The sequence below is a fragment of the Manis javanica genome, chromosome 1, assembly GCF_040802235.1.
Source record: "Manis javanica isolate MJ-LG chromosome 1, MJ_LKY, whole genome shotgun sequence".
Classification (NCBI taxonomy): domain Eukaryota; kingdom Metazoa; phylum Chordata; class Mammalia; order Pholidota; family Manidae; genus Manis; species Manis javanica.
Window position 1 is genome coordinate 36,342,620 of NC_133156.1, and position 288,358 is coordinate 36,630,977.

At 41.9% G+C, this 288,358-nt stretch overlaps 5 protein-coding genes across 17 annotated transcripts; 3 read left to right on the forward strand and 2 right to left on the reverse strand.

Annotated features, from left to right (window-relative positions):
- The first annotated feature begins 23,412 nt into the window (after positions 1-23,412).
- On the forward strand, positions 23,413-81,880 carry LARP1 (La ribonucleoprotein 1, translational regulator). The gene is made up of 19 exons (XM_037025134.2): positions 23,413-24,268; positions 59,231-59,292; positions 59,554-59,619; positions 60,536-60,707; positions 61,501-61,629; positions 61,707-61,913; positions 62,013-62,175; positions 63,063-63,207; positions 66,414-66,588; positions 66,706-66,875; positions 68,782-69,174; positions 70,003-70,126; positions 70,246-70,451; positions 70,889-70,995; positions 71,624-71,775; positions 73,998-74,142; positions 76,231-76,340; positions 76,523-76,650; positions 78,214-81,880. Exons 1-19 carry the CDS (start codon positions 23,830-23,832, stop codon positions 78,421-78,423), a joined length of 3,303 nt encoding a protein of 1,100 aa, XP_036881029.1. The 5' UTR covers positions 23,413-23,829; the 3' UTR covers positions 78,424-81,880.
- Positions 81,881-83,104: 1,224 nt separating this feature from the next.
- FAXDC2 (fatty acid hydroxylase domain containing 2) lies at positions 83,105-120,770 on the reverse strand. The gene is given in 15 exon segments (XM_037025142.2): positions 83,105-84,738; positions 84,741-84,847; positions 85,602-85,768; positions 86,137-86,242; positions 86,733-86,802; positions 86,805-86,915; positions 87,293-87,305; positions 90,250-90,366; positions 98,913-98,999; positions 99,002-99,047; positions 99,177-99,268; positions 106,632-106,646; positions 111,409-112,007; positions 112,474-112,543; positions 120,343-120,770. Coding segments are annotated over 12 exon segments (963 nt in total). The 5' UTR covers positions 106,635-106,646; positions 111,409-112,007; positions 112,474-112,543; positions 120,343-120,770; the 3' UTR covers positions 83,105-84,694.
- On the forward strand, positions 105,944-174,352 carry CNOT8 (CCR4-NOT transcription complex subunit 8). 10 transcript variants are annotated; one of them, XR_012129103.1, is made up of 9 exons: positions 120,839-121,041; positions 126,024-126,207; positions 127,224-127,417; positions 127,509-127,583; positions 130,170-130,331; positions 130,865-131,009; positions 131,858-131,968; positions 140,347-140,429; positions 140,518-140,644. XR_012129103.1 is itself a non-coding variant. In XM_073231269.1 (8 exons), exons 2-8 carry the CDS (start codon positions 126,091-126,093, stop codon positions 133,426-133,428), a joined length of 990 nt encoding a protein of 329 aa, XP_073087370.1. In that variant the 5' UTR covers positions 105,944-105,966; positions 126,024-126,090; the 3' UTR covers positions 133,429-133,622. The 10 variants fall into 10 exon arrangements, 9 of the variants coding, with proteins under 9 accessions (XP_073087370.1, XP_073087364.1, XP_036881035.1 ...); XM_073231269.1 differs by lacking the exons at positions 120,839-121,041; positions 140,347-140,429; positions 140,518-140,644 and adding exons at positions 105,944-105,966; positions 133,243-133,622; XM_073231263.1 differs by lacking the exons at positions 120,839-121,041; positions 140,347-140,429; positions 140,518-140,644 and adding exons at positions 120,770-120,832; positions 133,243-133,622.
- GEMIN5 (gem nuclear organelle associated protein 5) lies at positions 135,672-175,384 on the reverse strand. Of its 2 annotated transcripts, none has more exons than XM_017670774.3 (28): positions 175,130-175,384; positions 174,168-174,328; positions 173,295-173,476; positions 170,518-170,669; positions 170,197-170,316; positions 168,713-168,845; positions 167,605-167,770; positions 166,517-166,729; positions 165,475-165,560; positions 162,688-162,770; positions 161,354-161,490; positions 160,047-160,120; positions 159,216-159,397; positions 158,415-158,554; positions 157,251-157,422; positions 155,039-155,266; positions 153,502-153,615; positions 152,986-153,108; positions 151,676-151,771; positions 151,130-151,267; positions 149,956-150,103; positions 146,810-146,929; positions 146,090-146,300; positions 142,166-142,414; positions 140,549-140,711; positions 139,446-139,947; positions 138,064-138,160; positions 135,672-137,524 (listed from the first exon to the last, which is right to left on the reverse strand). In XM_017670774.3, the coding sequence occupies exons 1-28, from the start codon at positions 175,293-175,295 to the stop codon at positions 137,357-137,359; spliced, it is 4,524 nt and encodes a 1,507-aa protein (XP_017526263.3). In that variant the 5' UTR covers positions 175,296-175,384; the 3' UTR covers positions 135,672-137,356. The 2 variants fall into 2 exon arrangements, with proteins under 2 accessions (XP_017526263.3, XP_017526261.3); XM_017670772.3 differs by having other exon boundaries at positions 151,676-151,774.
- Positions 175,385-175,413: 29 nt separating this feature from the next.
- Positions 175,414-214,148, forward strand: MRPL22 (mitochondrial ribosomal protein L22). 3 transcript variants are annotated; one of them, XM_073231290.1, is made up of 7 exons: positions 175,414-175,533; positions 176,731-176,773; positions 185,182-185,317; positions 189,284-189,349; positions 190,102-190,179; positions 191,559-191,628; positions 213,851-214,148. In XM_073231290.1, exons 2-7 carry the CDS (start codon positions 176,742-176,744, stop codon positions 214,060-214,062), a joined length of 594 nt encoding a protein of 197 aa, XP_073087391.1. In that variant the 5' UTR covers positions 175,414-175,533; positions 176,731-176,741; the 3' UTR covers positions 214,063-214,148. The 3 variants fall into 3 exon arrangements, with proteins under 3 accessions (XP_073087391.1, XP_017526269.1, XP_036881045.1); XM_017670780.3 differs by lacking the exon at positions 175,414-175,533 and adding an exon at positions 176,561-176,651; XM_037025150.2 differs by lacking the exons at positions 175,414-175,533; positions 176,731-176,773 and adding an exon at positions 179,619-179,788.
- Positions 214,149-288,358: the final 74,210 nt, after the last annotated feature.

Sequence of the window (288,358 nt, forward strand, 5' to 3'; positions counted from 1 at the left end):
TTCTTAATTACTCTGCCATATGAATTTGTTTGGGGACTAGCGGGAGAGAAAGATCTGGGGTCTTTCAGCCCTGCACCCCGTTGCTGACTCTGCATCCTCCCCAGACTACCATACTTCCGATAGGCCTTCAGCAGGAGGGGAGCAGGCAGTAGGATCCTGAGGACGCCTCCTACCCTTGCCTTCAGGGGTGTGAGATCTATCAGCAGGACTTGGGGGAGGTATTTTGCATGAAGAGGACCAAGATCCCCCAGGAGAAGAGTCCCAAGCCTCAGGGAGCAAAGGTGGTAATGTATCATTGATTGTTGCGCTACTACCAAAATTCATAGAAATACGGCACCTTGTCACCACACTAACCCTCTTTTATACACACTGGCTCACTTTGATCTTCACAACAGCTATCTCGAATAGCACCTTTTATCACCTTCATTTTACAAAATGGGGAATCTAAAGCATCTAGAGTTCATGTAACTTGCCCAAGGCCACACGGTTGATACGTGGCAAACTAGGATTTAAACTCAGGTCTACTTCGCTCCCGTAGGGCTCTTGACAATGGTATTATAGAGTGATTTGGCAGAGTAGGGAAAAGCGCCGTCCTTGTTCTGGGGTTAAGACCCAGGTAGGCCCCTGATGTGTTAGTGGACCTTATTCAGAGAACCTTTTGGCAAGTCTACTCTGGGTCCAATATCTAGGACTATAGAAAGGTCATTCCCTTTCTGCCTACAGTTTAAAATTGTGAAAGTGATAGCAATTTACAAAGTTTTATTCATTTATTCAAATGATGCCTATTAAGAACTTAAAGCAAGGGAAGCCCTGGCACTGCTGAGAGGAATGAAGCATGGCTCCCACCCACTGAAATATAACATAAATGTTAGATGAACCAGGGTTTTTTATTTCCAGTGATTATGGACTAGCTTGTTGAAGACCAACCCTCCCACTGAGAACTGTTAGAAGAGCTAAACAAAATTAAATCATATGTGTGTGTATTTTTTTTAAAGTTTTTATTAAGGTATTATTGATATACACTCTTATGAAGGTTTCACATGAAAAAACAATGTGGTCACTACATTTACCCACATCATCAAGTCCCCCCCAACACACCATTTGCAGTCTCTGTCCATCACTGTAGTAAGATGCTGCAGTCACTACTTGTCTTCCCTGTGCTCCCCCTCCCACCATGTGCACTAATCATAATACCCCTCAATCCCCTTCTCCCTCCCACACCCCTCCCCTTTGGTAACCACTAATCCCTTCTTGGAGTCTCTGAGTCTGCTGCTATTTTGTTCCTTCAGTTTTGCTTCATTGTTATACTGTACAAATGAGGGAAATCAATTGGCACTTGTCTTTCCCTGCCTGACTTATTTCATTGAGCATAATATCCTCTAGCTCCATCCATGCTGTTGCAAATGATAGGATTTGTTTCTTTCTTATGGCTGAATAATATTCCATTGTGTATATGTACCACACCTTCTTTAGCCACTCATCTACTGATGGACACTTAGTTTGCTTCCATATCTTGGCTATTGTAAAATGTGCTGCGATAAACATAGGGGTCATATGTCTTTTTGAATCTGAGAAGTTGTATTCTTTGGGTAAATTCCAAGGAGTGGAATTCCCAGGTCAAATGGTATTTCTATTTTTAGCTTTTTGAGGAACCTCCATATTGCTTTCCACAATGGTTGAACTAGCTTACATTCCCACCAGCAGGGTAGGAGGGTTCCCCTTTCTCCGCATCCTCACCAGCATTTGTTGTTCTTAGTCTTTTCAATGCTGGCCATCCTTACTGGTGTGAGGTGATATCTCATTGTGGTTTTAATTTGCATTTCCCTGATGATAAGTGATGTGGAGCATCTTTTCATGTGTCTGTTGGCCATCTGAATTTCTTCTTTAGAGAACTGTCTCTTCATATCCTCTGCCCATTTGTTAATTGGGTTATTTGCTTTCTTGGGTGTTGAGGTGTGTGAGTTCTTTATATATTTTGGATGTTAACCCCTTGTCAGACATGTCATTTACAAATATATTCTCCCATACTGTAGGATGCCTTTTTGTTCTGTTGATGGTGTCCTTTGCCGTACAGAAGCTTTTTAGCTTGATGTAGTCTCATGAGTTCACTTTTGCTTTTGTTTCCCTTGCTTGAGGAGGTGCATTCAGGAAGAAGTTGCTCGTGCTTATATTCAGGAGATGTTTGCCTATGTTTCTTCTAAGAGTCTTATGGTTACAAGACTTACATTCAGGTCTTTGATCCATTTCAAGTTTACTTTTGTGTATGTTGTTAAACAATAATCCAGTTTTATTCTCTTGCATGTAGCTGTCCAGTTTTGCCAACACCAGCTGTTGAAGAGGCTGTCATTTCCCCATTGTATTTCCATGACTCCTTTATCATATATTAAATGACTGTATATGGTTGGGTTTATATCAGGGCTCTCTAGTCTGTTCCATTGGTCTATGGTTCTGTTCTTTTGCCAGTACCAAATTGTCTTGATTACTGTGGCTTTGTAGTAGAGCTTGAAGTTGGAGAGCATAATCCCTCCAACTTTGTTCTTCCCTCTCAGGATTGCTTTGGCTATTCGGGGTCTTTTGTGGGTCCATATGAATTTTAGAACGATTTTCTCTGGTTTGTTGAAGAATGCTATTGGTATTTTGATAGGGATTGCATTGAATCTGTAGATTGCTTTAGGCAGGATGGCCATTAGACAATACTAATTCTTCCTATCCATGAGCACAGGATGTGTTTCCATTTATTGGTATCTTCTTTAATTTCTCTCATGAGTGTCTTGTAGTTTTCAGGGTATACATATTTCACTTCCTTTGTTAGGTTTATTCCTAGTTATTTTATTCTTTTTGATGCAACTGTGAATGGAATTGTTTTCTTTATTTCTCTCTCTGCTAGTTCATTGTTACTGTATAGGAATGGCACAGATTTCTGTGTATTAATTTTGTATCCTACAACTTTGCTGAATTCAGATATTATAGCCAGTAGTTTGGGAGTGAGTTCTTTAGGGTTTTTATGTACAATATCATGTCATCTGCAAACAGGGACAGTTTAACTTCTTCCTTGCCAATCTGGATGCCTTTTATTTCTTTGTGTTGTCTGATTGCCGTGGCTAGGACCTCCAGTACTATGTTGAATAGAAGTGGGGAGAGTGGGCATCCTTATCCTTGTCTTGCTCCCAATCTTAATGGCAAAGCTTTCAACTTCTCGCTGTTACGTATAATGTTGGCTGTGGGTCTGTCATATATGTTTTTTATTATGTTGAGGTACTTGCCCTCTAGACCCATTTTTTTGAGAGTGTTTATCATGAATGGGTGTTAAATTTTATCGAGTGCTTTTGCAGCATCTATGGAGATGATCATGTGGTTTTTGTCCTTTTTGTTGATGTGGTGGATGATGTTGATGGATTTTCGAATGTTGTACCATCCTTGCATCCCTGGAATAAATCCTACTTGATCATGATGGATGATCTTTTTGATGTATTTTTTAATTGGGTTTGCTGATATTTTGTTGAGTATTTTTGCAGTTATGTTCATCAGGGATATTGGTCTGTAATTTTCTTTTTTTGTGGTGTCTTTGCCTGGTTTTGGTATTAAAATGATGCTGGCCTCATAGAATGAGTTTGGAAGTATTCCCTCTTCTTTAACTCTTTGGAAACTTCAAGGAGGATGGGTATTAGGTCTTCACTAAATGTTTGATAAAATGCAATGGTGAAGCCATCTGGTCCAGGAGTTTTGTTCTTAGGTAGGTTTATGATTACCAGTTCAATTTCATTGCTGGTAATTGGTCTATGCAGATTTTCTGTTTCTTCCTAGGTCAGCCTCAGAAGGTTGTGTTTTTCTAGAAAGTTGTCCATTTCTTCTTGGTTATCCAGCTTGTTACCATATAATTTTTCATAGTATTCTCTAATAATTCTTTGTATTTCTGTGGTGTCTGTAGTGATTTTTCCATTCTCATTTCTGATTCTGTTTATGTGTGTAGACTCAATTTTTTTCTTGATAAGTCTAGCTAGGGGTTTATCTATTATGTTTATTTTCTAGACTAACCAGCTCTTGCTTTCATTGATTATTTCTATTGTTTTATTCTTCTTGATTTTATTTATTTCTGCTCTAATCTTTATTATGTCCCTCCTTCCACTGACTTTGGGCCTCATTTGTTCTTCTTTTTCTAGTTTCATTAATTGTGAGTTTAGACTACTTATATGGGATTGTTCTTCTTTCCTTAGGTAGGCCTGTATTGCAATATACTTTCCTCTTAGCACGGCTTTTGCTGCATCCCACAGATATTGTGGTGTTGAATTATTGTTGTCATTTGTCTCCATATATTGCTTGATCTCTGTTTTTATTTGTTCATTGATCCATTGGTTATTTAGGAGGATGTTGTGAAGCCTCCATGTGTTTGTGGGATTTTTCATTTTCTTTTCATAATTTATTTCTTGTTTCATACCTTTGTGGTCTGAGAAACTGGTTGGTACAATTTCAGTCTTTTTGAATTTACTGAGGCTCTTTTTGTGGCCTACTATATGACCTATTATTGAAAATGTTCCATGTGCACTTGAGAAGAATATGTATTCTGCTGCTTTTGGGTGTAGAGTTCTGTAGATGTCTATTAAGTCCATCTGTTGTAATGTGTTGTTCGGTGCCTCTGTCTCCTTACTTATTTTCTGTCTGGTTGATCTGTCCTTCAGAGTGAGTGGGGTGTTGAAGTCTCCTAGAACATGTGTGTGTGTATTTGAAGGCATTAGAGAACTACCAAAGCAACAAGAATATCAGAGCCCAAGATTCCAAGGTAAGGAAATGCAGAGATTAAACCCCATATTCAGCTACCACTTTGCTTTTCAAGACATATGCTGTTTCTCAAGAGATGGCCCAGAAGCTGAGCAGAGCATCCAGAGGTGTTATGAAGCTAGGATACGGAGATCCGAATCCATCAAAAAATACCTAATAAACACCCCAGGAACCCTCAAAGGGCTATACCCTAGGAATAGAGATGAATTAAAAATAGACCAGCCCCAACAAAACTGAAGTCTACTATCTAATCAGTTCAGTCCCTTATAGGACTTAGGCTTAAATGCCTGCCAGAAGCAAAAAGTGAAAAATCTCTTTGAAAGAAAAACAAGATAATATTCATGGTCTTAAATTTTCCTATAATTTTTTCATGCACAATATATAACATTCAATCAAAATTCATCTGACATCTCAGTAGACAAGACCAAATCACTGAAATATACAACAGAAAATATAGGCTATAGAAATAGGCCCACAGAAGATCCAGATATTGGCATTATAAGTCATGGACTTTAAAACATGTCATTCATATATTCAAAAAATTATATGACAAAATGGAGAATTTCAGCTGAGAAGTAGAATCTAGCAAGGAGAATCAAATGGAAATTTTAAGCCTGATACAATTAAGAATTCAATAGATGGATATAATAGTACCATATGTTAACACATCTCAAGATAAAATTAAAGATAAAACTGGAAGACAGGTCAGTAGAAAGTATCCAGACTATAGCACGTATGATAGAGAAGAGAGTCATATGGAACATGGTAAAAATGTCTGAATATGTATAATTGAAGTCCCATAGGGATATAGAAAGAGAAGAAAACAGAGGAGAAGAGGAAGGAGGAACAAGGGCAGAGAGGAATAAATCAAAGAGAAATTGATACCAGAAACAATATTTGATGATGGCCAATAGTTTTCCAAAGCTGATAAAAGACATTAAGCCAAGCCATGTACTTAAGAATCACTTTAAACCCCCATCAGAATAATTACAAAGAAAACTGAACTAGGGCCTACTATGGTATAAATGCTGAGGATAAACCAAATACTAACCAAAGATAAAAGGAAAATCTTGAAGACAGGAGTAATAAATTGACAGGTACTCAACAGAAATAATGAAAGCCAGAAGGCAAGGGAATGATATTTTCTATCTAGCTGAGCCCAGCCCAAACCCTTAGAATTATGAACAAATAAATGTTGTTGTTTTTAAGCTCTAAGTTTTGGGTAGTTTCATGTACATACAATATTGTGACATCACTGTTGCAGGCAAGCTGGATTGTTTTCCATTTCTCACTCTTGAGTAAAGAATGAAAATTAACATTGTGTGAGCATCCATGGTTGTCAAATTTTAAAATGAGTATAAATCACCTGGGCTGGGTTAGGCAGAGGACTGTTAGAATTTTTAATTCCCAGATCCCACCCTGGAGATATGGATTAGCAGCTTTGGAGTAGAGTCAAGGATCTACTTTGAAGAGGATTCTGCTGCTTCTGAGGCAGTGAGTCTGTGGTGGATTGTTTGCAATGGTGGCTGCAAGAATTCCTCTCATTCCTGTACCCCACACCTAACTGCACTGTGACTCTGTCACTCCTCAAATCAAGATACTGAGTTTATTTTTCCTTGTTTTGAATCTGGGCTTGCTCTATGGCTTATTTTGATAATAATAGATATCAAATAATCTATCTAGGAGCAACATAATAAGATAATAGCTTATTATCTAATAATAAGCTAATAGATATCAGTTAAAGTGACATTTTGGGACATCTGAGTCTTGGTTCAAAAGACACTGCATATTCAGCATTCACCATTTTGAAACTCAGCTGTCATGTAAACAAATTGAGCCTATCATACTGGAGACAAGTGGAAAGGCACAGCCCATGACCAGCACCACCCACCACATAGATGAGCGAGGCATGGATCTGTCTGGGTCCAACCAGGGGAGAGAAACCACACAATGCTTTGCACAGGGAAAGTTTAATATGAAGAATTATTAATTATAATGGGGGGGTTGGAGTAACAAGGGACTGACTAGTAAGAAGTAAAGAGAACTCTCAAGAATACAAGAATAGCAGATATAAGAGCAGCTGCTGTCTCCAGGGCTGACATAGAGTGCCTGAATAAGAGTCTCCAGCTCTGAGATCCATATCTCACTGACGAGGACATGGCTGTGGTCCACTGAATGGTACCATGCCAGGCTAGTGGACTTGGTAGAAACCATCCTTTTAAAGTTGCTGGCATTGTGCCCTTTCAGGTGCCAGGAAAACCATTCATAAGGAAGTGTCTCATGAGAGACACTTTGCTACTGGAGAGGGATTCCTGGGAGAGGCTGCTGGCTGCCAGTTGCTGCTGGCCACTGTGCATGCAGGAGCCTGATGCTGCAGGAGTGAGGAGCAGCATCCTTACAGCAGCAAGGCATGGGGGACCCACACACACTGCAGGCAACTGGTGAGCTGGCACACTGAAACCTGGAAGTAAAAACTCTCCCTTACTTTAATGTCTTTCCAGTTCCCTCTATTGACAAATCCTGCAAGCTGGCAAGGGAAAAGAGTATTTAAAGGGCCCAGATATATCTTCCCAGAGCAGGCAAAAAGGATAACCAACACAGGCCACCTCAAACTATCCAGCCCTGGGCAATCTCCATAACTGTAACTGCACGAGTGATCCTAGACGAGACTAGCAGCACTATCTAGCTGAGCCCAGCCCAAACCCTTAGAATTATGAACAAATAAATGTTGTTGTTTTTAAGCTCTAAGTTTTGGGTAGTTTCATGTACATACAATATTGTGACATCACTGTTGCAGGCAAGCTGGATTGTTTTCCATTTCTCACTCTTGAAACTTTCTTCATTTGTGCTGTTCTCTCAGCTCAAAATGACATTTTTGGCACTGTCCACATGATGGATATGTTTTCCTGTAACTACTTAATTATTTGATGTTTTTATTGACCTATAGCACATATGTAGAAAAGTACACAAGTCATAAAGGTACACCTTGAAACCTCTTCACCAAGTGCTTATACTGTGTAACCTATAGACAGATGCCTCCCCTAGGCTACCTTCAGGTTACTAGTCATGCCCCAAGAGTAAGCACCCTTCTGACTTCTTTTTTTTCAAATTAAGGTATCATTGATATACAATGTTATGAGGCTTTCACATGAGCAACACTGTGGTTTCAACATTCACCCATATTATCAAGTCCCCCCAACCCCATTGTAATCGCTGGGACCTACCTATATTATATAGGTAGGTCCTACCTATATTATGTGTGCTAATTATAATGCCCCTTAACCCCCTTCTCCCTCCCTCCCCACCCACCCTCTTCAACTCCCTCTCTTTGGTAACTTCTGGTCCCTTCTTGGAGTTTATGAGTCTGCTGCTGTTTTGCTCCTTCAGTTCTGCTTTGTTGTTATACTCCACAAATGAGGGAAATCATTTGGTACTTGTCTTTCTCCGCCTGGCTTATTTTACTGAATATAACACCCTCCAGCTCCATCCATGTTGTTGCAAATGGTAAGTTTTGTTTTCTTCTCATGGCTGAATAGTATTCCATTGTGTATATGTACCACATCTTCTTTATTCATTCATCTACTGATGGACACTTAGGTTGCTTCCATATCTCCTTTGGACTTCTTGTACCATCATTAGTTTTGCCTGGTTTTGCACTTTACATTAGTGGGTCATACAGTATGTTCTCTTTTGTGTCTGGCTTCTTTTGTCCAACACTATATTTGTAAGATTCATCCATGTTGCATGTGTAGCTGTCATTTATTTTCATCACTGTATAGTTTTCAGTTTGTGAATATACAACAATTTATTTATCCAATCTGTTGATGGATATGCAGGTTATGTTCAGTTTGGAGCTATTATGAAAAGTGCCACTGCACATGCCTCTTGGTGAGCATCTGTATGTATTACTGTTGGCTATTCTTAGGGCTAGAATTACAGGGGTATAGAGCACTCTTATAATATATTAAAACTTTTTAAAAACCAAAATGCAAAATGAAATTCATAAATTAACAAGCATGTGAAAGGGGGAAAAAAACCAAACACCTATGCATGGAGTAAAAAGATATTAGAAGAGAAACATAAAACAAAATGTTGGCATGGTTTATGGGCAATGGAAGTAGGAGTGATTTTTCATTTTGATATTCTGCCCTTCCCAATAATTGTGTAATGACCATGTATTACTTTTATAATCAAAAGAAATACTTAATTCTATTGATCTCCAAAGACTTTACACCAATGCTGCCTCTTTCCAAATAACCTTGCCATAGCCAGATTATCGTAGCCAGATAACTGTTGACAGCCAGCCTTACTTTATTTTTACACTCTCTAGAGCAAAAACTTCATGCAGCAGGAGCACAGTCCCTTACCTAGAGAAGATACTCTTCTAATATCTGATCCTTTCCCTATAGTCAGAAATTTCAGCAGTGGCTCACCTTACCCAAAAGAGCACCCCAACTTGCCAGTAAGTGTGGCAGGAATATGAACCCAGTTGTTAGCTCCATTTTCAACTTGAAAACACCTGATGCTGAAAGAGGTTAAGCAACAAGCCCATTGCCACTCAGCAAATCATTGGTAGAGGCATTCTAAAGAGCTCAGTCAAGAAAGAAGGATCTGGAGCAAAACATATGCTTTACCAAGTATATTTTAAACAGAGAAAACAGGGGCAGGAGTGGGGATTAAGTAAAAAAAGCAAAAATGGAAACATCAGCTTTGCATCACTGGCTGTGTAACTCTGAGCAAGTTAATTTACTTCTCTGTTGGAGAATGATTGAGAGGGGGGAGAGTGGACTAATTTCCAGGATAGCAAATAAGGTTTGACTTTTATTAGATGGCAGTGGCTGCCTAGAATTCTATGCTGAGAATTTTGAGGACAAGCCCAGGTTTAGTGGGGAAGAGTGCTGTGATTGGTTAATAATTTCTGCCATAAGCAGGGGAATTGAAATTGGCATTATGATTACTAGGTACATCTTTATCTTTTCTGGACACATTGCTCTTGGAGATCCTTTCTAACCCTGTGCTCAGAGTTCCCAGGTTTAGATCTGTTCATGTGTCTGGTGGGCATAATCTTCATCCCACATGCCATTGTCTTAATTACAAAGGGGAAGGAATTTTAATTATCTTCCTAAAGTATAGACTTTGTCTCCAGCAATGTGATATGTATTTAAATAATCTGTAAAACTCTCAAAGTTCCTTAGAGATGAAAGTGTCTGAATACAAAGTGTTAATTACATCATTGTAGTCTTTCTTTTGAGATAAATCATATTATAACAATTACCATATTTGACAGTTTTTCCTGTATACCCATTGCCCGACCGTCAGGTTGAAGTTGGTCCTGAGAGGTGGGTATGTGTCTGGATCGGTTGTAATGGGCAGTGGAATTAGTATATAGGTGAATAAGGTGAATGAATGTCTTGGGTCCAGTCTCACAAGCCCAGACCGCTAAAAGTCCCCTGGATTAGCTCACTCATTAGCTCTGTCTAGACCCCTTTGGAGTATATGTGGGTTGGGATTTCTGGAGGGAGGTTGATTTTTCTCTTATCTTTGAAACAAATATCCTACAGCCATTGGAAGAGTGGTAGTAGTGCTGTTTGAACAATTTAAGTGACACAGAAATTATGTTATTGGCTGCTGAGGGGACCCATGTGAGTATCTCATGTGGATCTAGCAGAATAGTTAGGCTGTCAATAACACAGCCTTTGGAATCAGACTGCTGTGGGGTTCAACACAGCCCTGACACTTATGAGTTTGCACCAGCTAGTGAAGCTCTGTTTTCTCATCTGTAGAATGGCTTTAATAATAGTATCTATTTCAAAGTTATTGTGTGAGATAATTCATGAAAAGCACAAGTGTCTGGCACAGACTTAGCTTGCTCTACATCAGAAATATTACTATTATGATCTTAAAATTAATTTTTAGTAGTGACTTCTAATTACATAAAACTAAACCACCAAAATATGAATTCCATTTATGTAAATTTTGTGGACATCAAGACAGGGGCTAGAATGGGGTGACATTTTTGTTGTTGTTTTAATAAGTAACAAAATGCTCCCTTAAAAAAAGTTAGAAAACACAGGTTGGCACAGAGAACAAAATCAGTACTTTAGGGAAAAAACCGCTGTTAATCTTTTGATGTATATCCTAATACAAATAATGTACATGTATTGGAACATTAAATGTTTGGCAAAGGACATTGACAGAAATAGGATCATATTGAACAGTCTGTTTTGTAAGCAGCTGTTTTTCAACAAGAAAAGGAAGGTCTACAGACAAATGTATTTGGTTCTAGTTTGTTCTTTTTTTATTGTAATAAAAGACACCAACATAAAACTCATTTTAAAGTGTATAGTTCAGCCATGTTAAGTATACTCACATTGTGGTAAAACAGATCTCCAGAGCTTTCTCATCTTGCAAATCTGAAACTCTATACCCATTCAACAAGCCCCACCATCTCTTCTTTCCCCAGTCCTGGACAACTACCATTCTACTTTCTGTTTCTATGAATTAGATTACTTTAGAGGCCTCACAGAAGTGGAATCATGCAACATTTGTCCTTTTGTGACAGATTTATTTCACTTGAGGACATATAATGTCTTCAAGGTTCATCCATTTGGTGCATGTGTTAGAATTTCCTTCCTTTTCATGACTGAATATTATTCCATTGAACGTACAGACCACATTTGTTTATCCACTCAGCCATTGATGAACATTTGAATTGTTTCTACCTCTTGGTTATTATAAATAATAAATACCTCTTTGAGACCCTGCTTTCAATTCCCTTGGCCATATACCTAGAAGTGGGATTGCTAGATCATACAGTAGTTACACTTTTAAGTTCTGAGGAAGCTACCTACTGTTTATCACAGTGGTTGCACCATTTTACATCCCACCAACAGTGTATAATGGTTCCAGTTTCTCCATATCCTCATCCTCACCAACACTTGCTATTTTCTTTTTCTTTTCTTTCTTTCCTTTTTACAGTACCCATCCTAAATGGTGTGATGTGAACAAACCATATTGTTTGAACACAGTTCTAGGGTCTTCAAAAGAATAAACCCTTTTGATACTGAGAAGCATGGAATCTTCCTTTTTGCATATAAATGCCTAACAAACTGTTTTGAATCTTACCCAGTTTAATCTCATTAAACATATACTGCTTTGTGGCTTAGTCTCTCGCACTTCCATCTCTTCACATTTCAGAGTGTCTGCTTACCAACGGACAATGGTCAGTTTTGTGATGTTGCAGCAAGTCAAACCTTGGTTCTGGCTTTTTCCTCCTCAAAAAGCAAGCTACCTCTAAATGTCTCTTTCTTTGGTGGCCTCCAGTTTTTTTACACTTCCTCCTTCCCTCCACCACTGTCTTCTCCTCTTGAATGAGGGGTTCTCCATTGCTACAACCTTCTAACCCTGCTCCAACCCTTTCCCCTTAGCCCTCCCCAGTTAGAGGCCCAGAAATTCCCTGATTTCACTCACACTCTGGATCCCAGGAACCCTAAGATCCATCCTTATCTCCAGCAGGCTGTGTGTATGTTTGTGTGTGTGCATGCACACGTGAGGGCTGGAATATAGGTTCCCATATGTGCAATCTCACCACATTGAATACAGGTTCCCACATGTGCAACTCAGCACACTGAATATTCACCCTATTGCAGAGGTACATTCTTTTGCTCAAACCTAACCCCTACGTGCCAGCCAGCATCTAATCTAGATCCTCTGAAGAAACAGCAGGCTGTAACAATGCCCACAGAAACACTGTCTGACAGACTATGCTATCTTCCCAAGGGCTTTTCTTAAGCCTTTTAGATTTTACATTATTTTTGCACTAAATGCTGTCCTTAGACACAGACTCCCAAATGAAATAGAATTCTGCCTTATCATTTTGTCATTTTTTTAAATTGAGTTAAATTTAAAACAATATACTGTATGGGTTTTAACTATACACTTCAATTACATTTACACTTTAACCAGTGTAAACCGCTATGAATTATAAGGTTTGGATATACAATCAGCTATTTAGAGAAATTGCAAGATTCCATAGAACTGTTGGCAAGAGTATGGAGTTTAGAGTCAAGAGACCTGGTTACCTAGCCAAACTGCTGCCTTTAACTAGCTGTTTGACTTTGGGTGAGAGCCTTCTCCTCTCTGGGCCTCAGTTTCTGATCTGTACAATGAAAAGGCTGAGTCTAGGGGCCTCTCCCAGCTGTCGGTCTACTCGACATGACAGGTACTGAACAAAGGTCACATAAGACTTTCTGAACTTGTGCAGTGCTACTATGTCCTGTGGACATTTGCAAAGCAAATGCACCTCACCTGGATCCTTCCAATCAAATTCCTGGAGAAACTGGTGAAATAATCAATATTACAACAAGGAACAAAGATGGCTGAAATCAACCACAACAAGCCCTGCATCCTGGAAAAATGTACCAGTGCTTGTAAATAAACCTTTCTCAAACTTGTTTGCTTCAGTACATTAATGAAAGAAGATTTTGAAGGGATTAGCTTCAGATTCATTTCAAGTACCCTAAACACACTGTTTGCCAAATAAGCTCAGTTTTGCTATTTTGCTGTTTAGATGCTTATGTGCCTTTTTAAAAGAGGATATGCCTTCCTCAATAAAATAAGATGACTCCCTCACATTTACCCTACATTTTGCATTTTTCAAAGCCTTCTTGTCCATTTCTCCCTTGATCTATACCTGGCTTCTGTGGCAGGAAGCAAAAGAGGGATTACTGTTGTTCTTTTTTTCAAGTGAGGCCCAGAAAAATGAAGTGAATATTCTCACAGTCGCTAGCAAGCCAGCGCCTCTGAATTCCAGCCTTGTATCTTCGGGCAGGGCCCCATTGTCTCTTGTGCAAATAAACCAACCAATCCAGAGGGTCCAAGTCTGAGAAGATTTAAAAACAATAAAATGACATGAAGAACATTCATAGGTAGCAGTTAACAGTAATAGGCATTTATTGCCCCACTAGGTATTAACACTTGCAATTCTCCCAACAACCCAACAAGGGTTCCCTCTGTGCTACTGAAGAGGAAATGGAGGCACAGAGATGGTTCATGGCTTGCTCCAGCTCACGGAGCAAGTAGGTTGCCGAGCTGGGATTCTGCCCAGACCACGCAGCTCAGAGCCCAGGCCCTTCACCCGCATGCTGCACTGCCTCATGTTTCACCATGCTGCTGCTGATTACAGAACTTCCTAAACAAAGCCATTCATTGGAGAGATGAGCAGCCCTGAGAGGTGACGAGGCCCTTATTCTGATCACGTCCAGCGGAATCAAGGTGATTGTGATCACTAATGAGCAATGTTTAGAGGGCAGGTAGGCCTAAGGCAGAGGGCTGGCAAAGCATACTGGAAGGTTCCTTCTAACCTGAGATTACAGGATTTGATGAAATTTCTCAAAGATTCCAGTCTCAGCTCAGGACACTGTTAAGTTATCCTGGCCCTTGAGCTTGAACATCCTCTCTTAGCCCATCCTGCTTGCCCACCATCCTGAGCTCGGGGGTCAATGAGCTGGGAGAACAGGTGGCTGTGCATGGTTCATCCTGGAAATTTGACAGCATGGGCCCCAGCCTAGGGTCTGAGGAGAAGGGACAGGAGAACAGCCAATTATAGGGTGCCTGCTGCCTGATTAAATCATTGCACTGTGTGCTGTGCTGGGGAGGTACAACATGCCAGGCTCACTCCTGGGCCCAAGGACCAGATGGCAGTCACAGAACCACAGTCAGAGCTCTAAGGGCTCTCAGCAGCACCTCATCTGAGCACTGCATTTCACATATAGGGATATGGAAGCACAGAGAATGAAAGCAACTTGCCTGAAGCCACACAGCATTCATTCAACAAAATATTAAGTGTTCACTGTGCCAAGCACTGTATTTGGGACTGGAAATAGTAAGGGTGAACAAAACAGCCACAAGCTTCAGTCTCATGGAGTTGATACGTAAGTGGAGAAAATGGGCAAAAAGCAGGTAAACACATAAAATCAGATTGTGATCTTTGCTATGAAGAACATGGATTGCTTCAGCCAAGTTGATCAAGGGAGGTCTGAGAAGGGGCCACTTAAGCTGAGGCTTGAAGGATGAGAAATGTATGGTGTGCATGTGAGTGTGTTGTCATCGCTGATGCTGGGAGGGATGCATTCCAGTAGTGGGAACTCTGTGCCCTAGAGCTCCCAGGCTGGGCTGGGCTCCATGTGTTTGAGGAGCTGGCACGTGACAAGGACAGGAGAGAGGGCATAGAAACGGGAAGTTGGAGGTGGATGGAGCCTGGAGCCCATGGGGTCATGCTGGTGGAGATTAAAGGTCTATAGTTTATTGTGTTATTCTTGTTATACACAAAGTTATTGGAGAATTTTTTGTGGTAGAGTGGCAGACATGCTGTAACATTTCCCGCTTTTCCCAGCTGAGGGGCTCCCTGGAAGCCCTGTCATCCTGGAGGCTTGAAAAAAACACACCATGCAGTGCTACACATACAAAATGAGCTCGGCCTTCCCTGGTCTTTACCTAGTCATGTCTATGCTCTTTACCACATCAGGTAATTAGGCCCCTCACATTACTATGTTCCCTCTTCCTACCACGTCACAAATGCAGAGACCCAAGTGCTGTGGGTCCCCATGAGAACTGGCAAACCTCTCTGATCTAGTGACTGTTGCTCGCAACAGCCTTTCCCCACCTCATTCCTTTGAGCATCACTCATCCTCCTTGCCTTGGAGGTATGAAATGTTAGAAACTGTTATCAAGACTGCTAGGATGGGAAGACATTTCCACAACATACAGACTTCTTTAAAAATGGGAAAACTGAAGTCCAGGGACTTTCATAGGATCCATAGCAGCAGAGCTAGAACTGGAAGGTAGAACCTCTTGCTACATCCTACTATCTGGTAATTCCCCAGAAAGGGAGGCCTCTTGGCAAACCTGAGTCACTGTTTCTCAAAAAGGAGAATACTATGAATACTAGACTCAGGTTTGCTCTGTATCACTACCTCCTTCTTGGAGATTCACAGTGAATAGTAAAGGCCCTGAGACATCCTACAGTAAAATATTCACTTAACATCGCTCAACTCAATGTTTTCCCAACTTATGATGATTTCCCCACATTATGACTTAATGATGGAATATCTTGGTGGACTACCTATTTACACCGCAGAGGAGTAAAAAAGTTCCCTCTCCATAGTCCCTGCTGTTGTTATTATTTTTCTTACTACCTTCAGTGGGTTTTTTTTGTTTCCCCACCCCAACACTGTATTATGAGTGCAGAACTTCTGAGATCAGGCACCACAGTTCATACTTTGGCTCATATGATCACACCCCTTCCTCTAGCTGCCTTACACAGTGCTGAGTTCTCAGAGATGATGACACAGATCAGTCACTCAATCAACAAACATTGAGTGTGCTGACTCTTGGACCTCTTGAATTACCTGGCTTCATCTAAGATGAAAGGCAGCTCATTTCTTTCCTTTCTTCCACCAAGGAAAAGGCCTGGGGAAGTCTTGGTAGGGAAGCACATAAACATCCCTGAAGGTCACCAAATGCTAAAGCAATCTGCCCTACCCCCACTCTCTCTTTTAATCGGGCAAATCCCACTCCCCAACTGTAAATCCTAACTCATGTACAGCCATCTCCAGGAAGGCTGCCCTGACTACTTCTTCTCTGCCCCTCTGGCTTGTGATCCTTTCTGCCTCCCCTTTAGGCTCTTTAACTTGTCTGTACCATGTATTTAGTGACTGGCATGGCATCACCCTGTACAGGGATCTAAATGAGGGTAGTTGACTGGGAGAAACAAATACCACAGGAGAAGTTGGGCCTGAGGCTCACTAGTGTGTGCCGGGTCCACCTAATCATAGCTAAATTCAATTAAAAAATATATTGTCTGTGCCAAACAAAACATGCCTGTGGGCTGAAATTGGCCAGGGGTAACAGCTAGCATATTATCTGGAGGAGGAAGGCATTGCACTTGGAATCTTTAGAAGTCTTGGAGCTGCTATCAAAGAGCAGCATGACTCCAAATAGACATTTCATCTTTCTGAGCCTCAGTTTCCTCATCTGTAGAGTAGGGTCATACTTGCTCTGCTTTCTTCGTGGGATTTGAAAAATGTTTCTCTTGACTTTATGCCAACGACCATTACCCCTTTTATAATAACAGTGGGCATCTATTCAGCACTTACTTTTTGTCAGGCACTGTTCTAAGCACTTTGCATATATTAACTCACTTAATCCTCAGAATAACCCTCACAGGTAGGTACTATTACCATCTCCATTTTACAGATGAGAAAACAGAGGCAGAGAGAGGCAAGGGAACTTCCCCAAGGTTACAGAGCTGATAGAAGGCAGAGCTGGAACTATAAAACTCTTTCACAAATATTGGTTCATTTAATGTTCTCAAAGGCATAATGAATTTTATCAGGCAAGTATTTCCATTTTCACCATTTTATAGATGGAGACACAGACACTCAGAGAATGAAGTAACCTGCCTGACATCACACAGCTAGGAAGTAGGCAAATATGAGCCTGAACCCAACTCAATGACCCCCAAACCTTTTGCCCTCTTTCTGTGCCATAGGGACAGGACAGGCAAGCTGTCTGTGAAGAGAAGACTGAGCTGATGTAGACAGTTTTGTTTCCTGGAACAGAGAATATGTTTTGCCCTTTACTGTTTCCACTCCGGTCCCCAGGTGAGGGCCCTTCTGTTCTGGGAGCTCAGTACCTGTGCCTAGTTAGGGTCATGTGGCCAGGAAAATTGCCTTCTGCCTTCATTTTGACTGCTGATTTCCACCTGTCTCCATAAACTTGAATGTTTCCAAAACCTACAAGGTTTAAATGTGGTTACCTGAGTTTGTCTGACTGTGGGGGTTTTGCATTTTCAATGTGTGCTGTTTCTCCTGTGTTGTGGCATAGGGGTCTGGAATGGGAGAGATGTGACCTGGGTTCTGATCTTGATTCTGCTGCCCAGTATCCTGGAGCAAGTCACAGAACTTCTGTGTGGGCTCAGTTCTTTAGCTGCCAACTAGGGACAATCACATCTGTCTTGTCTCCATGGAAGTCCTTTGGGAAATGCAGTGTGATACAAAAAGAAGGTGGGCTGCCATGAGGTGTGACATACCACAGGAGCTCAATAGATGCTGCTTCACAGATACATGGAGGGGATTTGCAATATGTGGAGACTGCACTCATAATACAGTGTTGGGCTGGGGAAACAAAAAAACCCCACTGAATGTGCACTGTGATCTCAACTATGGAAAATAGAGAAGACTAGAAGAAGACCAGAAGAAAATATACCAACATATTGCCAATGATTGCCTCTGGGTTGTGGGCTTATATGTGGGTTTTGCTTTGCTAGATTTAAAAGTATTTTAGTTGCTAAAATTAGTACATTTTATTTTTATATTATATTGTTTCATTTAAAAGTATATAATCATATATTTATTGTATTCATTATATACTAAGTATATGTAATATACATTATATATTATTTGTATACATAAAATTTAGCACTTGACCCTTGAGAATATTGCTCTAGTACCAAAACATTGATGTGATCAGGAGTGATCCTGCATTCATTCATTCATTCATTCCTTTGTCTAGAAAATACACTGAGGGCCTGCTGTGTAAAAGGTACCATTGGTGATTATTATAAGAGATACTAAGAAGAACAGGGTACAATCCCTGCCTTCAAGAAACAGTCTAGATGGAGGATAAGGCATACTCATAAATAACCATAACGGAGGGTAGAAAGTAAAGAATACTATATGCTTTAGAGAAATTGTGATAGGAATTAAGAGTGAGAAAAATCTATTCTAGCTGGGAGATTAAAAACAAATTATAAAGAAGTTGGCATTTTGTGCTGAGCGTTGAAGGACAGGTTGAATTCTGGACAAGAGGAAATGGAAAGGCATTATTGGCAATAATAAAAGTAATAAAAGTAATGAAAGGTAATGTTTACTTAGCACACACTATGTGCCAGGCATTGGGCTACTAATTACACACATTATTTCACTTAAGCCTCACTGAAGTTCTGTGAGATAAGTAGTAGTATCATCTTCAATTCACATATGGGGAAATTAAGGCTTAGGGAGAGGTTAAATATTTGCCCAAAGTCACAAGTTAGTAGATCTGGGATTCATACTCAAGGCCTCACTATGAACAGCTACACTGCAATAAGAGAAATAGCATGAATTGGGGCAGGAAAACATGGGGTCCACAGGGGATTAGACAGGGAGCTTCCTTAAGGCCAGGAACATGTGTGTCTTGCTCACCTCTCCACGTCCAGGGCCTGGGTAGTAGCTGGTACATGGTAGATAGTTAATAAGTATTTGTTGAATGAACGAAACAGTGAGTGGTCTCCGGCTGCTGGAGTGTGGGATGAATGACTGGAAGGCTTCAGGCCATGCAGGGATGTGAATGCAGAGATTTTAAGCAGATGTAGGGCCTGTCAAAGTCTATCAACGAGTCAGAGAACTGGCTCAGGCAGTATGATAGGCTGCATCACAAGGAGAACAACTAGTGGGGAAACCCATCATGAGACCACTTGAGAAATTTAGGCATGCTGGGAAGGGTAACAGGGCTGGGGTAAGAGGCTGCATAGGGAGAATGCAGGAGAAGAAACTGGGAAGATACCTGTCTCTAACTGAGTGGTGAATGTGTTAAACGTGAAATCTCTTATTAGATCTTCTTCATTGCAAACCTATTCTCCTCCTTTACCAACTTTCTGGTGCAGTTTGGGCTGCCTTGAGCTTACTTTCTCATCTGTGAAATGGGAATAATCATACCTATAGAAAAGGGTTACCCCTGGGGGTTTAATCAGGTATTGTGGAAAACTCAGGACCCTTCCCAAGCCTTTCCCGGCCCCTTGCCCCAACTCTGCCCAAATCCCCTCAAGGTAACTATTTCTGTTTGCATCTACTTCACAAGAGATCTAGGCTAGCCTTCTCCCATGAACTGAAGTCAATTTCTTGGCATGTGCCAGAAGATCCAAGAATTTTCAAGGTTTGGAAAAACACTCCCCAGCTGGCACTGTTTGTTTTGGTCAAGGCCCCTCCCTTGATAACCACGCCCACTCCTCCACACTCTGCCCAGGAACTCCACACCCACATATCAGAAGACACGTGTTACAGCCCAAGTTCTTTCAGAAACACAAGGTCCTTTGGAAAATCAAACTCAAAAGAGGAATAAAACTGCAGTTCCAAGTGTGTTGCATTTTCCTTCCTAATAAGCACAGATAACTCAAGGAAACATCCTCCTCTTGTATCTATGCCCCCTCCTCTTCACATGTATAAACCAGATGGGCAAGTGTTATACTTCCCATTTTGAGGCTGGAAAAATGGAAGCCCAGGGAAGCTCAGCTGCCCAGTCATTCAACAAAGCCACAGATGGCACCCAGGTTATAAACCAGGTCTCCTGACTCACTAGTCCTTCTGGCCTCCTCTCTCTTTCTTTAGAAAGTTGTCAGCACCAGAAACAAACAAGCACATAATTAATTACAGAAAGTCATTCGGACCCACTTTATAATTTCTGTTTTTTAAATTTGATTTTCTCAATCTGTGTTTCTATGTGTTTTAACCATGTGATGTGTTGAAGTTGGTACAAGTTTGTCTAATCCTTCTTACTTTCTACTAAAAGTGTACCCTTTTTTTGGCTTGAGGTCACATATTCCTTAATTATTTGGTTCCCCCAATTAGAGTTCATCTTTTAGAGAGACATGATTCAACTTCTTTAGTAACTTCCCCAGGCCTATGTATTTGATGGGTTCTCCATAAATACTTGCAGATTTGGCAATGGAGGGAAGAGAGGCAGGCATTACAGTGTGGTGTGCTTAAGAACAAGGCCTGGGGGGTTAGGCTGCCCTGAAAAGGCCCACTGTGATATTTAGCGGCTGCCTGCACCCTAGGCACCCACCTTACTTTCTTGTCTGAACTTTAATTGCTTTTAATTGTCAATTGAAGATAACAGCTACAGGGTCTAGCTTAATGCCTGGACATAGTAGGGATTCAATAGAAATTTGTGCTAAGTATTAATACCTATTTCATTGGGTTATTGTGAGGATTAAATAAGGTAATGAATGCAAAGTATTTCTCATAGAACCTAGCATATAGCAGCTTCTCAATAAAAGTTGCTCCTCTTAACTACCTCTGGTCATTGTTAGCATTCAGAACTGAACTCGTACATATAGAATGCCACAGTGGATCAGGAATTTTTAAAAAACAGGAATTCAAATCCCAATTCCATCATTTTACATAGAAAAAGCTACCAAATTTAGGGTCAGGAGATGCAGGTGTGAGACCTGGCTCCACCATGAGCTAGTTGTGTGGCCTTGGTTAAGTAACTGCACTTCTCTGAACCTCACTGTACTCATCTGCAAAACAAGATGATTGAGTTAAAATTCATCTTTCCTTCTCTGACAGCCTCAGTCCAGGATGTGATTTCACACAGGTGTCTTACCTTTTCTGGTTCCAGTTTGCTTCTCTGTAAAATGGTATACTGGTGTTTCTGAGCTGCTCTCTTGAACAGGGCAAGCCCCAGGTGTGCAGATTCCACTGCCATTCAGCAGGGCCTGGGGGTGCTTGCTCAGCTCAGAATGACTGTTGGCTAGTGTGAACCGGTTTCTTATCCAGTGTCAGAGTCCTGGTGCCCTCACAAGTTGTATGGGGGCACCTTTCCCCTCTACCTCCAATAGCAAGAATATAGGGAAGAATGACCAACAATGACCATTATGTCCCCTATTAACAAACTTCAGACAGGATCTAATGTGAATAACTTCTTCAGGAAATATTTATCAATAAATACAATAAAAAATAGTGCATTCCATCAGCAAGGTGCAATAGTTTACTTTCTGATTAAAGGCACATGTAATGCAATTACAAAGAATCCTACTTAAATTTATTGGGATCCCTTTAATTATTACCTTCCTTGGTACCTCTTTTGAAGCACTGGCCTCAGTCTCTGTAATTTACACAGCATTTTTACTAACATTGTCTCACTTGACTCCTCACAAAAGCTGAAAGGGTAGAAGCAAGTCCTGCATAATTTACCCTCATTTTTCCACCAGGAGAGGGGGGTCCAGGAGAAGTGTAGAGAGCTGGCCAAGGTGCAAGTTATGGAAGAGTTGGGACTAGACATCAGGTAGCCTGGCTGTTCCCAACAGCACTGCTCCCCAGTAGTCGGTCGTGGTTACGACTGTCCAACCAGTCTTGCCCACTGGGGCACTTCCTGGAGGCTTCTCAAAAGCCTTCTCCTCTACTCAGCAGGTCGTGTGTTCTAATCCTTGGAGATTTTCAACATTCCAGTCTGTTCTGTCGTGAGCAGGTGGGATCACAGCCAGTCAGTGGCCAGGAATTCTCTAAGCGAAGTGTGGGACCACCTGGTGGATGAGCGCCCAAGGGGGCTTGTTAGACATGCAGTTTTCTGGGTCCAATCCTGGACATGCTTGATTTCAAATGCTTTGCAATCGACATCCAAGGTTTTGTCTCATCATCCGAACTGAAGTAGCTGGTCTAACCTAACCTAGTCGTGTGGTAATTACTGTCTTCATAGGTACTAGACAAGCACTTGTTTTATCACGTGGTTTGTCTCTTTCTCCACCATACGATGTGAATTCCATGAGGATAGGGACCTTCTCGGCCTGATATATTGCTAAACCCTGTTTCCTGGAACCTTGCAGGCCCCCACAGTACTGGGTCAGTAAATATTTATTGAATTGAATGTGCACTGTTGAAACCAGTCATACACCACTCCTTCGTTTTACAATAGGGAAACTGAAGCCCACTGAGGGACTGCTGCAGAGTTGGTAAGGGGCTGGGCCCAGCGAGGATAGAATATCAGATATCCGGACTCCTAACAGGGCATTAGTTCAACTCCGCCCAAAGCAGTCCTTTAGAAAAAACGGTATCTACTTTAAAGAAAAGACATTTCCTGCTCATAAATACTCTGTATTGGGGCCTTGGCCTTGTTGGGGGGTGTCTACTGGTAATTCAGTTTCCACTTCCTAGGCGCCAGCCGCCCCTAAGAATTAAGGGCCCACCTTCCGGGACGGGCATCGAACCCTTCTCGGGGCAGTGTCCTGGCCAGGGAGGAGCTGAGCACCACCCGGGGAGGTGAGGGCGGCTCGTCCAAGGTCACCCGGGCGGAGCCTGGAGAGGCCAGGCCCGCGGGGAGCCGGCGGCGTCCATGCGTCCTCGGGGCACCCCTCTCCGCCATCCTGTAAATCGGGAGTGATATTAATGGTTCCTTCCCCCGATTCGGGCGCACCCAATCTAATAAGAACGAGCAGGGCCGGCAGGCCGCATGGCCTGTTCCCATGTGCTCCACCTGCGGGCGCTCTCACGTGCTGGCCCTTTAAGACACCTCCCCCTCCTCACCCCCCTCATCTCTCCTGCCCTCCCTCCCGAATTGCATCAGGCACGTGCTCGCCCCCGTCCAGTCTGAGAACCCCTCACCCCGCAGCCCGGGAGGTACTCCGAGGAATCGGAGGTGAGGGGCGGGGCGAGGGGCGGGCCCTCGAGGCGGTGCGCGCGCGCTCCCGTGGGTTTCGCCTGCCCGTCGCCAAAGGCCGGCCCCGGCGGGCGCGCCCCCGCTGCTCCGTCCCCTCCCCTCGCCCGCCGCGTCGGGAGGCGCGCGCCCGCCCGCCCGCCGCCTGCCGCGGATCGCGTGGTCGGCTCGGCTCGCCGCGCCTCTCCCCCCGTCCGTCCATATTGCTGCAGCCCCCGAGCCGGGAAGCCCGGGCCGCCCCGGGGGCGGGGGGGAGGGAGGGACGGGACGAGAAGCCTGCCAGGCTCGGGGTGGGGGCGCCCTGCGAGGATAGGGCGGGGGGGGACGCGCGCCGAGGAGGCCTGGACCGCAGAGTGGGGGGCCTTCCTCCCCCCCCCCCGCCCCGCCAGCGGGCCTCGGACCTACGCCGGCTGCATCCGACCCGGAGTGGGGGCCGCGCTTAGCGTGAACCCCGACCCTTCTCCGCAGGGACTGGGGCCCAGCGCCCGGGAGGAAAGCGTCGCGGGTGCTCTGAGAGCCAAGTTCGAGGCGGGGGAGGCAGCCTCGGGCGCGCCCGGCTTCTCCGGGGGGGCGGGCGCGCAGATGGCCACTCAGGTGGAGCCGCTGCTGCCGGGGGGCGCCCCGCTCTTGCAGGCCGAAGAGCACGGGGGGCTGGTAAGGAAGAAGTCGCCGCCGCCACCCGAAGGCAAGGGCGAGCCTGGGGCGAAAGACGTCGGAGGGGGGGAGCCGGACGGCGGCGCCCGGAGACCTCGGCCGACCTGCGCCAAACCACACAAGGAAGGCTCCGGGCAGCAGGAACGCGAGAGCCCGCGGCCGCCGCAGCCACCCGGCGCGGAGGGCCTGGCGGTCAGCGACGGGGAGGAGGGCGGCGGCGGCGAGCCGGGCGCTGGCGGAGGAGTGATCGGAGCCGCGGGCGTCGGGCGCCGAGACTTCGTGGAGGCCCCTCCGCCCAAGGTGAACCCGTGGACTAAGAACGCGCTGCCGCCGGTCCTGGCCACCGTGAACGGGCAGTCTCCTCCAGGTGTGTATCCCTGTTTGCTATCCTGGGTCCGGGGCCCCTTCCGGGGACATGGGCGTCCCCTCCCCCAGCGGCCTTCAGGGCCCGGGGGTCCGCCACTGGTCGTGGTGACTGGCGATTTTTTAAAAATTGCCTTCTGGCTGTTTTAGGGTTGCTGTGCCCTCACCACCGGCACACTCGGGAACCTGCCCTTGCCGTAGGGCCGGGCCTCGGGGAGGCCACTGCCACCTCCTGGGCCTCAGCGGTTAGGGGGCAACGGCGTGGTCCGGGCCTAGCTCTCCCGGAGAGGGTGGGCGCTCGTTTCGGTGGAGAAGGCCCTTTACCCGTACCGCGTGTTGCTGTTTAGAGACGGTTTCTAGGCTAAACCTTTCTCGGGTAGCTCCCTCGCCCCACCCGGCCCCAGGCTCCCGGTTCTCGTAGCGTTGCGATCGTCCCCATGTTGTGAATGTTTAATGAGCATATGTCATGGGTAGCAAAGCGCCGGGAGAGGAGTTCGTAACGACCACACGGAATCGAGATTTAAAAGTTAACAAGTTTTGTTCCCTAGTAGGTGATACTAGGCGGTGGAATCACCATTGGCGACGGGTTGAAGGGTCGGTTTACGGGGAGGATAGGGAGTAGAGGAAACCCAACGTGTCATTGAATTCGGTAATTTCCCTCCCCGATCCCGGGGACCTTCCGCCTTGAGAGGGAGCCCGACGGCGAGTGTGCGGGGGAGCCAGTTTTGGGGTTGGCGGAAAATGTGAGGCGAGCGAGGGGGCATGCGGCGACGCGAGGGGCGTGTGGCGGCGGCGGGGGAGGGAGTGGCCAGCTGGGCGGGCGGGTGACAGTTCTGGGCGCCATGCGGCGTGGACCCGCGTGCTGCTCGGCCTCTGCGTTTGGCGCCCGCGGCCGCGCTCGGGGTGGAAGGTGGGTGCGGGCCGGCGCCGCGGCGCGGCTGGGAGTGTGCGTGTGCGCGTCCCCCCCTTCCCGGCATTCCTTCGCAGCCGGGAAAACGTGGTGCCTCCCCGCGCGGGGAGCTGCATGTGACCGCCGACCCGCGCTCCCCGCGTCCGTCCTCCCTCACGTCGGATTTTTGGACTTTTTGGACCTTTTGGCCTTGGTTCCTTGAGGAAGGTGGGCGAGCAGGGAATCCCAGCAGAGCCGTGTTAGCGTGGGGAAAAAGGCGGTGCAGAATATGGAGGTGCGTCTCGGCCTTCCTTGCCTAGAATAGGTCGTCGGTTTGGGTGGGGGGCACGCCACCCTCCCTCCTCCCTTTGCCGGCGTATAGGGGGTACGGTAGGGTGGATTCTTTGGGGTCCTTTATGAAGTGGACTGGAATCAAAACTCGCTTGTAGATAGAATGATGGCCTGTAGTCGTAGCTATAGTGCTTTTTCAAAACTCCCCTCTCCTTCTGCAGTAGCTGATTGAGACTGACTGGTTTAAACCATCAAAATGGAGAAAGTTGAAAGAGGAGCTTAGTGCCTTCACATTCGAGGGAGTAGAATCACTTCTAGGGAAACCAGAACAGCCAATTTCGGAAAATGGCATGTTGCAATTTTTATTTCTTTTAAGGTTGCTTCATTTGGAGGAGGTGACATTTGGGGTTTACTAATAGTACCTCAAACCATATTCTCTTCCTTCTGCCCTCGCCCCTTTACCCTTCCCCCCTTTCCCTTCCAGAACCCTCTTATGCAAAGGGCAGTGCTGAAACCTCCATTTTCTTGTATATCCCTCCTGACCCACCCACAGAGGGAGGGAAAGCAATTTTTAAGACTCTTTGGTCCTTCCCCACTCTTTAAACTCAAAGAGGTGTAATCATCCCCAAGAGAGAGCACTCCTCAGAAGTTTAAATGGGGCTACTCACCCTTGCTGCTGCTGCTTAGCTTCTGTTGAACCTGACTTGTGAGTTTTAAATCAGCCATGACATCAGGTGGTATTGGGTGCCTGAGCTGGCACTTTGTGCCAAGTTCAGGGGCCCCTGATAGGGTGCGTCACTGGGGTTATTGATCGTGGGAAGAACAGCTTGGCTGGCATCTTGCCTTTCCCTTGAGTGGAGAAGACAACTTGCTTTAAGTGCCCAAAGCAAAATTCTGAGTCTGGTAGATTTGCTCTGTTCTTGTTTTTCTAGAATCTTAAGACAAGAAAGTGTCATGTCTACTTGTTGATTTTGAACTCTTGGACTAACTCTTTGACCGACTAACTCTGAATTAATTCAGTAGCTTCTCTGTTTGAGCCAGTTATTAGGTCTTGGATCGTATCTGAGGGAGAATTTTGTGATTGAATCATCTGTCTGGTAAGGTTAGAGATGGTGGCCCGTTCTTGGAGTCCATCCACATGGGTTGCTAAGGCCCTTTTCCAGCCCTGATTTTATTTGCAGCTTGGACAAGTTTAAATATGACACCAACGGAGTGGCAGTGTGGTCTTGGGAATTTTTGTGTTCTGTGATGCGTATGTTTTTGGGAGTCTACAGAAATGAGTGCCTCATAAGCAAGGAGCTTTCCAACACTCTTTGCAGATGCCTATTTTTAGCCCTCCTTTTGGCCCAGATGCTAATGTTTTAGTTCTTTAAGGGACACATGCAGTTACTAGTAATAAAAGATTTTGTTGGATATCCCCCCTTTCTTGTGGGGTTTTGTATTCTGGTTTAAGCTTCCACATCTTTTGTAGTTTTAAGTCAAGATTTGCATTTTGGCTTTCTGTATTTCCTTCTAGAATATTTTGAAAATCAAATTTTTTACTTATCCTAGCTATGATTCCTTAACTATGAGAGAGGCTGGACATGTTAGTTAAAAGGAGAAATGCTATATAGCAATAGTTCTAGGATCCAAATGCCAGCTCTGCTCCACTTTCTAGCTGTGCCTCCTTGGGCAAGTTACTTTAACCATTCTGTACTTCAGCTCCTGCGTTTGTATAATAGGGATTAAATTATGATTATCTGCCTCATAGGGCTGTTGTGATGAAATTTATACAGCATCTAGCCCTGTGCTTGACATGTGAAAGAGACTGTAGGACTTAGTATGATTTGGGGGGGGGGGTCTCTACTTTCTCTATCTGTAAAATGAGGGGGTTGGAGAATGCAGTACTTTCCTTCTCTGGGATTATATCAACATTCCATGAAATGTATGGTATCCATCTTCTTTAAAATGGACTTTTGCCTATCTACAGATAATGAAGGCAATTGTATGGATAATCTTAAAGGCTGGCAACCCCCAAAATTGGCTGTTTTTGCTTTGGGATGTCCTTTGAAGAGTGTTTTAACAATAGGTTTTAATTTGTTTCTTTGCCTTTGGTAAAGATTACCTTTTGGGAGAGGACATGTGCTCTGAGGGCTGTAGGGAAAGGCCAGGCTGACTGAACTGTTCACTGCTGCTCGTGGGCATGCAGTGGGTGAGACTCCAGAGTGTATCATCACCACAGCCACCCACCTAACCCGGGGATTCAGGGGGTTGGTTACTTTATGTTGTAAGAAAACTAACCAGTCGTATAGTCTTTTTCTTGATATCTTCTTAAAGGAAAGTCAGGGGCAGGGTCTGAGACTTGAGTGTTTATGTTCTGTGCGCTTTTTCTATGTTCCTTTAAAGTGCAGCTAACTGATGGCACAAAATGAAAAAGGGCTATAATCCCAATTAACCCACGGTAACCCACCCCACTGAGCTGGATCCCAGTAAATCTCTACTCTCCTCTTCTTCCCTTCCTGGCTTTGGGCCCTTCCCTGATGACTCGCCCCAGTTGCACCAGGTGGGTTATTTATGGGTCTGGAGCATCAGTCTCCACTGTGAAGAGCTCCTGCAGACCCAGGCCCTGTCCTTCCCTACCCTGGGAAGCTGACTGAGTGGCAGTAAGAGCTCTGCCCCTGGAATCATATAATCTGTACTTTGCTGCTGCTTTTTTATTTTTATTTTTTGGAGGTATAAATTGACATATATTTGTTGTAGACATACAAAATACTGATGTGATATTTGTGTACATCCAGCTTTGTGTCTGACTTGTGCAGTCTTGGGTGCATTACTCAGCCTCTCTGAACCACCACTGCCTCATTCTCAAAATAAGTATGGTAGTTACTATTCAGAGGGTTGTAAGAATTATAGAAGGTAATGTTTATAGACCTGTAGCATAGGGCCAGGCACAGGTTATCTAATAAATGCTACCTATTTAAAATAGCTGTTTTAAAAATATTGTAATAAATGATTACCATTATTAGGTGTGTTCATGATACTTCTGATTCTGCTTGTGACTAGCATTGCAGACACCAGCAACTCTCATGCTTTCTCTGTGCCTCTGTTTTTTCTCCTGTAAAATGAGGGGAGATTGGATTAGGTCTAAATGACTTTTAAAGTTTTTTAACATCAAAAACACTTTTTCTTTTTTCAGTAACCTCCCTATAAAAGAAAGAAACCAAAGCAGAGCTTTTTATATGTGTTAGGTTTATATCTGCCATAGTGGTTAAGAACTTCAGTTTTGAATACAAGCTGTGTAAGGGTTAGATTCTTCTGGATTCAGGAACATAGGCTGACTTTTGGTAGTTATAGACTGAGACATTGTGTAGCAACTAGACATTACATGCTTCGCAATGCACTAATAGAAAGTATACCATACTGCCTGTGAAAATTTCCCCCCACCCAGTAAAAATTGAACCCAAACCTGATAGAACCATAGACCTGTGGGGATAGAGGAACAAATTGATTGGCCATAAGATAGCAGTTATCTAGTTTCTGAATGTGAGAAACTCTATAGTACAAATTGTCAATAAATAAATGGCATTTTTAAAAAGGGAATTGTAGATGAAAAATTTGACATCAAATGCAGTGTGTGCATGTTGTTTGGATCCTGATTTGAACAGTTATAAGAAAACATTTTGGTGACACTTAAGGGAATCTGATCACTTTCGATTATATTAAGGAATTACTTGTCAGGAGTAATAATAGCATTATGATGGTTTTTGTTTGTTTTAAACTCCATAATTTTATAATTTTGCACCTCTGGCCAAGAACTGCTGGGTTAGCCTTGATAGATGAGGACTTAAGTTCTTTAACTATAGTTTAGATCACTTCCTCCTTTTCTAAAGAAAGCACACTGTTAGGACCCTATGAAGGGGCAGGGGATATGCCTTCCCTGGGGCCCTTTAGCTTGCCCCCTCCTGGACTGGGAGTTTGAGTTTTACACCACGGGGAAGTAAGCACCTGCTAGAAAGGGAGAGGTGCCTGCCTAAGGGTTCCAGGCCTGTGGTGGTGGGATAGCCTCAGTGGTTTGGGAACCCTGAACCTCCTGAGGGGTGGAGTCTCTTGACTGACCCACCCCCTCCCTGTCTGCAGTGGGACCTAGGCTGGAGTAAGCATTTTAGAGCTGTTACTCAGCACTCATTCCCTCCCTTTGGAAGGGGGAAGGGAGAGGAGGAGGAGCTGTTCTGAAACCACAAAAACCTCTTTAAAATGGAGAGCTTGGCAGATGGGAGTGCCCCTGTTTGTAAAATCCAAGTCCGGCTGGAAGGGAGTAATTAGGGTGTTGGGGCCACCAGAGGGCTCACAAACCTTTTGGCAGTTCAGAGTGATATAAGGGAGTGGCCAGGAGCGAAGATGGCCTTACCTTGCTTGGGATTCATGAAAGGAATTAAGTTTTGATACCCAGCTAATGGAAGCCTGGGAAACAGTGGGGTGAAGTAGCCAAGGGGGTATGTGACAGGATTTAAATCAGAACGTGGGGCAGGCTACTGCTCTCACTTTGTGACTTTAGCTTACCCAACTTCTCTTTTTCTTATTCACAGAATGGGACTAATCCCTGTTTTGAGGTTGTTTTGAGGATCAAATTGACACGAGAATGGGGTAGCCGGTTCATGAATTAAAATGTCCACACTGATGTAAGTGATTTAATTCCGGAAGATTAATTCCAAAGCTAGATATATGCAGTTTGAGATAATTACGTCTTCTGAGGGGGTTATCTTCACCTTTTCTAAATGAGAAGGGATCATCAGGAATTAGCTTAATTTTCAAGTAGCACTATTTGAGTAGGTACCAGGGCCAGCTGGCCAACTGCTTGTGGCAGATAGCCTATGGTGTATCCCTGAGGAATTTTCCCAGAGTCAGAGGGATGTTACTGACGTGGCATCTTTCTTTGGGCTGAGCCTTTGGACTGGCAGTCCTAAGTGTTGGGGGTGAGGAGTGTGGGCCTTTATTGATGAATTTTATAAAGCTGGTCGTATAAGCTTGTCATGTGTGGGACTTCCCCATCTCAGTTTAAGGTGCTGTTAGTAAACCCAGATGCCTCTTTTATCAGAGGCCTTGTTTGTTTACAGGGTACTTCGTAATAGCCCTCCAGATCTGTAACCATCATACCCTCCAGACATACATTCTAGCAACTCAAGGTACCCTTTCTCTTCCCTGCTTTAAAATGAAGTTGCAAGCTTCTCAGAAGAGCTAAAACCCCACAGTGACCTGGAAGGCCATCTGAATGAATGGTGCTCCCGGGCTCCATTTTGCTTTTCTTTTCACATACACTAGCTTATTGAAGCTCCTATAACCCTGAGATAAGTACAGGTGATACCACAGTTACCACATACTGGGTGCTTTACCTGTTCCATCCTGCTTAATCAGCTCAGTAAGGGCATCTGTGAAGAGAAAAGTGAGACTCAGGAGGGGTTAATAAGCAGCTCTATCCTTTTGACTGCTCTAACTTAAAACCTTGGGGTCATCCTTGCCATCTCTGGTTGTTTCTCTGTCACCTTACATCTAATCTATCAGTACATCCTCTTGGCCCCTAAAAACTGTGTCCAAAGCTAAATGCTCCTTATACCACCTCCTGTGTTGCCAGCCTGGTCCACACCCTGTTGCTTCTTACCTAGATTGTTGCAGCAGCCTTCTAACTGGTCTCCTATCACTCTTGCTCAAAATCTTGTCATGGCTTCTCATAGAGCAAAATTGAGAGCCCCTAGAGTATCCTTTAAAACTATGTTTAATAGGGCTCCCCACACTACCCATTCCCCCCGAAGCTCTGACCTCATCTTTCACCACTTTAACCTTGCAACAACATTGGTTCTTGCTTTTCCTGGAGCACATTATACACTCTTGTGAGTCAGGGCTTTTGTTCCGAAATGTCCCTCCAGATAGCCACATGCCTCATACCCCCAGTTTTTTCAGGTTCCTTTGGAGAGGCCTTTGCAGACTACCCTGTGTAAAAGCAGGGTGCCACCGTATTCTGTTATCTCCATCCCTTCTGCCCTGCTCCATTTTTCTTCTTAGCTCATAATACCTTAGGTATTTGACCATTGCTGTACCTCAGGCACCTTCAACATGCCTGATACATAGTGAGCAGCTTGGTGAGTGTTTAATTAGTGAGTGAATGGATGAATGACACTCATACTTTAACAGCGTCATGCAGCCTATTTTGAGTCCGGCATAAAGAATACCGCTGTAAATAATTAAAATCGTGTTGGCAAGGAACACAGGTACTCTCAGTCAGTATGGAAGGTGCTGTATAAGAAAGATATGGGATACTTCAGAGGTTTAGCAGGGACTCCCAATTCAGTTTGGGCCAGAGAAGTCTTTCTGGGACAAGTGATGGCTAAGCTGAAATGGGAAAGATGGTCAGGAGTTCTCTGAGGAGAGGCCTGGCAAGAGAGCTCATTTTGGTTGAGGTAAGACCCTGGGGTTCAGGGAACTGAGTAACTCCCTGTGGCTGTAGTAGATGACTAGAAAGGTAAATTGTGATTTTAACTGGAAGACAGTTGAAGATTTTAAGTGAGGAAGTAGCATGGTCAGATTTCTCCTTTTGCAAGATTACTCTGGCCACATGGAAGAACCTTCCAGTAGTTTCCTGTCTGATCCTTGGAGGCATGGTTCCCAGATTACAAAAGGGGAGCAGACATCCAAGTGTAGGTCTTGGGCAATTATCAGCTGTTATCCTTTAGGGGTAGGGAGTGGCTCCAGTTTATAGGATTCCTCTGACCTTTCAGAAGGCCAAGTTAGCTGGATGCATCTCCGTTGCTGGAAGCTGCACAATTGCTGATGGACTGGCCTAGGCTGAACTCTGCTTGAGCGTAGAGCCACCAACCTGCTTGCACCTGCTGCAGCAGGCTAGTTGGGAAGAGGAGGTAGCCCTGGATGTAGTGATGGGGGACGGGTTTCCAGCTGCAATTCCCAGCCTTTCCCAGGGGAGGCACCCACTGGGCCGGACTTCCTCAGCCCATGTTGGCCCACGTCTGTATCTAGGCTGCCTAACATTACTAGCCATTCTGTATCCTGGCTTGTGGGCTTTCCACAGCCACATGCACAAGGTTTCCTGCCCATCAGAGCCACCTTCCCTCGTCTGAATTCAGCTGTTCGGGCACCTGTGGTGAGAACAGTGAGTTTGCATTTGCCCATAGATAGGTTGCTGTAATGAGTTACTGAGAATTCTAGGCTATAGAAAGTGAGGCTTGCCTACCCCAATACCTAGTTGTCAACTCTGTCCCCATTGCTGTTCCCTTGGAGATTGGATTTCCTCTCCCTTCTTTCAAAGAGGAAAGAATATTTAGAGCTGGAAGGGACCCCAGAGGTCATTGAATCTAAATACCTCATAGGTTAGGTACTTCAGTTCTGGCCCAGAAAGGAAATAGAAGTTGCTTAAAGTCACAGTCATTTCAAAGCAAAGATGAGACTTCAACCCATGTCTCTTGGTTCCTGTTCCAGTTCTGTTTTCACTCCACAGCTGGAAGTAGGAAGAAGTAGAATGGGGTGGTTGTGGACTTTAGAATCAGTCACCCATAGTTGAGTTATCCCAATCAGTTAACCAGGTACCCTTGGACAGACAGGATCGTAACTTCTGGGCTTCAGTAAATGGAGTTCTATCTAGAGGACCCATGTATTAGGATCACTGTTGAAAGTGAGGTAGGTGATTCTGAGTGCTCAGCCAGAGCCTGGCAAGTAATAATAAGTGATAACTGTAAGAGTGTTGATGGTTATTCTTTTGAGGCCTTGAATTTGACCCAGGTCTTCAGTTTGCTAACAGAAGTAAGGTGCAAAATCCAGCCTTCCTCTCTTGTCCAGGGTCTTCTGCTCCTTGATCTCTGATGTTTGGTCCTCAGTGTACACAGAAGGGTAGCCTGTGCCACTTCTTAAGAGCCAGCTCTTCTGACCCTTCCCCAGGTTGTCATGCAACTCCATAGAGGGGAATTTAAAGAGTCACTGGGGACTATGATCTTGCAGAGAGGAGCCCACATTGTGGCATTTGGGAGTGCCCTAGTGGTAGAATGGCAGAGATGCTGTACTCAGGTACTTTGCAGTGAAATCATCCCACTCCGTCTTTGGTGTTTTTCTGCAGCTTTTGGGGTCTTGTTTGGTAAAGCACAGGGCTCTTGCTTTTCCTCTTCTATATATATAATAGCAGCAATAAGAGGAAGAGAAACCTCTTATGTGGATGGAATAGCCTGACTTGGTTTTCCCCTGAGTGGATTTGAGTATAGCGGTAGAGTTTGGACATGGTGAGAGCCAGGTTGGGTGTAGAAGGCTGGATTCCACTTCTAGGGAATGTATGTGGGAGGGAAGCAGGAAATCAGGAGCACACAGGCTCACTGGGGTGCATGCACCTTTTTGTGAAGAGAGTATGGTTGAAGGAACCAGGATTATTTGGCCCAGAGGATCAAAGCTTTGGATGGTTGGAAATGCTGATTTTTCTGAAATACAGGATTTGAATAGACCTGCTTTGTGTGGCCCTATGGGTAAAGCTCTGTTGGCAGGTGTGAGGTGGAGGGTCACGTAGTTAGCTTTCACCAGTGCTCCCAATGAATTCAGCTACCATAGGAGGTACTGAGTTCCTTGACGTGGTGATATTTAAGCTGTTTGGATGGCGATTTGCTATAGGGTTCTGCAGTACAAATTTGTAAAGTACTTGCCCAGATTTGTTCATTCAGATATTTTTGAGTGTTTGTAGATATGAGGCCCCAGAATTCAGGGCGCAAACAATTCACTGCTGCCACGATGGGGTTTATATCTGGAAAGGCAAAGCCACAAATGGTAATCCCTCACCTTACCTCTTCAGGCTCAGTCCATCCTACTGACAGATTTTGAATGGCCTTAATATTTGAAAACAATTCAAGGCAATCACCCATATTTTAAAATCACGAAAATTTTTCTGGAAACCTAGCGATTTGCAACTTCTCTTTAAAAAGTCTTACTCGAATATAACCCCCCAAATTCACATTGAATTGTATAGTTTGAAAGGGTGAATAGTATAGTGTGTAAATTATATCAGTAAAGCTGTTAATGGGAAAAAAATGAAAAGGCTAGGCCACACTGAGCCTGTTTCTTCCTGACTGCTGTCCAGTGGCAGATCTAACCCATTTGGCCAAGGACACAGCATGAGGACAGCCATCTGTCTGTCTGTCTAGCCCATAAGCTGAGTAGCACTCTGTGGGAGAAGAGCTTGAAAGGAAATGATGGGGAATACTTTGAGGCTGAGGGCAGGAATTGCAGTCTCTAGAGGGGACTCATTCCCCACCACTTGGTAGGAGAGTGGGTGTGATGGGGAGAGAAGATGCCACCAGGCACTGCGGCCTCACGTCCCAGAGTGTAGTGGTAGAAAGCTGTCTGAGAGCTAAGAGATGGCCTTGCCAGAGAAACTGGGGTATGCTGGGCCCCAGTGAGCCTTTGCCCCTTCCCCCCATCTGTGAAGTGGGTACATCTTTGATCTCAGTCTCTAAGGCCCCTTCCAGCTCAGATGCCCTGTAGGCATGAGAGCAGCTAAGACAGATGTCATTATGTCTCAGGGTGGAAAGGGGAAAGATCCTGACTAAGTGGCCTCATGTATCGTGGTCCTGCTATTTGGGGAGCCCTGTAGGTGCAAAACTCTGGCCAGAAAAGTTGGGGACCAGCTTTTAGTTCCAGGTGTTTGGCCTACTTGCTAAGACACCTTGGGCAACTTACTGTGCTCCTTGAATTTCATTTCCCTCTTCTGTAAATAAAAATGGTTGACCCAGAAGAATTTTGAGGTTCTTTCCCACTAGGATGAAATTCAGTATATCTAATTGGAGATCAGCAAGACTGTAGTGTGTTGAGAAATAATTCATCCAGTGGGTATTGCTTTTCCCTACCTGACTTCACTGGCCTTAGAGTGTCATCCTTGACAGCTTGGCCAAGGCTGTGGGATTCTTCTACCTAGATGTGGGATATTATGGGGCTTCTGGAAAGTGCTGGGATAGATGAGGTGCCCCAGAAGGTTGTGAGTATCTTCAGCAGAGTGGTGGCCCATCTCTTGGCAGGATGTGATTGAGAAGATTCTGATGCCCTGTATCTTGTTAGATTGGGTGGTTATTGACAAACACACACCATGTGCACCCCTTCTGCCCTGAGATTTAAAACCTAAGAGCCCAGGGCCACAGACCAACTCAGTAGAAGGCAAGCTGACCCATCTCAAGAGACTGAGTATGCAGCGTCTCAGGCTTCTGTAGAGAAGCACTAGGATGTGAACCTAACCATTGTTTCTGTGAAAGGAACTAACTTGCTTGCCACCAAAGTGGAAACCAGTCATTTTACTCATTTTTTGAGTAAGTTACCAAGTGCTTGATCATGGGAATACTGATGGGCACAAGACAAAAGGGACCTGCCCTCATTCTGGTTGGAGGCACAGGAAACCAACAGGGTAGTTCTGGGTATCTATTGCAGCCTGACAAATAACCTCAGAACTTAGTAGCATAAAAAAACAACCATTTTATTCACCAATTTTTGAGGGTCAGGATGTGGACAGGGCTCAGCTATTTTCTATTTTCAGGCATTTCTGCTTGGCAGTGACAGAGGTGGCAGGTGTCCTGGTCTGGAGGGCCCACCGCTTCACTCCCACATTTGGACCCTTGGTAGGAATGGCTGGAAAGCCGAGTTCAGCTGGGACGGGAGTGCCTTCGGTGTTCTTCCAGCATGATGGTTTCAGGGTAGTAGGACTTAACTACATGTGGCTTAGGGCTTCCAGAGAGAGCTTTCCAAACAGGTGATGTCAGTATTCCAAGGTTCTGGACCCAAGCAGTGGCACAACACCACTTTTACCACGTTATGTTGACAGAAGTCACAGATCTGCCAAGAATTCAGGGAAGGGGCTGTGGGCCCTGCCTTTCAGTGGCAAGGAGGAGTGTCAATTTGCTGCCATCTTTAAATGGCAGCATCTGATAGTAGTAAGTGCTGTGAATGAAGCAGAATAAGGCAATAGAAAAGTGTTGGGGGGGTGTGGCTGGGGACAGCTTGAACCAAGGTGTTAGGGGATGCTTTTAAGGGTAAACCAAGATGGGACTGATAGGGAGCTTGTGGTGAGCATACTAGCCTGGAGGGAACAGCATGTATTGGGTGGGAATGAGTTTATTTAGTTCTCCAAGGAGCAGATGAGAGAGGCCTGTGTAACTGAGAGGCAAAGGACTCAAAATATCCAAAGCAAGATGGTTTTGGAGGCCATCTTAGGGAATTCGGATCCTGTTCTGAAAGCAGTGAAAGAGGTAGCATAATCTGATTTTTGCTTTTCTGTTTCTGTGTTCTGTGGAGATAATGGCTGTGTGTGTGTGTTCTGCAGTAGTCCAAGAAAAAGATGGAAAGACATGGATGATGGCAAAGTGACTGGGGCCTGATTTTTTTTTTTAACTAGCTGTTTTTCTCCAAGACTAGGCCACTCAAAGAGGAAGTTTTCTGATTGTAGTTGATTCCTTCTCTCCTCTCAGACTGTCCAGAATCCATGTTAGTTGTACTGTGCCCAATAATTAGAAGCGTGGCTTGACGCAGGCTGGTATTTTTCCCTTAGTTCTGGGTCTTGGCCCCAAAGCCAGGATTAGTGTTGGTGTTTCCCTGCCTAGGCCAGCTTCCCTTGGCCTGTCCCAGGCTTCATGCCTCAGGTAGAGGTAGAATGAGGGTGTTGGGTGAATAGCATGGGGAGGTGCCAGACGAAGCTGGGGCAGGGATGGTGGTGGAGATTGGAGATAGGAAATGAGCCCAGTATGGGGTTTCTGTGTCAGTTTTCTGTTTCTGATTTATAGTTAGAAACTTGTTTCAGGTAAGATCTTGAGGGTAGGGTCAGTGCAAGCTGCCTGAGCTGAAAGTCTGGGATCTAAGTTCTGGTTTCAACCCCTTTCTCTCCTTTCTCCTGGTTGGACCTTCATTTCTCACAACTTGTAGAAGGGATTGGATCCTGTGCTTGTGAATGCGTTGCTCTTCTATCACTCATTTGCCTTTACCCTGTTCCTGGGTTTATCTAGGTGTCCTAGAATCTGCCTCCGAGGTAGCTTGATTTGTTAAAGGGAGCCAGGACAGCTATCTCAGACCCTCCACTTCTCACGTGATTATCAAACTTCTGAGCCACCACACACATCTCATTCATTTTCTTGGTTCATTTTCATAAGAACTCTGTGGAGTCTAGCTACAGTTATGATCCTCATTTTACAGATGAAAAAACAGGTGTTCAAAGACATTCTGTAATTTGCTCAAGGCTACACAGTAGTCAGTAAGTAGCTGGAATTTGAGCCCATGGCAGACTGATTTCAGAGTTCCTGCCTTTTCATCCAGTTTTGTATTCTCCCAGACCGTAGAGGTATACCACCCAAAACCTGTTTTGGGGCTGGAAGAGGACCTACACAAATCTTCAGACAGCAGGAATTTGTACAGGGCCCTGGTGGCCCTGCCTGAAGTTCCAGTTCTGGCCCCCTGGCCACTCTGAGTGGGTGTGAGCCAGGCCCTGGAACTTCTCATCCTGCTGGGGAGCCTTGGCCCTCTTCCCCTGGAGGTGTTCCTCTTCAGCTCTGTGAGGCCATGTGCAGCCTGCTGGAAAGAGCCATGCTGACCTTGTTCTCAGTGGGAAGGGGTCTCTGGCAGTGGGAAGGGGTGGGGGGCAGCTCTCTACAGGCATTGGGAGGCTCTCTCTGTCTCTTCCCAAAGGGGATGGGAAGAACACTATCAAGTGTAGCGCCTTTTAATTTATTTGGAAAGGGACATCTTTGAAACTTAACACCAATTCATGAAAATAAGTAAAAATGTTCAAATATGTTTTAGCAAAGAAAAAACAAATCCTTTGTAATTTGTCCCAACAGCCACTGAATACTGCTAAGCAACCATATACACTTTTAGACCAGTGCTGCCTAATAGAAATACAGTGAGCCATGTGTATAAGTTTAAGTTTTTTAGTAGTCATTTTTTAAAAATTCAGATGAAGTCAACTTAATATAACCCCACATAATCAAGATATTATTTCAACACATAATCAGTATAAAAATTATTAGTGAAATACTCTATATTTGTACTGAGTCTTTGAAATCTGGTGTATCTTTTACACTTAAAGTACTTCTTAGTTTGGACTAGCCACATTACAAGTGCTCAGTATCTACATGTGGCTAGTGACTACTGTATTGTACAGCACAGTTCTGGAATTTACTTTGTATGTGAGTATGTATTCGCACACACTCTCTCTCACTCACCTCTTTAAACGAATCCTAATACTTTGTGATTTTTTTCCCTCCCACGTAGAAACACAGGCTTTCAAGGGCACTTAACTTCTTGTAACCCTCAAAGCCAGCTTGGTAAGGAAGGTAACAGTTTCCAGTTGAAGAATGTTAAGGAGCTGGCCAGTGCTTATTGCTGACTGCAGGCACACACACCCAGCTCTGCTGCCCACGAGGCTTCTGCTCCTTCACTGCCTCCTGCAGGCACCTGGAGTTGATCCAAGACCACTGGGCCAGGTCCAGAATTCACATACCACATGCTTGTGTGCACCCACACCACAATTTAGTGAGGGAAACAGGTCCATACAGGGGAAGCTACAGACCAAGGCTGCCATACAGGGATGCAGTGTATAAAACACAAGTACTTCCGACACCCAGCTCATTGCTTTTTCCACCACCCTTGTCTGTCTTCCCAGGGCTTACTGCTTGGTTATGCAGTTAGCCACAGTACAAAAAGGAAGCTGTCAAGGGTGAACAGAGGCCTCTACTTGGGCTTGTCCTGCGTGCCCCCAAGTCCACAGCTTATCTCCAATGGGAGGCTGATAAGCAGGGGATACAGTAAGGAACATGTGTTGGCTTGGGTGAGGTCAGGAGTTAGAAATCTCTGGTTTGTCAAATAATTCTGCCTCCCTTGTGCTAGGGCATGGGTGCATGTGCTACACACCAGGCCACTTTTGTGGCAAGAGCCTCCTCATTCCTTAACAGGTCAGGTTCGTGCAAGCCTGGTTTCATTTTTTTCCTCCTTCCTCCACATCCAAACTTGTGCCTCAGTTTTCAGCCTGTAAAATGGGACTGCCTTCTAGGTATTTACCTGCTGCTAGCTACCTCTTACCTCTCTGAAGGATTACTGGGGGTGAACAGCAGACCTTGGATTAACCCTCAGGTAAGAGGGGCCAAATTACTGCTGACTGGGGTTCTGGAGACTGGGTGAATCCAGGGGAGGGACCTACTCCAGAGAATGAGGTGGTGACTTGGTGCATACTCCTCCAGTGTGCTACTGCCCCAGGGTGGGGTACCGTCCGAGATGGTGCCTGCCAGAGCTGAGGATTCTGAGCCACTATCCTTTGATTCCTTCTGGGGTCTGGTCTTATTCATCAAGTTCTTGGATTGAAAGGGTTGGTACTGCCTTTGAGATGGCCTGTAAGATTTTACAAAACACTTCTTTATTTATATCTCAGAAGTGCCCTTGAGGTGAGTGATAGTTGTCCCCCAATTTCGCCATAGGCTTATGGAGATAGAGACCTGACAAGGGTCAGAGTTAAAAACCAGCAAAGTCAGTTTGTTGTTGTTTTGTTTTTGTTCATTTTGTCCTTTTCCTTTAAAGCACAACAAGGAAAAAAAGAGTAAAAAGATAAGCATCAGTCTTCTTAAGTAAGATACTGCAAGGGATGCACTTAGTAGAGTGATAGGTCATACTAAGGGCTCAACTGTAGCTCCGTAAACATTTTAAAAAAGATATGTGACTCTATCGACCTTTCTGTCCAGGAACTTGGGGCACAGGAGTTTGTCCACTGAGTTGGAGGTCCTCTTGCCAAGGATGGGGAAAGGGTGTGAGGGCAGTCGCAGCCTGGGAATGGCGGGGAGTGGAGAAGCTGCGGAGGTTCCCCACAGGCTGCAGCTGGGTTTGTCATGGCTCCGGGGTATTCCCCACCATCCAGGTCTCTCCTGTCTCACCCCTGACTGCATTATCGCCATGCCGTTTTCTCTCTGAGGCGGTAGTTCTTCGGAGAGGCTAAACTTGAGGAAGCCCCGAAACCAAAGGGGCCTCGGAAGCTTTGATAGCTTGTCATTTTACAGAAAACTAAGGCCATCTCTTGGGCAGTCTTGCGGGTTACACCCAGGGAACCGTGGTGTCCATGCTAGGTCTCTCTTCATTCTGCCTTGTTCCTTCAAGAAGCAGCACAAGCCCCTTTGAATGGTTGTTGCTGCAGGGGTAGAGATTAGTGAGGACGAGTCCTGGCAGCACAAACCCCACGGCTGATCCGGTACAAATGCTGTCACTCCTGGTCCTTCGGACTTAAGTCTTCAGCTTTCCTGCCCCTCCCACACTGCGCCAGCCACTGACACACCCGGAGCCCTGAGAAGACCGGGGAAAGTCTGCCCAAATGGAGGAGGTGTTGCCCAGAAACACTGTATTTCCTGAAAGTAGGCCCGCCCTTCCACTCTGCCTTACTGAGGAGCTCTTCAGGATAGAGCACAAAACATGGGTGTGGGAGAGAGAAGGGGCATTAAGCCAACATACAGGTCTGGGACCCTAATAGCAGGCTTACCATGGAGCTTGTGGTGGAAAAATTTGTCAGTGGCCCTAATGAGATATTGAGAGACATCTATAAACTTCAAGATAAATAGCTAAAAAGAGTGCTTACTATACACTAGGCACTTTTCCAAGTACTTTACAAACATCAACTCATTTAATCCTCACAGCTGCATTTGGTTAGAAACTATTCCCTTTTACAGAATCCCAGACTCATTGAGGTAAAAGTAGCAGAGCCCCAGGCCAGTGGAGCCCAGGCTCTTAACCATTGCACTGCCTGCTGGGGAAGTAGTGTGATCCCACTGACCTTGGGGAAGTAGGCAGTTTTCCTGACCCCCAGCCCAGTGTCCACAGAGGCACCCATTCCATAATTCTCACTTGTGTTTCTGCATTTTGTTCTGCCTGGACCTTGCCTTAATCTTTCAAAACAGCTGGGGCCTGAGGGTTGCAGGTCTTGCCTGAGGTGAAACTAGAGTGGCCCCTGGAGGGAAAGAGCACTGAACCCATGTCACCTACGTCAGCTCTCACATCAGCTTCTTGTTTCATGGACTGAACCTTTGGCGATCTTACCTCTTGTATCCACAGTACATGATATGGGCTAAATTAAATGGTTGTTGAGATGAAGAGCATTTTTCAGTCATTGCCAGATGATAAAGAAACACATTTGTGGCTCCCATCCTTTCTCCTGCCCACAGCAGACATTGCTAATTCATCCCAGGCCTTTCCCAAGCCTGTTTCGTGCCTGAGGATCCTCAGTACAGCATCCCAGGCAATCCAGATCAACCAGTCACGGGTGGATTTTTAAGATTTACATAAACAGCCCTCAGAGGATAGGGACTCTATAGTTCACCAGTGCTGCCCCAGTACCTGGCACACAGACCCCTCCCTCAATAGCCATGGTACCAGTGGTCAAGTTTCATGATAGGGTGTCAGGAGCCCAAGTCTTGAATCTCAAAAAACAAGTTGGTAACCTTGGGACATGTCAGGAAGCCTGCTGTGGCTCAGTTCTGTAGTATGTGATGTGGGGAGAAGTACATTTCACCCATCCTGCCTCAGACTGTTTTTATGAGACTTAGATGCAGTGATGGATGAGGAAGTACCTTAGGAGCTGATTAGCCCTGGTCACCAAGAGTAAAGAAGGGTAATTTACCTGGATGTGTGGTTATGCTCTCCCCTGTGCCCAGAGCAGGGTCTGTATAAAATCCCTGCTTTTCCACCTCTCCCACTCCTGCCTGTCTTTTGTGCTGTAGGGTCTCTGCACTTCCTGCATCCTCTCCTTTCTGATCTGCTGGAGGAGGCATCAGCAGCTCCCTGGCTTGGTGCTGGCCAGAGCCCGGGACTCTGGGCTCCGGGTGGGCCTGGAGCATTGCCTTTGCCATAGACAGTTCTTTGATTCCTGTCTGTGCTTTGCTCTTCTTTCCCTGTGCTGAGTGGTGACATCCCCACCTGGCAGGTAGCAACTAAGTAGTCTCAGAGAAGTGGATTCTGTTACCAGTGTGGCCTCAGTCCACTGTAGTGCCTGCAGTCTTAAACTCCCAAAGGAGCCAGTGTTTGTTTCCTGCAGCTGATAGAGGCTTAGGGTGTCCTGGGATTTCAGATCCTTGGGATCAGATACCTTTCTCAATGTGTGATCTTTGGCTGGCCACTTAGCCTCCTAGTCCCTAAAACTAGGATAGTAGTTCCACCATTGTAAGGAGTAAAAAACAATATACAAAATGCCTCGCAGCAGGAGACCTGAGGTCAGTGCTTTGGGAGAGGTTGCCTTCTATTAACAGCCCCAGATCTCAGGACATTGGGTGAGCAAACAGCCAAGCTTGGAAAAGAGAGTGGAGGCTGTTTGACTGTGAAGGAGACAGGCGAGAGTTCCTTCAGAAGCCGCATTCTCCTGACACACCTGGCACAGCCATCATTTGGAACTTGTGAAACTGAACCCCAGGCCCAGCCCAGACTGATCCTCTGTGCCCTCATGTCTGTCAAAATACTCAGCTTGTGGCTTCCTGGCCTGACCAGTCTTGGTTCCTGATGCTGGACTGGTAGGTAAATGGAGGGGGTGAGCTCCTCATGCACCCCTCCTCTGTCTGCTGTTTGTGTGTGTAATTAAGACATGCAACCTCATGCTCTTGTGAGCCCGTTCATTCATGTCTTCATATGTGACACCCTGGACTGGGGATCAGAGTCCAGGGTCCCTTCCTGGCAATCTCAGTTACTGGTTGGCAGTTCAGTTCTCAAACATGAATTGGCATTAGCATTGCACAGGAAACTTGTTTAAAACTGCAGGTGCCCAGCCGCTGCTCCCTCTCCTCACACATTTCTGGAACTTGGAGGAAGGCAGGAATCTGCATTTTAAACGAACCCCCCATCTCCACCGCCATGGTATTGCAAGCCTGGTATCTCTCTGGTCCCACTTACCACAGCGGTGAAGTGAGGGGTTTTCATACTGGCTTCTGCTCAGGAGCTCCAGCTGAATGGGAGATAAAGGTGTGGGGGGTGGGGAGGAGGGGTTTGAGTTCCATTTCCAACAGAACAGCTCTGATATTTTTATTTTTTTAAGAAACCCTATATATTTTCTTAAAAGACTGTCAATATAAAACAAAAAAAATTAAAATGAGAACTCATGTACATACTACTAGTTTAAGTGCAGCACTGCTTTTAAAATATTAATGCAGTGTTGTGGTTCAGGGTAGTGACCCTGTGAAGATTAACAGCTGAAAGTCATTGGGTTAAATGAAAATAAGTCCAAGTGTGTCCAGAGAAAACCTACTTTAGAATTAATTACCTAGCAGATTGCTGGCCTCACCATTCCTGAGCAAAAATCTCTGGAGGGCGCAGGACCCAGGAATCTACATTACGATAAGCTCCTCAGACTGAAGATTATTCTTTTACACACTAAAATCTTAGGTCTAATGTCCTTGGTAGCAGTGATTTCAAAGGTAGCCTGTTCCCCCGGAAATCTGGCTTCATGTAAAGTTGTGGTTGGGGTGATGAGTGGATATAAGGATAAAATCAAAGGATGTTAAGGGTGAAAGGAGTGCAGATGACAGGGACCCCTGCTCCCCTTTTCACAGGCCTCTGAATAGAGAAACTGAAGACACCCAGAGGGGGAATTCTTGCCAGGTTCCCACAGCAAGGGCTGTAGTACATATGCCAGGACTTGTGTTTAGTCTCTGAACTCCTAGCTCAGGGCTTTGCTCACTCACTAGCCCACCGTCATGGAACATGAGCAGTGCTCCTTCCTTTCTATGGTGGCCAGAGAGAGCAAATAAAAATACAGGACACCTAATTAAGTTTGAATTTCAGATAAATGGCACATAATTTTTTAGTACAAGGTGTCCCAGATATTGCATGTAACATAAAAATTTACTTGCTATTTATCTGAAATTCAAATTTAATAAGGTGTCTTGAGTTGCTAAATCTGGAGACTGTATTTTTTTTCTTTTTTTTCTTAGCATTAGAGGGGTTCAAGAATTCCCTCAATTAAAAGCTGTCATGCATTTTATCATAGTTCTGTGTTTAACTATGTCCTCATTTAAGCTCTTAAAGAATCCTGTGAGCTAGCAACTGTCATGAACCTGTTTCATAGTTTCAGAAAAATGAGAGGTTGAGTCTGACTCTAGGACTTTTTCACATAAGGTGCCCTTCTACCTGCTCATGAACCTGCTTGCTTGGCCCTCATTCCCGTGTGACCCTCATTCCGTGTGATCTGTTACAAGCTGCATGCGAGATTGGTCTGATTTGACCATCTTCCCTGGCCTTGTGAGTTACTTATTTGATCATGGCTGGTGGTCAGAGCATCCTCAAGTGGACTCCAAAGTTCATGCTGCTTTGTGCTCTAAGAGGCAGTGGCCTAGTAAATAGGTGGTGGGATGGGTTTGCACGAGGGGTCAGGCCCCTTATATTGGCTGAAGGGAAAGGATTGTGGAATAGTGTGCCTGCCAGTTCCTTGAGGGCATCTGGGCAAGGATGGGGGCATCTGTTGATGGGCAGCCCGTCTCCACATCCACTGTTTCCCAGAGCTCTGCTCTTTCCCAGTGAGGTGTAACTAGTAGCAATGAAGGAGCCCCCAAGGCTGCCCCAAACTCATCAAGAAAGGCAGATGAGCTGCTTCTGGGAGGCAGGGCCATCCTAGTTGCCCTGAATCTCAGAACTCCAACTCCTCATTTGCTTCTGGGATATCTGGCAAGTCTCTCCCATTTCTGTGGAGTTTTCCAGTTGCTAAATGTTCTGGCCTGCAGGGCTTGAGTCATTAGCGCCTGGTCATTTCAGAGAGTAGGAAACAGGGTGAGTGAGGGGGCCCAGTCTGCCATACCAGGTAGATAACTGCCTGGGGCCTGTGTACCTATGTCTTCCCGAGGAGCTGAAAGGTCAGCCTACTCTGGAGAAATGCAAAGAAAAAAAGTTGGTGGAATCCTCCCCCCCACACCCCCCACACAGATCCAGTGCAGCCAGAACACCCTGTCTTTCTGTTGTGTATTTCAGTTCCATGTGAGAAGTCGTTTTTCTTAAAATTGGAGGGGTGATACTTGATGCCCTGCCCCCCACCCTGTGAGTAGGTGTAGTGGTGCACAGAGCATATTTTGTTGTGGAGGGGGAAATTGGCTTTCCCACATGCCAGAAAAGCTCTGGATCTGGAGGCAGGGACTCGATGTCCAGTGCCAGCTCCACAACAATTCACTGGTCACCTTGGGTACCCCTGGTAACCCCTGGGCCTCAGTTTTCCCATCTATACAAGGTGATGCTCAAGTCCCTTCCAGTCCTGGCTGGATCTGGGAGCTTCTCTACTCCCCAAAACAGGGTAATTCAAAGTAATTTCTTAGGGATTCAGGAGCCTCTTGAAGTAGAAGATGCCCTAGATTAAGGACAGTTAAAATGGGTTTGCATTATTGGAGGTAATGGGTGACCACCAGGACAGAAAAACCAGCGTAGAGGTCAGCAGCCTCCCACATCAGGACAGTAGGGCAGGCTGCAGAGTGTTGCATGTGCCTAGCAACCTTCCTGAGAGGTGTGGCTCCTAAAATGAAGGGCCCAGCTGCCCAGTAGTTGGACTGTCTCTTAGGGTCAAGGAAAGCATGTGTGAGCCCACAAGCAAGCCCGTAAGTGGAATAGTGTTCATAGAAGAGTCTTTAAAAATATAAATTGATTAATTACAAAGCAGGAATTTCTCTTCAGTATCTACTTTATGCTTGTATCTTTACATGAAAGCTCAGCGACACCAAGCCTCTGTTCAGAGGTGTGGCCTCAGTTGCTCTTGAGTGAGTCCTGCCCCGTTAGCTAGTTGGTGCACGTGTTTTCCAGCTCCCCAGGGTTGCCAGCCACCACATGATTATGGTATGGCTTGGGGTCTGGAGACTTACGTCTGGGACCTCTGGGGAGTTGTGTGCTGTTTTGTCTGCAGCATACCCTTGCTGTCTGTTTCCCACAGCTGACTCTTGGTTGGTGTGTGGATTGAAGCACACTGTTAGAGGAGAGTAAAGCATAGATCTAGACTCTAAAGGACCTGCAGCTGCTGGACTGCATAGCTGTGTTTTCCATTCATAATGCAAAGGGGGCAATTAATCTCTGCTGTAGGAGTTCTTTGAGAAGCATCTATACCTATGTAAATTCCTTTTTCCGTAAATGTTTACTGTGGGTCTGCCGTGTACAGGCTGCAGTCCTGGGTTCCAAAACCCAGAGGCTAGTGAAGCCCATGAGTGGATCAGGCTGTGCCTGGGTTTCTATCCCAGCTGTGCTACTTAGTAGCCTGGTGACCTTTAACAAGTCATTTAGCCTCTCTGAGCCTCTTTTCTTCATCTAGAATCTGGGAATTAACACTATCATACCTACCTCCTGAGTGGTTGTGAAAAATACATAGGTTGCATGTAAAGAACTTGGCACCTTGCAGGGCATGGTACAGGCTCAGTAATTGATTAGTCTAGTGGGGCTGAGATAGACACAAATGCAACCATTTCAGGGGTTGGGGAGTTTTCTGAAACCCCAAATTATGGATTGAATTAGAACTTTATCCGGATTTTCTAGTTGGGTAGCAGTTTACACTGGGCAGTCAGGGAAAACCTTGGAAGAATATATGCTGTGACCTGTGAATACTGTCACACAATATACACTATATGACCTTGGGTAATTCCCTCCCCTGCTTCATTTTCTGGACAACTGGAATAATAGTGTCTTTTTGAGGCAATTAAGTGAAATCACACATGGAAAGCAACTTAGACCAGATTTTGGCATCTAGTCAGCACCCTCTAAAAGGTGGTTAGTTTTATTATTATTACTGTTTCTAACTAGAACCAAAGCTGGGTTGGGGAGCTGGTGCTTGGAGACCAGGGCCTTCACTAGCTACTGATACATTTCAGCTTTGATGACTATTAATTAGCATGTGGGCAGGACTTTAGGGACTGGTACCAGCAGTGTGGGTGGCCACAGCCACCCGAGAGCGGCAGGGTCCGTGTCTAGAGAGTAGAGACACTGGGCTACCTGGGCCACCACAGGCTAAAGATAGTCGAGGAGGGCTGGCCTGGGCTGGGCTGGTGGTGTCATGTGACTGGATCCCTGCTGCCCCTCCCCTTCTCCTAGGCCAGGGAGTGTAGACTCTGCACTCCTGGGCTGGCTGCTGACCAGCAGCTTCCTTTGAGCTGAGCCTCAAGATGGTCTGACCTTATGAAGCTTTTCCTTCCTCTCTCTCTGCCCACTTCTCCCACAAAGGGGGCCCTTCATCCCCCTCCTTTGTTTCATCTGCAGGTCTGGGGGAAATCGGGGTGAGAGGGCTGGGTGGGAGAGGCCTCTGAGAGGTGGCGGCAATGGCAGCAGCTAGAACTGGTGAACAAGGTGAGGAGGGTTCGTTAACAGGGCAGGAAAATACTCTTCTTTCCTCTGTAGAAGTGGTGCTGGGGGTGTTAGGATCAGTGGGGTTGGGTGCAAGGCCTGTGGTACCCAAGCTCCTTTTCCATGACTCCACCCCTCCCCAGGCTGAGTGACTGCTGAGAATATACCAGGCTTTTCAGATCTGCCCCGAGGCTGGCCTGGGAGGGAGAGGCACAGGTGGGATGTGCAACCAAGACTCCCTTTCCTGCCTGCCTCACCCTCTACTTAAGATGGTTTCACTGCCTTCCACAGTTGGGGTTTCCAGCTGCAGCTCAGGCACATGGTGGTGGCCTTACCCATTTCAGGAGGCTGAGGATGGAGGCAGAATCCATGCCAGCTCCCACACCCCACTGACCTGCTGTTGCCCCCAGGAACTTCGTCGGGGGCAGAGGTGGGAGTGGACGAACTGGGAGGTGGGCCCAGAAGCAGTGTCTGTTTCCCTGCACTGGGTTTTGATTTTCCTCAGTGTGTAAAATGATACCCCCGCATAGATTCATCTGGGAGCCAGCAGAGCCTAGAACCCTTCCTTTCTGCTGTGGGAGGGCTCTGGCTGAAGGTTGAGGGGTGAGGCCCTAGCCTCAGGAATTAGCAGTTGGAAAGCAAAGCCTCTTTTCTTCTCTGGTGTTAAATCATAGAGATGGGTGTGCCATTAATTAAACAAATGTCAGCTCTTTAGCCAGGCCCTGAGCTAGACACTGGGATTACTGCTGTGAAAGCAGCCTGCTTTCCACCCTCAAGGAGCACATAGTTGGATTGGAGGCGGGGGTGGGGAGGGAGTCACAGTGCTCTTGGGAGCACGTAGCAGGGGAACTTTGTCTGGTAGCTGGGAGGACACCCCAAGGAGGTCAACGTAATGGTCAGTTAGGACAGCAGATGGGTGAGTGTAAACTCAAGTAGTGCAACCCCTAAGCCTAACAACTACCTTGCTCCCCAGGGTAGATGTTCTATGTAACCAGGGTAAACTCAGCCTTTTCAGATGCCATTTGCCAGGAGATGATGCCAGTCCCCAAATAAACATTTGGCCTTCCCCGTTGTCGTGGCGCTAAGCCCTGGAATCTAGTATTCCTCCCTGGCCACCCACTGTCAGTTCTACAAGCTTTTTCTCATTCAGCTCAGCCCTGTCTCACCTCTCCCCGGAACTGGTCCCTCAGTTTCAATCCTAGCTTCTCCCTTCCTTGTACCAATTCTTTTTACCACAACTGAGGAGTCTGGCCCACCCACGTGCCTTCTCTCTCTAACGCCTTCACTACCCAGCAGACCACCTAAGAGCAAACTTCGGTCACAGGCAGTTTCCCATTGGCTGACCAAGTCGTGGGTAGCCTTTAATTCAAAAGGTCATCGGCTTTAGGATCTTCCTGGAACGACTCAATATAGAAAATATGTTTTGATCTGGCTTTGTACTGCGTGTTCATGGTTCAGCCACTTTGTAGTGTGAAGAGACTCCTTGGGGCCAGGCTCTCTTCCTCTTCCATGCTGAGTGACTAAATTTCTTCAGCTGAAAGGGAACCCCAGGACCTCCTCTAGCATGACCTCCTCTCCAGGTTGTCGCCAAAGCCTCCCTGGAGACTGGGGTAAATTCCTCCTTTCTTTCCTCTTCTCTGGGGAAGCCTGCCCTGGAGCCCAGCCTGTCTCGGAGGGCATTGTCCAGTAGAGCCAGGATAGGGTTGGGAGAGGCAGGCTCATTTGTAATCTGAATCTGTTAATTGAGCCCCAAGAGTTTTTTCCACATACTATGCTTCTTTTTATATTGAAAGATGATTGGATGGTTTCTTTCTTCCTTTAACAATGAGGATGCGGATTGCTTGGAAATACTTAGCTTTCCTTGTGAGTTTGAATTGTAGTAAATAGTAAATAGTAAATAATTGTTGAGCATTTACTGTGTGCTGGGCACTCTCACTCTGCTCTATGCAATTAACTGGCACAACAGCCTTATGAAATAATGACTTCAGTTTTACAAATGAGAAAACAAGTTCAGAGAGGCTTTGGAAGGGGCAGACTGTGTAGGGACTCCAACCCAAATACATCACATAGCAAAGTTCATGTGTGTAACAAATGGGCTGTCTTGCCTTCCTAGACAGTATTTGAATGAATGGGTGTTACACACTTGACAGTTGAGGAACAAAGAATCTCAAAGGGTTGGACAGTTGAGGTTGTGTTGTCAGCCACTCCACTTTATGGAGGAGCTGCCTTCTCTGCTCCTACCACCCCACTCATTATTTTGGCCTGTTACTTAGCCATAGTGGTTTAGCTCCCCAGCTCCTTGCCACTCTCCATACATAATCTTAAGTAAAAACAGCTTGCCTTGCAGATAGAGCTTCACAAAAAGTGTCCTTGTGTCCCACAACCACACACACAGATTCTGTGTGCTTTGTTTAATGCATATGTGCATTTGTGTGTTTAGGAAGCCCATTGGATCCTAGAACTGGGTTCAGTACTGGCTCCTGGCTGACTGGTCCTATGCGACAGAATGTGGCTTTTCTTTTCCAGATATACATTAACCTCTGACTTGGCCTCAGTCAGGGAGAAAGGCACATTCTCAGGGCCTCTGGCCGCCAACCTCCTCCCTGTCTACCTAAGAACCTGTCCCTTCATCAGCTATTCTGTACCAGGAAGCACCAAGGAAGAGCTCTAAGATTGCATTGGGAAGGATTTTTGACCAATTCATTTGACCCACCAGTGGATGCATGGGATTTCTGGTGAGCTGGAGGCATGCTGGACAAAGAGCTGACACTTCAACTCTTGTCCTGGCTCTTCTTGGGGAAACCCCTTACCCTTTAGGGGCCTCAGGTCCCTATCTGCAAATAAAGGAGATTCAAACCATGGTCTTACATTCTACAGCTGCTTTTTTGGGCAGATGCAGGGTGGTGAGTTAAGCGTTTCTGAGCTGGGCTTGGGACAGTGGCTGCTGGCCCAAGTTTCCGAATGCAGAGGTGAGAGGAGGGGGCTTGTTCCCTGATTTGACTGGGATGGTGCTGGACATAGGGACTGGCACCTGCACAAAGGGTTGGTTTTCACTGGGAGCCATTTCATATGGCAGGCCCTGTATATTGCGGAGCTGTACTGTATGAATGTGAGTGTTGGTTGCCTGGTAGCTGAGAGGGAACCCAGAAGGGGATGTGTAACTGAAGTCGTCTTTTTTCCGGCATCCCGCAGGGCCTGACAGCAGTTCATCTGAGCTTTCCTGGCTTTCCCTAGGCCCCACAGGGTTTTTAATACATCTAGGAATTTTGCTTAAAGGCAGAAGTAGTTCTCTCTCTAGTGGCTTTCTCTGTCTCTCTGGGGGACTTTGTTCTTCCTTGGAGTCGGGGAGACCTTAGCTGGGAGCGGAGCAAGAACAGAGCACTGTGTGTCCTTGGGGCAGAGGCGGGGTAGCTAATGTTAGAGGCTTTTCCAACAAATTTCACACCGGACTAGTTGAAGAAAGTTCCTGTGTATGCCCAGATTAGACACATTCCCTTGGACAGCTTGGGATTGGTTGGGTAAGGAGGGAATCAGTGGGGTCTTTTAGTGGCAGGAAGTTCTCCCATTAATTGGAGACTGAACTTTCAGTATTTTACCCTGTCCCTATGTGATATTGTTGAACAAAACATCAGGCAGGGTAATCGTGAAGATCTGACTCTTCCCAATTTTGTAAAACGTTGTTATTTTTATTAGAAGAAATAGACAATGACCTGAAAAACTGTGCCTCACCTTTTAGAGGAAAGTCTTCAGGAGCACCTTGCCCCAGGAACCTTGTTCCCTTTTCCAGCTTGTTGTTAATGGACTTGGTGTCGCAGGCCTCTTGGCCTGCAGCTTTGCTGGTAGTATGCTGGAGTGCTGCTGCGAGCTGGAGGATGGGTCCCTGAGAAGCGTTTATAGCCATAGCTCAGGTGTAATCCAGGGAGATGATCCAGGCAGCCTGATCACGGAACTGGGTGGTATTAGGCTTCTCTGGGCCAACCCAGGATTAGCAAGAAAAGTGGTGTGAAGTATCTCTCAGGGCCTACAGTCTCCATCCTCTTGGGACTGAGAGATTTTCTGGTTCTCCACTGTCAGTCACTGGGGGTCGGGGGTGTTGTGGTCTGGATTCCAGAGCTCCACCTCTCAGGTCTTGAGAAGAGCAGTGGCTCTGGTTGGGAGCGCAAGCCAAGAATGTTGTGGCCTCACAGTTAGGAGGACAAGGCAGGGACTCTCTCTACTCATTAAGGGAACACGGGTCTGGTCAGGGAGAATATTCCTTTTGAGACCAGCTGGACAAATTTCTCTGCTCAGGGACTGGGAGCAACTCACCCTGGCATGGTTGGCCAACAGTGGAGGTACAGTGATGGGAGAAGTGGGTGAGCAAAACCCCAGGATGTATTTTTTCCTGCAGGTTTCCAGGGGAGGAAGGGTTCAGAAGCCCTTGTTCTTCAGAACTGTTTTGGGAAAACAAGTCATAGGTATAGAAAGGACCAGACCTACTTACTAGAGCCACTTACTTTTAAAAAAGTTTTCTTTCTAAGAAGCCCATGTCTGTCTTTGTTTAAACTACTGGAGAATTCCAAACAGAAATCACTGTAAACATACTACTTAACCTGTGATAATAATTACATATGTCCTCCCAGAGTTCTTACTGTATGTATATGCATATATGCATTTTTTTCTTTTACAAAAATAGGGTAACTTTTCTCATTTATTGTGTTTCTCTTTTCACATCAGTAGAGATCATTATCTTTTAATGACTACTCTAAAAATTGTTAAACTTTAATTTACTTAGCCAGTTCCCTAATATTGGACTTGTAGGTTGTTTTCAATGTTTTTGAAGTTAAAAGCAGCACTTCCACTGTTACTGAACATCTTTCTACAACTTTTAAATCCATGTCTAATTTGTATTATTGGGACAAATTCCTAAAGGTAGAATCATTGCATCAAATGGGGTCTCATCCTTTGGAAACTTGGAAGGCAGACAGATCTTTCATGAGTGGCTAACCCTCCTGGTGACCACAGTTCACTGAGGACAGAGGTAGCCGTGGTGTGGGGGGCGGTTAGAAGAAGTTCCTGGACTCATTGATTGCCCACTAAGGATTTTTATCTCACCTCCCCTGTGATCGCTAGCCCAGGTCAGCTCACACACAGACTTCTAGTGTGTTAGAGCCAGGGAGGGTCTTTCAACCCCTCCTTTATGGAACCTGCTATATACTGTGGCATGGCTCAGTCTACCAGGGACTTTACCTTTCCAGGCCTCAGTCACTTTTTTAAGAGGGTGTAGAGCCGTGCAAGCCTTCCCACCTCAGAGGTGAGTTCCTGGGGTTTTGGTTGCTGGTTGTTACCACTTTCTTTTTTTTTTTTTAATTTTTTATTAAGGCATGATTGATATACACTCTTATGAAGGTTTCACATGAAAAAACTGTGTGGTTACTACATTTACCCATATTATCAAGTCCCCACCCATACCCCAATGCATTCACTGTCCATCAGTGCAGCAAGTTGCCAGAGATCCACTATGTCCCTTCTCTGTGATATACTGTTCTCCCCGTGATCTCCCACACCATGTGTACTAAACATAATACCCCTCAAACCCTTCTCCCTCCCTCCCAACCCCTCCACTTTGGTAACCACTAGTCCCTTCTTGGAGTCTCCAAGTCTGCTGCCATTTTGTTCCTTCAGTTTTACTTCATTGTTATACTCCACAAATGAGGGAAATCATTTGGCATTTGTCTTTCTCCACCTGGCTTATTTAACTGAGCATAATGTCCTCCAGCTCCATCCATGTTGTTGCAAATAGGATTTGTTTCTTTCTTATGGCTGAATAGTATTCCATTGTGTATATGTACCACCTCTTTATCCATTCATCTACTGATGGACACTTAGGTTGCTTCCATATCTTGGCTATTGTAAAAAGTGCTGCAATGAACATAGGGGTGCATATGTCTTTTTTAATCTGAGAAGTTTTATTCTTTGGGTATATTCCAAGAAGTGGGATTCCGGGGTCACAAATGGTATTTCTATTATTAGTTTTTTGAGGAACCTCCATATTGCTTTCCACAATGGTTGAACTAGCTTACATTCCCACCAGGAGTGTAGGAGGGTTCGCCTTTCTCCGCATCCTCACCAACATTTGTTGTTCTTAGTCTCTTCAATGCTGGCCATCCTTGCTGGTGTGAGGTGATATCTCATTGTGGTTTTAATTTGCATTTGCCTGATGATTAGTGCTGTGGAGCACTTTTCATGTGTCTGTTGGCCATCTGAATTTCTTCTTTGGAGAACTGTCTCTTCATATCCTCCACCATTTGTTAATTGGGTTATTTGCTTTTTGGGTATTGAGAGTGTAAGTTCTTTATATATTTTGGATGTTAACCCCTTGTCGGATATGTCATTTACAAATGTATTCTCCCATACTGTAGGATGCCTTTTTGTTTTGTTGATGATATCCTTTGCCATACAAAAACTTTTTAGTTTGATGTAGTCCCATGAGTTCATTTTTGCTTTTGTTTCCCTTTCTCGAGGAAATGGGTTCAGGAAGAAGTTGCTCATGCTTATATTCAGGAGATGTTTGCCTATGTTGTCTTCTAAGAGTTTTATGGTTTCATCAATTCAAGTCTTTTATCCATTTCGAGTTCACTTTTGTTTATGGGGTTAAACAGTAATCCAGTTTCATTCTCTTGCATGTAGCTGTCCAGTTTTGCCAACACCAGCTGTTGAAGAGGCTGTTATTTCCCCATTGTATGTCCATGGCTCCTTTATCATATATTAATTGACCATATATGGTTGGGTTTATATCAGGGCTCTCTAGTCTGTTCCATTGGTCTATGGTTCTGTTCTTGTGCCAGTACCAAACTGTCTTTGTAGTGTGGCTTTGTAGTAGAGTTTGAAGTTGGGGAGCATAATTCCCCCTGCTTTATTCTTCCTTCTCAGGATTGTTTTAGCTATTCGGAGTCTTTTGTGGGTCCATATGAATTTTAGAACGATTTTCTCTAGTTCATTGAAGAATGCTGTTGGTATTTTGATGGGAATTGTGTTGAATCTGTAGATTGCTTTAGTCAGGATGACCATTTTGACAATATTAATTCTTCCTATCCATGAGCATGGGATGTATTTCCATTTATTGGTATCTTCTTTAATTTCTCTCATGAGTGTCTTGTAGTTTTCAGAGTACAGGTCTTTCACTTCCTTGGTTAGGTTTATTCCTAGGTATTTTATTCTTTTTGATGCAATTGTGAATGGAATTGTTTTCCTGATTTCTCTCTCTGCTAGTTCATTGTTAGTGTACAGGAATGCCACAGATTTCTTTGTATTAATTTTGTACCCTGCAGCCTTGCTGAATTCAGATATTAGATCTAATAGTTTTGGAGTGGATTCTTTAGGGTTTTTTATGTACAATATCATGTCATCTGCAAACAGGGACAGTTTAACTTCTTCCTTACCAATCTGGATGCCTTTTATTTCTTTGTGTTGTCTGATTGCCGTGGCTAGGACCTCCAGTACTATGTTGAATAGAGGTGGGGAGAGTGGGCATCCTTATCCTTGTCTTGCTCCCGATCTTAAAGGAAAAGCTTTCAGCTTCTCGCTGTTAAGTATAATGTTGGCTGTGGGTTTGTCATATATGGCCTTTATTATGTTGAGGTACTTGCCCTCTATACCCATTTTGTTGAGAGTTTTTATCATGAATGGATGTTGAATTTTGTCAGATGCTTTTTCAGCATCTGTGGAGATGATTATGTGGTTTTTGTCCTTTTTGTTGATGTGGTGGACGATGTTGATGGATTTTCAAATTTTATACCATCCTTGCATCCCTGGCATAAATCCAACTTGATAATAATGGATGATCTTTTTGGTGTATTTTTGAATTTGGTTTGCTGATATTCTGTTGAGTATTTTTGCAGCTATGTTCATCAGGGATATTGGTCTGTAATTTTCTTTTTTTGTGGTGTCTTTGCCCGGTTTTGGTATTATAGTGATGCTGGCCTCATAGAATGAGTTTGGAAGTATTTCCTCCTCTTCTACTTTTTGGAAAACTTTAAGGAGAATGGGTATTAGGTCTTCACTAAATGTTTGATAAAATTCAGCGGTGAAGCCATCTGGCCCAGGGGTTTTGTTCTTACGTAGGTTTTTGATTTACCAGTTCAGTTTCGTTGCTGGTAATTGGTCTGTTCAGATTTTCTGTTTCTTCCTGGGTCAGCCTTGGAAGGTTGTATCTCTCTAGAAAGTTGTCCATTTCTTCTAGGTTATCCAGTTTGTTAGCGTATAATTTTTCATAGTATTCTCTAATAATTCTTTGCATTTCTGTGGTGTCCATAGTGATTTTTCATTTCTCATTTCTGATTTTGTTTGTGTAGACTCAATTTTTTTCCTGATAAGTCTGGCTAGGGGTCTATCTATTTTTATTTTCTCGAACCAGCTCTTGCTTTCATTGATTCTTTCTATTGTTTTATTCTTCTCAATTTTATTTATTTCTGCTCTAATCTTTATTATGTCCCTCCTTCTACTGACTTTGGGCCTCATTTGTTCTTTTTCTAGTTTCATTAATTGTGAATTTAGACTGCTTATATGGGGTTGTTCTTCTTTCTTGAGGTAGGCCTGTATTGAAAATACTTTACTCTTAGCACAGCCTTGGCTGTGTTCCACAAATTTTGCGGTGTTGAATTATTGTTGTCATTTGTCTCCATATATTGCTTGATCTCTGTTTTTATTTGGTCATTGATCCATTGGTTATTTAGGAGCATGTTGTGAAGCCTCCATGTGTTTGTGGGATTTTTCATTTTCTTGGCGTGATTTATTTCTAGTTTCATAGCTTTGTGATCTGAGAAACTGGTTGGTACAATTTCAATATTTTTGAATTTACTGAAGCTCTTTTTGTGGCTTAGTATATGATCTATTCTTGAAAATGTTCCATTTGAGAAGATGTTCCACATGAGAAGAATGTATATTCTGTTGCTTTTGGGTGTAGAGTTCTGTAGATGTCTGTTAGGTCCATCTGTTCTGTTGTGTTGTTCAATGCCTCTGTCTCCTTGTTTATCTTCTGTCTGGTTGATCTGTCCTTCAGAGTGAGTGGAGTGTTGAAGTCTCCTAGAATGGATGCATTGCATTCTATTTCCCCTTTTAATTCTGTTAGTATTTGTTTCACATATGTGGGTGCTCCTGTGTTGGGAGCATAGATATTTATAATGGTTATATCTTCTTGCTGGATTAACCCCTTTATCATTATGTAATGTCCTTCTTTGTGTCTTATTACTTTCTGTGTTTTGAAGTCTATTTGTCTGATACAAGTATTGCAACTCCTTTTTTTTTCTGTTAGTTGCATGAAATATCTTTTTCCATCCCATCCCTTCACTTTTAGTCTGTATATATCTTTGGGTTTAAAGTGAGTCCAGCATGCCTATGGGTCTTGTTTTTATATCTATTCGGTGACTCTATATGTCTTTTGATTGGTGCATTCAGTCCATTTACATTTAGGGTGATTATCAGTAGGTATGTATTTATCGCCATTGCAGGCTTTAGATTCGTGGTTACCAAAGGTTCAAGGTTAATTTCTTTACTATGTAAGAGTCTAACAATTCACATAATATGCTGTTACAAACACAATCTAAAGGTTCTTTTCTTTTTCTCCTCCTTTTTCTTCCTCCTTCATTCTTTATATATTAGGTATCATATTCTGTATTCTTTGTCTATCCCTTGATTAACTTTGGGGGTAGTTAATTTAATTTTTCATTTGCTTAGTAATTAGCTGTTCTACTTTCTTTACTGTGGTTTTATTTCCTCTGGTGACAGCTATTAAACCTTAGGAACACTTCCATCTATAGCATTCCCTCCAAAATAGACTGTAGAGATGGTTTGTGGGAGGTAAATTCTCTCAGGTTTTGCTTATCTTGAAATTGTTTAATCCCTCCTTCAAATTTAAATGATAATCTTGCTGGATAAAGTATTCTTGGTTCCAGGCCCTTCTGTTTCATGGCATTAAATACATCATGCCACTCCCTTCTGGCCTGTAAGGTTTCTGCTGAAAAGTCTGATGTTAACCTGATGGGCTTTCCTTTTGTATGTGATTTTATTTCTTTCTCTAGCTGCTTTTAATAGTCTGTCCTTATCCTTGATCTTTGCCAATTTTATTACTATATGTCTTGGTGTTGGCCTCCTTGGGTCTCTTGTGTAGGGAGATCTGTGCAGGTCCATGGCCTGAGAGACTACCTCCTTCCCCAGACTTGGGAAGTTTTCAGCAACTACCTCCTCAAAGACACTTCTATCCCTTTCTCTTGCTCTTCTTCTGGTATCCCTATGATGCGAATATTGTTTTGTTTGGATTGGTCACACAGGTCTCTCAATATTCTTTCATTCTTAGAGATCCTTTTTTCTCTCTGTGCCTTAGCTTCTTTGTATTCCTCTTCTCTAGTTTCTATTTCATTTATCGTCCCCTCCACTGTATCCAACCTGCTTTTAAAACCCTCCATCGTGCTCTTCAGTGATTGGATCTCCAACCTGAATTCATTCCTGAGTTGGATATCTTTCCGTACCTCCATTAGCATGTTGATGACTTTTATTTTGAACTCCCTTCCAGGAAGATTCGTAAGGTCCATGTCATTTAAATCTTTCTCCGGAGTTATATTAATTTTACTCTGGACAAGGTCCCTTTGGTGTTTCATGTTTGTATATGGCGCCCTCTAGTGTCCAGAAGCTCTACTCTGGAGCTGCTCAGCCCCTGAAGCAATGTCGGGGGTCACAGGGGAGCGGTATTGGTGCCTCAGGGTAGGAAAGAGCTGTTTCCCGTTTTCTGGCTGCTATGCCTGTCTCCACTGCTGAACCAATGGGCTGAGCACACAGACATAAGCTTTTGTCCCAGAGCAGCTGGATATGGATCCCTGCTTTACACAAGTGGCCGGAATCCCAGTCTCCCCAGGAACTCTGCCTGTATTAACTTTCCAACCCAGTAGTCATGCGAGTCTCATGAAAGCACCATCAAATGTAGGTTTGTGCTCCCAGCGCAGATCTCCAGAGCTAGGTTTTCAGCAGTCCCAGGCCTTCCACTCCCTTCCTGCTCCGTTTCTCTTTCTCCCTTTGGTGAGCTGGGGTGGGGGAAGGGCTTGGGTCCTGCCTGGCCACAGCTTTGGTACGTTACCCTGTTCCGTGAGGTCTGCTCTATTCTCCAGGTGTACGCAGTCTGGCGCCGTCTTCTTTCCTGTTGCGCTCTCAGGATTAGTGTGCCAACTATATTTTCTAATTGTATCCAGTTTTAGGAGGAAGCCTCTGTCTCTCCTCTCATGCTGCCATCTTTAATCCATCTCTGGTTGTTACCACTTTCTATAATTTCTTTAGAAAGACAGGTAAAATTGTTACTGGTGTTTGAGCATGTCCTTCCCCTGCTCACCATTGCATTCCTCCTTTAGTAGCCTACAGAATGTTTTGTGGAATGGAGCTGGTGATGAGGGTGAGGAGCTGGCAGTGACCCCCTCCTAAGGGCTCTGCATGACTATCTTTCTCTTCTTATCCCCTCAGAACATTCTGTTCCAGCCAAGGTGGTGAGGGCAGCAGTTCCTAAACAGCGCAAAGGCAGCAAGGTAAGAAGTTGGAGTGCGCAACCAGAGGGGACTTTCTGGAGGTGATAGCTTCTCTCCTGTTCTAGTGAGTACTTCTGAGTTGCCAGGTAGTTCTGGATTCTCTCTGAATAGCGAGGGAGCCCCTTCTGGGCCTCCAGTGTAGATGGTCCTAGTGGACAGAAGGGTTTTTACCTCTGATAGCTCAGTGGAGCTGAATTTGGATGAGGGACTGAATGGCAGAGGCAAGGTCACTGCAGGGCCCTCATGGAATGTGCGTTGCAGGTTGGTGACTTTGGAGATGCAATCAACTGGCCCACACCTGGAGAGATAGCCCACAAGAGTGCACAGGTGAGTCTGTGGGGAGTGACGGGTAGGTTTCAGTGCTATCTGCATATACACATACGGCTTCTCAGCCTTTCACAGCCTCAATCTTACCTTTCTCAATTTTTTAAGGGGAGTAGTTGGTATAATATAGGCAACATTGAAATTGCTAAGAATAATTATCATTTGCACCCATGCTCTGTCAGGGGCTGCCAAGTGCTATCTGTTTAACATTTCATGTAACCTTCATGGTTACTCCAGGATAGGTCCTTTGATAATTCCTGTTTTACAGGTAAGGCCACTGGAGCTGGGAGAGGTTAATAGCTAGCCCTTGATGACCAAGTGGGGATTGGGTCAAGTGTGTTATATCATACCAGAGCCTGTGTTCTCCATCACTACCCTTGGGTTGCGAGTGAAGCAGGAGAAAGTGGTCAGTAGGCCAGGTACCCACCTCCAGACCACGTCTTAGGGAAGCTTCTGTAGTTCTCCTTCGTTCCCGTGGAGAAGGAACTCCTAATCCTCACCTTCCCATGCTTTTGTTCTGTGGCCATTGGCTTTCAGTTCACAGACGAGGTCTGTGTGGACAGCTAGGGGCCAGCACCTCTCCATCCCCGCGACTGCCTGGATGATGGAGTCCTGGTGCAGGGAATAACCATTTGGCCCCTGTAGGCCTAGCCACTCTATTCTGGTGGTTGTCTCTGTCACTTAGAGATTCTAGGAAGCTGGAAAGACAGGTTATCTCCCTCCTTCTCACTGACTGACCACACTTTCCAGTGAAAGCTTCTCACACATGAACACAGGACCTTAGGATTCATCCAGTCCAGCCTGCTGCTGCATGCTTCAGCTCCTTTTGCCCTTTCTGCTGACAGGGAGCTTCCTTCCAGCCCATCCCAAGAGGATCTTAGACTCACCTCATCTCCTGTTACTTTACTTCCCACTGCAGCCACTGTCCCACAAACCTCAGCCTGCCCGCAAGCTGCCACCCAAAAAGGACATGAAGGAACAGGAGAAAGAGGGGAGTGACAGTAAGGAGAGCCTGAAAACCAAGTCGGATGAATCAGGGGAGGAGAAGAATGGGGACGAGGATTGTCAGCGAGCGGGGCAGAAGAAGAAAGGTGAGTGACCCGGAGCACCACTGGGGAGAAGGTGGCAGGGCGGAAGTGTGAGCTGTCAGAATGCGGCGGCTGCTGGAGGGGTGTCAGGCTGACTGGCAGTGCCCAGAACAGGTGAGGTCCCTTAGAGTATTCTGTCTTGCTGTTCTGCGGGCCCAGATAAGATTTCATTAAGAGTTCCTATCACTCTGACTGAAGTGGTGAGAGCACAAGTTTGGCAGCTGTAGTAGAGCCAAAGTACCAGCGGTCTAAACCAGACAGAGTTTGTTGCTCTCAGCTGACAGCTTGGTGCAGGTAGGCCAGGTCTAGAATGGCAGCCTTCACTCCTTTTGTCTCGCTGTGGTGTGTTGGCTCTTCTTATCCAAGGTGACTCACTCTTTCCAGCCAGTGGGATGGGAAAAAGGGGAGAGTGGCTCCCTTCCTTTTAGGGGACTCAGCCTGGAATTGACTCCTTTCACTTAGCCCTTGCAGGCAGAATATTGGCATGTGTCTAAGGGGAACCTGGAAGTGCGGTCTTGATTCTGGACAGCCATGTGTCTGGCTCCAGAAGGGGGTTCTCTGACCATGGAGCAATCAGTATTGGAGTCGGCAGGAGTGTCCATCACACTGAGGCCCGTGGCCTCCTTGTTTTAGAGAGAAAAATGAAGTCCCAGCATGGGAAAGGAATTTGCCCAAGGCCACTGGATGGTGAATGAGGCCTGAAGCTCCAGGCGCAGGGGAAGGAGGGCTGGGGGCAGGAATGGCTGGGAGGGACCTTTCCTTTAAGGCTTTCTCATGTGCCCATGCTGCCCTCCAGGGAACAAACACAAATGGGTTCCGCTACAAATTGACATGAAGCCTGAAGTGCCCAGAGAGAAGCTGGTCTCGCGCCCTGCTCGCCCACCAGAGCCACGACACACACCTGCCAGCCGTGGAGAGATCAAAGGTATGAACTGCCCACTGCGGAGGACCTGGGTATGGGGGTCTCCATCGGGCCTGACCCAGTGTCCCCTCTCCTCACAGGATCTGAGCTTGCCACCTACATGCCCGTGCCCATGGCTCCCACCACCCAGGCCTGGCAACCAGAGACCAAATCAGAGCCCACCTGGCATGACCAGGATGAGACATCAAGTGTGAAGAGTGATGGGGCTGGTGGGGCACGGGCTTCCTTCCGTGGACGTGGACGGGGGCGTGGTCGCGGCCGGGGTCGCGGCCGGGGTGGCACTCGAAGTACGTGAGGACCCTTTGGGCTCCGGGATGTACAAGGGAGTGTGGTGGGAGCGATGGGCAGGGATCTCCTCTCCCTTATGGCACCTGTTTCCCCCATAGCCCATTTTGACTACCAATTTGGCTACCGGAAGTTTGATGGTACAGAGGGGCCTCGTACCCCCAAGTATATGAACAACATCACCTACTACTTTGACAATGTCAGCAGCACTGAGCTCTACAGTGTGGACCAGGAGCTTCTGAAAGACTACATCAAGCGCCAGATGTGAGTGGAGAGGGGAAATGGGGTGGAGCTGCCAGGGGACGGCAGCTGGGCAGAGTAGGACTGGACAGGCCCTTCTGGTACTAGCAACAGCTGCTACCCCTCAGTGAAGCTGAGAAAGATAACTTCCTTATCTTTTAAGCTAATTTTTTATAAAATTATTTGTTACAGAGGTCATAACCTGTTACAGAGGTATTTACCTGAAGAAAATTAGAAATTACTAGAAAAAGGAGAGAAAATGTCTAGATGCCAGCTCCTTCTCTGCTTCTGTTTGTAATGACAGCACTGTCAGAATGCTACAAACACAGAGTCCTCACCATTGGCGAGGCTCAGTGCTACATGCTTTACAGGCGTTCTCTTTTTTTATTTTCTTTATTTAATTAAGCACTTGTCTACTTAATTCCTATGAGCTGGGTCTTTTCCCCATTTTATAGAGGAGCAAACCAGCCCAGTAACTTGCCTAGAGTCTCATAGCTAATAAGCAACAAGGTACAGATTTGAATCCATTTCTGTCTGATTGCAAAACCTTAGCTCCAAACTACTCCAGTACGGTGTCTTCTCAGCCCAGTGGGGGAGCCGTACAAGGAAATGGATCATTCCAGCTATGTGGTGTTTTGAGGAGCAGAAGGGAAAATGACCAACAACATTGGAACTGGGTTTTAAAGAAGGATGTTGAGTTTGCCAGGCATACAGAGAGGCCAAAGGGCAGAGGGAATGGTTTGGCCCAAGGTTAAGTAGCCATGAAAGGATAATATCTCTTTGCAGCCCTAAATACAGTATGTTTAATAGGTTCAGGGTAGGTCAGAGGTGTGTGAGGCCCCTGGGGTGTACAGAACAAGGAAGACATACTCATGATTGATGCAGTAGTCATGGCTGTCCTCTCCACCTAGTGAATACTACTTCAGCGTGGACAACTTAGAGCGAGACTTCTTCCTGCGACGGAAAATGGATGCTGACGGTTTCCTTCCCATCACTCTTATTGCTTCCTTCCACCGAGTGCAGGCCCTCACCACTGACATTTCACTCATTTTTGTGGTACGTCTCCCTCCCCGGGGCTGGGCTGCAGGGGAAAGAAAAGTCCTTACTTCTGGAGCTCTGCAGAAAACTCCCAGAGTCCCATCTGATTACTTCTGCTGAAGTTCCAAGGCTTGTCCAGCCTCATTTCCTCCCTCCCTTCCTCTTCTCTCTCCCTTTTAATATGGAAAATTTCAGGCATTTGTAGTAGTAGACAAAATGGAATAATGAACCCATTGCCCAGCCTCAGCAATTTTCAATCCATGCCAGTCTTACTCCATCTATCCCCTTACCTGTTTCCCTTCCCTAATTACTTTGAAGAAAACCTCAGTTAACCTGACATTTCCTCCGTGTTTTAGTTTGTGTCTCTAAGATAAAGACCTATTAAGAAACATAATCATGGTATCATTATCACATGTAAAAATATTAATAATTCCTTAATATTAGCAAAAGTTCATTCCATTGAAAATTCACCCTGCTTGTGAAAAAAATTTTTAGTAGTTTGTGAGACTCAGGATCCAAATAAGATGGGTGAATTACTTTTATTAAGTCTCCCCTCCCCCGCTCTTTGCAGTTTATTATTTGAACTCCGGGATGTCCAAGGGAGTGTGGTGGGGGCGATGGGCAGGGATCTCCTCTCCCTTATGGCACCTGTTTCCCCCATAGCCCATTTTGACTACCAATTTGGCTACAGCCCAGTGGGGGAGCCGTACAAGGAAATGGATCATTCCAGCTATGTGGTGTTTTCAGGAGCAGAAGGGAAAATGACCAACATTGGAACTGGGGTTTAAAGGAGGATGTCTTGTAGACATACAAGGCATACAAGACTATGTCTTATAGAATTTCCCACAGAGTACAGTGGCTTCATTTAACATGTTCTTCTCTCTCTAATAGGTTCTGTCTCTAAGATAAAGATCTATAAGAAACATAATCACAATGTCATTATCACATGTAAAAATATTAATAATTCCTTAATATTATCAAATGTTCATTCCATTGAAAATTTTTTTAAATTGGTGATCTAGAGGCCTGATCACATTCAGGTTTTGCTGTTTTTTTTCTCTCCTCCTGGTAAAGAATATAATGATATATTTGCCCAAGTGGCACATAGCATTTCATTTCATCTTTCTTGTGGTATAAGCTGCTACTGGTGATCACTGCCTGTTATTTCATTAGGGATTGCAAAGTGGTAATAGTCTAATTATCCAATCTGTCTTCACTTGTTAGCTGGAATACCTCATGTTAGCTGGAAATTTGCCTCATCACCTATTCAGTTACCAAGAAGTATGGTTTGTACGGAAAGGGCAGATAAATGCTTGATCTTTCCCTTTTTTGACTTGTTTTCAGAATTGAACTGACTCTTAATAACCTTCAAAGGTAACCAGTGAGGTTTTTGTTTCACTGTCTTCTAGTATCATTATAAACTTACAGATTCAAACATAATTATTTCAATCAATTGCAGTTAATATGCTGAAAAAAAATTGTCCCATCTTTGGCCAGTAGGACCCTGGTTCATCTTGTACATCTACTGCCCCAGATTTGGAATTGGCCATTTTTTTTGTAGGATCTAGGTCTTCTATTTTAGGGAAATGGTATTTATGGTATTTAGATACTGAAGTCTTGAGCTATAGGGGTGTTTATTGATACTTCATTGGATATTGTTTCTAGAATTTTTTGGTTTTTTTTTAATACATCATGAGATTAGACTGCTATTTTCTATTAAAATTGAGAACTACATAGTCTTTAGTTAACCCCAATGATCTTTTATTTGTAACTACTTCTTTCTCCCATGCCAAAAATCTTCATTCCTAATGACATCAACATGAGACATCAACATAATTACTCATTTGTTCTATCATTTATACATTATTATACACAGTTCATTACATTGTTCTTGTAATAATACCTCTACTGCTACTAAAAACAGGTCTTTTCTATTTATGTACTCAAATGACTATATTTTCAAGTTATTTGAAGTAATCTTTTGTGGTTATCTCTTTAACTTGAAGGATATTTTAATTTTTTTTTAATCATTTGAAAATTTTGCTCTCAAGTTAGAGATTGCTTCTCCCCCTCCTCCTGTGATTTCTATTTTGTTTTACATTTATATAAAATGTTTACATAGTTGTATGGTATATTCTAAAGTCAACATGATATATTCATAGAAGTCCAGTTTAAAACTCTCACCTTTTTTCTTTCTTCCCCTATAGCCAACCTTTTTTTATCCTGCCATTAAAAAAAAAATGAGCAAATGCCTCTCTATGTATTGGTATCCTTCCCTTTCATAGATAAATGGTAACATATAACACATTTCTTCACCTCTTTTATAGTTTTCACTTAAGATAGCTGGGAGCTAACTGCATAGTATGTAATGGAAAGATACTCCTCATTCCTATTTCTAGTTGCATGTCTGTCTATTCCCATTTTTGCCTCTGTGTCTTTGCTGTAGGTACTCTAAGCACGTTGGCTGGCCCGAAGGGCAGGTGCGTGCGTTGTTCAGCTGGTTGTTGCCCTACTCCCTTTCTTCAGGGGTTGTGTCTCTTGCATTCTCACCAGCCTCTTTCCCCATCCTCACCCACAGAGTATGTTGTCACATGTTAAATGTTTTCCTCTTCGATTTAAAAGATTTTTTAGAAGAAAATTCCCCTCCCCTCTCTACCCTTTACCTTTTCTCCTAGAGATAAAAACACTCAGAGCAGTTTACCTGTGAATCCTACAAATATGTATGTATTTGTATGTTTTTAACTTAAAAACTCAAAACTACCTTGTGTCAGCTCTTTCTACCTCAGTATATGTGAAGCCTTTTTTAAAATGTCTGAGTAGTGTTGCATTGAGTTGGATGTGCCGTAATTTATTTAAATTGTCTATGATGTGGCAAGTTAGGTGGTTTCCAGTTTTTTTCTATTACAGGCAATGGTGCTGTGAATCACCTTTTATCACATCTTATACATATTGTCACCTCTTTGTGCAAGTATTTCTCTGAGGCAGATTGCTGAAACTGGAATGGCAGGACCAAAGGGCATTTGCGTTTTTCATGTTAGTACCCTCCTAAGTTTGAACATCTCATTTGTCCACTAGTCCTGGAAAGTGGTGTCAGTTTTTTTAATACTTCTGCCAGCACAGCACTCATACCTGAGCTCATGGGGGCCTAGTCAGTCTTCCAGTTTCTAAGATCTCAGTCCATCCAAGTCATTCCAGTGCATCCTCTCCCTCCTCCCCCACTGCAGGCCCTAAAGGACAGCAAGGTGGTGGAGATTGTTGATGAGAAAATCCGAAGGAGAGAGGAGCCAGAGAAATGGCCTCTTCCTGGTCCTCCGATAGTTGATTATTCCCAGACTGATTTCTCCCAGCTTCTCAATTGCCCTGAGTTTGTGCCCCGCCAGCACTATCAGAAGGAGACAGGTAGGTGCCCTGCTGGCATGTGGGTGCGTCCCTGTTGCCCTGGTCCTCTGGCCAGCAGTGTTTCTTGGGTCAGGAGGAGGACTAGCAGGATGAAGGTTTCACCTTTCCACCCTCCAGAGTCGGCGCCTGGCTCTCCCCGTGCAGTCACCCCAGTGCCAACCAAAACAGAGGAGGTCAGCAACCTAAAGACCCTGCCCAAGGGGCTGTCTGCCAGCCTGCCTGACCTGGATTCTGAGAACTGGATTGAAGTGAAGAAGAGGCCTCGGCCTTCCCCGGCACGACCCAAGGTGGGTGAGGCCTGTCACTCACCCTGGGTCCTAGGGGCCGGGCTGGAGCTCTTAAAGCGGGTGTCACATAGACACAGGGCTCTGGGCTCTGAGGGACTGGTGTGGGGCTCGTGGTTACAATGTGAGCTGAGGTCCCCAGTGACTGCAGGGAAGCTGATGGGCTTGTTTCTTTGTCTGTTGTAAACAGGCAGGGGATACTGCTTAGGGCAGTATTCACAGGAAGAGACCATGCAGCCTCTGGCAGCAGTGTCCCAGGTTTTTTGATGCTTGGCTTTTCTTTTTTCCCCATCCACATCCCTGGAGCTGCATTTTAAGTGCCTTTCCTCAGAATGTGTCGTCATTGTCCCCTATGCCCCTCAGGCCCTCTGAAGAAGAAAGGGAGAGGGAGCAGATGACAGCCTGGATGTAAAGTTAGTGTGAACTAGAGCACAGATCTCCTGTCCCTGCTGGCTGGTGACCTTGGGAAGCTTGTTTCAGTTTCCTCATCTTCAAGTAAAAGGAAGGAGGGGTTAGACTCCTCTAGAAATAGTAAAGGAATAGACAGACAGTACAAATGGAGCCCACTGTTAGAGAAATGTTGTGTTTTCAAGCTAAAATTGCTGCTCCTTCTCTAGGAGCAAACTTGCTCCATCCCTCACTGCCCCGCAACCCCTCTTCAGAGTGTCCTTGGTCTGGGGCTTGTGAGGAGGCCTCAGAGATGACCTTGGACTTTGTGGAATTCTGTGTTCCCTGTTCCGTTGTACCACTGTGACCACCTCCCTCATCTCCTCCCTCCCTGCCTGTTTGTACCCCCATTTTCCCCATCTGTTCTGGCTGTGTTTCTTCAGAAAGTGTCAGGGATCAGGCCAGAGTCAGGAGAAGAAAGGTAGTAAGCGCACAAGGACCTTACAGGATCCATGCCTGCAGACTGAAGGCTTTGGGAAGGAAGGAGCCGGGGTTAGCTCCCATTCTGGAAGAGCTCCCACTCCCACCTGGCCCATCTTGGACCTTAAAAGAGAATAGGTTTGGAGTTTATATGGGACTTTGCACAGTAGGGAATTGACTTTTGGATACATGCTGTGAGGTAGACCAATGCCTCTTCCCCAAAGTCTCAGATCAATTCAGCCTATCAGCACTCTCAAGTGTCTTTGCTGAAAGGCCGTTTTCCCTTGCCTTTGGGATGTGCTGCTCCATCTGTCTAGCACACTCTGTCCCTTCATCTGGCTTGCTTACAGCTATCGTTTAGTAGTTGCTTCTTTCAGGAAGCCTTCCCTGGCGGTCCTCATGCCCACCCCCAGTTGGGTAAGTGTCTGTGTACTTCCACAAAGGCTACTTATAGTCTTTACCATATACCACATTACAGTTGGCTGGCTGGGTGATTGACTTCTCGTCCCACTAAACTGTGAGCTCCTTAAGTTCAAGGGCCTTGTCTTGTTCATTATTCTGCTTCAAGGTTGTTCCTACAGGGCCTGGTACCAGTGGACAGTTGCTCATTTATCACATAGCTGAACATCTGCTGTTGCCAGGTTCCAATCTCTAGGTACTGAGGATGTAATGGGAAGCAAGGCAGCTGTGGTCCTTGCCTCACGAAGCTTTTGGTCTATTTGGAAACGCTGGGTAGATGGATAAATGGATGAACTCCCGTTATGTGCCCACTCCCAAGCTAGGTGCTGTGTAGGATGTAAAGGTAAGTCCCAGTGCAGTACCTGAAAGGAACTTGTCACCTCGTTCATGAAGGACTGTATTATGAGCTGTAGTAGAGAGACCAGGAGTCCATGAGACATCCTTTCCTCATGAAGCTGACTCCAAGGCCGACAGCTGTGACTTGGTGGTGTGGCCACGGCCTCTCAGGGCACAGCTACAGAGCCTGGTTCAGGGACCACCCCCACTGGTGACTCCTTTTCCCCTTGGTCTGTCCCCATTCTAGAAGTCTGAGGAGCCCAGGTTCCTCCACCCAACCTCTCTGCCTCAGCAGCTGCCCTCTCAGCAGCTGATGCCCAAGGATCAGGATGAGCAAGAGGAACTGGACTTCCTGTTTGATGAGGAGATGGAGCAGATGGATGGGCGGAAGAACACCTTCACCGCCTGGTCTGACGAGGACTCCGACTATGAGATTGATGACCGGGATGTCAACAAGATCCTCATTGTCACCCAGACACCACCTTACATGCGCCGGCACCCCGGGGGGGACCGCACAGGCAACCACACCTCACGGGCCAAGATGAGTGCTGAGCTGGCCAAGGTCATTAATGATGGGCTCTTCTATTATGAGCAGGACCTGTGGACTGAGAAGTTCGAACCTGAGTATTCCCAGATCAAGGTGAGGCTTGGACATGGCAGTGGCGGGTAGGGCCTGGGTGCCTGGAACGTCTGGTGCAGGAGAAGGCTGATGAGCTGGGTGACCTGGGTGCAGAGCCTCAGTGTCCTCGTATATGGAGAGGGGATGAGCTTTGATGCTTCGCTCGGGCATTAAGAGTGAGAAGAGATGTGTAAACACCTTGAAAACTGTGCCAATGTGTAAGGGGTGGTTATCACACCACTAGCATCTATGTTGAGTGTAACAGTCTGCTAGAAGCTTTTGTGGAAAAGAGAATAGGATTAGATCATCATTTCTATTCTTTAATATTTAGGCATACATAGAGTTGAAATGATTTTTTAAAGAGCTTGTTTTGAGTGTGGAAGATGGAAAAAAGACACGTCTCATAAGCAATCACTGCTCCCTGGAAACAGTTGCAACCTCTGTTGTAGGCTTCTGCTGTGGATATACGGGGTGGGCGGGCACTGGGTGAGCCTGTATGAGTAGCCGTGTGTTTGGTGGAAGCCAGGGGACAGTGGCACAGCTGCTGAGTGAGGAGACGGTGGCAGGCAGAGAGTCAGGGGTCTGCAGCAAGCTCCTGGGGAGCTGGAATCCCGATCTCAGCCTTACTGCAGGGGAGCCAGGAAGGACTGGCTCTGCTGGGTTGGCACACTTGTGCCCCAGGTAACTGGGGTGAGGAATGAGGGGGCAGCGGAGAGCCTGGGGACCAGAATTCCACATATGTAGATGTGGAGCTACCCTCTCCTGCTTACTGCATGCCTTGATCCCTAAACAGGCTCAGACAGCCATCTTAGTAATATTCTTTTCCCACCCATCTCATATCCTCTGCAGCAAGAAGTTGAGAACTTCAAGAAAGTCAACATGATCAGCCGGGAGCAGTTTGACACACTAACCCCTGAGCCCCCTGTAGATCCCAACCAGGAGGTCCCTCCTGGACCACCCCGCTTCCAGCAAGGTGAGAGGTGATGCCTGGGACCCTGGTGTGGGTGGCAGGGTCTGGAGCCCTATGGGGCGCAGCCTTCGAGGGACAGTTAGAGGCACACCCGTGCTACTGACCCTGCTTTGTCTTGTCAGTTCCCACTGACGCGCTGGCCAACAAGTTGTTTGGTGCTCCTGAGCCTTCCACCATTGCCCGCTCTCTACCAACCACTGTCCCAGAGTCGCCAAACTACCGCAATGCCAGGACCCCCCGCACTCCCCGGACACCTCAGCTCAAAGACTCAAGCCAGACATCACGGTTTTACCCAGTGGTGAAGGAAGGGCGGACCCTAGATGCCAAGGTGAGGTGCTCCCGCTTGGCTGCTATGAGTCTTGGGCCCATTTATCTGCATTCCAGTGCTTTGCTTCTGTCCCTTGCCCTGTCTGAGCCAAGAAAGTGCTATGGGGCCCACCTGGGATTCAGTGACCATATCTGCAGAACAGACTGGGTGTGAGAGTGTTGGCCCCGTGTGGCCACTATAAGGCCTGTGAAGAACTGACCAGGTCTGGGTCCTTGGGCAAATCACTTCACCCCCGTGCTTTGGTTTCCTCACTGGTGAAATAGGCATGTGAGTGCCTGTCTCACAGCTGTAGGTATCATGAGAGAATACACACAAAAATGCTTTGTGTCTTGTGAGGTAACTCACACATGCAAAGGGGTCTTAGTCCTACAAATGCTTGATGCTCCTCAGAGTTGTATGAGTACGATTAATAACAAATCCTGGACTGACCTTTGCAGATGCCTCGGAAGAGAAAGACAAGACACAGCTCAAACCCACCCTTGGAGAGTCACGTGGGCTGGGTGATGGACTCCCGAGAGCACAGACCTCGGACTGCTTCCATCAGGTGCTGGGGCAGTGGAGAGGAGAGGTCCTGCCAACTGCAGGCTGGGTGGGAGAGCCAGAAAGTGAAGAAAGAACCTCTTTGGTCTCAAAATTAAAGGAAGGGGCCCTCATCTAAGTCCAAAAAAGAAGTCTAGAGAGCTTTATCCATGGCCTGGGCAAAGGAAAGCCTCAGTTGGCCCAGCCCCGTGGGACCAGATTCTCTCAGAGGCTGTCTATGAATTGATTTCAGACATGAGTATCTGCTGCCTACCTCACATAAGCCAGGTATTTAAATAAAAATACAGACCCCTGGACCCCACCTTAAGTGTACTGACTTAGTTCTGCGGGTAGGGCCCAGGTTGCTTTTATTTTTAGAATAAGTGCTCCTTGTTCCCTCTTCAAAACAAGGCTCAGGAGTCCATTCTGTGTACTCTACTCCCTGCAAGGATGGTGTAGATTGAAAATAGGCATGGTTTTAAGAAAAATATAGATGATGAACTGATGATAGCTCACTGAAGAAAGTTAAATGATTTAAAGGCTCAGTTTTGGGCAATGTGTAGATCTTAGACATTGAGTAGCTCCATTACCCTGGACCTAGTCTCCCTGGAATACTAGGAACCTGATGACACTGTCTTTCTCATGACCTCTAGCTCCAGCCCCTCTGAAGGGACACCTGCGGTTGGCAGCTATGGCTGTACCCCTCAGTCACTGCCCAAATTCCAGCATCCTTCCCATGAGCTGCTCAAGGAAAACGGCTTCACACAACACGTCTACCACAAGTACCGTAGGCGCTGCCTTAACGGTAAGAGGCATAGTGGTGGAGGGGCGGGCGGAGCCTTTGGGTCCCTGGTTGGATCCAGATTGTATGGGCTGGTGGAATAGCCCTTAATAAAAACAGCCCATGATCCTGTTTTCTCTGACCTCAAAGGTTAAAGAAGTGACATGACATTTTAGCAAGAAGGATTGAAGTTAGACTCAGGCCAGGTGGTTTTGGAATATGGGAGGCTAAAAGAATCTGGTACTTAGAACATTATTCGTTGACCTTCCTCTGTAGGTAAAAAAAAAAATTCAAAACTTTTCTAATTTCTGGCAAGACTGCCAACTTAGTCATTGTCCAGTATGGCCCACTGTCCATCACAAAAGGCTATGCATGAGGAAGTATATATTCTCTAGAACAGGGGTTGCCTAACTATGGCCTATGGACCAAATCTGGCTAGCAGCCTATTTTTGTACAGTGCCTGATTTAATAATAACAGTTTTTACATTTTTAAGGGGTTGTGGGGTAAAACAAGAATTTGCAACAAACCATATGTGGCCTGAAAAGGCTAAAGTATCATTATCTGTCCCTGTACAGAAAAAAGTTGCTGACCTCTGTTTTAGAAGATAGTGTAAGGACAGAACCTCTCTAGATGCCCTCACATGTTTCTTTTTATCACAAAAAGAGATGCGCTTTATCTGTAGGTTTATGTCATGTTGACTGTTGATACGTTCAAAAGCATCTTAACGTTCATTTGTAGTTACTAACCAACCCCACCCCTTCCCATTCAGCAAAACATGACTTGGTTCATCTACGTTGTGTGTGTGTGTATGTTTTTCAGTGGCTTTTAGTATATTCAAGATTGTACGTCCATCACCAGCATCAATTTTAGAACATTTTCATTACCACAAAAAGAAACCCTGTTTCTTAACCATTCATTTCCCATTTTCCCCCCACTGGTTCCTCCGAGGCCTATGTAACCACAAATCTACTCTTTGTCTCTATGGATTGTTTGTTTTGGACATTTCATAAAAGTGGAATCATACAATATCTGGTCCTTTGTGGCTGGCTTCCTTTTAGCACAGTTTTTGCAAAGTTCATCTGTATTGTAGCATGTATTAGTACTTCATTCCTTTTTGTTGCCAAATAGCATTCCATTATTGGCTAGATCACATTTTGTTTATCCTTTCACCAATTGGTAGACATTTGGGTTTTCCACTTTTTGTCTATCATGAATAATATATAATACTGCTATGAACATTCCTGTACACGTTTTTATATGGATGTAAGTTTCCATTTACCTTGGGTGCAAAAATGAAATTGTCGGGTGTATGGTAACTCGGTGTTTAACCCTTTGAGAAATTGCTAGACTGTTTTCCAAAGTGGTGTCATGATTTTACATTCCAATGGCAATGTACGAGGATTCTGATTCTTCACATCCTCCCAATGTTTGTTATTTTATCTTTGTTATTACAGCCATCCTAGTGCTTGTGAAGTGATAGCTCCTTATGGTTTTGATTTGTATTTTCCTGATGACTAATAATGTTGAGCACTGTTTCGTGTGCTTATTGATCATTTGTATTATCTTCTTTGGAGAAATGTCTGTCCAGATCCTTTGCCTATTTTTTAACTGGATTATTTGTTCTTGTTTTTAAGTTCTAAGAGTTCTTTATATATTCTAGATACAAATTCTTATCAGTTACGTGATTTGCAAATTCTTTTCTCATTCTGAGTTGGTTGTCTTTTTACTTTGTTGATCATGTCCTTTGAAGCACGAAGTTTTTTGGTCTTTTAATGACACCAGGTTTATGTATTTTTTCTTTTGTTGTGTGTGCTTTGGTGTTTGTACATTATTTTTTAATGTCATTTTCTTATTAATATTGTAAGACTTCTAATATAATTAGTATTGAATAATGAATATAATTTGTTGGAACATACAAATTATTTGTTCATCCTTTTCATTGATCTAACTATATGTGAGGCTTGAGAGCAATACATTTGAGGTGAAGAGCTAGATCAAGGTGACCTGGTCCAGAAGCTGATGCCACCTGCCTCTGGTGAGGCCCAGTGCTCAGTAGCAGGGCCTGACACAGAGTAGTTAGTGCTCAAGAACTATCTCTCAAAAGACTGCAGGGGCTGGTGATGAGCAAGGGAATTGAGGGTGTGCAGGAGAAAGGACCAAGGTCCTTGAGCCCTGGAATCACTTGTTCCCCAGAGCCTGGGCAGCCTGGCCCTGACACGTCTTTTCCTCCTTTCTGCCCCATCAGAGCGGAAACGCTTGGGCATCGGCCAATCTCAGGAGATGAACACTCTCTTCCGCTTCTGGTCCTTCTTCCTCCGAGATCACTTCAACAAAAAAATGTATGAAGAGTTCAAGCAGCTGGCTTTGGAGGATGCCAAAGAAGGCTACAGGTGAGCAGGATTGGGATGGGGCCTCTGACTGGTACCTGGGGGCAGTGAGGGGTCCCTGGTCGGACTCCTTCCGGAACTAACTAGAGATCTCTTGTATATATACTCTATAAACAGTTTTGTTATTTTTGAGTGAGTAATATGTACCCATGGGTCAAATTCAAAGTCAGGAGGTTATTTAGTGAGAAGTCCCCTCATCTCTGTCCCCCTGCCATCTAGTCCCTTTCCCCCTCAGGTACCCAGTGTGTTAGAACCTTATGAGTCCTTTCTAAAAATACATTGCCTGTGCAAGCAAGGACATGCCACCTAAAGTCTCCCACACTCCTTTTGTTTATACAAAAGATGGCCTCTACTAAATATTATTTGCACCTTGCTTTTCTACTTAATGCTATGTTTTAGAGATCATTCCACGTCCACAGGTAAGTAACTTTCTTGTTCTTCTGTAGCCTGTATGGTCATACACTATATGGATATACCATAATTAACCAGTCTCCTGTTAATAGATAACTTGGGTTGTTTTAAATTTTTTGCTATTTTAAAAAACTTTAAAAGACATCCCCCCTTCCCAAATAAAATGTTCTCTCTAAGCAATTCAAAAAGCACAGAAATGTTAAAAGAAGCTGGGAGGTATTTTCAGACAACCAGTATTAATGTTCTGTCTTATTAGTTTATTTAGACCATCCTGTGAATGCCTTTTTGTGTATTCATTTATAAGCATGAGCATTTTTCCAAGTTGTTAAAATATTTAAATTTTTTGCCTTCTCATAAGAAGTTATCACATGCTTTCTGTTGAAATTTTAGAAATTACAGATGAAATCACTTGAGTATCCTAACTCCCAAAGATAACTAGTGTTAATATAATCAAATGTGTGCTCTTCCACTTTGTATGCTTGTGTAGATGTAAAATATGCATACTTGTTTATAAAAATGGGCTCATTCTATAAGAAAAAAAACCCTACCATTTGCAACAACATGGATGTAGCTAGAGGGTATTATGCTCAGTGAAATAGGCCAGCAGAGGAACAAGTACCAAATGTTTTCACTCATTTGTGGAGTATAACAACAAAGCAAAACTGAAATAACAAAAGAGTAGCAGACTCACAGATTCCAAGAAGGGACCAGCAGTTACCAAAGGGAAGGGGTTGGGGAGGGAGAAGGGGATTAAAGGGCACTATAATTAGCACACACAATATAGGAAGGCAGTACAGCATGGAGAAGACAAGTAATAACTTTATAGCATCTTACTACGCTGATGGACAGTGACTGCAACAGGGTTGGGGGAGAGCTTGATAATACGGGTGAATGTTGAAACCACAGTGTTGCTTGTGTGAAACTTTCATAAGATTATATTTCAATGATACCTTAATTTTTTTTTAAATGGGTTCATTCTACATGTATCACTTTGAAACGTGTGTTTTCCACTTGATAACATATCCCAAGTATCTCTCAGTACCCATCAGTATGTATTCACATTTAATTTTTGATAGCTTATAGTAATATTCTGTGATATAGATATACCATGATTTTTCTTAACCATGTTTCTAAGACATTAAAATTTTGTTTAATAATTCTGCTATGAATAGTTTTGCACATCGGTAAAATCTAAGTCTGCTGTTTTGGTCATTTCCTTGATGTGTACCTAGCAGTGAAATTTCAGAGTCAGCTAAATGAACCCAACCTACTAATTGGTGCGGTCAGATGACTTTGCAGAGACTTGATCCCAGGGATTGGCAAACTTTTTCTGTAAAGAACAGACAATAAATATTTTAGGCTTTGTGGGACACAGGTCTCTGTTGCAACTACTTAGCTCTGCTCTTGTAGCCAATGACATTTTGTAAACAAATAGGTGTGGGCAGAGGACTGCTTTTCCTTTGGCCAGAGTTTGCCTGACCCCTGACAAACTAAACATTTAATGCTGCACCCACTTACACTAGCATTAAATGTTAGCTTTCTCAAAGAATATTTGCCAATTCATCAATAATCCATGTGTTTAAACTGTTCCATAGCTCATTTATTTTATGCAGGTGAATTTCCCTATTTTACAGATAAAGAGACTGTGTCCTGATTTGACTGACTTCTGTTCTCCTACAGATATGGTTTGGAGTGCCTTTTTCGATACTACAGTTATGGCCTGGAAAAGAAGTTCCGGCTGGACATATTCAAGGATTTTCAGGAGGAAACCGTGAAGGACTATGAAGCCGGTGAGAGCCCGAGTTGGAGTTCTGCAAGCCCTGGCCGTCTAGGCAGGCCTCCTCCCCTCCCACTCCCCAGCTGGGCCTGCATCTGTCTGTGTCACAGCACACCTCCCTCACCTCTGAGCCTCTCTAGTTTCAACTTCTCACAGCCCAGCCTCTCTCTACTTCTCTCTCCTCTTTCCCTGCAGGCCAACTCTATGGGCTGGAGAAGTTCTGGGCCTTCTTGAAATATTCCAAAGCCAAAAACTTGGACATTGACCCCAAACTTCAAGAATACCTCGGCAAATTCCGACGTCTCGAAGACTTCCGAGTGGATGTGAGTAAGAGCCTTTCATCTTTTTCACTCTGATTGTCTTGTAAAGAAAATGGGACCGGAGATTAGGATACCTGGGTTCTGGGCCCAGCTGTGCTACTTGCTGAGGGCTCCCCACCCCTGAAATTTGCACCTTGGTTTCATCTGTAAAACAGAGCATAAGCAGTGGACAGTGAAGGCTAATTGGAGGGGGTTGTATATCTGGTTGCACCTAGTGTGGCTAAGCTGTCATGATGCTCTTTCCCCCTCACCTCACAACACTCCTTGCTGCTGTGCCCTAGTTAGCCACTACTAGTTGAACAGGGTGAATATTCCAGACAAACTTATTTGTTCTTTCTGGATGAGGCCAGTTCCAACTCCAAAAGTTTATAAATAGAGCCTATTCTCTTCCCCCACCCCCACACCCCATCTTGGAGCAACAACGCAATAGTGACATCCAGTGGTGGGTCAGAGTTACTGTTACTGTGTGTATCAAGGGCCAGGGTAGTTGACGTGACTGGGTGGGTATCTGTGCTAGTTGCTTCAGGGACTCCAGAGCTGAATGAAGACTCTTGGCTTCAAAGAGTCTGTAATGCCAGTCATCTTATTCCCTTGGAACCTTTTAGCATAATGACAAATATAAGTAAATAGCAATAATAGTCCTCACATTTATTATGAAATTGCCACTGACTGTGTAGTGTGTACCAGACACTGGGCTAGGCACTTTGCATTGGCCTCATCTAACCTTGATAATGTGAAGTAGGCAGGTTTAGTGTTACTGTCACTGTGTGGGCGCATGAATCGAAGGCCAGGAGGTGGTGAGGTAGTGGCAGTGCTGCTCAGGCCTTCTGTGTGAGGATGAGTCTATTGTCTTTTATCCTTAAGCACTTCCACCTTTGGGGGCTGGAGGGGGGACAAATGTGCAGAGAAGCCTTATAATAGGAAGACCTGTCAGGGTGGGACAAAAAGGGCTTAGCTTTCCTGCCCAGAAAGGGAAGGAAATGTCTTGAAGTCGTCCTGCAAAGTGATGAGGCTAGACAGGATCATGGCTGCTTAGTGGATCACTGACTTAGATCTCCGACCTCTTCAGGGCCTTGATGGGGATGAGGCAACCTCAGGATATCTGGGCCTTCTGAAACTGAGATGTCTTAACACAGTGCATGCCACATTCCACATATCCCTGCCCTGAGCAGTGATCCCTTCTCAGAAGCACACAGAAACTTGTATGAATAAAGGCCTGGGCTTTAGACATAGATAGGCCTGGTCCAGTTTGGCTTCACCAGTTATAAGCTGTGGGACCCTGGGCAGATTATTGTTCTGTACTTCACATGCCTCATCTGTAAAATTGGATTTATCATGTATATCAAAGGGTGATAAGAGACCCCATAAGTGAGTATATATAAAACTGCATGGGGCTTGTTGGCATCTTAGCATGGAGATGTGCTTATTAAAAAAACCTTGTGATGTGTTTTTAAGGTTGAACCCATTCATCACTCTATTTGGAAGTAGGAGGTCTCCAGATAGCCTTGGCAAGGAAGGGGGTGTGGGTAGTGTCCCCTAATGACCTGTGACTCCCTCCTGTTACAGCCCCCCATGGGTGAGGAGGGCAATCACAAGCGACATCCTGTGGCAGCAGGAGGTGGCAGCAGCGAGGGGAGGAAGCGATGCCCCTCCCAGTCTTCCAGCAGGCCAGCCACCATGATCGGCCAACCCCCGACACCACCCACTGGCCAGCACCTCCGGGACGATGCCAAATGGACAAGCCAGCACTCGGACGCACAGACTTTGGGAAAGTGAAAAGCCCCTTTAGCCCTGGGGTTTTGGGGTGGGGAGGGGATGGGAGGATGGGTGAGAGTCTGTAGGGGTGCCCAGTCCCAGGAGAGGGGACAGAGAAGGAACAGGCCTAGAGTCATTAGGATGGGCCTTTGTGCTGAGTAGTAATGTGTGCATCATTTGGGCTATCAGAGGTGCCCCTGGGCAGGAGCCTCCACACACCCCCTTCCCCCTCCTCTCTCCATGACTCTTCACATCCTAGCTTCTTCTAAGGGGGGGGAGGGGTGGGGGGAGATTTTTTATATATATATATATATATATCAAGTTTTAAATTATTGATAGTTCGTCTGGATTACCAAAATCACTCTGCAGCCCTGCCCGCAGCTGGTAGGCCGCACCCCTGGTCCTCACCCACAGCCTCCTGCTCCCCCTCCAGCCGACTATGCAGCCCACAGAAGGCCCTGTGGGCCCCACTGCCCAGCACTGTCCCGTGGAAGGCTCTGGCAGCGCCCCTGGGCACACAAGCACCAACCCCTTGACCATCTGGGGCTTGCTGTCACGTTCTCTCCCTGCTGTCCCACCATGCCCTTCTGCCATCTTCTGGGAGAAGGAAACCAAAGGATCTAAAAGTGGGGTGGGGGAAGGTTTCAGCCTATCCCCATCCTCCTCTCCCCATACCCCTTACTTCTCAGCCCAGAGACGCTGCTCATACCAGAAAAGACTATTGAAAGATGATTTATTTTATTTTTCTCTGACATTTCCATCCTTGGGAAAATGGTTTGGGGGGGGGGGGGTGAAAATCGACCGTAAAAAACAAAAAAAAAAAAAAATCAGAAAACCCCACCTAATCCACAGAAAGTGATGTCTTTCCCCTACCCTTGGAATTTTTTTTGTTTTGCTCTTCGAAATAATATTTTTTTAAAAGTTGCCTTATTGTGGAGCGTGAATCTGAAATACCCAAATGCCTGTTTTCCTTGGAGTCAACTCAAAGAGTTCCCGCCTTCTCTGGATGTGCCTGGGCTGGACTGGCTAGAATCTTCCTCTGGACTGAGTTGCATGTACAGTGCCTCCTGCCGTTCGGCAAGAGAGTCGGGGGCAGCTCGCCTCAGAGCTGTGCCCAAAACACCCCTGCTGTTGCGGCGACTGGAGCCGATGTCCTGTGTCCGAGCACTGCTGCCGCTGTCATGTCCTTGCTCTGCTTGCTGTTTCTTCACGCCAGGCCCCATCCTGCCGTGACTCTCTTCTTCCTGCTCTTGGAATCCCCAGGCCAAATTTGCTTCAGACTGTTGGAGAAGAGTGTTGGCCTGGATCTGGAACATACTTGTCCTCAGCTTGACCGTCTCCCCAGCCTCAAGGGAAAGGTGAACACCTGGCAGCTGAGACTTGAAAATATTTCTTGCGTTGCCCTGAAAGATCTCTGAGACCTCAAGGAGGCTTTGTCTCACAAAAGGTGGAGAAAGATGCCATTCTCCTCCTTCGAGCCTGGTGGGGTCTTCCCCTCTTGCATCCCCCTTCTGCAGGCCATCTCTGCCCACCCTGTAATGACCCCACCTGGGAACGAGGGGTGAGGAAGATTTGGGGGCTGGGGGATACTACCAGTTGGAGGAGCCCCACATCAGGAAGGTGTATGTATGCCTGACCTCTCTTCTCCAGCCGCAGACTGACTGGGTTGGGCTGTGACTGATTGGAATGGCTGGAGTCTGCTACATTGGAGCTCGGGAGGGTGATGAAGGACTGACCCACACAGATTGGGCTGTGTGTCGGGGCTGGGTGTGGTGACATGTCTACCCACAGTGGAGACCTGTCAGCATGGAGAAGTTCATGATAGTGTTGCTCAACCGCTGACATTTCCTTGGCCCTCTTTCAGTTGCTTCCTCTGTCGAGTCCAAAGGTTGGGAGTAGGAGACAGTAGCCCAGGCTGGCAAGGGCTCGCCCTCTGCTTCGGGCACCTCACTGCTTGTGGCCTGTGCCCTCCCCCATCTGTGCCCTCCTGGTGGTCGGTGTGGAAAGCCCATCTCAGGTCCTGTGACCTGGTGTCTGAATGCTGAGGATGAGTGTCTCGTCTCTGCTCTGACAAAGAGATCTGAGGCCTTTTCTGTGCCCTGTCTGGTGCTAGCCCCACATTGTACCAGACACTGGACGCTGTGCCCCGTCCCCTTTACCTTTATTCCCTTGCCTTTGGGTTGCTCAGCCCTATACTGTATCCAGCACCACAGAAACCTCAGTGTTTGTCCTCTGCTGGGTTTGGGGGCATGAGGAAGCCTTGGTGGGTATTGGGAAATTCTGTTCTTGTCTAGGGTGTACTCCCAGGCCAGGGGGCAGCCATCCTCTTCCTGATCCTCCCCACAGACACCCCAGAAAGAGGAAGCTCCTTTGGGATGGGGAGGTGAGGACTTCATCTCAACACAGGCTGAGGATGAGGGTTTGGAGGGGGGGAGCTTTTTTTCTTGATTATTTTTTTTGTGTGTGTAACATGTTAGGAGTTAATGTTGCGAAGAGTAGTTTACATCTTCACTTTCTGAAGACACTTGAATTTAGGACCGATGTATCTGTGACAGGCAAGCCAGGAGTGGCAGGAGCCATTAGGGCTTGCCACTTCACACCCACCATCCTTCCATGGGGATCCAAGATCTGAGACGCGGCCACAGCCTGCCCAAACCCTTCTGTTCACCCTGTGCCCTTCCAGGAGTGGTCCATGCCCGTGTGACCTTTGGGCATCGAACATCAGGTCTGTGTGCCTCAATCCTGCTAAGGGGCAGGTTTGTCTTTTGCCCCACTGAACCTGGGAGCAAATGCACTACCAGTAGGGAGGGACTGCATGGCTGCCCCACCCTGGACCCCTGGGGCTCAGATCCCGGTGCAGAGCTCCCATGTCAAAGTTGTCTTTGTTTTGTTTCATTGTAGCTCTTTTTTCCCCCCTTTCCTGATTTACAAAAGAAAGCTGTTCAGCAGAAGGCCCTGGAAGTGGGGAGGAGGGAGGGGGCAAGGAAGACAACTAGCTAGAGAGGGTGGGTGTGGTTTTCTGCCAGAAGCCTGAGCAGAATGGTCTGGATCATCTGGTGCCCTCCTGAGGGGGACCCTGAAGTATCTCCTGTGTGGAAGGGTCCCTGGATTTGCCCCAGCCCTCACCCTCTCCTTCAGCCACGCTGATGGCAGAGGCAGAGAAGATGAGAACTTACAGCCCATTTCTCACTGGAGAGGAAAACTTGTCATCTAGCTTTGCGGAGAAGGTTCCACCTTATGCTCATAGTACATTATCTTTACCATGTGCTAGGATATCACACTTAAAAGGACAAAAAAAATGTAAAATACTTGAATGAGCTTGTATTATAACATTAATATTATTGAGAGTATCTGCTTTCCAGGCTGAAGTGATTCATTCATTATTCTAGTCCTGCTTTAGTCCTTTGTAATTTGTGGTAATTATGCTTTTCTTTTTAATACAAAAAAAATGTATAAAAATAAAAACTTGAAAAGGCAAGATACTGGCCAGTCTTTCATGTTGGGTTACAGCTGTTGGGTGTGAGGGATAGTAGCCTGGTTAAGCACTCCCTCAGACCCAGAGAACCCCATACTTGGGATATGTACCTCAAACCTTTGCAGGACCCTGCCACTGGGTTTCTGAGGGTCTGCCTAAGGAAGGGGTTCCTGACAGCTCCTAAGACTGCTGGTGCTTCCAAGGGAACTCCACAGTGTTCTTGAAAGCTGCCAGCCTTGAATTCATGTCCACCTTGGGTCTTATGTGAGACATGGGAGCGACAATTGCTGGCACAGACAGGCACCAGTCCAACAGATCTAATTCCAGGGTTTCAGCTCACTTTTCCCTTTCCTGGCACTGTGTGAGGAGACAGCCGGGAAGGGTGCTGTGATTCCTCATGGAGGTTGGCACAGCCCTTCGCTGAGCGGACTTCCCTGCTGGAGTAAGGGTGTGACAGTTGAGCATTTTGTCATTCTACGGGGTCCGGGTCAGCTCCCTGACCCATGAGGCCAGGTGCTGGCAGTAGTGACATTTCTGAATGCCAGGCTGGTCTAGATGTATATAACAAAACCAAAAGTTAGGCCTGGCGTTTGAGCATCCCCTCCAAGATGTTTTTACAGAGAATTACACAGTCCTTCGGGTGCGGGTGGGTAGGTGCTTTAATACCACCAATGACCCCTATAGGCCAAAGCAGAGTTTAGGGGCTAGTGACCAGGACTCCTGCTGACTGATGTGGAAACACAAAGACAGTCGATTCCACCATACCTCCATAACCTGTGAGGAATGCTCGGGAAAGAAGTCACTGGTGGCTTCATTGTACTGCTGGAGTTCTCAGAATCCATATTATCACTGAATATTGGAACCAGTCATGTGGAGAGGAAAAACTGAAGTGTCTACTGGAATTAAAAGAAGGCCAGTTCATTTTCCATGCTTTTGTCTTTTCACATGCACATTTTCTACTGGGAATGTTGAGACCTCTGACATTCTTGAGCCTTGCTTGTTTTTAACAACCTCAGGGCCACTCTGATGCAGAAGAGGACATGGCTGGGCCCCTTTGCCAGAGCTCCAGCACTGCCTGCTGACAGAGTGAGAGAATGACAGCCTCTCGTCCTTCCAGGCCCTGCAGTACCTCGGAATGTAAAGCCCTTAAAGGGAGAAAACAATCCATTATTCCTTTCTCAAAGCTCCTCATTCCCTACCCTTGTTATGAACCCTGCAAACAGACTATTTTCCAACTGTTTATTCATGGGAACAGGTTGTGAGGGCAGGCCAGCAGCTGCACTTCAAGCTAAGGGCTGGGCCCCCCCAGAGCCTGAGGAGGGTGGGTGGGGCTTTGGAAGGCTAGGGAGGGTAGGATACTGCCCGGTAAGTGCCTGGTTAGCCTGCTGGGTAGGCCCTCGGGGGGTCCTAGGATCCTTAGGAAGGGTGCTGTTTGATAGTTCTGCCTGAAGACTTGGTCATTACCAGATGTTAAGGTATTTTATAAACATGTTTATATAAAGTAATAAATATACAGTGGGTGGTGTTCTTGACAGAACTGAAAGTTGAGGAATTGAACCAAATATATATAAGAATTTAGTAACAACAATGGCCTTTCAAGCCAAAGTGATCTTCAGATTGTTCTTGGAAGCCGCAGGCCTGACAATGTCAGTGGCTGCTGAGGGAATGCCAGGATTTGGGTCGTGGGAGACTGCTTCAACCCCAGCTTCTCTACTGTGGTGTGGGGTGGTTTGGCTTGGCTTGGTTTGGTGGGGTGTGGGGTGTGGGGTGGAGTGGTTTGGTTTGTGTTTTGGTGAGGTGTGTTTGTGGGGTGTGGTGTGTGTATGGTTTGGTTTGGTGGGGGGTGGTTTGGTGGGGGTGGGCTAGGGGGTGAGGTGTGTTTGTGGGGTGGTTTGGTGTGGTTTGGTTTGGTAAGGTTTCACTTGAAAAAGGCATCAATGCTAACATCCTGAATAAATGGTATTGAGACAGCTGGGGGGAAAATGAGGATTTTGCCCTTTCCTTAGCTATGGTTTTCTTGCCTTCTCTTTGGAGGAAGAGGGGTTTATTCTCTTTGGTGCTGCTTCAGAGGGGCTAATATGGGATCTCGGCCCTGTGTCCCCAAAGTCAGCAATTCACTCTCCCCCTGTGGATAAAAGGGTCCTCAGCTTAGCAGGTCCATAGAAGTTGGCCTTTGGTTTCCAGGTATGGCTGAAGGTATTGGGGTTTGGTCTGTACCTCATTAGTATCTCATAAATATAGAAAGAGCTGTGATTGGTATTTTTTCTTTTCGTAGGGGGTGATGTTTGTGCAGTGGGACAGAGCTGAAACAGTGCTTCAGTCACTGACACAGTGTGTGTATATTGGGGGGGGTACAATGAGGATGTTGTGGCCCTGGTCTGAGTAGGGTATGAGAAAAGCTTTTAGGGACAGGAAGGGGCAAAGTGACATCTTGAGCCATATAGCCTCCTACCTCAGTGCCGTCTTTGCCTAGACCACAAGGAGTCATGTGGGGTCCCTCTCCACTTACACAGCAGAGAACAAGGGGGATTCCCCTGGAGCCCTCCCAGCGTGGTTTCTTCCCTGTGACTGACCTCTATTCTAGGGAGCGTTTTTTCCCTTTCCTTAGGCCAACCCTTGGTCCATCCTGATGCACAACAGGCAGTTGGGAGAGCCATCAGCTGGCTCCATCCTTGGCCCTACTTTTCCAGGAGACTGAGCTTCCCCCTGCCCTTGGGGTACCATCATTAGAGAGGACATTGCTGAAAGAACAAGTTAGCTGAGGCCTCCTTAGCAGTCCAGTCCTGAGGGACAGCCGGATGGCCCTCGGGCCCTCTCTCATGCCACCTTTGGGGGGTCAGGGATGCTCTCAGAGAGTGGGTGAAGCCTAGCAGGGTGGTGTGCCTCTCCTAGGCCTTGGTTTGCTTAAACATGGCATCAGTCCTATGGAGGCAGTCCAGCAGCCCCAGCAGTCCGTTACACTGGTTGGACCTGGAAGAGAGAGGAAGGTGCTGTGAGCAGCATGTTGATCTCCATTCCATTTACGCTGGCCTCTCATCTCTCAGCCTTCCTACCCCAAGCCTGTCCCCACCATGCTGACCACCTGCTCCAGAATACTTAGGGGACTTGTTGCTCACATTCCCGGGGCCACTGCCAACTAGAAATCTATGATCTTCCTTTGAAAAGCTGTGTGGTTCCAACGCATGCAAGTCAAAACCAATGGAAGAGCTCAGCTTGCTCAGGTAAGTTCAGGGACCACCTCCGTCAGAATCCCCTGGAACACTTTAAAATGCAGATTTCCAGGCCCAATACACTTGGATTTAGCATATTTGCTACAGAATCCAAGAACCTGTGTTTGAGAGAACATCTCATTTCTGGTCCAGGAGGTTCATAGACCACACTTGAAAAAGCCGAGGCTTTCAGAGAGCACACACGAATTGCATGCAGGAGTTTTGTGCATCTATGCATTGTCCTGAAAGTGTCCATAGCCGACATTAGATACTCAAAGGATTCAGGACCTAAGTAAAGGTGAAAAACCACAGTTGCAGGAAGACCAAGTGTCAGAAAGAAGGAAAAGGGCAAGGTAGTCTGGGTCCAGTGTGGTCTATTTTCACCACCTCCAGACCTCAACCTCCATTAGTGCCCACATTTGAACTGTGACACCAGCATCTTACCGGCTGCCAGAAGGTCCAGGAGTGAAGGTGGAGGTTATTGCCCAGGGACCCACGGGGGGAGGGGAACTCACTTGAAATGGTGGTAGTCATGGAATTCAGGGGAGGGCAAGAAGAGTAGTTGGTAGCCACAGTGGCTATCAGTGGAGACGATGAGGGCTACGGAAACCCACCTGGTGATGGAGGACCAGTGGGAGCCCATTGCTATGGGATCCCCCATCACTGGCAGCTTGTTGGAGGTCTGCAAGGGGAGGGCTATTGGAAGGTGGGCCCCAGAACATGGGGCGCACGCAGTTGGGTGTCCACTTTGCTCCAGGGTGGTACTAGAAAGACTTGCTGACTCAGGTCGGAGAAGCCGAGTTTCGGAACCTTGATTTACTGGAGTTGTTCAGCTTTGTAACATGGGTCAAGTTATTAACTATTTAACGCTCAACTGCCTCACTATTGAAATGAGGACTTAACATTGTCAGGGAGGATTAAATGAGGTAACTTAGTTGGGGATCTAGCATGTGCTAGGTCAACAATAAATGGTAGCTTAATGGGAAGGAGAAAGGAAGGGCCTGCGGTGCCCTCCACCTTTGCCTCTAGGGAGAGCAGAGCTCCACTCACCGAACGTTCCAAGGGGAGGACATGGAGGCTGATCGTGCCAATAGGAGCTGTCCACTCATGGTGTTTCTTGGGGATTTTCTTGTAGAATATTGGATGGTGGACGAGCCTGGGAAAATAGCTAATCACCTGCCAATCTCCCACACCAGACCATGAGAAACCAAAGGTAGGAACTAGGGGTTACATCCTTGGAGAAGAGTTGAAAACACAGTGTTTTCGGCTCTGAGATAGACCTGCCTTTCAGTTCTAACCTCTCCTTTCATGTTGCGTAAAGTGGGGGTGGGGTACTTTGCCTCCCACTACCTCAGTGATACTAGCTGTAAAATGAGGATGATGCGCAGAAAGGATGTGACAAGGAAATGAATGGGAAACTGCCCTGCTGCCCACGGAATCAGAAAAGGCTCTTTTTCCTAGACATTCTCGTGGGTGCAAGTTGCTGGTTATGCAACAAATAACTGTCTCCTTTTTAACTTCAGTGGGAGGCTGTGAAGGCCAGATGGTATTGGTGCTGCACCTACGACTTGGAGGCCTCAGGGTCCTTGCCTGTTAGTGAGCCTAGCAGAATAAGGACCAGCTGCACTCAGACAGGGGCCGCTCACCAGTGCATGTAGTAGAACATGACTTCCTCTGTCAGAGTGAAGACTGCCAGCTCCAGGAGGACCCAGTGGAGGTGGGCAGCTCTCAGCGGCGGGGCTCTCCCCACAACTTGAATAGGGGGTAGAGGAAGGCCGCTGTGGGGAAAGAGATCATGTAATGGTTGAAGAGAACTGAGATAGACTGGCATGTTTGATAATGTCCACCTGCAGGGGGAAGGAAGGCAGAAAGTAGACAAGATTGTGAAAAGTTGGTCTTTCCCTTCTAGAAACGAAGCTGCACTGTGACCTGCTCACAGGAGACCCTCACTTGGGTGGGTGCTAGGAGAGGTGGCTGCCTACAGCCCAGAGCCCTGACTGCTACGCAGCCCTGGGTGGAACCATCTGGTAATACCCCTGCCTTGAACACTCTCTTGCCAACGAGCCTGCACACTGCCATAGCCTACTTTCTCCTTCCTGGTTCTACTGCTGTCACCACAGTCCTTACCATCTCTCTGGCCAGGCCTGACATATTCTGACAGGCACCTTAGGGAGCCTCCTGGAGGCTTGGAGAAGGCTATCAATGGGCAGGCTGATAGGCTTACCCAGCCTTTTAGGCCCTCCTCATTGAGAACGCCTTGACCATGAACACATGCAGACGTCAAGGTCATCTACTTCCTCATGAGGCCCAGCCTCACAGAACCAGGCCAAGTGTAAAAGTGGTGAGCCAGGCAGCTGCCCAGTCCAGCTTCTTGATTAACTTCCTGTGACCTGGTCTTCCTGTTTTTCATGGTTGGGCTGTCAGGATGGAGACCTGCCTGGAATTTAGGAGAGAGTTCTGGGCTAGAGATTCATATTTGTGAGCTGTTGGCATGTACTTGGAATTTAAAATCATGACCCTGGAAGAGATGACTGAGGGAACAAAGGTAGAGAAGAGAACCGAGGCCTGAGCCCTGGGGCATTCAACATTAAGGGGTTGAAGAGATGAAGAGGAACCAGAAAGGAGACTGTGGCATGATCGGTGAGACTTGTGGGGAACAGAGAGATGGGGAGTCTTGGAAGTCAAACACAACAAGCCATTACAAGGACAAGGGAATGAGCAACTGTGAAAATGCTCCTGGTGATCTAATGAGACAAGCCTGAGGTGGGAACACTGGTAACCTTGCCAAGAGCAATTTTGGTGGACTGGTGGGGGTGAAGGCCTGATTGGAGGAGGTGAAACAATGGTTTTGTGATTATTTTAGGAGATGCAGGTGGAAGGATTTAGGGTTAAGTCTTATGATGTCTGGAACTTACTTCGAAATGGCTAAGCAAAAAATTGTAGATGTATGGATATTTATATTTCATAGAGCAAATATTGTAATAAGTTTAAAATTGGTGAATGTAGGTAGTGTGCAAATAAGTGATCATTGTATGGCTTCTTCAATGTCTGTATAGATGTTTACAATTTTTCATAACTACAAAATGTTGGGGAAAAGAGAGTGGACAGAAAGGAAATGGAAAGTGTATAGACAACTCTGTCAAAGAGATTTGCTGCTAAGGGAGCAAAAAGATGAGTGGCAGTGAGTATGGGGGATGGTTTGATTTTAAGATGGGAAAAAGTACAGCATGTATATAATAATCTGGAGAGAAATAATCTAGCAGAAAGAAAGAAAAAAGATACCAGAAAGAGAAGGCACACTTGCTGGAGCAACTTCCTGGAGTAAACAAGAGGTAATGGGGTGGAGTGCACAGATAGTGGAGGACCAGCTACAGACAGGAGCAAGGGGAGCCCACCTGGCTATCAGGTGGAAGGCAGGGCTGGTGCATGTGTGCAGGCTGATGTGCCGAAAGTCTGGTAGCTCACTTCTGCTTGCTCCGGTTTACTGAGTGGGGTAGGAAGCAAGGGCATCCTCTTGGAAGAGGTTAGGAAGGAGTTTTGGGGGGATTTGAGGAGAGAAGAAAATGTGTGACCCCTTATCCAGGAGAGGGAGAGAGTAAACAAACTGGGGTCAGGTCTCAGGAACGCTGGCAGCATGCAGGTCCCACCTGAGGATCTGTTTCTGAGGTCTTAGGTCAGGGATCAGGCCTTTCTGAAATGGGCCGAAGACTTTTGCAGAGTTCTGTTTAACCTATGTGCCCACTTAAGCGTGCACATGTTGTGGGATCCCTGGACCTGCTGGAGTCAGACAAGACAAGCCCTGGCTGTGTTTCCTGAGCTCGTCACTGTGCCTTTCTGAATCTCAGCTTCTGCCAAATACAAAGAGCCCATCCTGGTGTGTCTCTCCAATCACTGCAGGCTGTGAAGTGTTACTGTATTAGGTGATGTTCTTGAGGATGTCCAGATGTGGCCTGGTGGTTAAAAGCACAAGCCCTAGAATCAGAAAGCTGGAATGTAAATCATGGTTCTACCCATGTCACATCTCAAAGCCTCCATTTCCTCATCTGAACAATAAAGGTTATTATAGTAGTTGGCCCTGAAAACGTGAGCATCTAGTCCACGGTGACCGGTAAGGAGACCGCCAGGGTCTGACAGGTGAAGGGCACTAAGATGGCCAAGCACTGGCTTTCATACCCGGGCTCCAGTCCACGCCTGCCCCGCTGGGACTGGGGGAAGCCCCCTGGCCGGCTGGCAGCTATTGTCTCAAGCGAGGGGAACTGTGAGCCAGCAACTCTGGCTCAGGAAGGGGCTGTTCAGAAAGCCTGGGTCAAGGGCACTATTCTTCACCTATTCTGCTTTCTGGAGGGCTGGCCTGGAGCAGAATGCCCTGAGAGCTGATGGGATTTATGCAGACACCTGGGTAGACAATTAAAAATGATTGTCTTCCCTGGGAAAGAAGCCAGGATGTGGTTTGGGTGGTGTTAGGAAAAGAACCTGGGTTTAAGAATCAACTTTGTGTTGTGTAAGATAAGGTTCCCGGAGACAGAGCACCAAGCAGGTGAGCTGGGATAGGCTCAGAGAGCAGTGAGGCTCAGTTCGCGATGCTGTGTAAGTTGGAGGTGTACGTGCTGGCCTTCTCTTCCTTACTGGGCCAGGACTTACTCAAAAGCAGGGTCCAGGCCTTGTTTATCATGGATAAATTATGCAGTGTTGATTGAATTGAGTAACTGGGAAGGTTAAAAAACAACCACCACCACAGATTCAGAGTCCACATGACCTGTCTATCAGAGTGGGCTAGCCATTGTTCAGCAGGTCTCTCCCTCACAAAAACAGCTGTTACCTACAGTTTCAGCATCCAATCGTTGCTGTCCCTGCTCCCATGGCTGACGGGGACCTGCCTGACATCTCTGGGACTAGGCCTAGTGCCAGGCTGGGCGCATCATTTCTATCCCTAAAATGCTGACTGCAGTGCTGTGGCACAGCACAGAAAGGACAGTCCTGCCTGGTTGGCTCTGAGATTTAGAATAATTACTTCCTCTGACTAACCTTCTAGGTTGGGGGATCCTGGTACCCAGTGACTTGGCTCACCCTGGCCATGGTCTCTCCTGAGCCAGCAGTGAGAATTTTAAGAGGGTGGCTTTAGCTCTTGCTTTCTGTGCTGTGACCAGGAGAAGCTGCAGGCACACTTACCGGTTCACTCCTGTCAACGTGAATTTGGTATTGCAAGATGAAGTTAGGTTTACCAGTTGTGTCAACCATCACTAGAAGCCCATTTAAGCTCCAGAAGAGCAGACTGGGTACCTGGGCACCTAAAGTCAGGAAACAGAAGGAAACCATCAGGGAGGCTTCAGGTTCTTGCAGCACATGTGTTAACTAAACACACTGATGGGGACTGAGGCTACACTGTACATGGTCCCTCGCCAGGGAGGTCCTGGTGTTCAGGGCCGGGGGGCCCTACCTTTGGTCCTGGGGTGGAGGTTGGACAGGCCACTTAAGGAGTGTCTCTGTTTTCTTAGTTGTAAAATGGGGACAGTAACCTCCTAGGTGTTGTCCTTCCCCAAAATATAAAAGTATTTTCATCTAGACACCTGGGTTGGTAATTAAAAAATGATTGTTCTCCCTGTGAGAGAAGCCGGAGTGTGGTTGGGAAGTCTGTGGGAGCCTCTGTTTGTTGGGTGGGGTAGGAAGCAAAGCCATCCTCTCAGAGAAGGTTAGGGGAGGAGTTTTGGGGGGATTTGAGGAGAGAGGAAAAGGTCTGACTCGCTATCCAGGAGACTTGAGAGAGTAAACAGACCAGGGTCAGGTGTCCAGAATGCCGGCAGCATGCAGGTCCCACCTGAGGATCTGTTTCTGAGGTCTTAGGCCAGGAATCAGGCCTTCCTGGAATAGGCTGAAGACTTTGGCCTCCAGGAGTTCTTTTTAAGTTGTGTGCCCACCTAAGGGTACACACAAATGGGAAAAACAGCACCCCCAAAACACCTAAGTATGTTAAGATGTATATAATACACTCTAAAATAGGAATGAATGTAGGCTGACAGACGGGCGTGTGTGCCCACTGAGCCCTTTGGGGATTCCCAAGGAAAGGAGAAGCAGAGGAGGGCCTGGGCCAGGTGGTTCGCCACAGCGCTGGGTGAGGCCTGCTTGGGGAACCTGATCCCTGTCATCCTACTAACTGGGTAATGCATCTTCAGGCGTCCACTCAGCATTTCCTCAAGTGGAAAACTCATCTCCCAAGGGCCTCCTTTGTCCAGCAGTCTCCCACCCTACTGTCCTGGAGAGCCTCATGGTCCAGACTAGTGTGTTAATGGCATGGAGAAGTCCTGCAGCAGAGAAACCTGTTTGAGAAGAAACCTTCCCTAGGCTTTTTTCACCGTAGAACTCTGTTTCCTCAGAACACCTAAGAATAGGGATCCATGCATCCCTGTTTACCCAGGATCATTTCATTTTACATCTGTCATTCCAGCATAATTACTAATAACTCATTTACTCTCACAAATGTCCTATTTGGATAATTTATTATATGGCCAACCCCCACCCCCACCCCCCACCCCCTATTAACATCCCGCGACACTGACAGCCTGCAGGATATATCAGAAAATGCTGACTGAGGCTTAAAATATAGATATGGATTTTTTTCCACAACTGACTTTTCTTTTTTTAAAAAAATTTTTATTATGGTATTATTGATATACACACTTATGAAGGCTTCATATGAAAATACAAGGTTACTACATTTACCCATATTATCAAGTCCCCACAATATCCCAATGCAGTCACTGTCCATCAGTGCAGCAAGACACCACAGATTCACTATTTGCCTTCTCTGTGCTGCACTGTTCTTCCCATGATCCACCACACCATGTGTACTAAACATAATTTCCCTCAGTCCCCTTCTCCCTTCCCTCCCCAGCTGCCCTCCCACACCCCTCCCCTTTGGTAACTGTTAGTCCATTCTTGGGTTCGTGAGTCTACTGCTGTTTTGTTCTTTCAGTTTTTGCTTTGTTCTTATGCTCCACAGAGAGTCAGATCATTTGATACTTATCTTTCTCCGCCTGGCTTATTTCACTGAGCATAATAACCTCTAGTTCCACCCATGTTGTTGCAAATGGTAGGATTTGTTTTCTTCTTATGGCTGAATAATATTCCATTGTGAATATGAACCACATCTTCTTTATCCATTCATCTACTGATGGACACTTAGGTTGCTTCCATATCTTGGCTATTGTAAATAGTGCTGCGATAAACATAGCGGTGCATATGTCCTTTTGAATCTGAGAAGTTGTATTCTTTGGGTAAATTCCAAGGAGTGGGATTCCCCAGTCAAATGGTATTTCTATTTTTAGTTTTTTGAGGAACCTCCATATTGCTTTCCACAATGGTTGAACTAGCTTACATTCCCATCAGCAGTGTAGGGGGATTCCCATTTCTCCACATCCTCCCCAGCATTTGTTGTTCTTAGTCTTTTCGATGCTGGCCATCCTTACTGGTGTGAGGTGATATCTCATTGTGGTTTTAATTTGCATTTCCCTGATGATTAGTGATGTGGAGCATATTTTCATGTGTCCATTGGCCATCTGAATTTCTTCTTTGGAGAACTGTCTTCATTTTCTCTGTGCATTTGTTAATTGGGTTATTTGCTTTTTGGGTGTTGAGGCATGTGAATTCTTTATATATTTTGGATGTTAACCCCTTGTCAGATATGACATTTAAAAATATATTCTCCCATACTGTAGGATGCCTTTTTGTTCTGTTGGTATCCTTTGCCATACAGAAACTTTTTAGTTTGATGTAGTCCTTTGTGTTCATTTTTGCTTTTGTTTCCCTTGCTTGAGGAGATGTGTTCAGGAAGAAGTTGCTCATGCTTATATTCAGGAGATTTTTGCCTATGTTGTCTTCTAAGAGTTTTATGGTTTCATGACTTACATTCAGATCTTTGTTCTACTTAGAGTTTACTTTTGTGTATGGTGTTAAACAATAATCCAGTTTCATTCTCTTGCATGTAGCTGTCCAGTTTTGCCAACACCAGCTGTTGAAGAGGCTGTCATTTCCCCACTGTATATCTATGGCTCATTTATCATATATTAATTGACCATATATGGTTGGGTTTATATCTGGGCTCTCTAGTCTGTTCCATTGGTCTATGGTTCTCTTCTTGTGCCAGTACCAAACTGTCTTGATTACTGTGCTTTGTAGTAGAGCTTGAAATTGGGGAGCATAGTCCTCCCAGCTTTATTCTTCCTTCTCAGGTTTGCTTTGGCTATTCGGAGTCTTTTGTGGTTCCATATGAATTTTAGAACGATTTTCTCTAGTTCGTTGAAGAATGCTGTTGGTATTTTGATAGGAATTGCATTGAGTCTGTATATTGCTTTAGGCAGGATGGCCATTTTGACAATATTAATTCTTCCTATCCATGAGCACAGGATGTGTTTCCATTTATTGGTATCTTCTTTAATTTCTCTCATGAGTGTCTTGTAGTTTTCAGAGTATAGGTCTTTCACTTCCTTGGTTAGGTTTATTCCTAGGTATTTTATTCTTCTTGATACAACTCTGAATAGAATTGTTTTCGTGATTTCTCTTTCTGTTTGTTCATTGTTAGTGTATAGGAATGGCACATGTATCTGCATATTAATTTTGTATCCTGCAACTTTGCTGAATTCAGATATTAGATCTAGTAGTTTTGGAGTGGATTCTTTAGGGTTTTTTATGTAGAATATCATGTCATCTGCAAACAGGGACAGTTTAACTTCTTCCTTGCCAATCTGGATGCCTTTTATTTCTTTGTGTTGTCTGATTGCCATGGCTAGGACGTCCAGTACTATGTTAAATAACAGTGGGGAGAGTGGGCATCCTTGTCTTGTTCCCAATCTTAAAGGAAAAGCTTTCAGCTTCTTGCTGTTAAGTATAATGTTGGCTGTGGGTTTGTCATATATGGCCTTTATTATGTTGAGGTACTTGCCCTCTATACACATTTTGTTGAGAGTTTTTATCATGAATGGATGTTGAATTTTGTCAAATGCTTTTTCAGCATCTATGGAGATGATCATGTGGTTTTTGTCCTTTTTGTTGATGTGGTGGATGATGTTGATGGATTTTCGAATGTTGTACCATCCTTGCATCCCTGGGATGAATCCCACTTGACCATGATGGATGATCTTTTTGATGTATTTTTTAATTGGGTTTGCTAACATTTTATTGAGTATTTTTGCATCTATGTTCATCAGGGATATTGGTCTGTAATTTTCTTTTTTGGTGGGGTCTTTGCCTGGTTTTGGTATTAGGGTGATGTTGGCTTCATAGAATGAGTTTGGGAGTATTCCCTTCTCTTCTATTTTTTGGAAAACTTTAAGGAGAATGGGTATTATATCTTCTCTGTATGTCTCACAAAATTCCGAGGTAAATCCATCTGGCCTGGTGGTTTTGTTCTTGGGTAGTTTTTTGATTACCGTTTCAATTTCTTTGCTTGTAATTGGTTTGTTTAACTTTTGTGTTTCTTCCTTGGTCAGTCTTGGAAGGTTGTATTTTTCTAGGAAGTTGTCCATTTCTTCTAGGTTTTCCAGCTTGTTAACATATAGGTTTTCATAGTAGTCTTTAATAATTATTTGTATTTCTGTGGAGTCTGTTGTGATTTTTCCATTCTCATTTCTGATTCTGTTGATGTGTGTTGATTCTCTTTTTCTCTTAATAAGTTTGGCTAGAAGCTTATCTACTTTATTTTCTCAAAGAACCAGCTCTTTGCTTCATTGATTTTTTCTATTGTTTTATTCTTCTCAATTTTTTTTATTTCTTCTCTGATCTTTATTATGTCCCTCCTTCTGCTGACTTTAGGCCTCATTTGTTCTTCTTTTTTCAGTTTCAATAATTGTGATGTTAGAGTATCCATTTGGGATTGTTCTTCCTTTTTTAAATTGTGCCTGGATTGCTATATACTTTCCTCTTAAGACTGCTTTCGCTGCGTCCCACAGATGTTGGGGCTTTGTGTTGTTGTCATTTGTTTCCATATATTCCTTGATCTCTATTTTAATTTGTTTGTTGATCCTTTGATTATTTAGGAGCATGTTGTTAAGCCTCCATGTGTTTGTGAGCCTTTTTGTTTTCTTTTTAGAATTTATTTCTAGTTTTATACCTTTGTGATCTGAAAAGTTGATTGGTAGAATTTCAATCTTTTGGAATTTACTGAGGCTCTTTTTGTGAGCTAGTATGTGGTCTATTCTGGAGAATGTTCCATGTGCACTTGAGAAGAATGTATATCCTGTTTCTTTTGGATGTAGAGTTCTATAGATGTCTATTAGGTCCATCTATTCTAGTGTGTTGTTCAGTGCCTCTGTGTCCTTATTTTCTGTCCAGTGGATCTATCCTTTGGGGTGAGTGACATGTTGAAGTATCCTAAAATGAATGCATTGCACATTATTTCCCCCTTTAGTTCTGTTAGTATTTGTTTCACATATGTTGGTGCTCCTGTGTTCAGTGCATATATAGTTAGAATGGTTATATTCTCTTGTTGGACTGAGCCCTTTATCATTATGTAGTATCCTTCTTTATCTCTTGTTACTTTCTTTGTTTTGAAGTCTATTTTGTCTGATATTAGTACTGCAACCCCTGCTTTCTTCTCACTGTTGTTTGCCTGAAATATGTTTTTCCATCCCTTGACTTTTAGGCTGTACATGTCTTTGGGTTTGAGGTGAGTTTCTTGTAAGCAGCATATAGATGGGTCTTGCTTTTTTATCCATTCTATTACTCTGTGTCTTTTGATTGGTGCATTAAGTCCATTTACATTTAGGGTGACTATTGAAAGATATGTATTTATTGCCATTTCAGGCTTTAGATTCGTGGTTACCAAAGGTTCAAGGTTAGCTTCTTTAGTATCTTACTGCCTAACTTAGCTTGCTTATTGAGCTGTTATATACACTGTCTGGAGATTCTTTTCTTCTCTCCCTTCTTATTCCTCTTCCTCCATTCTTTATATGTTGGTTGTTTTATTCTGTGCTTTTGTGTTTCCTGTAACTGCTTTTAGTGGGTAGTTGATTTTATTTTTTGCCTTTAATTAGTATTTGGTTGGTGTGCTTTCTTTGCTGTGATTTTATTTTCTCTGGTGACATCTGTTTAGTCTTAGGAGTACTCCTGTCTAGAATAGTCCCTCTAGAATACCCTGTAGAGGTGGTTTGTGGGATGCAAATTCCCTCAACCTTTGCTTGTCTGGGAATTGTTTAATCCCTCCTTCATATTTAAATGATAATTGTGCTGGATACAGTATCCTTGGTTCAAGGCCCTTCTGTTTCATTGCATTAAATATATCATGCCATTCTCTTCTGGCCTCTAAGGTTTCTGTTGAGAAGTCTGATGATAGCCTGATGGGTTTTCCTTTATAGGTGACCATTTTCTCTCTAGCTGCCTTTAAAACTCTGTCCTTGTCCTTGATCTTTGCCATTTTAATTATTATGTGTCTTGGTGTTGTCCTCCTTGGGTCCTTTCTGTTGGGAGTTCTGTGTATTTCCATGGTCTGTTCAATTATTTCCTCCCCCAGTTTGGGGAAGTTTTCAGCAATTATTTCTTCAAAGATACTTTCTGTCCCTTTTTCTCTCTCTTCTTCTTCTGGTACCCCTATAATACGGATATTGTTCCTTTTTGATTGGTCACACAGTTCTCTTAATATTGTTTCATTCCTGGAGATCCTTTTATCTCTGTGTCAGCTTCTATGCATTCCTGTTCTCTGGTTTCTATTCCATCAATGGCCTCTTGCATCTTATCCATTCTGCTTATAAATCCTTCCAGAGTTTGTTTCACTTCTGTAATCTCCTTCCGGATGTCTGTAATCTCCCTCCGGACTTCATCCCTTAGCTCTTGTATATCTCTGTCAGCATGTTTATGATTTTTATTTTGAATTCTTTTTCAGGAAGACTGGTTAGGTCTGTCTCCTCAGGTGTTGTCTCTGTAATTTTTGTCTGCCTCTGATTTTGCCTTTCAATAGCGATAGAGATAGTTTGCAGAGCTGGCACGAGTGACAGCTGGAAGAACTTTCCTTCTTGTTGGTTTGTGGCCTTCCTCTCCTGGGAGAACAGCGACCTCTAGTGGCTTGTGATGGGCAGCTGCGCTCCAGATGGGGCTTCTGATTCTTGCCCTGCCACTATGGAGTTTATCTCCGCTGTTGCTGTGGGCTTGGCCTTCCTCGGGCTGCTGCTCCGATATGGTGGAGCCGCGTTGGAGGGGGAACAGCTGGGAGGCTGTTTATCTCCATGAGGGGCCTCTGAGCTGCCCTGCTATCCAGGGGTTTAGGGTCCCCAGAGTTCCCTGCTGCTGGACTAAGTGTCTCAGGATGCTTCCATCTGGCTGTGGGGTCCTTGTCCCTTTAAGACTTCCAAAAAGCACTCACTTTTCTTTGTCCCCAGGGTGCCAGCTGCAGGGACCCATCACAGGTCTTACTGCCCTGTTTCCCTAGTATCCAGGACCCCATGCATGCACTGTGTCTGCGCTCTGGTGTGGATGGCTAGGGCTGGCTATTTAGCAGTCCTGGGCTCCCTCTCCCTCCCCGCTCTGACTCCTCTCCTCCCACCCGGAGCTGGGGTGTGGGGCGCTCGGGTCCTGCCGGGCCGGGCTTGTATCTTACCCCCTTTGTGAGGCACTGGGTTCTCGCAGGTGTGGATGTGGTCTGGATGTTGTCCTGTGTCTTCTGGTCTCTCTTTTAGGAAGAGTTGTCTTTGTTGTATTTTCAAAAATATATGTGGTCTTGGGAGGAGATTTCCGCTGCTGTACTCACACCGCCATCTTGGCTCCGCCTCCCATCTGACTTACTTTTAACAATGAGCTTGTATTTACTTTTTTTTCTCAGAAATAACAAACTTTTTTTATTTTGGAAAAAAATTCTTGTGGTTGCCTAGTGGGCCACCCATCAAGGTGGCTGCCTACTTGGAAACACTGTCTTCTTGGAATCCAAGGGTCCCTTGTGGAATAGAGAATAAATACCACAAGAGATGATCTTAAGCTTTCTTCAGATATATTTTATCTCTCTAGTATCTGCCTGTCACTGAGGTGATAGGTGGCTTTCCCTTCACTGAAACAGAAATATATAAAATATTTTCCCACCACATCCCCGGTACATGTTTGTGTTGTTTTTTGCAATGACTGCTTGAGATCCCATTGAACCCATCATAGTCAATGTCCAGCCCATTTTCAGGGTTCTCCTTCTAACTGAAAACAATCATCAGGGACATTTTATTTGTACTTTTGCTTTGTGACAGCTGCCACCTTTTTTCTCCCCTTCTAGACTGTGACATGGGGTAGACACTTTATCTTAAATATCTCTCTATCCTCCACACAAATTTGGCACAGAGTGACATTAATAAATACCATTTGAGTGAATGAGTATATGCTTAAGGACAGTCACTGTTGCAGACAATGCTGTTATAAATACCTGTGTTGAAATGGCTTTCTTCTTCCACTGTGTTTTCTCAGGCTTCCTTCAAGCCTTTCACACTGTCAGTAAATATTTGAGTGATCACTTGCTGTCAAGCTTCAAGAGCTAGACTGCGCCATGTACAAGGACACAGTTCACATGAGATAGTTCACTGAACCTGTGGAAGAAGAATTATTGTTCTGAACATTTGTTCATTTTCACACAAACCATGTCATTTTTTCATTTTTCTAGTTTTGGGGGAAGGGTGGCTCTCAATTTCTCAAATTCTTTCTTAGATATGCTTAGACATCCATTCCAGATTTCCCACAAGTTGAGCATTCTCTGGGATTACCACTGTCTTAAATTTAAGTCCTCATTCCTTGGAATAACAAATTGAGAAGTCCCAAAGTAGAGAACAAAACAATAGACAAAGTATTAAGCTTTAATCATGCACCCAAACCCTAAGTGCTGGGGGTCTGGAAACTTCATCAATAGCATAGAGGATCCACTCCTTCCCTTTGAATGTAGACAGCAGCCTCTCCCACCTGGGCTTGACCAAAGCAGCCAGAAGCACCCCCAAAATCTCTGAAGATGCCTTGAAGAAAAATATTCAGGTTTCTGGGTGAAGACTGGTGGACAGACAGGTCCTTACTCCATGCTCTGCCCCTAGACCACCAGATCAGTGCCCCCAGCTCCTGAATTAAAACTGTCTGAGCAGACTCACCATGTGACTGAGTTCCAGAAGGTCACACACAAGCACAGGCCAGGGCCCAGCAGGAAAGCTGTCCTCCTCATGGAGTCCCAGATGTGTCCTTCCTAGGGAGGGCAAGGTTGTGACAGGCCCCGGCAAGCCTCCTGCCTTCACATGTAGCTCCTGCCTGGCAGGAGTGATGTGTCATCAGGATCTCAACCAGTCAGCACTACACATCTGCTGACCTTTTCCAGTTTCTATGGGAGGCTTTTCCTTATCAAGAGCTCTTGGGCTGTACATGGGTGTGCTTGTGAAAATCAGAGCTCAGGTTTGGAGGAGGGAAGAGAACAAACCTGACTCCAGAGAAATTAGCAGGCAACTGTCACTCAGAGGACAGGTGTCCTTCAACAGCTGGGGGTTTCATCACCAACATTCTTGTTGAACAGAAATGCCCATAATCTGTGTATTGGAATTATCTAAGGGCTTTTAAAACTCCCAATGTTTAGGCTCCTCCCCAGCCCAATTACATAAGAGTCTGTGGGTTGGGACCTGGGCCTCCATGTTTTTCAAAGCTCCCGGCTAATCCCCAGGGGCAGGCAAGGCTGAGATGGCCATTCACAGAAGGATGTGCAGAATCCTTGTTGAGGACCAGGGACTTCATGTGTTCCTGGGCCTGGCCAATTTCCCATCCCCATTCCCCTCTTGACCTTGAAGAAAAAGCAAATGAACAGATGCTCTGATTTTTAACGTTTTGTCTACTCATTAAAATCACCTAGGGAATTAAAAACAAAACAAAGCAAACACCTCTGCCTGGGCCCCACTTCTGGAGGTTAAATTGGTCTAGGCATTAATATAAATCAGGGGGTTGGCAATGGGACTTTGTCTGCCTGGAATTGGCTTTATAAGAAGTGAGCTGTGACGAACCCTTTTTTTGAATAGCTTCATTCTTTGCCTCAGTATGACCCTGTCTCATTCAGAAGAAATCTCTGTCCTTTGAACCTCCACTGTAGCCTAGCTGCTGATGGCCGATGGTGCCAAGGAGCCAGGGCTGAAGCCGGGGCTCTGCCTGACTTGCTTGAACAGGTTCCTTAACCTCTGTGATGTCAGGTCACTGCACACGTGGGCTGGATTTGTAATGCTGACTGAAATTGAAGCATTTTGTGAACTTTGGACGATTCAAATGATAGGTATATTTATATACAGAAATTGTTAAGAAAGTGACCCTTGAAATCTGACACCTTTCTCAAGGTTATCCCTTAATTGTATCTATCACTTACTAGTTTTGTGGTCTTGGTCATATTATCCTCTCTGACCCTTAGTTCCCTTGGCTGTGGAATGGGACTGACAACACCTCCTGTTTGTGTGACCTCTGCTGGGCGTCTGTAGGTGCTGTGAGGAGAGGCTCTCTGCTATCCTTCCCCGGGAGGTACTCAGCGTAGGTGCAGTGGACAAGTCGAGCAGAGGATTCAGTTCACTGGACTAGTGTCTTCTCCAGACATACCTCAGGAATCCCTGTCAGAGTCACTGAGGGGTCTGCAGAAAATCAGATTTCCAGGCTATACACCAAGTCAGAATCTCTTGGTATAGAGCCTAGAAAACTGCATTTTAGACTTGTTCCCAGGCTGGTTCTGAGGGCCTTTCTTCTGGCCCAGGCTAGGTAAGTTGTGTGTTGTGGGTCGGTAAAGGTAACAGTAGGAGAGTGAGATGAAAACTGACAATGAAAACCTGAGGTGTGTGGGGCAGAGGCTGGCTCTAGAGAACCTACTCTAATAGGCCCTTCTCACCTACTCCCAACTCCCATCCTCTCTTCTTGGCAGAAAACAGAAGCTGGAAGTTTGGGTTGCTTCAGGAGAGTACTTCCCTAGGTCTCCCAGATACTGTCACCAACATGATGAAATTCAACTCACCTAACAAGCACCATTTGTTGGGAACCTGCTCTGTCCAAGACCTCCTGGCTTTGGGGGGAAACGTGGGGCACACCAGGAAGTAGACCCTCAGGCCACTGCCCTCAATTTGCTTATAGTCCAGTTGGAACCAAGCCTCACAGTACAGGATAGTAGATAATAGAAGCCTACAGACTGAGAAGGGACTGGCTAGGAAAGGCTTCCGGGTTAGGGTGGAGAGGAACTGGACTTGCATTTAAGATAGTACATGTCTGTCAACGTCCTGAACATGAGAATTATGTTCACTATCACAACGACTTTAACATTAAATGTGTATTTGTCAATGCAGGTAGACAAGAGAAAATAAGCAGAGGTAACGAATTGGGCAGGAAAAGACAAAACTATCACTGTTGTTAGAACAGTTCCCCTTATCCAGGGGGCATACGTTCCCAGACTCCCAGTGGATGCCTGAAACCATGGAGAGTAACGAGCCCCACATGTACACACATACCTATGATAAAGTTTCATTTATTAATTAGGCACAGTATGAGGTTAGTAACAATAATGAAATAGAACAATTGTAACATATACTGTAATAAAAGTTATGTGAATGTAGTCTCTCTTTTTCAAAATACCTATTGTATTGTATTCACCTTTCTTCTCATGGTAATGTGAGAGCATAAAATACCTCCGTGATGAGATGATGTTAGGCGATTGTGACCTAGCATTAGGTTACTACTGACTTTCTGGCCAGAAGGGGGACCATTTCTTCTGGACTACGGGTTGACTGTGGGTAATTGAAACCTCAGAAAGCAAAACTGTGGATAAAGAGTGACTACTGTAATATAATTGTACGCCTAGAACATCCAAGAGAATCAATTGCAAAACACCACAAATAATAAGAGAATTGAGTAAGCTAGTAAGATATAAAATTAAGTTCAGAAATCAATAACCTTAATATGTATAAACAACTAGTTAGAAAAAATAAAAGCTGAGACAACAAATGCCTAATATCTTTAACAAGAAATGTGCAAAATCTGCATGAGGAAAACTTTAATGAAATACTCCCAGGGACACACAATGTAATTGGATAGTAAGACTAAGCATCATGAAGGCAGTAGTTTTCCCAAAATTAACTTGTAAATTCAAAGTTATCTCTATACAAATACCAATTGGTTTGTTTGCTTGTTGTTGTTTTTCCTGGAACCAGACAAACTGATTCTAAAATTTATGTAGAGAAATAAATCAGCAAAAATAACCCAGGAGACAGCAGAAGGTAAGAAGAGTAGTACAGGGAAGGGGATGAGGGAAGCTAGGTCTTGAGACTATAAAAATATATTACAAAACTTTTTTTAAAAAGTATTAATTCTCTCTTCATTTCTCTAAGTTGTTGAAGAGTTGCTGCTGTAAGATAAAATTATTTGACTAGGACTTAAAAAGTAGCTCTAACTTAAGTTGGTTCAATTTTGTAGTCTTCGTATTCTTTATTGGTTGGCTTAAAAACAAGGAGCAAGACTTCTGAAACGAATCAACAGTTCTCTGGCAAAGTGGACACGACTGTCACACATTAACCAACTTTTAAAACGCAGCCTAATAAGAATTGGCTAGAAGGAGAATCATTAGAGATGTATTTGAAATCTACATTTGAAATTATGACAGGATAAATCTTTTCAGATTTTATTTTGGGAGTCTTAATAAAATTGTTATTTAATTAGTGAGGAAATGAAGGTTTACTCATTTTTGTTTTCTAGTGTGATGTGAAAATTTTCCTATTTATCTGAGGAAAATAATCAAATAAAAATTTTTTAATTTAAGGAATCCAAACAATAGTCATTACACTACTGGATAAAAATTTCAGTGTTCAAAGGTTGTAAACATAGATTATAGATTGAAAACTAATTGCATCTCTACTTAGATAGTAAAATAAGCAAACAGCACAAAAAAATGGCATTGACAATTATATATGCTGATGAGAAGTTTTGGGCCATGTAAACATATTAAGTGTGTTTTTCTCTGCTTTTATTTGTATGCCTCACAAGTCAGTGCATACAGAGATAAGCTACTTTGAATTAAAAAATAAAAATCTTTATTCTAAGTAGGACACGTGGATTGCTGTCACTTTGGTACTAGGCTTTTTTAAGTTTTGAGGAGTATTTCATTTACAGCAAGCCAAAGACACCTACAAAAATATGTCCCCCATACTTACATACATACTATACAGAACTATAAAAATCAGGTAAGGGAGAGACTTTCTGGAGTTTTCCCATGTATTTGGTAAGTAAGCAAGCCGAAAGAAAGCACAGAGACCTGGCCTAGCAAGTGTCTCCCCGGCAAGGCTAGTATAACACATCTGTCTACACATGCAAGGAGTATTTCAGAAGCCCTGGTTCAGCACCAATAATTTACACTACACTGGATCATGGAGGTGGGTATGTCCCTGGCAGTGCATCCTGTTCCTGTGCTGACACCACCTATCTGACGCTGTGGTACTGCTATATTGAAGTCAAGGCCCATGGCATCTGCCACTCTTTGGGGGCATATCCTCATGGTTTCATGGTGTGTTAGGTTGTTGTGCTATGCACTGTCTCTTCGATTTGTTCATTTGAACATCCAATGTTTCAAACTGGTGTTCAGATTTGTCCTTCAAGGCAGAAATCTTCTGTCCAGGCTCAAACTCCTCAGTGCCCATCTGCAGACTCAGCCGCACTTGCTGAGGACTCGCCTTTGCTCAATGTGGCTGCAGTTTGGACAAGGGCTGCCACAGCGTTAGCCCAGGCCCTTAGTCTCAAGAAATGAAGTGTCTGGTTTTTTTTTTGACAGTTTGCGTCTTTGGCAAGTATCCTTGCAACTTCTATGTGCCCTTCTGAATGATATTTTTACTCTTGTCCTTTTTCATTCTCTAATCACATTTCTCGGCTTCTCTATTAAGTGTTTTCATAACAAAGCTGGAGTGTTTCTTCATATTTGAAACAATGCCATGACTTTTCTGGGAAGATGACAGCCTGGAAGAGTGGCTGGATTTGGTGGGAGGGTGCTCGGGGATTACACTTAGCTTGAGGTGCCTGCCAGCTTGACTAGGTTGACTTTCCTATTTCCTGTTTTATCATGAAGCTTTGATAATTAAAAGTGTGGTACTAGTGCATGAACAGGCAGACATTTATAACAGGTTAGAAAATCCAGAAGTAGATCTAAAAAATATATATGGGAATTTTGTATGTGATAAAAAGAAATCAATATAAATGGACTTTGAATCAAACAGATGTTGATCCTCCCCCATAATAAGAGAAGTGTGAATTAAAACTACAATATGATATTATTTCTCACCCATCAGCATGGCAAAAATCCAAAAGTTCAGCTGATGAGGCTGAGGGGACTTTAAAATTGTATTTGTTTTCAGTCTTTCTTTTTAAAAATTCCTTATAGATATGTAATTCCCATACCACACAATTTGTCTATTACATGCATTTAAATGGCTTTTAGTATATTCACAGATTTGTGAATTCTTCACCACTGTTGGCTTTAGAATATTTCATTATCCCAGAGAGAAAACTGTACCCCTTGGCCATCAATTTCCCAAGCCTCTATGCTCCCACTCCCACTCTAGCTCTGGGCAAACATTAAATCTGCTTTCTGTTTCTCTGGAACTGCATGCTCGGGACATTTCACATAAATGGGGTTATGCAGTATATGGTCTTTTGTAACTGGCTTCTTTCATTTAGCATAATGTTTTCAAGGGTCATCCATGTTCCCAACAGTCCTTCATTTCTTTTTATTGCCAAATAGCGTTTCATTATATAGATACATCATATTTTGTTTATCTGTTTGTTGATGGACACGTGGATTGCTGTCACTTAGGGGCTAATATGAATGATGTTACTATGAACAGAACATCCACGAGGTTTTGTGTGGGCATATGTCGTTATTGCTCCTGGATTTTTGCCTAGGAGTAGAATTGCTGAGTCATATAATAAATATATTTAACTTTGGGGCACATTACTTCACCATTTTATATTCCCATTAACAGTGTTTGAGGGTTCCAGTTCTTCTACATCCTCACCTACACTTGTTATTGTCCATGTTGAATACTGTCATCATTTGGTTGAAAAGCAGCATTACAGATCATCTGCCCTGCCATTAACAAGGATGAAGGAACCTAGGTACAGGAGGCTGGGTGACCTCCCAGAGATTACAGATGGCAGAGCCAGGATCAGGGCCCAGCTTCTAGCATCTCTAAGGATATTTGATTCTTTTGTGTATGATTGTATTTGGTTTTGTTTTTCTAGATGAATGTTTACCACTATGACATTAGGAAATATTGCATCCCTTTAAGCCACATTTCTTATAGGTTACTTAGCCTGAAGAAAATTGCTTTCAAGGGTTTGAGGAGTTAGGATAGCAAAAGGAGGTGACAGACAAGCCTGCTCACCATCTCCACTGTGAATTACATTACAGCAGGAGGGGTGCACTCAGCTTAGCAGAAAAGCCTGTTTCTGGGAGAAATTCTGGGACATTTTGATACCCCAGTCAGGGATACAGCATCTGATCTAAGCAAAGGCGTCAGAATGTTTGGTGTGGTGTCAGCCCAACCCCCACTGGGAGCTGGGGGAATGGATTTCAGCCATCCTGAAGCAGTACTCCCCGGCAGGCTTCTTTGCCACCTGTCCCTCTTCCAGCTCCCTCTGTCGCAAGAGTGACAACAGGAGAGCCTGTTGTGGCTTGTAGGTGTGGAGTTCTGCCTCACTGGGTTTCTTATGAAAACCATGGAAGAGAAGAGTGCAGTATGGGCACTGAATCCTGTTCTGACCCAGATGGCAGCCAGGATTCCTTTGCTGACTCGAGTGTCAGAGGGTGATCTGTAGTCATTTTCTGTGTCATCTGAGGATCCTAGAAGGCCAGCTGAGCAAGCATTTCAGGACAGGAAGTCTCAGCCCAAACCAATGGTAAGTGACCCTGCCTCACACCTAGGACAACAGACGTTACTTAGTAATTTGGGTTTGGCCCACATCCTCAAAGTGGATAAGGGCCCATGCAGGGAAGCCACCCTTCACACAGTGATAGGATTCTGGGATAAGGCAGGGTCATTTTCAGTCTGGCAGATGGCCTGCTGCCTGGAGTTCTGAAAAGCTCAAACATTTAAGCATGAGGAAGGTTGTGGCGCTAGCTAACCTTTGGGGCTGAGCCTGTCATGTGTCTTAATGAGAAGGAACCAAACATCAAAGGAAATGTCTCAAGCTGGGGAATACTCAGAGATGGAAAGACTTGCAAACCATTTGCAAACAGGCAGAAGCTTCCTATCACCATGGATTTCCCTCCTCAGTGCTTGTTGGGAAATATGAAAAGTTCGATCAAACTTGTTGAGATAACCATTCTGTTTGGGAAGGAAGGGAGGGGATCAAACATCAAAACTGTTTTAATACTCTCAGGACTCTTTTTTCTGTACCATACCACAGGAACTTCACTTACAAGTCAGGGTCTCATCCTGGCCTTTTCCCAGGCTCTTATCATCACCATTTTCTTTGTCAAGAGCTTGCAAAGCTAATGACACATTGTCTGTGATCTTTAGAAGCTCATCCATTCCTTCCAGGAGCATTTTTGAAGAACTTACCATGTGCAAGGAGCCCTGGAGATGCAAAGATGAACAAGAAACTTCAGTTTAGATACATAAACCCATTATCCCCAAATCTAAATTAGAAATACTAGGCTGGAGGTCTGGACAAGAGCTAAGAAAATATTGAGAAGGGCAGGAGACCTGGCATGCCCAAGAAGTCTTGAAAGGACAACGAGGCCCAGGCTTTCTCTGTGCTTTTGGAGATACAGCCTCCAGCTCACAACTGAACCTTTTCCTCCCAGATTTCATTTTAGCTTATCCTAGGAATGCTGGGTTTCAGTCAGACAAGACTGTTTTTTTTAAAATTGAGATAGTTGTAAGAATCTGCCACAAGAACATCAAAACTGCAATTGAAGATATTCCTTACTCCATTATTTAGTTCCCCAAAGGAAGCTGTATACTTTTATGAAGATACACATGACAAATTCCTATGAAGAAATTAGTGCACAGAAGCTTTCCTCTTTGGAAGAAGCAGTATGCTTTCTTGCGGAATGCAAAACAAAGTAGGCATTCCATTTTAGTAGCCTCCCTGCCCCTGGGCCTTTTTGCTTTGGCTGTCAGTAAGCTCAGAGTTAGATTTAATGTTCAATTATACTTCGGATTATTTTTTTCTATTATATAATGTTCATATTAAAAATTACATATGTGCAAGGATGTTTATTATGACATTTTTATAAGATTGGTTAAATAAATTATAGTACATCTATTAATGAAACACTCTGCAGCTATTAAAGGAATAAAGCAGCTTTGTGCATACTCTCGGAAGTGTTAAGCAAAAAAAAAGCACTATGTGTAACATATACAAGTGTGCATGTGTGTATGCTGTTTGTTCCCATAGAATAATACATAGCATATTAGACTATTGCTGGAAGAATATCTAAAACACTGGATACAATGGTGGCTTTGGAGGTAGTGAACTGGGCAGCAGGGGATCTGGGGAGAGGAAAAGCTATCCTTTTACCATGTGGCTTTTGATGCCTTTTGAATTTATATTGTATGTTTTACCTATTCAGAAAATTACAGAAACATTTAAAAGTTTTAAAATTAATTCAATGCTCATCTGTAGGACATATTTTATTGAAGATTCATAATTAGCTCTCCCTTTACTCTAATTAGATTTCCCTTTACTGTAAACCATATTAATTTCAATTCCCACAGGGTCTTGAGGAGTCTGTCTCCTCTGAAATAGTGTGCCAATTTTTCCACATTTATTTTTAAGGGTAGAAAGATCCACAGGTGTCATTAGATTATTAAAGATAACTGATAAAGAACGGGCACCCCATTTCTCCTCTGCCTCCTCCTCTTCCTTCTTTTTTTTTTTGTTAACAACTTTACTTGTTCCCAAGCAAAGCAATGGAAGTAAAGCAACTGTTTCTTTTCTCTGCACATCACACCACCACGAAACCAGTATGAAAGGTATTTATTGAGTACCTAATCGGCTTTTATTTATTTGCAGCTGTTGTATATCCTTTTATTGGGAGCTGTCTTTTGAAATGGAAGCTAGATATAAAGTATAAATAAACAAAACCAGACATCAAAATTAGAAACAAAACTAAGAGAGACTAGGATGATTGTCTGTACAATCAGTCCTTGACCCTGGGAAGAGGCAGCTCGGATTGATTCCACAAGGCAGGCGGTGCTGATGACCACTGTGCCCACGCTGGGGAAACTGAGTGTTGCTGAAGCTAAGTGATTAGGGGCTGATATGTACATTGGACCTTGGAACCTTCTGCTTCAGGTAAACCTTCTGGCAAAGGGGAAAGTGACTGTTTACTGGTGGTGAGAAGGTCCCTTTGGCTGCAGGAGTCCCAGCATTTATCTCTTGATACCAGATTTCATAAGAAGCAATGAAGCATCACTCAACATGCCATTTGTTCTATGGCTAAGCCAATAGGCCTACTATGCTTTCTCCCAAGATACTTATCTGTAGCTGACTCTTCTAAGCTGCATAACTATATCACTCTGCTAAATATTTTATGCCAAAGCAGCTTGTTTTCTGGGCCTTTCTACTTGCCTGCAAACAAATTTTCAGTTTTAAGCGAACAGAGTCCATTGGAAGGGTTCTAGGGGAGAACTCAAACACGGTAGGCAGACATGTCCTCACCCAAAGAAGTTCCTTAACATTGTTTATTAGTGGTGGTGCTCAAGTGAGAAATTTTGGCAAACAAAATCAACAATTATTAAATATTTAGTGTTAAGGTACTATAATCGTTATATCTTTGTGCTTCTTCTCTTTCTCTCCCTTTTGAAGTTTCCCCTTTAAGAACTAGAAGTTGTCTTAAAGCTCGTCTATTCTGATTCCCGTTTTCCATCTGAGGCAATGGAGGCATAGACATTTTCAGTATTCAGCTTCAGATTACACAGCTATTTAGTGGCAGAACTTGAATTCAGTGCTCATTATACCAACTGAGTCTGCAAAGAGTATAGAATGTGCTGATGTTGATGAATAAAGGGTAGGCATCAGGATTGTAAAGGTACATGTAGGAATGAGATCCACCTCTGTTAGTCATGAATAATGGATTAGATAGTGTGTGTGGGGTTTTTTTTTAATTCCAAAGGGAAAAGAGAATGTTTTCTCTATAATATTAATCATTTTTTCAAGAAACATTATGTGCCAGATACAATGCTAACCACAGGGGATACAAAGATGAACAAGACTTGCTTGTTGCCCTATTTACTAAAGAAATGTTATATAACTGACTTTCCAAATAAGAGAGTATATAGGAAGAGAATATGAAATAGGATTTATTATAGGAATGCATTCAGAGAGGAAAAAGAAAATAAATGCACTAAAAGCAAATATTCTAATGCTTTATAACAAAGAATTGATTCCCCTTTACAGGGAATCTGATATATATACTGTGAGCTTACCCAAATTAGATACTTTGTAGTGTGGTTCTTTTGAAAGCAGATAATTCTGACTATGCAAGCTTTTTACTTGCAGAACCCCTGATCTAGATAAATGACGCAGTGAGGCCACAGCTGATGGTCATGACCTCAGGAATCTGAATGCAGGATGGTGAATGGGGTGAGGGTGGGAGGAGTAGAGACAGACTGATTTTAAGTTTTATTTGTCTACAGCCCGATTCAGATTTTCTTTGAGATTTTCGGGTCTTGAACATTCTGCATGGTTGATGAGTGTTCCCATTTTATAGGTATAAGGTATATCATCTTTATGTGAATGTGTATTGTTTCTTTGTAAATATCTTGTGAAGTCATTGAAATTATTTACTTTTAGGGGTGAAAAGAAAAACCTCATGGATCATCTGGTCTACCCCTTCCATGTTAAAGCTAAGTACGTAGGCCTAGCTAGCAGAACTGACTCCACACAGTTTCTTCCAAAACATCACATGGATTCTGGCAAAATCCAGACTTTCTCACACTTTGCCTGTTGTTTTTGGAATAGCACAAATTCTATCTCATACATGGGAAATGACACAGGGAGAGGGCTACTGACGTGAGGACTGGAACTCCCATTACTTCAGCCTTTCAGGCTGTTTTATTCTAGGAAAAAGCTGAGCAGTCTGCTGGACTGAGACTGGCCTGAAATTTAATTGCACAGCTTAAAGACTCCAGTGAAGAGGGTTTTGAGGAGCTACTCTGACCAAGGTCTGTACGTAAGTAAGGCTTTTTAAAGAGGACAAAAACGTTCATTCAAGAAGACAAAATTCATGAAAGAAAGGTTAATATCTGAGACAAAAAGGAGCCCCTTTGGACACTTTAAGCAGTGCCCCCTTCAGTGCTTTTGCTGCAGGGCACATGCAGCGTTTAAGCATTCATGTCCCACTGGAGTGCGTGCCCTGAGGAGCCTGGTGTCCTATTTGCTGTGAGATCCACAGCACCAAACACAAGCCTGACACAGAGCACTCAGCAAGTATTTGCTGAACAAATGAAAGGAGAGGTAATGAGTAAAAAGTATTGTTTTTTTGCTCTCTGAATGTGTTCAGCATTTGCTATTGAACACGTCGGCACCCTTCCTCTGAGCTCATGCTCAGAGCCTTTCTGTTTTACAAATTGAATTGAGTCTTAATAACCCAACCAGAGAAATTTACTTGGCATTGCACATGAAACTGAACAGTCTGTATCTTGTCTTGCTTGCTGTAACCCCCAAAGGGCCTATATAAGCACCCGAAACACACTGGCCTATTGTTCACCCCATGTGCACACACTGCCTTTCTCTTCTCACCCAGTAAGCTTTGTGGGAGCCCTGCCATAGGTACCACCAAGCCGCTAGAAATTCTAAACCCACTGGTAAATCCCAACATACTGCAACAGAAAAGCTTTGACCTAGCTGTTGAGCTCCTAGCCCACACATCCATCTTGGGATTTTACAAGTTTAAGACAGCTGTCATGTCCCATCCTGTCTAGGAGCTCCTGGCAAGTTGGAGGGGAGAAGCAGTTCCACCACAGTGGCTTCCTATCAGTCTCTTCCAGTTGGATTTTCCTCTTTTGAGTTCTGACTTGGGAGTTTCTCCTCCACGTGGCCGAACTAGTCCATTTGACAGAATTACCTGTCAAGTGCTAGAAAAACGACTATAAAGGAGGTAGACGGTACAAACACAGGCAGAGGACGCATACATTAGTGAGAGACATGTAGGGGTCTCTGCACCAAGAAAATGCCCCAGGACATTGCTCAAAGGCAAATCTCATATGTATTTAAGTGGAGAAGACAGGGAGGAGGCAGAGATGAGAAGGTACTTTGCCTTTGTTTAGGTGAACTTGGATGCCTCCTGACCTTGGCAAATAGCTCCCCTCCCTAGCACCTCCTGCTCACCTCTGCAGCGGGCTGTCTTTCACCTCCTCCAAGGTCCAGGTCTCCGCTTGAGGCTGCTTTCGCTTCCCTTTTAGCCGCTAGTTGGGCGGCTGCTATCGCGGCGCTGCCGCCTGACTTGCAGTTACTCGGGAGGGTTGGGAGGCTGGCCGCGGTGATCGTGTTACAGGGCAGCCGACTGGCTCAGGCCAGGCACGTGATGACAGAAAAGTTCGGGCCTGTGAGGATTGGAGACAAAAACACGCTTGTTGCCAAAGTAGGTTTTCTTAAAGCTGAGAGGAAATATGCGGTGCAAGCAGAGGCTTGAATGAGCTCATTCGACCAAACTTCTCTTTGAAAACTTCCTTCATCGTCTTCAACTTAAGAAAATGTTGCTGTCCCATAGAAGGCAGGTTCAATAAGAGACGTGGTTATTAGATAATGTAGAAGGGAGAAGGCAGGCAGTCCGAGTGGATTAAAAAGTTTACTTGGACCACAGGACCTTGTTTTCTCTTTTTTAATTGCTCCTGTTGCTGCTGAGGGCTGGCAAGGGAGGAGAGATGCATCAGCTATTACTACGGAGTCTGTCAGGGGCGGTTGTTTATTTTCCTTGGTTCTTGTTCCTGTTGCAAAAAGAATTGAACGGTAGAGACAGGTAGTGAAGCAGAGTAAACGTTTCACTTAAAGAGTGAAAAACTGCGGGCGACCTCAGAGAGGAGGAGTGCCCTGAAAGGTTGAAAGTTTTATTTAAAAACAGAATGTGCAAAAAGGCGCCACGCTGCTGCCCTTTCTGTCTCTGTCTCTGTGTCTCTGTGTCTCTCTCTCTCTTTGTCTCTGTCTCTCTGTCCCCCTGCTCTCCCCGCTCGCTCTCTCTCTCTCTCTCTCTCTCTCTCTCTCTCTCTCCCCTCCCCACCCCCGTCTGGGCCAGCCACTCTCTCCTTCAGATAATAAAGTCTCTTCCGTGGAAAAAAAAAAAAAAAAAAACAGAATGTGCAGTGACCTCGGAGAGAGGCACGCTGAAAGTTTGAGGGTTCCCCCTTTTAAGGATTTTTCAGGAATGTGGCAAAGGGCTAGGGGGTGTAGACTTACGTGGTCTCAAGATGTTTATCTTTGACGAGAGACACTACAGTCTCTTCTATTATCAGTACTCCAGGTAATTCTGCAAAATTAACACAAGAAATTTACTGATCTGGTTCCTTCCCAAGATAGCTAGGAACATATCAATCAAGACCGCCTGCTCTGCCCCAAGGTGCGCTGAGTTATTGTCTGTTCGCTTAAGAATCTGTTAAGAATCTTGCTTTCTAACTTCCAGGGCTTTGAAATGCAATCTTAGCTTTAAGATGGAATCTTTCCTATTTTTACTATGCTGTTTCTATCTGGGCTTGTTTGCTAAATTAATCATGATCTTTGTCTCCAGCCCAGGTTGCAAATTGCAAATTACTTGATTAGAGGCTGGAGGAGTAAAAAAAAAAAACAGTATATAGATTAAGTTAAAGAATAAGCTGGGCCTTTTAGCAGGCTGAAGCAAATCTTACTATGGCATGATCTGATTGATATGATGAAGACTTTGGGCTGGGCTGAGATACTTTTCTTTATCTGGATATTCCAAGTTACTCCTGGCCTTTGGAGCTTCAACTGATTAACTCATTAACTATGTGAGTCTTTTCTGGCTCTCTAGTTTTAATTGGTTAACCCTTAGAGTCCCTTTTAGTGGGTTTAACTGGCCTTATTCTCTCTCCACCCCACTCACATCTATTTTTCTGCCTAACAAGTCTAGATGCAGGAAAGGGACACCTGCAGAGGTTAAGTTTATACTTTTGACTGAATTATGGCACAGGAGCCATGACATGAAATGATGAGCACCTGTGAAAAAGAACTGAGTTTTAAATCTTAAATTTCTAAAAATTATTTTTGAATAGGCAATATATGCATTTGCTGTAAAATACAAAAGGGTCAAGAGAATGTACAGCAAAAAGTCTTTTATCACTACCCCCCAGTCTCCTACTTCTCTTAAGAGGCACCCTTATGACCACTGTTTTGCTTATCTATCCAGAGCGTGCAAGTAAATACAAACATATATTTCTCCCCATCTTCTTTAGAAACAGCACATCATATATGCTTGTTCTGCTCCTTACTTTTTTTACTTAATACTCAAAGGTGGAGATTGTTTAATTTGGTACTTTAAGAGTTACCACGTTCTTTTTAAGGGCTGCATGCCATCCCACTGACTAGATGTGTCATACTTTAGCCAATAAAGGACCATGTCTCGGTCATCTTTCCTGCCTAATTCCATGCACAAGGCAAAGGGCTCAGGAAACATTCAGTGCTTGCTCACAGATTAATCATATCTTGTACAAGTGTTCATGTTGTTCCCCATCTCTCCTTTCAGAGGTACCAATATTTTTTCCAATATTCTACATATTTATATAATGCATATATTCCCTCGCCAGGCAAGTCTGTCTTGGACACTGAGAAAACCTTGCTACCTGACTTCCAAGGCCCCCCTTAGTCTAGCTCCTTTTGCTTAACATCATTTCCTATTACTTCCTACATTCTGATGCTCCAAGCATGACTGTCATGTGTGAACATTTATTAATCACTTATTATGTGCAGAAATGTTTTTCTATTTTCTGTTCTGTTGTCCCTTCCTCCATATCATTGGTTATACCTACTGATCTTCCACCCAGACTTTCCTTCTTGGTCCTGTCCACTATTTTGCTTCCTTTTTTTTTTTCTGAACTTGCATAATGAATACTCCCTACTGTAGCAGGTATTTTTTCTATAATAATTTCAAGAAGGGGCTTTATGTGTCTCAATGGCCCTAAAACTGGCACACAGTAGGCCCTCAGTAAAGCCTGTATAACTGAGAATCTCTTCTGGGTTAGCACTCAGTCTTGTCTTTGAGGAATGCTCAGCTTTCGTGTTATCAAGGTTGTATAAGACGGCCCCTTCCTGGCTAATCTCCTTTAAAGGAAGTAGTCATAAGGAGAGGTTCTGAGATCTTGGAAGAACGCGGGTCTGGGTTCAACTGATTGCTCTCACCCACCAACTGTGTGGCCTTGGTCCTCATCTTAAACCGAGTTGGATTAGTGGATCTCTGAGGCTCCTCCCAGTTCTAATGTCTGATAATCTGATGTTGGGATTTATCATTATGCTTACCCATTCTTCTGGAATATAGTCTTTATACCACATTCTAAATGAACACATCTAGTTAGAAGCTTAAGAGATATTCTGAAGCCCTTGAGTCCCATTGCTTCTAGAACTCAACAGAATGTTACAGATGTTCCAAAGAAGATTCTAAATGCTGGTCATATAAGAAAAATCAGAGGTTTTTGAGATCTGGCTGTAATACCAGAGATGATGGTTTTGTTGCATGTATGCACAAGGAAAGGGAGAGAGAATGAGAGAAGAGAATTTTAAAACTAGAAGTCTCAAAGGACTAGTTTTATCTGTATTCATGTGCTCACCTGCTGTCTTTCTATTGGCCTATATTTCTATTTGCCTAGCTCTGTATAGGCAGAGATCAACATTCTTCTTTGGAATTTAAGGAATAGTCAGTTAGCAGGCTTGAACAGTTTCACAATAACTATCATCAAAAGGATGTACTGGAAGTCAATTCTCAATCAGAATCTAGTAAATCTAGTTAATCAGTAAGTTAGATACAGTTAATCCTGATCAGAACCTAGTAAAAGCACCTAAGTCACCTATTATTTCCTTAGGCAATATATTTACCATGCCTGGGAGAAGCTGACTTTCTTTTATTACCAAATTTAGTGTAATTCAAATAAAAAATTAAGATGTCTCTGCCTTTGCTCCATTCTTTGTCCACAGAAGTCAAAGTGATCTTTAAAAATACAAATCGGATCAGGTCATTCCTGTGAATAAAATCCTTCTGTTTTCCGATGCACTTTGAATAATTCTAAAGCCTCCCAGGCCTTGCCTCACCTGGCCTCTGCTTTCCTTTCCAGCAACGTTTTGGCCTCTCTGCCTCTGGTCCACCTGTCCATGGCTGCCCTGGCCTCCTTTCCTTACCTCTAAAGCACACAAGTCCCTTATCCTCTGCCTGAAATTTCCTGCTCCCAACAAATGCCTTCCTCCTTCTCCCTCTGTTGGGTCCTTGACCTTCTCATCTCTGCCTAAATGCCATCTTTCAGAGATGCCTTCTTTGACCTCTAAGTAATTTCCCCCAACCCAGTTATCTGCTGTCACTTTGCCCCATTAGTTCCTTCATGATACTATCATGAAGGATAACATCAAAATTTCTCCCTATCCTTTCATTTCTTACTTGAAGCATGTTTACTTGCTTAATTATTGTCAGTTCCTGCCACCAAATGTTAAGTTCCAAAAGGTCAGGAACCACATATGTTTCACTCACTAGGGCATCCTCTAGTGTAAACGTGGGGCCCTGTCCAGAGCAAAGGGGCCATAACTAAAACTGACTGGATGAACACCTAATCCCATACTGGACTGGTAATCAGAAGACTCAAATGCTGGTCCTATCTCTGGGAGCTGGGTGACCTTCATTATTTATTTATTTTCTGTGGACTTAAGAGAATGTATTGATTAGAACATCTTTATGAACCCTCTCAGTTTTAGAAATTTAAAAGTCTATAATTATTACCAGTAGATTTTGAAATTCTGTTATTTCAATAGATTCTGAGAAGGAAAATCAAGGAAAATCAAATGAGATATGAATAAAACAGATTTGATAGCTACATCTGGATTTAAACAATGAATTCTGATTTCATCAGAGATCAGAAGGTTTTTCAGATTGTAATCAAAAGATCAAAATAATACTCAAATGCTTTGTCATAAAACATGACATTTGCCTTATATTTAGGAGAAGTTTAATGATTTGTTACGTTTCTGAGAATAAGAAAAAGGTTTTTTGTATTATGTAGAAAAAATCAGGGACAAACATACTGTAAAGGCAGGAAGTTAACCTCAACTATACCAAGGATAAAAGCCAGTTGGGTGTATTCAGCTGAGCATAAAGATAAATATATAATCTGATAAAAGACAACATTACACAAAGTGACAGACCTTGGTTCAGTTGGGGGTGGGGGGAATTTTTAACAATGGAATCAATCAGTTAACAAGTATCTAGGTGTGTCAGCATTCTAAGGGACATAAAACAGGTTTTTGAGATTTGGGCTCAGAGGGTGATTTAATAGTGGTACTAACCACTTTTAAAGGAGGCATTTATCTTTTTCCCCATTTTCAAAATATTTCAACCCCAAATATATATTTTAGGTTTTATCTTTCCACGCTTATTACATTTTAAGAAATGCATCCTTTTAGATTTATCCAGAAATGGGAATCACAAAGACTTGGCTGGCCAAGGATATCATGCAGTCTGGTTCTTAAGGATACCGATTCTACAACCGGTATTTTTCAATTTTTTTAACCTATGCCCTCCCAGCTGAGATTTGTTCAAGTCTCACTTTCTATACTTTGTAGTTCAAAAACAATAGAGGGTTTTTTTTCAAGTATGAAATTACATTATTAAATATATTCATTTCCAACTACCCTCTCATTTGGTACATCCCACCCATTGAGAATCAGTGATTTACACAATTATTCTAATTTTGCATTAGCGCAAGTGTAGCATAAAATCCACTGTTTACAACCACCATTCCAACACCTCCTGAAATACAAGCTATGTGTGTTTTATATTTGTCTTCAATGACCTGAGAAATGAACACCCAGCTCTGGGTGAGGGGTGGGTTGGGGAGGTGGGGATTGTTTCAGGGCACACCAAACCCAGAGATGCAGTAAAAAACAAAATTCCAAGAAAGGATCATGGAGGTTGCTCTTATGCGACTAGCTCCTGATAGGGCTGTCCTCTCCTGAATCTACTTACAGGTGGGTGAAAGTATATTAGAAACCCAGAGGACCGGTGGAAGGGTGTGTCTTGCCTGCCTTCTCCATCACAGTATTGCTTAACCCAGTGATTGGAAGCCTGCAAAAGAGCTAACAAATACTGAATATCTCAGGGATAACAAACTGAGACAGGCCAGAAACAACTATTTATGAATACACTTATATTTCTTCCTCAGGAAAGGGTGTTTATTCCATTTGTTAACAACCACCTTGTGAGATGATTATTCATATTTCTGTGTTACAGATAAGGAGGCAGACACTCATGTGGAGGGGAGAAGAGGAGGAGTGGGGTTCAGAAAGTGCATTTGATGTTCTACCCTGGGGCCTGGGGGTGGGAGTTCACCTCCCTGGAGAACGGCTTTTGGGAATTCAGTTTGAAATTGTCCCTGAAGGCCTGCTCTGCCTAAAGCCTTGGAAATGGATGCAGGATTTTAGAGAATCACGTAGGGGGAAATGTTTAAAAGTAGGAAGGCCCAGTGCCTTGGTGGTAAATTTGCTATCCATTTACCAAAGATGCCCCCTTCAAGTGAAGGCATCTACGACTATGACCAGAGTCATGCTTTGGGTCCTCCGCACCCTCTCAGGGATAGGGTAGTGTTGCAGCAAGAGTGCAGATGAAGGCAGTCTGGGATTGATAGCTGTGTGCAGGAAGTCAGGGCTTTGTCTTTCTGCGCACCGCTGGAGAACACGAGGCAGCGTTGCATCTGAGGCTGGTCAGTCGCTGCCAAGGCCAGGCATTGGCAAAGAGCCCTCTTTCCAAACAGGATTCACAGCGAGTGAAGGGTGGGGGGAGGCTTTAGGGACCTCCTGGTCTAGGCCTCGGCCCCACTGCTCCCACAATGAAAATCTGGCAAGCATGCTTAGAGTCTGCCAGGACTCGGAGTTTCTTGAAAGGCCTGCGAGGCATCTTCTCAGTAACTTGAGCAGGCCCTGGCTGGCCGGTTGCTGTGGTAATGCCCGGTTCTGTGAGGCAGGGCGGAGGGAAGGGGGCCTTGGAGAAGGTCACCAAGACTGGTTTTGGTGATGCTGCCTGTGGGTAAAATTGTAATATTTCCAGAATATCTCACCTGGCTTTAGTAGATCTGCATATCAACAGGCATTAAGAGGTGGAAAAAAAGTATGGCTTTAGTGTATTTGCATATCCTCAGTGGTGGAGAGAAGTTCATCTCCATATCAGTGGGTAATTACCTGGGCATTGGAGGCTTATCTGTACCTGAGAGGTGAGTAGTGCTGGTTTTGCTTCCGCTGGAGCAGGAAAGAGAGAAGGCCCCAGACTGCAGTTTGTAAGCAGTAAATGGGTTTCTCCCTTTGCCTAATTTCAGTTTTTAGAGGTATTTTGCCCCCGGATTTACTTACATCTGGCACAGTCGGCAGGATTCCTCTGAACCCAAAATCTGTCATGATGGATGCGGCCTTTGGGAGGGCCGCCCCTAGAAATGACGGGGAGAAGTGGCGTTTGCACCGAGGGATGTGTATCTACACTCATGTGGTCGTGGAGGCACCACCACCGCTGCTGGCCGCACCAACCTTGGCCTGTGGCCCAAACCTAAGGCTACTGCTTCTGCCACTGCTGCTTCTCCGGCTGCCGGACAGAGCCTGGTCACAACTATGGAAAGCAGTGTTCCAGGTCACCTTGATAAAGAAGCAACTGGCTGCTGTGTACCATGCCTTGCTGGCTAGGGAGCCCACATCACCGGAACAGCTGACCAAGGTAATAACCACCTAAATCATTGTGGGGTGGGTGCAAGACTGGACTCAAAGGCCATGTTGTGGCATGGCACAGACACCTACTGTGACTGGCCATTTGCCTTTGGCACCCCCAGGGAATGAAGCAGACGCATGGCCCAGGTGTGCTGGCCAGAAGGAAAGACTGCCTCTGATGTGGCCCAATGGCTATATCAGTGCTTGTTGCATGCAGGGGAAAAGACAATATGGGGGGTGGCCCATTGGTGGGGCTTGCCATTGATCTTTGAAGAAGTCAGCTGAGTCCAGAACGAGTGCCCTGCACGTTGTGCAGATCAGCAAACTACCAAGAGGGGCCTAGAGTATCTCTTTGCAGCTCATGGCCGGCCACAGGTGATTAAGAGCGATCAAAGCACCCACTTTATTGGAAATGCTTTGCAAGGATGGTTGTAGCAATTAGGAATAAAATGGACATGGCCCTGTACTTTCAACACATGGACCGGCGATGGCTGGCTCTTCTGGCACCTTGGGGAAAGGGCCTGGAAGCTGGCCTCCTGTGTATTCCTGGGAAAACAGCAAAGTGACCCCCGCAAATCACGGTTATTTGCTTCCTCAATCCTTGTGTCCTGGAAGCGCCCCCTGGCTGCAGCTGCCGCGTGATGGCTGGAACGGATGAGCTTTGGACTTAAGTCTGCATGGAACTTTGAACCTAGCTGAATCTTCTGGCTGGAGAATTATCATGATTGTGTTGCTGTTGTCAAGAAAAAAATGCTTAAAGAGAGGCTTGACTTTGTCTCATGTTTGGTATAAGTTTTGTGAGCAATCTAGCATGGTTATTAGGAATGAGTAAACAAGTGTAGAAACATATTTCGTGCTTAGTAAGAGATTGTGCTGTAAAGTATCTTAAAATGCATAGGATGAATCCTCTGGCTTGAGGATTATCATGGTTTTATTGCTGTTGCTATTGTCTGTCATTAGTTTGTTTGGAAGAGGGGGAATGAGTAAATTGTAAGGTGAGATTTCTGGAGGGCTGGCCTGTGGGTAAAATTGTAATATTTCCAGAATATCTCACCTGGCTTTAGTACATCTGACTATCAATAGGCAACTAAGAGGTGGAAAATGCATATCCTCAGTGGTGGAGAGAAGTTCATTTCCATATCAGTGGGTAATTAACTGGGCATTGGAGGGCTTATCTGCACCTGAGAGAAGAGTAGTAGTGCCGGTTTTGCCTCCGCTGGAGCAGGAAAGACAGAAGGCCCCAGGCTGCAGTTTGTAAGCAATACATGGGTTTTAAACTTTATTTCTCCCTTTGACTGATTTCGGTTTTTAGAGGTATTTTACCCCGGGATTTCCTCTCCCCGGATTTAAACTGCTCCACCCCCAACTACTTACCAGAAACGAGGCAGTACGGTGGATGTCCTGGGAGGGGGCCAGAGGGCTGCATTACTAGAGAGATAAGTCAGGACTCCTCCACTACCAACCTCCCCCAAGCCCGCTCCAGGCGGCGGTCCCTCAAAGCAGGAAGGAGGGGGCGTTGCAATTTGGGGGGTTTGGTGAGACGGGCCAAGCTATTTCCTCAGTTTTTGGTCTATAGGGGCCATGCCCCCTCCCTGTGCGCGCGCCACGAGAATCGAAATGTCGGAGATAGTCTTCACGATTGAATAGAGGAGCGCAAGTAAGCGCGCCAAGGCCTAGGGCGGGCGGTGTTCCGCTAGCTACTTCCGAGGTCTCCCCGCCCAGTAGTTGTCGCGGAGTCCTCTTCGTTTTGCGCCTGCGCACTGCTCCCACAGGTTCCGGGGCGCGTAGAAGGGGAGGAGCAGGCAAGGTCAGGCGCGCGCACGCCTGGATTGGCGTGAAGGAGCAGGCGAGTCGGGAGGATCGGGTGGGTAGAGTGGTGCGGCCAAGTTGTTTGGTGGCGGCGCGTATGGCCTCTCTGGGCACGGGGGCGCCCATCTCACTGGCCAGCTCGGTTCCTGGAACCGATCCGGGGCAGGGGGAGGAGAGCGCCGGGTCAGGGGCCGCCGTAGCTCCCGGATAGTCAGCCAGCCAGCTTTCCAGCCCGCGCGCGGTTAGCGGGCCCTTCCGCTCAGGGTAAGCGGGCCCGCGCATGCCGGAGAGGAGCGTGAGATGAGTATGGGAGCCGTCGGGGCCTGTGGGAGGAGGAAGAGTGAGGGGCAGGGTGTGTGAAAGGAAAAAGGCCCGCAGAGTAGTAGAAAAAACCGTCGCTACGCGATAATATTCTAGTGATATGTTCCGGGCCCTTGCAAAACATCATATATGCTTCATTCTGTTAACCTCGCTTGCGGCCCTCCGAGGTGTGTACTATTATTAAACCCATTTTACTAGATAGGAAAACTGAGACCCGAGAGAGGTTAAGTGACTTACGAAAAGCCACACAACTTGTCGGCGTGTCTTCGAAATTCTGTCTGGCCCTAAGGCGCATGATTTTAATATCTTTGCTTTACAAATAAATAAGTAAGGGGTGTTAGGAGGAGGAGGGTGATCTGGAACGGGAAGAGAATAATGACGGGAGACCAAGGAGAGGACCTGAGTGTGGAACCCTACGGGCCTCCCGCTTGGTTCTTCTTGGCTCCACAACTTTTCCTCGCCGTTCTACGGCCGTCCGAAGCAGAGCCGTTACTCTGGAGGAGCCGGCTCGCAGGCTTGGGCCACGCGGGTGCCGAGGAACTGGTTGAATTGCGGCGCTGTCCACGTAGTGCCTTCAGACACCCGGGGGTAGGGGTAAGAGGCGGGCGCGAGTACGGCGGCGGCGTGTGCCGAGGACCCTCTTCCAAGCTGCCATTTCTTAACGGTTGCTACTTCCTTTTCCATTTTACCCATGCGCGTCTAAGCCTTTGTTTAATCCCCTAGGATGGGGAAGTGGTGTTTATTGTTTCCTTGTACACTTTGGTTTAAACATAACCGAGCCAGAAAAAACATTCTTTTACTGAGCAAGGCTTGATACTCTGGATTACCTGCAGAGAACGCTTTCGAGTGGCCTTATCATTTGGTGCTCTTCAGAGCTTTCCATGGTAAATGAGTTTTATTTGGGAGTTTACACTGTAGGTCATCAGGAACGGTCTGCCCAGATTGTACTATAGATCAGTACAGGGCAGCGACCTCAGTAATTTATGTGTGTGTCCTTTCCTCCTTCTACAGTCTAGTACTGGGAAACAACAGGTATCAGTTAGTGCTTGTATTTTCTTATATATAGAGTAGAGTAACTAATGTGGTAGGCAAGTTTTCATTGAGTGGATTAGCTCATGTAGGGGTCAAATCTTATAGTCAGCCTGTAAGGCAAACATTACGTGCTGATCAAAATTGTCCGTAAAAATTCCTTGGGAAGGTGCAAAGTTAGAGATGCCATTCCTTTTCTCAGTAAATAAAGCTCAGTTTTTCCTTCAGGTTTGAAACTTTTACTGTTTCTTTGGTTGTAACCCACATAAAGTACTTACGTTACCTTTAGGGGCTGTGTTGCACAAACAAACATATTTGAATGGCATAGAGTCACTCTGTACCGTGAGGTGCACTGTGTCATTCTGGCACTGAGAGGCTTAAAAGGAAGACTAACCAAGGGGGACGATATGTAATACCCATCTTAGGTTACATTCTGGAGCATGTGCTCACGTGAGTGAGTGGAAAGTGGCAGGCAGAATTCCTAGCATTATTTATTATTATTTTAAATTTTTTCTAGCATATCCAGAAGTTTATGCTAAGTTATGTGTTCCTTTAAAATTTTTGAGTGGCACTGCAGTTTGGGGTTTGCAAGCTGTTGTTTGCAACCACCTCCACCCTCTATCCCCAACCCCCTTTTCCTATATAAGGGTTTGGTGCAGGAATGCCTTACATACTTTTGCCAATGGCCTGCTTTTGTGTTCCCCATTTGTCAGGTATGTGTAACAATGGTAAACTTAAAAAAAATTTTTTTTTCCTGGAAATGATAGTCATGATGCTGCCTTTTAAAATTAATGTCGCTGAATTTCACTTATCTTAAATGTAAAATGTAGAGGAAGATAACACTGTACAAAGTTTTGAGTTTTCTCCACTGATACTTTGAAGCAAAGGCCCACATTTTGAATCTTATCACCAGCAACTATTTTGCATTATCTTTAAACAGTACGGGCTTTAAAAAGAAGCCACAATCAGGATATAACACCCCTCCCCAACAAAGAAAACAAAGAAAAACACAAAGAAACAACCAGCCTGTCGTGTTCAGACTTCTGATTGTCTCAAAAATACCTACCCGACCCAACTGTTTAAAACAGGTTCCAGCTAAGATCTCTACATTTTGCTTGGGTGATATGTCTCCTGGGAACAGTTTATTAGTTGAAAAAGCTGGTTGGTTTGGCAGTTCCCGATGATTTTGCTTATTACATTTCTGTGGTATCCTTTTAACATGTTCCTCTGTTCCTTTTTATTTCCTGTAAATTGATACTTACAGATGCTTGGTCAGATTCAAGTTAGATTTCTTTTTTTGGCAAGACTGTTCATAGTAGTGATGTGTTCTGTCAGGAGGCACATAATATTTTGGCCATTGCTTTTTGTGATTATTACAACCATTGTGCTTATGGCTTTGACTGTACTGAGGTATAATTTATCTACTATAAAACTCATCCATTTTAGTGTAGCATTCAGTAGTTTTTAGTAAGTTTCTTAATATGTGGCAGTCATCGAGGTAACTTGAGTTTGGGAACATTACCATCACCTCAGTTAAGATAACCTCATGCCCAGTTAGGATTGATCTCTATTCCCATCCCAACACTGTAGTTTATTTTCTGTCTTTATAGATTTGCCTTTTCGGATAATCCATATAGATGCCTTATTACTTCCCAGATCTATAAATTCATTAGGAGTTACAAAATGGTGATATTGTCATTCTGTATTTATTTGTTAGCTGTATAATTTCTTTAAAGAGAAAATATCTCTCAACTTAGTTACCTAGTTACTTAGCAATGCAGTTTATTTAGGAAAGCATATTTAAAAATAAGTTGATTCACTGGCATTCTTGTGATCAGCTAAGTTCATTTTCTTAGTTCATTATGAACACATGGAGTTAAGCCTGTCAGAAGTTTTACTACATGGTAGTAATTTTCCACAGTGATGTTCATACTGTCTTTTAGCAGAGGGAGCTTGGTCAGATTGTTTCTTGAGGTTCTTTTGACACAACCTTCAGAGTTTCTTAGCTGGGGAGCCTGGTTCTAAGAGTTTAGTGTAAATACCTGATTGTTCTCTTTTTAAGCTGCCTCTGCTGCTTGGAGGCCAGAAGCATTTTTTGCTTGGCTTGCTTTAGTTGCATTTGCTTTCATGGAAATGTCTCCCAGACTGATGATAACCACTTTCCCTAAAGTAACTTTATGGTTGTGTTTGAAATGACACCAAAAGGAAGTATATTGTTTCAATTAGGTAGTAAGGGAACAAAGTGGTACTGATTTAACATAAACTAGCACAGACATAGTCTTATGTCATTTTGTAGGGGATAACCATAAGCATGGTTTAGAGTCTAAAGTTTTGTGATTCCCAACATTTTCTTAATTATGCCCAGATAGTAGATTCCATAACTCAGTCTGAACTTTGTGCTTTTCTGATCTTCATTTGTTCATCTGCTAGCTTTTAATTCATTCACATTGTGTATAGAGCCAAAACGAGAGGAAATGGATTTTGCCTTTAAGAAGTGCCCACCTATGTTGTTAGGAAGATACCACAGTCTACTTAAGTTTCAGAGTATACTTAAGTCTAATATTAAGTCTACAAATTAAGTCTACTATAATTTCAGAGAAACATCTGTTGAAGTGTAGGGTACCTTGAATAAATGAATCTTCAAAAGAGTTGCTAACAAACCAACAGATTGCCACTTGCGAATGCCAGTTTTGTTTTGATCTAGATTATTTTGTTGCTTGTGCCTATCTTGAAAGTAGAAAACAAAGATTCATTTTACTGTTTCTAGGAATTTTCCTCTGAATATATTCGCGAGAGCCCACTCTTCAATTGTGTTGAATATCCTTATGGCGGGGTTGCCTTCTAAATAAATGCTCTTATAATAAGCTCCTTTTGGTCTATGACCAAACATCTCATTGCCCTTATAACGCCATTACTCTGAGGCTGAGCCGTGTTGGGTTTTATCTTGCAGCATACTGTCCCCTCCCCAGTTTCCTCCCAGAATATGTGCTGTGAATCATTCTATTTCCGGATGACTTCAACAATATTCTTATTGAATTGCTGCTTGGTTTCCTTATAATGTTATGTATTTGAAAGTAGACAATAATTCAAATTCTAATTTTCATTGTGGTTGTTAAAGTTTCAAATTAGCAAGTGGGATTGGTTTTTACTACTTAAAACCTTCATGAGGCTCCCTCTCTCTGGGGGCAGCCATTTTCTTTCAGATAATAAACTCTCTAAAAACAAAAACAAAAAAACCTTCATGATCTATTTGCACAATGTCAAGTGACACTATATTAAGTTAGTTAATTATCCCTAGTTGTATTTGACTTTGGATTGTGAGGAAAGAGAGTTTCCTTTTTTGGGAGATAGAGGGGATGTCCAATGCCCAAATTCATCATATGGGTATTAAGACTCAAACGTGAGAGTTAGATCCACATTCTTCAGGCTTTCAGAGATCACAGGTACTTTTAAACTGCCTAAAGTATTCCTTTAGAAATGTTTCCATGATTTGGTCTCAGTGCAAGGTGATGTAAAGTCATGGATAAGGGCGTATTTGTGGTCATGGGACTGTTTTAGTCTTTAGTTAGGTAGCCTGGAGCAGGCTCAAGAACTGTTCTAGGGTAGTGGTTTCACTTCTTCACTAAAGGGCAGCTTGGGCAAAAGTTTTTCAGATTTCTTAAGTAATTTTGGTTTCTTTAGATTAAAGAACTGAGAAAGAGGGAGTGTGTGTCTTGACAAAGGCAAGTGACCCCATCGTATAAAATGGAAAACAAAATATTCTTTATGTTTTAACCTAAATTGATGAAGTGATGGTAAAAAGTGATGGTAAACTGATGAATTGATGTCTTTGTTTTGTTGATATCTTATGCCAGTGCATAAATTTAAAAGATTTCAAAATATGTTTTTGACTCTAGATCAGGTCAACCATTGGTTTGCCCTCTTTACGTAGTCAGCTGAAAGTGACCTCTCGGGTTCTTCAGGATGCCTGCAGCGCTTGTGGAAAACAGCCAGGTTATCTGTGAAGTCTGGGCCAGCAATCTAGAAGAAGAAATGAGGAAGATCAGAGAAATCGTGCTCAGTTACAGTTATATTGCTATGGTAAAGAGCTTTACTCTATTTGATTCACTTTCTCGTGTAGACTTGGGGAATAATTAATGTGAGATTTTGAAAAAATGATTACACTAAAGCCATGATAAATCAAATTTGATGAAAGGGTATGATGCTTTTATGAAACATCACAGTAGCCAGTGTGTCTGAGAAGGATATAACATCTAGTTATCTTAGTTTTTTTGTGATGTTACTCTGTGTTCAGAAATCTTTAAAGCAGAAGTTATATCAACCTGTAGGGCACATCTGTCCCTACAGATACTGTAAAATTGACTGACAGTGTTTAAAAATTTTTTTTAAATTAATTGCCAGCATTTAAAAATTAAGAGACCTTACTTAAATTCCAGATTTCTGGCATCTCTGGAAAAAAATGGGAAGATCTGGCGTTATAGGGTTCACATTCCAGCCTGATTGGAACTTGGCTGGAGAGGGAGATGTGTCCCATGGTGATATCAGGGCCTTTTTTAGAGGAGGAGTGTATTCTCTAGTTTGCCCCAGTCTTCATTGCTCGTAAGCATGTTCATACCCAGTCTGCTATATGCTTTTACATTAGCTGCCTGGAGTTTGTGATGCCTGCTTTAGATATTATAGAATAAGTCTTTAGCTTGGTTTGTAGAGCTCTTCATGATTATGTTCCAGGCTTTTTACTCAAGCTAAACTTGCTATTTATTGTTTTTCTCTGAATGACTATTTTACTACCCTGTATTTGTATTTTTATTCATACATTGCTCTCAACTTAGACTGTTCTTAATAGACCTATACTTAGTCAACTAATTTTATTGACATCCTGCTTAGGATCTCCAAGTTGTTATGCTCAATTTCATGATCCTAGTGCTCCTTCTGTAGATATGAATGAGATAAGTATTTTTAAGTTAGATTTTTGTGCCCAGTGTTGGAGCTTGTCACATAACTTTAATAAATTGAGGTAAACTTTTTATTTCTGAATGATTAATTTAGCATCTATTTTTCTGTGAATCTGTATGACGAGAGACGATTTCCTTTCTTAGGACACAGAATTTCCAGGTGTTGTGGTACGACCAATTGGTGAATTTCGTAGTTCCATAGATTACCAGTATCAGCTTTTACGGTGCAATGTTGATCTTCTAAAAATTATCCAGCTGGGCCTTACATTCACGAATGAGAAGGGAGAATATCCTTCTGGAATCAACACTTGGCAATTCAACTTTAAATTCAACCTTACGTAAGTGGCTGAGACACTTCTTGGTGTTATTATTATTAGATCTGCTACATTTGTGCAAAGTGTGATTTCTAACTGATTTTATTAATTTTAGGTTTTGTTTCCACCAAACCCAGCTAGGGGTTGGATGGAACAGTCAAGCAGAAGATGGAGTAAGGAATCTCAGAAAGTAAAGTCCCTCCTAAAGAACTCTTTACATGTCAACAATAAAAAGACAAAAAACCCGATTAAAAACGGGCACAAGATCTGAATAACATTTCTCCAAAGAAGATATAGAAATGGCTTGTAAGCTCCTGAAAAGATGCAAATCAAAACCACAATGAGATTACCACTTCACGTCCACTAGGTGGCTATAATCAAAAAGACACAATAACAAATATTAGCAAGGGTGTGGAGAAATTAGAATCCTTATACATTGCTATTTGGGAATGTAAAATGGTGCAGCCTGGTTGGAAAACAGGCAGTTTCACAAAAGGTTAAACAGAGCTATCACATGACCCCACAGTTCCATTCCTAGGCAAATACCCAAGAGAAATGAAAACATACATTCCTGCAAAAACTTATACATAAATGTTCATAGTAGCATTATCTTTGAGGGCCCCAAAGAGGAAATAGTCCGAATGTCTGTGAATAAATAAATCAAAACTTTTCATTTAAGTAATTTAAATTTAATTAAAACTGAATGAATAAATTAAATGAGGTATATCCAGGCAGTGGAATGTTACTGGACAGTTCAAAAGATTTAAGTACTGATATATACTGTACATAGCTGAGCTTTGAAAACATTCTACTAAAGGAAAGAAGTTAGACACAAACCACATACTGTATGATTCTATTTATATGAAATATCTAAAATAAGCAAATCTATAAAGATAAAATAGATTAGTTTTTCTAGAGTTTGGGGTGGGGAGGTTATGGGGTAATGGGAAGTGATTGCTTAATAGGTATGGGATTTCTTTGAGATGATGAAATGGTTTAAAATTGATTGTGGTGGTGTTTATACAATCTGAATATATTAAAAACTACTTAAAGTTGTATACTTTAAATGAGTAGTGGTTATACAACTCTGAATATATTAAAAACTACTTAAAGTTGTATACTTTAAATGAGTAAATTGTTTAATTTGTGAGTTATGTCTCAGTAAGGCTATTTAAAATGAGAAAGTAAAGTCAGTTCCCCAGTTTAGAAGATTGTGGTTTGAGTGATCTGTTCTGTCGTTTCTTAGCTGGGTGATTTTGAGTCAGTTATTTTACCTTCTGTATTTTAGTTTCCTTATCTGTAAAACAGGGTTATTATTATCTTTCATAATAGAAATAAGGTATAGAGGAGATGCTATCATAGGTAACTAAAACTGGAGCCTCTTTGACAGTACGTACATTTTGATGTAATTAAAAGACTTGTGGCTAAATTTACTTTATATACTTAATGTAAGTGGGATCATGCAGTGTTGGTCTTTTTGAGACAGGCTATTTCACTCAACATAATGTCCTCAAGGGTCATCTGTATTGTTGCATGTGGCAGAATTTCCTTCCTTTGTAAGACTGAATAATATTCCATTGTATGTAGAGACCTCATTTGTTTATCCATTTATCCATTGACTGACATTTGGGTTGTTTCCCCTTCTTGGCTGTTGTAAATAATGTTGCTATGAACATGGGTGTGCACATAACCTCTTAAAGACCCTGCTTTCAAGTCCTTTGAATATATACCCAGAAGTGGGATTGCTGGAGCATATGATAGTTCTATTTTTAAGTTTTTGAGGATGAAAATTTGGGGAAGACTATTGTTTTATTGATTATATGAGGTGGTGTTAGAGTATTTCTTATTGGGCCCCAGTTCTTTAATATTACTTTATTTAACTGAAACATTTGATAACTCAGGAATAATTTTTTGATTGTTGTTCATATGTTTGGGAGATTTCCTTGAGGTTCAAAGAATAATTTTGGGAGATGACTTTAACTGCATTTTTTTTAGCCCTTACTGAAGTCAGTTGTTTGTACCATAATAGTAATATAATATACAAGGGAAAGTAAGGGTTGTTTTTATTGCAAAGTTTGTGTATGTGTTTAAAGAACTGTTTAGTGGAACAGAAGATTGCAATTCAACACTGGTTTTAATTTAGTAGAAAAAAATTAAGATGGTGGTGTTTTGTTTTCCCAGTCTGTTCTGAGTTTTTGTGAAAAACAAATGAAAGGAAAACAGTAAGAGGGAGTGGAAAAGGAGTTATTTCCCTACTTTATGATATGTGGTATTAAAATATTCCCATATTTAAATTAATGGATATATCTTTAAGTTGAATATTATGCCAGAGTTGTGGCATATCTATGAGAATTGACCTAGTAAGATGATCTATCATATATAAATTTAAGTGTATATGGAGGTGTGTATGTGTAGGTAGAGAAAATAGTCTGCAAGGATATGTGAACCAAGTTGCTAACAGTTATATCTATGGAGTATCATAAGAACATTATTCTTTTTTATTTTCTGCTATTTTAAATATTTTTGTATTGGTTGGTACTGTTTCTTTAAACAGTAGAAGGTGTGGATCTTTTATTTTGTGGGGGGCATTCCATTTTTCTGTCAGAGATTATCTACTTTGCATGCTTGCTGGAATACTGGAAAGAATGAGTTGATCTGTTCTTAAATTATTTCAAGAATACTTGTTCTGCAATTATAAGGTAATGTTAGTATTTTTGCCCAGTACTTCCCTGTTACATTATCTACTAGCTAAGAAGTGAACACTTTCTTTTTTTAGAGAGGACATGTACTCCCAGGATTCCATAGATCTCCTTGCTAACTCGGGGCTGCAGTTTCAGAAGCACGAAGAGGAAGGGATTGACACATTGCACTTTGCAGAGCTGCTTATGACATCAGGGGTGGTTCTCTGTGACAATGTCAAATGGCTTTCATTTCACAGGTCAGTCCCAGAGAATGTATCTCTCCTGCTTTGGGAGTAGGGAATTGAATCTTATTTTGTAATTGTCCTAATGTTTTCAGTTTTTCAAAAAACACTTTGGAGCTCATACAGGTTCCTTTAGCACAGTATTGGGCTCTATTATGTGGCTGTCAATGGGTATATTTCAAGTGGAAAGATGGAGAGTGGGGAGGATCAAAGCATTTGGTCATCTTTCTCTTGTCTTTTAAATGGCTGGCCTGGAGGTCCCTAGGTCCTCAAACACCAGATTTCCCTTAGGAGATTGCTGTTTTACTTTCTCAGTGTTTTTTCATTTTTGGTAACTAAAACCCACATTTATAAACCCCTGAGTTCTTTTATATGTCTCCCATATTAGTCTGTTATTTAATGGAAGATTCAGATTACCATAGGGTAAACTACTTTGGAGAATTTAAGTTCCTAAGGCCAGGTAGCATCATAAGCTTTGAGAAATAAAGCAGTTGAATGTTGGGGACTTATTAACTGTTGGTTTTTTATCTCATTGCCTCATTCTATAGTGGCTATGATTTTGGCTACATGGTAAAGTTACTTACGGATTCTCGTTTGCCAGAAGAAGAACATGAATTCTTTCATATTCTGAACCTTTTCTTCCCGTCCATTTATGATGTGAAATACCTGATGAAGAGTTGCAAAAATCTTAAGGTACAAAAATATTTTTCTTAATATCAGTAACAACAAAAAAAGATAAAAAAGCAGATGTGTTCAGCATGTGATCTTGGGTGCCTGCTAGGTGCCAGCATTGTCTTAGACAGGGTGTATATGGAACTGATTAGCACAGGGATTTGTGTGGAAACTCTTTAATCTGGACATGAAGGATGGGCGTTCTTAACCTGGGGCCCATGAACCTGGTGAAACAGTTGGCAGTGTGAAGTGTGTGTGCAGTTTGTCACAGTTGGGGTCTGTAGTGTATCAGACTCTCTTTTTTTAAAATTAAAATATTATTGATATACAATCTTATGTTGGTTTCAGATATACAACAGTGGTTCAACAGTTACCCATATTATTAAATCATCACCCCTTCTAGTGTGGTTACTATCTATCAATGTAGTAAGATGTTGCAGAATTGTTGACTGTATTCTCCATGCTGTACCACCGTCCCTGTGACCAACTTATATTGTCTCACAGGGAATTCTTGATCCTAGACAATTTAAGAACTCACTATGATAATAAGTTGTTGATGTAAGAGGTTTTCCTATCAAGAATTGGATTGGCATTTACTGTTCCCTCAACCTTGTTTTATAGCAGTTAGGCATGTAAGGAACAGAGGCCTGACAAAATTAATGATATAGAAAAGAAAGGAGTGAAAAGTGGAATATAACACAATATATCATTTGGAGGGCTATAGAAGGGATTCTTTTGGGGTTAGGCGTGCTAAATAAATGGCCTATTTCCATTTCTCGTCACCAAAAGAAGTAAAGTCAGGGGTGGACTTAGTTGACTCCAGTAAAGGAGTGTTGGATCCATAATATTTGCTTTCCTTACATCTCCAGGGAGGTCTTCAGGAGGTTGCTGATCAGTTGGACTTGCAGAGAATTGGAAGACAGCATCAGGCAGGCTCAGACTCACTGCTGACAGGAATGGCATTCTTCAGAATGAAAGAGGTAAGGCTTAGGAGGTGGGTGATCTTTGTGGGCTGAGATTTGTTGAAAATTTATAGTTTCTCTTGGAAATTGACCACTTGGAAAACAGTAATTGGTTTTTTGTTTGTTATGATGTTCAATATATTAAAGGTAGTTTGGGAGGCAAAGAAGTATTCTGAAATGGAGGCCACTAAGCATGCTCAAGTCTAGAAGTGTACTTGGTGTTCTTAGCAGCTCTAAATCCTTGTGGTTGTTTTTCTTCTGATTGCTATATTTTGAACACATTTATTAGACCACCCACTTATTGTATGCTGAATTCTGTTACTTATCAAATGTTTCACAGCTGACATACTCAACAGTGAAAAGCTGAAAGCTTTTTCTCTCAGATCAGGAACAAGACAAGTATGCCCATTCTTGCCACTTTTATTTAACATGGTATTAGAAGACCTAGCCAGAGCAGTTAGGCAAGAAAAAGAAATACAGAGCGTCTAAATTGGAAAGGAGGAAGTAAAACCGTCACTGTTTGCAGATGACATGATACTACATATACAATACCCTGGAGTCCACCAGAAAACATAGAATAAATGAATTCAGTAAATTTGCAAGGTATAAAATCAATATACAGAAATTGTTTCATTTCTATATACTAGTAATGAACTAGCAGAAAGAGCAATTAAGAAAACAATCCTATTTACAGTTGCAACAAAAAGAATAAAATACCTAGGAATAAATTTAACCAAGGAGGTGACAGCCCTGTACACTGAAAACTTTTATCACTGATGAAAAAAATTGAAGATGACATCAATAAATGGAAAGCTATTCTGTGCTTATGGATTGGAAGAAATACTATTGTTAAATTGTCCATACTACCCAAAGCCATCTATAAATTCATTGCAATCCTTATCAAAATACCAAGGCATTTTTCACAGAATGGAACAATCTTAAAATTTGTATGGAACCACAAAAGACCCTGAATAGCCAAAGCAATCTTGAGAAAGAACAAAGCAGGATCACGATCCCTGATGTTGCTCCCAAAGTGCCTTTGGCAGGCTACTGGAGACAAATTGTCTGGAGACAGTTTTTATTGTCATAACCTGGTCCTAGGTGGGGCAGCTGGCCAGGGATTCTGCTAAACACCTTACAGTACTGCAATACACTGGACACCCCCACCTCCCCACTTCCAACAAAGAATTCTGTCCAGTAGTGTCAAGGGTGAGATACTCTGCTTGCTGTAAGTGCTTAGTGTCCATTATCTCACTCCTAACAACCTATTATTATATTACACTGTTTTATAGATAGGGAGCCATGGCTTAAGGGGAGCTGAAGTGACTCTCCTAAGATCACCCAGTGAGGCAGTCTTGAGTCCAGAGCCCAAGCTCTTCATCAGTGTACTGCTTGTTAAAGAGAAGGGAGGAGATGGGAGCAGTTGTACTAAACGGCAGCACACGGACCCTGGCAGTGAAGGAACTCACGGCAAATAGAAGTCTGTTCAGAAAGAAGAGCCTGTTTAGAGAAAGGAGCATGAAGACTATGAAGGGAAGGTTTGGAGCCTTTCTTTATGAAGTTAGTTTCTAGCTGGCTAGATTTTCGGGGCGTTACAAGAGCTGGGAGACGCCTATGTGGTCGTGTTGAGACTTGGCATGACTCCTGGCATGATTCTCACCATGAGTTCTCTGTCCTGTTTGCAGTTGTTTTTTGAGGACAGTATTGATGATGCCAAGTACTGTGGGCGGCTCTATGGCCTAGGCACGGGAGTGGCCCAGAAGCAGAATGAGGATGTGGACTCTGCCCAGGAGAAGATGAGCATCCTGGCGATCATCAACAACCTGCAGCAGTGATGGCGGCGCGGCTCTCGGGTGGGCCTGCGCCCAGCGTGGTGCTTACTGTGCTGTCAGTGTAGTTACCTTCCTCCCCATGGGAAAATGCATCTTGAGCAAACTGTGCTAACATCTGCGGGGACAGAAAGACTTGTTTTACTGAAGACAAAAGATGTCTTTTAGATCCAGAGGAGTGGAGTTTGCTCTGAATTTGTGAACAGGTCTTTTCCTGTTCTTCCTCCCCAAGGCTCTCCTCTCCAGTTGCCTCCTGCCACCAGCATCCATGGCTCATTTGACACCTTTTTAAATATCCGGGACAACTGAGAAAGAAACTAGTAAAATATATATAACTCTTACCTGTTGTCATTCTTTTTCTTTTAAGTTTGTTGCTAATTTCTTGAGGGTGAAGACTTATGCTATGATTCTCAGCTGAGCTGAGGGCTGCCAGGGAAAGTGGAACAAAATGGTGTGTTGTGAAATGGATTATAGATGTTGAGTCTTTTCCTTTCCTTTTTCTTTTTTTTTAACATGACCCTTCTTGAGTTTTGCTCTTCTCACTCTTTATTAGTCTTTATGTACTATTATGTGGAAATGAATTAGTGCTGAAATTTGAAGACCAGATAAGGAAAGCTTTTCTTAAAAACAAAATCCTACTGGATCTGTCTACCCTTCATTCCTGAGGAGCTCTAGAATGGGTATTATGTTAACCACTTGTGTGTCTTTAAAGTCTGTGTTCCATTGTGCCACTGAGGTTTGCTGTCACGTGTGCATCATTTGAAATCATTTTAAGTTTTCATATAATAAAATATTGATTTGATCCTGAAGGGAATTAGTAAGATGAAGTTTTAGGTCATAAGCCTTATATTTTCAGTAATGTGATTTCAGATGGTCATTTGTATTCTCCCACCTCTCTTCTTGTTTCCTCTGCTTTTCCTTTCAACAGACTTGAGACATTAGGAAGGTGGATTAATTTGAGTATCAGGAATACGAGTCTTTAAAAAGCTAGAGTGGTTACATGTAAATGGGGCAGTAAAAAATTGGGTTTATGGAGTTCTCTTGGCGTAACATCCCACAAGTGGGGGTAGGAAGCTCAGGACTATGATTTTTTTTTAAATTAGTCATTTAAAAAGTACACTATTTTTTTTGAATGACTACGGTATGGACAATTTTGAAAAACCAAAAACCCTTTTGGAATAGTGGAAATGAAAACTGGTAACTCACTAACTGGTGAATATGAATAATCTTGCATTTTAAAAACTTAATGGAAAACTCAATTTGAAATGATTTGAAAATGTCAAGTATTATAAGCTGGTATTTAAGATGCTTGTAAATATTATTTATGTTTTTAATTTTGTAAAAATAAAGATTTCTTTTTAACCACTGGCATGGTTTGGTCTTTCATAGCTATGAATTGCTGGCTGTATGAGATAGTTGTTTGCCATTAGTGACATGAAGCATCTTGTCTATCCCCAAACTCGTCTCGATTTTTTGCTAGTTGGCTTGCATAGAGAACCTCTCACTTTGTAGTAATCTTTTAATGCGCAACAGTGAAAGTGGAATTGCCCCTACACTTTGTAATAACTCACCATTGATTGTTGGGCCTTACTAGGAAACCGGATTTACTTCTATTTCCTGGGGCCACTCCGTCATATACAGTGGATTAGCTTGTTAATTAGTTGATTTAAACTTCTGTTGATCAGTACTAAGAAAGTGCGGATTGAGACAATGGGGGCCAATACCTGGTTTGTACTAGAGCTAGTTAACTATTAGAGGCCAAGTTACTTTGGCAGGGTAAAGGATCAAAATAAATTCTTTAGTTGCTTAGTGATATGTTATCCATTCAGAAAACTTGAGTTAGCTTCTCAGTGCTTTGGCTCTTTTGTGGTTCTGATAATTAGCGGCGGAGGCAGAAATGAAAACCATTTATTCAGATTAGAACAGCTTCAGTATATTTAGTATTGGAAAGAGGACAGGAGTTTGAGAAGAAATGGGGTCATGTCATTTCTGTTATCTTCTGCTGTTGGGTAGTTTTCTTAGTTGTCAAGTAGTAATTCTTGTTCTGATGAAAGCAGTAACTGAGTTTGCAGGATTCCTCCACCCACAGGTGATGGTTTCAGTAGATCACACAGGAGTTCAGAATTTCTAGTTTAATAATACTGCTCTGCACTCAAGTGAAGGGAATAAATATTTTTCCATCTCTGCAGGGAAGCATTTGTTCATTTTAGCAAAGACTGTACAACTAGTATCTAGTTCTCCACTTAGCCATACCTATTTCTAGCTTTGCAACCAAGAAAATTCTCCAATCCGTAGGAACAGTGTATCTTACTGAAGTTCACTTAACTGACTGTAAATTATGAGGACCTAAATTCTACAATAAGTGCTTTTTTGAGCTAAGATTTTTAGGTCCTAAAGCTAGGTATAAACAAAATAAAACAAAAAACTCCAGTTAGAGTGTTTTGAAAATTGCCTCTTAAAACATTTTCCTTCCTAGAGATAGTTCCTGTCAATGAACTTCATTGTTGCCCACAACCACCCCAACCCTAGGAAGTAGCTTAAAAATACACAGGACACAAGCACAAAAGCCTTCACAATAAGAAAACAGTTATTGGGGAAGAGTGCTCCCTTCCAATCCCACCACAGACTGTCTGATTTTTATGTCCTAGCATCTGGGATATTACAAAAACATCTGTTTTTGACATTGTTCAAAGAGAACAGACCTCAAGAGAATGCTCATTAATGAAAACAAAAACAACAAGGATTTATAATTAAACAGTATGTAGGGTCCCATCATGTTAAAAGTTGGGAGTCCACTGATCCAGAAATTACATATGCAAAATTAGGAATATGTCTTTTTCTTCAAAGATCATCTGTGGTTGTAATGTGATTCTCAAAGGGCCCTGTGATCCAAGATCAAGAACCACTGAAATAGTGATTTATTTCTGAGCTATCTGATCACAATAATTTCTTCTAATACTGAAGAGATAAGACACATTTGAGTTAGTTGTTCTTCTAAAGCTTTAGTAAGTAACTTGTTCAAATAAGCAATTACATGAAACAATAAAACCAGATTTTTGACCAGACGGTAGAGTCAACATGACGGGTAAGGCCTATTTCACAAACTTAAGTCTTTGAAAGACTAGAAGGGGAGAGCCCTAGTTAACACAGAATTTAAAAAATGATACCAATAGAAAATGCAGCAGTTCTATTTTGAACAAAAATGACACATTAATGATCAGATGAAGCATTTATAAAGGTAGCTTGTGTTTAAGAACATAATACTTTGGGTGATTAACAGTTTCTCCTCTTTGGGTGAAACCTGTGTAAGGCTTTAGAGATGGACCAACAATCACTCTGCAGGTATTTGTTCTAAATAACTACTGCTGGTTTTTCACGATCTTTCCTCTAGTAGGAAAACTGAGTCCAAAGTCAGATTCCATTGTGTTTAAGGGTGGAGCTGATTCAAACTTGACCCTCATTTGTATTACTGCAAAGATATCTTGGGATCAAAAATTATCTGGTGAGGTGTAACTGCAGAAGTGAAAGGTGTCAAACGTTTTGAATTTGGCATAATTTCTTCAAGGCCCTTTGAAGTTCATGTGAAGAAGGTCTGGAAGTGTCTTCTGTAAACTTTTGTGTTGCTGTATTTCTGAAGAAGCTCTTGGGCCTGTTGCTGCATCTCCTGGGTCATGAAGCCAGGATGCTGGGACCTGATGTGGAACAGAACGAGGCAGCATTCCAACACATCTGGGAAGGGCCAGTTCTGAAAGATGACACAGGAATGAACAAGGAAGCATTTGCAAAAGAGCCATGAATACCTGTACAGAAGGCATCAGTAACTCAACGCCTCATCTACTGATACTTCTCTGGCATGTTGAGCCATTTCCCTTAGAAGGTTCTTCATCAGTTTACTTTAAGGAGAGATGATACTCAAAACTGGGATGGGTGCTGGGATGTCCTCAAATGATAGAATCTTTTTCTATAGCCCTACTCAGATTAATTCAAAACATGATGCTTCTGTTACTACCAGGGTCACATCCAAATACACCTAACTATCATTATACATGATACCAATTTTAATTTTACTTCCCAATTATAAAATGTTAGATTTATCTTCAGACTAAGGTATAAAATTACTTGTGTTATCTATTTTCACAAAATATTTTAGCCAACCAAAGACATATGGATCCTAAAATTTTAAGCACACATAAATGTGTAGAGATTTCAGAGACTGAACAGAGTAGATGACCTTAAAGAATAGTAATTTTAGAATTTTACTAAATGAACTGCTAAAATTCTTACCTTAATACTCTCAGGAAACTTAGCTATTCTCTCATTCGCCTCTGTAAGCCTTTTGGTTAATTCAGGCAGAGACACTGTCTCATTTTTCTCTTCTTTGCTAGTAATAATAAAATAATAAATTAATAATAAAAAAGTAGAAGTATGTCTTGTCCTGTGTAACTTTTAAGTCTATTAACCTATTAAAAATTCCTTAGTTACCTGGGTTTTTATCTCAGCTTTAAATAGATCAAGAGAAGGGAATTTAATGTGATGTGGTAATACAAAGTTTCTAAAATGCATTATTATTCCTCACCATTTTCTAAAACCCCTACTTCTTAGACACACAGCTTTAATAAGAATTTAGGACCTTTAGGGGATTCAGTCTGGAGCCAAGGGCAGAGAGCCTAGACTTCCTTTGGGGGATAGTTAGAGCTGGGGCTCTGTATGTGTATAGGTGCACATTTTTCTGGGAAGAGTGTCTTAAGCTCAAAAGGGTCCTGTGATTCAAAGGTTAAAAGCCACTGGTTAGAGCACTATTGTTTTTCTTTTTAGTAAAACCAAACCTAAAGCTGTCTAGAATGTAATAGCTTATTGGAGAGGTGACTCAAAACTCTGACTCAGGATTTCAGTTGAAGTATTTTTACAGCAGTAAATATAAGGGCTTCAAAACTTCTTAATTTTTTAAAGTTAGTACTAACAGCTACAAGTTTATTAATGTACTGGTTACTATCGGCTAAGTCCTCTGCTGGGGGACCTAGTCAAGGTAAAAGGCACTCAGCATTATAACCTATCAGTAATTGCTAATCACTGCAAGTGCCCCTGGAAAAGTATCTTGTGATAATGCAGATGAGCCCCTCACTGATTAGTGACTGGTTTCTGCCATCCACCTGGCCTCAATTTTCAATGGAAGTGATTAGGATGCTACAGGATTCCTATCACGTGGTATTTTCTCAGTTCAGTGTGCAGTTTTGTACACTGTCCTTGTGTAATTTTGAGCTAGTACAGAACAATTAACACAATGGTTTTCATTAATGATGCAATACAACTTCTCATTTTACAAGACTGATTTTTTTGGGGAACTTACTCCTCAAAGGTAGGATTTTATTGTACTATTGTTATTAGCAATATTTGTGATACTGTTTAGTTCTCAAAAAAGCAAGGTAGGAGTTGGTACCTCCATTTATCAGTGAGGGAGCTAAAGCTCAGAGACACTAAGAATCTTGCCTGAAGTCACTCAGCAGGGCCAGGATTAGAACCCCACATCTGACTCCAAAGCTTGTGTCTTAATTACTAGATTATCTTGCTGTGACTTAATCAGCATCATCATGTACTGATTTTTATCTGGTCACATGAGAATTCCACAGGGTATTTTAAATTCCATCTTGTATTGACTCAGTACTTACCACTGGCTCTGAGGACTAGAGAGGGACTGTTCGGCTTCCTGTTCAGGCTCATTCTTATCCGGACTGTTAGCTGTGGATTTACACAGTTGACTCCTCTGGTGTTGGTGGATCATTTCTGCCAAGGTCTCTTGGACTTCAGCAACGGTTCTCTGTGAGTTTTGGAGACTAGCATGCTTTTCTGAAAAGAGCTCCTTACAAGCATTCAGTATTCGCTCACTTTCTTCGGTGAGTCTCATGTGTAGTTCTACAGGCCTATTTGGCTCTGGCTGAGAAGCTTTGGTGTCATTTTCTTCAGGGCTGGCATTGTCTAACTGCTGGCTTTGCTCAATAGAGGTCGTCTTTCCGTGAGTAGCCTTTACCCAGACACTGGATTTGGGGCAAGGCCTAGAGAGAGACCACCAGAATTCATACAGATGTCCATAAATAAAAAAGGCCTCCAAACTTTTGAAAGCTGGTATAGTGGGGCACTGGGCACCCAGCTTGTCTTTTAGGTGGTCACAGCCTGGAAGAAGAAGAAGAGGTTTAGAATTATGCATTTCTTTATTTGCTATTAATCTGATTTCCTGCCTGCATGTTGTTTCCTATCACCAAGAGGTGGACCTCAAGGAAAAAGAGGGAGAGTGATCCAAGGGACCACATGCCTTCCTCCAAAGCCACCCAGGGCTAAACATTTCCTGGCCTAGGACAATGTTCTTGTTGCTACAGGTTATGAGTCATTCAGAGCATGACAGAAAAAGTATTCCATCTGTCCACCTGAAGGCTCTGGGGGTAAGATTCCACTGTGTCTCTGAAAAATCATATCTAGTTTAGTGACTACTGCAGCTCAAGCAATGTCTTCTGCTGTGCTTTTGAATTCTTACTACCTTGTGAGCACATTGCTATTTCTCTCTGAAACTTACAGAAAGCTTACAGAAGGCAGTAAGGAAGGAAGGGCTAGGTGAAAGAAAACAGCTCAGTCATGCTGGCTACTTCTCAGGAGCTTGGGTAAGAGAATTCAAACTTTCTCTGTGTTTCAATAACTGATGCACTCCTGGTGCCACACACTGGTGGTGTTTTTCTTATCCATTAATAGGCATGCCTCAGCAGAGGTGGGGGTCATTTACCCTCAGGAAGAAAGGCTGAGTACACTTCCTGCATGATGGTGAAGTTTCCTGCGTCATAGCTCCGGACCACAGCCCGAAGCAGTGCTTCCACAGCCATGTCCCAGGAGGCCACCAGCTGGCCCAGCACCGCCAATGTCAGGTCATGACAAATGTGAAGCAGGAGCTGGAGGAAGGAACCAGAATTTCTGTTAAACCTCTCTCAGCAAGCACTGGCATGATACCATTATTAGCTGCATTTGGAAAGAAGTGTATATAGTCCACATTTACGAAAGGCCAGCCTATCTCCATCACCCATATTTGCTTCCCTCTCTGAAACTCTGATCTAGTTTCACAGTAACATAAACTTGTCTGGTGTTAAAGTCTGCTCATGCTAAGAAAATGCCTTGACATTTGTATTTAAAAGGTGAGTTTCTGGGACTAAAAGCTGTAATTAAAAAACAAAAAAGCACCCTGGAGTATAACTAAGAAATTTAGCAATTTTAAGCAAACTATTTGATGTGCTTTGATACATTTATTTATCTACATAGATACATATGCTATAACTACCACCAAAATCAAGACAGAACATTTTCATCATGAACTATATTCCCATGTGCCGCTTTACAGTCACTTCCCTCTCTCCACCCGCTGGCAACCACTGATCTGGCTTTAGCCACTATAATGTCTTTTTTAGAATTCATATCAACAGAACTGTAGAGCACGTAGTCTTCTATGTCTTGGTTCTTTTGCTTATCCTAATGCTTTCAAGAGTCAGTGGCATTACCTGGGTCTTAGTTGTCTGTTGCTTTTTATTGTTGCATAGTAGAGTGCCCCACTGTGTGGATAAGCCACAGTTTGTGTATAGGTGGACATCTGGGTTGTTTATAGTTTTCAGCTTTTGTTAACTAAGATGCTAGGAACATCATTATATGACTCTTTTCTTTAGTGAAATATTTAGGGAGTGGAACTACTGGATCACTGGGCATGTGAATGTTTTAACTTTATAAGAAACTGCTAAACTTTTCTGAAGTGTATATACCATTTAAGGAAGTCTCGTGCCTCAAAAATAAGATATTGCTCCCCCATTTTCAAAAGAAAAAGTAGATAAACTGAGGTATATTCATAGGATGAGTATAGTGGTTATAATCAGTCAACTTGATCTCTGCATCAATGTGGATAGATTTTACAATGGTCACTAAAATAAGCAAGATACAAAATAATACATATGGTTTGACACAGGGGCTGGGAAAGGGAATGGGACTGAGGAAGGGAACACCAGAGACTTCAATGTGACTGTATTTCCTTTACCAAAAAAACCCCAAAAGAATATAAAACCCACAAAACTATAAAGCAATATGATAAAATGTTAATTCTGGTTGATGGGCACTTATATTATTCTCTGTGCTTTTCTGTATTTTTAGACTTTCTTCCCTTTAAAAGGGAATGCTGAGCTAAGACTAACTTAAAAGCTAAAGGCTTTTAATTAGTGTGAAAGGGAGTTTTCCAGGTTGCCTGAACCTGCTTTAATCTTTCCTGAAATTCAAACTGACATTCTGCTTGTTTCCTTATTACACTAGACATGGACTAAGGGGCCCTTACTAGAGTGCTTAAAACTAAAAGCTGGGGCAGACAGAGCACCTGTTTGGAGGGAGTGTTACTTGTAGCAGATGGGTACTTGATTTTTTGCAGCTGCTGGCATGCTGCCTGATACTGCTCTGGGGTCTCCAGGCTGAAGGCACTCTTCCATACGGCAGTCACCCTCTCCACAAAGGGCCCTTTGGCACCTGCAGTCCACGTGTTATAAGAGGAGCTTTTGCCCTCTGAAAGCTGCCTTTCCTCCAGATGCTTGGTCAGCAGCTCCAGAAGGCAAAACACCAATCTCTGACCCTGGAACCCAACAACAGAAGAGAGGAACTATTACTAGGGAAAGTGCTTGATTATTCTGAGAGCTTTTCCCAGTTTGTCAGTGTTCCCCTTTGCATTTGCAGCAACCAAACCCCCTTGGTGGGCTGCCTCTACCCAATGTGAGTCCTGTGTGAGGGGGAAAAGAGGTGAGTAATAACTGTTTTTCCAGATGTCAAGGAATTCCCACCCATAGCTTGGAGCCCAAACAACCACCTTGTGACACAGAACCCAACTACAGCCCTTTGCACTACAATTTAAGCCACATCCAGGCCAGCCACCTAAGACTTGTGTGTGCCCAGTATGAGAAAAGATGGGCTGGGCTCATCCAGTTCTTGCCTCCTGCCCAAACTTCTGATTAAGGAATATGGAAGTAAAGCATAATGGGTAGAAGATGCTGGAGCAGACAAGCTGTGTAGATCTGAGATCTGGGACAGGAGTTCAGGGCCATGTCCAAGGTTTAACAGAGGGAGTTAGCTAAAGAGAAGAGAACAGAAGCACAGAGAAGAGGCCTGGAAGAAATCTTAATTTTTGCTGGGTATTTAGTTGCCATGAGATTCCTATGTACCCCTATGATAGTATTTTCTCAGTTAAGCCTGGGATGGTCTCTGTTCCATACAGGCAAAATGGCCTGATACTTATCAGAACAACAGTTAGCATAAACTTATAGTTTTTCTTGCTTTGATAAGGATGTTGGTTCAGAGAAAAAAAGAAATGTTAAATAACCATTCTGGAAACTATTTTCTGGTTGGAAAAATGAAAACCTCTCTAGATTTAGTCATTTTACAAATAATACACCAAGTGACACTGTCTTTGAGAGTGTCCTATTTTTGCTTCCATTTTTATCTTGCAGTCCTAATAACACTGCCTCCTCACCTAGGATTTTCTTGGGCTTTGAATATTTAGCTGGAAACTGTCTTTAGGCACAGTTAATCTACTAGGGAAAGAGGAACTTAAAACTTAATGTTAGTATCCCACCAGCAAAGTTGTCTAAAATGGACCAAGTATTTATGTGTTTTAGGAACTAAGTGAGAATGCTGATGCTTTTAAAGTACAGCTGACCTGAAAAGCTGAAAGCTTTCACTCTAAGTGTGGAAACAAGACAAGGAGATGCCCACTCTCCCTACTTATATTTATATTCAACATAGTACTGGAGGTCCTCGCCACGGCAATCAGACAACACAAAGAAATAAAAGGCATCCAGATTGGTTAAGGAAGAAGTCAAATTGTCACTGTTTGCAGATGACATGATGTTGTACATAAAAAACCAAAAGAATCCACTCCACAAGTACTAGATCTAATATCTGAATTCAGCAAAGTTGCAGGATACAAAAGTAATACACAGAAATAGGTTGCATTCCTATATACTAACGATGAACTAGCAGAAAGAGAAATCAGGAAAACAATTCCATTTACAATTGTATCAAAAAGAATAAAATACCTAGGAATAAATCTAACCAAGGAGGTGAAAGACCTATACTCTGAAATCTATAAGACACTCCTAAGAGAAATTATAGAAGACACCAATAAATGGAAATACATCCTATGCTCATGGATAGGAAGAATTGTCAAGCCATCCTGTCTAAAGCAATATACAGATTCAATGCAATCCCTATTAAAATACCAACAGCATTCTTCAATGAACTAGAACAAATAGTTCTAAAATTCATATGGGACCACATAAGACCCTCAACAGCCAAAGCAATCCTGCGGAGAAAGAATAAAGCTAGGGGAATTATGCTCCCCAATTTCAAGCTCTACTACAAAGCCATAGCAATCAAAACAATTTGGTACTGGCACAAGAACAGACCTATAGATCAGTATGCTAAAAAGCTTCTGTACAGCAAAGGACACCATCAGTACAACCAAAAGGCATCCTACAGTATGGGAGAATATACACATGTATAGATCAGACCTATACATATGACCCCAAATGTAAGGGGTTAACATCCAAAATATATAAAGAGCTCATATGCCTCAACACCCGAAAAGCAAATAACCCAATTAAAAAATAGGCACATGATACGAATAGTCACTTCTCTAAAGAAGAAATTCAGATGGCCAACAGGCACATGAAAAGATGCTCCACACTGCTAATTATCAGGGAAATGCAAATTAAAACCACACTGAGGTATCACCTCACATCAGTTAGGATGGCCAATATCAAAAAGACAAGGAACAACAAATGCTGGTGAGGATGTGAAGAAAGGGGAACCATCCTACATTATTGGTGGGAATGTAAATTGGTGTAACCACTGTGGAAAGCAGTATGGAGATTCCTCAAAAAACCAAAAATAGAAATACCATTTGATCTAGAAATTCCACTCCTAGGAACTTATCCAAAGAAAACAAGATCCCTGATTCAAAAAGACATATGCACTATTTATAATAGCCAAGATACAGAAGCAACCTAAGTGTCCATCAGTAGATGAATGGGTAAAGAAGATGTGGTACATATACACAATGGAATATTATTCAGTCATAAGAAGAAAACAAATCCCACCATTTGCAACAACATGGATGGAGCTGGAGGGTATTATGCTCAGTGAAATAAGCCAAAAGACAAGTACCAAATGATTTCAGTCATTTGTGGAGTATAACAAGAAAGCAAAACTGAAGGAATGAAACACCAGTAGACTCACAGATCCAAGAAGGGACTAGCAGTTACCAAAGGCAAGGGGTTGGGAGGGTGGGAATGGAGGGAAGGAGAAGGGGATTAAGGAGTATTATGATCAGTACATATAATGTAGGGGGGTCATGGGAAGGCAGTGTAGCACAGAGAAGACAAGTAATGACTCTATAGCATCTTACTATGCTGATGGACAGTGACTGCAATTAAAAAAAAAAAAATTTAAGTACAGCTGACCCTACAAAAATGGGTTTGAACTGTGCAGGTCCGCTTAACATGCAAGTTTTTTTCAATGTATTGGAAAACTTTTTATAGATTGCAGCACTTTGAAAAGAACATTTTCTTTTGTCTAGCTCACTTTTCTGTAAGAATTCTGTATATAATACATATACAAAATATATGTTAATAGTCTGTTTATGTTATCAGTAAGGCTTCCAGTCAACAGCAGGCCAGCTGGCTATTAGTAGTTTACTTTTTTTGGAGTCAATATTTATACATGGATTTTCAACTGTGTGTGGGTTGGCACCCCTAACGCCTGTGTTTTTAAGGGTCAACTGTAATCTCAATTTTGATGTGTCAAAAAGGCAGTGGTAAGTCTCTCATTTTTAACCAGATGGGAAATAAACACGTAACAAAATGCTGATTTCACCACACATAGTTACAGCTTACAGCTGAAGAGGGGGTGCTACAGGTAGAGCACCAGGGTTTCTAAGCCCATGCTGATGGTAACAATGAAAAAAGTAGATTGCCAGCCTGGGGGTTGCACTGACTACCATCTGTTCACAGATGTTGTACACAAATTGATAAACAGCAAGAATTACTGAGTGACCACATTATTTTACTCTGCATACAGCAACTGACAAGCCACAGTACTTTAGTGAGGCAGTATGGCCTGGGCTTGCTGGATATTTCTAACAATAATTGCAAAATTGGTACAGCTTGTGCAACTGGGTTATTCACTTGGAATTTGACTAGAAAAGGATTTGGGGTCCTTCCCTCTTAAAAAGCAGGAGATGCAATAACAGGCTGACCTTTAGACTTTCGTGGAGCTGCAGGGCATCCTGGGCTCCTACCCAGTTCCTGACTAGAAGCAGTTCTTGGGCACATCTGAAAGCCAGGGAAGCAGACAAGTCGTTCTCTCCTACAATTAGAGCCAGCTCTGCAGCTGTCCTAAGTGATGTTGCGTCCCCCTTTTTGGCCAAAACTTTGGCTGCATCATAAGCGGACGTGGCCCCTAAGTAGCTGTAATACAAAGAAAACCCAAAAGTGTCATAAACAGACCTCCTACTCGCACTCCCCAGAGGGTCAAATCACTTCTACTTCGCCTCGTTTCTTCCTGTGGTACCAAGTGTGTCACTGCCCCTGGCTGTTCCTGTAAAGGCCGAGGACATCACAGCACAGGGAACAAGAGACAACATCATGTGGATAGGGGCATAAAGGAATTTCAATACTTGCTGAACTAAACCCAAGCAGAGGAGTCATTCCCTCTATTTCCCTCATTTGATGGTGTAAGACATTCGAAGAAGGTGTAATTTCTGAGTCTCCTACCAAGGTTTTTCAACAGTTATGTGATTTATAAAAATACCAAGGAGGTAGACAATGGTGAGTCTTATGAAGCTGGGTTTAATACACATAGGCCTTTTTTCCCTAGTCACTTTACCTTCACATGTAAATTTATCCCCTTTATTCTTGTCTTCCCCTTCTGTGTCATAGCTCCTCTGTAGGTACACTCCTGTTCCTCTCAGGCTTACCATTTGGCTGCCAGGGCATAATGGCCATCTTTTTCAAGGATCGCTCCCCAGCTGAGGTACAGGTCTTTCAGGATGGGGTCCTCTGGGCGAAGCCGGGCCTTGGCAATTGCGATAGCCTCCCTAGAGGCAAGAACAGATTATTAGCTAATTTGAAAAGGCCTTTCTCTAAGAGGCCCTGGAAAGGGCTGAAAGACAGAAACTATCCTTTTTGTGCCATTTATATTGTTCCAGCTTCCCATAAAAAACTATATTTGTGTTACATGGGAAGTTAAAACTACATGCTGAGCTCAATTCTTCACATAGGTCATCAGTTCTTAAAGTGTGGTCTGTGGATTCCCTGGGATCCCTAAGCCCTTTCAGGGGGTTCATGAGGTTGAAATTATTTTCATAATAATGCTAAGAGGTTATTTGCCTTTTCTTACTGTTTTGATGTTTGCACTGACTTAAAGCAATGGTGAGTAAACTTTTGCCATCTGTGTACAAACCAAGGTAGTAGCTCTTGTAGTCAGAAAAAAACAAAAGGGTAAATGCCCTTGTTGAAGCAGTAAAAATAATTAATTTTACCAAATTCCTCAAGTCCATGTCTTTTTAATACCCTGTATGACAAAATAGGAAGAACATTTTTTGTGTTCTTTGCTGTATTCCAAAATATGATGGTTGTTCTAGGAAAAACTTGTATGAAAGAATTGCAGGCTGAATTAGCTGCTTTTTTTTCATGGAAACTCATTACTTTTTGAAAGAATGACTAATGACACTTATTCAGCACTGGGTATTTGGCAGATGTTTTCTGAAAAATGAACAAAGCCTGCCACTTTGCAGAAAACCAACAAGTACTGTTGCCAATAATTTGAGCTTTCATGGGAAAATTAGAATTTTAGAAAACTTGTCTTTCACTGCAGGCTTGACAGCTTCCCAAAAGTTAAAAGACATTTCTCATGAGATTGATGGTGGTATTGAGGAATGTAATTTTTTTTTGATATTTTATAATGAAATGTGTTAATATTTTGGAAGATCTGCATATCCCTGAAATAATATTTTCCAAATGACATAGAATTTCTGAGTTGCAGCCATCATAATGTTGTTGCTGGAATAAAAGCATTTGAGATTAACATGATCTAGACAGAGCAATATTTAAGAAGTATTTTGAGACCCCAATTTCTAGCCACGATGGGAGTAATGGTGAGCAGACTTACCCTCTTGCAAGAAAACTAAAAAACTGGACAAAATACAAAGGAAGCAATACTCTTCAGACACTAGACACCAGGCAGTGTAGGACTGTCACCCCAAAGACGAGGGAACCAATGATGTGAGCCCTATCAGGGCCCTCCTAAAGTCATTTTCCTATAGGTAACCCAAGGAGAGCCTCAGCAGTCTGAGCTGACAGAAGGAGGAATTGGAATTTCAGGGCAGGATGGCAGGAAGGAAGAAACTGTCCAGAGAAAGAACTCCAGAACTCTGCTTTGGGAGCCCACTGAGTCTTTGCTAATATGTTGCCATGCATGTGTGAAGAACTCCTTAAGGTTGGATGAAGAAATCAGGGAACTACAGGCTGAACAAATTCCTAGAGCTCACTCAGGGCTTGGGGACTGTTGAGTTTTGACCAGTCAAATACTGAGTTCTGATTTGTTGATACACAAGGCATTTAGTAAAGACACCAGAAGATGGGAGGGGCAAACTAACTAGAGAGTATGGATTTCTCTAAACCTGCCCTAAGAAAGCTTAAAAACAAGCTATGAAATGATCAAGCTGATCCACAAGCAACATTAACTGCTTATCAAAACAGAGTCCAACATTTGCTAAAGGAAGACAAACTAAACAGGATAAACAAAAAGTCTCACCAAAGTCATCATATAAAATGATTGAAAACCAGTGATGGAGAAAGTCCTAAAAATAGTCAAGAGAAAAAAGACAGTTCCTATGTAACAAAGATAAGAACAAATGCAGCAGTCAAGTCAAACACAATGCAAACCAAGAGAACACAGAATGACATTTCTGAAGTGCTGAATGACAAAAACTGCCAATCCAGATTTCTACATCCAGTGAAAGATCCTTTAATATGGAGGCAAAATTAAAGAGCTTTGTCTCTAAAAGTTGATGGAATTTGTCACCAGCAAAACCACATAACAAAAAAAATTGAAGTACTTGGATCTACATAAAAGAATGAAAAGTGCTAGAAATATAAGTAGGAGGGCAAATAGAAAAATATCTTAAAATTATTTAGGATAAAAATTTAAAACAAGTGTTTAAAGTAAAAATTCTAATGGTATAATAAGGGGTTAAACATGTCAAACATGTATTAAAACAACAGCAGAAAGGCTAGGAGAAAGGAAAGAAACATATTGTATTCAAGAAGTGGTACATAATTTGAGGTAAACTGTGATAAAACTATAAATGCTCACTGTAAACTCTAAAGTTACATAAAAAAACAAAAACAAAAAAATAAAGGAGTGTAGCTAATAAGCCAGTATTGGAGATATAAAAATTCAGTTCACCAAAATTAAAGCAAGAAAAGAAGTAAAGAAATAACAGATGGGACAATACGAAGATGGTAGATTTAAAATAATCATACTAACATTTATATTAAATGTAAATGGTCTAACATTCCAATTAAAAGGCAGAGACTATTAGACTGGATTAAAAAACAGAACTAATTGTAAGCTGTCTACCATACATACATACATAAGTACTTAAGTATGTATTGTAGTGGAAGAAAAACTTGGAAAGGAAAGGTTCATACCAATTTCAGGAGAGTGGTTACTTCTACAGGAGGGATGAAGACAGACTTGTAGAAAGGCAATTCAACTAACTGGAATGTTAAACAAAAACAACTGGGGGCACATAGAGAGCTTTTGGGGTGGCCATCAGATACTGTCTCTTTTGTCTTATGTTTTCTCTATTTGTTACTTGAATCACTTTAACTTATTGTAAAGAGCTTTTAAAAAAGGTAAGTGGCAAAAACTGATAAGACAAGTTTTATTAAGAATAGATGGTAGGTGCCCTGATGTTTGTTAAGCCTAGTATACATATATTTCTGTATACTTGAGATATTTAGTTACAATAAAGTTTTTATGCTGGTTATCAGAAGGAGAGCTGTTAAGCAGATTAATTTCATATTATCTCCAACTACTGTATAGGGGCATACAGACCTATAGAAATTGTTTGACTTGAGCAGCTCCACAGCTTCATATATTTTGTGGATAGAAAGTAGGTGAGAGGCAGCCTTGACATACTGATCTTGAAAACACAGCTGTTTGGCAAAAGCTTCCACAGCCCACAGCCATACATGGTAGCCAGCTTAAAAAAAAAAAAAACAGAAAAGAAGGATGGTGGTTGAATAAAAGCAGATTTAAGGAAAAAAAGCACATACATTTGGGTGGAAATGCCTTGTTTTAGTCATTACATTAAGCAGAACATTTAGTTACTAATCCAATTGCCATTATAGATAATCTACATCTACTTCCCTTTTACCCACATTTTGAAATGTAAATTATTTCTTTGATCATGTAATACATAAAAAATAGTACACAATTCAAAAGGTACAAAGGAATATATAAGTCAGGACAGTAATTACTGTTGTTGGGATGTGTGAAGACTGAATGAAAGAGTGCATGAGAGAAGCTTCCAGGTGCTAGTAATGTTATATTTCTTGATATGGATGCCTGTTTACAGTATTCAGTTTATGAAATTCATTGTACACTCATGACCTTTATACTACTCTCTCTATAAGCATGCTTGAATTAAAAGCTAAGACACTGGGCATGGCATAAAAGGTTTCTTTGTTATCCCGGCACCCTCCCATCCAAACTCATCCAAATTTCTGTCCCTGGAGCCAACCATTATTACTAGTTTCTTTTGAAACCTTTTTGAAATAATCTATGAATACACAACTACATTGTATAAATATAAATAACAGAGTAGTAAATATTCTGTTGTGCATCTACACCCTGATTCTTTTTACTTACTACACTCTGGAGCTGCATTCCTGTCAGAATGCACAGAGCTGCCCAATTCTTTTATCTGTAGGAATTTCTACTGTATAGATGTGTAAGATTTACCAGTCTTTTAACTGATGGGCAAAGAGCTATTGGGCAAAGATCTGATCTTTTGCTATTACAAATACTGCTGCAATGAAAGTATATGTATTTTTGTCACTGTGTATGTGTAAGTGCAGTTAAATTCCTATAATTAGAATTGCTGAGTCAAAAGGTATATACATTTTAAATTGTAGTAGACATGGCCAAATTGTCCTTTAATAAGACAGTGGCCACCTTTAGTGGATATATCCTTGAGATGACAGAGCTTTTGTTGATAAGAACATACCAACTGGTGCCATAGCCACAAGATTGTCTGTTAGCTCCCCTCTTTCTGCTGCAGTCTGGAGAACACCTTTTAGATCTCCTTTCCAAAGCATGAGCTGGTGAAATAAGTCAGGGTGGCCATTTTCCAAGTGACCTTTTCCTGTTTGGAGAAGAGATAATGTTTCAAAGATGTTTCAGAAACATCTGTTTGCCTGACTTCTAGAAAAAAAAAGGCAGGATGAAAGAGAGGAACAAACTCCTAGGTTGTGTAGTCCCTGGCTGATGGATAAATCACCACCCAGTGTTCATAGTAGGGCTTGAAGCCCACTTGGGCATGTATCCAGCCACTTGCTTTCAGGTGTACTCAGTGAACATGGTTATGTTTAGGGTCCTATGACAGACCCAGTGGGTGTATGCCAATATGCAAATGGAGAGCGTAAAACCTGCTTAGCTGACACATAAAATTAACCATTATGATGCCCCATGATGGCAGCCATAAAAGAGCTTTGTACAAAATATTAGGGAAGCACAAAGACAGAAGGGATTATGTTGAATGGACTTGCCTCACCTTCAACCTCAATCATTCTGTACAGGGCAGCCCTGTCTGTGAAAAGCCCCAGATGAAATCTTTCCTCAAGATCAGCAGACACATCCTCCTTTAGCTCTGCTAATTCAAACAGACCAAAAAAAAAAAAAAAGTCAAATGAAGTGATTACAGAGATTACCATTTTCTGTCTAATTACTTCCAAGTGTATGTTCAGAACCCCATTTCAGACAGTGAAAAAAAAAAGCCCTGTGCCCTTGTTTACTCTAACAGACACCACCGCTGGTTACAAAGGGAGCAAAATAGGAAAATACTTAAAAGTGTGTTGAGTTTAGTCTTGGCAAAATCCAACAGCACAATTTAGTTTATAGTTTGCTCAATTAAAGATTTGGCAAAAAAAGAATGTAAAAAGCCAACTCAAAATTCAACATGCATTTAAATGCAGTAAAAAAACAAAACAAAAAACACAAAACAAAAAAATTAACAAGAAATGTCCTAATGTTAGCTAGGATCTACCACATCTACCACATGAATAAGGGATTCATCCATTATTCACTGTTTTTAAAAGTGAGTTGAGTAGTTTTCCAATAAGGGAAATAATTAAAACTATATGGTTAATTGTATAAATTAGAGGAATTCACCCCACAGTCCCAAAAAGAGGGCTATGCGTATAATAAGAACATAAAATATCTCTGGAGAGAGGAGAAACTGATAATATTATGGCTTTGGGGGAGAAGTGGAAGGGAGGGTGTCAGGGTGGGAGGGAGATTTACTATTTTTTAATACTATTTGAATTTCATTTTATCATGTGGATCCCTTCTTAACACTTAAAATTCAAAATTAAGAAAAATACAGTTGGTCACATATCAAATAACAGGTGTTAGATGAAAGTTTTGAAAAATTAAAACCAAAAAAAAACCTATAAACAAAAACTTTTATTATTTTTAAAAAAGGAGCTGCCATACTATGTGTATATTTCCAATAAGAAATAATATTTTTCTACATGAGATAGTTTCTTGGGGAAAAACAGTTGACAGAGTTAACCATGCTGAGATACGTAGGCTGTCATATCAATTCCAGCATACAGGTGGCTGGTAACCACTTGACTGAGAATAATAAAGGCACAGCACTGTATCTTGAAGGCACTGGGGAGTGCTGACAATGGGTCAGAATGAGGAACATGGCAGCTGGGTAGGGGAAGGCTGGGAAAGAATGTAAGAATACAAACAATTTTGGACATTTGTTTGCTCATTCACCAACGAGTAAACCAGCACCTCTTCTATGCCAGTCCCCCAGAAGACTATGGATGGGCCAAGAGAGTTTCTTTTTTGTACCTTTGGAGTGTTTTGCAGTTGCTAATACTAAACAGTCCTGATGAAGCTCCTCTTTAGACCTGTGGTCCAGGCTTGTACTCAGTGGAAGCATGGAGCGGGCTTTTCGCTTCTTGATTAAGGTATCTGGAATGTAATGAAAGTACAGACTGTCTGAGGAAGAGCTGGTCAGAAACACAAAACTGAATGCCACTGGGTGAATGTAACTTACTGGAGGTGATACTGATGGGCATAAAGTTCCTATCCTTGTAAAGAAGCTTTCAAACTAAATTAGCTGGAGGCGGTGTTCACAACAGAGACACATGTCCTTGTGAACACTGTTGAAGCAGCATCAACAAGTACACAATGATACTTCATCAAGTGCTAAAAAAAATGTTTAAGAGCATGACCCAAAATTGAAACATAATCAAAACAAGTATTTAAGCCCTAAAAAAACAAAGAATATACACTATTGGGTTTTTAGTTGCATGTAATATCCAAGGATGCTTTAACAAAACATTTTAATCACTAGATACCAACCTGTCTTCTCTTTAGGTGGGTCCTTTTTCAGTAAAGTGACTTTGTTATTAACGGTGGCTTTTGCCTTTTCCAAGCCTAAGGAAACTGGAGTGCAGATAACTGGCTCGTTAGCAACTATATCATGGGGGAAAAGAAAATAAGTGTGAATAAGATCAATGTAGTCTAGTTCTTTTTAAAAAATTAATATTGGATTTTATCTGTTAACCAAAATAAGAGTTAAAATAGTTTGGAAAGGAAGCATGGGTAGTTTCTTCTTCCTCACAACACAAATAGTCTGTGTTCCAGGAATCTGTAAGTTTATTACTTAGAACTTTGACTGACTAAGAAGTTAAAAGTTTCTCACCTCCACAACTTTATACCACAGGCCCAGGAGTTCCCAAATTTTGCTCAGACTTCTTACATATTTAGGTGACAAAGTTTACTAACTGCATGTTTAATTAAACAAATAAAGAACAACTCTGCTAATAAAAAATATTAGGGGTATGTGATACGGAGTCACAATCCTGAGCATACACAACCGTGAACTGTAAAACAAGATAGCTGTTGAAATACTGGGTAAAGGACATTCTGTGTGGCCATTTTGTGATTAAAAGGTATTTTGATGAACCTAAGAGAAATCCATTAAACTTTTAGCTTTTTATTTACCCAAATTATGGTCTAATAGCCATCCCTTGGGATGGAGAGGGTCAGAGATGCCTCTATATCATATATCTTGGCCATTTTAATTCTGTCACATCAAAATACTGTTTTAGAATTAAACATGAACCATGGCTTCTATTTATATTGTTTGCTATTTAATAGTGCATTTTAAAGGTAACAGGCACCACAGCTTTAAGGTAAATGTAGAAAGGAATTAAAGCTGTAAATTCTTATCTAGTAATGAGTTTTTTCTCTTCAAATTAGAAATATAATGCATTATTAGAAATCAGTGATGAAACCCTGAAAAACTGTTTTGGGAGAAGTCTGTTAACTGCCAGTATAGCTTAACAGACCAGAAAAATGTAATTCATAAATTATTTTCAGAGAGAACCCCTGCCCCTCCCCCCAAAAAAAGCCCAGGTAGAAACCCACGTAAAAGGATGAGAACTTGCAGGTTCCTGGAGTGGTGGTAGCTTTTCCATCAGACATTTGTATGAGAGAGTGGTTTCTTTAAATAAGCATGGCTGATGATGTCATGTTGTGAAAACATTCCCAATGTTTCTGTGTATACACTACCCTAGCTTCACTTTGTCCCATAGTCTGACCCTGCCCAAGTTGTTTACAAGTTTTCTCTACAGAACGTTTTTCCATCCCAATAGTCTGCTAGATCCCCTTTAACACTTCAAAGGTGACTGGAGCCTTAAAAAAAAAATCCTTTAAAAAGATGAACATAAGTTTCTAAGGGCACCAAAGATACAACCTAAGTTTTAGAGTTTGTCAAGTAAATAGGTTAGAGGCAGAAAATTTCAAACGAAGTAAGGAAAATAAGGATGTGGCTTAGTTTTCTGGTGATGACTACGAATTCCTAGAGTTGGTGATTCAGGGTTCGGCCACATACCCAATGGGACGACACCACAGGGCACCTCTGGCTCCCGGGCTTCCTCCTCACCCTCCTGGTCTGACACACCGTTCTCAACAGGTCTTGAGCCCTCCCTTATGCTCTCTTCTTCATTTCCGCCATACAATTCCTGCTTTACAGGCACTCTTGAGATGGGCCTTTTCTTCTTTTTGAGCTTTGGCTTGGGTTGAGAGAGTCTTTTTTTCTCTAATTCAATACTTTTCTTGCCTACAGGAATCACAATTAAGAAAAGGATAGACCAAAATGTATATTCTTGGTTAAAAGCACTCAAGGAAATTTCCAAAATTCTGTGACTCATTTTTTTGATTGCATCCTTAACCTTTCCCTTCTTTCCCAATGAAGTTATAAGTACCGAATTGTTACATTACCAAAATGTTAACCAAACCAAATGGAGCCCTTTTGGGATTTCATTAAAGCATAAATACAATGCCCAATTGTCCCTAAACACTTTAGTGTGTATCCTGCAAACAGGGACATTCTCTTACATCACCACAGCACAATCATTAAAACCAGGAAGTAAATACCGACACATTAATGTGTACTCCACATGCTTCATTCAAGTTCTGCCGTTGCACCAAGAATGTCTTCTCTGGCAAAAAGACTCAGTCCAGGACACACTGCCTTGCTTGTTATGTCTCTCTGGTTTCCTTCAGCCTGGAAAGCCTGTTTTCTGACTTCATAACTTGAAACTTTTGAAGATTATAGGACTGTCATTTTGTTGAACTTCCCTCAGTTTAGGTCTACCTGAGTTTTCATTAGGTTTAGGTTATGCATTTTCAGCTGGAATACACAGAAGTGATACTGTATTCCTCTCAGTGCAATCTATAAATGGCAAATAATTTCTATTTGTCTCATTTGTTTACTTTGACCACTTAAGGAGGTGTCTTGCAGGTTTCTCCCTGAAAAATGGTTTTTCCTTTGTAATTACTAAGTATTTGCATCCAGTAGTTTTAGTATTCATTGATGTTTCTTGACTAAAAATTGTTACTCTGATTATTGCCAAATGGCAGTTTTCTAATTCCATCATTCATTCTAATTTATTAGCATTCTGCTATAGAGAAGAGCTTCTGCTTCTCTCCATTTCTTTAGACATTCATTTATTTTTATTAGTATGGACTCATGGATTCTTATTTTATATTTACTGTCACTTATTTACTTTTTTTGTTTTAAAGTTTTTATCCTTTGCTTTTTTTAAAGTTACTTTTGAGGTTTTAATACACTAAAACATACCCATTTTTTAATACTTTGATGAGTTTTTCACAGATGTATAGTCATGTAATCAACCATCATAAATATAAAATATTTCCATGTCAAAATGTTCCCTCATGCCTTTGTTGTAAGATGCATCCCTTTCCCGAGGCCGAATCACTTATCTGCTATTATTATAGTTTAGTTTTGCCTGTTTTAGAATTTCATATTATATATAATTCTATTTCACACTATGTATTAGAATTATAGAGTATGTAGTCTTTTGTGCCTGGTTTTTTTTTTTTTTTGCTCAGCAAAATGTTTTTTGAGATTCACCCATTTTGTTGTTTTTACAGTGGTTCCTTTTTATTGCTGAGTAGAATTCCACTTTAGGGACACAGCCATTTATTTACCAGCTGATGGACATTTGGGTTGATTCCAGTCAGTCGCCATTATAGATAAAGCCACTGTGGGCATTCCTTCCCAAGTCTTTATGTGGGTAGTGTTTCATTTCTGCGGCTATATTTCCAATTATCTAATATATTCTGTCTGGTTTTCTAGCTGTCTGTGGCAGGTGGAGAAGTCTGGTACCAGTTAATCTTTCATAGCCAGAAATGGAATTCTGTTAATCATTTCAGGTTCAAATTGTCTTTGTTGTATCTCATTTTTTTGAGCAATTCCTTCCACGATATACACATAGGCTCATCTTGTATGTATTCCTTTCTCAACCTGGAATTAGCCATTCTCCAAGAAACTGGTTGGTCCCTTTTAATGAGGAATGATACTTAGATATCAAGATCTAGGTGCTGGGTATACTCATTACTATTTGGGTGTTATCCTTGGGTCCCTCATGGCTGCCTTCCTTGCTTAGGCTCCAAACCCCTGCAGTGCTGTCACTGCCACTCTGCACCAATGTCTTCCTTGCTTGATCCTGATCAACTCAATTATTGAGAATGGGAGGAAGAGTTGGACAAGCCTTTATGGGCTCCACGTTCTGACTAACCTTGGGGAGGCCGGGAATGTTCTTGCATGGAAATGAGCCATTTGTACACACAGAAGTCATCTGCCCCTGAGTAGATGCAGTCTGGATCCAATGGGGACCATGCTACACAAAGCAGTCGACCTCGGTGTCCTCGGAAATTGCACAGAGGTTCTTCCCTGAGAGTATCCCACACCTGAAACCAAAAGTCACACAGTAGCATAGACAATTTCTGGTTATTCTATTGTTTTGGAGGGTGTAAGTTTTTAAAGAAGTTTTTTTGTGTAATTATTTCCTTTTGTGATGAGTAATAGTTTTTCAGGAGTTCAGTTTCATAGAGTGCTATTTCCTGCGGGAGGCTTATGTGCTCTGGGAGGTAGACATTCCTATGGGGTTGATTTTGAGCGAGCATCTTATGCTGCTCTGTGGATTTTACTGTCCTGAACCACAACTGTATGTTACTTTTTGGTGTGGGGATTCTGATATCTTGAAGAGGATTTTAATTCAGAGCCCACCTGCATTTGTGTGCATGTTGAGGGTTCTAATTTCTCACAGGTGATTCTCTGTCCCCAAATCTTTGGACAAATGATCAATTTCCTTGCTGCTTCTTCAATTAATCCAGTCTCCGTTTCACAGAGGGCAGCCCTTCATGGCTGTCAGCTTTGTGCAGAGCTCAATTATAACTCAACACTGAACAAACATCCACATCAGACGGTAGCTTCCCAGTTCCTAATGTCTGCTTTGGTTCTGATATCCAGAATTCCTACCTACAAGCTCTGTCTTGGTATCTTATCTTTACTTCTTAGAACCTGGTGATTTCTGACTTAGCAATTTATTAAAAATTATTTACATGATATATAGCCACTATGTCTGTGTTTGAACAGGAGAGAGCACTTCTCACTGAATTTTGTCCATCATATTGACAGTAAGTTGAATGAAATCTTAACAAATAGTAGGATTTAGCCAGTTCCTACCAACACTTTCCCTTTCATCTAAGTAAAAAAGCCCCAGCTTTAGCCAGCCAAGGGCCCAGATATATGGAATATACTAAAATGCCTTCTAGAGCTCAGTAACATCCCTTTCTGTAGAAGGTAATGGTGAGGGAAGAAAAACGTACACAACTGGGGAAAAGAAGAGAGTTTTAAGTTGGAGTACACAGTGAAGAACCCACAGAATGGAGAACAGTACCTGAGCTGTTCCATCGTAGGAAGCAGATACCAGCCTTCCATCATGATGTGGGCTCCATGCCAGACTGGTAATCTTGGCTGTGTGCCCTGAGAGGGTCCGGTAGGGCTCTGTAATGGTCACTGGAGATTCAGGATTGCTCTCTAAAACACAGGGGGAAGATGTCATTTCTTTTTTTCTTTAATTAACATATCATTGATATACAACCTTCTGAAGGTTTCATATGAACTACATTGTGGTTTCACCATTCACCCATACCATCCAGTCCTCCCCGCCCCCCCAATTGCAGTCACTGTCTATCGGCATAGTAAGATGCTCTCCTTACTTGCGGAAGATATAATTTCTACTAATAACAACAAAAAGACACCAAAGTTTGAGTCAAAGTTCACTGTGTGCTTTTCTATGTGATTTTCAGCAGGCAATATTGTTTAGTGGGTAAGAGTGCCTGGTACTGGAGCACTGTGGGAAGAGGATATAAACTGGCCCAGTTTTTTTGGAGAGCTACTTAGCAATGACTGCAGTTTGAAATATCTGGAGAAAAAGCTCACCAAACTAATAACACTGCTTATTACCCAAGGATGGGATTATGGGTGTAAGTTTACTTTTTAAGTTAATGTTTTTGTCATGTTTAAAAATTTAGTCTTATTTTTAAATCAGATAAATGTATTACTCTGAAAGCAGAAAAAGATAAGAACATTTATTTTAATACCAAAAACAAAGTAAAAAGGTACCAAGATTGGGATGCCAAGTAGCTGAACACATGCTGTCACCTCCAGTATGTAAGAAACTGTAGGTAAGACTTACCTATGACAGTCTTCAGGTTGTGCACATAAATGACTGCATTGTTGGACCCAGACGCCATCAGATAGCTCAGCTCTGGCTGGCTGCCATGCTTGTGATGCCAGCTAATGGCATTCACAAGTTTGTGATGCTGCTGGATGGTACAGATCAGTTTCAAGTTGGGAACCTGAAATATTTCTATTGATCTAGAACAAGAAACACACCAAGACAAGAAAGAAGGGTGATCAAATTATGATCCAGTGCTAACAGGTATCTCCCTCATTCCATCAGTCAAGGAAAGGTGAAGTGGAATAGGAGAACCCTATCTATCACTGCAAAGCTCACTCTCTCTTACAAAGAACCAGGTAGAAAGGGTGGTTCTCTCAAACATTTGGCTTCAAAAGAATCCTAACAATCTCTGGAAAGTTATGTTTATCAGACTCCTGTAATAAATGGAACAGGGGGGAAAAGAATTAATGAACCAATGGCTGAATCATGATGCTGCTGCTATGATCAGCATTGGAAAGGGCACAGTGAGGCCAAAAAAGCATTTCTGCCTAGGCTTACTTGAAAAAAATGAAGGAGGATTTAGGCAGTTCAATGCAGAAGACAAGCATTTTGTGAAACATTACACAGTCAAAACACAGAGTAGGCAAACACTCTCTTTGGACTGAAAATATCTAACTTCAGTTTTCAAAGATACAGAGAGCTCCTGGATCATTCAAGGATATTAAGGAAAAACCAGAATATCAAATACAACTGGGCTTCCTCAACTAATATTACAGAGGCATTAGCCAGCTTGTGATCAAATATATAAGCAATTATAAAGTTTTTTTTAAAGAAACAAACACATACCCATCTTCATTGCCAAGAGCCATGATTTTGCCATCTGCTTTCCAGCTGATCTCCGTGTGTACAGGCAATTTGTACTAGAAAGCAAAACAAACCAATCCTGACTAAAAGCATTGTTCTTCTCTCTAGGCATCTTAACAATCAATGGTGACAGCATGAGAAAAAAAAATCCCTAGAGTTAAAAAATGTTCTAATTATACAATAGCTATTTTTGTAAATAATCTACTTAATCAGCCAAACAGTTCTGAAAAGTACTCTAATTATATTTCCTAATTTGGACAAAAAAAGAGGCCAGCAAATGCTAAATGTCTACAGTGTCTAACTCTGTGAAATGAACTTCATTAACATGATTTTTATTCTCTGGTAAAGAATGAAATGTGTCTGTTGGCTTTGACAATATGTGGGGGTCAAAGTCTTTAACAAAAGCTATGTACACTGTCCTTCTCTTCTTATCCCTTCTGTTTCTTTTCCAGAATAGTTTCTTTTTCAAACCATTCTATGTGTTTTTGTTCCTCAATGCTGTCTGGGCCCTCTTCTTTTCTTGTCTTTTTTAGATCAACTCATATGTGACCCCCAGCTTCTTCAGCTAGCATTCACATGAAGTAGAAATTCACAAATTTCTATTTCCAGCTCAAACTACGTGTATGAGCATCTGATCCATATACTCAACTGCCACAAAATTAACAGCTCGGTAGGGACAGGAATTTTGTCTTATTCATTGCTCAGTTAGCGTTCAATAACATTTAAGACAATGAAGGAATATAGTCAATAAGAGTAATTCTATTTATGATTAAGTGTTATTTTTATGCTAGCCATACAAAAGTAATAAAAAATACTCATTTGAAAGAGTATGGAATTCTCCACTTCAAAAGACAGTTCTGACAGAGATATATTGATAGAATAGTAAAGCAAATGTGATTAAATATGGGAATCTCGGTCAGGGATACAAAGGCATTTATTATTTTTGCAGCTTTTGTGTAAACCTGTAACTTTTTCACTAGAAAATTAAGAACAAAATGACAGTTCTGTCTTGAGTAAAATACGTTGCAGCTGTACTAGGACATCATATTATAGTTATTTTTGCCAAGGACTCACTTTGGAGGAAGTGGCTAGCCTGAAAAGATTGCTTTATATCTAAGACGTGAAAGTTTATAATAAATCACCATTGCAATTGAGACAAAGCACCATTCGGATCTAAGAAATCTGACTGAGCATAATAGGTATCTCTCATAATGGCATTTATTATGCAAGAATGGGAAACCAGGACAATTGTAGAGATCCAAAGACTTTATTAGACCACAAGGACTCACTTTGATTGAATTGGTGTCCCTGATGAGTTTATTGATGTCAAAGGCCTCTCCACTAAGCTTCCAGGGATTATGCTGTAAGACAATCCCTTCCCCTCCACAGCTGTACAAAGTAAGGGAAGGTCTGTCTCCTTCTCCTCCTACATGAGGTAAGAAAGGAAAGTTTATCAGTTTTGTTACCAGCTTAACTATTTGCTGCTGTAGTACAACCATACCATACTATGAGTTGTTTTAAAATAATTTTATTAAGACATTGGAACAGTCACATTGTCTGCATCTGAACACAGCTGTTGGGAGAAGTAAAAAAGGTGTTAATTCTACATTAATATTTATAAGGCAACATATTTACCTTAAACATTCTTCCACTGTTCAAAACAGTAGGGGTACCAAAGCTGGGATCCGAAAACATGTTCTCAAAGTTTTTGAGAATTTACCTTTCCTTCCAGAAATGAAAACTGTACTCTTTGGGCATTTAGATATATGGAGCTGCAGGACTTCCTATGACTGACTATAAGGAGCTGTCCTCATAACAATGATTTCTTTAGTATTATAGTAATCCTCTTGTTGGTTTTTAAGATGCAAACTGGTTCTGGTGGGTCTCTGCAAGGGCAAGTTTTATTTTCACAACTGATGAACTATGCCTGGCACAAATCAAAGATCTAAGACATTTGTTGAATGAATGAATGAACTACAAGTATAATGCTGCCTGAGTTCTGGTGATTCACACTATCCTCTCTGTGTTAACACAATCACTATGGAAACTTACAGGTGTTTCATTATAGACAGTTAAGAAAAGTTTACGAAAGATTTGTGCTGAACACACTGATTATAAAGGTATTCTGAAAGACTTACTGCTTTAGGGATAAGAAAGAGAAAGACAAGCCAAGGGGCTAGAAGAGGGAAATGGTCAGAATACAACTGAAGCCAAGAAGAAATCATTTGAAAAATTCTGTTTGCTTTAACTGCAGGTGAAAACAGATGATATTACTCCAGTAATGTAGTGAAATAACATTCTAATTTTGATAAAACTAAGAGGTGGTAGCAAATTTTAGTGAAAACATGAGAGGGGGTATCAGGACCCAACATGATGTAACTATATGCACAATGACAAAATTCAGCTCAAAGACACTAAATAATGCTTTAGAGTTTGAGGAAGCTTCTTATAGGGGGAAGTTTCCAACTTACCAGGTCTGCCCTGATGGACCGTGAGGAATAGTATCCCCAGAAGCAGTCATTGCACTAGAGTATTTATGACTCTTTCCAGCTTGAATACTAGGATCAAACTGAAAGATACAGAATACCTTCAGTGTTTATTAGAGAATGGCTCAGACACTTACCGAATGACAAGGCGGGTATTGGTGGCCCCCAGGCTAAAGTGTACACAGTCTTCTTATGATATGTGCTAGAAATCTGTGGAGGTCTGTGGGGGAAGGTACAAACAGAAAGATTTAAACAAAAGGCATAGTGTAAAACAGACCAGCTTTTCCTAAAAGGTCCCTTAATTGCTTATACTAGAGAAACACAATTGAATAGTACCTTTCTACAAATGGTTATTGTAAAAAAGCAAGTAATTTTTAAAAACATACCATGTAATGATGTCTACTACCAAAATAATTTAAGTTTGAAACATACTTTAACCAGAAAAAAATGTTATATCCCCAACTCATCTTGTCCGTTTGGGATCATTTTCCATCTCTCTCTGAGTTGCCCACTTCACCAAATGTCAAATATTTTAATATTATTGTAGCTGTATAGCACTATAAAGACTATTACAACTAGAAAAAAAATATGACAGGATAGAAAATGCAAACTGTCCAAAACCAAGGTTAGTGCGGAGCATATATTATCACCACGGAAATGTATCCACCTCATACTGAAGTAAGTTTGGAAATCATTTTCGGCCTATCCTGTCATTAACATCACATTCTTAAACTAAGACAAGATTTTAGAGGAGACAGATTTTAAAGTTTCTGTTTTTTTAGAGAAAACTTGCTCACAATGGTATTTTTTAAAGCTGTTGTGGTAATTAATGATGTGTGATGTGTCAGTAAAGGGCAGTGTGCTTATTACCTTTAATGTAGACCATATTCTTTGTATAATTTTAGAATTTCAGGATTCTAGAACCTATAACCAAACTAGCTGTTTATATCTGACATGTTTATCATTGTCATTCTAGACAATAAACCAGAATTTCTTTGGCTAAAAGAAATAGAATAAGCAGTTCTGGCTGAATGTCTAATAATATGTCTATGTCTACTTCTTTCCTCTTACTACATATTTTTTCTTGTGTTTGTTTGAATATTCAGCTTATAACAACCAGAAGACCGTAATTTAGCGGAATTAGTTGACAGTTTTGTGTGACACAGGAATATTTCTATCGATTTTTATTTTCTTAAATGCCTCTTTGAAAGTGTTTTTTTTTTTGAGAATTAAAAATCGAGAAAAATTGTTAACTACATGCATGTAGATTATACCTAAGTATTTAAAGAACTACATTTAAGAAGGTTAGCTCTACAGTATAATAAATGATTCCCACTTAGAAGCCAATGACCTAGAACAGGGGAGCAGTAAGGTAGCCCTTAGCCACACTATGCATTTGAAATGTAGCTCACGGGATGTAGGAACTGAATTTCTACTTTCACTTAATTTTAATTACTTTAAGTATAAATAGTCACATGTGGCTAATGGCTACCTTAACAGTGCAGGCCTGGAATCTAAATAAACACCTAGACGAACTATGTCCAATAGATTTATAATGTGAGCCATAAATAAGAGCCACATAGGTAACTTAAAAGTTTTCTAATAACCACATTAACAGAATTAAAAGAAGCAAGTAAAATCCAAATAGTATATTTTATTTAGCTTAATATCTAAAAAGTATTATAGTTTAAAATATAATCAAAATAAATAATTGTTGAAATTACATTTTTTGGAACTAAATTTTTGAACTCAAGAGTATGTTTTACACTTACAGCATTCTCAGTAGTTTGTACTTAATAATGTACACTTAAGAAATAAGCCAGGCAGAGAAAGACAAATACCAAATGATTTCCCTCATTTGTGGAGTATAGCAACAAAGCAAAACTGAAGGAACAAAACAGCAGCAGACTCACAGATTCTAAGGGACTAGCGGTTACCAAAAAGAAGGGGTTGGGAGGGAGAAGGGGATTAAGGGGTACTATAATTAGCACAAACAATATAGGTAGGTCACGGGAAGGCAGTATAGCACGGAGAAGACAAGTAATGACTATAGCATCTTACTATGCCGATGGACAGTGACTGCAATGGGGTGGTGGTGGGGACTTGATAATATGGGTGAATGTTGAAACCACAATGTTGCTCATGTGAAACCTTCATAAGATTGTGTATCAATGATACTTTAATTAAAAAAAAATCTTCAAAGAAAAAAAGTAGACTTAAATAATGTAGCTCTAGACAAAACTTCAAGTTTATAGGAAATACAGTGACTAGTGGAACAGGTAGAAGTCACTACAAAAAGATAACTAGACAAGTCCAAAATATAGAATATTCTACTAAACATTATCTGAAATCTTCAAATTGAAAAGGCAATGTTGTGTAAAGAAGTGGGGGTACTATTCTGAAATGAGACTAAAGAGACATAAAATGAAACATCTGAACCTTAACTGAAAACTAATTTGAAAAAAAAAAAACCAAACACAAAACAGCTAAGAAAAACAATTCTAGCCCACTGGGCTGAATATTAGACCACATTATGGAATTATTGTTTATTTTCTAAGTGTACACAGGTAAAGCAAGTATGGCAAGATGTTAAAACTGGTGAGCCTAGATGAAAGATATGGAGATGTTCTTTGTAATAGGCTTTCAACATTCATGGATGCTTGACAGTACCTGTTTTAAACAAAGTTGAGGGAAAACAAAAACAAATGGCTTATTTAAGTGGTTCCCATAGGTCAGATGGGTTGAACCACCATCATTTGAAAAAATAGAAAAAAAAAACAACATTCCAAGTCAAAACCCAGTTTCAGAGCCAGAATCTTCAAGATGTGTCCCAGGCCAACTGTGATGTATATCTAGGTTTATGAATTCATCTCAGTTGCTGACATTTTGGTCAGTGGGCTAAACAAGAATCATCTATTTCTTACTTGTTGGAGTAGGTGTCATACAATCCCACTTTTCCATCGTCAGTTCCAAAAGCTAAGCAGCCTTCTTTGGTTGGGTGCCAGCACAGCTACAAAATATATGAGGAAAGGGGCATCTTGTTAGAGGAATCCTTAGGTCATCCTTCAAGCATTCAAATGGAAAACCTACTGCTCCTGGTGGCTTCTAATTTTAAAAGTTAACACATTCTCATTATTTAAGAGAGAAACAAAGAAGTATTAAAAACAAGGTAAAAGTCACCCAAATCTCACCATCCAAAACTCCCATTGCCAATTTTGCATCTTTCCAGACATTTTGTGTGCATAAACTTGATGCATACAATTATAAAAAAAAGGTTCAAACATTTAAATGATGTGCATGATACACTGTTCAATGGTGGATAGAAGATTCCAGAACAATTAAAAAATATGATTCTATTAATAACTAACAAAATGTGGAAAGGCACATCACAAATTATCAACAGTGGTTCTCTGGATTGTATAAGTGGGAGAATGGAATGGAGGGCAGGAAAAAATTTTTGCTTTCTCCATTTCTGCACTGTTTTGGTTTTCTTTTTAAACTACAACATATATTGTTTTTAGACTAAGAGCTGCAACAGAGGTATCACTTTACCGAAAAACAAAAAAATCATCCTGTTTTCTGCATTCCATGTAATCTGCATTCCATGTTTTGTAATTGGCATTTTTCATGAATCATTAATACCTTTCCAGAAAGAAAGATCTACATTATCATTTCTAATAGTTGAGTACCATTCCAACATGTGGCTATAACAATGTGTCTTCTATGAATGCACATCTAAGTTATTTCTAATTTTTTACCTTTAGAAAACATACTTGAAGTAAGCGTTAATTTTAAATTCTGAATTTGGAGATGATGGGTTTGGTTAGAGAGGGTCTTCTGCTTTCCCAGTTTCCATCTCCATGGAAAGTACCCGTGAACAAACCTTTGATCCCACCAGTTTACCAAAGTAAACAAGTATTCTCTAGAAGAATACGTATTTGAAAAAAGTTGACAAAGCATCCTTACTGCTGTAACCTTGGACTTGACACCTTGCCAAAAATGTTTTACATCGTAGTTGTTCTTTATGGAGAGTGTATTCCATACTCGGATCATGCCATCCCCAACGCCTATGGCCAAACAGCCCATGTCTACAGGAGAGAAAGCCAGACTGTAGGCAAAGCCACCAAGGGAAGGCAGGGTCCAGCAGCACTCCAGAGTGGCCATGTCCCAACATTTTACCTGAAAAAATTAAGGGTTAGGGACTAAATATAAATAAGATCAGAGAAACAGAAAAACAACCAACATTTCAAACAGGATGCGCTCAAAGAGTGGGTAAAGTTAATGTAATATAACTACTCCAGTAGGAGTTGAATAAAGCATCTCTTAGAAAAATCAGTAATAAATAGTAGAGCTCAAAGGGATCTTAGAATACATTTATTCCCAGAAATATCAAGTGAATTTAGGGTCACACAATTAATAAACCAGAACCCAGATCTCCCATCTCCCAGAGTTCAGTGGCCTTTCCACTCTACTGTATTACTGCATTGGTAATATCATCTGGCAAATTCCAAATAAGAATGAAGATGGCCTCAGGACAGTGGAAATATCAGAGCTGCTATTTCAAAAAGAGCAGAATACCTTCTAATACCTGAAGGAAGAGGAGTGCTAAGTTTTTAATCATCACTTATTTAACAGAGGGGCTTGGGAGAAAACAGTCTATCAGATAAGCTGAGTTTAACTAAAAATAGTGATGTCATAGACTCTTAAATAAAGTCAGTTCTCTCTTTGATTTCATGAAGAGTAGATGAGTCTGCTACTTAAACTACAGCCAAGGATATTTTAAAGCTGTATGACGTACAGTAATCTCATTCACCTTTCCCTGGACATATCTACTGTTATCATACCTGCTTAACAAAAAGGCATCTTGGTCGTCTCTCATTTTCCCTACCTCCTGTTAATGTGTTCAGTGACTGTCAGTAACTGTTACTCTGATATTGGAACTAGGGGCAAAGTGGGGTGCGAGAGCTGATGGATGGTTTGAAAAAGCCGAGTAATCCCATCTAAGTCATAAACCACTGCTCTACAATGCTGAACACAAAATAAGCAGTTCTTACATCTCTGTCCATTGATGTGGAAAGCAGTAGCTGCTTGCCATCCTCAGTTTGTAAAGGACATAAATTAAACACAATTCTTGAATGATTCAGGCCTTCTGATGAAGCACTAAAGAGGGTATATTTCCGTCTCCAAGACTGAGTGAGATCCCATAACAGCAGTTCACCTCTGTACGGAAAAACAAACATTAGTTCTCTTTCACAAGCAATCTGAAAATATGTGATTGTGGGCCAGAGAGTGGCCCTCAGGTACAGAATAATTTCTGTTAATTGTTCCTTTAAGGAGACAAAAATTGCATATTCTGAAACATACACAAAATATCTCTTGGAAGAACACTCATAAAAACAAGGAGTCATTGCCTATTGGGAGGAGAACAATGTTCCTCCAGAAGACAGAGTGGAAGCAATACTTTATTATATACTTTCAATCTTTTTTAATCATGTTAATGTACTGGACTACCTTTTGAACAGATTTTCCTAATAGCTTTAATTATAAAATGCCATCATAATTTGCAAAGCACCAAAGGCTTTAAGACGTAATATCTCTTGCTTGAGGCAGTGGGGGGAGTAGGGCCTTAACTAATGTTTTGGGGGATTTTTATGTGCTTTATCCTCATTTAAAAGCAGGGATCTTATCTGTTTAATTCATTTTAAATTGAATTAACATTTTTAATTCATTTAATAGACAAGCAACTGGAAGCTGGTACTCACTAAATTTGGTTTAATGAATGGCTAGAATCATCCTGAGAGATAGGAAATCCTATAACTTCCCTTTTTTACACATGAAGTAAATGAAGCTCAGAAAAGTGAAGGGTCTTGCTCATGAACACTGCAAGTAAATAACCGACTAATTCTACAATTCATTTCTGCCTGACTCAGAGTCCACACTCAACCACCAGGGTATACTTATCCTCCCACAACTCTGTTACTAGACAGTATAGGTATTAGTCCCCTGATTTTTCCATTATAAATGGCCCATGATAAAACAAGCCTTAGTTATTACTGCTTTCTGCACCTTCTGTGTCTAGACATAGAAACTTAGGAATTCTTGAGCCTAGAGAGGACAATAAAATATGTCAGAGAGAACATGACGAGAAAGAAAAAAACTTACCCAAAACAGCTAGATACCAGCTGTGTTGGCTGCTCCTTGGGCCAATGGAGTGCCAACCAAAGTCGCTCTTTAACAGTTGGGTCTACACCCCCTCCTCTTCTCTTCAGAAAGGGCAATTTCAAAGTCATCACTCCTACACATTGAAAGAAGGTCAGTGGGCACTCATGAGAGTGAGACTACAGGCATGAGGCCCCCCCATTTCACTATATAATTTGTGGTTTAAGAGTTTCTTTGGTTACTTAGGATTCAGACCTCATTTTCTCATGGAAATGTTATTACAAATAGTGGTTAATACTAGTCCAGCTAATTTAGCTTTTAAAGGCTGTCTTGACAACTTATACACATTAAGAATATTGTTAGAGAACACTAGTTTTCAAGTGGAATCAAGAACTCAGGTAGTAAGGTAACCCAGAATTCTCCGAAGTTGGAAGACAGAGGGTGGGATTCCTTTTTCTAGTTAGCAAGAAATCCAACAAAGCCAGTCAACATACAGTAGCAGGGAAGTCCCTCTACCCCTGACATGCTGCTAACCAGTGGTTCTTACTTCCAACTGTGTATCAGAATCACCAGTGAAGCTTATAAGCATACATTTGCCAGGGACCAACTCCTAGGGATTTTGATTCAGTAGATTTGAGATGGGGTTTAGGCACCCATGTTTTCCAAAACCTCTCTAGCTGATTTTGCTGAACAATCAGAATTAAAGACCACTGTACTAGACACCCATAAGCTTAGAGATTATCCTTCTGGAGGAATCTTAGCCGGATGTTGTTTCTACTTGGAAATTATCAGCTGTTGCATATGCAAAAGCGGTCCACAGCTCTTTAAAAAATTGTTTCCCAAAATTATACTGCTAGTTATTGTTGACTAAGCCATAACTATGTGTCAAGCATTATGCTATTTGCTTTATATGCACTAGTGCATTTAGATAAAGATGAAAAGAATTTCATGGTTTTAAATAGTAGAGAAAGAAGACTTGTAAAGAGAAAGGCTAGATTTTTAATGTAATTAAAACATCCACTCTGCTTGGAGTTACTCTTTACTTATAAGCTTAAGGTAAAAGAGAAACTTGGGAAAGCTAAATAAATGACTAAGGGTCTCTTTAATTTGGATAAACTGAGCTTTAACATTTAAAACATCCACCTACATTGGGAGTATATTATTTATTCTGCATTTGTGCATTAAAAGCTCTAGCTCTCTAGAAATCTTTTCCATTCCTCATTCTCATAACAAACATCTTACCTTCCTGCCAAAGAGTGACCATTCTATATGAATGCATTGGAAACTCTCTGCTCCAACACCAAAGCCAGATGTTCAGGGCATAGAGAGTTCTAGTCCGGGCTACCCTGGGGAAGCAACTTTCTGGAGAGAAGGGAAAGAATTGCTTTCTGACAGATGACACACCCTTAAACAAGAAAGAATAAAAACACTGCTCTTTCTACCACATAAACAGAATATATTACAAAAGCAACATCAGACAATCTTACCTCGGCCTCTAGAACAGCTCCAGATTCGAATGGTTTGATCTTTGCTTCCAGTAGCTAAGTAGCAGCCTTTTGTTACTGGAGTTTGTGCTATAACTTTCCCATTGGGAATTTCAGGTTCTTCTAGGATAGAGATGGTAATTTTGTTTTGAATTTGTATGAAACTTGCACTTATCAAAGAAAAATTAGTGTGCCAGTGTTCAGATCTATGAAAGCATAGATCTGATCTGTAAAACCTACAGTTTAAATATAATTCAAATGATACAATTTTACCCACTTTATTCTTTAGGTCTAAAGTACTGAATCCTCTTAAATCATCTCTACCTGAATTCTCCTCTTGATTTATGGATAAACATTCTTCACTAGGCAGGGGACACCAGACTATAGAGTGGATCTCATCATCATGGCCTCGAAGTCTGTGAATAATTTCTCCCTTCTTACTGATGTCAGTTATAACCACTATACCATCCTTGTAGCTAAAACACAAGAGTTAGAAATATTACTGAAAAATGAAGACAGAACAGTCTCTCTAATAAACATTTGGCTTAGCAATTTTTATTGTGCATTTCTAAAAGTACATTTGGGTGGGGGAGAAGGGAAAAGAACAAGAAATAATCTTGTTTTGTCCTTTTTCCAAAGTGCTTATTGTGCTTCCTAGCTTTTAAAACACCCATCCCAATGATTAAACCCTTGTTCCTGTCACAAAGCTTGAACAGTTGAGCTTGCTTGAGAATTTATAGAAAAATAGTTATTTTAGGGGCCTAGCAATTCCTCTAATTAGAGAAGATTTTACCCTAACACACTAAAAAAACCCCCTCCGTTTCACAAGCAATCCTATTGTTTTAACTATGGACTTTTAACAAAAGCTACAGAACTGTAATTTCTAGATGTGGATATTCCAGGGCTGTCAATTTTTGAATTCTGAAGAAACTGAGGAATCCTAATAAGTCTTTTTTTAAATTTTAAATTATGAAGTATTTCAGACACATAAGGAGGTATCTACTACCCATCTTAAGAAAAAATCAGGATGGTTGCAATCCTCTGCAAAACCCATTCCAACCAAACCTCTCTCCCTTTATTCCCTAGAGATAAGTTGCTATTTGTGAATTTTGTGTTACATCATTCTTAGCTTTTCTTTGCATATATTCCTAAATGAGATACAGAGTGGCATCAAACAGTATTTTTCTGTAGCTCGTTTTTTTCACATTCTCTTTGTAAGTCATCCATATTGACTTGTGGAACTCCAGTTCCTGATCATTTATACTACTGTATAACACCACAAGTTATTTATTCACTTTCCTTTTGAAAGGCTTCCACTTTTTTGCTATTACAAACAAAAAATGCTATTAATAATCTTATATATGCCTAAGACAATTTTAGGTTTGATGTCTAGTAACAGAACTGCCAGGATGGATGATACCCACATCTTTGTTTTACTAGAAAGTGCAAAATTGCTCTCCACAATGGGTGCACCTATTTTACATTTCCTGCATATTAGACAGTCTTATAGGGAAAAACACCATTATGGCTTTATTTATTTTTCTTTTACTAAAATTCTTTTCCCCATTACTGCTTTATTTAAAAAATGAGATCATATAATATAAATCTTTGAAGACATGGACTTTGAAGACCACTGAGTTGTGCAACCTCACAGGGATGTGATTGATCAAACTGTTTTGCAATTTCAATCAAGCCTTCAGGGATAATCACTGTTTTGAAGATCCTCTAAAAACAAATCATCATCTTGTGAATTCCTGCTCATCTTTGAAGGTCAGTTTGACTCAACTTCTTTGAACCCTGTTTACCACCCTTTCTGCTCTGTACCTAGAACTGCTCTGTCTCTAGTATCCTCACTGCAACAACACTCCTACTAGACCACCCATCACAGACCCCTTCCATTTTCACTATTTACCACTCCTGTCTTCCTATCCTTCCTCCCATGCAGCACAGATTTCAGGATCTATCATTATAATGATTCCTTTAAAAATACCCTTATCTCCTTTGTCCCCTCTTAGGGACATTTATTCCACAAAACCCAAACCTGGATGAATCCAACCATCTCCTTTATCAGTTTGAGTAGATTACTTTAAATTCATGACCATGTCTTACTTCTGACTACTGGACTGACATCCAGTTCCATCCCTACCCTGAACTTTACTCCACCTCTTTGACTTATGCTTCACTGACAAATGAGAAGCCATCAAAATCAAACACCCTCCTCTTCCAACCAGATTTACAAACCTACCTGCATCTATTTCCATATTCTCACTTTCCTACTTGTGACGTGGATCCAGTCCTCTTGACTTCCCAACATCTCTCCTGCATTTATCACTGTTTACCCTGCAGCAAACTCTCTCTTCTTCCTTACTTCCATTAACATCAAAACATGCCCTTGTTATCTTCCATTTAATACTCCTTTGACCCCCATATACCTCCTCTGGCTTCAAGTCTATGCACAGTTTTACAACAGCCTTTGTGAAAAAATTGTCTTCATGTGTTTCTTTACTACCTTACCCCCCACAATCTCTTGACTCCATTCCAGTCAGACTTTCTTCTCCAGCACTGCGGTGCTTATGTCAGGTCTCCAAACTAGAGTGAAGCGACAGCTTTGGGAGAGAAGTAAATGGACTGGTGAGGGAAAGGGGGATGCCCACCCAGGCAGCTCGTGTGAAACAATCCTGGTGATCAATGAGAGGACAGATCCCAATGCCAGATCACTTCCCATTCTAGATGAGGTGCTGAGAACTTGAGAGACAGAGCTGAGTCATGACACTCTTGGAGTAAATGTTATATCCAAGGGCAAGTACAGTGGGAGAAACAGGTGAATGAGGACATTCCTTACATTTGGAGGTTGACTAAAAGAAACTAGATATGAAGAATGAGTAAAGCAGAGTATCATGGAAACCAAGGGAACAAAAACAGAGTAGGAGAGAGAGTAAGCCTTAGAGTCATAGGAATAAATGATACCATGGGTTCAGGGAGAGTAGTTAACACTTGTAAATGATTTCCTTTGAGGAGTAAAGGGACAGGAGAAGATAAAGCTAATCCAAAATATGAACATAAACAAAAATAAATTACGAATGCAGATGTTCAGTACTTACCCAATGGCTACTATATCTTCATGATGAGGTGAGCAAGTAAGACAGAAAATTGCCCTGGGTTCTATAAAGAGGTGTTGGCTGTCATTCCTGTTAAGCCAGTAACAGAAAACTACTCCTTTTTCATCTCCAGATATTATTAAATCCTTTATTTGAGGAGACCAATGCAGTGCTGATATTGTGTGCTTTAAGACAAAACAAAAATATATTTGCTTCTAATAGATCAATGCTGAATTTTTAGTTTTTAACCTGTATAATACCAGAAACATTGTAAGTAATAAAATGTACCACTTGTACAGCAAGATTACATTAACGAAAAAGAATGAAAGCTATTGAGGATCAATGAGTCATTTAAATTTTTTCTTTGTTTAATACTGTAATGTAGTTTTTACTAAGATTAAGTGAGTCTTTTCCTTTCCTACATTCTCTCGAAAGGCAGGTATATTAAATCATCATCTGGTTTAGAAACAAGTTTTGTTCACTCATTTATAGTTTATTTTATGTAAAGAACCAGATAGTAAATATTTTAGGTTTTGTGGGCCATACTGTCTCTGGTGCAACTCATCAACTCTTGCTGTAGTATGCAGGCAGCCTATACTTAAATTGTAGACAATATTTAAATGAATGATGGTGGCTGTATCCCAATGAAATGATTTACAAAAACAGGCAGCAGTGCTTTTTGCTGACCTCTGGTTTATTCGTATCTCTTTCCAAAAAAGTTTTGAAGCACCTTGTAATACAGAGCTTCTTATCTAATTAATGGACACCATTATTAAAGTCACCTTGCACATATGAGCTAGAAAAGCCATATTGGAAGCAAAAGAACCATTGGCACAGATGTAAAAAACGATCAGAGAAACCAGTAAGCTGTGGTACCTGATGGAGTGCATGTTCTGTCACAACTTTTTTTGTCTCTACATCCCAGATTTTCACAGTCCCATCGTCAGAGCTGGTGGCACAGAGGTTGTACTGACCGGGATGATGAGAAAATGTGAAGCCAGAGACCCTTTCCATGTGTCCCACCAATTCTCCTATGACTTCAAGGAAAACCAGACTCCAGGTTAAAGATCTACCAAGGATTCCTGGCAGAATCATACTGTTGTTAGATGGGTGGAATCTCACTTATCCCACCGTATAACAAATACATTCAGGGACTCAGAACAATCAGAAACCCCAAATGTTGGTACTGGCTCTGCCACATGACTTCAGACAAGTCATTTTATCTCTTTGAGCCTCGGTCTTCTCAACTGTAAAATGCTGTCCATATTCTTTGATGGGCCTAGTTCACAGGCTGAGGAGCAGCTTAAATGAAGAATGTAAAGTGATTCTTACTTAGATCCGGCCAGAGGTCGATTGGAATCGAATAAATATCTGGCACGCTGTATCTCAACACATAATCAAAACCTAAATAAAGTTTGGGGCCTGAGGGCATCTGGGTAATCAATCATCTTACAGAGATAAGTATCATATTTGCAGGACCTGCTTAGGGCCTGGAGCTGTAAGCAGCCCCCAACCGCAGGAGGGCTCGTAGGGGGCCCGCCGCTGGGTAGGGGAGGGCGTCCATAGATGTTGTAAATGCCTGGGTCTAGACCGGGATAACTTTTCAGTGAGTGAACGGTACCACGTGAGAGCGCCAGGAGGCGGGACCGCTCAGCAAAGCGTGGTGTAGTTCAATCTTGGAGACCTGAACAGCGATTTAACTGACTGTGAGCAAACCCTTCGCTGGGCTGGGCCTCAGTTTCCCCATCTGAGAGAGAAATGGCTAGAGACGCCCACTTGGCACCTCCAGGGAACGCCAAGGACTGCAGGAAGGCGGGGGCCCAGAGGTGGGGAATTACCTCGAAATGGGGGCGTCCCAGGAATCGCGCCCGCGCCGGGGCCCACGCGGACAAGAAAGACAGAGGTCCGCGCTGCGAAGCCGAAGAGGCCCCCGGGCACGGCATCACTGCATCGGGCGCAGTACCAGTTAGGGGAGGGCGGCAGCGTGCACGGCTCCGGTCCCATGACCACCGGCCAAGAAGGACGAGGGGAGCAACCTCCGCCGCAGACTGTTCAGAACCTCACGCCGCAGCCGGGAAGGGGGTGGAGCTAGTGCGGGGCTCCGCCTCCTCGGCCCGCCGCTACGGCGCGCGCAGAGGCCCAGGCTGCACCGCGCTGCCCGCGCCCGTTGCCGCGGGGCTCGGAAGGGCTGGGCTGGGCTGCGCGCTGTGCCTCCCGACTCCACCCGCGGCTGTAGGATCTGGTGAGGCTAGATCCCAGCCCCGCGGTTAGGCGTTCTCACTCCCTGCAACTAGGAACTGTGTAATTAAGGGGTTAGACGGGTGGAGTCGTCTCCCTGTACCACAGGTTCATTCTTTGGATCTGTTCAACCACTATCCCATCAAATATTTCTGGAACGCTATGCTCCAGCTTTGTGATGCCGGTGTTCTTGTTCACGGAGTTGAAGGATGAACTTCGCAAACACTCAAAAGTAGGCGAGCAAGCGACAGGGTTTTATTTAGAGATAAATTAAGAGGAAAGAGCTCCTGGCTTGCGCCAGGAGGGAACAAGAGAATCCGTAGTTGTGCATTGTCTAGGGGTTTTATAGGCGGTTGAGAGACAAAGGGCTAATGATACAGACCCGCTAAATGGTCCCCAAATGTTTATTTTTGAAGAGACACTAAGTTTCTTATCAGTCTTCCGGATTATTTTGCAAAGTTAACACAAATTTACTGCTTCGATTCTTTCCCAGAATAGCAGCTTCTTGGTCTGGGAGCATATCAACCAAGACTGCCTGTCCTGCTCCCAAGGTGGGCTGAGTTATTGTCTAGTATGTTAAGAAACTTACTTTTTGACTTCTTGGATTTTAAAATGCAATCTTATCTTTAAGATGGAGTCCTTCCTGTTTTTACTACCTTGTTCATGTTAACAGGAATTAGAACATCTTACTTTGTACTTTAACTGTTTTTTACAAGAGCTTAGCACACGATCTCTAGTGATCTTTACAAGCCTGGGCCTAGGGATATTTATTTCTGACGAGAAAATGGAGGCCCACTCAGGTTAGCTTGGTTTGTTTAAGTCCTCTGTTTTTCTAATCCTTTCAAACCATTTGTGTGGTGAGGTTTTCCAATTTTTCTGGATCCCGGTGAATTTCCGGAAACTAAGTAGTTTTCGGCCTTTGTTAAGTCATTCATTCCCAAGCTGGGCTGACCTGACCACACGTTGAGCTTGGGCTGCGTGTTGCCGTCTCCATGACAACACCACTAGGTTGCCGGCTAAGAAATTCGGAGGACTGCGCATGCGTCTTGCCCAGATGTCGCGTGAGCTAGGAGGCTTCCGTAGAGGGAGGGAGAAAGATGGCGGCAATACTAGAACGGTTGGGTAAGAATTTCTTAGTGGTAAAGGAGTGGTAGAGGGAGTGGAGGTGGGCGTCTATTGAATGACTGTATTGATATTTCAGGCGCGCTATGGATGCAGAATCTGAGGGGGACGTTGGCCTCGGGGTAAGTTTCTTTGCTCGGACTTGCAGACGGGCATAAGTCCTCCTTGCCAGTCTGTCAATTATTAAGTGCCTCTGTGCCAGACTCTGCTTTAGGCTCGGGGATTTTGGCGGCGAGCGGGATAGCCAGAGTCTCTGCTTTGTTCTCCCACCTTTCTGCCAGCGTATTGCATAACCCTGAGAGGATCAGGATTAACTATTACCCAACGGACATTGTAAATACAACAATCTTCTGATCCCTCTGAATATGTTACTCTCCCAACCATGTTGGGAGCCTTCAGCTTTACTATATACCTCTCTAGTTACTTGCTTACATGACTATGGACTGTGTCGTAGTAAAATAAATTGCCTGAGGTATCCCAGTTATAGGAAATTCTAAACTTTATACTGTAGTCTCCAGAGCATCCTTCGATCTCAGGACAAAACATACTTTAAGATTAGGAAATGCAATTGAGTTAGGACTGACAAGAAGCCTTTCCCTGTTCTCTTCTCATTGTCTCTCTTCTGCAGTAGAGCTGTTGGTATTTGGAGATCAATAATCATTGTAAATTTTTTGATTGGTGCGTTTGTTAGCTTTTATTGTGGTTTAGTTAATAGGTATTGGAGACAGATAAGTTGTGTGTAAATAACTTTTTGACTCTGATTTTTGGAAAAGTTACTTATTCTTTCTACATTTCACTTCTCCTATACGACATGAAAGTAATGGGAACTGAGTTCCCATTATATTTAACTCTGTCGTAGGTTCTTGGGTCGGGGGAATGAAGAAGTGGGCTAAAGAATAAAATAGAAGACAATGGCTGTTAGGATTTGTCCACACTTTGCTTCCTTAGATTATCTTCTGTCACTCCATCCCAGCCACACTCACTAACTTTTTCTGAATATGCTTTTGCTTCTTGGCTTTTTCCTGCTGTGCTCCCACTTCCTGTCTACAACAGCAGTTGTGTTAATTATTTAAACTCCTGTTCAAATGTTTCCCCCTTAGGAAGTTTTCTCAAATCTCACTAAAAATGATAGAAATTAATTTCTTCTTCCTTTAGCATGTGTGCCTTCAGTAGTGGCTTCATGTATATGTGTCTGGGCCCTTTACTAGCTTGTGTATGTTGGACAAGTAGAGACAGTTTTTGTTTCTCATTCTATCTCCAGCCTAGGGTCCTGCACATAGTGAATATTTTGTTGATGTTTGTTTAAATTGCTCTGCACTGACTTATACTAGAAAGCTCTGAGCAGGTAACTTAGCAGTGTGACTTCAGTCTTTTCATCATTGTAATACAAGAGAGCTAGATTTTGTTACATAATCTCTAAGACTTCCTAGTTCTGAAGTATAATTTTATGAATCCCTATTCTGGATTTTCTAATAGAGAAATGATCGTATAAAAACAAAGTAGAGTATAAATAATATGGTAACCATGTAAAATCTTAGGAATTGTTTAATTTCAAGAAATTGCCACAGCCACCCCAGCCTCAGCCACCCCCACTCTGATCAGTCAGCTGCCATCAGCATGAAGGTAAGACCGTCCACTAGCAAAAAGATTACACCTTGCTGAAAGCTCAACTGAGGGTTAGCAATTTCTAGCAGTAAAATATTTTTAAATTAAGGTATGTACATTGTTTTTTGACAATGCTATCATATACTTAATTGGCTACAATATAGTGTAAACATAACTTTTTTTTTTTTTTTTGAGAGGGCATCTCTCATATTTATTGATCAAATGGTTGTTAACAACAATAAAATTCAGTATAGGGAGGTCAATGCTCAATGTACAATCATTAATCCATCTCAAGTCTAATTCTCGTCAGTCTCCAATCTTCTGAAGCATAACCAACAAGTTCTTACATGGTGAACGAATTCTTACATAGTGAATAAATTCTTACATGGTGAACAGTACAAGGGCATTCATCACAGAAACTTTCGGTTTTGATCACGCATTATGACCTATAAACAATCAGGTCAAATATGAATATTCGTTTGATTTTTGTACTTGATTTATATGTTGATCCCACATTTCTCCCTTTATTATTATTATTATTTTTATTTTTAATAAAATGCTGAAGTGGTAGGTAGATGCAAGATAAAGGTAGAAAACATAGTTTAGTGCTGTAAGAGGGCAAATGTAGATGATCAGATGATCAGGTGTGTGCCTATGGACTAAGTATTAATCCAGGCTAGACAAGGGCAGCAAAACATCCACGGATGCAGAAGATTTCTCTCAAAGCAGGGGGGGTGAGGTTCTGAGCCTCACCTCTGTTGATCCCCAAATTCTCACCTGATGGCCCCCCTGCGACTGTGCCTGTCTTAGGTTGTTCCTCCCTTGAGGAATCTTACCCGTCTCTGGCTAACCAGTCATCTTCCGGGGCCATACAGGGAAATGTAAAGTTGGTAAGTGAGAGAGAAGCCATATTGTTTGAAATGTTTAGCTTTTTACTTCTTTGCAGATTTATGCCCTGTGGCTTCTATGCCCAGCACTTGTCTCGAGGTATCTTTACCACCTGGAGGAATTATGATACTCGGTAAATTCGATATGAGGCACGAATTCTATTTAAGAGTTATAATTAGGAAGAAAGAAGAAAAGCTACAGATGTAGCATATGGAAGGAAACATGGGAGGATTGATTATTTCTTTGACATATCTTCTTGTAGAGTACCTTAAGTAAAACATAACTTTTATATTCACTGGGAAATCATAAAGTTCATTTGGCTTCTTTTGTTGGGCTCTTTGCTTTATTGTGGTGGCCTGGAACTGCTCCTGCAGATCTGTGAGGTAGGCCTGTAGTCTCTGCCCTCATCGAGTGGAGTCTAGTGAGGGAGGCAAATAAGAAAAATTGCGCAATATAGAGTGCATTATATAGTGGCAAGTACTTAGGAGAAAATGAAAGAAAAATGGGAAAAGGAATTGTGTCTATACGGGAGTGTGGGGGTTCACCAGGAGGATAACATTTGAGTAGAGTTCTTAAGGAAATGAGGAGCAAGCTACCAAGCTGTGCCAACATTTGAGAAAACAGCATTCTGGACAGATGGAATGGTAAGTGCAGAGTCTCTGGGGAGGGAACATACTCATATGGTCAAAAATAGTGAGTGGAAGGAGGGAGATAGTAGTAGGAGATGAAGTCAGAGAGGAGGAAGAAGTAGGAGATCATGTAGATACCTTATGGGTCATTGTAAGTACTTTGACTTCTATTCAGAGTGAGATGGGAAACCATTGATGGTTTTGAGTATGGGAATAACATCATCTGACTTGTGGTTATGAGTGGTTCTTTCAGCTGCTTTGTAGTGAATAGACCAGAGTGAGGGTGGGGAGTAAGGATGGAAGCAGAGATCATTGAATATTACAGGTAAGAGATTATGATGGCTTGGATTTGGGTGGCTATGAAGGTGGGTGAATGGTGGATTCTGACAGAATTTTAATGACAGCTGACAGGACCTGCTGATGAATTGGATGTGGGTTGTGAGAAAGAAGGGTGACATCAGGGTTTGCTTATGACCTGAGCGGCTGGAAGGATGGAATTGCCATTTACTGAGATAAGAAGATTTCCAGAAGATCCAGTTTTGGGGCGAATATCAGAAATTCAGCTTGGGCCTTGTTAGGTTTGAGATGTCCACTGAGCTTCTAGGTGAAGTCATGATTAGGCAATTGTGTGTATGAGTTTAATGTTTGGGAAAGGCATGTAAGTTTGGGAGTCATCCGTACATGAAAAGTATTTAAAGCTGTTAGACTGGTTGACTTTACCATGAGAGTGAGGGCAGATAGAAAGCACAAGACTACAAGCACTGATTCCTTACCTGAGGCAGCTGACATTTACAGATCAGGGAGGTGAGGAAACAAGGAAGAAGACTGTGGAAGAGTGGCCGGAGAGGCGAGAGGAAAACCCAGAGTGTGGTGTCCTGGAACCCAAGTAAAGAAAGTGTCTCAAGGAAGAACGAGTCTCAGGAAGATGCCATACTGTGGTTTGTAAGAAATATACGTACTTGGTCATTCATATGACCAAAATATATTTCTCATATATATTTGGTCTTTGTCCATGGTCCTGGCACAGTTCCCAAAACTCTTGGGAGTTCATGAGCAATAAGAGCAATGAGAGCATCTTTCGTCATCACATTTGGTCTCTTGTCCTCAGTTCCTGAAATTGCTTCAGATCCATAAAGATGAAATGGGTGTTCCGTTATTCATAACAACTCCTTTTCATTGCAGTTGGGTTTGTGATATCGAGGTGGCTTTTGGGCAGCACTTAGGGATGGGGTCTGGTTGCTAGGGGAACCAGCCTTGATCAGACGGGTGGAACTTTCAGACCTACCCCCAGATTTAGGGAGGGAAGAGGGGCTGGAGTTAAATCAATGACTTGTAGCCAATGATTTAATTAGTCATGCCTATGTAATGAAGCTGCCATAAAAATCCAAAGGAAGAGGTTTGGAGAGCTTCCAAATGCCACTGTGCTGGAGCCCCAAGCTCCATGAGGCCAGAAGCTCCTTTCTGTTTGGGGCCCCACCCTGTGTATCTCTGCCTGTTGATTTATATCCTTTAATATCTCCTGTAATAAGTTGGTAATTAGTGAATAAATGGGCTTCCCGAGTTCTGGGAGCTTCCCTAGCATACTAACCACATCCAAGGAGAGAGTCTTGACAAGACAACCTCTGATTTATAGCCAGCCAGTCAGAAGCAACAGGTAACAGGTAATAGTGTCAGAATTAAGTTGAATTGTAGGATATCCATCTGGTGTTGGAGAATTGCTTGTTGGTGATATGAGGAACCTTCCTCCCTACCTGACATTAAAATTGTTGGGTGGTCAGACCCCTTTTACTAGAGATACTTAGATCATTCTCACATGAGGACTGTCATTGACTATTGGATTTTACAGCACAGATATCTTTGATGACCTTGATAAAGCAGTTTTGGTGGAGTGATGGAGGCAAAAGCCTGACTGGGGAGGGTAAAGGGTGAATGGATGTGTGGAATTAGAGAAAGGGAGTTTAGGAAACCAGGAGTTTTGTGGCAGTAGATAGATGGTCTTGGTCAGGGGACGGTTTGTTTAAGTTGGGAGATATTAAAGTTTATATGTTTAATGATGGGAGTGATCCGGTAAAGAGGAAAAAAGTGATGGAAAGAGGGAGGAAAGACTTTCCAGAGCAATGTCACTGAGTAAGTGAGAAGGAATGGGATCTAGGGAGCAAGGGATGAGACTGGTACTAGCTAGGGCATGGGCAGTTCATTTGTAATAACTAGAGAAGGTAGTATGTGTGGACATGGATGCATGGATGCAGGTGGGGATACATATTAGGTGGTGGGAGCTTGTGGGCTTTCTCTTCTGTTTCATTTTCTCAGTGAAATAAGCATGGCTATCAGCTGAGACGTAGTTTGGGGGAAGAGATATGGAAAGTTTGACTAGCAAGAAGAGGTATGAAGTTTGTCTATAGAGACTAGGAGAGTAAATAGACTAGGGAATGTAGTAGGAAAGCCAAGCAGATGTAAGGGCCCACTTGGGGCTTATGAATAAGAATGTAAAATTTATGCTTTCAGTCATCCTTGGCTTATGTAGTGAGAAATGAGAAAATCTGGCCTGTTAATCATTCACATGTGTATGGCATGGTAACAGAAACCTTTTGGAAGAGAGGGTCATGCTCTCTAGTTTACAAAAACTAGCACTGTTTCTGTTTTTTTGTTTTTTCACTCACCCTTGAGCTAGTTAGTGACGTTCACCTGGGGGCAGTTTTGCTTCCCCTGCTCCATAGGACATTTGGCAATATCTGAGATATTGTGGTCACAGCTTGGGCAGGGGGTGCAACTGGCATCCAGTGGGAAGTGATGAGGAACCCTAGTAAACATCATACAAGGTACAGGGCAGAACAGTAAAGAATGATTTGGTCCCAAACGTCAGCAGTGCAAAGGTTGAGAAACTCATTATGGTCCAAAGTTGCTGGAATTCATTGTTTTTTTGTTTGCTAAACTCGTTTTCTTTGATTGTTTGATTGTCCTTGACTTTCACAAAGTAAAATTATACTGAGTTATGGGAATATATGCTTCAGCCCTCTATTTTAGATTTTAACTGAAGCAAAACAGAGGATGTTCTTTTATTCAGTCTCAAGGTGGGGTTAACTTAATGTTAACAGAAGTAAATTTGGGATAAGTTTTTTACTTTGATGCATATAATATGATATTCTCAAGACTGAGCCTGAGGCCAGTGTTACCTTCACCTGGGACTTGGATGTACACCAAATTTCAAAATGAACTATGATGAATAAATAGGAAGTGTTGGTTTTCTCACATTGTGACTTTAGACAATTTCAAATACCCTCTTTTATTTGAATTACCTCTTAATCCTAAAATTTGGCTTATCTCTGCTACTCTTCAGTGCCAGTGACTATGGGCAGAATCTGAAAAGTGATTCTTAAACTTAATCCTGAAGTAGTGGTAGATAGAAAGGAGCAGAATATTGAGAGGAAGGGGATTCATATGGTAGTTACGGTGTATCACCTGCTCTCTGCTTGAGCTCTGGCAGTATCGCTGTCCTGTGGGGACTTATGTGGATGCTGTCTGTACGGGCCCTGTGGGGAACTGGTTCATGCCCACCTACCCTCACCCAGTTTACAGAGCTGGTGAAGGTGAAGGGATTTGGGTTTCCTAGTAATGATATTTTATAACATTTCAAATTTCTAAGTGATAAAGTTGATCCTGGTTGCCTTTCAGTGTTTATTTTACTGTTTTTACGTTTTAACTTACTTCAGTTCTTTAGAATACTAACAATAAGCTAGAGCTTTAAGCAGACTTAAAATTTAGTATTTGTTGGAAAGCAGTTTTATAGAAGGAAATGGGTACTATTAGCCATATTATTACTAAATAACCCATGCTAATATGTGTTAATTCCACCAGCTTCCTTTTCTTGAGTTTGTTTAAAAAGTTTTCATAAAAACCTTAAGTTTTAAATTAGTTTTATTTTCAATTTTACCTATGATTGCTTCATTTTCTGCTTTAATTCAGTGTTCTTCCAACGGTTGACCAGGAGAGGGTGCATAAGAACTTTTGATTAAGTATACTTCTGAATCAAGTACCCTGTTTGGAATATATTTTAATTTTATTTTATTACAGTTTAGTATTTGCTTAATAATTCATTTTCTGAACCATTTGAGCCATGAAAGTGTTGTAGGTTTTGAAAGAAAGCTTTACCATTTTTAACTCATAATGTGTTTAATTTATTAATTCACTAAAGGTATTAATTTGTTTTGAGGACTATAGGGGCACTGCTAGATGTGGGGGATACAGAAGGCATGGTCCTCACCTGCAAGCAGTTTTTCAGACTGGTTAGTGTGGTAGTAGTTTCTTTGAAGAAGAGTTAAATAGAAGCCAAGGGATTTGTGTTTCTGTAATTATGCTGTCAACAATGAGATCAGAGATAGAATTAAAGTTTGGAGAGACCCTGGAGATGAAGTACTCCAACTCCTCTTTTCATAGAGAAAGAAATTGAGGCCCAAAGAGGTGACAGACTTAGGGGGTCCACTATTTACAACTTTGTAGAAATGAACAATAATGATTATAAACATGAGAAGGTTTGCAACTGTGTACATGAAGTTTATAATTCACAATGTTTATTTTTATTTTTTTGGAAAACAGGAGAGATGAACTTTAAGAGGGCCTATTTTAAAATTAATACCAGCCATCAGTGTTTACCATGTAGGGTAATTTTAAAATTAATACCAGCCATCAGTGTTTACCACACTGTAGGGTGTGGCATGTTATTTATCCACCAGCAACAGAATGAAGTAGATATTATTCTCCTCATATGAAAAGTAATAATACCTAAAATTTATTGACTCCTGTTAAGTACCAGGTTAAATATTTTACTTACAGTATCTTATTTGAGCTCCTTAAGATGCCTATGTGGTAATTACTATTATTACTCCATTTACTGATGGGAAAACAGATCTAGAAAGTTATGTGACTTCCACAGGCCATTTACCTTGTATTAGAGTTGAGATTTAGACTCTTGTCTACTTGACTCCATAGTCTCTGCCCTTAACGCCTGGCTTATAGTTTTATTAGGAAATCCTGCCTTCTAACATTGTGCATCTTAATTTTGTGCTTTTCAGTTAAAATGTTGAAACCTAAATGTGGATCGCAAAGGTACAGATTATGTCAGGTATTTTGTCGGCACTGAACTTAGTATGAGGATGTAGATGGTGAACTTGAGGGTAGAGTAGGGGCAGTGAGCCACTAGGAGAATATATTTTTAAAATTCTTTAGAATAAAATAAAATTCTTTAGAGTAAACATTCCTTGCCAAGTGTATCATCCAACTGCCTATATTGTGTGAGAATCTGCCAGTATACAACTGAGTATTTAAGTTCGGATTAAATACTTACTCAGTATTCATGTACCAGATATGTCCTTCATGCTAGGAAAGATTTCTAAGTCTCTGTTGTTTTACAGGCTTCTTTCATCTCACAGTGTTTTACACCAGTCACATATCCACACAAGTGTTTCTCTTGACATTTCTCGAAAATGGGAGAAGAAGAATAAAATTGTTTACCCTCCACAACTGCCTGGAGAACCTCGGAGACCAGCGGTAAGTTTGTGGGTAGAGTATCTCTTAATTTTGATAAAGAACTCTTACTCTTGTATGGCTAGCAATGACTTACTGTTCCATGTTAAGAAAATGAGAAATTATACAGCAATTTGCACAATCCTTTAATTGATAAAGAAAATGTTCTAGATTTATCTTTTTGGAAGTTTAAAAAAATCTTTGTTTTACTTAATTGTTTGCTTTGACTTACCTTCCTCTTTAAGGCCTTAACTCTAAACTAAGCTTACAGTTTAAGACCTATTGATTTGCGATCACAAGAGGCTTGCCAATGGATTCTTGATAATGGTACATGAGGCGTTGGCAAGAATGACTTCAACCATTGGCCAATATTTAAATCAAATACATGGTTTTCCAGTGTTTTATATTTGAACATAGGCACACTTGTGTGTATTTTTCAATTCATAAACCTTTGGACTAAGGTTTTAATTTAATCATTGGATTCCTTCCAGTGACAGGGAGTTTTACCTTTAGTTACTCCGATTTCTTTTACCCTCTCTAAACTGGTAGAGATTGCTCTAGTCTGAGGTAGGAGACTGATTTTCAGCTTAATGTGAATTTGCTGTGGAATACATACACATCTGTTTAAAAAGTTAAAGCAAGTAATAGAGTAAACAAGATTGGAACATTTGAATCCTTAAGAAAATAAACTGTGATAAGTACTTAGAAACAGAATTGCTGTGTTAATTATAAATCATTCAATTTAGCAAACATCTGTTAAAGGTCTGTGGGATTTAAGGCTATGGTGTAATTTATACCTTTAAAGAATGTCATTTGCTTAATTTTGATATGAACTTGACAGTATACATTTTATTAAGATTCATTTGCTATCTACATATTGTTCTGAATTAAGACAGTTTTATGTTTTCTGTTATTTTCTGATTTAGGGAAGTTAATTTGTTAATTTAAAGAGCTCCCACCTGACTGGGAAATAAGAGGAAAAAGAGATGCTAATTGTTCAAGCAAATAACTATAACTTTCTCATTTTATCATGCCATCAGAACTTAAAATTTAGATTTGTCACAGAATCTGTGCTATTAAAAATTGACTCCATTTTGTAATTAACCAAAATATAGAAGAAATTATACATTTGTACAAATTTCATAAACTAATATTTCTTATAATTAATGAACTTTATTTCTTACTTGAGCTCTTTGAACTTAGATATATTAATTGGAAGTAAAGAAATCTAATGGTATTTGTCAGGTCTAGAATCTAAAAGCAAAATTTTGTGTTTTATAGTACCAGTCTTTTTGGATGTTAAGACAGATGTAGATCAGGAGACATAACAAATGGCAGAATTCAAATAGTTAACAATAAATCACGGATGTTTTTTTTGAGTGTATAATCCTTTTCAGGACAAATCACAACTTTTAGAAAATACCTTAGCATTTTCTGACTTTAAGTAATATTTGGTAAATTGGCATTTGTCAAAGTGATGTATCAGTTATGTCTGTTATGACTGAAATATTAATGCCCTTTGTAAGTGCCTAGTTTATTAGCAGGAATAATTTGCTCACCTGCCCACATAGTTCACACACTGTGCCATAATGTGCAATAACTGCTAAACTTGCCGATCTGCTAGCTGCAAATGTTTTAAAAATTATTAGTATCTCTAGTTTAAGAGAGACCCAGGTAGTATTTACCATTATAGCTTATTCCAATCTTCAGCACTGAAGTATGTAGTTAAGCAAATAACAGTGGATGGGGTAGTGAATAAATCCTGTAGCAGTAAGTTAAAATCAGTATCACCAATTTAGGCATGTTTTAGGCCACTCTTATTATTTTTAAGACTACCATCCTAATTCAACTAGCACCAGTTTCCAAAAAATATAGATTCCTATGTAGACTTTATCTTACAGGTGGCTTCTTCATAGTAAAGAAAATAAACCAGAGAGAAATTAAAGGTTTTCTTCATAAAAGTCATACCTTGTTAATTTGGGCTTGAGTTTACTTTTGAATATCTTTGAAGAAAGCTGTTAAATTAAAAGTGTAGTGAGGATATAATAAAACTATTTGAACAACCATTTCTATAAGAGGCATATTTTTAATTTATAGATTACTTGATAAACTGATAGTAAGTGATGCTTAGAAGTCATTAATGGGGGTTCTATAGGCTCTAGTAAGGACTTTTATTAGATGACACTTTTTGTTGTTTGAATGCAACTTTGTGAAGGGAAAAGAATTTCTCAACTCTTAATGTTTTCATTTCTTGTAATATAAATTAACTTCTTTAAAAGTTACTGGTTTAGATATTTCATAATTTATGCTTACTTCATTTGAATAACTATATTGTACATTATATCTTCAATTAACTTTTACCTAACTTACTGTATAGGTTGGTTAATAGCAGTGACATTTAACCAGGCCTTCTGACCTCCAACTTTGCTGCCTTATCTATTTGTTGTGATAGGTTTATTTACTGAGATTTTTGTCTGGCTTATCTTTAGAAAATGCTCTTAGACGTTGCACCTGCCTAGTGTAAATGTTGAGCTTTTTAGTTTTAGAAGAGCATGGTTGAATAACTTCTCCCCTCTTTTTGTAAGTACTTGATTCCTTTCTTCCCATGCTCTTGCCAGGATTACACTATCTCTTTTTCTTAATTTGTAGATAATCATAACCAATTCAGGGTTAGAGATAGCCCACCATGGGAAAGCAAGAATTGAAAGGTTTCTATATAAAAGATTTTATTGAGTGTATTAATTTTGCAGATGAATATTATCAATCATGACAGTTGTTCTTCCCTGTGCTCCCCAGGACGCTTTATTGCTAGAAATGTAATTAGGCCCTTGCTACAGTTCTTAGCCTGTCAGCTTCTATTGCAACTGAAATGAAATCTGTTATATATTAAAAGATGGCCACTTGAGAAAACTCTGCTGTTGCTAAAACATTTGAACATTTCCAGCAGGAGTCAGAATGTTAGAATGTTCTGAGATCTCCTTGCTATTGTTTACCTTGACAAATGTTTTCTGATTTTTTTAAGTGGCAGTATAATAGTGAAAGGAACGTGGGTTTTAGAGTCATGGGAACTTTAATAAAGATACACCTGCCAGACATTGTACCAGATGTTGTATTAGGCCTGTCACATACTTCCCTGTATGGCACTTTGACTTCTAGCTTTGTCTCAAAGGCTTTGCAGTCCTGGACAAGTCATTTGATTTCTCTGATTTTTTTCTTTGTAACATGATGATAAAATGTTCCCTTTTCCCAACTCATAAGAGTTAAGATTGAGTGAAATAATGAGCTTGAAAAGTGCCTTGTGAACTATAAATTGTTTAATGGATGATGATTAAAAAATTAAATATAAGTACCACTATAAATAGAAGATAATAAAAGCTAACATTTACTAAGGTATCTTACCATGTGCTAGGGATAGTAAAGTGCTTTCTTTACATAGGTTACTTCATTTACTCCTTATTCTGGTTTTATGAGATAAGTACTATTATCTTTATTTTAAAGAAGAGGAAATGTAGGCAGAGAAAGGTTAAGTAGCTTGGCTTCTGTAGCTAGTAAATGGTATAGCTGGGATTCAAACCCAGGCAGTCTGATTCTAGGACCTATGCTCTTGACCATACACCTACAATATTTGTCCATTTCACCATTGTTCACCTCACAAGAAACCTTTTTTTTACCCTTTTTTCTATTGTTTTAGCCAGCTAAATGTTTTCAAATATTTTCATTTAAATCTATTTATTCCTCTTGATAGAAATGTTGCAAATTTTGTCACAAATTAGCTATTTTATGGTTTCTATTTATCCCTTAGTAATATTTTTAACATAGTGAGATTTTGGAAAAATACAGCTTTGTAAAGGGAAAAAAGATCTCCAAATTCTTAATGTTTTTATTTCTTGTGGTAGCATCTTCATTAGGCATAGAAAGTAAAAATTTTATTAACAGTATGTTATTGTCATTTTGATGACTTGATAACATTTTTCCCCCCTCATCTGTAAGGAAATCTACCATTGTCGAAGGCAAATAAAATACAGCAAAGACAAGATGTGGTATTTGGCAAAATTGGTAAGTCAAAATTACTATTACATATAATACTTAAGAAAGGAAGCTTTGAGTATTCCCCCAGGATTTGAAAAAATGAAAAAAATTTCCCACAAAATAATATAATTATCTATTCAGATAATTGGCAGATAATCCAAAAATGGTTGCTCAGAAGTGAGTTTTTTTGTGTAATTTTTACCTTTTTTCTGAGAAACTAAAACATGTTGGGTATATTGATACTTAGAACAAAGGCATCCGGAATCTGGTTATAACCAGAGAATCCAGGAAGCAAACTACTGTAAAAGTTGGTTCAAACTATTTCAAAATTGTTGCTTTTTAAGTTTTCTCCCTGGAAAATGAAATTTATATATGAGAGGAGATGAAAGAAGCCAACCTTTATGTAATACATAAAGGAGGAGGAGATGCCTTTAATGCCTAGTGTGGTCCTTGTCAGCCTATCGTGTCTGCTCTCTTTTAAGTTTACTGAAATTATTATACTCTGTGTCTTATGGTTAAAATGTTTAAATTTGATTTTGGCTTAAAAAGAAAGATATCTGTTATCAACTTGTTTTCTTCTCCTTTGCCTGTGTTAGTTTTTTGGATTTATGAAAATCTCCCCCCACCCGGTTTTATTGAGATATAATTGACATATATCTAATTAGCAATTTTTAGAAGTTATTTGGATTATGTAAAGCTTTTACTTTTCATTGAAAAGGGAACATAATCTTGTAAACTAATTTGTTTATTTTTTCTTGTCTGTTACTCTTTAATTCTAGATCCGAGGAATGTCCATTGACCAGGCTTTGGCTCAGTTGGAATTTAGTGACAAAAAAGGGGCCCAAATAATTAAAGAGGTAAACCAAGATGTAGGGGGAGGGAGCACATAGCTAGCTGTCTTGTAGGTATTAGTAAGCTCAGCCTAAATCCTGAATTTCATGAATTTCCTGGTATAAATGCATACTTTATATAATAATGATTTAGGGCACTCAATTTTATTAATATCTTTATACCTTAGGAATATTATATGCTTTAACTATTTTTTTCTCTGAGATGCCTTTATTTGTACCAGACATCTATGTATTTATTTATTCACTGTATGTCTATAAAGTGATAAATCTTATTTTTAGTGATTTGGGGCTTGATACACTTTTGAGAAAAATTTTTTTTTTTTTCCTTTTGTCACTTCCACAACTGAGAGCTTGTGATTTGATAACTAATTAAGTGGAAAGAACACTAGACTGAGACTCAGGAGACTTGGAGTCTAGTCCTTTCTTTGGCAATTTCTATTGCGATTTGTATGGGCAGACACTTAACCTGTTTGGTTCCATTTTTCGTATTTGCAAACCAGATGGGACTGATTAGATGAAGACCCTGGTACCTGTAAAGGTAGCTGATTCATTATGTACAATTGTGCTAAAGGTATTTGTGCTGACTCATTCTAGGCACATGAGTGTTCTGGGTTGAGGACACCTGGGGATATCAGCATTATTTTCTATACTTCAATCAGTTGTCACCTAAAGTCAGATCTTAAGTTTTCAGTTTAGTAGTTGAACAGTTGAGATTGTTGTATTCAGACTTCTAAGAGTTTGCATTGGAGTGCCTATATTTAATTCAATTAACAATGCAATTACTAGGTATTGTGTGCCCAGCTTTGTACTACTACATTCTTTGTCTTCCAAGGAGTGATCTGATTTTTTTAAATTTCTGTAAACAAATTACCCTATTTTAAAAAATGTGTTCTGGAGGAAGTTAATTCAAAATATGTATAGAGTATAAATTTAATAATTCTTAAAGGAAATTTTCAAGTATGATTTTCTTTACTTGTCATATGTTGTTAATAGTTATTTTGGACCCAAAGTTTAAACTTTTTAGTAAGGTTTAGCTCTTGAGCTTCTTGAACTTCTGACAAGTCTCTGATTCAGAGGCCTAATGTTCATTACCAGGGGTATAGCTACCAGCGCTGCTGTCTCCTCCTCTACAGCTTACACAGGCCATTTAAAACTTGGCAAGATGGGCTGTGTTCCTTGCACCTGCAATTATTGTCTGAGGAAGGAAGCTCACTGTATCCCTTCTCCTTGGTACCATTGTCATCTGATATTCTCTTTTAAAAATTCACTCTAAAATGGAGGCTTGTGATTAGCAGTCATATGATAGAGGTAACAACAAGAAATGAGAAATTTAAATCCGTTTCAGTTCAGGGTCTTTCTGAATGCCTTTCTTTTCCTTGCTGAAGGTTCTCTTAGAAGCACAGGATATGGCAGTGAGAGACCACAATGTGGAATTCAGATCCAATTTATATATAGGTAAGGTATTTAATATTCATAGCATTGGAAAATGTCTTCCAATAGGGATGCTAAGTTCTTTATCTAACAAGTCTTTGATACCTAACTGGGTTTGCCAGTGCAGATTGCTGGTAACAGCTTGTTCCAGCTTTCAGCATGCTGTTAGTCTGTAATGAAGGGTAATAACCTTACTGCTTTACCTGTTCTAAAATGAGGCTGAGATCATGAAATCTGTTGCCAATAATCATTTAATAGTGGATATCAAGATGGTACATAGAGTGGCCTTTTAATCATAATAAAACTGAGGTAGAACATAACTCATTTTTTATAATAATTTTTTGTCAACCTGAAGTAAATAATGGATCATAAATGGACTTAAAAAAATCTTTATTTGTAATGTGCCAAGCCAGGTGCCTGATCCATAAAGGTGTCCTTTAATGTAATCTTCTAAATGTCAGAATGGAAAATCTGTTAAATTGTAAAAGCCGAGGGGCTTAGAAGTCTCAGATGACCCAGATGTGTTTGTTCCCCTTTGTTATTACATCCTGAGGCATTATCTCTGGTTTTATATGCTTGTTCCACAACAAATTAAATTAATGTAAGTGAAAATGCTTTGGGAAGCATGATACACTGTACAAATGTGAAGGGATTTTTTTTGTAGCGTACCTTCACACAGCTCTTTTCCAGAAAGGTCGATGTTTATTGCAAAGCTCTCTTACCCCTCCCAATACCACAGTAAAGTAGATCACAAGTTGGAGTTAATGTTTTCCTCTCACTTCAGCAGCAGTTACTCCTAACCTCAGCAGTTTTGTAATCAAAGATGTTTATGAAGCAAAATTTTCCCAGTTTGCTAAACCTACATAGAAAAAGGACTTTTATCTAAAGATGCTTTAAATTCAAGGTATGGGGAATTGCAACTCTCTGAATGGAGGGAAAAAGGCCGAATAATTATGGGGGAAATTAGTTGTGCTTTATGATATTTTTTCAACAGAGTAAGAAAAAATATAACTAAATTTCACTTTGTCTCATATCCTCTGCCCTGCCAGAGATATTTATTCTGGCTGAGTTAAAAATCTGACCTCAACTCTCCTGGAATTGATGGTGTTTAACCACACCTGTTTCTGAAATTGAAGTAGATTATGATTCTATTTCTTTTTCTTATACAATTTTTTTATTAAGGTATTATTGATATACACTCTTATGAAGGTTTCACATGAAAAACAATGTGGTTACTACTTTTATCCATATTATTGAGTTCCCCCCATACCCTATTGCAGTCACTGTCCATCAGTGTACTAAGATGCTACAGAGCCACTGCTTGTCTTCTCTGTGCTACACTGTCTTCCCCATGATCCCCCCACACCATGTATATTAATCATAATACCCCTCAATCCCCTTCTCCCTCCCTCCCCACTCACCCGCCCCCGCCCATCCTCTTTGGTAACCACTAGTCCCTTCTTGGAGTTTGTGAGTCTGCTGTTGTTTTGTTCCTTCAGTTTTGCTTCGTTGTTATATTCCACAAGTGAGGGAAATCATTTGTTGCTTGTCTTTCTCTGCCTGGTTTATTTCACTGAGCATAGTACCCTCCAACCTCATCCATGTTGTTGCAAATAGTAGGATTTCTTTCTTATGACTGAGTAGTATTCCATTGTGTATATGTACCACCTCTTCTTTATCCATTCTTCTACTGATGGACACTTAGGTTGCTTACATATCTTGGCTATTGTAAATAGTACTGCACTAAACATAGGGGTGCATATATCTTTTTGAATCTGAGATCTTGTATTCTTTGGGTAAATTCCTAGGAGTGGAATTCCTGGGTCAAATGGTATTTCTATTTTTAGTTTTTTGAGGAACCTCCATACTGCTTTCCACAATGGTTGAACTAGTTTATATTCCCACCAGCAGTGTAGGAGGGTTTCCCTTTCTCCTCATCCTTGCCAGCATTTGTTGTTAGTCTTTTCTATGCTGGCCATCCTAACTGGTGTGAGGTGATATCTCATTGTGGTTTTAATTTGCACTTCCCTGATGATTAGTGATGTGGAGCATTTTTTCATGTGCCTGTTGGCCATCTGAATTTCTTCTTTGGAGAACTGTCTGTTCATATCCTCTGCCCATTTTTTAATTGGGTTATTTGCTTTTGGTTCTTGAGGCATGTGAGTTCTTTATATATTTTCAATGTTAACCCTTTGTCAGATATGTCATTTACAAATATATTCTCCCATGCTGTAGGATGCCTTTTTGTTCTGCTGATGGTGTCCTTAGCTGTACAGAAGCTTTTTAGCTTAATGTAGTTCCATTTGTTCATTTTTGCTTTTATTTCCTTTGGCCAAGGAGATGCGTTCAGGAAAAAGTTGCTCATGTTTATATTCAGGAGATTTTTGCCAATGTTGTCTTCTAAGAGTTTTATGGTTTCATGACTTACATTCAGGTCTTTGATCCATTTTGAGTTTACTTTTGTGTGGGGTTAGACAATAATCCAGTTTGATTCTCTTGCATGTAGCTGTCCAGTGTTGCCAACACCAGTTGTTCAAGAGGCTGTCATTTCCCCACTGTATATCCATGGCTCCTTTATCATATATTAATTGACCATATATGCTTGGGTTAATATCTGGAGTCTCTATTCTGTTCCATTGGTCTGTGAGTCTGTTCTTCTGCCAGTACCAAATTGTCTTGATTACTGTGGCTTTGTAGTAGAGCTTGAAGTTGGGAAGTGAGATACCCCATGCTTTATTCTTCCTTCTCAGGATTGCTTTGACTATTCAGGGTTTTTTGTGGTTCTATGTGAATTTTGGAAGTATTTTCTCCAGTTCGTTGAAGAATGCTGTTGGCATTTTGATAGGGATTGCATTGAATCTGTAGATTGCTTTAGGCAGGATGGCCATTTTGACAATATTAATTCTTCCTACCCGAGAAAGAGCATGGGATGAATTTACATTTATTAGTGTCCTCTTTAATTTCTCCTAGGAATGTCTTGTAGTTTTCAGGGTATAGGTCTTTCACTTCCTTGGTTAGGTTTATCCCTAGGTATTTTATTCTTTTTGATGCAGTTGTGAATGGAATTCTTTCCCTGATTTCTCTTTCTGCTAGTTCATCATTAGTGTATAGGAATGCAATGAATTTCTGTGTATTGCTTTTGCATCCTGCAACTTTGCTGAATTCAGATATTCTAGTGTTTTTGGAGTGGATTCTTTAGGGCTTTTTATGTGCAATATCATGTCATCTGCAAATAGTGACAGTTTGACTTCTTCTTTACCAATCTGGATTCGTTATATTTCTTTGTATTGTCTGATTGCCATGACTAGTACCTCCAGTACTACGTTGAATAACAGTGGGGAGAGTGGGCATCCCTGTCTTGTTCCTGATCTTAGAGGAAAAGCTTTCAGCTTCTTGCTGTTAAGTATGATGTTGGCTGTGGGTTTGGCATATATGGCCTTCATCTGCAAACAGGGACAGTTTGACTCCTTCCTTACTCATCTGGATGCCTTTTATTTCTTTGCGTTGTCTTATTGCTGTGACTAGGACTTCCAGTATCATGTTGAATAAAAGCGGGGAGAGTGAGCATGCTTGTCTGGTTCCCTATCTTAGAGGAATAGCTTTCAGCTTCTTGCTGTTCAGTATGATGTTGGCTGTGGGTTTATCGTATATGGCCTTTATTATGTTGAGGTACTTGCCCTGTATACCCATTTTGTTGAGAGTTTTTATCATGAATGGATGTTGAATTTTATCAAATGCTTTTTCAGCATCTATGGAGATGATCAAGTGGTTTCTGTCCTTTTTGTTGATGTCATGGATGAATTTGATGGATTTTCGAATGTTGTACTATCCTTGCATCCCTGGGATGAATCCCACTTGATCATGGTGTATGATCTTGATGTGTGTTTTGAATTTAGTTTGCTGATATTTTGTTGAGTATTTTTGCATCTATGTTCATCAGGGATTTTGGTCTGTAGTTTCTTTTTTTGTGGTATCTTTGTCTGGTTTTGCTATTAGAGTGATGTTGGCCACATAGAATGTGTTTGGAAGTATTCCTTCCTCTTCTATTTTTTTTTTTTTTTTTTTTTTTTTTGGAATTTGCAAAGGTATGCTTTTTTTTTTTTTTTTTTTTTTTTTTTTGAGAGGGCATCTCTCATATTTATTGATCAAATGGTTGTTAACAACAATAAAATTCAGTATAGGGGGGGTCAACGCTCAATGTACAATCATTAATCCATCTCAAGCCTAATTCTCGTCAGTCTCCAATCTTCTGAAGCATAACGAACAAGTTCTTACATGGTGAACGAATTCTTACATAGTGAATAAATTCTTACATGGTGAACAGTACAAGGGCAGTCATCACAGAAACTTTCGGTTTTGATCATGCAATATGACCTATAAACAATCAGGTCAAATATGAATATTCGTTTGATTTTTGTGCTTGATCTATATGTTGATCCCACATTTCTCCTACTATTATTATTATTTTTATTTTTAATAAAATGCTGAAGTGGTAGGTAGATGCAAGATAAGGGTAGAAAACATAGTTTAGTGCTGTAAGAAGGCAAATATAGATGATCAGATGATCAGGTGTGTGCCTATGGACTAAGTATTAATCCAGGCTAGACAAGGGCATCAAGACATCCACGGATGCAGAAGATTTCTCTCAAAGCAGGGGGGGTGAGGTTCTGAGCCTCACCTCTGTTGATCCCCAAATTCTCACCTGATGGCCCCCCTGCGACTGTGCCTGTCTTAGGTTGTTCCTCCCTTGAGGAATCTTACCCGTCTCTGGCTAACCAGTCATCTTCCGGGGCCATACAGGGAAATGTAAAGTTGGTAAGTGAGAGAGAAGCCATATTGTTTGCAAAGGTTAGCTTTTTACTTCTTTGCAGATTTATGCCCTGTGGCTTCTATGCCCAGCACTTGTCTCGAGGTATCTTTACCACCTGGAGGAATTATGATACTCGGTAAATTCGATATGAGGCACGAATTCTATTTAAGGGTTGTAATTAGGAAGGAAGAAGAAAAGCTATAGATGTAGCATACGAAGGAAGCTTGGGAGGATTGATTATTTCTTTGACATATCTTCTTGTATAGTACCTTAAGTATGTATAGGTTTTAAACTACTAACTAATTTGCACACATATATTAACATAATAGGAATACGGTGACATAAACAAAGCAAATCTATAATTACCATCCATCTCCAGTGAAGCCAAGAAAACCATTTAGGCACCCTAGGCATTTGTGAAAATTTATCTATGATATGATGGATATTGTCCAACTGTACTTGAACCATCAGACAAATTAAAGCAGCCCATTTCTGGGATCTGTTCACATCCCATATGTTCTTTTAACCATAGATAGTCGATAGTCATGAGATTTTGGAGTGCTACAACTTGCACCCCTCCCAACTCCTGGTTGAGTTCCAACAGTACAGATCCGGTCAAATTCGTTGTCTCACTGTATGCACATGCCAGCCTAGACATCTCCCTCCTCATTCTTATGGCAAGTCCAGGAGATGGTGGGCTGGATGCAGCCACAACCGCAGCATCGTCTGGATCCCTGTGGAGGCTTTTTGATGATCATCCCCCGGCACAAGTCCTCCAGAGAGTGCTGATGCCGGAAGCTCCTCCTCATATCGTATCTTAGTTCATTTTCTGGGTATCCAAGCTAGGCCTTGATCTCCTGCATAGAAACAAACAGACCCTTTGCCCACACTTTGACATGCCCTCTATACCACTGTGCAGAACTCATTGGAGGTCAGCACACAGTAACTGCTTTTTTTTTTTTTTAAAATTAAGAGAAAGGAATATTATCAGAAAAGAGTACCTCCATAGCTGATCATCTGACACCCTTTAAGTGATCAACATTAAGGATATTTAAAGCATGCATTGATCTTTGATTTACCAATAGTTTTATCCTGTTAAGGAGTAATCCCCCTTTTCCTTCTTTCTTTCTTTCTTTTTTTTTTTTTTTTTTTTTTTAAATTTTTAATCTACACTTACATGAAGAATACTATGTTTACTATGCTCTCCCCTATATCAGGTCCCCCCTAACAACCACATTACGGTTACTGTCCATCAGCTTAGCAAAATGTTGTAGAGTCACTATTTGTCCTCTCTGTGTTGTGCAGCCCACCCTCCCCTTGCTCCCTCCTCCCCATGCATGCTAATCTTAATATCCCCCTTTTTCTTCCCTCCCCTTATCCCTCCCTGCCCACCCATCCTCCCCAGTTCCTTTCCCTTTGGTACCTGTTAGTCCATTTTTAGGTTCTGTAATTCCACTGCTGTTTTGTTCCTTCAGTTTTTCCTTTGTTCCTATACTCCTCAGATGAGTGACATCATTTGGTATTTCTCTTTCTCCGCTTGGCTTATTTCACTGAGCATAATACTCTCCAGCTCCATCCATGTTGCTGCAAATGGTTGGATTTTTCCACTTCTTATGGCTGAGTAGTATTCCATTGTGTATATGTACCACATCTTCTTTATCCATTCATCTACCGATGGACATTTAGGTTGCTTCCAATTCTTGGCTATTGTAAATAGTGCTGCGATAAACATAGGGGTGCATCTGTCTTTCTCAAACTTGATTGCTGCGTTCTTAGGGTAAATTCCTAGGAGTGGGATTCCTGGGTCAAAAGGTAGGTCTGTTTTGAGCATTTTGATGAACCTCCAAACTGCTTTCCACAATGGTTGAACTAATTTACATTCCCACCAGCAGTGTAGGAGGGTTCCCCTTTCTCCACAGCCTCGCCAACATTTGTTGTTGTTTGTCTTTTGGATGGCAGCTATCCTTACTGGTGTGAGGTGATACCTCATTGTAGTTTTAATTTGCATTTCTCTGATAATTAGCGATGTGGAGCATCTTTTCATGTGTCTCTTGGCCATCTGTATTTCTTTTTTGGAGAACTGTCTGTTCAGTTCCTCTGCCCATTTTTTAATTGGGTTATTTGTTTTTTGTTTGTTGAGGCGTGTGAGCTCTTTATATATTCTGGACGTCAAGCCTTTATCGGATCTGTCATTTTCAAATATATTCTCCCATACTGTAGGGTTCCTTTTTGTTCTATTGATGGTGTCTTTCGCTGTACAGAAGCTTTTCAGCTTAATGTAGTCCCACTTGCTCATTTTTGCTGTTGTTTTCCTTGCCCGGGGAGATATGTTCAAGAAGAGATCACTCATGTTTATGTCTAAGAGGTTTTTGCCTATGTTTTTTTCCAAGAGTTTAATGGTTTCATGCCTTACATTCAGGTCTTTGATCCATTTTGAGTTTACCTTTGTATATGGGGTTAGACAATGGTCCAGTTTCATTCTCCTACATGTAGCTGTCCAGTTTTGCCAGCACCATCTGTTGAAGAGACTGTCATTTTGCCATTGTATGTCCATGGCTCCTTTATCAAATATTAATTGACCATATATGTTTGGGTTAATTTCTGGGGTCTCTAATCTGTTCCACTGGTCTGTGGCTCTGTTCTTGTGCCAGTACCAAATTGTCTTGATTACTATGGCTTTGTAGTAGAGCTTGAAGTTGGGGAGTGAGATCCCCCCTACTTTATTCTTCTTTTTCAGGATTGCTTTGGCTATTCGGGGTCTTTGGTGTTTCCATATGAATTTTTGAATTATTTGTTCCAATTCATTGAAGAATGTTGCTGGTAATTTGAGAGGGATTGCATCAAATCTGTATATTGCTTTGGGCAGGATGGCCATTTTGACGATATTAATTCTTCCTAGCCATGAGCATGGGATGAGTTTCCATTTATTAGTGTCCCCTTTAATTTCTCTTAAGAGTGACTTGTAGTTTTCAGAGTATAAGTCTTTCACTTCCTTGGTTAGGTTTATTCCTAGGTATTTTATTCTTTTTGATGCAATGGTGAATGGAATTGTTTTCCTTATTTCTCTTTCTATTGATTCGTTGTTAGTGTATAGGAAAGCTACAGATTTCTGTGTGTTAATTTTGTATCCTGCAACTTTGCTGTATTCCGATATCAGTTCTAGTAGTTTTGGAGTGGAGTCTTTAGGGTTTTTTATGTACAGTATCATATCATCTGCAAATAGTGACAGTTTAACTTCATCTTTACCAATCTGGATTCCTTGTATTTCTTTGTTTTGTCTGATTGCCGTGGCTAGGACCTCCAGTACTATGTTAAATAACAGTGGGGAGAGTGGGCATCCCTGTCTGGTTCCCGATCTCAGTGGAAATGCTTTCAGCTTCTCGCTGTTCAGTATAATGCTGGCTGTGGGTTTATCATATATGGCCTTTATTATGTTGAGGTACTTGCCCTCTATTCCCATTTTGCTGAGAGTTTTTATCATGAATGGATGTTGAATTTTGTCAAATGCTTTTTCAGCATCTATGGAGATGATCATGTGGTTTTTGTCTTTCTTTTTGTTGATGTGGTGGATGATGTTGATGGATTTTCGAATGTTGTACCATCCTTGCATCCCTGGGATGAACCCCACTTGGTCATGGTGTATGATCCTTTTGATATACTGTTGAATTCTGTTTGCTAATATTTTATTGAGTATTTTTGCATCTACATTCATGAGGGATATTGGTCTGTAATTTTCTTTTTTGGTGGGGTCTTTTCCTGGTTTTGGTATTAGGGTGATGTTGGCTTCATAGAATGAGTTTGGGAGTATTCCCTCTTCTTCTATTTTGTGGAACACTTTAAGGAGAATGGGTATTATGTCTTCTCTGTGTGTCTGATAAAATTCCGAGGTAAATCCGTCCGGCCCCGGGGTTTTGTTCTTGGGTAGTTTTTTTATTACTGTTTCAATTTCTTTGCTTGTAATTGGTTTGTTTAACTTTTGTGTTTCTTCCTTGGTCAGTCTTGGGAGGTTGTATTTTTCTAGGAAGTTGTCCATTTCTTCTAGGTTTTCCAGCTTGTTGGCATATAGGTTTTCATAGTAGTCTTTAATAATTCTTTGTATTTCTGTGGAGTCTGTCGTGATTTTTCCATTCTCATTTCTGATTATGTTGATTTGTGTTGACTCTCTTTTTCTCTTAATAAGTTGGGCTAGAGGCTTATCTATTTTGTTTATTTTCTCAAAGAACCAGCTCTTGGTTTCGTTGATTTTTGCTATTGTTTTATTCTTCTCAATTTTGTTTATTTCTTCTCTGATCTTTATTATGTCCCTCCTTCTGCTGACTTTAGGCCTCATTTGTTCTTCTTTTTCCAGTTTTAATAATTGTGATGTTAGACTATTCATTTGGGATTGTTCTTCCTTCTTCAAGTGTGCCTGGATTGCTATATACTTTCCTCTTAAGACTGCTTTCGCTGCATCCCACAGAAGTTGGGGCTTAGTGTTGTTGTTGTCATTTATTTCTATATATTCCTTGATCTCCATTTTGATTTGTTCATTGATCCATTGATTATTTAGTAGCATGTTGTTAAGCCTCCATGTGTTTGTGAGCCTTTTTGTTTTCTTTGTAGAATTTATTTCTACTTTTATACCTTTGTGGTCTGAAAAATTGGTTGGTAGAATTTCAAGATTTTGGATTTTGCTGAGTCTCTTTTTGTGGGCTAGTATGTGGTCTATTCTGGAGAATGTTCCATGTGCACTTGAGAAGAATGTATATTCTGTTGCTTTTAGATGTAGAGTTCTATAGATGTTTATTAGGTCCATTTGCTCTACTGTGTTGTTCAGCGCTTCCATGTCCTTACTTATTTTCTGCCCAGTGGATCTATCCTTTTGGGTGAGTGGTGTGTTGAAGTCTCCTATAATGAATGCATTGCAGTCTATTTCCCTCTTTAGTTCTGTTAGTATTTGCTTCACATATGCTGGTGCTCCTGTATTAGGTGCATATATATTTAGAATGGTTATATCCTCTTGTTGGACTGAGCCCTTTATCATTATGTAGTGGCCTTCTTTATCTCTTGTTACTTTCTTTGTTTTGAAGTCTATTTTGTCTGATATTAGTACTGCAACCCCTGCTTTCTTCTCACTGTTGTTTGCCTGAAATATGTTTTTCCATCCCTTGACTTTTAGTCTATGCTTATCTTTGGGTTTAAGGTGAGTTTCTTGTAAGCAGCATATAGATGGGTCTTGCTTTTTTATCCATTCTATTACTCTATGTCTTTTGATTGGTGCATTAAGTCCATTTACATTTAGGGTGACTATTGAAAGATATGTACTTATTGCCATTGCAGGCTTTAGATTCGTGGTTACCAAAGGTTCAAGGTTAGCTTCTTTAGTATCTTACTGCCTAACTTAGCTCGCTTATTGAGCTGTTATATACACTGTCTGGAGATTCTTTTCTTCTCTCCCTTCTTATTCCTCCTCCTCCCTTCTTCATATGTTGTGTGTTTTGTTCTGTGCTCTTTTTAGGGGTGCTCCCATCTAGAGCAGTCCCTGTAAGATGCCCTGTAGAGGTGGTTTGTGGGAAGCAAATTCCCTCAGCTTTTGCTTGTCTGGGAATTGTTTGATCCCACCATCATAGTTAAATGATAGTCGTGCTGGATACAGTATCCTTGGTTCAAGGCCCTTCTGTTTCATTGCATTAAGTATATCATGCCATTCTCTTCTGGCCTGTAGGGTTTCTGTTGAGAAGTCTGATGTTAGCCTGATTGGTTTTCCTTTATAGGTGACCTTTTTCTCTCTAGCTGCCTTTAAAACTCTTTCCTTGTCCTTGATCCTTGCCATTTTAATTATTATGTGTCTTGGTGTTGTCCTCCTTGGATCCTTTCTGTTGGGGGTTCTGTATAATTCCATGGTCTGTTCGATTATTTCCTCCCCCAGTTTGGGGAAGTTTTCAGCAATTATTTCTTCAAAGACACTTTCTATCCCTTTTCCTCTTTCTTCCTCTTCTGGTATCCCTATAATACGAATGTTTTTCTTTTTGTATTGGTCACATATTTCTCTTAGTGTTGTTTCATTCCTGGAGATCCTTTTATCTCTCTCTATGTCAGCTTCTATACGTTCCTGTTCTCTGGCTTCTATTCCTTCAATGGCCTCTTGCATCTTATCCATTCTGCTTATAAATCCTTCCAGGGATTGTTTCACTTCTGTGATCTCTTTCCTGACATCTGTGATCTCCTTCCGGACTTCATCCCACTGTTCTTGCATTTTTCTCTGCATCTCATCCCACTGCTCTTGCATTTTTCTCTGCATCTCATCCCATTGCTCTTGCATTTTTTTCTGCATCTCTGTCAGCATGTTCATGATTTTTATTTTGAATTCTTTTTCAGGAGGACTAGTTAGGTCTGTCTCCTTCTCAGGTGTTGTCTCTGTGATCTTTGTCTGCCTGTAGTTTTGCCTTTTCATGGTGATAGGGATAGTTTGCAGAGCTGGTACAAGTGACCGCTGGAAGAGCTTCCCTTCTTGTTGGTTTGTGGCCTTTTCCTGGGAGAATAGCGACCTCTAGTGGCTTGTGCGGGGCAGCTGTGTGCAGACAGGGCTTCTGCTTCCTGCCCAGTTGCTTTGGGGTTTATCTCCGCTGTTGCTGTGGGCTTGGCCTGGCTGGGGCTGTTCCTCCAAAATGGTGGAGCCCCGTTGGAGGGGGAGCGGCCAGGAGGCTATTTATCTCTGTAAGGGGCCTCTGTGCTCCCTGCTGCCCAGGGGGTTAGAGTGCCCAGAGATCCCCAGATTCCCTGCCTCTGGTCTAAGTGACCTGTCCTGCCCCTTTAAGACTTCCAAAAAGCACTCTCCAAACCAAAACAACAAGCAACAATGAGAGAGGGAACAGAGAGAATGGGAAAAAAAAAAAAAAAAAAAGGAAAAAGCAAGCGATTTTTTTTTTTTTCTGCCTCTGGTCTAAGTGACCTGTCCTGCCCCTTTAAGACTTCCAAAAAGCACTCTCCAAACCAAAACATCAAGCAACAATGAGAGAGGGAACAGAGAGAATGGGAAAAAAAAAAAAAAAAAAAAAGGAAAAAGCAAGCGATTTTTTTTTTTTTTTTTTTTTTGTCCTCAGGTGCCGGTCCCAGGCACTCGCTCTCTGGTCCTGCTGCCCTGTCTCCCTAGCACCAGGGTCCCTGTCCTTTCAAGGCTTCCAAAAAGCACCCACCAACCGGTCCCGCAGGGAAGGAACGCTCGATATTCTTTGTCCTCAGGCACTGGTTCCAGACACCCGCTCACCAGTCCCGCCGCCCTGCCTCCCTAGCACCGGGGTCCCTGTCCCTTCAAGGCTTCCAAAAAGCACTCGCCAAAAAGAGAGAAAAAAAGGGGAAAAACGCGCGATTTCTTCCGTCCTCAGGTGCCGGTCTCAGGCACCCACCCACCGGTCCCACAGGGAAAAACGCGGGATATTCTTTGTCCTCAGGTGCCGGTCCCAGGCACCCGCTCACCAGTCCCGCCGCCCTGCCTCCCTAGCACCGGGGTCCCTGTCCCTTTTAGGCTTCCAAAAAGCACTCGCAGAAAAGAGAAAAAAAAAGGGGAAAAACGCGCGATTTCCTCTGTCCTCAAGTGCCGGTCTCAGGCACCCGCCCACCGGTCCCGCAGGGAAAAACGTGGGATATTCTTTGTCCTCAGGCGCCGGTCCCAGGCACCCGCTCACCAGTCCCGCCACCCTGCCTCCCTAGCACTGGGGTCCCCGTCCCGTCAAGGCTTCCAAAAAGCGCTTGCCAAAAAGAGAAAAAAAAAAAAAAAAAAGGGGAAAAACGCGCGACCTCCTCCGTCCTCAGGCACCGGTCTCAGGCACCCGCCCGCCGGTCCCGCAGGGAGAAACGCGGGGTGTTCTTTGTCCTCCAGCGCCGTTCCCAGGCACCTGCTCACCGGTCCCGCCGCCCTGCCTCCCCAGCAACGGGGGCCCGTCCCTCTAAGGCTTCCAAAAAGCGCTCGCCAAAAAAAAAAAAAAAAACCGCTCCGGTTTCTCTCCATCCGCCGGGAGCCGGGGGGAGGGGCGCTCGGGTCCCGCTGGGCCGGGGCTTGTATCTTACCCCCTTCGCAAGGCGCTGGTTCCTTGCAGGTTTGGATGTGGTCTGGATGTTGTCCTGTGTCCTGTGGTCTCTATTTTAGGAAGATTTTTCTTTGTTATATTTTCATAGCTCTATGTGTTTTTGGGAGGAGATTTCCACTGCTCTACTCACACCGCCATCCTGGCTCCGCCCCTCCTCTTCTATTTTTTGGAAAACTTTAAAGAGAATGGATATTATGTCTTGATGTCTGATAAAATTCAGCAGTGAATCCATCTGGTATGGGAGTTTTGTTCTTGGGTAGTTTTTTGATTAGCGAGTCAATTTCATTGCTGGTAATTGGTCTGTTTAGATTTTCTGTTTCTTCCTGGGTCAGCCTTGGAAGGTTGTATTTTTCTAGAAAGGTTTCCATTTCTTTTAGGTTATCTAGTTTGTTAACACATAGATTTTCATAACCTCTAATATTTCTTTGTATTTCTGTGGTGTCCATTGTGATTTTTCCTTTCTCATTTCTGATTCTGTTTATGTGCGTAGATTCTCTTTTTTCTTAATAAGTTTGGCTAAGGGTTTATCTATTTTGTTTATTTTCTCAAAGAACCAGCTCTTGGTTTCATTAATTTTTTCTATTGTTTTATTATTCTCAATTTTATTTATTTCTTCTATGATCTTTATTATGTCCCTCCTTCTGCAGACTTTGGGCCTCATTTGTTCTTCTTTTTCCAGTTTTAATAAGTGTGAATTTAGACTATTCATTTGGGATTGTTCTTCCTTCTTTAAATAGACCTGGATTGGTATAGACTTTCCTCTTAGAACTGCCTTTGCTGCATCCCCCAGATGTTGAGGTATTGTTCTATTGTTTTTAGTTGTCTCCATTATTGGTTGATCTCTGTCTTAAATTTGTTCATTGATCCATTGATTATTTAGGAGCCTGTTGTTAAGCCTCCATGTGTTTATGAGCCTTTTTGTTTTCTTTGTAAAATTTATTTCTAGTTTTATACCTTTGCGATCTGAGAAGTTAGTTGGTAGAATTTCAATCTTTTTGAATTTACTTAGGCTCTTTTTGTGGCCTAGTATATGGTCTATTCTGGAAAATGTTCCATGTGCACTTGAGAAGAATGTGTATACTGTTGCTTTTGCTTGTAGAGTTCTATAGATGTCTGTTAGGTCCATCTCTTTTAATGTGGTGTTCAGTGCCTCTATCTCCTTACTTATTTTGTGTCTTGTTGATCTGTCCTTTGGAGTGAGTGGTATTTTTCTAAAATGAATGAATTACATTCTATTTCCTCCTTTAATTCTGTTAGTATTTGTTTCACATATGTAGGTGCTCCTGTATTGGGTGCATATATATTTATAATGGTTATATCCTCTTGTTTGACTGACCCCTTTATCATTATGTAATGTCATTCTTTATCTCTTGTTACTTTCTTTGTTTTGAAGTCAGTTTTGTCTGATACATGTACTGCAACTCCTGCTCTTTTCTCCCTATTGTTTGCCTGAACTATATTTTTCCATCCCTTCACTTTTAGTTTGTATGTGTCTTTGGGTTTGAAGTGAGTCTCTTGTCGCCAACATATAGTTGGGTCTTGTTTTTTCATCCATTCAGTGAATCTATGTATTTTCATTGGTGCATTCAGACCATTTACATTTAGCGTTATTAGCGATAGGCATGTACTTATTGCCTTTGCAGTCTTTAGATTTGTGGTTACGAAAGGTTCAAGGGTAACTTCCTTTCTATCTAAGAGTCTACCATCTATAGTAGTCCCTCCAAAATACACTGTAGAGATGGTTTGTGGGTGCTAAATTCTCTCTGATTTTGCTTATCTGGAAATTGTTTAATTCCTCCTTCAAATTTAAATGATAATCTTGCCAGATAACGTATTCTTGGCTTGAGGCCCTTCTGCTTCATTGCATTAAATACATCACGCCACTGTCTCTGGCCTGTAAGGTTTCTGCTGCTGGGAAGTCTGGTGATAGCCTGGTGGGTTTTCCTTTGTATATGATCATATTTCTCTCTCTGGCTGCTTTAACTTGTCTGTCCTTATCCTTGATCTTTGCCATTTTAATTATTATATGAATTGGTGTTGTCCTCCTTAGGGCCCTTGTGTTTGGAGATCTGTGCACCTCTGTGGCCAGAGAGACTATCTCCTTTCCCACATTGGGCAAGTTTTCAATAATTACCTCCTCAGAGACACTTTCTATCCCTTTTTCTCTCTTATCTTCTTCTGATACCCCATAACGCGATACTGTTCCATTTCGATTGGTCGCACAGTTTTCCTAATATTCTTTCATTCCTAGAGATCCTTTTTTCTCTCTGTGCCTCAGTTTCTTTGTATTCTTCTTCTCTAATTTCTATTCCATATACCCTCTCCTCCACTATATCTAATCTGCTTTTGAATCCCTCCATTGTGTGTTTCATTTCTGATAGTGTATTCTGTAATGATTGAATCTCCATCTGCACTTCTTCCCTGAGTTCTTGTATATTTTTCTGTACCTCCATGAGCATGTTTATGATTTTTATTTTGAAATCTCTTTCAGGAAGAGTGATGAGTTCAGTTTCAGTTGACCTTTTTTCTGGTGTTTGTGGGCTTTTGGTTTGAACCAGGTCTCTTTGGCATTTCATATTTGTATGTGGTGCCCTGTGGTGCCCAGAAGCTCTACTCTCTTGAGCTGCTCAGCCCCTGGTGTGATGGTGGGGATTTCAGGGGAGTCCCTGGTGCTGAGGAGAGGAAAGAGCTATTTCCTGCTTCCCAGCTGCTCTGCCTGTTTCCACCTACAGGGCCAGTGACCCTAGCACATTGGTGTAAGCCCGTATGCTTTGTGTTTGTAGCTGCTGTAGGCAGGGCTTTCCTCTGGCTGGCCTGACCCCAGGGCAGGGGCTGCTGGTTTGTGAGCCGGGGCGGGCTGGCTGGGAGGGAGGCACAAGATGCTGTATATCATGGTGGGGGTCCTTTGATTGGCGTAGCCAGCCAGGGGCATGTAGTGCCTGAAACTCATGAAGGTTCCCATCCTGCTGGGCGGAGTACACCTGGACAATTTCATCCATGTGTCCTTTTTCCTGAGTAGTAAACTCTGTGCAATCCTTGCACTTTTAGCAACCCTTTCACTCTTAGGAAGCCTCTCAGATTGCCTGCCTTTCTTTTGTCCCAGAGCATCTGGATGTGGATTCCTATTTTCGACAAGCGACTGGAATCTCAGTCTCTCCAGATATTCCTCCTGTCTTAGCTTTGCAACCCCTCTAATCTCCACAGCACTATGCAATGTAGGTTTGTGCTCCCTGAGCAGATCTCCAGGGCTTGGTGTCCAGCAGTCCCAGGCCTCCACTCTCTCCCTGCTCCATTTCTCTTCCTCCCTCCATTGAGCTGGGGTAGGGGGTGGTCTTGTGTCCCACCGGAACATGGCTTTGGTACATTACCGTGTTCCGTGAGGTCTGTTTTTTCTCCAGGTGTATGCAGTCTGGCATTTTTTCCTGTTGCTCTTTCCTGATTAGTTGTATTGATTATATTTTTGAATTATATGTGGTTTTGGGAGCAGTCCTCTTTCTTACCTCTCATGCCACCATCTTTAATCTCCTAGGTCATGATTTTCAATTGAAATATCTTATTTTAAATCTCAATCTTGTATAACTGATTACATTCTGATACATTTCATAGATGCTGAGGGAAATCAGAATGGCAGCTCAGAAGATGCAGGGCCATCGAAGTTGATCATAAACACTTTGTTCTCACAGCAGCATGAATAAATAATTTAAGGGCCTAGAATCATTGGAAAAGTATAAAAGGATGAGGAGAAGACCATTTGCTTAAAACCTTTTGATGACCTTTCATGCTCTGAATATCAAATCAAAGTTAATCAATTTTATTCAGTTTCTTAGGAATATGGGCTTCCAGCTGACAGACAAAACTTTGTGTGGAATTCAGGTACAAATAAAATATAATTTACTTTTAAATCCTTTTCGGTAATTGTAGTAAAGAGAGAGAGGGTGAGTAGTTCAATCTTGTCTTCCCAAATGATGGAGCTAAGTCCAGTGTTGCCATTAATCAAAAATAAACAACCAGTCCTGTATGAATGGTCCTTTAATTCACTGGTCTCCTTACGTGCATTTCTGCTGAAAAATCTATCCCACCTGCACCCTCTTTTCATCTAGTTTTGTGTAAAACTCTTTTCTTAAGTAGAGCTAAGTTTGGATTTGTCCTATCATTTAAAAAACTCATTTGCTAAGTGTTTTGTTGCCTAATACCATTATGAAGGAAAAAGAGATGAGTACCCCAGGAAGATGAGCTCTCTTACTATGACATGTCAGCCATTTTAGTCCTGTATTTGCCAGACTTTCCTGATCAGAATTTTCTGAGGTTCTTAGTAAAAATACAGAATTCCAGGCCTTTGCACTTGCTCATTGAGCTGAAGCCCCAGGGGAGCAGGCCTGGGTAGCTATTTGTTCAATAAGTACCCTAGTGAGTCTTACCTGTGAAATGCGGGAAATTGATTTATCTCATTCTATTTTTGTAAAAGGCCTAGTCATTGCATTCCACAGACTACTTTTGGAGTTTTGAAAGATTAATTAATATTTGGTGGCTACTGTTTCAGCTCAGCAATGCCTCTTTCAGTCCCCTGAAATAAGTAAGTGTAGGCATTTTAAGGGAAGTGTTTTTTTGGTAGCATATGTTCTCATTATATGGTAATTCCTTCGAGTGTCTGTCATCACTCTAAAGCTAATACCTGGTGTTGCATGACCACGGATTTTGAAAATTAATTTCTTTTTCAAACTTGTAATGATGACTAATGACACTGAATAGGCCTTAACAAGTGGACATGGACTAATAAAATGTTGCTGCTCAGTGATTCATGGCATTTGACGTGATCCACTTTAGGAAAAGTGGTCATGTGAATTTGTAAATCAGTCTTCTAAGGAGTGATGGAGGGGTAGGGGGGCTTTCTGATGTTAAAATGTCAGGATTCACATTTACCTAAACTAGTAGTAGGAAATACGGTATTTTAAATTCATGATGCCTGTTGGGTATTATCTTTAGAAGAGCATTATCTTGGGCATTATCTAGAAGGTTGTTCCCATTTTTAAGATGTTTTAATGTTTTTTTCTTTTATTCAGAAAGTGTTTGAGTACCTTCAACATGCATACTACCACATAGTTAAGTGATCACATATTTCTTTCTTTTTTTTTGAGAGGGCATCTGTCATATTTATTGATCAAATGGTTGTTAACAACAATAAAATTCTGTATAGGGGACTCAATGCACAATCATTAATCAACCCCAAGCCTAATTCTCAACAGTGTCCAATCTTCTGAAGCAAAATGAACAAGTTCTTACATGGTGAACAAGTTCTTACATAGTGAATAAGTTCTTACATGGTGAACAGTGCAAGGGCAGTCATATCACAGAAACTTTTGGTTTTGATCATGTATCATGAACTATAAACAATCAAATAAGATATGATCATTCATTTGATTTTTATACTTGATTTATATGTGAATCCCACATTTTTCCCTTATTTTATTTTATTTTTTTTAAATAAAATGCTGAAGTGGTAGGTAGATGCAAGATAAAAGTAGAAAACATAATTTAGTGCTGTAAGAGGGCAATTGTAGATGATCAGGTGTGTGCCTATAGACTAAGTATTAATCCAAGCTAGACAAGGGCAACAAAACATCCACGGATGCAGAAGATTTCTCTCAAAACGGGGGGTGAGGTTCTAAGCCTCACCTCTGTTGATCCCCAATTTCTCACCTGATGGCCCCCCTGCGACTGTGCCTGTCTTAGGTTGTTCCTCCCTTGAGGAATCTTACCCTTCTCTGGCTAACCAGCCATCTTCCAGGGCCATACAGGGAAATGTAAAGTTGGTAAGTGAGAGAGAAGCAATATTCTTTGAAAAGGTTAGCTTTTTACTTCTTTGCAGATTTATGCCCTGTGGCTTGTATGTCCAGCATTTGTCTTGAGGTATCTTTACCACTTGGAAGAATTATGATACTCGGTAATTTTTTATATGAGGCACGAATTCTACTGTAATTAGGAAGGAAGAAGAAAAGCTATAGAAGTAGCAGATGGAAGAAAACATGGGAAGATTGATTATTTCTTTGACATAACTTCTTGTAGAGTAATATAAGCATGTATAGGTTTTAACAAACTACTAATTAAATTGCATACACACATTAACAGAATAGGAATACAGATACATAACAAAAGCAGACCTACAATTACCAGCCATATTCATTGAAACCAAGAAAACCAGTTAGGTACCCTAGGCATTTGTGAAAACTTATCAATAATATGATGGATATTGTCTAACTGAATTTGAATATTTTGAGAAAAATCAGACAAATTAAAACAACACATTCCTGGGAACTGTTCACATCCCATATGTTCTTTTAACAGTAGATAGTCTATAGTCACACGATTTTGGAGTGCTGCAACTTGCACTTCTCCTAATTCTTGGTTGAGTGATCATATATTTCTTAAAGCAGTTTAAAACATAAAACTGCAGTAGTAGTCCTTGGAAGAATACATAAATTATCCTTTGAGTTGGAATTAGTAATATACTATTACTAATATATATACTTGGAAAGCTTTGATTCTTATTTTAGAAGTTGAGCAAATTTTTACAGAGATGTCTTTATTGAAAAAATGTTACTAATTATCAGAGGATGTATTTCAAAGTCATTTTTACTCCTTGTTGAGAATGAACTTTGGGGGCAATACGAAAGGAATGTAAGTTTGGTTGAGGAACTGACTTTTACAGATGAAACAGAGGACTTACCCAGATAGCATATGGTTTGGGACCAAAAAGAGTAGTACAGGTAAATGGTATTGTTGGAGTCCAGAAGAGGAGGTCAGTAGGGGTTGGAATAGTTATGGGGATTTTCTAGAAAAATTTACCTTTGGAAGATGGGCTTTTGGGTATCCAAAGGAGTATCCAGGAATAAAGATTTCCTAAGTGGGGTAGGTACATAAACTAAGGCACATGGTTGGAGTAAGCAGTAATTGTATGGTACAATGAATAGAATAGTGTGAGGGAAGTAGAGTGTTGACTTAGATTAGATAAAATTGGAAGGGTAGACTGGGCCTAGATTCTAGAGGGCTGAACATGGCAGGCTGTAACATTTAGTTCAAACTACCTAAGAGGGACCACAGGAAGTTTCTGAGTGAGAAATTTAGGTTATTAAGGCATTGTTTTAAGACTTTTAACTGTAAACTTTGGTTTTGAAATTGTGCTGTGGGGTCTCAGGTTTGGGCGTCCTGGGCGTAACAAGGGCTCTCTGATATCTTGGTCACTGCTGTGTCCTTGGAGCCCAGGATAGTCTGGTACTCAGTAGGAAATCAGAAATATTAGTTAAGTGAATAAATGGCACAGCTTTGGATGTCTCCCCACCCATGTGTGAGATGGAACAGATCCATATGACAGTGGGTATCTATGTATTGTTTCACTTTAATTGGAGTGGTTCCCTACATAAGTAGTTTGAAACCCCCAATATGTAGAATTAGTGGAGGGGAGCCCAGAAATCAATTTGGAATCTATAGTTTAGGTCCTGATTTCTAGACCTCAAAGTGGCTCTGTTGTGTATTCCCATTACAATGTATTATAGTACCCTGGTTCAGAGGAATTAATGTTTTCATTTTGATGTAATAAAAAAATGATGGCATTATATGATGTGAGATAGGTGAAATTTTATAGCTTTAAGCTGAAATCACGACTGGCATTAGCAGATACTGGGCATCTATTTTGGGGGAGATGGAAGGAAAATGGTTATAAACCCTGACCCTGACGTGGTTGATCATTGTATTTTGATAAGGTTATGTAGTACTGCACAGTTAGTTGATTTTGATACTTACTTCACTGGAGTAGTATTTCTTATCATCCAAGTATTTGGAAATTGGTGCTCAAGTTGAATAGAGTCACCATATTGGCTAGAAGTAGCCATCATGTTTATAAAATGTTCTGTAGAAGTTTTCTGTATTTTTCCCAGTGTCACCATTCTTATTTGTAGGTTTCCTGATAGGTATCCAGGGAGCCTAGTGGTGCATTGTTATAAAGTGATTTGTGTAATTCTGCTTCTCTTTGGAAATTCTTAAACACATTTCTTTAGTACCCAGTTGATGAAGTTGATATAAGGACAGTAGCCCTTTCCTTACCTCACTGAGACCCCGGGCAGTTTTCATCATCACTTTTATTCTTACTTTCTCTTTGGCTGAGCTATGCTGCTTCTGTTCACACTCATGAGAGAATCATAGTCAAGTATGTACTTGGATATAGTCCCTGTACTTATAAAGTTATATCACAGTAAGTATATAAGAATGGTGAGCATTGACGTGGATTGATTTGATATGTATTATATAAATTTTTGCCTTTTTAAAGGGATTATTAAATTAACATTAAATAAATTCAGAAAATACTAGAAGGTGGTTACTGCTTTGATTAACTGTGGGTGAACAGCTGAACAGATTTCTTCTTATGTACTATTTAAAAGACTTCTTCAAATTTTACGTGATCAGTCTGATACACAGAATGGGTGAGAAGAAAGGAGGAGGCTGTCATGATGTGGGAGTTCCTGAAACAGGCTGTGAATCAGAATTACTGGGGGTAGTGCATGTGTGGTGGTGTTTGCTTAGAATATAATTTCCAAGGCCCACCCCAAATATATTAAATTTGATTCTCCAGAGATGGGGTCTCAACAACTACATTTTAGATACGTTTCCTAGGTTAGCCAGACCTAGCTAGCCTGAGTACCAGCATTTGGGAACCATTGCTTCCAGTGGCTTCTTATACACTTAGATATCACTTCTTTACCACCCTTTACCTCAGCCTACAGGGCTCTGTGTAATCTTACCTTGATCTCTGATCTCTTTCCCTCGTTTGTACCACTATTCCTTTTGCTTACTATGCTTCAGCAGCTGGTTTTCTTTCTATGCTTACAACAAGCCAACATTCCCACCACTGGGTCTTGCACTTGCTGTTCCCTCTTCCTGGAATACCCTGCCCCTAGATATTTGCATGGGTGATTTATTCTGATCTTAGACCAAATGTTTCTTCCTGAAGGATGCCACTCGATAGCCCCTACCTCACCCCCCAATCTAAAGCTGCTCCCCAGCACCCTGTCAGTCTCTGCCACATCACTGTCTTTATTCAAGCACTTGTAACAATGATCATGTTTATTTTCTGTTGCCTCTAGAATGTATACAGGCAGGGCCCTTGCTAGTCTTTTTCACTCTCTTTTCTCCAAAACCTAGAATAGTCTGGCTCTTAGTAAGTACTTAGGAGATACTTGTTTTGAGACAGCTTGCTTTGCCCAGCCAGTGAGCTCACGTCGTGTGATACAGTTGAAGGAAGGATTGCTCAGCTGACCAGGCTGCAGTCTTCTTGTGGATACCACCATTTCTTGTAATTCTCTTTTTCTTCCCTGTCTAGCTGAGTCTACCTCAGGGCGAGGCCAGTACCTGAAACGCATCCGATACCACGGCAGAGGTCGCTTTGGGCTCATGGAGAAGGTTTTTTGCCATTACTTTGTGAAGTTGGTGGAAGGCCCCCCACCTCCCCTTGAGGCACCAAAGACAGCAGTTGTGCACGCCAAAGAGTACATTCAGGAGCTTCGCAATCGGACCATCATTCACACCCTATAGTGGGGGTATTCAGATTCTACATTGTAAATATTTTGCCATTTATTTCCTAGAAACAAACAAAAATTAAAGACAAATGCTTTTTATGATTTGCCATTGACTTATTGCAATACCAAGTACAGCTGCTAGCTTATATGAGTATTTATAAGACTTTGCCCATCTCTCTTGAGCCTCTGGGTATATTTATGCATTTGCAACTTGGAAAGGGAAATAAATCAGCTTTAAACATAATAACAGGTTATAATTTAGAAGGCTTTTCTGAGTACTCTTTAAAAGGAATGTAATTCTCCAACTAATGTCCTGCAGCTGGCAGTTTTGATACTGGACTTGAGTAGAATGTTATGGGATAAGAAAGCTTGTCATTACATTATTTCACTTGATTTCTTCTTGGTATTGTGAAGGGGTGATGGAGGTGAGTGTAGCTGAATGTTGTTTCATTGCAGTGTTTTAGGGCATTTGTATTTCTTTTTTAAATTTCCTTCCATTGTTGGCATAGGCCAGTGGGTGAGGGATTATATTTTCCTTTACTATTTTAGCAGTAATGTGAAATTACAGGAGTTTACTAGATATCTTAATCTAAAACTCTGAAAATGCTTTAACTTAGTTTTTTTCTAGTTAAATAAAGACTGCTATCGGGTCTGCTTCCAACAATGCTTTACATTGCCTGGGTATCTTGTTTAGGATTGATTCATTTTTCAGAGTGAATTCAATTCCCAAGTGAGGAATTGAACCAATCTCAGCACTGCATTCTAAAATAAGGCAGTAGGTGGCACTTAACACTTGTTAAAAGAAAATTGTCAGTATTAAATTAGAGTGTTCAGCACTCCCTGGCTCTCACTCATACATGTATTTTCATTGACAAGAAGCACTCTGTTCTCAGCCCTAGTCTGGTGTTACTCAAACTTTCTGTATGCAGAAGAACGTGGGTACTTACTTGTTAATGCAGACTTCTGGATCTTGCCCCAGTAATTCCTATTCACTAGGTCTTATGAAAGGCCTGTTCCAAAAATCTGTTTTAAACAAGCATTTACAGACCACACTTTGAGAACACTCCTCTGACCAAATGAAGAATGTAGTTTTAGTGCCATGTTTTATGATGGCACCAATATAGCGACAATTTACTGGGACCACTTTATTTGCCAAGCTCAGTATAGTATTTTACAGAACTCTTCACAACATCCTGCAAGCATAGGTACTGTTTTGCTATTTCATAAAGGAAGAAATCAAAGCACTCAAAATTTGAAAAAGTATCTTAGGGTCACCTAGTGTATAAATATTGGAGCTATGATTTAAAGGAGGTTTGTAAACTACCTGCTTAGTTAACGAATATACAGATGGGTTTTGTGCCTCTCCAGGTAACTAGTGCATGGGTAAAAAGGCAAAGGTCTGAGTGGAAGGAATAAGCCACAGATTTAGGACAGATTCATTCTGGGTCCTAAGCTACTGTAGCATGGAATCATGTAAATAATGCTGGAATGGTAAAAGGTGACCTTCATTCTAGTCCTGGCTCGTTAACCAGAAAGAAGACTTTGCGCAGGTCTCTTTCTCTCCTGGGCCCCCATTTCATTCATCTCCAAAACAAGTTGTTCAGTGTTCTCTGTAGGCCACCTTCATCAGAACTGCTTGAAGAACTTGTTAAAAAATGCAAACTTCTGGGCCCTACTCTGAGGTTAAGTGAATCAGAATCTGGTGTGGGAGACCAGGGGACTTGAGCTTTTTACAAATGCCCCTTGATGTGCTTGCTGGAGAATCATTGGTCAGAGGGTCTCTGCTGTCTTTCAGTGCAGATGCTCCATGATTTTTAGCCTTGGAGTTCTAACTTTTTGGGTGCAACTAAGACAAGCAGGCAGTAATGTGGACTCCGTAACTATAAATTACGTAAATGAAGGTGCTGCTTCAGTCAGGCTGTTAGAGCTATTCTGAAAGAGTTAAGGACAAAACAGAGCTTGGATTCTAGTGGGGAAAGTATGCTTGTGATCTATGGTTGATACTTCATTTAAAATTGCTTCTGGTGTGTTACAAAGTGTAGTAATAGCTACACTGTGTAGTACTAACATGGCACTATGTGCCTCAAACTGTTTTAAGTACTTTATATTCATTATCTCGATGAATCTTTCCCTCTGTGACTGGTGCAGAGTATATCTGCTTAATTTCCACGGCTGAGAGTGCATAACATAAATGATCATTGTGGTCCCTATTTAAAGTTTAACTTTAATATTCAGGAATGAATGTCAAATAATTATTCTTTAATGGCAATCTCTGAATGATTGTAATTTCCTTCTTTGTCAGAGAATGATGATGAACTTAAACTTCTTGTTGGGGTGCACATTCAGAAAGTGTAACCATCACATTTGTGTAGCTCAATAAGTGATCAGCTGGTGGACATGCCCAAGTAACCAGGTGAAGAAATAGAACATGACAGCAGCCCTGAAGTCGTTTTCATGCCCTGTGCCAGTCACTATCTACTTCTCTTCCCCAAAGGTAGCCCTTATCTGGACTTCTGACATGATAGATCAAAAACAAAATGGTTAGCTTTTGCTTTTTGTCAACTCAGTATAATTTATTGGCCAGCCTTTAAATGTGTGGTGCTAAGGATACAGGCAGTGAAAGAGGAAACAGCCCCTGCCCCATGAAGCTCACAGTCCGATGGGAGAGACATTGTAAATCAGTAATTGCAAGTGTTTACCTGGCTGAGTATATGAAAATAGAGGGATGGGGCTGTGGGGACAGAAATCAGGGCCCTCTGAAAAATAGTTACTGTTTTTTTGGAAAGTTTATTTCCTTAGAGATAAAATGAGGGAAAAAGTGTAAATATGGCAAAGTCATATGAGTCAGCAGAGAGCTATATCAGAATACCAACTTGTGTTTTGTTTTTAACAGTATGCACATGAGCGCCACTACATCCTTCCACAAGTTAAGATGTATGTGAGATGTGGGATGCAATGGGGAATATATTGTCTTTGGAGCTGATTCAGATTTACCAAACTTTATTAGGCTCCAGCTATGCCTGAGGGCTAAGAAACATGAAGTATACTGCAAACATTGCAAAATAAAATGTATGTGGTTTTCTGTAAGTGATGAAAAATAATCAAGAGTTTTTGCATGCATTTCATTTAAATACAGAGTATTAAGATTAAAAATAAAAATAAAAAATTGTAGTAACATTTTTTTAGGTACAGTCATATATGTGGGTTTAAAACAGGAAATGTTTTTGGAGTTGGTGAGCCCCCAACAGATTCCAAAGCAGGGGAAAGTTGCTTAGGTGACATTATTAACACTTCTAGGAGTAGTTGTCTCTTCTTTAGCTACTGTCTCCTATATCACTGTCTAGGGTCAAACCTCTACATGAGAGCATCAAAGTTCTAGCCCTTATTCTTAAACCAGCCTACTGTGAATTCTGTTTATTGTTTAGGATATATCTGTTATGGAATCACAAATACGTTGGATAGAAGAGAGGAAATATTGGTAGGTGAATTATACTTGTACACCCAAGTAAAATATTTTTTATGCTTGTCCAGTAGGAACTTGAATGAATTATTACTTTCACTTACAGACCAAGGAGCCTCATTAAAATTCTCTGGCAACTAAGGGATGGCAATATTAGTATCAGAGTGGAATTTAAGGAAAAGGCACCTAAGTGAACCTAATAGGGTTGTTTAATGTGCATACGGAGGAACACATTCTATAGTCAACTTGAGAAAATTTCTAAGTCTGCAGAAGGTCATCTGCAAGTTCCAGGTATTCATAGTAGCCCCAGGATAAGAAATCCTGATTTAAATGGTGTAAGTTCATTTATCTGTCTCGCCACAGTCATTTGTTCTTTCCCTATACCCGTGCTCTTTGCATTATGACTGCAGTTCTTTTATTAATAGGAGGCATCTCTTCTGACTTCTTGAATTTGGGCTATGTGACTTCTTTAGCCAACGCAATGTGGCAGAAGTCACAGTTTGCAGTTTTCAGCCTAGGACTCGCTCACTTCTTCTTTCTTTCTTGGACCTCTGCTTCTGCCATGTGAACAAGCCTAGGCTAACCTGGAAGATGAGAGACCATGTGGGGAGAGTTGTGTGCCCCCAGCTTTCAGCCAGCCAACCACTAATTGGTGAGAGCCCAGCTTCCATTGGTACAGCTGTCTACCCACCCACAGATGCTCACATAAGCATGAATGGACCTGGATGAGACTAACAAAATCACCACCAACTGACGTCATGAAGAATAGTAAGTTCTTACAGTTTAAGCCACTGAAACTTAAGGTGGTTTGTTTCACAGTAGCTGTTATAAATATTTCAAACGTTGTACCGTACAGACAATACTTATCCTTTTCAAATGACTATAAGAATTTGTAAAATTAATTCTAGGCTTATCACAAAGAAGATCTCAGTAGATTCTCCCAAATATATAGACCACTTTTTAAAATTGTACTGCCCTACAGCTGGAAATGTGTTGTTCTTTAAGAAAGTTTAAACAGTCTACTTCATAATAGAAGCAACTCTTGTTCTTTGAAAAGACAGAAATCATTGAAATGGACAGATCCTGTGCATCCAATCAAGAAATAAAAATAAAAACAATTAGGTCTGAGAAAAAGACATAAAACATACAGAGAAAATTAAGAATCCTGTGTAGGAATGTGCCAGGTCATCCTATTGTCTGCTTGATTGACCTGGAACTACATTTCCCAGAATCCCCCTTTCTATATGGTTCTGCGTTAGAATTGGCCAGAAGATGAACTTGAGTAATGTTTGGGAGTTGGAAATGATGTTCTCATAATTATTATTGCCTCCTCATATCTATCACAGTAGTGCCTCAGTCTAAGACAACATGCTAATGCAGCAAGCATCCCGTTCCAACATCTTGTAAGACTAAGCAAAAGGGAACAACTAAAGAATACTAGATAGCTCAAAGGCTTTCTGAGTGGGCCCAAGAGCTCTAATTTTAAGCCACATAGCCAGAAACAATGCAACTGGATGACACAGCCAGAGGAAAATTCCCTTCACCACAACAGGACTGTTCTAGCGGAAGGGCCACCCATGGTGCTATGGATCTGACACCAGGATTCCACCATGGTTACTCTGAAAGGGCCAGTTACCTGTGCAGTGTCCTTGCTAGAATGCATGCTCTCCCAGTCTGTGACTACCTCTTCCCATTGTTCTCTTCCTTATCTGAATCTGGATTGGGTAAAAATGCTTGGCAGAAATGTCATATGACTTAAACCTTAACTATAAGGGTGTCTAGAAAGTTACTTTTTTGTTTTCTAGCCTCTTAAAGCATGTCAGTGTCCTCCAGCCAGAGACCACCATAAACAAAACTGTAATTGAACAAGTTGGGTTTACTACTTGCTGCAGTAATGGAGAACACACACCATGGGGAACCTTCAACAAGGGGGTTTTAGAAAACCTATTACAGAATCTGGGCTTTGGGTGATTTGTGGAGTGTCTACGGAAGGGTTCCCTCTAGACTGGATGCCATCAGAAAGTGTGTGTGTGTGTGTAATTCTATGATTGAGTATCTCAATAAATTTTGTATATAGGGAAGGCAAACTAGACTGAGAAAAAAGGCACACTTTGATATTTTGTGGGTGGCACAGTGACTTTATTTTTGTCTGTATTTGGACAAAATTATGGTGTGGATTTGCTTTATCTCATTTAATCATGGACACAGAGTGACCTTGTCTAAGTTGGTATTGTGTGAGATAGTTTATATCCAACAGGAGAACAGTATGGCCTAATGTTGAATGTCTGGCCAGCTTCCCAGTGTCAGGGGCTACTCTTTTCTTTCTTAAGCACAACCAAAAGGGGATTGGTTTGGCTGTTAAGTAAGTGAATTTAGTGTATCTTCCTCAGGTATCATTATACTTATTAGTGAAGCTGTGGTGTTTCCAAAGTCAGGTATGAGTCAAGTATGCCTACTACCTGTGGTCATATAGTAATTCTTGAGACTTTAGTCAAAGGAGTAAGACAAAATAAGAAAAAAATCCTTGAGACAAATTATTACTTCCATATAACTACCCACCTAGGAACCCAAGAAAATGAACTGAAAAATTATTACAAGGAGAGGTCAGTAAGGTAGTGTAAAATCAGTATACAAAAATCAGTGCTTACCCTTTAAGTCAACAATCATCAGATAGAAAATACCCTTTTAAAAAGGCATTAAAATAGAGACTAAAATGTAGAATATCTAGAAATAAATCTGACATAAAAGTATGCAGGACCCATATAAATAAAACTCTAAAACTTACTGGAAGACTTGAAGACTTAAATAAATGGTATGGCACACCACATTCTTGGATGGCATAACTCAATAATTCAGCCATTCAATTCTAATAAAAATGTCAAACATATTTTTTTTTTAACTAGACAATATAATTCTAAGGTCACCTGGGAAGCTTAATAAAAGGCTGAAGAATTTTTGGAAGATTAAAGGGTGACATACTTCAAGATAGAAAGATTTATTATCCAAGCAACATGATTCCTATGTAAGAATTAAAATAGCCTTCCAAAGAGGCTCGAGTATATACATTTGGTATAGGATAAAGGTGGAATTTAAATGTCCTTACCCTCCTGCTTAAGATAAACAAAGCTGCTAATGTAAGCATGTTGCTCCTCTCATAATAATGAAAAAGTGACAGACAAACTAAAAAATCATTACTTTTGTTGGGCTGATGAGAAAGATGAGGTTGTGAGGCAACCAAGAGAGACAAGTCCCTCTGAGGAGAGAATGGGCTTCACAAACTATCTCCACCCTGGCAGAGCACAAGTAGAGGCACTGCCATTATCCAAGCAGGTGAGAGGAAACCGACTGAATTGTAACATAGTATTGAAATCCACGTGTGGGCTAGTGTGTAAATGGTGGAGGAGCTCATGCTCAGTTCTCTGCCTCTCCCTTCCCTCTCCCAATATTGTTGACATTTCCATGGACATTTGCTTTATGATTTTTCATTACCGTGCAGCCCTCTGTGTCCGTGCCATATTTTATGATAGAAGAAAAAGGTAAAATTGGGGTCCAAATGTAATTTCCTACATGGTACATACAGAGGATTTAGGCACAGACAGGCTGTCTATTGGTGAAAATTAATTTTTTCCATTTACTGGTCTGACTCTCCTTTCCCTATCCAATGCTGTGCCAGCCAAAGCAGCCACATGATTTAGCGCAAGTTAACAGACTCTGAACCTTACAAACTACAGCTAGTTTAAAATAACCTAGGTTGCAACTGTGAGATGTTTAATAGAAAAAACAAATATCAGAGAAATCTGACTTGGAATGGAGAGAGCCTTTTTAAACATCAAAATAAAGGCAGAAGTCATAAAAGAAATGATTATAAATTTGGCTACTTTCAAGTTAAAAAATGATAGACAAATTTTAAAATGTCAAAGCAGAATTGAAAGAATATTTAATTGGGGAAAATGTTTTTAAAATATATGGCAGATAAAGGGTTAACATTCTTGAAATACAAAAAGCTCTTATGATTAATAAGATCAATATCCTAATAGTGAAACACAAGGAATCTGGATAGACCATTTTTTAATGGAAGAAATACATACTATTATTAAGCATTTAAAAATATTCTATCTAGTAATCAAATAGTTGCATATTAAGAGTGTTCACATGCCACACATCCAGTTGTCTGGGGTTGAAAAGAATGGGAACTTCTAGTATTGGGAAGTTTTAGGGAAAAAGAACACTCTGAAGCACTTGGTAGGAGAGTGGTTCAGCACCATTAACAAGGAGCCTCAAAAATGCGTATGCTTTGACTTAACAAGATACGCACAAGGATATTACAGTAGTGATGATTGGAAATGACCTAAAACATTCCAGTGACAGGGAATTGGCCAGGTTATGTTACCTTTGTATACTTGGCATTTTCTAGCCCAAATGGCACCATTGCGTATCTTAGAAAAGAAGGCTCCTTTTATTCCAGGGAGACCCCCAGGTCAGGCCCACAGCTGTGTAGGCAACAACTTGTACATAGGACACCATGGCTGTGATACACACGTGTGATGTATGTAGCCATTAAGACATGTTTCTGAATAATTTGGAATGACATGGGGGTATGCTCCCAATATGCTATTGATTTCCTGAAACATGCAGTGCTAAGAATCGTTTCTGGCCTGTAGTAATAGCTATTATTTAAAAGATAAGCTTTTAAGTGTGTGCAGCATCAGCCCAATTTTAAAAAGAGCAATATAATCATAGAAAGCAAGGGAAAAAAAAAAGACTAGAAGGATATATACCAATATTTTAAAAGTATCACATCTGGCTAATTATAGGTAAGTCATTTTTACTTTTTGTGTTTTTCTATACTTTTGATACTTTCTATGTGAATTGTGTATTATATAGGTAGTTAGAAAAAAAATAGTAAAATCAAAAAATAAATCTCATTTAGAGGACTGAACAGACCAAGGTCTGGAATGCAGCTTACCCAGGGGGAATGGGTACTTTTGGCTACTTTCATTACCTCGAGTTTTCACATAGAAGCTTAAACATTATAGGTGGAGAGAAAAATCAGTGGAGAGCAGCAGTTTAGAAGGACATTCAATAATGGTGGTGAAAATGACCACATTAGAATGTAAAAGTGAGATGAGGTTGTGTGACAGGCCATCCTTGACGTGCAGGTTGTAACCTGAGCAAAACTGTCTTCTGACCCAGCCCTGCTCTTCACAGATGTTAAGCATCCACAGAAAGCTCGGCATAGGGTGGGGAACAGATGGAGAACACAGCAGGCAGCCTTGGTTAAGTCACAGAAGCAGGGGGAGCCCCTGCACCCTCCACTCAGTGATTAAAGTGGGAAATAAGGAGAGAGCAGCCTTTTTGTAGTTTATGTGTAAGCCTAAATTGACTTTATTATGTGGTTAGTTACTTCTCTATATCTGAGTTCCCTTTTCTGATAAGGTGTTGGGTGCAAAGTGAGAGTGTTTTAAGTGGCATTTCCCTTAATGATTTGTTCTCCCTTAAGCCAATGGTGTTAATTATCTGTATTAACGGAGAGAAGGACGCCCATGAGACACGCAGATGCCTATGTCCCTAAAACCAGCGCTTAGTGTTACTCCCCTCTCTTCTCCGTCTTTTCTACTCTGTTTTCCTCCACTGTTCACAACCTTCCAGTCACCCTTCACAGGCTTCAGTTGAAACTGCATCTTGGCATGAAAGACCGTTTCACTCTAGCATCATTGCTAATCCACATATTCTAATAATACCAAACTAGCCCTGGTTGTCTAAACACATATGACATACTATTTCATGTCTCTGGGCATTTATAGTCTTGCTATATTATCAAATGCACATTATAGGCCAGGCCCTGTGCTAAATATAGTATCTCCTTCCCCATAACAATCCTATCTTGTAGTTTTGAATATTGTCATCATTTATAAATGAGAAACCTGAGGTTAAAAGAATTTAATTTTCCTTGAGTCACATAGCAAGTAAGTGGCAGAGCCACAATTTGAACCCAGGTTTCTTTTTTTTTTAAGCCGCTTTATTGAGGTGTGATTGACATACAAAAAGTGGTGGATATTTAATGTATATAAGTTGATGCATTTGGAAATAACTATATGCCTGTGAAACTATCATCAGTGTCAGTGCCATGATCTTCTCTATCACCACCAGAAACTCCTCCTGCCTCATTTGACTCCAGCTTTGACTTCAAAGTTTGAAATTTTCTCTCCTCCTCTCTCTCTTTCTCCCTCTCTCCCTCTCTTTCTCTCTTTTTTATTGTGTTAAAATACAGACAATACACGGTTTAACCATTTTAATTATTTCTAAGTGTACACTTCTGTGGCATTAGGTCCATTTATTAATTGTTGTAAAGCATCATTACTACTCCTTTTTAGAATTTTTCATCTTTCCCAATTGAGGCTATATCCATTAAACAATAATAACTTCCAGTTCTCCCTCGCCAAGGCTTGCCTGCCATCATTCTTTCTGTCTCTGTGAATTTGACCACTCTAGGTACCTCATATAAGTGTAGTCTTAGTCTTTGTTCTTTTGTGATTGGTTTATTTAATTTAGCGTAATGCCTTAAAGGTCCATCCATGCTATAGCATGTGTCAGAATTTCTTTCCTATTTATGGCTGAATAATATTCCATTGTACATATACTACATTTTGTTTATCCGTTCACCTATTAATGGACACCTGGGTTGCTTCTACCTTTTGGCTGTTGTAACATTGCTGCAGTGAACATGTACAAGTACCTGTTTGAGTCCCTGCTTTCACTTCTGTTGAGTATTTACACAGAAATGATATTGCTGGGCCATATGATAATTCTGGTTTGTGACATGGACATGGTGGAAGTTTGTAGGCTAGTCATTTTTTAGAGTCTCCCTCAATTTGGTCTAGACCTGTTTCCTCATGGTTAGATTCAGGATATGTGTTTTGGCTGCCCTGTCACAGATGCTGTATTTTTTTTCATCACAACCTGTGGGATGGCACATGATGACTATTTGTTAACGGTATTTGTAACCAGTTTGGTTGATTGCTTATTATGCTGGTGTCTGCCACAGTATCTCTGTTGTAAAGTTACCATAAAAATCTCTTCATTATTAGTAAGTATCTTGTGTGGAGATACTTTGAGACTATGTAAATGTCTCTTTCCTCATCAAACTCTCACACAAGAGTTTAGCATCCACTGATGCTTCCTGACTGAATTATTACCATGAGGGTTACCAAGTAGTTATTTTCTAGTACCATTAACATTTCTTCTGCACTTACTAGTTGTCTTCCTACAAAGTTGTCTTCTGTTAAAGAAGAGCTTTCTCTTCTCATTAAAAAATTTTTTTTTCACTTATTTCTATGAGAATGGATTCATGGGTATTTACTTTATTCAATGGATTATAATCTGTTTCTATCATTCATTACTTGTTTTAATGTTCAAAATTTCCCAAGTTTGGCCAGTGGGCACCACTGCAAGTTGGATCCTGTGTCCCTTTGATATTTCTGTCATTGTTTGAGCACTTCCTTCCTTTATGACATAAGAGATAGCCCAGATTCATCTTATTTTTTCCCTGGATTTAGTGATATGAAGAGAGCATATTTATTTGTAGAAATAAGGCTGCTCCTAAACATTTAAAATGTAAAATCAGAGTGCTAGCCAGTCTGCTTCATGTGTATCCACTCCCTTCTAGCCGTGTGGGTCTGAGATTTTACTCCCAGTTACTGGTTTTGATAGTTGTGAACCCCAGAGAAGATGTGTGCATTTTATAGCCAGTTAAATATTATACATAAACGTGAGCATCCCTGAGGGGGGCAGAGATGGGAACTAACAGAGATTTGTGCTGTAGGGCTGTTTGCCTCCTTTCAGACACTCCAGGGCCTGCCAGCATCGGAACTCTGATTAGAGAGAAAACACTTTTTATGTATTTCTCTTTAATGGTAATAAAAGTGAAACTATTGTTGTAAAAAGACACTAGGTTTAGACGACACCATATGGCACCGAGAGGCATTCATCACTACAGCATCTAACAGCTGAACTCAGAATAGCCCATATTTCTGCATTGATGGAGAATTAGCTCCTGACTGCCAGGAAATACCCGTTGTAACAATTCTTCAGCCATGTAATTTAAAATAATTACTAATTAAATGAGAATAAAATAGAGTCCATAATAACAATAATAATCACTGTAGCATTGGTCATTACCCAAGTTACTGTTTGTTGGAGCGTTACCTGAAGGAAGATGGTTTGCCAAAGGGAGGGAGCACCACAAGAGGGCCCAGGGCTTCATCATTGCTGCTGATGTAAGGAATGAATCAGGACTGCTTTGGGGTGCTTGGCAGCTGCAGACCGAAGTTACATCCCATCTCTATTGCCAATCTCATGTTGTTTCAAGGAATTTGTTCACCAAGACAGCAGGCAGCATGCCATTGAAATCCGAGGAACAGGGACAGCCGTGTGGCTCTTGTCAGTGAATTTTTATAATTGCGGGAAACAACTCAAGCAATCACGTTGTCTTTGATAAGTGTCACTCTTATCCCTCTCAGGAAAAGCAAGAGGGCCTTTGGGTGTGTAAGTGGTTATGAGTGGGCATGTGGGATAGTGTAGATGGAGCAGGTTTCATATCAAGGTGCAAAGGGCTACCCAGGTATTTAAGAAAGTAAAATGGCATGCAGGATTTCTGCTTCTCATTGTTATGTGACCTAAAAGAACATGCATTCTTTTGTTTAGTCACTCATCCAACAAATGACTGTCTACTATGTGCCAAATGTTATATGAGGTGCTGGGGATATTGATCAAGGCAGACATGAGTTGCTAATGTCAGGGATCTGAGAGTGTGTTGGGTGGGGAGAAAGATACAAATATAAAAGTGCCTTGGGAGAAGAGAAGAGAGTGCTTGTGAGGACAGCAGGGCATTCTTTGCAACAGGACCTCTGTGAAGGACCCTTGAGGAAGTGCCATTTATGCAGAGCCTGAAGTCAAAGGAATGTTTGGGCAGGCAAACAATGAGGGGAGAATATCCCAGGTAAGGGGGTGCCATGGGCAAAGGCCCTGCCTGATGACAGAACCTGGTTAGTCTGAGGAACTAACAGAAGTGCAGAGTGTGCAGAGAAGCACAGAAATACAGAGGTGGGGAGGATGTGGCACAAAGAGAAGTTGGAGAAGTCAGCCAGCTTCAGAGCTGTGTAGGTTTGGAAAGGAGTCTAGATTTGATTCTAAGCACAACAGGAATCTTCAAGGCCAGGGAGTGACAGCACCTGGTTCATGTCTGTAAAAGCTCAGCCTGGTGGCTGGTGGACAGAGGTCTGGTAGGCACAGGGCCTGAGCTGATACTGGAGAAACCAGGTAGAAGGTCATCTGAAAATTCAGGTGAGAGGGGACAGTCACTCTGGGTGATGGTAGGGCATGAGAAGAGGTAGACTGACTAGGCACTCATGCAGGCAGTAGGGTTGAGGGGGTGTTCTAGGAAAGGGAGGTACCAGGCAGGCTGTTTCCCAGGTCTCTGGCTGGGCAGCTGGGTGAATGGATACTCACTCAGGTGGGAAATATCAGAGGACAATTATTTCTGGGGATTAAAGTATTCAGGTTTTTTTATTGTGGCAAAATACATATAACATAAAATTTACCATTTTAAGCATTTTTAAATGTATACTTCTGTGGAATTAAATACATTTGCATTGTGCCACCAAAACCATTCCTCATCCCAGAATTTTTTCATCCTCCCCATCTGCAGCTCTGTACCCATTAAAAACTAACTCCACATCCCCCCTTACCCCAGCTTCTGACAACCACCATCCTACAAAAATATCTGTTAGAGTCCCTGCTCTCACTTTCCTTTGGGTGTGTACCCAGAAGTGAGATTGCTGGGTCATGTAGTAAGCCTGGGTTTAATTTTTTGAGGACCTACCAAACTGTTTTCCAGTTTGGCTGTGCCATTTCACATTCTCACTAACACTTGTTACTTACTTAGTTGATAGTTGCCGTCCTGATGGGAATGAAATGGTATCTCATTGTGGTGAAACTTTGAGATTGTTAGATGAGAGACAGTCACGTGGCATTGTCAGGTACGTGGATGGCTTCACCAGCCAGCTGGGATTTCCAAAGAGAGGGCTTCTAGCCCACAGATCAGTTACATCCCTGACCAAGGTGTGTTGTGGTTGTTTAGAAATGCCTCGCTGTGGCAGACTTCTTCTGTTTGTTCTTAAGGCAACTACCCCTGCCAGCGTGCCTTTTGAGGATGTGAGCATTTGGATTCACTTCTGGTGAACAGGTGACCTTTTGTACCTGTTCTCCTTTTCTGATCCACATTGCAGGTCCAGTGGAAATTAACCAAGAATTACTAAAAATGAGCTGCAAGTAATGCAAGTAAAAGTAGTGGATAGCTTCAGAAAAAAAATTTGTTGTCATGTTCTTGGAAGGTTATACCTAGCCAAAATCAAATAGGTTTGATGATCTTTTAGAGTGAATGGGAAGCGTTTTTGTTTTTCTTTTTTGTGACAAAGAAAATGCAGCTTTAAAGTGTTTTTCAATTTCTCAGCTCCCTTTCATTCTCTGATTTCTTTACTCTTAATGGGATAATGTAAGTCAGTTTTCTATCCTCTGTTACTCATCAAAGCTGTCGATTTACCCTGAGCAGAATGAAGGCAAGGATGTTATTAAAATAAAACAGCTTCCAATTGAGCTGCTAATAAATGCTGAAATATATCCACATTTCTCCTATTGATTATCTCCTGCCAACAAAGGCAAACATAAGCTTGTCCATGCTGCCCATGGAAATGAAAGATTTAATTAGATGAAAACGGAATGAGCTAGAAGATCTACTGTGCTTGGCCATTGAATGATGGTTATTCATAATTAGCTGTTTGAAACGTCCCTGCTTCTTTGAGCATTTTTCACTTAAAAAGTTCCCTGTAATGCATTAAGATGAACACGGTTGTTAGTAAATTTTCCCCTGTGCATTTTACAAGCTTAAGGTTGTGAGCTATAATGAGCCCTGTCAAGCCATACATCAGGTGTAATAGAACATCTTGAAATTGAGAATTAGTCAGCAAAAGCAGGGAGACAGCAGTATCTTCTCCATTTCAGGCCCATCTCCAAATGCTGAAGGTGGGAAAAGAGGTGCTGGTGGGAAAGATCTAAGAAGAGGTCCATAAACAGAGAGTGGAATTCTTCTTCACTTGCTAGCTCTGTAAGTGTCTCTGTGTTAAGTTTAATGTCTGATAAAGGCATTGATTTCTAGAGATTGGAGGTATTCTCTTTGCCAGGAATGCTTCAAGCACCTCTCCCGTGGCCTGTGTTTTAAGACACAGTGGGGAAAAGAAAGATGGGCAGAAATCATTGCCAGTGGCAGCCCCGTGCCAGTTAGCCATTTTCCCTCTTGGAACCCTGAGCAAGTTATTAACATTTGAAGGGTTTGGTTTCCATATTTGTACAATGGGGGTATTAATTATATTATCTCATGCATTTGTTAAGAGAATTAAATGAGATAATGAAGACAAAGCTTTTAGGACACTGTCTGTACTAAATGAACAGCAGCTCTTAGCAATTATAATTCACCTTCCACATTTACAAGGCTCTGAAGGTGAGGCATCATTTCTTTCATTATATATCCCATAGCATCTTGCCCAATGCCTAACATCCTGCTCTCAATAAAAATTTTTGTCTGAATGAAAGGAAGTGTCAGTCTGTCAACCTTGAGGTTCTTACAGATTCAGATGGGAGTTGATGGTCATTCAACAAATGTGTATTTAACATCTTGAATAATTTTAAGATAAGATTTGATTTTTATGATTATAAAAGAAGGAACAGCTGGTCCTTGGCAAAAAAAGTGAAGGTCGTGGTTAGGAGGGCCGGTGCTGGAGCCAGATTGCCTTCGTGCACAGTCCTGCTTTCCCGACCAGTGGAATGATTGGACTGTATAGAAAGTAGACTAGTCAAGACACAGAAAACACTTGCAACAGGGCTAGCACATTATACATGCTTAATAAATACTAACTAGTATTTACTAAAATACAGTAAAAAACCCCTAAGAGGTTACTCATTCTCAGAGCCCTGAAACAACTGCCAGTACTTACTGAAAGTGTTTGCTATGTGATTACACAGTGCTAGTCATTGTGAGCCATCTATTAATAGCCCATTTATTGAACTTTTGTGGCCACTGGGCACTGCACTCAGTGCTCTGCACATAATGTCATTTAATTCATGCAGCAATCCGTTGAGGTAGACACTGTTATTATCCCCTTTCTTGAGAAGAGAAAAGATCAGTGACATTAGGTAACTTGCCAAGGTCATTTAAATAATGCAGGTCATTCTAGTGCAGGTCTCTTTGGTTCCAAACTTAACCTTTGTGCTGCTCTTTCTGGAAAAGCCCAACATTGAATCAAGACCTGGCATTCCATATGAAAGAAAGAAGTGTGTTCTATGTGAAGTGGGAGGGCTGCTGGAAGACAAGAAAACGGGCGACCATAATTTGCTCTCCGCTATGACTGTAATTCTTCTAATTAGGCCTCAGACTCTTTCTCAACACAGTGATCTGGCATTAAAGCAAAACTGGCTCGTGACATGAAACCCTTCTGCATCCCTGGCACATGCTGCTTGTTAATCAGGGATTCAAGAAACGCAGATGGATTTTCTAAGAAGGTTTTATTGAGCTCCTACCTATTTGGACCTATTTTTTGTGTCATATTGCACTGAGATTATGCTGTACCAGCATCTTCAGGCTAGATATTTTTCCTTTAATATTAGGCCCTCTGTAGTCACCACTTCTGTATAAAAATACTTTGGTGTGTTAGTTCTTGTTTCTCAAGTGTAATTTGAAGTCAAGTGAAACAGATAATCAATGTCAACAAGAATGTCTTGCAGACACTGCAGGACTTACCGATCTGGAAACAAAGAAATAAAGGATGCATAAATGCTTAATTTTTCTTTTCATGTTAATGTAACCACCGAATTCCCTTGGTTTCCAAACAAATTAATTGTCACAAAATGAGAGTAGAGGGTGCATAGTCTGTATTGAGCTGTTGTCTGTTGGATCAGCTACCCTTTGCATGGTATCATAAAAGGCAGGCCTCTGCAGCCGAGTTGCATGATTCACTGTGCTGTATTAAACAAAGAAGGCTCCTTGGAAAACTCATGGTGCTGGTCTTCTAGCTTTAGGTTGGTTCTTGGCATGTTTGGGGGGTGAAGGTTCCCTCTCCCTTGCGGAGGAGGCCCAGAGCTGGACTGAGAAGTCCTGATGTAGAGGCTAGCTTCTCTAATCCCTAGCTGTGTGACTTTTATAAGTGACAGCCTCTCTGAGTTCTATTTGGTTCATGTGCAAAATACAGTTGTGGCTAATAATTACATATATATAAACTTTTTATTTTTAATTGTGGTAAAATATGTATAACATAGAATCTATCATCTTAACCATTTTTAAGTACACAGTTCAGGAGGCTAATAAATATTATTTCAACATAATTATAGTACTGCCAATGTTAGCATCACTTGCCCAGAAGAATTGGTTGAGGATCAAATGAGAAAAAAGGATGTGAAGATGCTTCCTGAACTGAAAAGTGCTTTGCAGATATCAGTGCTGCAGTAAGCATGGCTCCATCCCCTCTGGGCAGTTTACCCATTAGGAGCTTGGACTTCAGGTCCCTACACGTCAATAGGGAGTGTAGCCTTACACTAAAGTCTGCATTATCTCTAGTGAAAGAGCAGTGTCATCACGCACACGGTAGTTCTGTTACTTTTCTTGCCACTGTATGAAAGGAAGCCATTGGCAAAGTCTGATTTGTTGGTGACCCCAATATATCTATATGCCTATGTCTGTATTCATAGCCACATCTATACCTATCTTCTTTTTTTATTTATTCAAAAATACCCAGCGCCGCCTCATCGCTGGGCAGTTTGAGGTGCTGGGAATAGAGCAGTGAGTAAGAAAGACAAATACCCTGGTGGAACTTACCTCTCAGTGGGGAAGGCAGATAGTAAACCAGTAGACCCATGATAACAAGTGGGAAGTGATAGGTGCTGTAAAGAAAGCAGGAGCCGGAGATGACAGAGGCTTCTCTAGATGGAGTGGTCATGGAAGGCCTCTCTAATGAGGTGACTTTGGAGCAGAGACCTGACTGAAGGGAGAGGCTTGGGAGGGTGGGGGAGAGGCAGGTGTGGTGGGAAGAACTTTCCATGGAGGCCGCAGCGGCTCCTCCCTGTGCGCTGACGCTGACTCTGGCTGAGCCAGTGTGGCCCTGTGTTGGGGTAGGGTCAGGGGTGGTGATTCCAGCTTCCTTCTTTTCTCCCTGGGTTTCAATAGGTGGACTACCTCAAGACTCAGAGATATGTGTTAAGGAAAAAAGAAGTTTCTTAAATCCTGGGAATCAATGTTGGGAGAAACAAAAGTCTTACTTTACTGGTCCCTTTGCTTAACTTTACCCTGTGAGTATGCCTCATTTTGAGCCCTCTCCTTGGGCCAAGAGGGTGCACAGCCTCTGCTGACAGCTGAATTCAGCCCCAGCCTGGCACACTAAAACAACCCGGGCTTGTGACAGCTGCTGCTGAGGGATGAAGATGCCGCAGTCCTTCAAAATTCAGTTTCCCAGGGCTGGGAAATTTGGTAGAGGGAACAACCCTGTTGGTGAGGAGAAGGGGAAACAAACAGTTATTGAGGCTTTCTAATGTACCAGACGCCTGAATTATATTAATTCATTTATAATTTTGCATTTGTTCAGATACTGGTTTCGCAGCTTGTGGGGAAGTTGGGGTTCCTGTGACCAGGATCCTCACTGAACTTAAACCACCTGATGATGTAACTGTCCTGGTGCTAGGCTACCGCTTCCACACCTTCAGGCAATAAGCTGTTATTGCGCTATATAGAGAGCTCCGCCCAGTGCTTGGACGGAGGCAGAGATGCTAGTGCTCGACTTACCACTCGGAGAATAAGCCACATAATAAACCCTTTCACCCCAAAGAACATTTGCTGTCATTTTCTTTTGTCACATTGAATCCATAATGAACTAGCCTGGGGCTGAAACCTATTGGCGAGACAATTGGTGAAGTCGGCAGGGTTCATTCTTGACCAAGGAGAAAGATAGGTTGCCCTTATGGGATGGGTGCTTCAGTGGGCTACCCCTGCGAATGGGGAGACAGTGGATTGTCCCCCAATGTGTATGTGTTTTGAAGTGGTTTGCCTCCTAGAGGACTAGGCCCCACCCCAGGACTGGAGGCAAGTGGTGTTGGTACTTGAGGCAGTACGGATAGCCATTTGTATAGTAAGTAGGTCTTTTGAGAGACAGAGTGCCATGAGGGAGTGATTACAAAATGCACATCAGACCCCAGGGAGTCACTCACTCCTTGATTGGCTTATGGCTGCACTTCATGCTGTGTGGTCCAATCCAGGTGATCTACCATCCTCTCCTGTTAGATGGCAGATGTATACTAAGCCCCAACAGGTGTTACGAGAGCCAGGCATAAAAAATGCCATCTATAGTCCAGAGAATTATGGCCCAGATAAAGAGATTTTCACTACTGGGATGAGAAATATTGTGCTTCAAACGGCTCCCACATCCCTCTTTGGGTCTCTAGTGGCCATTCTTTCCCCTCACTTAGGCAGCCCATAAGTGAGGTGGCACATACAGAAGCAAAGTGAGGAGAGGCTGAAGCAAGGAGAACCCAGAAAGAAATAAGGTCTGCTCCTCATAAGAAGAATTTAAAGGGCCTCGTGAAGGTTATGAGGGCCCAGATGTGGGTTGATTTAATATGGGCAGGAGCAGATGGAAGGAAATTAGATGGGAAGTCAAATAGGATCTTACTGGAGCTACGGCAGCAACTGAAGTCAGAGTAGTAGTTCCAGCCATTAAGACCAAAGTGGCAGAGGTCAGATACAGAGCCACAAGTCTGGCTTATTGCTTGCAAGACTTTGTGCTGGAGAGCAAGCCAACCTCACTCGAGCCCACACAGGAAGATGATTGGGGAACACAGTTTGACTGAGGGGAAGGTTGAGGTATCTGTCCTGAGGGACCAGGAGGGGACCGGAGGCCACATGTTGAAATAGCTGTCCATTGGTTCCCAGTGAACATACAACGTGTCCTGGCTCTGGTGGACACAGGGGCTGAATGTTCACTGATTCATGGTAACCCTGAGTGGTGCCCCGGGACCCCCACTATCATAGATGGATATGGGGGGAAGACTATCAGGATGAAAAAGCCCAAATCGCTTTGGGAATAGGGCATCTTCCCTTAAAAGAGTATACTGTGCATATATCTCCTATCCCTGAGTATATTTGGGGGATTGATATCCTGCAGGGTCTATGGTTGCAGACCACTGCAGGTGAGTTCAGACTGAGAGTACGTGTGGTGAAGGCAGTTCTGAGGGGACATGCTAGGCACCCGCCCATAGCTTTGCCTGTGCCTTGGCGGGTGACTAATACCAAGCAATACAAACTGCCTGGAGGGCATAAAGAGATTGCAGAAACTCTCCAGGAGCTAAGAAAGGTGGGTATTATAAAGCCCACCCATAGTCTTTTCAATTCCCTAGTGTGGCCTGTAAAAAAGCCAAATGGTTCCTGGCATATGACTGTGGATTTCAAAGAAGTGAATAAAGTTGTATCCCTGTGCATGCTGCTGTCCCCTCTATTGCAGGCTTGATGGATACCCTGAGCCGTGAACTAGGAACATAGCATTAGATCTTGCTCATGCCTTCTTTTTCCATTGACATTGAGCAGGAAAGTCAGGAACAGTTTGCCTTCATGTGGGAAGGATGGCAATGGAGTTTCACTGTCCTTCCACAGGGATACCTGCACAGCCCCACCATCTGTCATGGACTTGTAGCCCAGGACATGGCTACATGGAAGAAACCTCCAGTGGTGCGTCTGTACCATTATATTGATTATGTCATGCTCACATCCGATTCTCTTTCAGATCTAGAAGGTGCAGCACCTAGACTGCTGCAACGTTTACAGGAGAAAAGATGGGCTGTGAACAGTACCAAGGTTCAGGGACCTGGTTTGTCTGTCAAATTCTTGGGGGTCGTCTGGTCGGGTGAAACTAAAGTTATACCAGAAGCAGTTATAGATAAAGTCCAGGCCTTTCCTACCCCTACAAACTGTAGAATCGCTACAGGAGTTTCTGGGTCTTCTAGGCTACTGGAGAGTGTTTATCCCACACGTGGCACAAATTCTGAAGCACTTATACTAGTTGGTACGAAATGTCAGGTGGGACTGGGATGAGACATGTGCATCTGCCTTTACTACAGCAAAACGGGTAGTCAAGGCCATGTAGGCCTTGAGTGTGATAGACCCATCAAGGCCCTGTGAGCTGACGTTCATGTGACTGCAGATGCTTATGGCTGGGGTCTCTGGTAGCTGCTTGAACAAACTTGCTAAACTATTGGATTCTGGTCACAACTCTGGAAAGAGGCAGAGGTACGATACACTTTGATGGAAAAACAACTGGCTGCTGTGTATCGCACCTTGCTGGCTACAGAACTCATCACTGGAATGGCCCCAATAAAGGTAATAACCACCTATCCCATCTTGGGGTGGATACGAGACTGGACCCAAAAGCCAAGGAGTGGTGTGGCACAAACACCCACACTGGCCAAGTGGGGTGCTTTCCTACAGCAGCAGCATAGTGCCCTCTCTAGTAGCCCCTTGAGTGAAGAACTCCAATGCTTATTGGAGCCAGTAACATATACTAGTGAAAAGCAGGAAGAACTTGCTTTTGAACTGTTAGTAGCAGAGAGTCCCTATCAGGAGGGAAGATGCATGGTACACAGATGGCTCCAGCTGTGTGCAGCCCCCAAAATGGAGGGCTGTAGCTTTCCATCCTAAGACTGAGACAATATGGATGGAAGACGGTGAGTGGAAGAGCAGCCAATGGGCAAAGTTGTGGGCCGTAGGGTTTGTGATCAGCCAGGAGCCCTCCCCTATAGTTGTCTACTGACAGCTGGGCTGCCTATTGGGGCTGACCCTGTGGCTACCAACTTGGTACCATGCCAACTGACTGGTTGGTCACTGACCCCTTTGTGGGCAAGAATTGTGGCAAGACTTACGGGCCTGTGGTCAGACTAAAATAATTACAGTATACCATGTGACAGATCATTTTGCCACTGGAATCCCCAAGAAATGATGAAGCAGATAAATTGGCCCAGATACGCTGGTTAGAAGGAAAGCCTGCCTCTGATGTAGCCCTGTGGTTACATCAGCATTTGTTGCATGCGGGGCAAAAAACAATGTGGGCTGTAGCCTGTTGGTGGGGCTTGCCTTTGACCTTTGAAGAAGTTAGTAGAGCTCAGCAGGAGTGTGTTATGTGCTCCAAAAAAGACTTACAGCGAGTTCCACAGCAATGTGGGACAATAGCTAAGGGGCCAATACCCCTCTTCAGGTGGCACATAGACTATATTGGGCCTCTACCTGTGTCAGAAGAATATTGGTATGCTATGACTTGTGTGGACACAGCTACTGGACTTCTGGTTGCTTTTCTTACCCTTTCTGCAGACCAGCAGATAATCAAATGATGCCTGGAGTGTCTCTCTGCTGCCTATGTCCTATCACAGGTAATTGAGTGATCAGGGCACCCTTTTTACTGGACATACAGTACAAGAATGGGTGTGACAGCTAGGAATCAAATGGAAGTTTCATGTGCCATACAGTCCTACTGCAGCAGATGTGATAGAGAGGCACAATGGCTTGTTACAATCTGGACTAAAGTCAAATACCAGTAGTCTGTGGGGATGATCAGTCTGCTTATGGACTGTGGTACGGTGTTTGTACAAGAGACCCCAAAAGGGAACCCTGAGCCCTATAGACATGTTAACACATATGGCTGCGTCACCTATACAACTGCAAGTACAAACCAAGGAAGAATCACTGAAGCCGAGGTTCGACTACCAAATAATATCGTGCTGCCAGTACCAACTGCACTGAATCCTGAAGACTCCATTGAGTGGACGTGGCCTTGGACCTTTTGACACATGGAACAATGATGGTTGGCTGTCCTGTGTTTTCTTGGAATAACAGCAGAGTGGCCCCAATGGTCACAGTAGTATATCCTGAACAGCCAGAAGGTAGGAGTATCTTAATAGGGAGTTTTGTTTTATCATTGTGGCCAGTGCATGCACCTCCAGTAGCACTATATGTAGACCCTTCAGTAACCCCCATGGGGAAAGGAGTAAAAGTATGGTACACTAGACCTGCAAGGGACCCCCTTCCTGCTACTGTCCTATCACAGGACCACTCTCTTGCATGCATCTTGCCTGATGGACAAGAGATGCCTATGTTGGTGTCATTAAAATGTGTCTTATCACCCCTAAGGTCTCTGTGGATTAGGAACTTCCTCTGACTTGAGGATTATTATAATTTTTGTTACCTGTATCAAAATCTTATTGTATCTTCATTTTGTTATCTCTAAGTTGTTGTTATCCTCTATTGCTGTTGTGGAATCTGGTTACAGTGCTCTACGTTTCTTGCACAGGGACCATTGTGGAAGATTGAAAGCCTGTAGGTTTTAAGGTGAGAATCCTGGAGAGGTGGAGTGTGGGGAAGTTGGGGTTCCTATGGCAGGATCCTCACTGAACTTTAACCACTGTATAATGTAATTGGCCTGGTGCTTGTCTACTGCTTCCACACCTTTAGGCAATAAGCTATTATTGTGCTGTATAGAGAGCTTGGCCCAGTGCTCTGGGCGGAGGCAGAGATGCTAGTGCTTGACCTGCCACTGAGAGAACAAGCCGGATAATAAACCCTTTCACCCCAAAGAACGTTTTGCTGTCAATTTCTTTGGTCACATTGAATCCATAGCGAACTTGCCCGGGGCTGAAATCCGTTGGCAAGACACTGCTTTAATGGAGAATAAAATAACAGAGGCTTTAATGAGGTGGAAAGTCATTTTTCTCTCATCCAAGAATCTTAGCTAGGAAGTGGGCCTAGGAAGTAGAGTGACACTTGCTATCACACCAGCCCAAGGCCTGGGCTCCTTTCATTTTCTTGCTTCGCCATGTCCTAGAATGCTGCTCTGGTTCAGAGGGTCAGTGATGACTGACACCACCCTTAATAGTTGTGTTGTAGCCAGCAGGAAGGGGAAAGGGAAGTGAGGAATCTTCCTAGTTTTAAGGGTGTGACCTTGGAGTAGTAGACATGACTTCCTCTTATTTTCCATCAGCCTTAGAGTTGCCAGATTTAGCAACAAAAATACAGGACACCCAGAGAAATTTGAATTTCAGATAAACAATTGCCAAAAGAACTGAAGAAAAATATCAGTAGTAATACCAATGAATCACTAAAGTAGTACTTAGTAAAAGTTTATTGTACGCATACCAAAAAAACGGTTTGCAAACTGGGGGCACTCAAACCAAGTACATGGAATGAGGCTCAGAGGTGTATTGTTATAATGCAGCTTATAGAGTACGGAGACAGTAACTATTTATTCTTCACAGTGATTGGTTACAATATTAGAATTGTCTTAAAATGAAAGGGAATTGATTAATGGTTACCTCCTATCAACTTAGGGTAACAATTTAAGTGTTGCTTATGACTTTCAGATGTATAAACAAAAAATGACCCAGGACAAGTTAGCCTTGTTTGTCTTGCAAAATAAGGTAAATTAAATTTTGCTGGTTTGACTAAACTTGTTTTGCTCATAGAATTTTCAAGTCTAATCTCCATTTGTGTTTGATACTAAAACAATCAATACTCTTTTTTTTTCTGAATAGGGCATACTTATACTAAAACAATTATTGGACTTTTCCTTTGTGGTATACTTTACTAAAAAATATTGGTTATTAATCAGATGTTCAAATTTAAGTGGGCATCCTGTATTTTATCTGGCAAACCTAATTGGCCAGAGCCTAGTCATGTAGACACACTGAGCTGCAAAAGAGTCTAGAAAACCTAGCCTTCGGGTGGCTGATAATGTGTCCAACTGCAACCTGGGGTTTTAATTACTAAAAGGAAGATGTGGAGAGTGGATATTGAGGACAAGTATCAATCTTTGCCAAACTTACATGGTCTCATTCATTCTACTAATATTTATTAAGCACCTACTATATGACAATATTAGATAAACAAGATAGACAAGACTCCAGGTATCACAGAAATTATGTTTTCGTGAAAGAGACAAGCAATTTAAACACATGTAGAATTTCAAGTAGCTCTTGAATGTTCTGAAGAAAAATGAGGCAAATAAGATTCTAGAGTTTGATGGGGAACCTGCTTTATATTTTTTCATATTTTATTTTGTTATTTTTATTAAGGTATCATAGATATACAATTTTATGAAGGTTTCACATGAACATCATTGTGGTTACTACATTCACCCATATTATCAAGCCCCCTCCACCCCCACTGCAGTCACTGTCCATCAGCATAGTAAGATGCTATAGAGTCACTACTTGTGGGGAAGCTGCTTTTTTAAATGGGAACATTAGGGGCAGGTACTTTGGAGAAAGGACATTTGTGTAGAGACCTGACTGAAGTGAGGGAGGGAGTGTATGAAACTCGGGGAAAGAGTAAACCAGCCAGAAGGACCAGTTAATACAAAGGCAACAATGGCCTTGGTGTGTTTCAGGAACTAGAAGAAGGCCCATGTGGTTGGCATGGGGCAATGAAAAGGGCGGGGATGGGCAGGGAGGGCTTTGAGGGCCATGACAAATAATTTTTTAAATTCTGGAAATGCTGAAGTGCCACTGATGGATTTTGAGCAAGACATTTTATTGATTTAATTTACATTTTAAAAAGATCATTGCACCCGCTGGGTAGACAGTGTGGCTCTCGGGAGCACGAATAGAAGAAGAGAGAATAGTTAGGTGGCAATTGCAGGGGACTGGGCTTGGATAGGGTTGGAGGGTAAAGGGAGTGAGAGTGGTGGGATTTGGGATTTCTAGGAAGTAGGCCCTAATGTCCTCTTCTGAGAGATGAGGGAGGCTCAGCAAGCCAGTACTGGAATCTAGGTGTGTGTGACTTGAGTGCTCCACGGGGAGGAGGTGTGGAGTGCAGCTCAGGGGAGAACAGTCTTAGAGCTTCGAGAGACCACAGGAATCATTCCGCCCTTGATTCTGACACTGCAGCAGGAGCAAGAGGGAGGAGAACCGAGGATGATGAACATTTCTCCCCTTCTGCCTGCATTCTCCCCAAGCACTGATTGTGCCTGAGACTCCTGATCTAAGGTAGTCTTATTTGTTATTGGCTTCATTAGAGGCCATCTTGCCTCCTTCTCCATGAAAAATACAAAAAGGATACCTGCTCTTGGAAGTTGGCAGCTGATAGCAGTATAAACTGTAAGGAAAGGGAAGTGACTGTTTTATTCTTTGTGATCCTGGGGCCCCTGGTTGTAGAAGAAAGAGGTTTTGGAATTAGTCACACCTGGTCCTGAATCTCAGTTACCAGCTGAGCCTTGTTTTTTTGCATCTGCAAAGTGGGACAATAACACAGCTGTTCTACTAATTGGGGAGCACATTAAAAGACAACATGTGCCTGAAACTAGTTGCATCCAACAAATGTGATTCATTTTATGATTTTGTGATCATTTTGGCTCCAGCCTGCTCTTAACACTGTTTTTTATCTTTCCATCACTTCCTTACTGACTCTGATATTTTCATCATTCCCTACCCCCTTCCCTTACTTGCTTCCCTTCCCTTCCCTTACTTGCTTCTATTCTGTCATGAGGCCTAGAGCCCCACATAATGTGGCCTATTTAGAAAATAGAATGAAAGGTAGAGGAAAAATGCCAGGAGAATGGGGTCGGGAAATATGGAAGGCCTTTTCATTAACCTATTCTCTAGAATTGGAACATGAAGTAGTCATTTAAATCAAGTGAAAGACATTGCCAGCTCGATGTCCTCCCTTAGTTTCAGAAGCACACTGCTGGTAAGAAACAAGTTAGAAATGCAAGTTTTCCCCCAAGTGCTGTAAAGATGTGTGTGGCCAGTGGAGCTGGTCTTTCCCTGTGCATGAGGTAGGCTCTCCCTGAAGCATAAATGCAGATGCAAATGACTGCTGCTTCTGAGGAGGCTCAGAGCCAGGAATCAGAATCTAGAATTTGCAAGATTTCCAGCTGCTGCTGGGGAGGGGGTGGCAGGGAGCAGATTTTTCTGCAGTGGATTTCAAATGTAGATCAGCTGGCCTGAGTGATTGGTTGTCCTGGAGGAAAAGACTCAGAACTTAGACTTGTAGCAGGAAGCACCCTTAGAAGTTTCAGGGAACTGTTCCCCGCACCAACAGATATTGACACTGAGCCTAGAGAGGGGTGCTGTGGATAAAATGAGAGTTCCTGTGGCCAGGATTCTCACCTGGCCGTGGTTGACTAGCTCACTGCACACCTGTGGGCAATACATGGCTGTTGACTCATATAAAGAGCTCCGCCCAGTGCTCTAGGTGCAACACGGTGGCGGGGCTGCAAGGCTGCAGGCGAGCAGAACAGAACAGAACAGAGGCTAGAGTGGTGGCAGTGCCGACGACAGAGGCCCAGAGCACGACTGTGCAGGACAGAGGGGCCCAGAGGCAGAGACCGGCTTGCTGCATGCAAACTTGCTCTGAGTGAATGGGATTTTAGTGACTGATCTGCCACCTGGAAATAAAAGTTGGGTATAACCTTTCACCCCAAGAACGTTTTGCTGTCATTTTCTTTGGTCACACTGAATTCATAGCAAACTTGTCTGGGGCTGAAACTCATTGGCAAGACAATTGGCATAGTCGGCAGGATTCACTGTTGACCAAGGAAAAAGACAGGCTGCCCTTATGGGAGGGGTGCTTTAGCAGGCTGCCCTGTGAATGGGGAAACAGCAGATTGTCCCCCAATGGGTATGTGGTCTGATGTAGCTTGCCTCCTAGAGCACTGGGCCCCACCCCAGGACTGGAGGCAAGAGGAGTGACACCTGAGGCAGTAGGGGTGGCCCTTCATGTAGTAAGCAGATCCTTTGAGAAGCAGAGTGCCCGGGAGGCAGTGGGGACTGTGGGTTGGCTGCTTCTCATAGTATTAAAAAAGTCTACAGAGGAGTCCCAAGAAACTGCGGCACAAGAATGTGTGCTGCAAACTTCTGTAGATTCTCTGAGGAAGGAGATGGCATTGATGCAAGAGAAGGCAGCATGAGAGCACCAGCAGCAAGGTGCCATTGGAGATGAGATGGCAGTACTGCCAGGTATTCTGAAGGAGGAAGAGGGCATCAAGGAAAAGTACAAACTCCTGAGGGAAGCACAGGTGGAGGTGGCATGAGAATGTCAGCTGTGCAGCATTGAGCTGAAGGTAAGAGACCTTCTGAAGACTAAGCTGGCATTGCTGCGAGGCACAGTAGAAAAGGTAAAGGTTGTAGCAGAGGAGGCACTTGGGGGAGGGGAGAGAAAGGTGCCATCAGCCCCAGAAATGGAGGAGCTGGGGAAGGATGAAGGGGTGGTGCCAGAGGCACTGGCCCCTCCTGTATTGAAAGCATACCCAGTGGTTGTAAAGAAAATAAAGACCCAGCAGCTGAAAGTTCCTCAAGGAGAGGAGCAGCCCCCTCCCCAGGTCGTGGAGCACTCTATGGTCCACCCCTATACTCAGGCTGAGCTGGGGGCTGTGGGACTTACGGGTGGATGGAATTGTTCTGTCGGGATCAGAGATGGGAAAGCTGGCTTCCCTGACAGTGCAGCTCACCTTGAGGTAGTGATTACAAAATGCAAGGTGACACATACACATACAGTAGCTGAAGCAGTGAGAACCCGGAAAGAAATAAGACCTGTTACTCACAGGAGGAATTTGAGGGGCTTTGTGAGGGTTACAAGGACCCAGATGTGGGTTGATTTGATACAAGCAGGAGTAGATGGAAGGAAATTAGACGGGAAGCCAAATAGGATCTTACTGGAGCTATGGCAACAACTGAAGTCAGAGCAGCAGTTCCAGCCATTAAGACCGAAGAGGCAGAGGTCAGAGACAGAGCCATGAGTCTGGCCTGTCTGCAAGTGTGTGCAAGACTTTTTGCTGGAGAGGCTGGAGAACAATGTTTGAGCTTCCTTGCACAGGGACCATTGCAGAGGACTAAGGGCACATAGATTGAAAGGAGAGAATCCTGGAGGAGCGGAGTGTGGATAAAATGAGAATTCCTGTGGCCAGAATTCTCACCTGGCCATGCTTGACTAGCTCACTGCACACCTGTGGGCAATATGTGGCTGTTGACTCTATAAAAAGAGCTCTGCCTAGTGCTCTGGGCACGACACAGTGGCAGGGCTGCAGGAGAGCAGAGCAGAGGCTGGAGTTGTGGCAGCGCTGAGGACAGAGGCCCAGAGGGTGGCTGTGCAGGATGACTGTGCAGAGGCCCAGAGGATGGCTGTATGGACAGAGGGGCACAGGGGATGGCCGTGCAGACGGAGGGGCCCAGAGGCAGAGACCGGCTTGCTGCATGCAGACTTGCTCTTAGTGAATGGGATTTTAGTGACTGACCTGCCACCTGGAAATAAAAGTTGGATATAACCCTTTCACCCCAAGAACGTTTTGCTGTCATTTTCTTTGGTCACGCTGAATCCATAGCAAACTTGCCTGGGGCTGAAACCTATTGGCAAGACAGGTGCTTAGTTGTCCAAAGTCATGCAGCTTAGCTTGAAAGCAACAGATGGAAGAACTTTGGTGGGCATTGGGGTCAGAGAGCATTGGGTTCAAATCCTGAATCTATTGTTATATTCCTTGGTTAGGTTACTTAATTTGCTAAATGTGAATAAAATGAGAGTTCCTGTCACCAGGATTCTCACCTGGCCCTGGTTGACTAGCTCACTGTACACCTGTGGGCAATACATGGCTGTTGACCCTATAAAAAGAGCTCCACTCAGTGCTCTGGGCACCACACGGTGGCAGGGCTGCAAGGCTGCAGGAGAGCAGAGCAGAGGCTGGAGTGGTGGCATCGCTGAGGACAGAGGCCCAGAGGATGACTGTGCAGAGGAGCCCAGAGGACAGCTGTTTGGACAGAGGGGCCCAGAGGCAGAGGCTGGCTTGCTGCATACAGACTCGCTCTGAGTGAACGGGATTTTAGTGACAGACCTGCCACCTGGAAATAAAGTTGGGTATAACCCTTTCACCCCAAAGAACGTTTTGCTGTCGATTTCTTTGGTCACACTGAATCCATGGTGAACTTGCCCGGGGCTGAAACCCATTGGCAAGACACTAAAGTTTTGATTTCCTCACTTGTAAAATAGGGCTAATAATAGTTCCTACTTCATTGGGTGAATATGAGTGTTAACAAGAATCCAGGTGTCTTGCCAATGGGTTTCAGCCCCAGGCAAGTTCGCTATGGATTCAATGTGACCAAAGAAATCGACAGCAAAACATTCTTTAGGGTGAAAGGGTTTATTCCGGCTTGTTCTCCTGGCGGGAGGTCAAGCACTAGTGTCTCTACCTCTGCCCAGAGCCCTGGGCCAAGCTCTCTATATAGTGTAATAATAGCTTATTGCCTACAGGTGTGGAAGCAGCAGCCCAGCAACAGGCCAGTTAATTCATCAGGCGGTTTAAGTTCAGTGAGGATCCTGGTCATAGGAACCCCAACTTCCCCACAGCATGTGAGTACTCAGTAAATATTAGTATTTTTGTGGTGTTGATGATGTATTTTTGGGGTCCTAGGAGTTGACAATAGGCAAATGTATTAATGTGCCACAGGCCTCTGGTTTGGTCATTATTAGAGGATGTGGTAAGTTGAATTGTGTTACTCCAAAGATATGTTCATATCGTATGTTCAAATATTAACTTCTAGTACCTGTGAACATGACCTTATTTGGAAATAGGGTCTTCCCAGATATAATCAAGTTAAGATAAGGTCATACTGGATTATGGTGAACCCTAACCCAGTGACTGGTATCTTTATGAGAAGAGGGAAATTTGTAGACATAGACACACAGAGGCAGAGATTGGAGTGATGCTACCACAAACGAAGGAATGTCAAGGGTTACTGGCAACCACCAGGAACGAGAAGAGACAAAGAAGGATTGCTTCTCCAGAGCCTCGGAGGAAATGTGACCCATCCAACAGCTTGATTTTGGATTTCTAGCTTTTAGAACTGTGAGACAAGAAGTTTATGTTGCTCTAAGCTTCCCAGTTTGTAGTAGTTTGTAATGGCAGCTCTAGGGACTAATAGAGGCTATCAGTGGAGAGGGGTATTGTGGGTTCCCATTTTAACATCTGGGTTTATGGTTGTTACCTGCAGAACCTTCATTTTCTTATGAATGGTACCACTGAGTAATAATTCCTAAAGATACCCTGAGCATTTGCCTACTGACCTAATGATGCTGGAGGGGCATGTGTGTGTCAGCGGATGGGGTGGGTGGGCAACATGAGTGCCATGATTGATGAGAGCTAGGCATCCTCATGACCACAGGTGAATGTTCAAGATCACAGAATGCCAAGAGCACACTTGGGAAAGACGGAGGGGGCACAGTAGGAAAAAAGCAAAGGCTGCTGTGTTTTGTTTTTTCCAGTTCTCATAAGTCTCTCCTCTTCCCCTTCCCTGTCACATGAATGCAGGTAGTTTTCCTGTTGAGTTGAGATGCAGAGAAATTAGAACAGACTTGGGAAATTGTTGGGATTTATAAGCTCTTGGTGACTGCCTCTTTCTTCGAGTCAGGTGAGGACCAGGAGAATATTCTGAGGAATGTGCCGTGTGCATATTTCCCAAAGAGAGCCAGGTGGTCTCTGTTTTAATTCATTTCTGCAGGATGATCCTGAAAGACGTGGAAGTCCTTTCCAGTGCAGAATCCTTCCATCCCCTGCCAACCTCACTGGGCCTGCATCCCTGTCACTTTTTTCTTTTCAGCGTCTCCCACTCTGCACTCTTAGCATATGATTTTGGTCAGCCCTGAAGTTCTCTGACTTCTCCAGCCAGAGGGGATAGTATTCCCAGACAGGAATGATAATCAGTCTCACTGCTCGCTGTCACAGCTACTGTAGGAATTACTAGAATTCAATTAAAAATAAGAGAACATTGAACAGTGTATATCGTTTTCAGGGCTCCTATGCCTGTGGTGAGGACTAGCGGGGAGGAGGTGGAGGCAATAGTTCAACTCTGTGCTTGTGGGCTGAGGACTCCTGTAGGTCACTGTTCAGATTGCTGAACTCCAGTCGAAATCAGTGCCATTTTGGTCTTAACCCTCTTGAGCAAAGAGAAAAAGGGGTGAATCGTTGGATTTCTGAGGTCATCCTCAGGAGGAGGCATGATCCCTAGCTCATGGAGTGGGAAGAGTTTCTAGAGTGCTTGGGAAGGAGGAGGTCTGGCAGCGGGTAGTGGCTAGTCAGAGAGTAGCCAAGGGCAGCACAGGGGCAAAGCAGGGAGTCGGGCTGGGAGGCCAGAGGAGAATTCTCTCTGCCCTCTGCTTGGACAACTGCTTCTCTACCTCCAGAATGAATTGGCTCTGTGATTGCTCTGAACCATGAGAAATCCAGAGGTAATTCCATTTTTACAAAGTACTCAGAATAGAAAGCAGAACAGTGATTGCCAGAGGCTGGGGACAGGGGAAATGGGGAGAGACTGCATAATAAGAGTTTCCTTCTGGGGTGATAAACATGCTCTGGAACTAGACAGGGGTTTGTACAACATCATGAACAAACCAAATGCCACTGAATTATACACGTTAACATGGTGAGTTTATGCTACTACGTGAATTTTATCTAAATAACCAGATGCCCCATAGAAGCCCAAAAGAACAACTTCCTCACCTCCCCACCCCCCCCCCATCTGCCCCCTTGCCCTCTTACCCCCCTGCTTGCCCAATGCCCACCCCCTACTCCCTCAGGTCATTTAAAACTATCTTGATGCTGTTGAGATGTCCTCTGGAAAAAGTTCTGGCCAGGTTCTGAGCCTGGTGAGATTACCTGGACTGAATGTTGTGGGAATGTAGGGATCCTCACTCCCTCTGGCCTGTGCCTCTCCGTTCGCCGCCTCAGCGGAGCCCACAGGGCTGCCTGCATACACACTGAGAGGTTAAGAGTGTAGCTTTCAGGTACCTTAACCTAAGTGTGAATCCTGACCTGGCCACTACTGACAGTGTGAATCTACATACTACAGGGCCTCTCTGAGCCTCAGTTTCCTTACCTGAATATGTAGGTGATAGCATCTACCTCATAAGGTTTTTGTTAGCATGAGCTAAGTGTGTAAAGCATTTTAACAGAGTTTAGGGTGCGTTTTTACCACTCAGTAAACACCAGTGGGTGTTACAGATGATAATTCTATTACCTGCTGTATCTGCCTGAGCATAACATTGATTGCCAAGATCTGGAGCCAGTGAGTTTTGCCTTCAGCCAGGTCCTCTAAATAATCCCAAACTCCAATAGCCTACATTGGGATGCGGAGAGAAGAAATTCACCAACAGTGGAGGATATTATTGTCTTAGTCATGGTTTTGAAGGGCTTGGATAAATAACATTCTTTCTTGTCTGAGTCCTGAACCAAAAAAATAAGGCAAAACCCAAGGAGATAGATGACCAAAATATCACCTCTATACAAATCAAACTGATTTTGGAGATTGAAGGGACTTCTTATCTCTGAGCCCCAGAATGAGACTTCTCACCCTGTCATAGACAAAGCTGGGTAACTGCTGAGTTGCCCAGACAGGTGCCACTGCCAGACTTACAGCAGGAAGAACAGAGGGGCGCACTGGCACACAGTGAGGGGGGCTCCTTTCCAAGCCCACCAGTTAGGGCAGGAACTCAGCCTAAAGGTGGATAGAGGCCAAGGGCACCACTAGTGGAAATATAAGTCATGAGAAGGATGGAGGTGGCCTAACATTGGACTTATATGGGCACCGTGAATTGTCTCAGTGGTGGGGCTGGGGCTTCCCTGATGTCTGAATGGCGCTCTCACCTCCCTCCTCACATGGTGTGACAGAGTGATGGACATGGCTAGTACCTGATTCCTTTGCATTCAGCAAGGAGTCCTTTGTTGCAAAATGAAGTAGAATAGCAAAAAAAAAAAAAAAACCAAGCAAATGAACAAAAAACAAAACTTGGGACCAGCCTCATTTTGTCTAATATTTGGAGAATGATCAAGCAAATTATAGAATATTCATTCAACAGAACGTTAAGAAGCCATTTAAAAAGGCTGTTTATAAAGGGTTTGTAATGATGTGGGAATTATATGATAATGTCAAGTGAAAAAAGTGTGACCCCAAATTGTACATATCGTATGAACTCAGCTTATAATTTTTCTTAGATCATACATGGAAAAATGAAAGAGGAAATTTCCAAACTATTAATAGTGATTGTCATTCTGCTTATTTTTTTGTATATTTTACACATTTTCTGCAATAAGTATGTATTTTTGTGTATTGAAAAATTCAACTTTATTTAAAAAAACAAAAGTTGTTGCAATGGTGAGGGTTATACATTACCAGTCAAACCAACAATTTAGAACTTCATAGATTTATAAGACTACAGAATGCTAATAGTATTCATAGTATTGAGTTTTCCTAGTTCCCAGTACTGAGATTTTCCTAGTTTAAGGATTTTAAATATTTTTGGGGGTTACAGATCCCTTTGAAGCTCTCCTGAATATCTCACATGTAAATATGTCATTGAAGTTGCTTTTACTTTCAAGTTACAGGAAGCCTTACTCAAAGTAGCTTAAACAGTGGAGGAAACTAGTTCATGTAACTAAACTTGGGGGGTATCAGGTGATCCTTGATCCAGCACTTCAACAATTTCACCAAGACTCACATTTCTTTAGTTTCCCTGCTTAGCCTCCTACAATGTCAGCTTTATCCCGAGGCTGACTCCCTGTGGGTTCCAAGATGGCTAGTGGAAGCTCCAGGTACTTCATTCTTACTTGTTTATGTCTAGCAGGATAGAGTATCTCTGTTTCAGCATTCGCAGGAAAGGTCTTTAAGATTCGATCTGATTGTAAAGTTTAGGCATATGATCCACCTCAGGAAATAGAATTGATTGCCTTAACAATATCACTTGCTCTGCCATGGAGCTAGTGTCCATGGGGTTAGTGTCCCTGAGACCAATTATACCCTAAAAAGAAATTGGGGACACAGATATCCCATACATACACAACTTACTGCATATAATTTAGGCTTATTCTTAAATTATCTAAAGCTTGCCCGTGTACTCCAGGTTAGGAATTCCTGGTCTAAACCAATCCCCTTATTTTAAAAATGGGAATTCAGAGACCCAGAAAGAGGTCGCAAATGCTCAAAGCCATACAGTCACCTGACTGTCAGTCTGCTGCTCATCTTCCAGCCAATTCCCTTCAACTTCACATGCAAATATAAGTCAGAGATGAATAAATAAGTAGGGCCCTTAGCAAATCCCTAAGCTCCACTAGGGATGAAGAGACATGGAGGACCTTATATCAAGGGGTTGAAAGATCCAGAGTGGGGGAGGTGGCTGCACTGAGCAGCTGCTGGCCAGGAGTGCTGCTGGCTAGAAGCCTCCTGTAGGAGGCAGCATGGAAGGGAAGTGATAAAAACAAGGAGCAAGGAGGAACGATTATATTATTCATGCCTGTATCTTGAAGATGATCATTGTAATTTCCTTTCTAAGAACCCTGCTTGTTCAGAGGAAATGACTGTATTCTAATAAGCACTTGTTTATGAAACTTGCAGTAATTAGATTGGAATGTGAGTTATTAAACTGTATGTGAGGTGGCACTTCTTGCCAGGTGTTTAATAATTATGTTCAAATGTGTGGGTCTGGCCTGTTGGCTAGGGAGATAATACCCCCAGGAAGAAAATGGTTTAACTCTGGGTCAGGGCTAACGTGTCTTTCACAGACTTCCAAAATAGCTGTGCTGAAGAGGCCATTACAAATCACATAGTTTAGTTGCCTCATTTTAGAGATGGGGAGACAGAATGAGTATGAAGGCCATATAGTCATCACACTGACAATTGCTCCTTTACCTTATATCCTTTTATCTCCCATAGTGTTTGATATACTTTTTGGACTTATTAAATGTTCAAAATTTTTCATTGAATAAATGAGAACCACAAGGACAGGAAGCTTGCCTAGCTTGTTGTGGTATATATGTAAATGAGTGGTATATAAAGTAATTGTTGATTAATAAGAATTTCTCATTTCCTACATTTTTGGTGTAAGAAAGCTATATAGTATAGGTCGCATTGGACTTAGTACCAGTGCTCTTGATGTCAAGGTTCTTTTCCAAGCTCTGTTGCTTTCTGTGTGGTCCCGAGCAAGCCACTTAGTCACTCTGGGCCTCAGTTTCCTCATCTGTAAAATGGGAATAACAATGCTTTCCTATTTGTTTCACAAGGTTGCTTATGAGTATTAATGAAATTATTTATTCTTTCAGAAAATATTTTGGATTTCCTACTGTATACCAGGCACTGTTCTAGTATACATGTGAGATGCAATGTTGAACAAGCTAGGCAAGCTTCCTGTCCTTGTGGTTCTGGTGGGGGAGTGGGTGATTAGCAAGATCACCAACACAGAAAATAATTTGAGGAAGTACTAAGTTCTATGTGGATTGTAAAGCAAGGGATGTGATAGTGAAGGCTTCCCTCCTAGAAAGGGCAGCGAGGGAAGACCTCTTTGAGGAGGTGACATTTGAGCCAAGATGTGAATAATGAGAAAGAAATCATCATTCTCAATGGAAGAGTATTCCAGGCAGAGGGAGGAGCAAAGGCCCTGAGTGGGGAGATAGTGTGAATTCTCACATGAGCCAGCAGTGCAATAACATTTAAAATGTGAGTTTCTGTAACGTACAAAGTTTCCTGGGCATTGCAGAAAGATCCCTGGACTCGGGGCTTTACCCCTGACTCACTCGCTGTGTACAGTTGGGACGTCACATCCCATGAGTGCAGCTTTGGGCACATCACCGCCTCTGGCAGCCTCCTCTTCCCTGCCCTCCCTGGCTGCCAGCACTGAGAGACTGTGTCGGTGAAGGCACTTCGAAATATGAAGTGCTATATGATTTCTAGGTAGTATCATTATTTGAAACCATGTTACCCATGATTAAGTTTGAACTTTGAGTTGAGCAACTAGCTTGCTGATCAAATTTTCTGAGAGCTGCAGTCACTCCCATTTAGGGCTCAAAAATGCCTGTGTTGGGCTTTTCAAAACAAATTGATAAGAATTAAGTAAACACTGCAGCAGTGATTTGCAAGCTTTTTCATGGGTGCTGAATTCCAACTTTCTTCCCTCCTGAGCCTCTGTACGCAGGATTTGGTATGGGCAGGTACCTTGTTGGGGCTTTTGGGGTGCCTATCTTGGGGTTAGGCCACTGGATGTGCATTGTGATAGAATATTCCAGGAAAGGCCTTCTGCTCAGATATTTTAAGCATTCCACTGCCACTAGAACTGATGTGATTAGACACTGAACACTTTTTGAACAGTGATACTGCACCCAAGGTGCATATAAATGATCATAGTACCAGAACATTTTTTAAATGAAGAGCTAACTACTTCAAAGTTCTTCATAGTAAAGCATATTTCCTTTGAATTCATTCCCAGGTTTCTCCCCGACACCCCATGAACCATCCCGCACGCTCTCTTTCCCCCGATCTCATCTGCTTACACTTAAGCTTTGCTGATGTAAGCATCCTTAAGTATGCAGTGACTCCCCATTATTGCCTGCCCTGAGGGTTGCCAGATGCCAAGGCCTTTAAGGTAATGGGTTTGCTGCTGGAAAGGTCACTGATGCCAGAGGGGTGCAGAACTGTCAGAAGGGGACACTGCTTCCTATTGTCATATGTGGTAAAGAAAGTAAGAAGTGTCAGGGGAATTTATGTGGTAAAGTAAGTAAGTGTCTGGGTTTGGGAAACAACTAGGATTGTGCTGAAAACCTCCCTGGGAGAGACTTGCGCTCCTGGAGTTTGAAGATTTCATCCCCTGTGTTTCCCTCTCCTCCCTCTCCATGTCTGTTGGTCAGACCCTTGGTCTGTGTCTGTTTCTCTCTGTTTCTCTTTCTCTTGCTCTACATCCCTTATTGATCTACCTCACTGAAATAAAGTTCTGTTCCACTAGTGGGGCTTCCATAATTGAAACTCGGGGGCATATCAAATGGAGCACCTAATGGTGACTCTTTTTTCCTCAAGGCAGGTTATCAGTTATGAATGGTCAGGCAGTCAGAGATCAAAAGAGTCTAGTTCCCCAGCTGCATTAGTGGATTTTAGAATGAGATGAAATGCAATGGAATTAATAGGCGTTTTTTAAAGAGAAGGCTGAGTTGAGGGATTTGGAACTAGAGATATGAAGCACAGGACTGCTCAGACTTCCTGGCTTTGGTTTCAGAGTTTTGGACTCCTTGTGCACAGAGCTGGAGGGCCCACAGTGCACGCTGGAATGACAGGGAAGCTTAGGCCTTGGCAAGGTTGGCAGGTGGCGGCTGTGTGGACTGAAGGGCTGACATGGGACTGCATTATTTCTCTGCCTCAGTGCTGTTAGCAAGCTCCATGCTGTCAAGGGTCCAGAGCTTGTGGTTCCTAGAGGAGAATGATGCTGGGATGATTCTCTGGACACCCCGGGAGGAAGCATTCTTCTCATGGTTGCCTCTGCTGCTTTCCTGGGTTTTCTCTCCCAGGGAGAGTGTGGTAGCTGTTATGATTGGAAGTACACTGGGCTAATAAATGAGGGAAAGTGACTGGTGACTGTAAGTTTTATAACTTTAACAAATTCACTAGAAGTGATTTATTTAGAAGTTACTAAATATATGCAACATAGAAAAATTAGAAAATAGAAATAAACAAAAAAGAAAATGAAATCTCTGTGTAAAAATAATTTCATTTTTATTATTCATTTTTTAAATTGAAAAAGTAATCTATGAGCCAAAAAAAAATATTCAAACACTTCAGAAGGGCATGAAATAAAGAGTAAGCTCCCTCCTCACTGAACTCCCAGAAAGACAGAAAATTCCGGAAATTTACCATGCCAATAGAAATGTATATCTATATGTATCTGAACTTAAAAATCACAAACAGGAATGTAATGTAAATACTATTCTGACCATTATTTTTTTACTTAATAAATTTCTTTCATCTTCCCATCATAGTACATACAGTTGAATTGTTTAATTGTTCATTCCATGTACACTTATGAATACCATGCTAAATTGTGAATACCTCTGGAATAGCATTCTGGAACACAAAGAGAAGCAAAAAAATGGACACTCGGCACTACTGGGAAATAATACTTCATTATGTAAGCATCTCACACATGTACTCTAACTTTGTGGAAGGATTTGACAAATTAATTAATTTCTCTTTTCTTTATCCTAAGCACACAAATCCTCCTCAGACTGAATACTATCCGTCTTTGATGTCAGCAGAAGCAAAACCCATAAACCTTCATGGCACTTGGATTCAGTCACCTGAGGACATAGGGCAAGAGTGAGCAGAACTGCCTCCCTGTTGGTCTTGAGAGCAGGTGTTTAGGGAATGGGCCTTGCTTGCTAGTGTTGAATACTCACAGGCAAGTGTGTCCATGTGTTCTTAATAAATATATTTTTGTGATATGTGAGACCTTCTGAAGTGTGGGGGCCAGAAAAGGAACCCCTCTTTGCGCAGGTCTATGGGTACTGGTGTGACCATACTGGTTGTTAAAATACTGAGTTACATCCACATGGTAGGTAATAGATGCTGCTCTGACACCTCAGTGATCCCTCCCCAGGACTCCTGCTGCCTGGCCCTCATCAGACCACCTCCCTGGCCCTTCCCATGATCCAAAACTGAAAGGTTAATGCCAGGCATAATGAAGGCCTCCAAAACATGTTCCATGAACTATTGCCTGCAGCTGCTCTGATTGAGATGGTTGATGTCCTAAGCAGTTGTTAAATATTTTGACTATTACCCCTGCTTATAACTAAATAACCAATGAAAACTGCTCTTACTCTTGCAGAGATAGTGTGACAGGGAGTCCAAGTGAGGGTAGGAGTACAATGGGCATAGGAGAAGACAAAGCCCAGGCAGTGGGCTGGGTGCTGTGGGTCACATCCATTTTATCAGATGGCCCCTTGAGGCTACTTTGATCACTTTGGTTTCCTCAGAGCAAGCATCTTTGGCAGGAACCTGGCAGCAAGGGTTCCTCATCACTGGAGTCACGAGGGGTGATCAGCAACCTCTGCTAGCCACGTTAGCTTGAAGGTGATACTTAGGATCTTAAAACATGCTGCCTGGGTCTAAGTGTAGAGCATTTACAAAAACATAGGGTTGATGCCAATTCTTCCCTATTTGTCTACAATGCTAATAAGTTCCTTTTTTTGAAAAAGAAATCTGGCATTTAGTGTGTTGAGGTTGATTGGGTGGATTGGGTGACAATGGAGAAAATTGTTTTCCCTGTCCTTAATTCTGTTAGGTAACTAAGGACCAGTTGGAATAAAACAATTGGTAACTGTGGATGAAGTCTGTTAGCTATTTTTCTCCTTCCAGTTTTTTTTCTATGCATATAAATATAAATACATACTCATATTTTTATAAAATTGAAATTGTTATATTTTATATAATAATATAAATTACTACATATTATGCTGTTTAAATTTAACATTATGTTGAAAGCAATAGGCAAATGATTAAATATTCTTCTGGGACAACATATTTAATGTCTATTAATATATTGCAGTGCTACATCAAAATTTATTTAACACTTCTATTTTGGATATTTAGGTGATTTCTAATTTTTGCTAATATGACTGTTCATACAGTTATTTATATCTTTTCACATATCCTTTCTTTAGAATAAGGAATCTCAGCTTCAGAGGTATTCCTTTTTTATACCAACACTTAGTTGCCACCATTTGGTTTAATTTTTTCATGGTTTCTGGACTGAACACCTTCTTGAATTATCTCTTAAGTCTCAGAAGCTCCACAGAAAGAATCTGGAGGCCGATTAACAACCCTAGTCCTTGGGCACCTCTGATTTGTGGATTTTCCAGACCATGGAGCAAATAATGGCCATTGCCAGCAGCTCCTATGTTTGCAGGCACCTACTGACAGGTGGGGTCTTCCTCTCTTCCCTTCTCCTCCTCCTTCCTCTCTCCCTCTTTCTCTCCCATTCTCCCCCTCTGTCTCTGTCTCTCTTTCTTTCTCTGAAAAATGACAGATTACGTGAATCAGATGCCCACATCTAGATCCATAAACTGTAGGCCAGGTAGTATAGATTACTTTGAAGTAATATAGCAGCATCTACTACAGCTCTGTGCATAATGGGATAAAGAATAATATTCTAGAAAACATGGGGCAAAAAAACCCCAACAGGGTCCATAATTGGTTTGCTAAGACAGGACTCTAATCCCGGCTCTGCCGCTTACTTGCTGTTTGAACTGGAGCCAGTCAGTCCCCTTCTCTGGGATTCAGTGTGCTTATCTTTGAAATTAGGCAGCCTGATTGATTCCAAGATTCTTTGTAGGGATCTTCAGCTTATGATGATAAAGCTGAGGCCCCGAACCAGGGCTTCTGTCTTAATGACACCTTCTGGCTTGCAGCCATCCCCAGTTCAGGTTGTTCTTTACGATGGTTCTCTGATTCTACCTTTGCTCCACAGGGCCAGAATAAAGATACTGACTTTTGCAGTTAAATTCCAAGAAAGATGTGTGTGTTTCTTGATTTTTTTTTTTGCTATAAAATGCAAATCAATGGCATCTGGGGGACTCATTTTTCCCCATTGACTTTGTGATTGCCTTGTGATTCCAGACCTGTTTTTTTCTTCAGAGAATTCAGTGAATGTGTGGTATGTTGGAAGGTCTTTATAAAGTCATTTAGTCCAGGAGTTTTTAATCTGGATTATGTGAACTTCTGGAGTCTGGAACACACTGAAATTACAGGGTTAATGTGTGTATGTACAAATAAGACTCTATGGAGAGAATCCACTTTTAAAGCCAGTCTATTTTGTGTTGAGGTATAATTTACATTTAAAAATGTGCAGATCAAGTGTTCAATTTCATGAGTTTCCACAAATACAGCAACCACCATCCAATACAGGATATAAAACATTTTTATCACTTCAGAAGGGTATCCTTTATTTCCTTTTTCAGCTAATCTTCCCTTGTCCCCCTTTCTGGCAATCACTTACTAATTTCTGTCACCACAGGTTAGGTTTTCCTGTTACAGAATTTTACATGAATGGAATTATACAGTCTTTACTTTTTGGTGTAGATTTTTTTTGCTTTGTACAGTGTTTTTGAGGTTCATCTGTGCTGTTGTACATATTAGTTGATTCCTTTATATGGCTGAGTAGTATTCAGTTGTATGAATATACAACAATTTGATTATCAGTCTCCTAATGATGGGTATTTAGATTATTCCCATTTTACACTATTATGAATGAGGTATGCCATGATATACTTGTATGAATCTTTTGTGGACCTGTTTTCATTTTTCATGGGTAAATATCCAGGGATGGAATTGCTAGGCATTTGGTAGATATATGCTTAATTTTAGAAGAAACTGGCAAACAGTTCTTCAAATTATCTATACCATTTTACACCCCCACAATGTATAAGGGTTCCAGTTCCATATTCTAGCCAACATTTGTTATTGTCTACTTTTGTAATTTTAACCATTCTGATGGATGTTAAATTGTAACTCACTTTGGATTTATTTGCATTTCTCTTATGCCTAATGATATTGAGCACATTTTCATGTGCCTACTGGTCACTTGTAAATCTTCTGTAAAATGTTCAAATTGTTTGCCCATTTAAAGTCAGTTTGAATGATTTGTAGTTTGCAAGTGAAAAGAATTTTGATTAAACATAATCCATATGTGAATATGCAGATACTCTAGAGTAATTGACATTGGTGTTGGGATTGATAAAAGGTTAAGCATTCATCTTTTGGATCAAGTATAGAAGGTGACTCTAGGTAGATTGAGTGTGAGTAAAGCTACAGGAATAAGGAACAGTATGTTTCATTCAATGACTAAACCATAAGTAGAGGAGTGTAGCTGAGAATGGGGTGTCAGAGGCAAGGAATATAATTTTAAAACATAGGAAGACATGGGCCTGGAGAGACCATCTTTGGTAGCCTTACGTATCACTTTAAGGCATTTGGATTTTTTTCCAAAGTGAGTACAGAATGATTTGAGTACTATTCAGTGAAGGGATATGATAAAATTCACAGAATAAAAGGAGCCTACTTTATACATAGAAATGGATTGAACTGTGCAAGACCCCTGGAAAGATACTCTTTATGAAACCTCAGATACCTGTCTCAGGAGAACAGATGAGAGCAGATGAGTTTAAAAGACTATGTACAGTGACTATTGATAAGCAAGATACGCTAAGATTTTGGTACCTCTCATAAAAGATAGGGTGCATTTTTTGCAATAGGGGACAAATTACACATTTTCTTAAAAAAATCAATCTTTAAAGCCCTATTATTCAGAAATTATGCTGATTTGCTTTTATGTCTTTAAAATATATTATGAAAAACATGTCTTCCAGTTTTGATGGGGGGTGCTACCATGGGTTCTAATTGCTTTCAAGAGGCAAACAATGAAAGGGGTTGTAACAGTTTTATTACCAGCATTTGTGGCTATATGTGAGCTAAGCCAACTCAAGTATCCAGGATAGTCTAACTGGTTGAGGAATCCTACCTTCAGGCAGAAATTAGGAGCAATGCCAGAAATATCTTTCTATCCATCAGAGTTCTTAGTTGTAAGCAACAGAATCTACTTTTGTTTGTTTATCAAGGAAGGATTCATTAATAGGAGGCTCACAGAATCTCAATCAGGGAAGGCCAGAAATGAAGCCGGCTCTTCCTTCAGAAACAAAGTCCGAATCACACTGTGTGCGTTACAATGAGGGCAGCACTACTGCTCAGCATAATTACCGGCACTCTCACTGGTAATGCTATGGACTGGACTACAGAAGCTCTGCTACTTCTGACCCCTAATCTAGATTCTTTCATTATTTATTTCACTTACTAAAATATGAATTTGGCATGCATAGTGTCTGCTTCCTTATGTATATAGTTCATTTCCGATTAAAGGTAGGTTATATTTGATTGGCAGAGCTTCATCACATGCTTAGACTTGAGCTGCAAGGGAGGGTGGGTAAGTGAGTTCTGGCTACTTCTTTGGAGAAGATGAGCTTATAACACCTTTACAAGACAGGGGCCAAAATGTCCATTACATATTATGACCTTACTAAGCACTGCAGTGAGTTGAGATTAAAAGGAGAGTGAAAAACCTTTGACCAGTTTGTCTCTTTGTTTCTTTGAAAATTAAAAGCAAAACAAAGAATGGTTTAAATAGGGAGGGGAGACATCTGTAATTTTGGCAGGCTTTAAGAGATTGTATGAGTTTATTTGACTTGTGTGCTGTTTTATACATTTACCTAAGTATGTGCTCTGTAACTGAGTTAGCATGCTAATAGCAATGTAAGATTAAAGAGGCTTTTGTGGGCTGGCCTCAGAACCTAACCATCATGTGTAGCACTGTGCACTGAACGAATACAGGGGCAACATCCAAGACAAGACTTTGTACTCATAATTGACATCTTCCTGTTGCAGCCCTAGCCAGGTTGGCCACAAGATTCATCTTGGCAGGATAATAAAGTCATTTGTGGCTTTATGGAAATTTTTAGATTACAATAAACAGAATCTACTCAAACCAACTTACACCAAAGAGGGAAATGTATTGCAAGGATACAGAGATATATCTTGGAATTCAAGGGTAGGAAGTGCAATCAGGTCCCATGTGGGACTGAGCCAGGGCTCTGAAAGCCCCCAGAAACTGAGGCAGAGTGTCTCTGTCTCTCTGTCTGTATCAGCATGCTTTGCATGATTTGTCATCTCTGCTTGTCTCTAAATGTCTGCCTCATTCTTTTCCTCTCTGTAGGCTGACTCTCTCTGCTTTCACATACATGGCAGAAATGGCCATTCTAGCTCCTTACATGTCCTTTCTGTTCAAGAACCAGAGAAGACAGAGGTATATTCTCTGGGACAGAGAATCCCTTTACTAGGTTGAATAGAATCCCTTCAAAATGCACGTCCATCTGGAACCTCAGAATACGATCTTATTTGAATATAGGGTCTTTGCTGATTAAGTTCATTTAAAGTGAGGTCATACTGGACTGAGGTGGGCTCTAATCCAATGCCTGGAGCTTCTATAGGAAGGCAAAGTAGGGGGGAACACCATGCGGGGGCAGAAGCAAAGACTGGAGTTGTGCTGCCACAGCCAAGGGATGCCAGGGCCTGCCAGAGCCACCTGAAGCTAGGGGAGAATGTCAAGAGCTTTCCCTAGAGCCTCCAGTAGGAATCAACCCTGCTGACACCTTGATTTTTGACTTCTAGTTCCCAGAACTATTGGAGAGTACGTTTCTGTTGGTTCCAGCCACCCAGTTGTGGTACTTTGCTATGTAGCCCTAGGAAATGAATATCATGTTTCTGGCCCAGCTGGGTCAAGTGGCAACCCTATCTGTAAGCTGTGCCCAGTGTGGAGAGGTTGGGCCAGATGCCCTGAAGAAGACTCTCTGAGAAAGAGGTGTAGGAAGGGGCAGGTAAATTGATAAACAGATGGAACAGCAACCAGAGGTGTCTATGAGTCCCTGGCAGTGACCAGAGGGGACAGTTGGAGTCTGGGAATAATTCCTGATGATTAGTCCTTTAGAGGCAATTTACTTCTTGCTATTTGCGGGAAGAGGGTTTTAGTAGATTGTAAATATGATAACAATCCTTTACTGCTCCCTGTATTCAGGGCCTTGCAATGTATCTTTGTACCTCTTACCATCATGAGGTAGAATCTATTTCCCTTCTCCTTGATTCTGGGGTGGCCTTGTCACTTGCTTTGGCCAGTGAAATGCAGCAACAGAGGTGGGTAGCAGTTCTAAGCTGAGGCTTCAAGAAGCATAGCATCTTTCCACTTGCTTTCTTGGAACCTTACTGTTGCTGTGTGTAAAACTTCAGATAAAGCTATTGGATAATAAAAGACATGTGGCCTAGTCATGTTTTCTGCCCCAGCCACCAGTCATCCAATTGCCCAGCATGTTAGTGAAGTCATCCTAGACCAACTGGATCCCTGTTGACCAGCCAGGTGACTGCAGATGCATGAGCAAGCCCAGTGTGACGAGGTGAGTCTGCTCCAGATCAGCAGTTACCGAGCTGTCCCATAGATTGCTGAGCAGTATTAAGGGTTGTTTCAAGCTACTAAATTTCTGGGAGGTTTGTTATGCTGTGATAGAGAATTGAAACAGGGTATTGGTGATCTGGATTTTGTAAAGCAGATGTTTGAAAAATGGGGAGGATTTGTTCATAAAATGAAAGTCATTGCTAGCTGTGTCAATATGGGCAAGACAGTTTAGCTTTCTGTGTGTCATTTTCTTCACATGATAACTGAACTTAATACAGTTTCTCTGAGTATGTTGTTAGAGCAAATGAGAAAGTGTGACACAGCATGTTGTGAAACGTCAAATATATATCACTTATCTATACTCTGCCTTTTGTTCTTCATCAAAACGTTAATAACTTGAGATAGAGTTTTTGTATGTATAAACTGCTAGAGTGAGTCCATTTTATAGAGTCGAAAGCAGCTTGATCGCTTGGTCTGACCTCTCTGTTCTCTTTACTCTCCTCTCCCACCTCTTGCTGAGTCCGTAGTGGTGGCTTCTCTTGGCTCCTCACCCATGTCAGGCTCTTTCCCACATAAGGACACTTGTACATGCCTTTCTCCCACCTGAGGGGATTGTCCCATATCTCTCTCTCTCTGGTTCTCTCCCTCTTTCTCTATTTGAACCGGAATTCAAGAACAGTTTAATGTTATAATGTAGACAGGATCAGATAAAGTAGCACTCTTAGTAATTAATATGTGTTCTATGTTTTGAGTGAAAGCAAGCCAAAGATAGTAAGAAAAAAAATCTCTGCCCTCTCCTATAAAGTCCCTTTAATTCAGGAATCAGAATTTTGACCAACCCAGGGAGAAGTACGGTGAGAGCTCGGGGAGGCCTGGTCACAGGGCCCTCAGCAAAGTCTCTGTCCCGGGCTCCATTCTCAGTGTTTGTCTCTGTCAGTCTCTGTCTCTTTCTCTATTTCTATCATCTATCCATCTGTCTGTCTATCACTTTGTTGAGATCATTTTATAGCATAAAATCTACCCATTTTAAATATACTATTCAATTATTTCAATATATTTACAGAGTGATTGTGCAGTCGCCACCCACAGCCTAATTTTCATACATTCCCATCACCTCAAAAGAAACCTCATGCTCATTCACACTCACTCACTGCCCTTTACACTCACTCCCCATAACTCCAGTCCTAGACGACTGCTGGTCTCCTTTCTGTATCCAGGGGATTTGCCTGTCTGGGCATTTGTGTACGTGGATTATACAAAGCCGCATCTCTTCTGATGGCTTTCCTTGTTCTTTAAATGTTAACGGAGATAAGGAAGTGGAAAGTGACTAAATGTTACCTCTTCTTCCCTCAGACTTCACTATTATTCTCCATGTTAGCTACTCATTTGTTTCCTTTGTAGAACCTACTGCGGTTAGTAATTGTTTTATTTCTTTGTCTACTTGCTTGTGTCTGTCTATGCCAATTACAGAATATAATTTCCCTGTGGCAGGAACCATTTATGTTTTGTTTGTTGCTGTATCCCCGGGATCTAGCTCAGTGCCTGCCACAGAGTGAGTGTCCAGTAAATATCTGCTAAATGAATGAAGGTTCAAAAAAGTGTTGGATTTTAAAGAGCAGTTCCAAAGTTGTCCCTTGTGGAGGTCATGACGAACAATAAATAGCACTCACAAATTGTCCGTACTGTTTGGAAGTGGCTCTCATATCAAAAGGTCCAGTGTAGCACATGTTCCTGTGGCTAAATGATATGGAAAATGGCAGAAAGACTGAGGATTGTTTTGTAGGGAGCATTTTCCAACCTTCTGTCATCCAGTATGTGGTGCGCTGGGTTTTGGCATGTGGGAGCATTACGGTGCTTCCACTGTTCTCACAGGCCTTCTAACACTGTTGGGCTATCTACTTGGCCTGTGTTGACTGTCAGGCTGCTCTCCTATGGCGGCTCCTGGCTTGTTTCTTCAGTGGTTTTAGTCTGAACAAAAAGCTTTTCCTTTGTTCATATGCAAATTGAGGATTAGCAGCATATAGAGTTTTTCATATAAAAGCCACCATGAGAGAGAGTCCAAAATGGAATGAAGCTGCAGGAACCTGTGGGAGTTGATGAGCGGACTTTGAACTGAGCAGAGGCTGGTAAGAAGTCTTTCAGGGACATGGAGTGGGATTTCGAGTGCCTCCCATCCTAGTGGGGATCAGTCTGTGAGCATCCAGGTCTTAGGGCCCCCTGGTTTGGTACATACACACTGTATGAGGAGCTTTGAAGAACCCATACTTCCTTCTAGAAGCCTTTGGCATTTCTGTGGGTGCTGGGGAGGGGGCCTTGGCCTAAAGGTGCTACATGGGAAATGCCAACGTTGGGCTGACCTCTACATAAAATTTCTTATTTAATCCTCCCGGCCTCCCAGGACTCAGGAGCTTTTGTCCGGTTTTGTAAGCTGAAGAAATATCCGAAGAAACCCACCCAAGGTCCCTCAGCCAATAATAAGCCAGTTCCTTAAAGGTGGGATTTGAGCTAATTCAAAGTTCCTTTCTTAAAAGAATTATTTTTAATAGTAATAATAATAATTGAAAGGGTATATTGCCGTGACCCTCCTTACCCCAGAATGACTCAGGAGACATGGGCCCACGCAAGAGATTTTATTACCTGAAAGAGAAAACAGCTGCCCCCAGAGAGAGGGAGCAGCTCGTGGGTGAGGAAGTGCATTTTTAAGGAGTAGGGGTAGGGTGTGTTCTGCATTGATGATTGGATCTTAAGGGGTGGGCGACCATCTGGTCATTGGTGATTGGATCTTAAGGGGTAGGGGTCTTAGCGCACCAGAATTTGCCTTCATTCCCATCTTTTTCTTTTCTTAATTGGGCCTCTGCAGAACTGGGCGTAGAATCTCATTCTCTAGCTACTTCCTGCTGGAAGGGGGTGTAGATTCTGGGGTTAGCAAGGCCATTGCTGTAGAGTTGGGGAAGGGCAGGCCTCTTGAGATGATTCGTGATATCATCTAGCTGGTTTTGTTATTCTTTTTGAGAAGGCCTTGATAGCCCTGGAGGAGTAACTGGTTGAGAGTATGGTTAGAAATTTTCAAAATTTGATTTTGAATGAATTTTTGGAATAGGTTAATGAAGCAGGGAAGGAAAAGGAGAATAATAATAATAAGGGTAATAGGGGCTAGGAGGGGCAGGAACCAATTGAAGGGGTAAGGGAACGGATCATTAGGGGAGTCTTCTAGGAGTTTGGAGGCTTGTTCATGGAGGTGTTTTGCACCATCCCAGATGAGACTGGATTTGTTGGTGTAGAAGCAGCATTGTTCTTGGAGTAGGGCACATATGCCACCTTATGCAGCTGTAAGGAGGTCCTGTTTGGGTTGTAGAGTAGATTACTGAAGGATTTGTAGTCTGTGAAGTTGAAGGTGTAAGTGGTCCCATTGGGATGGAGGAGAATTGTGAAGAATGCATTTTTGAGGTCAGGGACGGAGAAGTAAGTAGAAGAGGGTGGAGATAGTGGATAATAAAGTACAGGGGTTAGGGACTACTGGATATATTGGAATAACAGCTGCACTGATAATTCTTAAATCTTGAACTAGCCTATAAGAGCCATTAGGTTTTTTTGATAGCCAGTATCAGGGTGTTGTAAGGGGAATTGGCTGGTCTCAAAAGGCCCTTTCATAGAAGGGGCATTGAGATTGTGAGGGGAAGGAGGTAGAGTCTTTGAGTTTGATGGTTATGGATGGGCAGGTGGTGATGGAGGGGGTAAAGGTGTCCCAGACTGTGGGGTTTACTAGGCAAGGGGGTAAGGGAAAAGGGGAGGGAGGTGGGTCTGGAATGGTTTGGAGATGAAGTGGAAAAGGGATCGAAGGCGAGTTGGGGTTGAGGCATGGGCCAAAGGTAAAGGAGATAAGAGCCCCTAGCTTGGATAAAAGGTCTCTTCCCATAGGGGAATGGGACAATGGGGAATCACTAAAAAGGCATGAGAGAGAGTAATGCCTCTAAAGGTGCAGTGAAGCATGGGAGTTTGTAAAGGTTGATAAGCTGTGTCCTCTACTCCAACTATAGAGGACTGTGAGAGGGAGGTAGGTCCCCAAAACTCCTTTAGGACTGAGTAGGTGACCCCAGTGTTCAAAAAGAAAGAGATGGGCCTACCTGCTACCACAATGGTTACCCTGGGCCCCCTCAACCGTCAGTTGCCAGACCCAGAAGGTCTATGTGTGGAGTGTTAGAGCTGGATGGCCTGGCACCTCTCAGTGTGCGAGGACAGTCAATAGCCCAGTGTCCCTCCTGATGGCACTTAGGGCATGGACCGGGGGGCTTCCGGGGATTTGGGCAGGCTCTAGTCCAATGACCCATTTGACCACATTTGAAGCATGGACCAGGAGGTCCTCCTGGCTGCTTCTTAGGATGTGAGGATACCCGAGCACCAGTGGTTGGGATAGGTTGAAAGGCCTTAGCCAGCATTTGATATTTTTGTTTATGGGCCTTTTCATCTCTTCCATTATATACTTTGAAGGCCACTGCCAGGACTTCTGCCTGAGGAGTTAAGGGTCCCTTCTCTAGACATTTAAGTTTAGCCTTAATGTTGGGGAAACTCTGGGTGAAGAAGTAGGTCATTAATAATTGCCTACCATCTGGGGTCTCAGGGTCTAGATTTGTATATTGTAAAAGAGCTTTGGTGATGCGGTCTAGGAACAGAGAGGGATTCTCATTTTTATCCTGAATAAGTCTTGGAGTTTTTCATAGTTAAGGGCTTTATTGGCTGACTTTTTGAGACCCGCCATGAGGCAGGTGATGAATTGATCTCAACTGGTGACTCCCCCTGCCATATTATAGTCCCAATTAGGGTCTCAGTCAGGAACTGCCTCAGCACCAATTGGATGAGCTGGAGTAGTTTGGTGAACCTCATTGGCATGAGTACTAGCCTGTTCCCAGACTTGCCTACGCTCCTTGGGCAAAAGTGTGTTGGATAGGATCATGTGAATATCATGAAAGGTAAGAGCATGTCTTCTCGTCAATCTAGAGCAAGTCTGTATAAACGAGCACATGTATTTATTTAACCAGTCAATATTGATGGACATTTAGTCCACCTGAAATCTCTAAAATTAAATTTTTTCTGCTGTCCTTGTACATTCTGTTTATGCACTTGAACAAGTCCATCTGTAGAATGAATTCCCTACAAGTAGAGACACTGGGTCAAAGCATATGAGCATATCTAATTTGAATATGCATAACTTTCTTTTGGAGGAAATTTCCCTCCAAAAATATTCTACCTGATTATGCCTCTCCCCCACCACACACATACCAACGATTGACAGGGCCTCTATTATCCCACATGAAGCAAGCTCGTAGCTTTAGCTAATTCTTTTAAACCTTTGTTAGTCTGATAGGTGAAAATCAGAATTTCCATTTTAATCTCATTTCTCTGTAAGCAGGGTTGCCCGCCTTTTCATCTTTTTGAACGCCATTTGTTGTTGGCTGGCTGGGAACCTTCTAGAAGCCCTATTTTTTTTTTTTTAGAGGGCATCTCTCATATTTATTGATCAAATGGTTGTTAACAACAATAAATTCTGTATAGGGGAGTCAATGCTCAATGCACAATCATTAATCCACCCCCAGTCTAATTCTCATCAGTCTCCAATCTTCTGAAGCATAATGAGCAAGTTCTTACATGGTGAACAAATTCTTACATAGTGAATGAGTTTTTACATGGTGAACAGTACAAGGGCAGTCATCACTAAAACTTTCGGTTTTGATCACTCATTATGGACTATAAACAATCAGGTCAAATATGAATATTCATTTGATTTTTATACTTGATTTATATGTGAATCCCACATTTCTCCCTTTATTATTATTATTATCATTTTTAATAAAATGCTGAAGTGGTAGGTAGATGCAAGATAAAGGTAGAAAACATAGTTTAGTGTTGTAAGAGAGCAAATGTAGATGATCAGGTGTGTGCCTGTAGACTATGTGTTAATCCAAGCTAGACAAGGTCAATAAAACATCCACGGATGCAGAAGATTTCTCTTAAAACGGGGGGGGGGAGAGGTTCTAAGCCTCACCTCTGTTGGTCCCCAATTTCTCACCTGATGGCCCCCCTGTGACTGTGCCTGTCTTAGGTTGTTCCTCCCTTGAGGAATCTTACCCGTCTCTGGCTAACCAGTCATCTTCCGGGGCCATACAGGGAAATATAAAGTTGGTAAGTGAGAGAGAAGCCATATTGTTTGAAAAGGTTAGCTTTTTACTTCTTTGCAGATTTATGCCCTGTGGCTTCTATGCCCAGCATTTGTCTTGAGGTATCTTTAGCACTTGGAGGAATTATGATACTCGGTAAATTTGATATGAGGCACGAATTCTATTTAAGAGTTGTAATTAGGAAGGAAGAGAAATGCTATAGAGGAAGCAGATGGAAGAAAACATGGGAAGATTGATTATTTCTTTGACATATCTTCTTGTAGAGTAACTTAAGTATGTATAGGTTTTAAACTACTAATTATATTGCGCACACACATTAACATAATAGGAATACAGTTACATAACCAAAGCAGATCTATAATTACCAGCCATCTCCAGTGAAACCAAGAAAACCAGTTAGGCACCCTAGGCATTTGTGAAAATTTGTCTATGATATAATGGATATTGTCCAACTGTACTTGAACAGTCTGAGAGAAATCAGACAAATTAAAACAACCCATTCCTGGGAACTGTTCACATCCCATATGTTCTTTTAACAGTAGATAGTCTGTAGTTGTAAGATTTTGGAGCGCTAGAACTTGCACTTCTCCTAATTTTTGGTTGAGTTCCAACAGTATAGCTCCAGTCAAATTTGTTGTTTTACTGTATGCACAGGCCAGCTTAGATATCTCCTTCTTCATTCCAATGGCAAGTCCAGGAACTGGTGGGATGAATGCAGCTACAACTGCAACAGTGCCAGGATCTTTGTTGAAGTTTTTTGATGATCATCTTCTGGAATGACTCTTCCAGAGGATGTTGATGTTTGTTTTCTGGGTAGCCAAATTAGGCTTTGATCCTCTGTATAAACACAAACAGACCCTTTGTCCACACTTTGATATGCCCTTTATACCATTGTGTAGAACTCATTGGACGTCACCACACAGGAACTGCTTTTTTTTTTAAGAGAAAGGAATATTATCAGAAAAGTGTACCTCCATAGCTGATCATCTGACACCCTTTAAGTGATCAAAATTAAGGATATTTAAAGCATGCATTAATCACTGATTTACAGTTAGTTTTATCCTATCAGGGAGTAATCCCCCTTCTCTTTCATTCTTTTTTTTTGTTATATTTAATCTACACTTACATGAAGAATATTATGTTTACTAGGCTCTCCCCTATACCAGGTCCCCCCTATAAACCCCTTTACAGTCACTGTCCATCAGCATAGCAAAATGTTGTAGAATCACTACTTGTCTTCCCTGTCTTATTCAGCCCTCCCCTTTCTCCCACCCCACCATGCATGCTAATCTTAATACCCCTCTTCTTCTTCCCCACTTATCCCTCCCTACCCACCCATCCTCCCCAGTCCCTTTCCCTTTGGTACCTGTTAGTCCATTCTTGGGTTCTGTGATTCTGCTGCTGTTTTGTTCCTTCAGTTTTTCCTTTGTTCTTATACTCCACAAATGAGTGAAATCATTTGGTATTTCTCTTTCTCTGCTTGGCTTATTTCACTGAGCATAATACCCTCCAGGTCCATCCATGTTGCTGCAAATGGTAGGATTTTCCCTCTTCCTATGGCTGACTAGTATTCCATTATGTATATGTACCACATCTTCTTTATCCATTCATCTACCGATGGACATTTAGGTTGCTTCCAATTCTTGGCTATTGTAAATAGTGCTGTGATAAACATAGGGGTGCATCAGTCTTTCTCAAACTTGATTGCTGCATTCTTAGGGTAAATTCCTAGGAGTGGAATTCCTGGGTCAAATGGTAAGTCTGTTTTGAGTATTTTGATGAACCTCCATACTGCTTTCCACAATGGTTGAACTAATTTACATTCCCACCAGCAGTGTAGGAGGGTTCCCCTTTCTCCACAGCCTCGCCAACATTTGTTCTTGTTTGTCTTTTGGATGGCAGCCATCCTTACTGGTGTGAGGTGATACCTAATTGTAGTTTTAATTTGCATTTCTCTGATAATTAGTGATGTGGAGCATCTTTTCATGTGTCTGTTGGCCATCTGTATTTCTTTTTTGGAGAACTGTTCAGTTCCTCTGCCCATTTTTAATTGGATTATTTGATTTTTGTTTGTTGAGGCGTGTGAGCTCTTTATATATTTTGGACGTCAAGCCTTTATCGGATTTGTCATTTACAAATATATTCTCCCATGCTGTAGGGTTCCTTTTGGTTCTATTGATGGAGTCTTTTGCTGTACAGAAGCTTTTCAGCTTAATATAGTCCCACTTGTTCATTTTTGCTGTTGTTTTCCTTGCCCGGGGAGATATGTTCAAGAAGACGTCATTCATGTTTATGTCTAAGAGGTTTTTGCCTATGTTTTTTTCCATGAGTTTAATGGTTTCATGACTTACATTCAGGTCTTCAATCCATTTTGAATTTACTTTTGTATATGGGGTTAGACAATGGTCCAGTTTCATTCTCCTACATGTAGCTGTCCAGTTTTGCCAACACCATCTGTTGAAGAGACTGTCATTTTGCCATTGTATGTCCATGGCTCTTTTATCAAATATTAATTGACCATATATGTTTGGGTTAATGTCTGGAGTCTCTAGTCTGTTCCACTGATCTGTGGCTCTGTTCTTGTGCCAGCACCAAATTGTCTTAATTTCTATGGCTTTATAGTAGAGCTTGAAGTTGGGGAGTGAGATCCCCCCTACTTTATTCTTCTTTCTCAGGATTGCTTTGGCTATTCGTGGTCTTTGGTGTTTCCATATAAATTTTTGAATTATTTGTTTCAGTTCATTGAAGAATGTTGCTGGTAATTTGATAGGGATTGCATCACATCTGTATATTGCTTTGGGCAGGATGGCCATTTTGACAATATTGATTCTTCCTAGCCATGAGCATGGGATGAGTTTCCATTTGTTAATGTCCCCTTTAATTTCTCTTAAGAGTGACTTGTAGTTTTCAGAGTATAGGTCATTCACTTCTTTGGTTAGGTTTATTCCTAGGTATTTTATTCTTTTTGATGCAATTGTGAATGGAATTGTTTTCCTGATTTCTCTTTTTATTGGTTCATTGTTAGTGTATAGGAAAGCTACAGATTTCTGTGTATTAATTTTGTATCCTGCAACTTTGCTGTATTCCAATATCAGTTCTAGTAGTTTTGGGGTGGAGTCTTTAGGGTTTTTTTAATGTAGAATATCATGTCATCTTCAAATAGTGACAGTTTAACAACTTCTTTACCAATCTGGATTCCTTGTATTTCTTTTTTTTTGTCTGATTGCTGTGGCTAGGACCTCCAGTACTATGTTAAATAACAGTGGGGAGAGTGGGCATCCCTGTCTAGTTCCCGATCTCAGAGGAAAAGCTTTCAGCTTCTCACTGTTCAGTATAATGTTGGCTATGGGTTTATGGTAAATGGCCTTTATTATGTTGAGGTACTTGCCCTCTATTCCCATTTTGCTGAGAGTTTTTATCATGAATGGATGTTGAATTTTGTCAAATGCTTTTTCAGCATCTCTGGAGATGATCATGTGGTTTTTGTCTTTCTTTTTGTTGATGTGGTGGATGATGTTGATGGATTTTCGAATGTTGTACCATCCTTGCATCCCTGGGATGAATCCCACTTGGTCATGGTGTATGATCCTTTTGATATACTTTTGAATTTGGTTTGCTAATATTTCATTAAGTATTTTTGCATCTTCATTCATCAGGGATATTGGTCTGTAATTTTCTTTTTTGCTGGGGTCTTTGCCTGGTTTTGGTATTAGGGTGATGTTGGCTTCATAGAATGAGTTTGGGAGTATTCCCTCCTCTTCTATTTTTTGGAAAACTTTAAGGAGAATGGGTATTATGTCTTCTCTGTGTGTCTGATAAAATTTCGAGGTGAATCCATCCGGCCCGGGTGCTTTGTTCTTGGGTAGTTTTTTGATTACCGCTTCAATTTCTTTGCTTATAATTGGTTTGTTTAACTTTTGTGTTTTTTCCTTGGTCAGTCTTTGTATTTTTCTAGGAAGTTGTCCATTTCTTCTAGGTTTTCCATATTGTTGGCATATAGGTTTTCATAGTAGTCTTTAATAATTCTGTGTATTTCTGTGGAGTCTGTTGTGATTTTTCCATTCTCATTTCTGATTCCGTTGATTTGTGTTGATTCTCTTTTTCTCTTAATAAATTTGGCTAGAGGTTTGTCTATTTTGTTTATTTTCTCAAAGAACCAGCTCTTGGTTTCATTGATTTTTGCTATTGTTTTATTCTTCTCAATTTTGTTTATTTCTTCTCTGAACTTTATTATGTCCCTCCTTCTGCTGACTTTAGGCCTCATTTGTTCTTCTTTTTCCAGTTTCGATAATTGTGATGTTAGACTATTCATTTAGGATTGTTCTTCCTTCTTCAAGTGTGCCTTGATCGCTATATACTTTCCTCTTAGGACTGCTTTCACTGCATCCCATAGAAGTTGGGGCTTTGTGTTGTTGTTGTCATTTGTTTCTATATATTCCTTGATCTCTATTTTGATTTGTTCATTGATCCATTGATTATTTAGTAGCATGTTGTTAAGCCTCCATGTGTTTGTGAGCCTTTTTGTTTTCTTTGTAGAATTTATTTCTACTTTTATACCTTTGTGGTCTGAAAAATTGGTTGGTAGAATTTCAAGATTTTGGATTTTGCTGAGTCTCTTTTTGTGGGCTAGTATGTGGTCTATTCTGGAGAATGTTCCATGTGCACTTGAGAAGAATGTATATTCTGTTGCTTTTAGATGTAGAGTTCTATAGATGTCTATTAGGTCCATTTGCTCTACTGTGTTGTTCAGCGCTTCCATGTCCTTACTTATTTTCTGCCCAGTGGATCTATCCTTTGGGGTGAGTGGTGTGTTGAAGTCTCCTAAAATGAATGCATTGCAGTCTATTTCCCTCCTTCATTCTGTTAGTATTTGTTTCACATATGCTGGTGCTCCTGTGTTGGGTGCATATATATTTAGAATGGTTATATCTTCTTGTTGAACTGAGCCCTTTATCATTATGTAGTATCCTTCTTTATCTCTTGTTACTTTCTTTGTTTTGAAGTCTATTTTGTCTGATATTAGTACTGCAACCCCTGCTTTCTTCTCACTGTTGTTTGCCTGAAATATGTTTTTCCATCCCTTGACTTTTAGGCTGTACATGTCTTTGGGTTTGAGGTGAGTTTCTTGTAAGCACCATATAGATGGGTCTTGCTTTTTTATCCATTCTATTACTCTGTGTCTTTTGATTGGTGCATTAAGTCCATTTACATTTAGGGTGACTATTGAGAGATGTACTTATTGCCATTGCAGGCTTTAGATTCGTGGTTACCAAAGTTTCCAGGTTAGCTTCTTTAGTATCTTACTGCCTAACTTAGCTCACTTACTGAGCTGTTATATACACTGTCTGGAGATTCTTTTCTTTTCTCCCTTCTTATTCCTCTTCCTCCATTCTTCATATGTTGTGTGTTTTGTTCTGTGCTCTTTTTAGGAGTGCTCCCATCTAGAGCAGTCCCTGTAAGATGCCCTGTAGAGGTGGTTTGTGGGAAGCAAATTCCCTCAGCTTTTGCTTGTCTGGGAATTGTTTAATCCCAGCCATCATATTTAAATGATAGTCATGCTGGATACAGTATCCTTGGTTCAAGGCCCTTCTTTTTCATTGTATTAAATATATCATGCTGTTCTCTTCTGGCCTGTAGGATTTCTGTCGAGAAATCTGATGTTAGCCTGATGGGTTTTCCTTTATAGGTGATCTTTTTCTCTCTAGCTGCCTTTAAAACTCTTTCCTTTTCCTTGATCTTTGCCATTTTAATTATTATGTCTTGGAGTTGTCCTCCTTGGATCTTTTCTGTTGGGGGTTCTGTGTATTTCTGTGGTCTGTTAGATTATTCCCCCCCCCCCCCCCCAGTTTGGGGAAATTTTCAGCAATTATTTCTTCAAAGAGACTTTCTATCCCTTTTCCTCTTTCTTCTTCTTCTGGTACCCCTATAATATGGATATTGTTCCTTTTGGATTGGTCACACAGTTCTCTTAATATTGTTTCATTCCTGGAGATCCTTTTACCTCTCTCTATGTCAGCTTCTATGCGTTCCTGTTCTATGGTTTCAATTCCATCAATGGCCTCTCGCATCTTATCCATTCTGCTTATAAATCCTTCCAGAGTTTGTTTCATTTCTGTAATCTCCTTTCTGGCATCTGTGACCTCCCTCCGGACTTCATCCCATTTCTCTTGCGTATTTCTCTGCATCTCTGTCAGCATGTTTATGATTTTTATTTTGAATTCTTTGTCAGGAAGATTGGTTAGGTCTGTCTCCTTCTCTGGTGTCTCTGTAATCTTGGTTTGCCTGTAATTTTTTCTTTTCATGGTGATAGGAATAGTTTGCAGAGCTGGGACTAGTGACGGCTGGAAGAACTTCCCTTCTTTTTGGTTTGTGGCCTTCTCTCCTGGGAGAATAGCGACCTCTAGTGGCTTGTGCTGGGTAGCTGTGTGCGGACAGGGCTTTTGTCTCCTGTCCTGCTGCCATGTAGTTTATCTCCGCTGTTGCTGTGGGCGTGGCCTGGCTCGGGCTGCTGCTCCAAAGTGGTGGAGTTGCGTTGGAGGGGGAGCGACCATGAGGCTATTTATCTCTGTAAGGGTCCTCCGTGCTCCCTGCATCCCAGGGGATTAGAGTGACCAGAGATCCCCGGATTCCCTACCTCTGGACTAAGTGTCCTGCCCTGCCCCTTCAAGACTTCCAAGATGCACCTGCCAAAACAAAACAACGACCACAAAAAAAAAAAGAAAAAAATTATGGCCGCTCATTTTTCTTTATTCTCCGGTGCCAGCCTCAGGCACCCACTCACTGATCTTGCTGCCCTGTTTCCCTAGTATTGGAGTCCCTATCCCTTTGAGACTTCCAAAAAGCGCTCGCCAAAACAAAACAACAACAACAATAACAGCAACAACAAAATGGATGCTTGCTTTTCTTTTGTTCTCTGGCAACTGCCTCTGTTACCTGCTCGCCAGTCTTGCTGCCCTGTCTCCCTAGTATTGGGGTCCCTGTCCTTTTAAGACTTCCAAAAAGCACTCACCACAACAAAACAACAACAACAACAACAAAAAAATGATGGCTGCTCACTTTTCTTTTGTCCTCCGGCGCCGGCCTCCAGTACCCACTCACTGTTCTTGCTCCCTTGTTTCCCTAGTAACCAGGGCCCTGTGCATGCACCGTCTCTGCGCTCTGGTCTGGATGGCTGGGGCTGGGTGTTCGGCAGTCCTGGGCTCCTTCTCCCTCCCACTCTGACTCCTCTCCTCCCGCCGGGAGCTGGGGGGAGGGGTGCTTGGCACCCGCCGGGCCAGTATTTGTATCTTACCCCCTTTGCAAGGCACTGGGTTCTCGCAGGTGTTGATGTGGTCTGGATGTTGTCCTGTGTCCTCTGGTCTCTATTTTAGGAAGAGTTGTCTTTGTTATATTTTCATAGATATATGTGGTTTTGGGAGGAGATTTCTGCTGCTCTACTCATGCCACCATCTTGGCTCCTGGAACTCTTTTATGTATATAGCTGGGTTGGAGGTGAAAGAGCCTAATCTTTTCTCTATTTGAGATAGATCGGAGAGAGAGAAAAGGACATGGATCCGGATGACACCCTCTGTACCAGCTACTTCCCATAGTGGGGCTAGGATCTGGATTCAAGAGTGAGTGACTGGAGGGCTTGGTGCAAGACTGTGGGGAGGGAAGGGGAACTGGTTGTGGAGGGGGAGGAGTTGCTGTGGCTCCTGCAGTGGCACTAGGGGAGCTGGGAGGGTTGGGATTTTGATGTTACAGAGAAGGAGGTTGGGGTGGGAAAGGAACTGGTGCTTGAGGGGGAGCTGTAGGGGTTTGAGATTGGTAGGGAGGAGGTTCATCAGCAGGGTCAAAGTCAGAGGATGTGGTGGGAATTGGTGGGTGGTGGGGTAAAGTTTTTTAGAGTGAGGAGAAGATGTTTAGGATTGCAAGGGAGACAGAGAGTGGGCTTGGTTCGGAGGTAGGAGAAAGCGTGGATATATGTGATCTCTTTCCATTTGCCCGCATGCTCACAGAAGTTGTATAAGTCACAGAGAATTTTAGGATCTAAAGAGCCATCAGGAGGCCATTTAGACTGATTGTCCAAGGAATATTGTGGCCATATTTCATTACAGTAGCGAATAAGCTTAAAAGGTTTGAGGTCTGGAGTGAGGTGGAGGGGTATTGGGTTATTGAGTAAGCACCCTAGCAGTTAATCTGCAGGAATGGAGGGGCCAGATCCCATGGTGAGTATGAGACCATTCACAAGTCACTGAGGCATCACAGAGCAATTGAGAAGGTCTCTGGGAAGACCAGACACAGTTAGGGGGTCATCACTACCTGTAACCAAGCAGTCGAGGCAAAAATGCTGAGGAGGCTCCTTACCTGGTACCAAGAGTTTACAAGTAGATAAAGGGAGACCGGGCCTCAGTGAATGAGGATTCTCACCATGGGGAAGCAGAGAAGGGTCAACTATGGGGATCAACCGTGACTCTGAAAGTCGTGGTTGGAGGTGCCTCTGTTCCAGAGGAGCCCTTGGGGGTGCTGGACACTCATTGGTCACTTCCCAGGTTCCAAAGAGACATTTAAGTTGACCATGAAGAGGGGACTCACCAAATTGAAGGCTGGTGTTGGGCAAGAAGACGAGCAACCAGAGAAATGGACGGTGAGCCTGTGGAGGAGGATCAGGCAGTGAGGGTTCCCAAAGCAGCTCAGATTCCTGGAGGAAGAGCAAAGTCAGTGGGAGAGCCTCATCAGAGTCATGGCACCAATGAAAGGGTATCTCACCGCTACCCTCCTTACTGCAGAACGACTCAGGAGACAAGGGCCCATGCAAGAGATTTTGTTATCTGAAAGAGAAAATGGCTGCCCCCAGAGAGAGGGAGCAGCAGCTCGTGGGTGATGGAGTGCGCTTTTAAGGAGTAGGGGTAGGGTGTGTTCTGCATTGGTGATTGGATCTTAAGGGGTGGGGATCTTAGCATGCCAGAATTTGCCTTTGATAATAATTCTTAATTTTTAAAAATTTTATTGTGGTAGGAACACAACATTAGATCTGCCCTCTTAACAAAATTTAAGTATGCAATAAAATATTACTGACTGTAAGTACCATGTTGCATAGCAGATTTCTAGGATTCATTAATCTTGCTTGACTGAAACTATGCCTGTTTATTAGCACATCCTTGTCTCCAAAGTCCCTGGCAACCACCATTCCATTCTTTGACTATGACTTTGACTATTTCAGATACCTCATATAAGTGGAATCATGCAGTATTTGTTTTTCTGTGACTGGCTTATTTCCCTTAACATAATGTTTTCAAGGTTCATCCATATTTACCATGTGTCAGAACTTCCTTTTTAAGGCCAAAAAATATTTCACTATATACACACACCATATTTTATTTATCCCTTCATCTGTCAATGGACATTTAGGTTCTTTACATATGTTGGCTACTATGAATAGTGCTGCACTGAGCCAGGGAGTGCTAATATCTCTTTGAGATCCTGATTTCAAACCTTTTGGATAAATACCCTGAAGTGGAGTTACTGGGTCTTATGGTACTTGGAGTTTTGACTTTTTGAGGAAACTTCATACTGTTTTCCACAGTGGCTGCACCATTTTGTTATCCCACCAACAGTGTACAAGGGTTCCAATTTCTCCACATCCTCGTCAGGCTTGTTGTCTTTTGTTTTTTTGATAATAACCTTCCTGGCAGGTATACAGTGAAAACTCATTGTGATTTTGATTTGCATTTTCTTAATGATTAATGACATTGAGAATTTTTTCATATATTGTTTTTTCATATACTTCAACATTTTTCCATAAATCTATATGTCTTCTTTGGAAAAATGTCTATTCAATTCCTTTGGCCATTTTTGAATATCATTTGACTATACATTGTGTAGATTTATTTCTGGGTTCTCTGTTCTGTTCCACTGGCCTATATGTGTCTTTATGCCAGTAATATACTGTTTTGTACTGTAGCTTATTTTGATTACTGTAATGTATTTTGAAATCTGGAATTGTAATACCTCTGGCTTTGTTCTTTTTCAAGACAGATTTGGCTATTCCTGGTCTTCTGTGGTCCATATAAATTTTAGAACTGTTTTTATATTACTGTAAAGAATACCATTGGGATTTTGGTTGAGATTGCATTGACTCTGTGGATTACTTTAGGTAGCATGGGCATTTGAACTATATTAAGTCTTCCAGTCCATGAACGATGGATGTCTTTCTATTTGTTTGTGTCTTCTTTAATTTCTTTCATCAGTGTATTATAATTTTCAGTGTACAAGTCTTTTACCTCCTTAGTTTATTCCTATGTATTTTATTATTTTTGGTACTAGAACAAACGAGATATTTTTCTTGATTTCTTTTTCAGGTATTTTATTGTTAGTGTATATAAACACAGCTGATATTTGTTTCTGATAGTTTTTGTTTCTGTTTTTAATGACATCTTTAGGGGATCATGTCATCTTCCAATTTGGAAGCCTTTTATTTCTTTTTATTGCCTAACTCTTCTGGCAAGGACTTCTAATACTCTGCTGAATAGAAGTGGTGATAGTGGACATCCTTTCCTTGTTCTTGATCTTCAAGGAAAAGCTTTCAGTTTTTCACCATTGAGTATGATGTTAGCTGTGGGCTTTTCATATAAAGTCTTTGTTATGTTGAGGTACTTCTAGTCCTAGTTTATTGAGTGTTTTTATCATGAAAGTGTTGAATTTTGCCAAATGTTTTTTCTGCATCTATTGAGATGATTATGTGGCTTTTATCTTTTATTCAGTTAATGCTGTGTATCACCTTAATTGATTTTTCTATGTTAAAGCATCCTTGAATACCAGGTATAAACCCCAATTTGTTGTGGTGTATGTTCCTTTTAATGTGCTGTTGGATTTGGTTCACTAGTATTTTGTTGAAGATTTCTGTATCCATATTCATCAGGCATATTGATCTGTAGTTTTCTTTTCTTGTGGTGACCTTTTCTACTTTTGGTATCAGGTAATGCTGGCCTCATAAAATGAAGTGTTCTCTCCTCTTCAACTTTTTTGGAAGAGTTTGAGGATTGGCATTAATTCTTCTTTAGGTGATGGGTAGAATTCACCATCTAGTCCCGTGAAGCAATCTAGTCCTGGGTTTTTCTTTCTTGGGAGATTTATAATTACTGAGTCAATATCCACACTATTTATAGCTCTGTTTAGACTTCCTGTTTCTTCCTGGTTCAGTATTGGTAGGTTATATGTTTCTAGGAATTTATTCATTTCTCCTAATTTCATCCGATTATCGTCAGAAAAGATACTTGGTATGATTTTGTTCTTAAATTTAAGCCTTGTTTTATTACCTAAGACGGTCTTGTCCTGGAGAGAGTTGTGTGTGCACTTGAGAAGAATGTGTATTCCACTGCTGTTGGGTAAAATGTTCTGTATACATCTTTTAGGGGCATTTGATTTATGGTGTTGTTCAAGTTCTCTGTTTCCTTATTGATCTTCTATCTGAATGTTCTTTTATTGAAGGAGGGATATTAAAATCCCCTAATATTATTGTATTGCTGTCAGTTTCACCCTTCAGTTCTGTCACTTTTGCTTTGTATATTTAGGTGTTGTGATATTGGGTGCATGTAATTATTAAATCTTCCTGGTGTAATCACTCCTTTATTATTAGATAATGTCCTTCTTTGTTTCCTAAGACAGTTTTTGACTTGAAGTCTATTTTGTCAATAGTATATTTTAATAATTAAATTTACTACTGCCTTCTTAGGGGCCAGATACTGTAATTAATTCTGTAACAGACCCAGAGATAGAAAAATACATGTTTTTCTTACTAGTCTTCAAAACACATAAAGTCACTAGAATAATTGTCAGGTCAGGTTTTATTATGAACATCTATGTGACCTTGGAGATGTGACCTACACGTTCTCAGTCTCAGTTCTCAGGTAAGTAAAATGGAATAGTAATTTCTACCCATTTCAAAGGGTCACTGAGAGGATTCAGAGAGAAAGTAGGTCATTCTTTCTTCATCTTATAAATATATATCCAGTGTCAATCATATGTGAGACTTAGGGCTATATATTGAACTGATGGGAAACACTGCCTCTGGCCTATCATGGAGCTTACAGTTTAGAGAGGAGATGGAAAATAAACACTTACAAAATAAAGTGTAGGAAATACTATAATGGAAGCACAGAGTACTATGAGAGTACCTAATATGGATATCCAACTCCCAATGATTCCAAAAACCTATGTAAACTTTATAACATTACACACATTATAAGACATGCTTAATATAGTCCATGCAATTGTATTGTTTAGGATCACTACGTAGGCTAAAGCCTACTGTAGTCAACTCAGATTGATGTGGCTCAGAAATCTATCTCTGCCAAGGACATGGAATTAAAGGAAAGTTTTGAGGGCTTGTTGGGCAAAATGTGGAAAGAAAAGTCCTAACCACAGATATAATTTAAACTTTGAGGTGAACCAAGGTGTCTGGTCATTGTGTATAGAAGTTGTAAGACAGGCCTGGGTGGTAGGTGACCTAGCTGTGCCACTGGCCTGAAGTGTTGCCGGGATAAAGGACCTTTCCCCTCCAAAACATGTATGTCATGAGGGCAAGGATTCTCTTTAGTTTTCTTTTGCTTGTGAGATACCCCCAAAAACCAAGACAGACCCTAGCAATTAACGATAAGTGCACAATAGCTAATAGTTAACTGAGTGTCTGATTGATTCTTTGGGTTTTCATTTCTCTTTCTGAACACTGAGATTGAAACTGCAAGGGGATTGGACTGGTTGATCTCTAAGCGCTCTTCTGATTCTACAATTGGATCACTAAAAATAATAAAATTCAATTGAAAGTGCCTAGCCATAAGGTGATGGAAATAGTTTCATTAACACTTGAATGCCTGGTAAGAGCAACTGAATGTCTAATTGTGATATGTATGGTTTGAAATGCTTCAGTTTTTGAATCTAGCTTTTTAATAGAGCATGCCTCTATCACAGATGGTCTTATTTTTCTCATTTGCTCTTTGTGGCATCTCATGATGAGCAATCATTTGTTAGAAATAATTTTGGAATAATGATGGGAGAGGGAGGGAAGTAATACATTTATTACTATTATTGCTGTTGGAATGAGCAACCCAGAAGATATGACATTTAAAAATAGTAGTTTTTAAGAAAAGCAAAGACAAGCATATTTGAATAGATTTTTTTTCCCACAACAGGTGGCTACAAACTGCATTAGCTTGGGTGATGACAGAGTAATTGTTCTGAACAAACTCACACATTGTTCAAGATGACGTGCTATGACTTTCAAAAGCACTTGCTGAGAATCTGTAATGTTACAGCTGCTGTATTATGTGTGCCTCTTTCACCCTTATTATAGATGTGGTAACTGAGGCTTAAGTGATTTGTCCCAGAGGGAACAGTAGAGTATTGAGTTTGTGACTTATAAGTAGTATTCAATGACTATTAACTATTATTATTGTTATTAATATAATCAGATCACATAACTAGTGATTGTCAAAGCAGGGCTACAAACCCCCATCTGATATTCTGAGTCCAATAGTGGCATAAAATAATGCTGTCCTCTAACACCCTATTGTAAACTAAACATATGTATATTTAATATATATGTCATATATATTTTTTGTTTTCAGTTTTGTATTTGCTTTATGAAATTTTCTTGTTTCTGTTAATAGTGAATTTTTTTTCCCAGAAAGTGTCTCTTCCTCACTCCCTAACCTTATCTGCTTTGATTTCATGGGATTATGCCTTGTCAGGGAAGAATATGGTTTTAAAACGTCATGTGGTTTAACCTCCTTTATGTGACAGAGGGGGAAACTGAGATACAGGTTGAGTGGCGTACTCAGTGGTCACTTGGTGAGTAGTGCCAGAGCTGGGGAGGAGAGCTGAGTATTCTGTGATGCCTCAGAGCCCATGTAGGAGGAGGAGAGGCTGGATGCATGTGAGGGCTTCAGCCCCTTCAGCCCTGCACCCTGCAGTCCGGCCGGGGGTGGGAGGAACTGTGGAGGAGGTGCCGTACCTCTCAGCAGCACTGAGTTAACTGGGCTGTGTATTGTCAAGTAAGAAAACCAGAGTGAGAGGTCAGAGAGCACTGTTTGGAAAATGATTCCTGTAGGCAAATTTTGTGCATTTATACAAATGCAGCCACTCTTTAGTGACATAAAATTATTAATATGATCGGCTCCTCTCAATGTGCTCTTTTATTGGTGCAAGAAAGCTCTGTAGGACAAAATATTAGTGTTAAACTCCTCCATTTCCTCTGCTCGAAATACCTGTTTTTTTTTTCTCTCTGTCTATCCTATTAAAGCATAATACATTCCATACCAGTATAGAGGGAAGCCAGAAAGTTCTGGAGATAAACTATCTAGGTTTGAGATCCAGCTTCACTGCTTCCTGGCTGTGTCAAGTTGGGTGACTGACTTAGCCTCTCTAAACCTCTGTTTCCTCCTCTGTAAAATGGGATAATAATGGAATACACTGTGAGGATTAAATGAAATAAAATGTGTGAAGTTCTTAGTACGATGCCAGTACATAATGAACTCTCAACGAATGTTACCTGCAGAGCAGAATAAATCCCAGCTCTGTTAAAACATTGCTGTTTAACTGAGGAAAGCTGCTGCTTCTCTCTGGAGCTCAGATTTTCTGGAAGTAAATTGAAGAGTTATGATAAAGAATCATCCTGCTTGAATATTGTATGATTTCAAGCTTGTCCTTGTCCCCCCTCAGTATCTTCTTCACTAACTCCTTATAGTCTTCATTTGGGCCTCTTTTATGACATATTGTCTACTCTTTGTTACTATTTATTTATTTATTTTTATTTTTATTTTTATTTTTTTTATTCCCTTTCACTCACATCCCAAGATCTCATTTCTTTACCCCATAGGTGGTCACTGTAATAGAGTTTCCATGTATCTATGTAAAATATAAAATGCGTTATTTTTATCTATACCTGCTTGAGAATGTCTTTATTCTAGGACTTGCTTGTAGTAAATGCTCAACAAATATTCATCTTTCTGGTCCCAGTGCATCCCAGAAGGAGTGGTCAAATAGCTTTGTTATACCTTTTTATGCTTTTTATTATAAAAATTTTGAATACATACATAAGAAAGAATAATAAATTGGGCTGCCATGAATCATCACCCAGCAACACCAATTATCCACTCATGGTTAATCTTGTTTCATCTAGTCTTCATGATTACCCACTCCCTCAAGATACTTTGAAACAAATTGTATGCATCATACAAAATTATCTTTAAAAAAAGTCCTTCTTTTGGGGCATAACTACAATACTCTTATCACACCTAAAAAATTAACAATAACTCCTTAGTATCACCAAATATACAGTCAGTGTTCACATTTCCCTGATTTTCATGCGTGTGTGTGTGTGTGTGTATTCACAATTTTTTGTCAATTCAGACCCAGCCAAGGTACATGCATTGTAATTGGTTGATGTATCTCTAAAGTCTCTTTTGAACTGTCTATTTCTCACTTCAATTCTGTTATATTTTCCTTCATGTATTTTGAGATTATGTTGTTAGGTATATACATTTTTATAATTGCAATTTATTCTTGATTGACTTAGAAATCATACAATATCCTTCTTTGTCTCTGGTAACAATGTTTGTCTTAAAGCCTATTTTGTTTGATATCAGTATAGCTACTCCAGTTCTCTTTTGATTACTGTTTGTGTGGCGTATCTTTCCCAGTCCTTTTATTTTCAAACTATTTGTGTTTTTGAATCTGAAGTGTGTCTCTTATAGACAGCATATAGTTGGATCATTAAAAAAAAAAAAAAAACGTCCTGCCCAGTTTCTGCCTTTTAAATGAAGTGTTTAATCTACTTACATTTAATGTAATCACCGAGAAGGTGGGTCTTATTTCCACAACCTTACTATTTGCTTCCTATATCTTAGAGGTTCTGTTTGTTTTCTGTTCTTCCATTACTGCCTTTGTTTGTGTTAAATATAGATATTTTCTAGAGTACCATTTTAGTTCCCTTATTTCTATTATATATATATTCTTTTTTTTTTATTAAGGTTTCATCAATAAACACTCTTATGAAGGTTTCACATGAGCAACATTGGGGTTACTACATTCACCCATATTACCAAGTCCCCCCCACACCCCATTGAAGTCACTGTCCATTAGTGCAGCAAGATGCCACAGAGTCACAACTTGGCTTCTCTGTGCTACACGTCTTCCCCATGATGCCCCACACACCATGTGTGCCAACCATAATACCCCTCAATCCCCTTCTCCCTCCTTCCCCACCCCTCCCCTTTGATAACTGCTAGTCCCTTCTTGGAGTCCGTGAGTCTGCTGCTGTTTTGTTCCTTCAGTTTTGCCTCATTGTTATACTCCACAAATGAGGGAAATCATTTGAAACTTCTCTTTTTTCGCCTGGCTTGTTTCACCGAGCATAATACCCTCTAGCTCCATCCATGTTGTTGCAAATGGTAGTATTTGTTTCTTATGGCTGAATAATACTCTATTATATATATCTACCACCTCTTCTTTATCCATTCACCTACTGATGGACACTTAGGTTGTTTCCATATCTTGGCTATTGTAAGTAGTGCTGCAATAAACATAGGGGTGCCTACATCTTTTTGAATCTGAGATCTTGTAATCTTTGGGTAAATTCCTAGGAGTGGAATTCCTGGGTCAAATGGTATTTCTATTTTTAGTTTTTTGAGGAACCTCCATACTGCTTTCCACAATGGTTGAACTAGTTTATATTCCCACCAGCAGTGTAGGAGGGTTCCCCTTTCTCTGCATCCTCGCCAGCATTTGTTGTTCCTTGTCTTTTGGATGTTGGCCATCCTAATTGGGTGAGGTGATATCTCTTTGTGGTTTTAATTTGCATTTCCCTGATAATTAACGATGTAGAGCATATTTTCATGCGCCTGTTTGTCATCTGAATTTCTTTTTTGGAGAAGTGTCTGTTCAGATTCTCTGCCTATTTTTTAGTCGGGTTATTTGCTTTTTGTTTGTTGAGGCATGTGAGTTCTTTATATATTTTGGATGTTAACCCCTTGTTGGATATGTCATTTATGAATATATTCTCCCAAACAGAGGATGCATTTTTGTTCTACTGATGGTGTCCTTTGCTGTACAGAAGCTTCTGAATTTGGTGTAGTCCAATTTGTTCATTTTTGCTTTTGTTTCCATTGTCTGAAGAGATGTGTTCAGAAAAAAGTTGCTCATGTTTACATCCAAGAGATTTTTGCCTATGTTTTCTTCTAAGAGTTTTATGGTTTCATGACATAAATTCACGTCTTTGATCCATTTCAAGTTTACTTTTGCATATGGGGTTAGACGATAATCCAGTTTCATTCTCTTGCATGTAGCTGTCCAGTTTTGCCAACACCAGTTGTTGAAGAGGCTGTCTTTTCCCCATTGTACATCAATGGCTCCTTTATCATATATTAATTGACCATATATGCTTGGGTTTATACTTGGGCTCTCTATTCTTTCATTATGTTTTTGAGGTATTTTCTTAGTGGTTTTACTGGAGATTACAATTAATGTCTTAATTTATAACAATCTAATTTGGATTGACACCAATTTAATTTCAGTAGTATGTAAAACTTTGCTACTATGTAATGCCACTTCCTCCCTCCTCTTTTGTGCTGTGTCATAGCAATGAAATCTTTATACAGTGTATGCTTATCAACACAGCTTTATAACTGTTACCTTATGCAGTTGTATTTTACCTCATGTAGGAGAAAGAAGCAATTACAAATAAAAACTACTTTTATGCTGTCTTTTTTATTTACCCATAGAGTTACTATTGTTATGAGTTGCATTTGTTCTCCTCAGTCCTTGCCCTGCAGCAATAAAGAATTGAAAGGCAGAGACACATTCGTGAAACAGAGTGAAAGTTTTATTTTAATACACTCCAAGGAGGAGCTGGCCAGAGTCAAGGTAGACAAAGGTCCTGATCATTTAGAGGAGGGTCTATTTATCGTGACCTAGCAGGGAGGCACTTCTTTGATTGACAGGGTGAGGTCATTTGATAGACAGTTCTAGTTACACACCCATTCCTGTTGGTGCGCAGGTCTTTTCCCAAAATGCATACAGAAAGCCCATGGGGGGTGGGTGGGAGTAGCAAAACCACAATTTTATTTTAAATAAGACTATGATGAGGTGTGATTTGGGTGGTTCTTAGTTTTGTTCGATTGTGCCTGCGTTAGGACCTGGCTGGGACCAGTTCAGCCTGGTCCCCATAGGCAAGAAAGTCATCTCCCTGCAAAGCTTTTGTTGCTTCATGTGGGACCTCCTCTCTGGGCAGAGTTTGTGCAGTTTTTTCCTTGAACCTTCTGCTTCCCCAGCTGCTCATATCTGTCTTTCTACCTAACATTATTACTGATGCTGTTTCTTTCTTCATGTGAATTTATTTGAGTTACTTTCTGGTGTCATTTCATCCCGAAGGATTCCCTGTAATATTTCCTGTAGGGTGTATCTTCTAGCAACAACATCTCTGTGTCTGTTTATTTGGGAATACCATCGTTTCTCCTTCATTTTTGAAGGATAGATTTGCTGAATATAGAATTGTTAGTTAATTGTCTTTCTTTCAGCACTTTCTATATGGCACCCCACTTTCTGGCCCCCAAGGTTTCTGATGAGAGACCAACTGTTTATCTGACTGGGGAATCCTTGCGCATGCAAGTTGCTTCCTTCTTGCTGCTTGTTTCAATGATTTAAATGGAGACTGTGATTGATTCTTACCAGCAGACAGGATGGGGAGACCCAAAGGGTTTCAAAGACAACTTTATCCTAAAGCTCCTCTCTATGTGTCTTTAAGAGAGACATTTCATATCTTTCTTTAGAGAGGCATTTGAAGCCAAAACTTTGATACCACTTCCCACCTCCCAGCTCCGTTAGCACATCTCAGATTTCTGTTTTTAAAAAAATCTCCAGTCATGATGACGGGATATGGATTTGTCAGCACATTTGTGTCAGAGCTCTGCGAACTTGCTGGGCGGGGTGGCAGCTGAGGCATTCTGGGGTTAAGCCTCCCATCTTAGGATCCTAAAAATGGTTCTAGGACGTCTGTATCTGGCTTAGGAGATGATTCCGGGGTGGGCTGGGGGAAGCGAAGAAGCAAAATTCCAGCTCAATCAGACTGACTGCTTGCAATTATTCAGGCGTGCTGGTGTCCCTGCCCTCCTCAGTGCCAGGGCTGTGCTCCCGAACACCAGGGCAGGGGAGCCAGCTAGGGCTAAGACTGTGGAATTTGGAAAGGGCCAGTTCGGCCTTTTGCTAGCCATGTGAACCAGATTTATCTTTTGGAGCCTCAGATTTATAAAATGGGAACAGTTATGTTATCTCTATCTATAGGGGCCTCTAATGTAGATGTGTTTATTTAGCACAGCGCCTGTGCTCGATAAATGGTATCTATTTCTAGGCAGAGCAGATTTGAGAATCTCACCTTTGTAGATGAGGAACCTGAGGTGCACACAGTGGGTCTCTACAGCCTGCTTCCCTGTTCTTGCTTGCCTCTTAGAATCCTGTATCCTTTCCAGGCTCCGCAGGCTTGAAGCCTCGGACAGCCTTTGAGGGCTGTGCTCACCCACACTTTTGGAGGAGATGGCCCACACCTCTGCTTACCTACATCCGAGCTGTTTCTGCTCTCCCAGGCCTGGTAGGGAACAGAATGGGTTGGAACTGAAAGGGAACCTGAATGGGGCTCCTGGGGAGATGTCCAGTGGGTAAGTGCTGGCCCGCTGGCAGAAAGCATGTGAAGTGATCTCTGGCATTTCCCTAAGAGCATTCATATGCAATCCAGGGAGGGCACATTTTCTAAAAGGCAGGTGGAGATGCATCCCTGCTGTTCTTAGGAGGCCTCATTTGGAAAGCTCTTGTCCAATTAAAGTATTACAGAACCCAACTGCTCCTCAAGGTTATTTCTGAAGAGGGAGGGGTTGATTTTTGTCTCCTTGTAGAATAGAGATAAAGCAGACAGGCAGTGCCTGACAAAGAACAAGAGGATGCTGGCATCTGCTGATGTACCTGGCCTGAATTCTATATGTGTGTGTGAGTATAAGGGTGTGTGTGTATGTATGGGTGTGTCTTCCCTCATTGTCTGCTTTTGTTCTCTGCCTTTCTCTTGTCTCTTAGTGGCTTTGAAGGTTCAGAGAATCCTGAGGTGTGAATCCTGTGTGTCCTTGAGCAGATGGGAATGATAACTTACTTGCCTTGTAGGGTTGTCCTGAGAGAAGGAGCATGTAAAGCACTTAGCAGCATGCTTGGCACATAGTAGGTGCTCAGTAAACTGTATATCATGCATTTCTATCTTTTGCAGCAGGTGTAGGGGCTATAATAGGTGTCCTGGGTTGCAGATAACAGAGGTAGTTGCAGGTAAGCTCCCTGGGTCTGTTGTGTCCATCACTATTTCTCCAGCACCAGTGACAGTGCCTGGCTCAGAGTGGGTGCTCAATAAATAGCTGGTGACTGAATAAGTTAGTGATTCTGACTAGAGCTAGCTTACGTAGAAAAGGGAAAGTCATGAAGAGAATATAAAAAATCACATGAATGGGGATGAGTAAGTCCCCAGGAAGGCCATAAGAAGAGATATAAGCTGGGGTCTGGGATGCCGTGAGGACATGCTTGTCATCTCTCTGTCTACCCATGAAGTTACCTTGTTTTTTTTCCTATAGATTAGTTTCTTTTGCTCCTCAGGCTCTATGATGAATTCTGGGTGCCTTATGATTATTAATTCAGCCAATTTCAGATACTGACTGGGTATCTCTGAATCCCAACTTCAGATTCCCAGGAGTGAACCTGATTGGCTGATCTTGGGTCAGGTGTGTTCATTCCCGGTCTGATCAGGCACGGGAGGGATCCACCTACCAAGTTTCTAGAGAAGAAACTTGTGAGCTGCCAGACATCGAGTTCAGTGGCTTCCTTGTCCTCCTGAATCTGTGGAAGGAGGGGCTCATCTATAAGAGGAATACGAGTGAGCTGGGGTCATAATCTTCATCTTCAGAGCGTAGGTGGGAGGAAATATGTATGCAGAATTTATAGGACTAATGGATTCCTTGGTCCTGTCCAGGTGGCTTATATTGGGGTGGTATTTGGGGGGGGATTCTGGGGAAACTCTTCCCATTGAGGCCTGAAATTTCCTATATACCAATCATGTAACATTTCCAATTCTCATGGGAATGAGTGTTAATAAATGTAAGACCAAAGATTTGCCGAAGATTGTCGTACTCTTTCCTGTAAGATACCTGTAAGCTTCCCCAGAGGGAGAACGAGTGACACATGCAAATCCCTGTCATGGCCTTGGCTGGGCTGCATATGTCCCCGGAATCCAGGGGTTCTCAGAGAAGGTCTCCCACCAGCCACATCAGCATTCCTGAGCAACTTGCTAGAAATCCAAATTCCCGGGCCCTATCCCAGACTACAGAAGCCCTCCTGGTGGTTCGATGCGTGTTAAAATTGGGAAAACCACCACTTTTATCCTTTTAGGGAGAGGCTTGTCCCTTGGTTTAAGTCTTTGTAAGATACAGCTGTGTGAAAGCTTTTCTGAGCAAGATCTTTGAGATTAAATTCTGAGGAGTTTGAGTATATATTGTCATTAACCCCAACCATTACTCTTCTCAGCCTTGGAGAAAGTTATGATTTCTGAAGATATTGGTCTGGAAACTCCTTTTAGAGGCTCAGCTATAGAAGGTGACACTACTCTCTTTCATCTTTCAGAAGAGTAAGTGATGTCAGCATGAGGGTCATGCTGAGACAATTGACATTTCCCACCTTCAGGCAGAGGGTGGTGTGTAAAGCACTCTGAATTGGATTACAATGGACCAATGTCCAATTTCAGCCTTTATTTGCAAGTGGAATGGGAATGAAAAGACTGATTCAGTGTCTGCAGCCCTTTATCTCACTGAATTTCCACAGGCACCCCCTAAGATAGATACTGTTACCCTCGAAGAAGAGTGAAATACTTTGACCACTACGAGTAAGTAGTAGTGTGAGGATTCAAACCCAGGCAATTAACTGTATGCCAATAACTAAGCCCTTGGCCACAGTGTTGCAAATGTTTGCAAGTGGCATGTTGGCCTCTTCTTTTTTTCTCTTCTAATTTTCTCTCTCTCATCCCTGCATCAATGCCCTCCTCTGCCCTGCGCAGCATCTCAGGGTAGGTTGGGACAGCCCTTCCGGGCTTTTTTGTGCTCCCTTCAACTGAATCTGGGGGTGTTGGAAGATAGATTTACAAATCCCCTCGGCCCTAACCAGACTTGACAAAGGTCCCTGTGGTGAGGAGAGGCGAGCTAAGGCAGAGGTGATGAGAATGCTGAACTCCGTGGGTCTGGGAGAAAGATGCCCTGCATCCTGCACCCGAAGTTCAGTACCAGGAAGGGAGCAGCAAGAGGAAAACGATGCGGCCACTCTTGCTGGAGGGAGGCAGGGAGGGCAGTGCAGAGAGTTTCCCACTCAGACGCAAGGGGGAGTTACTGGGCCTGAAAGAGCGGAGTGCGAAGGCACTGGGGCATTTTACAGGAGCCTGTGGAGACCTTAAACCCCCTCTCGCGGCACTCTGGCTCCCAGAAACCCCACTCTGTGAACCTTAATACAGTCCTGGTGTTACATGCCCTTAAACGTGTGTATGGAGACTGGAGGTGGGAGTAGAGCGGGCATAGCATTGACCGAAAATAAAGTTTCTGCCATGTTGGCAGATAAGAGCTCAAATACAAGTTTAAAGGAGTTATAAAAAACAAGAGAAGTTGTGTTCCTTGCACAAATGAGTGTGTGAAGTTGGAATCATAGCCCCTACACATACTCGGCTCATTTTCTC

Coding starts and splice junctions, on each gene's coding strand:
- LARP1 (XM_037025134.2), top strand. CDS start 23,830: ATGGCCACTCAGGTGGAGCCGCTGCTGCCGGGGGGCGCCCCGCTCTTG. Junction 59,620..60,535: donor TAGCCCACAAGAGTGCACAG/GTGAGTCTGTGG, acceptor TTCCCACTGCAG/CCACTGTCCCACAAACCTCA. Junction 76,651..78,213: donor TCGAAGACTTCCGAGTGGAT/GTGAGTAAGAGC, acceptor CTCCTGTTACAG/CCCCCCATGGGTGAGGAGGG.
- CNOT8 (XM_073231269.1), top strand. CDS start 126,091: ATGCCTGCAGCGCTTGTGGAAAACAGCCAGGTTATCTGTGAAGTCTGG. Junction 126,208..127,223: donor GTTACAGTTATATTGCTATG/GTAAAGAGCTTT, acceptor TTCCTTTCTTAG/GACACAGAATTTCCAGGTGT. Junction 127,418..127,508: donor AACTTTAAATTCAACCTTAC/GTAAGTGGCTGA, acceptor TATTAATTTTAG/GTTTTGTTTCCACCAAACCC.
- GEMIN5 (XM_017670772.3), bottom strand. CDS start 175,295: ATGGGACCGGAGCCGTGCACGCTGCCGCCCTCCCCTAACTGGTACTGC. Junction 167,771..168,712: donor CTGGTATCTAGCTGTTTTGG/GTAAGTTTTTTT, acceptor TTTTCCGTACAG/AGGTGAACTGCTGTTATGGG. Junction 151,268..151,675: donor CAGAATGATTGAGGTTGAAG/GTGAGGCAAGTC, acceptor TTCTCCAAACAG/GAAAAGGTCACTTGGAAAAT.
- MRPL22 (XM_017670780.3), top strand. CDS start 176,627: ATGGCGGCAATACTAGAACGGTTGG. Junction 190,180..191,558: donor GGGCCCAAATAATTAAAGAG/GTAAACCAAGAT, acceptor TCCTTGCTGAAG/GTTCTCTTAGAAGCACAGGA. Junction 191,629..213,850: donor CAGATCCAATTTATATATAG/GTAAGGTATTTA, acceptor TTCCCTGTCTAG/CTGAGTCTACCTCAGGGCGA.